The 273,591-nt window shown below is 41.6% G+C and overlaps 11 protein-coding genes and 1 long non-coding RNA gene across 16 annotated transcripts; 6 read left to right on the top strand and 6 right to left on the bottom strand.

The window, feature by feature from the left end:
- The first annotated feature begins 3,277 nt into the window (after positions 1-3,277).
- cnstb (consortin, connexin sorting protein b) lies at positions 3,278-21,747 on the top strand. Its single transcript, XM_053445289.1, has 11 exons — positions 3,278-3,504; positions 7,194-7,723; positions 9,132-9,241; positions 10,898-10,928; positions 11,993-12,079; positions 12,217-12,325; positions 13,025-13,046; positions 13,143-13,212; positions 13,931-14,211; positions 19,750-19,894; positions 20,044-21,747. The coding sequence occupies exons 2-11, from the start codon at positions 7,636-7,638 to the stop codon at positions 20,250-20,252; spliced, it is 1,152 nt and encodes a 383-aa protein (XP_053301264.1). The 5' UTR covers positions 3,278-3,504; positions 7,194-7,635; the 3' UTR covers positions 20,253-21,747.
- Positions 21,748-22,980: 1,233 nt separating this feature from the next.
- On the top strand, positions 22,981-32,192 carry sccpdhb (saccharopine dehydrogenase b). Of its 2 annotated transcripts, none has more exons than XM_053445764.1 (12): positions 22,981-23,185; positions 24,381-24,493; positions 24,627-24,707; positions 24,916-25,045; positions 25,312-25,361; positions 25,605-25,735; positions 26,383-26,500; positions 29,012-29,131; positions 29,970-30,026; positions 30,838-30,949; positions 31,305-31,386; positions 31,526-32,192. In XM_053445764.1, exons 1-12 carry the CDS (start codon positions 22,981-22,983, stop codon positions 31,623-31,625), a joined length of 1,299 nt encoding a protein of 432 aa, XP_053301739.1. In that variant the 3' UTR covers positions 31,626-32,192. The 2 variants fall into 2 exon arrangements, with proteins under 2 accessions (XP_053301739.1, XP_053301740.1); XM_053445765.1 differs by lacking the exon at positions 22,981-23,185 and adding an exon at positions 23,193-23,285.
- Positions 32,193-50,528: 18,336 nt separating this feature from the next.
- Positions 50,529-67,663, bottom strand: snap25a (synaptosome associated protein 25a). Of its 2 annotated transcripts, none has more exons than XM_053445278.1 (7): positions 67,592-67,663; positions 65,988-66,029; positions 62,580-62,628; positions 59,289-59,406; positions 54,256-54,375; positions 51,808-51,952; positions 50,529-50,597 (listed from the first exon to the last, which is right to left on the bottom strand). In XM_053445278.1, the coding sequence occupies exons 1-7, from the start codon at positions 67,661-67,663 to the stop codon at positions 50,529-50,531; spliced, it is 615 nt and encodes a 204-aa protein (XP_053301253.1). The 2 variants fall into 2 exon arrangements, with proteins under 2 accessions (XP_053301253.1, XP_053301252.1); XM_053445277.1 differs by lacking the exon at positions 59,289-59,406 and adding an exon at positions 58,955-59,072.
- A 31,999-nt stretch (positions 67,664-99,662) lies between these two features.
- Positions 99,663-118,834, bottom strand: ankef1a (ankyrin repeat and EF-hand domain containing 1a). Its single transcript, XM_053445886.1, has 11 exons — positions 118,552-118,834; positions 116,747-116,954; positions 115,748-115,909; positions 108,052-108,251; positions 107,678-107,827; positions 106,747-106,870; positions 105,609-106,434; positions 104,426-104,652; positions 104,049-104,188; positions 100,980-101,132; positions 99,663-100,588 (listed from the first exon to the last, which is right to left on the bottom strand). The coding sequence occupies exons 2-11, from the start codon at positions 116,934-116,936 to the stop codon at positions 100,445-100,447; spliced, it is 2,316 nt and encodes a 771-aa protein (XP_053301861.1). The 5' UTR covers positions 116,937-116,954; positions 118,552-118,834; the 3' UTR covers positions 99,663-100,444.
- A 3,512-nt stretch (positions 118,835-122,346) lies between these two features.
- On the bottom strand, positions 122,347-148,532 carry emilin1a (elastin microfibril interfacer 1a). The gene is made up of 12 exons (XM_053445026.1): positions 148,118-148,532; positions 133,765-133,881; positions 131,042-131,238; positions 130,316-130,415; positions 129,754-129,862; positions 129,460-129,642; positions 127,221-128,498; positions 125,988-126,402; positions 125,514-125,639; positions 125,309-125,326; positions 125,075-125,209; positions 122,347-123,986 (listed from the first exon to the last, which is right to left on the bottom strand). Exons 1-12 carry the CDS (start codon positions 148,231-148,233, stop codon positions 123,667-123,669), a joined length of 3,114 nt encoding a protein of 1,037 aa, XP_053301001.1. The 5' UTR covers positions 148,234-148,532; the 3' UTR covers positions 122,347-123,666.
- Positions 148,533-154,063: 5,531 nt separating this feature from the next.
- Positions 154,064-176,338, top strand: LOC128460626 (uncharacterized). 2 transcript variants are annotated; one of them, XR_008342229.1, is made up of 5 exons: positions 154,094-154,199; positions 164,879-164,998; positions 168,091-168,308; positions 168,419-168,581; positions 171,035-176,338. It is a non-coding gene; the product is annotated as an uncharacterized LOC128460626 (long non-coding RNA). The 2 variants fall into 2 exon arrangements; XR_008342228.1 differs by lacking the exon at positions 164,879-164,998 and having other exon boundaries at positions 154,064-154,199.
- Positions 176,339-186,196: 9,858 nt separating this feature from the next.
- Positions 186,197-195,425, top strand: stmn4 (stathmin-like 4). The gene is made up of 6 exons (XM_053445294.1): positions 186,197-186,303; positions 191,585-191,651; positions 191,969-192,064; positions 192,196-192,401; positions 194,568-194,759; positions 195,059-195,425. Exons 2-6 carry the CDS (start codon positions 191,639-191,641, stop codon positions 195,116-195,118), a joined length of 567 nt encoding a protein of 188 aa, XP_053301269.1. The 5' UTR covers positions 186,197-186,303; positions 191,585-191,638; the 3' UTR covers positions 195,119-195,425.
- Positions 195,426-197,669: 2,244 nt separating this feature from the next.
- Positions 197,670-199,598, bottom strand: il17a/f3 (interleukin 17a/f3). The gene is made up of 4 exons (XM_053445375.1): positions 199,494-199,598; positions 199,148-199,353; positions 198,909-199,052; positions 197,670-198,353 (listed from the first exon to the last, which is right to left on the bottom strand). The coding sequence occupies exons 1-4, from the start codon at positions 199,500-199,502 to the stop codon at positions 198,221-198,223; spliced, it is 492 nt and encodes a 163-aa protein (XP_053301350.1). The 5' UTR covers positions 199,503-199,598; the 3' UTR covers positions 197,670-198,220.
- A 5,284-nt stretch (positions 199,599-204,882) lies between these two features.
- mcm3 (minichromosome maintenance complex component 3) lies at positions 204,883-212,059 on the bottom strand. The gene is made up of 17 exons (XM_053445187.1): positions 211,886-212,059; positions 211,493-211,605; positions 210,998-211,206; positions 210,667-210,797; positions 210,322-210,560; positions 210,126-210,234; positions 209,881-210,034; positions 209,651-209,782; positions 209,008-209,216; positions 208,744-208,918; positions 208,529-208,655; positions 208,246-208,396; positions 207,369-207,509; positions 207,138-207,247; positions 206,938-207,011; positions 205,898-205,997; positions 204,883-205,625 (listed from the first exon to the last, which is right to left on the bottom strand). The coding sequence occupies exons 1-17, from the start codon at positions 211,958-211,960 to the stop codon at positions 205,427-205,429; spliced, it is 2,448 nt and encodes an 815-aa protein (XP_053301162.1). The 5' UTR covers positions 211,961-212,059; the 3' UTR covers positions 204,883-205,426.
- Positions 212,060-215,071: 3,012 nt separating this feature from the next.
- On the top strand, positions 215,072-218,919 carry paqr8 (progestin and adipoQ receptor family member VIII). The gene is made up of 2 exons (XM_053445280.1): positions 215,072-215,291; positions 216,287-218,919. The coding sequence occupies exon 2, from the start codon at positions 216,289-216,291 to the stop codon at positions 217,393-217,395; it is 1,107 nt and encodes a 368-aa protein (XP_053301255.1). The 5' UTR covers positions 215,072-215,291; positions 216,287-216,288; the 3' UTR covers positions 217,396-218,919.
- Positions 218,920-231,230: 12,311 nt separating this feature from the next.
- znf395b (zinc finger protein 395b) lies at positions 231,231-244,788 on the top strand. 2 transcript variants are annotated; one of them, XM_053445808.1, is made up of 10 exons: positions 231,231-231,350; positions 233,718-233,896; positions 234,267-234,454; positions 234,540-234,652; positions 236,580-236,779; positions 236,970-237,070; positions 238,247-238,544; positions 241,411-241,506; positions 241,779-241,885; positions 243,893-244,788. In XM_053445808.1, the coding sequence occupies exons 2-10, from the start codon at positions 233,765-233,767 to the stop codon at positions 244,002-244,004; spliced, it is 1,347 nt and encodes a 448-aa protein (XP_053301783.1). In that variant the 5' UTR covers positions 231,231-231,350; positions 233,718-233,764; the 3' UTR covers positions 244,005-244,788. The 2 variants fall into 2 exon arrangements, with proteins under 2 accessions (XP_053301783.1, XP_053301784.1); XM_053445809.1 differs by lacking the exon at positions 231,231-231,350 and adding an exon at positions 232,141-232,265.
- Positions 244,789-246,805: 2,017 nt separating this feature from the next.
- pnocb (prepronociceptin b) lies at positions 246,806-254,047 on the bottom strand. Its single transcript, XM_053445666.1, has 2 exons — positions 253,907-254,047; positions 246,806-247,471 (listed from the first exon to the last, which is right to left on the bottom strand). The coding sequence occupies exons 1-2, from the start codon at positions 254,045-254,047 to the stop codon at positions 246,851-246,853; spliced, it is 762 nt and encodes a 253-aa protein (XP_053301641.1). The 3' UTR covers positions 246,806-246,850.
- Between the last annotated feature and the right edge of the window lie 19,544 nt (positions 254,048-273,591).

Raw genomic sequence — 273,591 nt, 5'->3', positions numbered from 1 at the left:
TGAAGCCGGGTTCAAAGCAGCTTCTGAGTAAACTGTGACTCAGTCAGTGACTGAGTTGGATGAAAAGATGAGTGAACGATTGAAGATTGTGATTTTGTGAGGGTTTTTCCCTCTCTGCAGAAGATGAGTAGTCTGTGATCAATAAACTGCTGAAATGCATTAGTAAGTGATTGGGGGCCAGAATAAAAAAAATGTGGCTTCTACTCTCAGGCTAATGGAGGAGTAATTACATTAAAGTTAAAACATCATTGTGTCTGAAGTGTCTCTGAGCCGATTTGGACCCCCGAGCCAATCAGAGAGGAGACACTGAAGCATAGTGATCAATAGACAATGTCGGGTTTTCTACCTGGATCGATTTAAACATACGGGAAGACACACACACACACACACACACACACACACACACACACACACACACACACACACACAGACACACACACACACACACACACACACACACACACACACACGCACACACACACACACACACACACACACACACACACACACACACACTGGATGTTTGTCTTGTGAATATGACAAATCAGCATGTTGTATGTTACTGTTAATGGATGAGCTCAGCTTTTCCTGTGTTTGTAGACATTGCAAAAATTAAAGTTGTATAGATGCCTCTCCATCACATTTTTGTCTGTATGTAGAGATCAGAGTGTGTATTCATTTTGTATGTATTCATGAGTGTGTATGAGTGTGTGTGCACAAGGAGCTGGAAAATTATGTTGTTTTGTTTTGATCCAAAGTAACAACAGGACGACTTTCATGTCGTCCAGAGCAAGTGAAAATGTAATGAGAAAAAGCCCTAATGCATCCCAATTATAAAGTCAAACTCAAAACACGCACATGTGCACGCACACACACACACACACACACACACACACACACACACACACACCATATCTTCCTTCCATCCCTCGACTTAGCCCTTCCTCTGTTTCTGCTCCACTTCCTCATCGTGCAGCCTCATTTGAAGTTCCTGTGTGTGTGCTTGGATTTAGAAATAGGGAGGACAGGGATGAAAACACAAACAAACACAAGGACTCGTGCAGAAGCCATGCAGCAGAATGTCCAGGGGTCTTTTATACCTGAATAATGCATGAGTGTGTATTCAAAAGGAACATTTGAAAAGCTAGTTTAAGATAACGATGTTGGAATCACATTTGTGCTGTTCAAACAGTTCAATTAACGTTCTTCTCATTTGTACATTTTAAAAGAATAAAGCAAACAAACAATGGTAATTTCACTTTATTGCAAATCTTCGTCCTGCCCTCCAGATTGTGCTTACACATGGATTTTAAAAACCAAGATGGTTGGTTCAGATATTTTAGCAATTATACCTTTCACTGTATTTTCTACAATTTTAAACACCTCCAACTTTCTACTGATGTAAATGGGAGAGGGTGCGAAATTGAACCCAGGATCGGATTATTTGGTTCTGTCAGAATAAATGGACATTACCTTACTAGACTACACCACATCAATAAAATAGTATTAATAATATATCTATAGTCTTGGTGTCTAATCCTATAATTTAAGTCTCAGTGTTGTCATTTGTTGCTCAGGTGACTAAAATGGTGCATTTCTGCTTTAATAACCTGAGACAATTAACCCAGATCAGGTGTTTTCTTTCCTATGCAGATTTACAAAGGTCATCTGTGATCTTATCCCTAACAGACTAGATTGTTGCAGTGTTCTCTATTCTGGTATCAGCAGGAGAAACTTAAAAACATGCATATGTCTCCTTCCGGGCTGTTAAAGGAATCCTTGCTGCTCTTAACCCTGTATGTTTTTGAATTGACTTAAAGATTTGAAGATTTTACTGAATGGCCAGACTCCTGCTTACATCTCCAATTTTCTCACCGGATAAGCCTGATCGATGCTTGAGATCTTTTGGCAGGACCCTGCTAATGGTTCATAAATCCAGACTTGTCCCCAAAGGTGACCTTTCCTGTCTCTGCTGTCCAGACCCTTCAGCTGTGGACAACCAAGTCTACGCCCTGCTGGGAGATCTCAGGCTGCTCCTCCAAATCTCTCCTTGAAACGTCTATCACGTGGCTTCTTCCTAAATGTTGGAATTTGCAGTTATTATTTAAATGCACTACATCTATTTCATATGTATATATACATACATTTTGTTTTTTGCGAGTCTGAAGAATTTTGTTTTTATTGTAAGGTAAGGTAAGGTTACTGTTACATTATAGTTAATTACCAGTTCAGTTCTATGTCATTATTGGAACACATGCTTGACACATTTGAATAACAAGAATTTATGAAAAATACTAGAACTAAGGGACGGTCTCCTCCCTCTTTGAGACATCGTGCAGCTGGCTGTCGTGTTTGGGGAAATGCGAGACATGGGCCAAGGTCAAAGGGTTCACTCCCTAGACACTACAGATACAGTATGAGACTGCGTAAGAGGGAAATACTGTCTCTTTGATTGTTTAGGAACTAGCAATCTCATAGACAAAAATGATGTCACTAAATGATCTGTAGGAGTTTAAAGTATGCCCAGAGGAAATGGGACTTCAGAATATGAGAGGAATTCACAGTTGTTGTATTGATGGATTCTGACTTTCTCCTTGGCCAAGCTTCAATAAATATTTAAACATGAGACATCAAAGGGCTCCTGAGCTCTTTCTTCACTGATGAGTTGAGCATGGACCGCAGCACATTTTCCATAACAGTGACTTTTGTGTCAAATCACAAAATCATTTGATTACTTGCTGTACAGTGTGGAGCTAATGAAATCTAATTTATGCATTAAAGAGTTGCAATATTACAGCTACATAACTGTGTTTTTTTTTTTGTTAAACTGACCAAATGGTAATAAACACTTGACTACCTTCCAACAGACACTGGAATTAAACGGCTGCCATATGTAAGGACTCAGGAGTGATCTCTTTATATATGTTTAGTGAGTGGAGTGCATGATGACAATGAAGGGGAGGGAGGAGAGGCTATAACAGAGGATATGTACCACAGTGACTGATGCAACTCATCAGTCTGATGCATGTAACGGATTTTAATGTGTTTTATTCTTTTGATCTATTGTAACAATACAAAGCAAAGACGATGCACATTTTGTATTTTTCCCTTTGTAATCCTGTGCACGGTCTTTTCAGCTTAAACTCGCCATGTGACCGCCTCATCTGTAGTTGCATAACCGCTGACACAGCGCCAGCAGCCAGTGTGACACATCTGCCACAAGATGGCGGCCTCGGCCAGATGCCTCGATACATAGATAAATAAAGAAAGCAAGCGACCATCTCGACGTGCAGGAACATGAAGGCAATGAGGGGAAGGTGAGAGGCAGAAAACATAAGCCCGGGATTGGAGCGTACACGAGCGGCCAGAGAGGCTGTCAGAGGAGGACAGCTGCCGGAGAGAGGGGGTAGAGGAGCCCGCTGTAGGAGCCTGGAGGACGGGCACAGAGGGAGGCAGTTGCCCGCTGTTGCGGAGCGTTGATGTTCAGAGGAGACACATTCAGCAGTGAGTACTTCTCTCTCCTCCCTGTTCGACTCAGAGACTTAACATGGTGGAGGTTTGTTTCTATTTCTTATCGGAGGGAGTTTAATTGAATTCACCACAGGAGGACTCATAGATGGCAAACACAAGAAGTGATGGGATTAGTAGAGAATCTAAATGAAGTGGGTGATCTACTTGAGACACGCTGCTTGTTATTAGCTCAACCTCGTCTTTACACCACGAACATACGTTTATATGAATAATAGAGTTCTTCAATCCTGACAGTGAATTGATGTCGTCAGAAAAAAAAACATTAATTGAGTGCGAGGTGCCGTGGCGCACGAGAGCGTCGGCCGCACGCGCCGTCAGTGCACATGTTGACTTGGCCCCACGCACAGTCGCGTGGGCGCGCACGCACCCTCGACTGGTGCGAAAAACAAATTAAAACCGAAAAAAAGGAAATTAATTGAAAGCAGTAAAGAACAGTGTAATATAAAGAGAATAGAGAAATCAATGGTGTATGTTTTCACGTGAGAAACTGGCTGGAAATCTGACTGGCTGTGATCACGTGATAATGATGGCGGTGTGAACACAAACACAAGTGACAGCTGCTGACAAGCGTTCTGCAGTGAGCCAGGGGCGGATCCAGGGAGTGGGCCAGGAGGTCAGTGGCCCCCGCTGAAATCTGATTTGCCCCTGAAGTGCCCCAAGGGAGGGGGGGGGGGGGGGTTGATGACGCTCCTAACATGCGACAGAATATAAATATATATATCTCCCAGTGAAAGAAATTATATGCAATAAATGACATGCATACATTATCGATTATGTATTTGTCATATTATTTTACCAGGGTAAATGTGATACATTGCTGCTCATCATTTTACTTGGAATATTGCGGCTTTTTCAATTGTAATTGTTCATTTCCAAACCATATGGCATTATTAAATAATAAGCAAAGATATTTACTGCAATGGATAACTACACACAAAGTTTTAGAATTAGATATGATGTCCGAAGGTAACAGCTATATATCGCTGTTAAAGCTCACTAGTTGACAGGACCTTGTTTGTTACCTCCGTCATGGATGTTTTGTTTTCCCCTGTATTGTTATTGGTTTCTTTATTTATCAGCAAGATTACTCACTAAAGTACAGAGCCGATTAGCACCACACTGGGTGGAGGGATGGGACATGGGCCAGGAAGGAAAACATTATATTTTGGTGCAGATCCAGTTAAAGGGACAGAGCCAGGAATCTTTATTTAATCACTTTACTTAATATCATGAGATGGGACATTCTGGGATGATTTTGACACGTAATGATGTATAGATTTGACATAAAGATAACCAGACATAATTATAGTGTTAAGATCTATGAGTTTGTACAATTTAGTTGAAATAATCACCCTCTGTGCTCTGCTGAGTGCCACTCCAGTTTCACATTTAAAAAACATTGGTGCAGTGATTTCCCACATGCAGTGGCTTGTTTGTTTGTTTCTAGTCTCTATGCTAACCTAACCACCTGCTGGCTCCAGCTTCATATTTACTGTGTAATGATCTTCCCCTATATCTCTCAGCAAGAAGGCAAAAAGGCATGTATTCTAAAATGTCCAAATATTACTTTAAGTCTCTGTAAAGGTATAGAGACTCATGGCTGCAGAAAAGTGTGGTCATTTAATTATTTTTATTGAGAGTCTGTCAAGGATTATTCTGTAAATCTGTAATCATTTAATCACTATAACTCTTGTTTTACATATACAAAATAGTAAAATTACATTTACACTGAATACATTTATAGGCAGAAGTACCTGTATATATTGTGAATACATTTGAGTTTGCACAAAAGCTTGGAAAAAGACAATAGACTTAGCTTTGGTAAATGGGCAGCAATGAACAATATCAAATAGGCCAAATAAATTATTGATATTTACCATTTTGATTTAGGAAAATAGGTAAAGTGCAGAATAAAACAGTAAAGTTTACAGCATGTTGTAATTTAGAGGAAAAATCTCACAGTGCAAAGGCAAAATGTCATAACATGACTTAGCGCAGTCCACACAAGTCTTCATTTTTATCCCCTGCATCATTCTTAATTTCATGCTACACATCCTCATGAGTCAGCCTCTGTTCCTATGCAATGTTTGTACTTTCTGTCACCTACCATGTTGCAGAATACAGAACATTCACATGACCACTAACATGCTGTGCAAACACAGCATCACACAGCTCTCATGCCCTGGAACCACTGAGGCTGAAAATGTAGGTTTCATGAGTCAGAATTACAGTATGCATATGTGGAGCGTGTCAGACATTGATTCACCTTTACCAACGCAGAGAGAGACGCTGTTTGCAATCTTGTGTGTAATATTTGTGGACACATTTCTGATCTGGCTCTGATTGGTCAGGCTCAAATGCATGTACACAGGTGTGAAACTCTGAAGCCACAATTCAATGGAAAATAAATATAACATTTTTGAGAACAAAAGATAAAATACAAACAGCCTTGACAATACAGCGTTTGGTATTTTCTGATAATATTTACAGTGACAGGACTGGTCAGAAGACCCTAGTGACTATCCTGTAAAAGAGCTGCTCCCGTGATAATGTCAGCCCTGCGACAACAGCTACAGTAAAATCCCTGTGAAATGGCCTCAGGCAGGTCACTTAATCCCCTCCCCACCTTAAATCCCCTTAGTTTTCCATGTTTACCATTCAACTTCATGAAGTATGCGTTAATATATGGTTGTATTAGGTGTTTTGAAGATACAAATAATAAAGTGCCTAGTTTTGGGAGAACTGCGAGTTTTTACATAGGGTAGAAAAGACTACAGCCCCTTTTACATCAAAAAAACATCTGGTCAGTTAGATGGTTTCCATGTGAAAACCCACACAGTTGTTACTTTTGTTTTCTCCATTTTTTCTGCAATGGAAATGGATTCAATCAGCATTCACTCCTGGGTCAAATGATTCTGCAGCGGACACAGATTTTGAATTGGCTCTGATCAATGCATTGAACATGATGCACCAAGGAAAAAACAGAAAGGTTAACTCGTCCACTGGCAATGGGAAAGGAGTGCATCACAAAATCCAATAAAAAAAAAAGGTTTTTACCTGTGTTTAAAAAAAAAAAATGTGTATACACGCTTATACATTTTATCTCTAGGGCCATTATGAGGTTGTGTAAGAAAACTCAGTGCAAATTGGCTATGAATGTTGGTACAAACATGGATGTGACCCTCTGGGTATCTTGTAATAGCTCTGATGATCACTTAACTTTGCATCTAGTGTCATCAGTAAGAGCTATAATTAGCATTTAGCTCAGAGCGCCACTGTGTCTTAACTGTCTCACATAATGTAGACGCTAATATAGCTCTTAGTGCTGGAACAAATCTCCAAATCCAAGGTTCGATTAAGACCTCGACATTAAAACACTTTGTTCTGTGTATTTTGGATCTATTCAATGAAATACTCCTTGCTAATTATTCTACTTAATTATTATTTTCAACCTAGAGTTATTCTTGATGGACCACTCTGCCATGCCTCAATGGACAGTCATGGTTCCAACACAAAGACTTTCAGTCAATGACATAACTGTCATTTCTATACCAGCATGCTGCTTCGCTTTGCTTCGCTTCCCTCTCTGTGTCAGAGCATTTACATGCATGAGGCATATACGCTGTGTTCCCTTTTTTAAATGTACCTACTTTTTGTGACAGCTTGCCTGGAACACGGAAGGAAATATACACTGAAGAGAAAGTGAAAATAAACCCCAGCGAGGACTGCAGAGGGTCTGGGAGAGCAGGGAACTGCAGCCTCCACAACGCAGCCCTCCAAGACTTCAGTGGACATTTCAAATCTCTCTGTTCTTGGCCACCCATGAGAGGCGGTGGAAGATTAAATCACATGCTCTTTGAAGAGTGATCACAACCAAACCTTCTGAGACCTCACTCTCAAGTATTCAAGCTTGAAACCTTAACGGTCGACACAAGCTTTCCTCAGTTATTCGCTTGTCCAACTCAGGGGTAGTATTTTGACAGAGGAAGATTTTTTTTTACTGAAGGCCATAATAGAGAGACCCAGCCACGGCCCGCTGCAGGGTCTCAGAAATCCTTGGGTGAAATTGATCTGGAGGAGAAGACTGTGGAAGTGACGGAGGTGATGGGCAACAAGAACGGCAGCTTGCCAAAAGGTTCAGACACTGCGCTGGATCAAGAATCGGAAGAGATGTTCATTGAGAGTACAACAGGTAAATAACTAAGTTAAAAAAAAATAAAAAAAGTGCTTTTTCTGTTTGTGCACTTAAAGGTATTTACCTTTTGCTTCACTGTTATCTGATGTGCATGGAAATGACTATAAAAAAAGAAACAGTATGACTCATTCATAGCTCATTTAATAAGATGTCTCGCAGGTCTGTTATCTTTGAATGACAGTAGAGAGTATAACTTTATTAATCTCTTGGCACAGTAGAGACTCAGTAGATTAATAACCAACCTGCAGAGAACTGACTGAAAGCTCATCATCCATCTGTGGACAACAGTCTCAAACAAACTGCTGTTCCGAGCTTAAGGTCTACAGCATGATACTAAGCTGTAAGGAAGCCCAGGCCTCTTCAGATGCTTATAATGAACTATACAGTTGGAGCTGATAAGCTTTGTTATGTTAGAGTAGCACTTTATTGCTACAGTTACGTTGCTGTTACGTCATTGCAGATGAAACCAGAGAAATAGAAGAGTGAAACTGACAAGAACCCCAGAATAATGTGCTTTTGGAATAGGAGAATAGATATCCTCCATCAAAGACGTCCCTTTGAAGCTAAAAGCAGACATTTACTTATTTAGAAACAGCAGTAGGCTTTTTCATAGTGATGAACAGTAATGACAAATTTTGGCAGCATTAGCGTTTCAGTAATAGCAACATGTAAACAAACCAAACTGGTCATGCACAGTTTGCTTATAGAATCACTCAGTATGTCGTCTTTATTCACACACACGCACACAAACAATATATTGCAGTTTTACAGGTAGTTATGTGGAAGTTAGTGAGGTGTCTTGTCAACTAAAGTCAGACCTTGACACTGGGCTAGCACGGTCACACATGTGAATGTAGCAATGGTGAACCTTCGCCTCCTGATCACCTCCAATCGCTCAACTTTGGTGAACTTTGACCCACAACATTTGCCTGCATCAGCGTGACGTTAATCTTAAACCAAGCCAACAGGCTGCTTGCTCTTTAGCCATATATCAATCAACTGAAATCCTCTGTTAGATCTGTTATCTCAACAGAGAACACAGGACCAGTCCTTCACACAGCAGATATGTTTGCTGCAGCAGAATTTTTTTTCTATTTGATGTCAGATGGACGTCACTGTTTGAAACACAGGCTCTGTGAGGACGCAGGATGTGAGGAAATGATGACATGATCGTTTTCTCCAGACTCAAAAAGTCAGGTTGAGGAGTAAACTGACAATTTGTATCGAAAGTACGATAATGTTCAGCACATACTTCCATATACTATGTATTTCTGTAACTCATCATTGATCATGTCAGAAAAGCACAGGAAAGATACTGTGATCAGAGTTTACACATCAAGACAAACAATAACTGAAAGGTCTAATGCATATGTCATACTCGTGTGTTTGTGCTCTATGTTTCTAGGAAGTGTCTCCGGGGATGGAGCGCTGGGCCTCAGCCCCGAGCTGCTGGCCTCCCTGCAGTCCCTCGGAGAAAACAGCAACTACACCCTGCTTCCACACTCTCTGCACCAGGTGTGTGTGTGTGTATACTATAGATCTACTTTAAATGTGAGAGAAAGTTGGAAGATACTTTTTCTCTTAGATCCAGGGAGAATATACGTTTTTTTGGTACAGATAGCTGAGATACACATAATAAAAGAGGACATGAGCAGTGACTGAGGCAGAATATGACATTTATGCAGCCGCTGGGCAGGTGCAGAGATTTGAGCTGGCAGCCCTCTGCTCCTTTGTTCGTCTCCTGGCGACTCTCCTGCCTCGGATCACAATAACAGCGTTCAAAACAGACACACTAATTAGAGGTGTGATAAATATAGTTAGGTTGCGTCTCTGCTGGGAGTAATCACAGCAAAAGATCCGTGGTTTCTTGTAGCGTTTGCAATACTTTGTGCAATACTTTGTAGGCTTCGTTTTCAAGACAACCCTTAGACAATGTAATTAATTTGTCTCAGCTCCTCTAGAGCCGTGATAAGCTTGTAGTTTGGTTTGTGTTGCTGCCAACTGCAGTAATCAGGGAACAAAGACAAAGCTGTTATGCCTCAGATACTAAGAAAGGAAAAGGAGAGGCAAAGCACAGCAATCAGCGTCTGGCTAGTTTGACAAAAGCAGTTATATATAAGAGTTCTTGTAGCATGAAATCAAGTCACAAGAAATGTGTGTTTGTCTGAGTGTTAGCACATACGGCAGATCACTATGTTCACTATGTAGAACCCCTTTTTATCAGAAACATGGTCAGTGTCTTTCATACTCGATTTGACACGTAGCTCCATATTTGGTCATAGCTGCTAACGCCTGCTACTCCCGTGTACTGAGTATTTCATGACCTGAATCCATTTGTTCAAAATGTGAGATATTTAAAAAAACAAGTCAGCTGCCACTTGAAACTACTCTGTTCTTGGCTTTCAATTGAGATTTGTACGTCTGCCCCTCGGTAAATCCTGATTGTGATGAATTTAAGATACTTGTTCTCGGGAGTCTTGGGGTCATTGTGACTTCAGAATATACGACTGACTGGCGACAGTAATACCAAACATTAGCAGGTTTTTAAGCTTGACCCTGGTGCTTACTGCACATGATAGAACATTTTACATCTTGGAGTTTGGAACTGATAAAACCAAATAAGGCATGTTCTTCGGTGAGGAAATCATAATGGTCTTTTTTCACATCTTATAGCACAAATGTCTAATCAACTTGCTGCATCCCTAAAAACTTCCTGCTATCATAGAATGACAGTCATATCCGAGGGAGAGAAACTACTTCATCTCTAGATTCACTAAATCATGTGGTCGACTGGAGGAGAGGAAGAAAAAAAGTGTGCTGATGGGAAAAAAAAATCCCACAGAGACAGGTTAATCCGGACCATAAGTAAGAGCATGTGACTTCATGTCTCAGGTCGTCTGCCTCTTGGCATGACGTTGCCATGTGATCCTCATCTTTGAAGGAATTTGGTGAATTAAAAAAAGACTAATTAGAGTTTGACATCATTTTTCAGAGCACAGCAGCAGAGTTGAAGATCTTTGTGTGCTTTGATTTTTCATTGGAAGATTTGGATGTTTCACACTCAAACTGTCACATGATTTGTGGTAGTTATTTAAGCCACAGCTGATGATCCTGTTTTTGGCTTTCAGTGTAAATTTACATACGGTATCTCTGCTTATCTTTTTGTTTCAGATTGCAGAGGCCTACTCACTCCAAGAGGACTGTATCCTTTCAAACGCACCGTGACCTCATTTCTCTGTTTATATAGGTATCATAACATTTGCCAATCATTAGTATTTTCCAGCCGAGGCGTGGCTGAGCCAGAGTGGCACTTGTGAAGAGATAAAAAACGCAATAGAGTGGTTTCTATTTCATAGAGAAAGTGTTTCCATTTGTGGTGGCTGGACAGAGGTTTAGCTTCAATGCCAGTCCTGGTCTGATGACGCCAGAAGGTTTTTCAAATTTATCCTAAAGAAGCAATTGAAATGTTACCACTGAATAAAATATTTATTGCAATATTAGCAATTTTTTAGGGAATTTATCGTTATTTTCGATTGTTTGTTTGTGGCACAGTCGCTGGGTGTTCCTCATACTTTGGCTCAAAGCCCTGAGGGTTTGCAGTTTAGTTTCCTCTGGTTTTGTTTGTGCCGTTCCCCTGGCGACAGCTGTCGGTGGATCTTGCTGCACAGAGGATGGTATGAGTTGATGTGTTTATGTGTAAGAGGCAAGAGGAGAGAAAAAGACTAATGCAGGGACCAGCAATGAAGGACCTTTTCAGAGATATAATGAGCGGATGTCTGAGACTGGGAGGCAGAGTGTTAATGAGTAACTTGACAGGATTGCTGCATTTCCACAGCCGGACCTTTGGAGTGGGGCTTGTACCACTGAACATGCCTGATTGGTTTATTATTCTAGCATGTTCCAGCATTATCTGCAATAGCTTGTAAAATCAGTTCAAGTCCAGCATTTCAGGGGTTTTTAATGAACTTTGCCACTGGTGCGCGTCTCTTTTCTGCGTTTTAAGCAGGTCACACTCCCAGTTTTTTCCATTAAATGGCTGCTGTTGGATCCATGTCTCTGTCCTACAGAGACACCTACCTTAATAGAATAAACATAACCAGTAATAGACTGAAAAATGCATGATTTTTACAAATTACACACTAGGCTATGAATTTGATTGGCTTTGGCGGTGTAAAACCTCTGTAAAATCAATCATTAAACTGCAATTAGTCAGGGACATTCTGATTGAAAGTATCAGTTGATGTCTTTAACTCATTATGCTACCAGACCAGTGGGCCATTCAGTTCCTACAGCTTGAGAAGCTCTACCATGAACGTCTGCTCTCCAACCTTGCTGCCCTGCAGGAAAATTGGGGTATTGCATGCATTTCTTTCTCTCCTTTGAAAAATATATCCTGTAATCATAACCTGCATGCAATTCTGTTCTATCCAGACACAAGGAGTGTGTGTGTGTTTATTTTGTGTGCACCCGCACTCTCCATGTGTTCTCAGAGAGCCGATGGCGAGAGAGGAACCCCGAGGGCAGTTTACCTGCTGAGACAGACGCCATCACTGTGAAACACATGGAGACCCTGAACCAGATCTGCAGGACACATCCCAGGTAAAGCACAACAATGTCTGATGATCCTGTTCCTCAGAGCTGAAGCAGAGATACAAGGAGTCTGGGTTCCTTAAGAGACGTTTTATCTACGATCTGCTACAACAGTTCCTCCACAGGGTGTGGTCAGAGACTTTCTGCACTTTCCAGAATTTCTCTGTTATTAAACATGTCCACATGCCTCAGCTCTGTGAGCTCAAACAGCTCTAACTACTTCAAATTCCTCTTACGCCATTAGCATTCTATTTGATCTAGATTTCCATCTGACAGAAACCTTTTAGCTCACATTTCCTTCATTGTAATCGACTGTAATCTTTATTTTCCTTGTAGACATAAAAAGGAGTCATAGACTGAACCAGCACATAGATAATGCATGAAGATGTGCATAGGGAATTGTTGGGTAATTCAATATCACCGACAGGACATAAAAGATTTCCGCAGGATAGTCATTTCCACCAGACAGACACAAATACCACAGGTCTGGATGCCAGACACTGCCCCTGTGCTGTGACTCAGAATGTGATTGTATCCCACAGTCATTCTTGTACAGGTGGATTTGATTTAGATGGAGAAGAAATGAAAAGCCTGAAGAAGACTTTAGCTTTTTAATATGTTAAGTTACAGAATAGTGACCTTGTCTGACCTTCCTCCTGCTGTCTGTGTGCTCTTCCTCTGTCTCTGTCTCTGTTTGGCATCGCTCAGACCATCCAGCAGTGTGGAGCAGGTAAGACACAGGAACTTTCTCTTTCTACATCGCTCATAGATCAATCTCAGACTTTTTTTAAATAATGAACTATTGCATCTATGTTTGATTCATCAGAACAGTCTAAATACATTGCTGAGAGAAATACAGATCAAGAACCAGACACTACAGTCCTGTCATGATAGAGGTACGTATTACATAGACATATACATAAACACACACACAGCAGCTCTGTGAGGTTGTACCAAGACACAGTTGTGGTTTGAGCTAAATATTCATTGCAGGCCAAGATGGCCACAATGCAAATGCTAACTTCCTAAGGACAACAATATTAACTATTATTTTTGCATATTAGCATGCTAATGTTTACTAATTAGCTCATTAGTTTTGCAGCTATTAAGGATTAATAACATTTTAGATCATGTTTTAAACATTCAAATTTTTGGGATCCGCATTAAAACGGAAAGACAACTATAGGCTGAATTGATAACATGACGACGTCTACAAACCAATAAATGGCTAGTGCCTATGACATGCAATATAAAACCAGAACTAATTGGTTGACACATAAACAATATAACAGAAGTGAGACTAGGTTTGGATTCTAGGTGTGAAAACACACAAAATGTTGTTAATATAATGATCTAAATCTAAAGCTAAACACCATTTAGATTATTAGTTAAATCCATTATTTAGGCAGGGGGGAAGTAGAGACAGTCATATAACAGATTGAGCTTTGTCTCATTTTACTGCCCATCCCAAGTGCAATGACCTGCAACTCTGCTTACATATGAAACTACACACGAGCTCTGGGTCAATACATAGAAAGTTCACGCATAGGTCAGGCTTGAGTGATATTCCATAATCAATAGCCAATGTCCTATTTTACTCTGTCAACATTCTAGTCAACAATCCTGAAACATCACAAGAGGATGGAGAAAACGAGCAGAACTTGAACTCGGAATCAGTGCAGGGATCACTGGAATCGGGCCGTGAGGAGGCAGAAGGGGAGGAGGATGGAGAGGAGGAGAAGGAGATATATGAGGAAGGACAGGATGTAGAGGAGGAGGAGGACAATCCATGTGCGGAGACCCCAGAGGAAGAGGAGGAGGTAAAGGTGGAGTGGCCAACAGGAGTCTCCCAAGCTTCGGACAAGGACCTGGCCAAACTGTCCCACACAGAAGGGGTAGGAGTCCAGTCTTTTTCTGCCTGTCTGATGTGTGTTTTTCTGCCGTTATATATATATATATATATAAATCTTAATGGACTGTTAGTGGTCTTCAGAATTTTTTTTAAGTCAATGCAGTGTGAGCAAGATGGAGATGAATGTGAGGGGTATAAATGTATTTTCCTGCTCTGTACCCTCGCTCTCATCTTTTCTTCCTGCCGCTTTTCAGGTCTCCTCTCCGTCCATCATCCCATACATGCATCTGACCTTCCTTCCTTCTTTCCTCCCTTCCCTTGTTCCCTCCCCTTGCAGATCTATTCTGTTTTCACTTTCCATTATACTTCCCGCCCGGACTAACTAAGACTGTATCTGTTTAAGTTCCACATTCTGACCCACAGCTCTTTGTCTTTGCCGGGACACTCCCACAGAAGATCTCTGCAGCCACTTAGTGACATCATCACCAAATTCTTTTCTTTCAAAAAACCCCACCCATGTTCACTGGTGTGGCTTCACACTCGGGATGCCTGCTCTGCCAAAAAAACTCACTACATCACTGAGTCAGCGCCTGAGCAGGAGGGGCCTGGTCTTCCTAGATTTGGGGATGAAAACAGACCTACTCCAAATAAACAGTACCAGCTGATGTCCTCACAATAATGGGTTCAGGTTTTATTGCTGCTATGTAATCCAGAAGAGGTTTGACTGGGTGGGTCATGGGTGGGTCTCCTTCCTTTGTAAAATACGTGTCACATTTCATGAGGGTTTTGCAGTTATTACTGGCTCTATTTCCCCTTCTCTCTTTCTTAGGCTTATTACAGGTTTAAAAAAAAAAAAGTGAAATACAATTACAAATCCCATTTTAAACATTACATATAAATTGTAATTATAAATTCATGAAAAACCTTTGTGCAGCCTATACTTTTTTTTTGTTATTTCCTTGCAGTGATATTGATGCATAGACCTAAGCAGTGGCCAGGATGTGTGTTCACAAACAAGCCTTTTAGTCTGATGGCTCACTGCTCGTTCATGACTCAGTCGAATGACACAGTGACCTGCCGGACAAAGCTGAGGCAGAGGCAGCAGCATTAGTTTATGGGCTGTATAATAGATCACTTTGTTGACAGTGTGATATGTGAAAAGGCCACAGTGTGTCCTTTCAGTTGCTCCGGAATGAGCTCTGAGAGCACAATTAATCATCACATATGTGAGAGACTTGTTCTACTGTTGCAGACGCGTCATGTTTATGATGCTTTGTGGCCCTGAGTGTTTCTCATAGTTCAGTTTTCTGTTTGCTGCTGTTCATTTCTGTCAATATCAGCTGGCTGGAGAACTTCAGTCACATGGGGTGGATCCAGAGGCGAACTGGGGCCTATAGAGCTAACAGTAAACAAGGCCACTGCAGTTACCCAACTCATAACCTCAGCTAATGGCCACACATGACTGCCACCTGCACTTAGCCTTACCACTTACTTTTTATTTATCAATTAATTTCACTATAAATCTATAATAATTAGTATTTGCAAGCCCTCTGAGGAACTCTCTAGATCCCCTATGAAGCGTCTATCTGCTCACGCTCAAGAATATGACTTTGTCCTGACAGAGTTCTCAAACGTGTACATTTACATTCAACATTGTGTTCATCTAGCTACATCATTAGGTACATTTTTACTTCAATACTTGACAAAGACTAGTCATTGCAATAATACTCTACTTTGTCTTGAGTATTAGTTATAAGTGCATGTTAACAGACTAAGTTAAGGAGTGTTAGCATTTAGCTCAAAACACTGCTTTGCGTCAGTATAATGATAGATTCAGTCACATTTTGATATGATTATTCTGATATGATCATCAACCCTGTTTTAATATCACTGAATCTTACATTTCTATGAGTTGTGAAGTTTCACCAAGAACAGCACCAAGTCTGCTACTTTTATCATTGATTTGATAAATATTTGAGTGAAATATTCCTCAATAAAGCACAGATTTCCTCTTAATTTCTATGACTAGACCTGCCTGTTTGGAATGGGCTTTTTACTTGGCCTGTGTAAATGCTGGTTGACCTTTTCTTTCTGAAACTGTAAAGGTGACCTGCAAATATCGAGCCACCACAAGACCGGCTGTTCCACCATTCAATTCAGTGCAGCTCGTATCAGTACGGTGAACCTCAAACTGGAGAATCAGTTGTCGTTGTAGTGAACACGCCGTTGTCTCAATTGACAACGTCATATATGTTGATAAATGCCCTATGACCCTGGCTGCCTGTTTATTCAAAGTTTATAAACATTGAGCATATCGCCTGTTCAAATCAGAGGAAAGTGGTAAAACTTGGCAAGAAAGCAATGCACTTTCTTGCCAAGTGTGAAGCTGATAAGATCAACGGTTCTTGAGCCACAGATAAACAGGCCTTTCTGGCATTATTAGATGGATGACTAAAAGGCACTTAATAGAGTGCATATCTCTCCCAAGGCTGAACAATTCTATTGTCTAGTTTTTATAGAGGAAATATAAAAAAAATAAAAAGGAAGTGGTCTAATAACCTAAATGATTTATTTCTCATTGCACTAGCTTTGACAGTTCCTACTTCCTGCTGATAAATAAACTAAAAACAGAGCCTCCGCCAAGGCCCAACAGTCCCCTCAATTCAATCAAGCTGCACCAAAATACACACACTGATGTCTAATAATAAATAATACCTGAAATCACATCACACCAATGTTGTACCATTTATAATCTGGATCTGCCCTAGACACAGAGTATGTGATGTTTTGTGGACCCACAGTTCCAGTGTAGATTCAAAATGCCTCCCCCATGAACCATGAAATGTGCCTGGGATGCTGACAGAGTCGTCTTTGTGCTCCTACCTAACCACTTATCTGTGGAGGAGCGCCAGAGTTTACGTCTCAGCTGGGAGAAAGCTGCTCCCCGCTCACGCTCACAAATATGACTTTGTCCAGACAGAGTTCTCAAACCGTGAACATTTACATTTAACATCACAGTTTTCAGGGAGTCATACAGAGCTGTGCCTAAGAGCATTCCCTCAGCGGTAAAACATGGTACATTGACGTGCCTCTGTACAGATGGTATAACCCACTGACCTCACTGAATAATCGACCTATAAATTATGGCAGCAGATGATGCTGACAGCTTGAGGGATGCGTCCGTTTGACTAGTCAGCAGATGACCACACTGTGTGTTATTGTTCCTGGTTCAGAGATTGAGATCATGTCAGGGTTTTATTAGCGGGGAGGTGTTTCAAGCTCTACAAGGAATCCCTGCTCCTCTGACCTCGACCTCTTGTTGACAAACGGAAGCTCTCGACGATAAAGAACAATGCAAGGAATTCCTCCCTGTATCTCGGATTAGTTTAAATAACGAGTTTATCCAAATATATTTTACAGCAGAAATACTTAACCACAGTCAGCTTCTGTGTGGTTACACCTGTGCTTCTACAGATTCTGTCTCTACTTGACTCAGCCAAGTTTCGAGGGCTCAGCTCCAGTTCATCTAAAATGCTGCTGCTCCTCTGTTGACTGATACCAAACATACACCGGACATTGTCCCTTTGGTCTGCTGATAGAGCATCTGCACTGTGCACCACTGACTGTGTTTTATGGTGTACTTCTTACATTATCATGTGTGCTGTTACGTTCTTATTTAATTAATATTCTGGAAAACAGGAAACACAAGGACAAAGAGGAGGTGATAATATATGCGACCGTGGTTCTTGGCTGGTATTGATTTGGGAATGTTATATGGTGGGTAACCACACCGCAGATAATCTTTACAACTCCAGTTACAAAAGATTTATAAGTCCTATATTATTAGTTTTATACATTTTTGACCAACTTTAATTGATGACACTTTCTTTTTTGATAGCAATTATTTTAGTTACACCAACGTGGCGTCTGGAGCTTGTCCTTTGATTATTTTAGCTCTTACGAAAGGATAAAATGGTGACCATTGTAACAACAATTGCAGTTTATATATTTTTTAATGAATAAATGACGTACTTTACATACGTACATATTTATTGGCAGTTTTGGACCAATTAAATGTGATGAGTCATACACCGCTGCTAGCTAGATTTTTGGGGCCCCCTGGTGGTCCTTAGCAGCCACCTAGTAGGCTTATAGGGAGGAGGGTTGACTCTGCTGAAAACAAATGACAAGACTCATAGTGATCAGAGGAGCACTTTGAGTAAATACAGGAATACAGACCAGGATTTTCTTAAAGTTCAACATTAATACCTTGCAGGCTGGTTGACTACTTATCTATCAAAGTATTAGGCTGGAGACACACTATATTATTGTAAAACAAATCCCATGAAAAGATCAAAACACACAGTTTTTTAAGTCCACCTCAATATCTGTGATCTTCTTTACGGTGCCATAGATCAGCTCAGACCCGTTGATTGCAAAGAAAAATACAACAAAGGTATAGTTTCACTTTTAAAGGGTTCAGTAGTTTTTAGATGGTAAATGTCATTTTTGACGTTACCGAGGGAGTAAGATTTGCACTTAGTGATCTTGCAATGTTTCATTGTGTAACCTAATGTCTAAAGGGTGAGGTTGCATATTCTATCTCCACTATGACCCAATAAACATTCACTGTATGGAAAATCAAACAGTAAAGCAATACAGTATAAGGCAAATGTGTGTTGTAGGAAATCATTGATGAAATGATATTCAACAATATTAGAAGTTATTCAGTATAATGAACTATTATAACATTAATAGACATGACCTACATTCATAAATGCACGCAACTAAAGGACAAGTCAAATAAAACACAATATTACTTGCTGCAGTGTATTTATATAGTTAATCTGTAGATGCATTTAGATGAATATTTCAATTTATCTCTCATTAAATCTGAATGGTGTAGGAATTTTTCTCAAATTACCTGAAATCAATCAGAAAACAATATTAAACATATCATAGAAAGTTTGAACATTATTCTGTCTTTGTTTCAGACAATACATTCAGCTGGTTTTCAGTTCAGACTGGACTGTTGGTTTTATGGCTCTTGTCCAGACCCTCTTGCTCTGAGATGGAGACAGAGGAACTAAGGCTCAGGAGTTCCCCGATGACCCCCTCGGGCCAGTTCCGCCTAAATAATCCCCAGTGCCATGCCAGTCGTATATATCTGTTTTGTCAGGTTAAAAGCCGTTTGTTTGAATGAGCAGCAACTCTTTTTGGTTTCCTGTCTGAAATGAAAGTTTTATGGAGCAGGGATTACCTGACCTGCAGGGGTCGACCTGCAGGTCAGGGATCTGGTTTCCCACATCTCGGCCCAGTGAGGCCCTGGGATGTCTGCTACATATGATTGTTTTTATATGATTTTGGATAATGATGGAGTTTAGAGGATACGAGAAATATATACACAAACACACAAGTATCGACAATATTCTTTACACAAAGCTGTAAAGTTGTACTTATAAAAGATGTTGGAATGACTTTCATCCCAGTCCTCTCATCAGAGGCTGATTAACTGAACACATTTGCCGTCATCCTTTAACGAGCTGAAAACATGTTTGTTTGTTTCGTGTGGTTCCTGCAGAGTTCCTCTCCTAACGGTCTGGTCTCCATTCTGAAGAGGAGGAGAGCGTCTCTGGATGGACTCCCCCCACCCAGCGACCTGGATACTAAACAGAACTCCAAACGCAAAGTTCACTTCAGTGACCCAGAGGACGGCATCGAGCAAGGTACACTTCAAGTTACCTGTAGACTAAATGCTTTCATGACCTGAAACATCAGTACAGAACCACACCAGCTCACTGTGCTCCAACCGTACTGTGACTGTTTTGACTTTATAAAGATGTATTAACTTTGAGTTTTATTCCTCTCTTCTTAGATGAGGTGGGTGGAGACTCCTGCCTGATCCTCCTGCTGCTGTGCCTGGTTACCGTGGTGATCAGTGTGGGTGGGACTGCTCTCTACTGCACCCTGGTGGACACCTACTCGAACATTTGCACCGACTTCACTCAGAACGTCAACTTCTACGTCATGAACGTGCGGGGGTTCTTCGAGGGGCTCGGCCACTGGCTGCCTCTCCGGACTTAACCCAGACGATGGCAGACGTTGGTGCTGTAGCAGACAGTGAGAGACACAGAGTGTTACCACTGCACAGAGTTGGGGCCTACAGGCGTTAATGTGATGCTGCCATCCAGAGGGTTTGATTCCTTTTCCAGTCACTGGACTTGTGTCTGAGCAAAAGAGACTTGTACATTGGACCAAACAGACTGAGATGTACAGTATGTGTCAGTCCTCAGGTGATCAAAGCAACACCAAACAGTAAAAAACTATCCAGATCTCTTCGGCTCAGAAGAAAAGTGTGATGATGAGTGTGTGTTGTGGGACGAGGGTTGAAAGAACAGCTGGTTTACTCCGGTCTGTGTGGATTTCTTCATCGTCAAGCTGAACCTCACAAGAAGGCTCACAACTCTCAGCCATATTTATATTCTAATATAAGTACTTTATCTGTGTAGTAGTGTTTCCCTCACACCTCTTCTTCTGGTGGTTTTATTTGTACAGAGAGAAGCTGTCTGTAGCATAATTAGGATCATTAGTGTGTGTAGTTCTTTTGAACCATTTACAGAGATCATGCGATTTTCATTTTCATTCCATTCTGCCATTATTGTCTGCTCTTTTGACACATCTTTGCTAAATGTGTACATCAGACACGTTACACAACACGACAAAGAGTCGTATAGTTTTTTTTAAAACACAGAGATTGTCAATACATACGAGACACTAAATCTCAGAGAGCACATACGTCCGCTAAGGCTGATCGGCTTCTTCATCGCCATATTACATCATCATCATCATCTGTATCAGAAACATCGGGATCATTGTTTAGATCTGCACAAGATATCACCTGATCATTGATATTGGCACTCTATATATGCTTGATTTGTTCATACAACTGTCCCAAAAACTCCCATCTCTCAATTTTAAAGAATATTTAAAATAACTCCTGGATCCACATGGATGGAATACACTCTTACATGTTATAGGGTCTTGTTTGGTACCTATCCCACCCCTCCACCAAGTTTCAATAAAATCTGTTGTTTTGCATAATCGTGCTCATAGACAAACAAACAGCAATTAAATCATGACCTCCTTGGCGGAGGTAACCAAAGCTCAGTGTATATCTTGAGTATTAACATTTATTCAAAACTTTATCTGAATGACCCAATGGGTAAAAAGCACAAGGCTTTCATTTACACAAGTTATACCATTTGAATCACTTTTTCCTACAGTTGTTCTTCCTGCATTGCTCAAGTTACACAAATGAAAAACATTCTATAGTTGAATGGATGCAAAATGAAAAATGTCAGCATGTTCTCTAAAATAATTGCCTTGTATTGATTTTTTGAAACGATTTCTACTCTCCTTCAGAACCTCCAGATGTTTGCAAAGTAGTGAATATTACCTCTGTATTGTCACTGTGGATATTGTTTACCAGCAAGTGTTGCATTATGCAATACAATATGTTTTAATATCTATGTTCAGTTGTGTCCACAAGGGAATATTAAAAAAAAATATTAATATTTTCCATTGTGTTTTAAGGCTTGTTTTAACCTTTGGCATGGAGAGGAATCCTCAATTTTGTTTGAAATGTGTCTCATTTAATAACTAGAAAGAATCCAAGTAGAGTGCACACCTCCACCAAGGCCAGACATCATTCCCCTTAAATTCTATCAAGCTGCATCAATTTACCAAGAATTATTCTCTGAGAAATCAACAAAGATGTTTACAAACTTCATATCTCACAATGTTAAAAGAAAAATAAATCCTGGATGAACCCCATCATCCAAAGTTTAATGGATTCATTCTTGTGTTATTTCCCACTCCAATATCAAGACAAACTAAGAAGAAAAACAATCTCAGTGACGGTGAGAATCATTAGGGTTTTCTTTTGGTAAATATTCAACTTTTGTTCTTTTGGACTTTGACACCAGACACAGATTCCAAACTTGTAATACCAACATTGCGCCACAGGTGGCCGCTGTACACCTCAGAATGAACGGCCATTTTCTCTGCAGCCCCACTTTAGTTAGTTTAGGTTTAGTTATTAAAGACTCTTAAAAGATACGACACATTTTTAACATTCAATATACTTCATCTGATAATAGTCCAATCAACATTCTCGCACTTTGAGACCGTTTTTAGCATTGGAACTCCCCGAGGTTGCAATGCTCAGTAAATAGTGGGATAAAAAACAGGTGGAATAAATATAAACTTAATGTAAATGTGTGTGTAGTGTAATATTAATGAAATAAAGCGGCAATTACCACAACAGTGATAATTGTAGCACCAGCAGGAGGAAATAGACGTAAGGCGGATCAGCCAATCAGCGCGCACAAAGGACCGGATGTAACGTCAGAAGGCGGGACCTTGAACATATAGTCTGTTCATGTACTGCTGGAATAATTGGGGAAAAGGAGTTCCCAGTTGGGTTAACACACGACTTTCATCTCAAGTCGAAACAACAACTCCCTCACAAACTGTCGATCTCTGACAATCATCTTACACCACATTAGTCATTAGAATATTTTTACGTGGGTGTGTTTAGATTATGTATTTGCTTGTGACACTTGATCCCTTTTTTCTACTTTTATTTATTGTGCAGACATTAGAAATACGAATCATAGTGTTATTTAAACTCTATACACAAATGGATACATTTTATTTCTTCAAAACACATGACCACACACTGAAGTTTGAACAACGACGCGGGGAAAGTGGACCCTCCGAGGAGCACTCAAACGCACCGCAAACCAAAACAATGGCGGCGCCCGTGAGCTCGGTCTCCCACAGGCCTCATCACATCATCGTGTTCGGTGCCACGGGCTTCACGGGGAGGTTTGTGGTGGAGGAGGTGGCCCGCTGCGCCGCAGAGAGAACCGGGGGTGGCTCGCTGAAATGGGCGGTGGCCGGGAGAAGCAGGCAGCGGCTGGAGGAAGTGTTGGAGCGAGCCGCGGAGAGGCTGTGTAGGTGGAGACATGGCGGAGAGAGAGAGGAGACAAGTGTTGTTTAAGACTCTGACTGAGTGGTTCACTCTGGACTGACAGCGTGTCTGTGGTGTTTCTGGTCTGTGCTGCGCATGTAGCTGCAAGTTAACACTTTTGAACTTGACCCCTGAATATAGGTCCTTGACAGCTAGCTTCAAAATGTGGGAGTGACAAGTGCTTTTACAATTTGTATAATATCAATGATTTGAAGCTAAACGCATTTACACAAGAATATATCATAATAATATGGGATATTCTCAGCTTGGTTCGTAATATATCAGATTAAGTTAGCTCAAAATGTAACTGTGTATGTGTTCTATAGCTGAAACCAACACTGATTGACAAACAGGTAGATTTCACATTAATAACATTTGGCTGTATGCACTTATACAAATATATCCTTTCTTATTAATATGTGACATTTTCAGCTTGGTTCACAATAGCTCTGAATACAATTTAGCTCAAAATTGCTTTGCTCACAGTTCACTCCTCAAAAAATTGCCTCTCAGTTTAAAGGCTACGACCTATTATTGATTACTGTGATGATGTTTATCAAAATGCACTGAAATCCCATCTTGTCCCATTTAACAAAGCATCTAATCGACTCTGGAGATTTACACTTGGATTTCCTTTCCTCTGTAATCAATAGACAATGTATAACGCACTTAAATGGCCATCCCTAAATGTAAGAGGACACGTTCACTGGCTGCAACTGATTCAAATGTATTCACTTCAATTATCCTACTTATTAACAACAATATCTTCTGACATTTAATCATCAACTTGTTCAAAGCCCCATCAGACTGTAATAAGTTACCTGCTGATAGTAGCTCCATTTCCTCACCTGCAACCCTTTTCTAAGAAGAAGACAGGACATCTCTATTACAGATGGATGTCTCTTGTTGTTCTTTGGCCACCTTCTAGCTGGAATGATTTATTAAAATATGCGGTCTGTTATCGTTTGTTTCTTGTTTTGTTTTTTCGGTTGCCTGTGTGTACATTGTGATATCTATTGGTATCCCCTCTAAATCAAGATGATACATCTCAAGGGGTATATACAAACAAATAAATATGAATTTATGTAAACATAACCTATTAAATCAGGTTTGAGATGTGTATTATCCACACACACACATGTATAACACACAAAGACTTTCTCTCCTGTTTTTCTCAGCTATGCCTGAGGTGCGGACAGACACTGAAATCATCGTTGCTGATGTGTCTGATGAGGAATCGATGGCCGCCATGTGTAAACAAGGTGTGGTGGTTCTCAACTGTGTTGGACCAGTAAGTGTTTTGTCATGGGTTGAAACGAAGGGAATGTAGAGATGATGTTTGACACATGTTACATTAGAATATAACCCACAGCACTGTGCTCATGTGGTTTGTGTTTGAAACAATGCTGTCTCTGTTCCTGCAGTACAGATTTTATGGTGAACCTGTGGTCAAAGCTTGCGTCGAAAATGGAGCTCACTATGTCGACATCTGTGGAGAGCCTCAGGTACTGTGTTGTTAAATGTCTTTCTGTATTTGTCAGCTGTTGGTAAACAATAATTCTGTGATTTGTTGGTGTTTAATAGATTTGAATAATGACTACTCCTTAAGTTGACTGAAGATCAGACATTATTTGCATCTGTTTGTGTTTGACGTGGAAATACAATGTAACACATTTGTGTTTTTGTGCGTTTTTGGTCGTCCACTCTGAGCAGTTCCTGGAGCGTATGCAGCTTGAGTATCACACCAAGGCCTCGGACAAAGGAGTGTATGTGATAGGCAGCTGTGGCTTCGACTCCATTCCAGCCGACCTGGGGATTCTCTACACACACAGGCAGTTCAAAGGTAGGAAACAGGAGACATATGATGTGGTGAAAATGGTAAAAATCTAAAGATGTACATCGCTTACCAAGGCAAAAACACTTCAGTGCTTTCGGAGACTTGTGTTTATTTTTATTTTGCTCAAATGTAACACTTGCAGCACCATCTACTTGACTCATTGAATACATTTTAAAGGTTTTTTATATATCAACAAATAGTCACAAACTGTTTTTGTTTTGTTTTGATTTATACAAAGGCTAACCCTGTTCTTCATCTATGTCTGATTTCAGGAACACTGACGGCTGTGGAGAGCTTCCTGAAATTTAGCAGTGGGACTGAGGTAGCCTTAACAACTACAGCCTCTGCACTGCATGATGGGAAATGTAGTTTGATACACTTTCTCAACCCTTTAAAAATTAAAGTAACGGCTCCTGAGCTGTCATTAAAAAAGGCACAATGCATGATTAATCATTGATAGTACACATTAGAAAATATAAAACAGACACAAAGCTAGAATCACATAGCATTGGCTACCTGCACCTGACACCATCACAGAATTTAAAGAGCTCTCCCTCCTCACCAGGGGATGTGTGGTCATGACACCACTTGGCAGTCTGCTGTGCACGGCTTCGCAGACAGCGGCTCTCTCCGCCAGCTGAGGAAGAAGTTTGGCCACAAGCCGCTGCCTGTAGTGGGAGCCAAAGTCCAAAAGAGGTAAGACTATAACTGAGCAATTACTGTCTGGCTAAAACACTTCACTTTGAATAATATCATCTTTATTGGAATGTGGAGCGTGGCCAGAAGTACATTAATACAGGGATGTGTCATGTGTCTTCTGCACAGCAGGGAGAGATGTTCCCAGTGAAACCGATGCGTCTTAATTCTTATTCCTGACCTACGTTTGAATAATTTGAATCCAAAGTGAATGATGGGGATACTATTTAGCTGTGACACCTTCATTTAAAAGATAGTGCAGTGTGAGCAAATTCAATCATCAGCAAATAAGAGTAAGTTGATGAAATGTGATATATTGTAGTAATAAATGTTCAAGATTTGGAGAGAAAACCTTAATTCTGCCAAGTTAGTTTAGCCTCAGAGGCTGAAAGTAAGTTACTACATAAGAATCCAGCACAATTTGCAAACTGTTACCGTCTGTGTGGCTGCGAGTCAGTGAGATTTTATTAGAGTGTGGTACCTGGCAGTGATAAGGAGAAAGATTTAAAGGACCATCAGTAGATGAAACAAGCTCCAAAACTACTGTGCTGATGCTGCAGGCAGAGTTAGATTTGGTGAAAGTACACCACTTAGCTTTCTCTCCTTGTAATGTGTGTATGTATGTGTGTGTGTGTGTGTGTCTGCAGGGGTTTTGTGTTTTTCAGTAAGGAGATCGAGCAGTATGCCATCCCATTCATGGGTTCTGACCCCTCCGTTGTCAAGAGAACCCAGCGTTTCCTTTACGATGAGGAACAACAGTTACCGGTAAGATTACAACAACACAGGCACTGAAACCATGGTTACATTTTCTCTATTCATTACAGTGGTTGTTAACCCTAGAGACGTTTTCTTGTAATCACTGGTTACACTGTCCAAATGTAGAATGCTTTTCTTTCCTCATTAAACATTTAGCATAGATGATACTTTGTAAGTATTCTTGATTCCTCCTCACATTTTCCTCTGGTTTAGTAGAACAGCTTGAAACAGAGGGATGGTTTGCATGTACCTCCCTTTGTCTCAGGCAGGAATGCTTAATCACATCACTTGCATTCTTCTGTATGTGCAAGTAGAACATCTGATTATAAAAACACAACCATCAATGGTCATAAATGCTCCATAGTCCTTTGTTCTAAGCTGCATTACTAAGATAATTGCTGAATACCTAAATGGGTCCACATACACATGGCTGCTGGCAATGGTCTCGTTTCACTTATGGATGGTTAATATGGGTGTTGCAGCAAAGAGTAGAGGTATAAATAATGCCGGCACATGAGTTATATTTGTCAGGCCTCATGGATATTACACAATATTTACAAGGAAAGTGCCAACACTAACTTTATTGATAGAAGAATTAACGCATTTTTTCTCTCTCTTGTGAAAACACAAATTCATGAAAACCTATTTGCACCTTTCCTCAATTACATTCACAATGGGGTTTTGCTTCTGCCCCCTTTATGTTGTGCTCTGATTTCATAGTAGCTTATGTTTTGCTGACTTCCCATTGATAATGCTGAGTAGGTGAGATTACATAGTTGGTCTCAGTCAGCCCAAGTGGCTGGCTGCTATCCATTAAACGTGTCCACTTTAAAACGAGACCAAAGCAGAAACAGAAAGTCTTACAAATCTAAAGATGAATTCATAAAAAGTTAAATGTCCTCAACTTCAAGAGTTAACCTGGTCTATTACGTCAAGTTAATTAATAGTCAGCTAACACTAGCAAACTTTAGAGGGATATTTTTATGTAACTTTGTGTAACACTGTATTACATTGTGATCAAATGTAACTGTTATATATCATCAGAGCTGGTTATTATTTCTTTGATACTGGTGCTAAATCAATACTTTTAAAACAGCACCTGTGTCTAAACGATGTCAGAACTGATACTTGCAGTTGACAATAAGAATAGCTTTTTTTATTGCTAATACAAATTAGAGTTCAAAGTGTACTTAACTTAAATATGCATATATAAATAAATGCAAAAGAAAAAAATCACACTATAATTCAATTTCATCTTGAGTAACTTAAAAAGCAAAATGCTCTCAGCTCCAAACCTGATCAACTGTCTCCTCATTGCAGGGGCCAGAGACGCCCACACTGATGTGCTCAGCATGTTGACTCGAGTTTGAGGGAGCTATTAGCTAACTGTAGGCTAATGTAACACGCTGACATGTACAGTGTGCGTTGCCACCAGAGTTAAGTGTAATGTTACTTCGATGTGGTGATGTTAATGTTGCTCAGGCACCGAAATGAGATACAGAAATCTGCATTGTGATTCAGCAGCAGCCGTGTAGGAACTGATGCCTGATATCAACCAGACACATCATCCTGTGTTGGCTGTGATGTTGATGTAGATCAACTGCACTGTACCATGCAAAAACAATTATAGGACCCATCAATGTTAGAAAAAGCTTCTGAGAAAGAGACCTGGCCAAGACAGTTCCGTAAACTACACTTGCTACCATTTCCTCCATGATAAAGTGAGTTCTCCTCATCTCACAGCTCATTGCACCTTCCAACCCTGAGGCTCCATCACAGCACAATTTACAATATTTCCATGTTATCAATAATTTGGCACAACCTGTTCCAGGCAGTGAATTACCAGGCATGCTCTGCATCACTTAAAATATAGCACCGCTTACATCTTAGTGTTCTGTGTCCCTGAGGAACACAGGTTTGGGACGCTGCATTAAGTGACACAAAAAGGTTGGATATTTAAAGCACCTGGTCCTTCTTATCATATGTACACATTAGTATATAGTACGTGGTTGACTCTGCTTCCTGTCGATGAAGAGCAAAGTCTCTGTTTCCCTGGTGCACCTGTAACTAGGTCAGCCATCCCAGCAGCTGTCACTGTTTGATCAAAGCCAGAGACACAGGAGTTAATAAAAAATATCTCATTATGTTGTTTAGAACGCAATCTACCAGTGGAGTGGAAATCTGATGAGTCACCTGTAGTGATTCATCACTTTCCTCCCCGCTGCTCATTACTCCCTGAGACATCTCATCTCATCCTGGCCTCTCTCTTCCCTCCTTTTTTCCCTTCCTCTGTTTTCTCCTCTGCAACGTAACAAAGTGTGACAGGGTTTGAATATTTTCTGGAGCCACTGTATCTCCCTCACCACCTGCCCCCCTCTCACTTCACTTTCTTCTCCTATCTCCTCCCCCTCCTCCCCATTCTCTCTGTGGGAACCACCTCTTATCTTTTCCTCTCTCTCTGTCACCTGTAATTTCCCATTCTTACATCACACATTCTCCCTCTGCTTCGTTCGTCCACAGCTCCAGTACAGCGCCTACGTCGGGGTCGGTGGCCTCTTCTCCGTGGTCAAGTTCTTCTGTGGCGGCCTGATCTTCTGGTTCATGGCCAAATTCAGACTTGGCAGGAGACTCCTCACCAGGGTAACTACGTCATCCTTCAAACAACTGCATATGATTGTCCATCTCCTTAAAGGGATAGTTCACAGAAAAATGGAAATTCCCTCATTATCTACTCTCCACTATGTTGATGGAGGGGTGGGTGAAGTGTTTGAGTCCACAAAACCCTTTTGGAGTCTCAGGGGTAAACGGTGTTGCAGCCAAATCCAATACAATTGAAGTAATAGGGACCCCTTCTTCAGACATAATAAAACAACAGAAACATATATATAACACGCCTCCATACTATCGTCCAAGTGTCCACAAACCCCAATTTTCATATTTGACTCGAAACTGTGTCATTTACAGTATTTTCTTAGACCAATTGTCCTTTGATAGCCTTCTCTGAGCCGAGGTCACGTTCGTGTGCACACACCGGAGAGCCGCACACACTGCAGATCACCCGCCCCTCCAGCGGCATGCTGGTGAATAGATAATGGGTACATTTTCATTTTTTGGTGAACTATCCATTTAATGGTCCAGAGCAGATCTGTTTGGGAAAGTAGCCCCTTGGATGAGGAGATGATATAAAGATAGTGGCAGCTTCAAGTCACTGACTTAAAATGGTTATTCCAGCATTTAAATGTGGATGAACGTCACTGTAAGGTGTCAGTGTTTCGCTGAAAGGCTTAAGAGCAGCTTGTGTTAAATACAGCAGCAGAGTGTGGAAACTACTGTGACGCTTTAAGCAGAGAAATGTTTCAAAGCAACATGGATGATACTGTTTTAATACCTAATTTTAAACCAAGAAGAAGTCAGTTGAAGAGTTAAGGAGCCTGTGTGTTGAATATCATTTGATTTGATCGTCTTGTCTTTCCCAAAGTTTCCATCCTTCTTCTCCTTTGGCATGTTCAGCAAGGCTGGTCCAACCACGAAGCAGGTGAGAAAGTTTATAACTTCCGCCATGGAGGCTATGTTTTAATCTGCATTAGTTTGCATGTTTGTTTGTTTGTCATTGAGCAGGGTTAGATGTTGGAGGTCCCAGACACGTAGCTATGTAAACAGTTATCCTGATAGAAATCTCACAGGAGCAGACAGGACAATATTAGGCTGTAAATGCGTTGACTCCTCGTAGCATTATTTAATCTGTGTCTCCATATATGAGAGCGCCAAATAAACATCTCTTTACAAAGCTTTCTGCTTTACAATATGCAATTTCGCATTTTGGCAGACATAAAAGTGTCAAATTAACCATGCACATGTAACCATACATAAGTATTAATAGATTTTTTTTATTAAATTAGGTGGGTTATATATTTGTGGTCAAGGAAGAAATCCATTTAATTTTGGAGTGGATCCGGACAGAAGAGTGAATTCAGATTTTTATTTTTTTATTTTCTTTTATATGATGAGAGAGGAATTAGTCTTTGTGGAGGAATGCGCTCTCTGAGCAGCATTCTTTTGAGAATTTATTTAAAAATTTAAAATCCTACAATAGAAACTAAATCGGTTTACAAATGTAAACTAAAGTAAAAAAGGAGCTCATTCATTTTACAGTGGTTGTAAAAAGTGTAGGGTTACAGCACAAAGCATTATGATTGATTGATTCTTTTAAGACAGTATATTCAGTTACAACCATTCTATTTATTGACTTGTTTCCTGGTACAGTGAGTTGTGCTGTCAAACCATGTTCGATTCCCGATCGTCTCGTCAACGTCCTCTCTCCTCATTCATCTCTCTGTCTCTCTCAGATGGAAGACACCTGTTTCAGCCTGACGTTTTTCGGGGAGGGTTACTCAGAGGACACCGACCCCTCGAAGGGCCGACCCAACGCTAAGATCTGCACTCAGGTCATTGGAGCAGGTAACACGGCCACGGCTCAGCCGACGTGTGGAACTATGACAGGCTTCCATACCAGTTCATACCATTCCATACCGGTTCACTGTAGAGGTAGAAACACTGTACAAGTCCCATGTCATTGTCTAAACTGTTGGGAACTGGTGCATTTCTCGTGGACTAGTTTAAGCTGCGGATTAATCAGCATGTGTGAGATTGTATGGCAGCTGGATGGTGTATGTGTTTTGAGAGTGTATAAATAGTCTGTGATAATATAGTATTCTTAGATCCCCTCGTACTATCGATGTAGTTTGTGTTGTAAATAGTATTTAAAACATTATCACATCTCTTCATCTCCATGTCTGTTCCTTGTTGTTGACAGAACCTGGTTATGTAGCCACAGTGTCCGCGATGGTACAAGCAGCTGTGACCCTGCTGAATGAATTGCACTCGCTTCCCAGGAGGTCAGGTTTTTTTCCCTTTTCTTTTCATCTCCACTTTTCCTCCCTTTGTCATAATAGAGAAGATTTGCTCTTTATATCTCATCTATTCTGTTGTCTCTCTCTTTCTCTCTTCTGTTTCCCTTGCCATTGCCATTGACAGGGGGGGGGTGTACACTCCAGGAGCCGCCTTCTATAAAACCAGTCTCATCGACCGCCTCCAAAACCACGGCATCAAGTTCTCAGTCAGAGACCACCAGTAGCCCTTCAACAGTAACCAGTGACCACAGTAAATGTCGCAGCATGTACAGATACAGAGTATTGTATTTGTCCTGGTATCGACTGGAGATGATGCCCGACCTTTCCTCCAGTCAACATGACGACTTCTTACTGTTATTGTCATTGTGAAATCCTTGAACCCTGCATGTGTCGTTTTTCACTTCAGCTGAGCCACTCAGAAGTTTTGTTAGAGCAGCAGTTAACACAACCAAGTCATTTAATGTCAGGCAAGCTGAGACTTAAAAAATCCTTTTCCTCTTTGTGTTCACCTGCAGATCCGGACCTTGAGTTTTCTGTCTTTGTGAAAGGAAAAAAAATAGATAAATATTAGAAGGTTTCCTCTCAACTCTCTGAGATACTCTGCTGCTTCTCTACATTTATATCTCTACATTTGTCCACAGTTAAGTAGTTTAATGCAAATGTAAAAAATGTACACATGTGAAATGTGGTATTATTAAATTATTAAGATGATTTTATGAATCATAGACAATATGTACATTTGTAGTTGAAATGTATAAACAGAGTAATAAATTTGAACTAGACCTGCCCAATGTTCAGGAGGATTCTTTGGACCAGTTTTCTTGAGCTTTGGGACTGATAGATCCAGCTGGTTAAAATGGGAATGGCTAACCAACAGGCCATCGTGGTGATCGTCAAAGAAGAAGGGAGTGGTGATAAACGTAGAGTTCTCAAGCAACATCAAGAAGAAGAAACAGGAGAAGCTCGAATAGTACCAAAGACTGAAAGAGGAGCTAGAGAAGATGTGAAAAGTGAAGGCAAAGGTTGTGCCAGTTGTTTTTATATATATATGATAATAAATAAACATAGAAATAGTGAACAAAATATAAACTCATAAATTCATGTCACATCATCGTTATAGTAGGTTCAAGCCATATAGCTGTCATAAATATTAACTATTAAAGGCGTCTTTAGTTAGGCTGTATGTTCAAATAAAGAGAGTTAGAGGAACACCATTGATTAACATTCAGGCGGATGTTTGGAGAAATATATAAGTAAAACTATAGAGAATAAAGTTCTCAAGATGGAGGAGGTAAATCTCAGAAATTGAGAAAATATCAAACTCTTCTTTCAAACCTTTAGTAACAAAGCATCTGTTACTCACTGGTGGGATGTGGTTCTCATGTTGGTATGCAGTGTCTTTCTACACACCAGAGCTGCGTGTCTGTAAAACTCATCAGAATAAACATTTTCCCAGTTGAGCTGCAGAGTGATAAGGTTTATTTTCTAAAACCTTCTCACCTTGATTTGTGTACAAGAGACCTTAACCAGCTCCAAAGATTCCTCTCAGCCTTTTCTTCCGCTTCGCAGAGTCTCCTGCCTTATGTCCGAGCTGGACACGTTTTAAATTAGTAAATTTTTTACTCATAAAACACAAACATTAAACACAATTAAAGAGGAAAACAACAAATTTTACACATGAAATTCAATTCACTCATTATGAGGAACACAATGTGAACATTATTACATTTATTCAATTTTTTCCCCTTCCAATTAGTCAATACCAATAATAATCCAAAAAAATGCTCCTAAATGAGAGGTCTTCAAATTATTATAAATAAGATATATTGATGCGGTGTGGCCTAGGGGGTAAAGTGGGTGTTCTCCAACAAGAGGGTTGCCGGTTCAATTCCCACTCTTCCCCATCTGCATGCCGAAGTGTCCTTGGCAAGATACTGAACCCCTAAATGGCCCCTCATAAATGTTGAGTGTACTAAAAATGTAAGTCGCTTTGGACAAAAGCGTCAGCTAAATTTCATGTAATGTAATTACATGTCATTTAGCTGACGTTTTTGTATGAGATTTAATCATTTTAACAGTTGAGCCAATTTTCAGTTACTAATGTTTTCCACTGAAGATTTTTCACCACTCCTGTATCCTCACACATGTAGAATCACAATCAACACAATATTCAAACATATTCAAACTGAATAAAACCACGAAGGCTTCTAGAAACCCACCACCAGGTGCCAGTGTTTGCTCTGCTCTCCAGCCAAATATTTACCCTGCACAGCAGTGCACGACAGCAGAGGTCATTTCGTGCCTTTGAAGACACAGAGAACAGTGCCTGGCCTCAGTCAAGCAGACGCCACTAAAAAGCTGGTGAAACTGGGACGCGGCCCGGGGAGGTTGCTGTGAGGAAGCAGACACCTCAGATGTGTGGAGAGGACGTGAAGGTCAAAGGGAGCTGGCAGCTTTTCTCTTTTCTCCTGGATGTGAGTCACTGAGAGTCTCCTCTCTCTGTCTCATGTGCCTCCCCCCCCTGCTGTCAGCACCACTCCAATAAAACAGCTCTCTTACAATAGCAGCACATATATACAGTAAACACACAAACACACACACACACACACAAACAGCAGGTTTATAACAGTGTGCAGTGAAAACAGTGTCTGCTGACTGGAAATGTCACTGGGCCGGTGTGTATGTTAAACAGCCTCTAAGTGCAGTGTGATGATGTTGGAGGGATGATGAGTGTGTGTGTGTGTGTGTGTGTGTGGGGGGGGGGGGGGGGTATTTCTCTGTTCAAGAATGAAAGCGAGCGAGGGGGGAGAGATTGCAGTGGTTTTCCCTTTGCGTTAGATGGAGCGGCCCCACCCCTCTCGCTCGGCCATGCACGTCCCCCTCTCCGCCATTGTGGCTGTGCAGAGATTCATGTCAGGTCTCTCACCTCAGCCAGCTCATCGCCACTCTCCCCTCCTCCTCCTCCTCCTCCTCCTCCTCCTCTTCTCCTTTTGGATCTATGTGTCTCAGCACTGTTCGACCTGCACTCTGCAATTCTAATTTCGCAATTAAAGCCAAGCATGTTGTGTCCGGTTTCACGGTAAAAGTATGATAATAATTCAGGATAACCCTCCACACCTAAATGGATGTATAGTAAGTAGTAGTAGACAATACACGTGTCTATCAAAATAAGTTTGTCATTAAATGTAAAAGTTTGGAAACGATCCCAAAATTTGACATACGGCGGTTTCTAAAAGGATTTCACATTTTAAAAGGGGGAAACGTATGACAAGTAGTAATAAGTATAACTGTTTTCAAAGTCATTTCAGATGATTACCATCAGGGACTGTTGTATTACATGCAGTTTGTTACTTTTACATAAGGCATATATAAATATTTCATGTATTATAAATGATGAGAACAACAGAGGGAGATAAATCAAATAAAAATCTGAAAGATGAGTCAGATTTAGTTCAGTACAGTAACACGTTGTTCCGCTCTTCCCTCAGACTCTGACATGATAGATATAACACCCCCTCAGTAAACACACTTTTGTTTGGGTCTGATGAGAGCGTGTCACACTCCTCATGACATATCTGTCTTCACACAGGATGCAGTGTAGTGGGATGAGATGCTCTGACTCTTCCTCTGCTTCAGTGTGTTTTCTCTCTCTCTGAATCTCTCATCATGTGTCTGCTTTGTTCTCAGTCTCGCTTTGTTTCTCTCTGGCTTCTTTTCCTGCTTCCCTCTAGTGAGATGTTGTGTGAAATATACATTTAAAGAGGAGAGAACAAACGCTTTATGGTGCTCTTCAAAATATGAACATTAAATCACATATTAGGGCCATTTAAAGCCCCCTGTTATCTATTCACCTTTTTTTGGACATTTGATTAATTATACATTTGTTTGCTAACATGTACAGTTCAAAAACTAAACAGTAAGGGCCTAAAACAGCCTCTGATGGCATTTACACAAAATCTCGAAGACCCTTGTGTTTCATGGTCTAGTTCCGATACCTTTGAATGAGAATTCCATAACTTTTCAACCTGGCCCAATGTTTATCACTGTGAACATGAGTGGTACTTTCAAATACTTTCGGAATCAGTCCAGTAGACTGTCTCCACGTTGGAAGATCTTATGGGGCAACTGCAACCGTCCTCTCACTCACGTTTCCACCTCCATCTTCTTGCAACAACCTAAATCCCATGAGACTTGAGAGTGAGACTTTTCGATTAGCAAAGACCTAGAATAACAATTTGAGCCCTTTATTGGTTAAAATCTAACTTTTAGTGGATATTTTGTGGACTGTCGCAGTTGCCCCATGATATTATATATATATATGTCACCATGTTGTAGCTTTTGGAAGGGGTGATCTAATGGACCGATTCCAATCTGTTCCAGTCATTTATACACCTACATTTATATGCATAGGGCCCAGCCATCCCCTATAATAGTTCTCTATGTTTATGTTTCATAGAGTATACCATTTAGGAAATGTTTTAGAAAAATTCAGGAACAGAAGGGCAAAAGCTCGCTTGATCTTGATTTTAACGCTTGGTTAAATTTAAAGTGCAGTTTTGTTGGCAATACGTTGGTTAAAAACAAAGACTGAGGGGATTCATGATTTGAGTCTGTATTTACACAGAAGGCTTTATTTACTTATTCTCACAATAATAATGAGTAATAAAAATAACAATAACTACAAATATTAAAAAAGACTCTTACACACATGCATTAGACCCATTAATGGTTGATTCATGAGCCATTCAGCAGATACAGTTCTGTTATGTTAGTGTTCCCTCTGATTAACTTCTGTTTCTGCACTAAATAGCTTTTCAAGTTGAATCCTATTTAAAAAAAATGCTGCACTCATTGTTTTGCATATGCCAGAAAAATTGTCTGGTTTAGTCACTGTGCAGAGTGTAAACAGGACATTTTAACAAACAGACATATTTGTTCCTCTGGAGATGTCGATCACATGAATTTATCGTGTCGTGGACTTGTCCCTTTAAATGCTACTGCAGCTCAAACCAGTGTGGTGGAGCTCATCTGTGGTTTCTCTGCAGTTTCTGGTCCATGATACTGTTAGTAAGATCTCACGTTTTCATCAGCGTGAGTAACTTTGGAGTACCAGTACATAGATTCAGGGTAGAAAAGTGGAACAATATAATTAATATAGAATTTTCTCTAAGAAAGACTCACTCCAGATATTAATCCTTAAAGCTTTTATATTATCTGCCTAATTCAAGAGTGCGGTTCATAGAAGACAATATTAACTCTCTGTTTCACTAAGTGAGGCGTTAAGCCTCTCTTCACCACCACAATAAGTTTCATACAGCCACTTATTTAAAGTGTGGTGATCCAGTGTCTGTGTGCAGTGTGTCTGTTGGAAATCATTGTTCATTTTGATTTGAGATCACATGTGCATGTCCGTTCCATGTCATTTCCATGTCATTTCCATGTCTGTTCATATGTGTGTTTGTGTGTGTGTCCCGACAGACGTTATTTGCTGACTCCTTTGAATCTGAATCCCAGACGGTATAAGGAGGCTGCAGACGCTGCTCAGAGCAGATAGAAGACAGGAAAGATGAGAAAAAAAAAAGGAAAAAAGAGAAGAGATGGTGCTTGAGCCGTCTCTGAGAGGAGGGAGGGGGTTGGAGAGTCTGAGGAGTGTGAGAGGAGAGCAGGAAGACAAATGAGGGGCTGGTCTCATCACAATTTCGTAGGAAATGCTACTAAAAGTAATACACTAGAATTCGTATGAATTCCACTAAATTGTGAGTCAGGAGGCTGGGGACACGTGACCTATGCGCTTCTCTCTCTTCGTGAAAACAAAAAACATGGCGGACATTCATCTAAGTTACCCTTATATGAAAAATACATATGAAGTCTTCAACACGGTGATTCAGCCACAGGAAGAAGATGTTCCTGAACTTGCTGGTCAGGGAACGGTGCCCCCCCTGAATCCTCAATTCGTCGATGAAGACGCAGTCACACATGTGCAACTTTCTTCAGCAGTACTTTGAACAAGGCCTTGTGGATCTCCTCAACATTTTTTAATGTGGTTACGATCTTATTATCAGGCTTGATCTCCTGCTTTGCCTTCTCTATAAGATTGTTGATGAGGCTACGCCCATTTACCACACTCGGTGGTGCTTTGGCCTTCCTTATGGTGTACATTACCAGTCCTGTAATAACAGAGGCCATCTTTACGTGATCTAAGTTTGGCGTTGACTTCTTTCTTGGCTCACAAGGATGCCGGACTTCAGAAGCCTGCCTTGGCTTGACAGAAGTTTTGCACAAACTTTCATCTGAATCCTCAGCATCACCGCATCCATCTTCTGAAGATTCAGCTCCAGAATTACCATCATCAGAATGGTGGGGGACTCTTGTGATCATCTGATAGTTTCGCTCGCTCAGAAGGACAAAGGACACGGGTTCTGCCAAAACGAAGGCTATGTGTAATAACATCTGAATCAGAATTCCCATCATCTGAACATTCAACTTCAGAATTTCCATCTTCATCATTTCCATGATCAAAATGTTCATCATCTGAACATTCATCTCCAGAATTTCCATCATCGGATTTCCCTCTCTCCTCTGACTTTCTCAGATGTGAGATACGTCTGACTTGGTCACCCCTGTGCTCATGAAGGTCCTGGTCTTCTTCTTGACTGTGGTTGGTGGATGAAGTGTGCACGCAATTTGTTATATAACCAATGAGAGCGATCATTGCGTGTAAGGTGTCTGGAATGTCACAGCTTCCCTCAGAAGTGTCTCTAAGCATCAAGCCCATGCGGTTGTTATTTTTGTTCACAGTCTCTCGAGCAATCAACCGGCTGAATTCACATAAGCTCTCACAGTAACTTCTTGATTCATCCGATGAATTGCTACAGAAGAACTGTGGAAGTTTGTCTTTCAGGTTCTTCATGACGTATTCCTCATCTTTACCGAAGTAGCTTTGATCCGGTCGCACAGGTGGATTCTTCTGAATCCTTGGGGATTTCTTTTTCCCATCTAAAATTATCTTCTGGATATTTTTCTGGATTTCCCTGGTGGTCAGTTCAAGAATCTGTTTGCAGTTCCTATCCAACATAATTGGGGACAAAGTCACCGGAGGGGGATTCGCGCAGGCAATCGGGTTGAGTCTAGTTGAGTCCATGTTGAATATTTAGTTTAAGTAACTAGTTTAGTAACAATGTCTCAAAAGGTGAATAGATCTGTGTTTACTTCTGCCTCTTCCACTTTGTTCAGCCAGTATAAGGACAATGCCTAACATCTATGTTCTCTAATAAGGTGACATCATTGATTTAACGTGTGCCCCTAAATGTTCTGCTTGTGCTCCTAATATTTTCAGTAGGAGGATATGTGCTGCTGTAAAAGAAGTTAGTCTGGAGACCTGAGTCGGCAGGAGCGGGACGATGAAATGAAAGCATGTCATTTATTTTGCATTTTGAGAGTAAAGTTGGATTTTTATATCAAACTACTTAATGTTTGAGTGAAGACGGGAGCCTGAATTAAAGTCCTTGTGTGGATGAATTGGTGAAACTACTTCTGGGTTAGGGTTAGGGTTATATGATCCAGGGCCCAGTGCAGGTAAAGTGTTTCCGTTATTGTCTCCTCCTCAAACAGCCCTGACCCGTCCTGTGGAGCTCAGACACTCACATCTCATGGTTTATCTCAAACTGAGAAACCAACGACAAACATCACAGAGCTGGAAATTTTTTATTAAGAAACATTGCTAAAATATAGCGTTTTTCACCAGGAATACATTCGTCTCCGCCATCTTGCTTCATCAGAGCGCTGCGGAGGTCCGAAAATGTAGCGCTGAAAATTCGTATGATTCTTTACGAAAATTTAGACATAACTTTTAGTATGATATCTTACGAACCGTTTCATGAGACCATGTTGAATGAGGCCATAGAAAGCTGGATTGTAGACAGTAAGGGTACTGCTGGAGCTCAGGGGTTTGCCTGCAGAAAAATACAGTATGAGCATGTTTTCACACTTTTACTGCAAGTTATAAGTTATAATCAACCTGAACACATGTCCAGGAAGGAACAGCCACACAGCAAATGTATACATTCACAGCAGATTCCACTGTTTAATAGCACACATATATATATACCAATTGCACACACTAACAAATATCAGTCCCCTAAAAAAAAATTTGAGCAAGAGCCAGGGTTTATTCTCTGAGATATCAAGGAAAATGTCTAATCCCCCCATGTTGAAACAAATTTGGGATTCTGATATGGATCTGCACCAAAATTGAATGGGTCTTTTTACGGGTTGTGCCCCACCCTGCCACATGGAAGTCAAATGAGTAGTTTTGCTACACTAAATGCAAACGAAAACATAACCTCCTCGGTGCATTATTGTAATGGAGCTCCCGACCCTGGACGTACAATCTAAACTGGACGGAAGAAGAAGGCCAGCAGTATTTTCAGGGACCACATACACCCTGGACACTACATGTTTGAACTGTTCAGGATATTAAGATTCTCCAGCAACAGAATAAGGAACAGTTTTTATCCAAGAGCTGTGACCTCCATCACACCCCCCCTGCCCAAGACTGTCACACACACTTTCATTGACTGCGGAGTGTATGTACCACACACCAAAAACTGTGACTAACATTCACACACATCGAAGACTGTGATTAACACACAAACTTGTTTTGCATTATATCTGACTGTAAATTTTGCAATATTAATACTGTTACTCTACCGTCTGCACATAGTAATTTGCTGGTACTGCTATACTTTTGTTGTTTTCACTCTATATTTCTATATATCTTTTCCCCTGTAAATATATATCTTGACGTGGGAGCCTCTTACAATTTCATCGTACCCGAGTGTGATAACAATAAAGATCTAAAATCGTTGAATGTAAGGAAATCTCATTTTAAATAACAGTGTGCTCTTGCTGCAGCTTTGTGATGCAACTGTTTACCCCACACAAAGCACCGTGCATCAGTCAAAAGTGCTGCATCAACCTGCCTCCCTGCCCTCATGTGTCAGCACTTTAAGGTCAAGCACCTGTCTCATTTCACCTCCGTGCATTCAGGGCTCTGCACATTGAAAGACCGAGGAGTGAGTAGCTTCATGGATAAAATGAACAAACCAGCCAACAATGCAAAGACCAATGTGAGACGATGAGGCACAATTTCTCCAGAAACCAGAACAATCCATTATGTACTAGTTCTGTCCTCTTGCCTCCTTCAAGGGTATTTTTGTTATCCTGCTGAATAATGGATGAACCTCAGACACAGAGAGAGAGAAAGAGAGAGAGAGAGAGAGAGAGAGAGAGAGAGAGAGAGAGAGAGAGAGAGAGAGAGAGAGAGAGAGAGAGAGTCCTTTGGCGATTGAGCAGTGTTGCACCATTTGTTTTCATTTTCTTTGCTAAGGAGTTTTCTCATGTCTTGGCCTCCTTAACTGTGCAGTTTGATCTGAATCTAAAGGACATGGCCTAAAGAGGAAGGTTTTGAAACTGTCCCAACGTACTGTAGTAATTAGGATTTTTAACATGACAGTTCCCTTAAAAGAGACGTTCCCCATTTGTATTGTCTTGATTGATGACAGCATTTTCTGGTGTTTTCTCTCCATTGTTCATGTAATTATTGGTCATTAGCTAAGTTCCATCTCACAAAAGAAAGCAGCACAAAAGCATGGTACAGGAGTCAATGACTGGCTCAGTGATTCTTATTTTATAGGCTGCAAATTCTCCACAGGAGGGAGATGTTCTGAAATTGTCTGGTGTAGATGTCAACATGCGCCACATGCAGGAAAAAAAGGTAATGGCAGGAGTGGAAACCTGCAGACCGTATATAAAGGTGACCTCTGTCAACAAGACACTTGCTGAGGTTAGTGAGCACAAACTCCAATAATATCAATACAGCACAACACAAGACAAAACTGTAAGGAAATATTCAGGATGTTTCACATCCACGTCCCCACACAGTCTTTGCGATCCGGTGAGATTTCCCAAACATACGATATAACCAGTGTTATAAGAACCGAGCTATTGGCAGATTCCCCGCTCAGTGACTTTGGATCCAGAAGAGCAATGGAAGGATGAATAACAGGGGGGAATAACATGCAAGAACCTGGTCACATGACAGCTAGTGCATAGTTTTCAATATCCTTCCATAGGTTCTAAACAGGACCCAAACAGTACCAATAGAAGACTGCAGATCTTGAAGTTGAACCACTTGTGTGCCCAAACCACTGGAGCTAGGCAAAGAAAACTCAGAATCCCTTGTCTACACAAAACAACAGCTAAACAACCAAATACACACTAAACTGGAAACAACACATTGCTCTGCACCAAAGTGGCAAACATGACGGTCCGCTAAACAAATGACTCACTAGCCAACTGATCACCCTGATATAAGAAAGAGAGCAAATCAAGCCTCACCATACTCCATCTGAAACTACTTCCTGACATATCTAACTAAGTTGGATCATCACCTGTACCAAATCATCGGATCACATCACTCCTGTAACTTCACTGGCTCCCTGTACAATACCGCATCGACTACAAAAACCTTCTCCTCACCTATAAAGCTCTCCACAATCTAGCCCCCACTTACCTCTACGACCTCCTTCAGGAATACACTCCCTCCCGCACCCTCCGCTCATCCTCTTCTGGACTGCTAACCATCCCCACGTCACGCCTCAGTACCATGGGTGCCCGAGCCTTCAGCTGCTCAGCACCCATCCTGAGGTGTTTCATAAGTTAACACAATCTCTGGCAATGGGATTATCTTTTAAGCAGTTGAATGTTCAACATTTTATTTTTTTATGATCATATGCTTAGGGAAACTTTTGAGTTGGTAGTAATCAAGCAAAACACAACACAAAAATGACAAAGTACTGGAATTGTAAATGACCACAGAAGCAAACTGAAAACCTAGACGTACAATTTAAGCGGCAGACTCTTACCCCCAGACGACCAGACAATCTGGTGACGAGTGGATGCAAGGGCGGGGGTTTACATACACTGTAGGGTGGATGTGGATGGGAAGCAGGTGTGCAGCGAGGAGAGGGAGGGGGAGAGGTGTAACCAGGTAACGAGGAGGCAGGACCAGGAACTGAAGAGTCTGCCACTCAGACAGTGACACACAAAGAGGAAGAGACAGACACCAAGGGGGCACACAGGGAATGCTGAGGTTGTGGCCATGGCCCTAACCAGGGGCGTTTCTAGGATTGTAAGAAAGGGGGGGCTTAGCCCCTAAGGATGCTGAATGTTTGTGCGCTGTGCGCGCGCCAATTTTTTGGGGGCTCATTTGGGGCTGCGGATATCCATGTTCCATACAGTTCATAGATTGGTTCAATCAGAAAGAGTGTGATTTTTCTCTGTATCTTTGCTTGCATTCATTCAGTATAAGATAACAGAAGAGACAGAATTTCAGGGTCGTTCTGATATTTGACAACACAAATATGAACTGATTATAAACAACAACATTCTATAGGCACTGATATTATTGTTTTAAAATACTAGAGATAGATATTAATGCAAAGAATAGAGAGCTGTCGATAGTTATTTCTTACATTTCAAATTTGCTCGTTCACACTCTTGCTCACTGGAGACATTTTCTAACAAAATAGCTAGCTAGCTAGCTTAGTGTTAACATAGCTCATTACAATATTCCCTTTCATTTGCCTCAAGTAAACCTAAATTTAAGCAGGTAACAATCATTAACAACTACAGATAGCCACATTCTGTAACTACCTGTACTTACAATTTCACTCCGTGCATCATTTACTATGAGCTAAACTCCTTGGCTGTAATGGCAGAGTGAGAAAGCCAGCGCAGCAGCGATGCAGACTCCCCAAGGATCTCCAGTAGTAAGAATCTAAAACAGTAAAAATTAAGTCTGAGATGTTTTTTAAATCTGACCTTCAAAATCATACTTTCATGCCGTGTGTAAGGTAGGGCAGTCGGTGGATGAACAGAATGTGTGTCCATTCATCGTTGAGGAAGATATCAGGAAGTCCTACTGACAAACATTGTTGTGCATTTTAAAGAACAAAGTATTTTCAGGTGAGAGAACAAGCATTTCAATGAAAACTAGGGCTGCGCAAAATGATCAAAATCTCATATCCTCTTGTAGAAGTTATTTCATATACCCTAACCCTAACCCTAACCCATATGTATTGTAATTGGTTATCCGTCTCCGTGATTCTTTAGGTTTTGTTTGAGCTCTGAGCTGTATTACTCTCATCCATAGACACCTATGAAGAATTTTCTGCTGCAAAACACTTGTGCAATGGAATTTGTGGTTGTAGAAAATCGTCTTTTCTTAAATGTTCTCCATACAGTGTGACATGAACCTCTTGATAAAATAAATTTAAACTATTTAAGTCTGAATTTTGTTTGGAAATATCCTGGGTTGTATAATGTTCACATGTTCGTTTGTGATGAAATACTGCGGCTAAGAGTTACACGACGAAATGAACAATAGAGAATTAAATGAAACAAAATACATTTTCTACCATCACACAATGTGTATGTGTATGTATGTATACATGCATATGTATATGTATATAAACATATATGTAAGTATATATTGTATATATATATATATTATATATATATTAATACTAAGACAAGAAGGTGATAAGACAGGAGCCATTAAAAAATTAAAGATCAGATGCTGCAAGAATGACGCAATTAAAAGTCCACCAAAATGAAACGTCCTGTTTTTATTTACCGAAATAAATGATCGCAAAACTTCCTCATCAGTAGGTGGTTTTATCACCATAGCAACCAGATGCTAAGATTTGAAATAGAAGATTATTTTTGATTGACAGGGACACTCTCTCAATACCTCCTTTGATGCTTTGATGAACAGCATCAAAGTTGGTATTTTGATAGGAGACCTCTGATTGGCTGTTGATTGCTTTAAATACTGTTAAAGTTTAAGACAGTTGCTATTGCACTCTGACCTTGACTGAGGTAAGTCATGTCTCACTCTCTCTCTGTATTTACCCAGCATGCTAACCAATACAATTCAGGCTCATTATTCAGGTTTGAAATTAAACCACTGTATAATATGAAGCTTCTGCTGTTACATGTTGATAATGTGCTGTTTTCTGTTGCTTTTATGACAAATGTGAAAATATTGTTGGTGGCTTCTTTTGTGTTTTCTGCTGCTTATCTTAATGAGTGATATATGTTAACGTAATGCTAAGTAGCGTTAGCTCGCCGAGGCCAGGCAGAGCGAGGCATTGTGGACTAAACACCTGTAGCACCAGGATATTTTCACATTTCACATCTTATTCTACCAAAGAATGTGATTTTTGTAACATTGGGAAGATTAACCTTGGTGTTTAACAATGGCTTGGTGCCATGGTGATTGATGAGGGAAGTTTTATTTCAAAAAGATTTTTTGGTTAATGTGTAGTTTGAATGTGTTGAAGAACAAGTTGACGGAAGCTTAAGTTAATGCTAGGAGCACATTACATGAGGTGTGTAGCTCCTTTAAGGAAAAAAACAATCCCTCTCTATTGGGTCTAATGTTATTTCAGAGAAAACTTTTCTGGAAGGAGCATCAACTTGCATAACTTGCTCACACGGTCCCATTTTTTTACTCTCACAAATTTTAAATATATCTGTGTGTCTGGCAAAGTCTTGGAATTCTCACGATGTCTTTATTTCACAGATAGGACTTATAGTTTCTGAATTATAGTTGTTTGAGTGGTGCACTCAGAGTTTAGATTTCTCTCTTCCCAGTGTGGAGAGAACAGGTGCATTCAGTTGAGTTTCCATGGCAACCAGATACAAACGTAGCAGGAGGGGAGTCTCTCTCTCTCTCTCTCTCTCTCTCTCTCTCTCTCTCTCTCTCTCTCTCTCTCTCTCTCTCTCTCTCTCTCGCTCGCTTAAACCAGCCAGTCTGTCTCTCTCCCTCTCTCTCCTTCTCTCTGCGTGTGTCTATCTGTGTCAATTGTTTTATATTGAATGTTTGATAGATCAAATTCACCTAAATCTTACACACTATTTCATCCTGTCACCTGCAGACAAAAGCCATTTGACTTCAAGATCCAGACAAGAACGGAAACTTCTTCTGAAATAGTGCATCAACTGTTCCAACAGCTTCATCAAAAGATAGATCTACTCTCTGCTGTAAACCATGGAGAAACCAGATATTCTGAAGATCCTCAATGACGAACTCCTCCAAGCCTACAGGAAGATGATGTCATAAAGATGGCGGTGGAGAAGGAGAAGGAGAAAGAGAAGGAGAAGGAGAAGGAGAAGGAGAAGGAGAAGGAGAAGGAGAAGGAGACCGAGAAGGAGATGGAGACGAAGACGGAGAAGGAGAAGGAGAAGGAGAAGGAGAAGGAGAAGGAGAAGGAGATCCAGGCTCTGAAGGAGAAGGTGGAGCAGCTGGAAAACCAGCTGAAAGAAAAAGATGATGTCATAACAAAGGAGGTCAAGAAACGGCGCACTCGCCTCAGGGCCTATCTTGACTGCTTGGCTGAGCTCACTGACTGTCAGGCCAAGGTTAAGCTTATGGAAGCAAGTCTGCACCAGGAGCCACCTCAGCCTGATACAGGATGTAGCAGTGAGATGGAGGTGGAGAAGGAGAAGGAGAAGGAGAAGGAGAAGGAGAAGGAGAAAGAGAAGGAGAAGGAGAAGGAGAAGGAGAAGGAGAAGGAGAAAGAGAAGGAGAAGGAGAAGGAGAAGGAGAAGGAGAAGGAGAAAGAGAAGGAGAAGGTGCTTGCATCAGAGCCGAAAGGAGACGAAACTGCAGCAGGAGACAACTCAAACTATGGGACTGAGCTACAGAAAGGAGGAGGCCGAGATGAGCTGGAGGAGAGAGAAGAGGTGGAGGAGCCCCCGCCCTCACCCTTTTTCTACTCCTCAAAACAAACCCCTCCCCTGTCCCCCTTTGTACATATTTGAAATGATCTAATGATGTGTTTTAAATATGTTAAACTTTTTGAATAAAAATAACTAGTACAGTAACATCTACCTCTGTCTTTCTGAATATAGATACAGGATTCATTGATAAATTAACACAGTGTTGGAGTGAAACAAATCAGTGTGATTCATTTAGTTTGCTACTATTCATACGAACAAAGCATAGACAAACAATGTTTCTTAACTTTTTTACATTTGGTCAAATCTATATATTAATTATGGCAACAATACAATAATAATACTATCATCTCATCTGAGGGCCTACCCATCACACTGACCACGCCCATCTGACACGCACACACACTCACGCAAACACACACATGCACACACACACACACACACACACAAATACACACGCACGCACACACACACACACAAGTCATTATCATTTATATATTTACTGTATATATACACATTTATTTCAATTTATTTATGGTTGAGGTCAATATCAGATCAGAAGACATGTTCATGGCACTGAAGTCAATGTAGAATTATTTAATTTATATAATCAATTTGTAAATTAACTATATAAATTATATTACAGTATGGATGTGGTGGTCTAACTATAAATACATTTGATTTTCATTAAATCATATATATTTGATGTATTTAGTGATTTTATTTTCAAATTGTTGATTTAACGATAAAGTCGTTTTTTCCAATTGCAACTAAAGCCTTTTTCGTTTTTCTGGTAATGATACACCTGTCACTTCCACGCTAAATTAAAAACCACAAAAAGAGAGCTTGACATCATCACTGTCTAATTTGGATGAGTGTGTTTATTCACCCAACAGATATATTAAAGTCCCACTGCAGTAACAACGATGGACGAACTTGTTCAAACTCAGGAGTAAACCTGGATGCTGATTGGCTGGATTGAGGAGAAAGGATAATTGAGCTGATAAGATGGAGGACTCACCACATGAAATGATTAATGATAACTAGCAGACACTGAGATCTGTTCTAAAATTAAAAATTACATAACTGTTTTACAAATCTCTTGTGCTTAAATCAGCATTTTAAACAAATTGTTAAAAGCAAACAAAAGTGCTGAATCTTTAAATATGTAAAGGGTCCTTGGGTCCCTTGAAAAAAGCTATAAAAAGGTAAGTTTTATCAATATTATTATTTAAGAGGCCAGATGGTGATCAACCACCAAGTGTTTGATTTAGTGTATATTTCACATCGTATTCAGTCTCTACAGTCAATATGGACTCGATTCTTGTTTCCTAGCAAAAGCTAAGTAACCTCGCTCCACACTTGATCGAATGCAGGAGCAGTACAATGAATGTGGTCACAGTTTCTGTCGGGGATACGTAAGACACTGGCCACTTAATCTAAAGTTTGCTTCCTGAAAATGAATTAATCATTTTGGACTAAAGAAGGCTCCACTGGAGTAGAAAATTAACATTTACCAATTGATTTACAAAGACGCATAGTTCCTTATGGGGGTACTTATACATTTTTAGTGTAATATATAATCTCTTTAGGTGAAATGCACCTTTATTTTATAGTCCATACTCCTAAATGCAAAAAAGAGACCAAGAGGAGAATGTTGATTTATAGTTTTTATGCTTTCTCTTATTTTCAGAAAAACAATATTTTACCTCCGGCAGTGAGCAGATGTTCCTCCCTCCATTCTTCAGTCCTTCTGTCCATCCATGTCCAGATGTGTGTTGTTGTTGTCTATGACCAACAGATCTTGAAGTGAACTGACTGGATTGACATGAAGTTTGGTGCACACATATATACACTCTAAACAGATTTAGTTGAACATATAGATGTTCTATTTGTAACTTTTGTGTGTCTCCTCCTTTGTCCTTGCAGAGGTGATATGTTTTTGGTATTGCTACACAGCATTGCTCTGCAAGTTTAGCATTAATACTTTGTTCACTCACCAAGAGCTGTCTCCAGCACTGGAAGGAAAATATATATATTTTTCTTTCACTTCCTTGTTTCTACTGAAGTTAGTACGTCAAGCACCGAGCTCTGGGCGGTTTGAGCTACCCTCATGCCACCATTTTGACATTTAAAGCTTTATACTGCAGTTATGTGCCAAGATGAAACTGATGTTGTAAATTATATTATAAAGAACAATTTGGCAAATACGCTTTTTGGCTTTCATGTCTGTACAGTTAATAACAAGAAAAAGCAAGAAAAATAAATGCAATACCTTTAACAAAAACATAAAGATTAATAATTTCTAGTAAGTTGAAGAAATGAGGATAACTTTTTGCTTAAGGGAGTTCAAGTTAGTTTATGAGATTTTCTATATTTAGTTAAAAATCAATTTTCTCAATTGAATGATATTAAGGAGATTTAATAGAAAAGACAGATACTTCAGACTTCAAACAAAGGCCATGGCATTTAAGCATCATGTCAAACTAGTATTTTGTTTTCAGAATGACCTCATGTTTGGATTCTCCACATTTCAGATTATAAAGATGATGAATCCTTATTATTTATTCTGGTTATATAAAGTATCAGAAGCTTCTATCTTCATGACTGTCAGTGTATTAACCCTTTGGTGACATTCCTGGAGTTACAGTAAGGTGGACTGTCTGCCACATCCGTGATTGTCTACATGTATAAACTGATATAAAAGGTATATTCTGTTAAAATCACCCTGGGATTTACAGAACGAGACAAAAGCCTCTGGACTCAGAGGAGCAATAAAGACAGACACGGGTGTGACTAGGGTTTATTACTTTTAATCAATTCAGCTAGCTACAAAATGTCCACCACTTCACACACTGACAGGATACAGAGAGGGAGTCATTAATATTACATGCGTTGAGGACATCAATCTCACAGTTGAACCTATTGTGTCATTCAGGTTTAGGTATTTAATCACCTTACTCTAACTACTCAACATTTTGGCGATTTGGTTGTGCATAGCTCTAAAGTACAGAAGCAACAAAAAACCCTTTTGTATGTATTTTTTGTTTCAGAGTATAGTTATCATTGTAACTCAACATTATCAGTTTTTTTACCAATAACAAACGACACGGGGGAGAATAAACTGACAGTTACAGTCTTCTTATAAAAGTAAGGTCTCTCAGAAATATGCGTCTTTGCTTTACATTGCAAACGTTTATTTTTTTTCAGAGCATCCAAAACCTATGTTACAGTACACAACCAGTCCTTCTCTTTCAGCACATAATCAACATCTTCATCACTGAACTGCATAATCATTTAGAAAACAGGTCATTTTTTGCAAGACAAACCCAAGTCCTCGTGTATTTTTCATCTTTGACACACTTTTTTGATCCCTTTTGCATTATTGTACAACAAGATGGTCACAGTCGGTAAATATATCGAGACAGAAAGAGTGGCACTATTGCAAACTTGCAGGAGTATGGAACGATCAACTGTGTCCTAATACTGAGCATGCGGTTTTGTCAATTTGCTACTTCCTTGTTATCTTTTTTTTATATATATTTTTCAGACGAGTTTTATTTATAAGACTAAGATCTACCATTTGTCATGCAGAGAACGCACAATTCACATCACTCGGAATGCAATGTCTAATACAGCTACAGAGAGTCTAGTTGCACATTGTCTAAACAGTAACTCAGTATGAACAGTATGATTGCGGTGAAGGAAAAAGTACCATCGACTGCCTTTTGATTGTAAGTGCTCTTTGCAATGCCGTTCATCTGTACCGTCGCTTAGCGAGTTTTTACTCGTGCTTTCCCATCGATCGTCTCTCCCTTTTTTTGTCATGACAACACCAAAATAAGGAGCATGACAGTAGCCTAAATGGAATGACACAGTTTTACTAGGACGATACTGAGATACTGAAAAGGAAAAAGAATAAAAACAAACAGCTTGTATAGCATTCCTATAATATACTTGTCATCCAGAGCGGTGTACTTATATATATATATATATTATATATGATATATATGATATATATTTATATATATTTTGATAAAGAGAATAAAAACTTCACAGGTGAGCTAGAGAGCCATCAAGTCAGCACTATATACAACCTTTGGAAAGAATGATATACGGAGTATAAGAAATCATCTTTTTACGAGGACAATCATCTTGAAAAAGCTCGACAGACGACACAGAACAACATTTACAATGGGGAAGGGAGGTGATATGTGCATGTGTGCAAACCTAGAAGGTCAATACCAAGATGAAAGCAAGTCAGCGCCTGTAGATGTGCGGCGCGGGACGCCGGGGACTGTCACGTTGCGGGCTCAGGGCGCTTAGCCACTGCCCAGCATCTTTGTGGCACGCTGGTTGGCCTCGTCAATCCTGGTCTTGTTGGAGTCAGCCTGGGTGGAGGAGAGGAAGAGAGAAGAGAAGAATGTCAGTTTGATCCAAATTATATTAGATAGGATTTTTCATGTCTAGACAAACTTTTAAAACCCCTGTTTGACCTGAGAAGTCTGAAGGCCTCGGCTGGAAAGATAAGATGTATGAACATTGAGACTCTGAACGCTCATGAGGGTAATGGGCATCATGACATGACTTAAAGTGATCGAGGCTGGAACCAGTTCCCCCCAGTTTGGTTTAATACTGACATGTTGCTATTTAACCTGAAGCTTTTTGTTTTTACCGTTTTTCTCTGTCGACAGATCCATGTTGTAATAAACTCATTTTCAAGTAAGGAAAACTCAGGCTCACAGAGTCAAATAAATAATAAATAAAGGGATCTTGCTGATGGCTGCAAATTGGCTTTCTTGAACTAATGCACTAAAGATTCTGCAGTTCTGATAATAAAATGTGTATCTATGAACAACTTTTCATGTATACTTGCTTACAATACGTTGCATATCTGAGAAGGGAGTCTAAGATTTATCTTTGTCAACAGACTGAGAAACATTTCAGAATTAACAAATTAATAATCACATGTTAGAGCAGGGATTTAGATTTTCCAAATGCAATATCATGTTTGAAACCTGCACGCTGCTGATTTTCTTTAACAATGCTTTTGACAACAGGAAGGTGTTTAAATGAACGTATGCTGCTGCTCTCTGTATGATTGTGGAGGGAACTGATTTCAATGGGCTAACTATTATAACAGCTAATTATTTGAAATGGACTATCATAATAATGGTGGTGAATGCTGATTTTTAAATCTTTCCATCTTATGACTGTAAAATCACTAGATTTAAATCCTGAGACAGGATGAAGAAAGAAGGATCAGGGGAATCAGTGGCGTAAACTTGTAATAAGTAACTGAGAAGTGCTCACATTCAACAGTGTTGTATAAATGTATAAAATTAATTGATAAGTCAAGGTTAAATAATGTCACTCAAAAACGTTTGTCCTAAAGCCAGATTATGATGAAAAGGATACTAATATCAAATACAATAAGTAATTATAAGTTAAATGACTGAAGTCAGGGGAAACTATTCTGTATGTGATATCCATCTTTACAAAATGCAATAAGACTAAATAAATCAATGCTATGTTTATATGTATGCACTGTACAATAGATATAAAAAGAGCAGTTGAATCTTGAGCTTGTCGGGGGTGTACCTTCTCCATGATCCTGTCGATCTGGCGGTTCTGGGTGTCGATCTCGTTGCCCATGTCCAGGGCCATGTGGCGAAGGTTACCGATGATGCCTCCCACCTGCTCCAGGTTCTCGTCCATCTCATTTTCCCGGGCATCTTCTGTTACCCTAAACAAACACAGTCCCGGTTAGAGGTTATGTCTGCATAAACACCAGGTCACACACACGCCACATGGTTATACATCGACCAGGTTCAGAAAGGTGCTGTCTGCTTCCTCTGTGACTTTCTCATCCATATTTCATCCAGATTTCGCCTCTGATCCTCAGAGGAGCGGAGCCTGACCTTAGACCAGGCATCTGGACAGAAGGAGATCCCTCTGCACAGCAGTTTACATTGTGTTTTTCTGCTGAGATGTCTGATAATACTTACTTTAACATGGATTTTTACAACAAGCATTGTGGTGATTAAGTCAATTTACGATTTGAAATAACTGATATAGGCCTAAACTGTAAGAATCTGTAATGGGAAACACCCATGGACTGCAGTGACACCACAGTATTTACAATGAGACCCAGTACTGAATTTACAGCCATATGGGCCTCAAACACATATGTTTATACTGGAGAGGATGTAGACTGAGATAAGAATCAATCTCATAGATTCATTACTTCACTGATCTGCCATGACTAGTGTCTGAATAAATACTGTAAACTATGATATCAAATTGTCAAAAAATCTGTTGTATGTATATCAAAGACTGATGGTATTTGGGATAAGTCAGACTAATATAATATGTATTTTTGGTTAGCCAAAACATTAGATAGTGAGGTTAGCTGAACTGCAGCTGGAGCTGAGCTTGTTGAAAATGTCTGTTGAAGCAAATTAAACAATCCACATCTCACTACAGTGACACGTGTGCTGAGAGGAATCAGTGATGAAGAAATAAGACGAGCAAAATGAATTTAATCTCTTCACCTCCTCATTTCTACTTAACTGCAGCTACCTCCTGTGTCCTGGACACATGTGCACCGGCTGTTCTGACCTGCAGAGGCCGTTTAGTGAATGCAACACACTTACCCATCGTTTCTTATGCTCACAGTCCTTTGGCATAAAGTAGTTCTGAGCTGTAGCTTGTAGGTAGTGCCTCATTGAAAATGCATTTCAACCAGTTTAAATAGGCAGTCACAGTGATGTGGTATTGAACTTCCATACACCTCATCAAACAAGAGGCAAAGCTGCTGGTGGGCTCGGCTATGATGCTAACATGCTAACATGTTGATATAGAGTGGGTGTGATGTTATACATGTCCACCATCTTGGTTTAACATTGTAGCATGCTACGGTTTGGTAATTGGAACTTAATCCAATAATGTCTTTAATTTTCAGGTATTTGGTCCTAACTCAAAGTATTGGATGAAATGAACTTTCACCTGATGATGTCACTATATGAGTCATGAAAAATACAGTTTGATAATTAAATTATTTTACGCTTAATGACTCCATGAATTTATTTATTAACTTGTTCTTGTGAGACTTTAGACAGAGGACACATTTGATGGCTCAGGAGTCAGTAGCCACTTCACATGACTAACCAGCACATACTGTCCCTCACGACCTTGTGCAGTTTTATAAGGTGCTAAGTTGATCGTATAATGTCATTGGTTTACTATGATGTAATAACTTTGTCTTTCCAACATCATATTGCAGCTCTGATTTCTGACATCATGGACTCGGGACAATTCCAAACATCCCTCTGTATAAATATTTGTGAGTCCACATTCAAAACAATACAACAGTGAGGGACTTTGGCTCCAGAAACACTATGGATGAAAACATCAGACATAGAAGTCCTGTGCTATATATTTGTTACCTTCTCAAAAATCTGAAAACATCTAAAGAGTATGTAATAGTACTAATTATACATGTGAGTCATACAGTGTAGTGTGTAGGTTTAGCTGCTATTACTATGACCCTATAATCCAAATTTTAATAGAGAAAAGAGGCGGAGTCAGAGGGACAACAAGTTTACGGTTTATCCTTATAAATAAGTCAGGTCCCACCGAGTCTCACTGTATCAGGACTATTTTGTCGGAGGTTCAGTAAACAAATGAGCAAGAACACTACGACGCAAAGTAAATCCTGATAACGCTGTGTATTCCCTGTAGACTCGGGAGGTACACCCTGGCTAGTCATGTGATATGATCATGTAATCTGAGCCTGGGAATGTAATGTGTACCCTTGAGGAAACTGCTCTTGCATTACAGAAAATACAAGGATATACAGTTGTTTTCATGCTGTTCGCACCCTGATAAATAATAATAAAGCTCACTGTGTGTACTGTTTGTGTAATACAAGTGAAAAGTGTCGTTGTTTGGTTGAAAGTTGTGATTTTGTTAGGAATTGTTCTTCCTTCTGTCTTATTGGTTCAGTTTTGTGTGTTTTGAAGTATCCACTTAAATCGTCAGTCTTACCTGCGGATGAAGCCTCCGCTGATCGCCATCTGTTCACGCTCGTCCACCACGCGGGCGGGCTGGCTGGCCACAACCCCGTCCTGGTTGTTCCCCCAGGCCTTACTGGCTCCACTCTTCATCCTGGCCACCGGCAGCGATAGGGAGGATGAGGAGGGACAGTTACTCAACTGTTGGACTGATCATTTTACCTCAATAACCAGGCTGGCTTCCCATTAGTCGAATATCTACAGAGAAAGCCTTGGATTTGAGGTAATGCAGCTGCATGTCAGTATGTAGCGGGATTGATCAGCTGACACAGAGGAGTTATTTGATTTCATGCATTCAGCACAGAAATATATGGTGGGGACTAGACTAAGTCAAGCAAAGCATAGCAGGCATGGACTGGTTGGTACATTGGGTTTGATACAGGCTCATTCTGTAGTTACACAATAATTATGTGTGTGATGTTATATTTTTGTATATATAACATACTTGCTCAGAATCAGGCAAGCCTGGTATGCCATGTCACATCTATGTGTTCTCTATAATCTAAGCATGCATTTCAGTAGCTGCACCATTTAGGATCCTATTGACTAAAAAAAAAAGAATTTGTAATCATCCCCCCGTCACTTCTGTAATGCTGCAATGATAAGGCCCACCCCCACTCCCACAGTTAAATGTCCCAGTGTGACAGAAAACAGAGAAGAGATGAGCTTTTGGCAGACACACAACATAGAGTGTACAGGACTGTCACATTGTTGGGGGACGACGACGATTAATGTGGAGAACAAACTGCGAAACGACTTAAGGGAACAAAATAAAACAAGGAACTGGAGGGAGTCAACAGAGAGTAACGCCATTATTAACTACTCCAACACCCAGTGACCTGTGTCCCCACCCCCCCTACATCCTGCCCTCGTTCTGCTGTTTTTACACGTCACTGCTTTTCTTCCAGGTTTTGGGGCCACTGGACAAGCTGCGATGTCGGGCAGCAGCGAGGCAGAGGCGTGTGATCCGAAGCTTGAATCTGCTTCTGTTTCAAGAGCAGAAAAGGTGGACAAATACAGCTGCGCTAACACTACACGCCAACGCAGCTCGGCCGCTCGGCTTTGTTAACAATCAGATTCTGCATCTGTTTTGGCACAGAGTTGGGACAGAGGGGAAGATTCAATAATTAGGGATACATTTTTATTTCTTCTGTCGCTATCTCCAGAATTTAAGGCACTTTCTGAGGCAGGACATTCACATATCTGTGAATGTTTTTATTTAATAAGATTCTGTACTTTCTTCTGCAGTGTCAGTTGTTGAGTTTGGTTTAACCTTGGAGTGCTGCTTCGATGTCTTCAAGCTGTATCAGGGATGGCAATGGCTCAGCCTCCTACACTGCTTTTATTAATAGAAATGGACTGAGGCAAGGGTTCACTGAGTTCCCTGTCCCTGCTGACAAACACCACTGTGGTAAACACACATGCTACCCTTGCCTGAGTCCTTCCTCTTTCTACCTTCCTTGTTTTTCATTTTTTTCATTCCTGTTATAGCTAATCTGTGACCGTTTCATTTCCCCTCATCTCACTTTCCGTTCATTTGATATCCCGTTGGTTCTCCTCTGCAGTTTGCTTCCCTACAGTCTCAGAATGGACATAATGCACTTCCCTAATCACTTTTGCTGCGATTGAACTGAGAGGATCTGATTAGATGCCACGAGTACTGCAGATCCCGTCGTAAAACTCGTTCTATCTAATCCAATCCCTGAGTGACCTGTGTGTTGAGCTATCTACCAATCAGAATCCACTCAGTGGCCTGCAGACAGCGACAATCAAAAGGCATTAAGCCCCGAAAAACCGAACAGTCAGCTAATTCTGATAGACAGCCTGCACGCTGCAGGGATTAAAGAAATAGAGCAGCATGCATGATGGAATAAAGTCTCACTTTCTGAGAGGCGTGAGGAAATATGTCTCTTTTATCAACTCCAGCCTCATTCTATGTGTGCATCCAGTTTGCGTTGACTTCCTATCAGGCTGTCACGCCTCTATCTGAGACAATGACCTACATGTAAGCGAGTTCCCTGCAGGAGAGGGAGCTCAGCAAACAGCGAAGCCGAACAACCAGTGCAGGATGAAGTTATAGCCCAGCACTCTGAAGGAGAGACGGCACTGCAGACAAAATGCAGTAGAACCAGAGGGGGGGGGGACAAGGCAGAGGTGGGCTGTCACCATGCAGAGCCGTGTTCAGACGAGGCTACCACGCACATTGCCACATCTGCAGGTACATGATGTACCCATTACAGAACAAACATGACTAGCTCCCCGAAAAAGTCTCACTGCGCATGTGCTCTAACCCAGTTTCCGGCTCCGAGGAACAACGCGCATCACTCCTGGTTTTCTCTTTTCCGTTTGATGTGTCATTGTTTTCACACAGTTTTGTCTTCTCTCTTCCTTTTTTTTCCTTTCTCATGCAAGGGCCACAATTGACAATTTTGTTTGCTTTAATATTTTGGCCATTTTAGACACTAAAACCTTTGCTAAATATATATGTATAAACTCAATCGCTTTTCTTCTTTTATCAACATGATTTCTCATGGGAAAAGACAAGGCCTTTGTGCATCTCGTGGTAAATAAAACATTTGTTCATCATCAACATCATCAACATCATTCCATTGTTAATATTAGCATCAGGATCTTAGCATCTCCACGTGTAGCATTGCTGTTATGAGTTGCATCGTCATGCATGCATGAGCATTCAAAGGGTCATGCTCGCAAGTCATTCCATGTCATTGGCGCTCGGTGGTTCAGAGATGGTGGTGGGGGGACAGGGGGGTTAACAGCGAGGCCTCATTTCCTGCCAGAAGGGTGAGGATCTACTGGATGTTAAAGCGGTGCGGTGGTGGTAGAGATCATGCAAATGAGGAGAAGTGTCAAACAGTCCTGGACCAGGCTGACCATAGACATTTTGGAACAAAGATCACTGAATAACCAGACAGGGTCAGGACATAAAATGATCTGAGTGCCGAGATGCCTCGGGAGCCGCAGCCCTGCTCTTTTAGAAGAATCTAATCTGTTGGGAAGGCCAACAGCTGAGGTGATTGTCGTTGTAGAAGTACCCATTGTCCCATCACTCTGCATTCATACTGAAAAACTATTCAGGAGGAATCAAATGTTCCAAGAGGGACTTCTACAATGACTACACCTGCATGTATATGACTCCCATTATAAAGGCGTTTGGAGAAGTGGAAGCTTAGAGAATAGGGCACTTGGAGAAGGGCACTTGGTAGAAGGGCGTTAAGAGAGGCACTTCTTGATGAGCCATGGCCTTTGCTGAGTGGAGGAGAGCTTATGTGGAGGACTGGACTTTTTGAGCTTGGGTTTATAGGATTTGGGATTCGCCAGTCTGTATGCACATGGCACAAAGGCAGCGAGAAAGAAATACACAAGTTTGGGTAGAGTGTGTGTGGGATTTGGAAGCATCAACATTACTTCTCAGAGGCCCATCAGGTAGCGATGGCTCTGACTGGATGGACTACGGCATGGTTGCTATGAACTATGGGATACTGTTTCTCAGAAGGCCAATCCAGTGGAGAGTCTCTGTCAGAACCCAAGGCTACTGCATTAGCAACCAGATATCTACAGTGTGTGCGTCTGCGTGTACTGTGCAGTTGCATTTAAGTCGAACTGAAATTAAAAATATTCTTTGCTTAGTACCTAGGTCTTTTTGGCTTTGTATAGTTTTGGGTCACATTTGTAACCATCAAAAAAAAAGAAAGTTTATTAAAAAAGTTTGAGTTTGATAAGAAAGAAAGTTTGATTGATTCTTCAGCCTTGATACGGTTACATTAGTTCTTTTTTGGCACTCCATATACTACGTAACTGTGAGGATGCAAGTTAGTGGCTCTGTATTTTATTTGCGTATTTTACTCTACACAGTACATCGTACTATCTTTCTAATCACAGAGTGGTGTGTGGAGTATGGATGATTCATCACTGCCATTTTTGACAGTCTGGTTATTGACAATCATCACGTTTGGACCCATAAATGATTGAGGCATCTAACGTTAATCTGTTGGAAATTAATATTAACGCTAGCAAGTTATTTTGCTAGCTTCCACTTTGCTAGTAGTTAAGGATCTATCCTAATGCTGAATGTTTTAGGGACAAACTGATACCTCTTTTATACCAATATTAACAGGTATTCGCAGGCTGTCATGTCCGATGTCATGAACACCCTGAAGTAAACAACACTGCAGGCTAGTTAAGAAGCGCAGAAAAAAAAATGTCCTGTATCATCTTTACTATGTTTTTAGTGCACTATAAGGTTAACAGCCTGTCTTCTGGTAAAGTAAGTGGTTTGATAACCACGGCAATGGGAAACATTCAGCCGGAAACCTAGCTTCTTTTGAGAAACAGAAAATAATGTAGCGTGTCATCATGCTTGTCCTGACATGGAAAGTGAAAATAATTCAAATTTCAGTCCGACTTTAGGTATGCTATGCATGTGGGTGTGTATGTGTGTATGAGAGAGAGAGAAAGTGTATCATATCCCCCTATGTCCACCTCGTGCAGCTGTAAATGGGCGGGAGTCAGTGTCTATTTGGAGCTGGAGCAGAGCCGACTATTGGCTAATGGCGACCGTGATGTCACTTCTACCTCTGTTATTTTTCAATTTCTTAGATATTGAGTCTTATTCTTTTGAATGGCAGGCAGGCAGGCAGGCAAGCAGCACCTACTTGTTACATGGACAGGAGCAAAGACCACAGAATTTCCCTAGATCGTTCAAATTCTTTTCTGCATCCTTCATGTCCTTATTGATTTGGTCCATTCCCTCCTCGATGCGCTCCAGTTGCTCTGATTAAACACAAGTCATTTATCCCCCACAGAACGAAGCACGAGAAGAGAGAGGGAGGAAGAGGAGAGGAAGAGAGAGATAAAGAGAAGACAAAGGAGATAAGACAACAACTTCAGACACTCACTGTGACAAAAGAAAGTAAAACCAAAAAAAAAGAGGAAAACTGGACGCCACCACATATGTAAAGAACCTTGAGGCACGTTGTCAGTACCTACTTGTGACATGGACATATGAAAAGCCCACAGCATTTCCCTAAATCTTTTAAATTTTTCTCGGCTTCCTTCATGTCTTGGTTGATATGGTTCATGCCATCTTCAACACGATCGAGTTGCTCTGGTCAGGACAAAGGGATGACAGTAGTGGAATGAATTTCATTGACTGATTGACAGAAATATGAGTTATTATGAGCAGTAATTGAGTCGTGTGTGTGTTTGTACCCTGGTGTGTGTCACGGTAAGAGAGAAGACTGATCTGTGTTTCTACTGAATGCGTTGATTTGGTGGCATACAGTAAAATACAATTCTGTGCATTCACTGATTTTTTTTAGGCCAGACAATGTTATGTATAGCACAACAAATAAAATAATGACAGTGAATATAATTTCTCAGTTTAAGTGGTTGAAAGTTAAAATCTTTAAATATTAACTTTAAGGAATAGTTTTGTATTTTTGTAAAGATCAGAATTTGTTTCCTAGCTAGACAGTAAGATAAACATGTGAGTAGTACTCATTTCTGTAGCCTATGATAAATAGGAAGCAAGAGCCAGCTGCCAGATAGCTTGGCTTAGCATAACAAACAGGAGGGAAGAGCTAGCCTGGCTAGAGCCAACCTCTCCAAAGGCAGGGGCAGATTCAGGGGCAGGCCAGGGGGCCAATAGCCCCAACTATAATCGAATTGGTCCCTGAGGTTTGCGGTTTCCAGTTTCCTGTTTGGAAAAATCCTACATCTGCCATTATCCGAACGTAATACAATCTGTCTTCTATTGCCAGCTCATGGAGTGGAAATAGGGTGAACATAACACTATTTTTACAGAAGAAAGATGGACGTTTCTCCAGTCTTTATGCTAAGTTTGCTATTTGCTTCATGGCTTTAGCCTCGTATCTAATATCCCTGCTTGGCAAAAAAGGAAATATGGGAATTTCTTAAAATGACTTACTTTTCCTGCTCCCTATTCCTGTGTCAATTTTAAGTCCGAGAAACTAGCACCTGTGCTCTTTATTTAACCAATATGTATATTTCAAAATTCCATCAGACCAAAGCAAAGAAAACTCCCTTGGGAGCTGTTTACTTGCGCTGTGCATTATTACCTGACAGGTCTGTTTTTTCCACGGTTGATTTTTTTCACTGTCTCCTGATCTACAATCAAATTGTCATGATTAGGATGCTGAGTTAAACTTGATCCTTTTTTTATGCTGTGAGGAAATCCAACTTAAAAAGAACGTGCCCTTGCCACCTTATGTGAAAACAATGACAATATACCAACAGCTTTACATTGTTGAGTAATGTTATGTCTGCTTTCTTCTGACTGAGCCCTCGCTGCTGTGGATCAAGGCCTTGTGCTGGACTGTCTCATCATTATGGGACACATTAATAGGCTGCTTAAGATTCACAGATATCAGTTGTGGTGTTTGACATTGTCTTATGTTGCTGCCACAATCAAGAGAATAAGAGTGGTGTGTCACTACAAACTGCCCGTGTTGCTTTGTCTGGTTTTGCATATGGTCAAGGAGATGGAACGGATTTTAAGTATGACTGAATTCTGGTTTATGAGCGTCAGGGCCTTGGTCAGGCTGGTGTGGTGGATGGTGGGTTGGTGACGGCTCCACAGCACAGAGGATTTACATCCTGATTAAAGGAAATACAGTGCAGGCAGAGTGTGAAAGGGTGAGGCACAATTAAATATGGATCGAGAAACTAGTTCATTGACTTTTTCCAGATTTGTAAAATCCCCGATTGGCATGCATTTTATGTAAATATATTCAACTAAGAAAGGATCCACAATGAGTGAAGTGGGCTAAGGGCACTCGGCAGGCTGCACTAATTATTTGATTAAGAAAACACTTGATTTCACCTGAAGTAAACCTTCACACTCGTCAATAACTGTTTCCAGCATCAAGTGCTACACGGCTACATACATTTCTGCCTGCACTAAAGTCAATAACACAGGGTCAGAGGTCAGCTCAGGCTTTTAGCCTCCTGTGTGTGTAGTGAGCCGTTTCAATTGGTTTCTGAGTAGGGATCCTGGGTGAAGAAGAGCGCTGGGGACAAAGAATAAGGATGAGGGGATCAAGGGATGGTCAGAGGAGGGCAGATCTCTCATCCCCCTGAGTGAACAACCATGTTGGTACAATTATGGTTCCCTTCTACAGGTTTGGTGAAGTCCCCAATATTTTCATTACCAGGTTTAATAGTATTAACATTAACTGCTTGATGTTCCACATTATAAAACGTATAAGTCCAAGTGGGTTCTGGGTTCGTTTGCTCATTAACAAACTGCATGTAACCAGGGATTGTACAAAGTGGTATGAACTGACAGAGACGTGAATATTTTTGTCTTTACCAGCTAAATCGATCGTTTCTTTTAAATCCACCTCTGGTATTTGTAGATCAGAGTGACAGCAGTGTGGCAGGGTCCGTTCAGCTTTTCTCTGGCCTGTTTAAAACCTGCTGGCCAAATTGTAATTGTTTATCATGTGGCCTGTGCCATAAAATGGAGCCTGTTAAGACTCATTCACTGTTTATGCTGTGGTAAAATCTAAAATGTCCAATTTAATCGCTTTCGAGTCTCGACATTTTTCCTCAGCAATTTCGGAGAAGGTTACCGCACCAACAGATCTCAGAACAGCCGATCAAAACACCCCGCCACCAGCTGCCACAGGGACAAACATGTTGGCCCAACTGGATTACGCAAGAGAAATCATTTTTCTTGCTGTTGAGCTGTCGGGTTTTGGCACTGCGGTGGCTTGCATTAAATATTCCTCACTGGATCTGTTCATGTTTTGGCACTTTCAATATTTTCTATTCTGAGTCTTTTGTTTGGTGATGACACTAAACAAGCTGCTGGCAAATCAAACGCAGTTAGGCAAATCAAAAAAGGACAACAAATAGTTAGCCAAAGGAAACAACGGTTAAAGGTGAAGCTGAAAGAAAGTTAAACTGGTCCCCTTGAGTAATTAAATGTCTTAAAACCCAAATCAGAAATTATTACTTTAAATTAATGAAAAATCAGGAAAAGATGAATTAGTTTGGCAATGCATTTATATGAAAACAATTAAGCAACTGCATATGAAGCAAATTCATTCATTCATTCATGTTTGTTACCATTAACTTAACAGCAACATGTCTATCTATATATCATGGTGTCACTTGTGGTTCTACTAGAATGTGAATAGCATTTAACGTGTTTTCTACTTATAGAATCATGATACCAACTTTATTTAATGTGAATAGCTCATTATTAATACCTATGTGTTAATAAAATCGCCATCCCTCCTCTTGCAGACTTACCTCCCTGCTCGTCCAACATAACCAAAGTCCTGATGCCGGCATCTTTGCTCTACTCCCCAGGGACAGGCAGGTGTGAAGGAGGGGCACAGGGAGGGAGGGGAAACAAAATGAAAGAAAGGTCAGTAATGAGGCCAAAGCAGCCGAGGGAATCAGCGGCTGCTGCTGGCATATATGTGCTGTCAACTAAAACAATTCAGAATGAAGGTAGAGAATTATGAAACATGAAAACCCCCTTTTGTGATTCCTTATGAATCCTTTTTGAGAATCGCTCACTAGATGAAGGCCTCTGATTACACATCCTGACGCTCTGTGGTCCCTGTGTTGATGTCCCCGTCCCCCTTGACAAACACATTTGAATATTTTTGCTCCCCCAACATCAGCATATAAGCTTGTATTGATTAGAAGGAGCAAAGGTCATTTCTCTATTACACCTTACCAGGAAACATGGAAACACCCCCAAGAGATTAACAATAGAAATGCTGACAGTAAAGAAGGGTTCTTATTAAAGCGACGACCCCGCGATTGAATTTCCATAATTACGCAATTAATAACACAGGCTCCCAACACCTCATCCGTCTGAGATGTCAGCAGCTGATGGACCTTTGGACCGGGCTTAAGTATTGCCTGTAAACTGTGAGAGTATTTAGTCCTCCAATGGAGGAAAATTGAGGTTGTCTTATTCTCTTCAGCTTTAAGGGTTTCATTTGATTTCTGGCATGAGGGGGCCTCCATGCGGATTCAATAGTGAAGCTATCAGTCACTTATAGGCAGGGTCGGGTGCTGCTTTCATTGCTGGTAGAAAGAACGCAAGTATGAGGAGGAGGATAGGAGGAGGAGGATAGTGACACTAAATGTAAAACTCTACTTTCCCTGTGCTTCTTAGAAATGCAGCACCACTGCACTAAGATGTGGCACCTGGCTCGGCTTGATAGCCATAAATAAGATTATGTTGTGTCAGTGCTACACGCACACACACCATTAAACACACATCCCCCTGCCTGCTCAGCAGTTTGGAAGGAGAGCTACACATTGATGTGAGAGAGGCGGGAGGGGAGCAATTATTCTGGCAATATGGAAAGCCTCTTTCCCAGAGAAATTCCAAAGGATTTGAAATGTGTCCCTCGGGATACACCCATGATCCCAAACAGGACCGTGAAGCCTACTCATGCAAATCCAGGAGCCGGATTAATACATCGGGCTGCAAAGACTTTTTGGAGTCAAGAATTCTAAATAAAAAGCACATTTTTGTGATCTTTTTTCAGCAAACCCTCATATCACCACACGTCTCAGAAGCTTATATCCCGATGAAATCATGGACGTGACTGAATGTACTCTACGAGGTGGGGTCTTCCAGATTCCCCTCAGCTGTTTGTGTGGTGATGGTATAAAAACATCCAGAGAGAATTGATAGTATAGCCAGTCATTCTGCATTAATTTCCATATAATCAAGAGGAATTTGTATTCTGTACATCTTTCAATCCCCGTCTTTCCTTCCTCCGTTTTTCTGAACATCTATCAAACAGAAGGAGCAGTAAACTTTCTCCCCCTGCTCCTCCCCTGTCTCTCGCCTTCACAGCCTCCCCCTCCCCTGCAGTAGAGTCATAGCGGTGGGGCGGCATTGTGAGAAATGTCGACTGATGATCAATATGACCTTGAGATGTGCGCCGGGAGGTTGTCAGGATCCCCCGCCCCCAGCTTCCCAAGCCTTTTCTCTTCCTGCATCCTCCACTCTTCATTTCACTGCCTCCTTCCCTCACTCTCCCTGTTGCCGTGCCACTCTCAGAGCCTTTCGGTTCTCTTTCCCCTCCTCTCTCACCCTCTGTTTATTACAGTGTTATTTATTGGCGTGAATACAAATAAGGGTGTGTATCCTCCGTCTAACTCTCTGACATAACTTAATTTCCTATAATACATGCTATTCACTTCATCACTCAGTTGAGTCATGGTTCGCTCAATCCTGCTCTAGAGGAATATTGGATTAAAGCAATTAAAACAGAACAATGATGCTTGTTTTAGAGCGAACGCTAATTTGGATCCAGTGTGTGAAATCATTGATGTGACTGGCACTTCATCAGTGGACCTTGAAGTTGTGTGTCAGCATCAACTATAAAGGGTTTTCTTTGTTAGAAAATGATGTTGTCGATTGAGAAAGAGACTTGATTCAAGTTCCCACATTTTTTATTAATTATGTTTTTGGAGCATTTCTTTTTTAGGATTATTTCAAATCATTTTGCAGCTTTATTTGAACAACATCTATGCAGAAAATGATCCAGGCCCGGGAGTCAAACCACGAAAGAAGAGCACTTAATGTTGTGTGTGTGCTCTAACCATTCAGCTTTTGGTTTGCTCCAAGCTGAGAGATAAATAAAAAAAAGTAAACAGGACTCATCTCTTTGCATTAAATATGAAACTGGAGTCAGGAGACGGTCAGCCTGACACAAAGCAAACAGGTAACCAGGAAACTGCAACCAGCCAAAACATACTCTTGTACATAACTCATTTAAACTTTGTTTTTGTAACAGAGTAACCCAAGTGAGTGGTGCTGGTAAGTGTAGAGTCCTGCAGAAGGCTGGCTACCCATAGGTAAAGTTTTGTAAAGAAAAAAGGAATTAACTTGAGAGTGGGGATGCAAATTAGTTCCTAAAATATGAAATATGAAATTAAGACATGAAATAAGTCTCATCCTTGCGAAAACATGACATTTCTATTGTCATGGAGACCAGCTAACTTGTGTTTTTAACGACTGGTTACAAATTTATGAGTCTTTACCCATGTATGGAGACAACAGAGAGATTCTAACTCCTCAGTGTACCAGGACACAGGCAGCTCTGCTCCTGTAAGACAACACACAGTTGTCCTCCTCTTGCTTGATTCATGTGTTATTGTAAAGTGTGGCAGTGTTCTTTGTTGAACATAGAGAATAATGTGGACCTTGTGTGAAAGTGTCTTGGGAATGCTGGCTCATCCTCATTTACAGTTAAGCCATGAAAAAAGACATTTATTGTAATTTGCACTTTGTAAATAATCTATTAACGCGTAATTACTTCTCAATAATGGAGTAGCTATTGCAAAATGTTAGAAAATACTGCTCTTTGTGTTGGTGTCACTCCTCCCTTAACAAACTGCTGAAATTAACATTTTAATTATAGTAGCAAAAGTATAATACTGTCAAAGATTTACTATTCAAACGAATTTAATAGATTGCTCAAATTGTTCCTCTTCACAATTGAATTCTCTCATTATACACTCTGGCACAAAAGATTCTTTCTTCTGCAGTGTTTTGATTTGATAGTGAATCAATCGGATCACTTCCTATTCTTACTGTGTCATATTTTGTCTCAGGTTATATTGAGAAACTAAAAATGAAACCTTTACACCGACACTGATCCCAAAAAGTTTTTTTCTTACCTCCTCCACCAGCTGCAGCATCCGACGAGTGCTCTCCAGTGACTGTGGACAGACAGGAGATATGATTAGTGTCCATTTGTGATCACAGGCCACATTTATACAACATTATAAAGGGTTGTTTCTGGAGTGTGTAGCAAATAAACCAACACAATCACGTGTCCGTGTTCGCTCATTGAATTGTGCATAAGTGGAGTCAATTTGAACAATCAGAACAGAGACAGGATCAATAGCTGATGTTTATCGACATGAAACTTACAGAGACAGACTGTCATCATTTCCAGTATTGAATTTGGCAGATCTTATAATAGGACATTTGGTAGTAGGCACAGTGCCTGAATCAACTGAAGCTACTGAATTGCTTACTCTGGGCTACATGATGTGGATTCGGAGTCGGGATCAAAAGCTTGATTTTTAGTGCTTTTAGGCAAGTTTAAGATCCGGTAAGTCACCAGCCATGTCCTTACGGATACAGAGGCTCTGCCTATCAAAACGACCTCATTGTAAAGAAGGCATTCTTTGATCCCGCTCTATCCCTTCCTCCCTGACAGTTGGGTGTCTATTATTAGCCGGTGTGCTGATAGATATGTAGCTGCACGTTCCGCTCCCCTCTCTAACAAGCATGCTGCTGCAGAGCACAGCTTGCTAGCTGGAGCCACTCGGTGGGGACGGCGCCCTGTGATATCTCGTCCTTCACACAATGACACAGCTTCGCCTCGCTGGGCTCGCTGCGAGCACGGCTGATCCTGGAGCAGTAGGGGGGGTTGAAGAAAGGGGGGGTTGGGTGAGGAATCGAAGCAAGTGCAGCCTGGATTTGAGGCGACCGTTTTTTGATGAAGTCAGTCTTCTTTATGTTTTTTATCCTCCTTTCAGCTCATCTGTCCGTTTCCTCAGTCTTTCATCTTTCCCTTTCACCCATTTTCTGGGATTTCGTCTGAAGTCAAGCCACCAATATACGATACCCTCGTTAATTAGAGCTCGTCCTTGTGTTCTTTGATGTGTCATTTGCATCACATGAGCTGCTGTCCTCTCTGTGGACCTGAGAGCTAATGTAAGTCAGTGCAACAGACGAGGAAAAGGGTTATTCTGACGCCGCCATTTTGTGCATGCCCCATGTTCACGCATGTGCACGTGTGTGTTTAATATTCTGCTCAGCTGTGCCAGTGTGAGTCATATGTGAAGCTGGAGGGTTATGGGCTAATCTGCTCTGGGTCATGACTGATACTGTCTCTCTCTCTAACACACACACACACACACACATGCAGAAGCGGCACGACATCCCTACACACAAACGAAAACAATCCCGCAGTAATTTATGTAGTCTGGTACAGTCACACACACACAGCCCAGGGCCGACAATAACATGGTGCTGTATGATTTCTATTATTATTCATTCAAGGTCTGAAGGTACAAGGTGCAACTGCTCTAAAATCATTTTGACATTATTCTATAAAACATTCTTCGAATTATGAGAATGGAGTTAAAACTGAGACTGGTTTGTTCAAAATCTTTTACCAATTGACTTGAATTACTTGAATTACAACTACAGGTCTTTCAGTCCGCATGTGTACATGTCATGTCGGCACGCCATCACGAGTCGCTCTCACCTCATCGGCAAGCTGGTCAGCACGTTGCTGCATGTCTGACAGCTCATTGCGCATGTCCGCGTCATCTGCCATGGCTGCTAGATGTGGGGGGTGGAGGAGGTCTCCAACAGGGAAGAGAAGATCCTAGTGGGAGTCCGGGGAGGGCTGGAAGAGAGATAGAGAGAGAGATAAGAGGAAAAGCCTTTAGGATGGAGAGCTGGATGCTGCAGTGGAAACAGCTGAATCCACGGAGGCATTGAACCATCTTCAGGCTTCGGATAATTTGATGTGCGACTGATGTTTCATCAAGAAATGAGCATGTAGCAGTAATCACAGGATCAACATCAGCACAGCATCATATTAGCATGCTCTTCTCTTTGAGCCTCCCTGAGCTGTCTGATGAGGAGGATTAGACACAAGCAGCAGTGGCAGCGTTTGACTGGAGGTGGTGGTGACCAGCGGTTTGAAGCCACAGATTTTGCAACAAAGTCACTCAACAATCACTTAGTTTTCCTAATTGTTTCACAACTTATTCAAGACAAACTCAGGCTAATTTGAGGGTAATTCATTCCTTTTTATCTTTGTTGGCTGTATACATCCGTCATTGGGGAACATGTCCTGGTAGGACGCCCTTGAGCACCTCTGTCATCAAGTCCCTCTGGATAACAACAACGGCTAAAAGCCAAAGGTATGTGAAATATACTGCGCAGGGGACGAGGAGGAAAATAAGAGAACAACAAAGAAGCATGTCATGAAACAAATAGTCAAAATGAGTGTGGATCACTCTTATAAAATCCTACAATGAATGTAATGAAACCAAGGGGTAGCCAATTGGGAGCTGCTGTGTCCAGAGCCCTCGCAAGTGTTTGCTGTTACAGGCGGTATAATGGAGGATTAAGAAGATCTTGCAGCAGCAGCGTTTATTGGGTTGTGAATGGAAAGGGAAAAGGCGGCTGAGGTTTGCAGAGGAATGCCAGTCTCAGACAGGCAGGATTGACTGGGATTTTGCAGGATTAGCCACAGAGAGACATAAACAGCCGTGTATGCCCCGTAGCTGAGATGCTGTCCAACCCTCTGCGGGTCATGAGACTGGCATCACCAGTCAAATAGTGGAGCATCTGCAGATGTAGGATTACTGGGAGCTAACTCTGAAGATGATCTTAAAACAACTTGTCTTGTGTCAGATAAATTGGAGATTATCAGCGGATATGTCTGTGAGACGTCGTTGCAAACTAGCATCCACATTTACATGACAAATTATTAAAACCTCTTGAGAATCAAATTCCTTTCCACTGTTTTCTGGTTGTGAGGTCATTCTGCAACTGTAATGGAGTCTAGTACCGAGCAGGAAATAAGGATCGATATGGGATCAACATTTCTTTTTATACATATCCGTAGGGAAGTAAAATAAAAAACAAAGGGATATTTGTGATATTAACACTGAATCAAATAACTGGAATATGAGAGCGCCACAATGCGATTCAACAACCAACTGCAGCTCTACAAAGGTTTTAGAGTCTTTTGGCCCATTGTTTTGGAGGATCATGGCTCTGGAGTGAACGATAACCTCTGAGAGCAAAACAGCACTGATGCTGGTAAAGAAAGTCACCCACCCAACAACATTCAGATATTTTGCTCTGGAGTTGATGGTACGTCAGTAATTGTTTTAAAATTGTGAGGCACATTCAATATTTTGGTTTCTGTTAATTAAACCTCCCCTCTAATGGAGAGTTTTGCACAAAATGTACTTTTTTCCATCTTAAAACATTTCTTACAGTTAAGTCTATCGATAATGATAAGATGTTTTATCTACAATGGATTACTAGACAACTTATTGTTAAAAAACTATCCTCTAAAATTTGTTGCCATACATCAGAAACAAAGTGTGCAGCTATCTGGTTAACTCACGTAGTTGCTACAATAAGCAAGACATTTCCCCGCTGCTCTGTATCTGCTACATGTCCTGGTGTCTTCAGCTTTATGAGGTGTTAATATGTCAGTGTTGTGTTAACAGACGGTTTCTTCCTCCCACAAGGTAATATAGCACTGGGGTGTGAAGGTGAGGAAAAAATATTAGAGCGAACAAACATGGAAACTTGACTTGCAAACCTCTGTGTTAATGTGCTTTTACATGGTGCTACTCCAGTCTTCTGCTTTACCTAACTCTGCATGTAATGATTAATGTTAATTGTGCCAGTTGTCAGAAAAGTATAACCTGTATAAGTAAAATTTCCATTCAGTGGAGTGATGAAGATGACAATCTATTTCTCTTTCATATTCACCTCATTGTTAATTCAATGAGATGCTTTTGTTTGTTTGTTTTTTGTTGAGTCCTATGTGGCAACTGTATGTACATGTGTGTGTGGTGGACCTCGGGCAGAATAGCCTAAGCTTATGCTGGTGCTAATGTGGATACGAATAAGGAAGAAAGTATCAGCAAAATGCATTGCACCACCACGAAAGCATTACAGGGGAAACAGTCGAGATGATCAAGTCCATTGGCGAGAGAGTGTGTGTTTCTTATTGGACAGATGGCTTCTTCCACCTGGACATGCATCATCCTGGTGACTGAGCGAGCAGCGTCTGGTTGATATTCTGCCTCCGAGGTCCTGATGTACCCTCCGTGTTTGCTTCATCCACTTGTGTGCACAGAGAAATCCGCATTAACAACATCTGCCAGCCAGAAGTCTGAATCATTAAAGCCTCCCTGGGTTAAGATGCATGTCAATCGTTCATGTCCGTGGATGGATTCAGTCATGTATATAGATCAACAGCTGTATCATAATGATTAAGTCCTGCACAGTCTCTTTTTTATTATAACATTTGAATGGCAGATCCTTAGATAGATTGTTCCACTATAGTCAGAAACAATTATATTTGTGAATCCCATTCATTCCATCCCTTCCTGCTCTGACTTCTCACATCACTCCCACTTTCCCTCTTGCTCTCCTGCATCGCTTCAAAACAGCAGCGGCCATGTTGGGTTATATAAACCTCTGACCGGACCGTGCATTGCCTAATGTCTGAACCGAGTCAAATCCTCTTCAGAGCGACTCGCTGAAGGAGGAGAGGGGCATCATCGCCCGCCTGCCTGTGCAGCCATGTAACTAAATTCAGGCAATTAAGTTTTAACAGGCCACGCTGACCTTTTACTTTACTCAATTGAGCTCCCCATTTCTGCATCTTAGTGCCCTGAGCACCGCCCGCCTCAGCACCGGAGCAAGTTCATCAACAGAACAGATCCAGTGTGGAGGAGGCGTTACGTTAGAAAACGCTTTTCTAATCAGCGCATTCATCTGCGGGCATGTTTTGGTGTTGGATTTTATCCCATTTAAATGTATTCATAACCTATACCTATAAAGGTCCGGTTTGGGTATAGTACTTTGGTATTATAGAAATGAGGAGTAACATGCAGGTTTGTAGAAATGTTTCCCCTCCTGGAGCTTTGGACTGTACTCTACTGCAACCTGTGAATCACTGAAGTCCTGGGTCCTGTGGTGACACTTGAGCGGGTTCCATTGAAGGAAGAAGATCATGGTAAATGGTCAAAGGCTACGAGAAAATAGTTTTGGGTTTATCATTAGATACCTTTAAGACCAACGTAATGTGAAAGTTTAAAGACAATAAATAATTTGTGTACAGATTCATTACTCTGTTAAAATTAAAAAGGAGTAAATGCAAACATTTGCCTCAATTGTCACCTCCAGACATATATGTGATACATGTTTTTTTCCACAGGCTTTTCTGACAGAGACAGTGGGATGTAAAGAGACATGATTCAAACCCAGACTCAGCCTGAATATATCATATACGACTCAATGAAGGATCAGAAAGGCCATTTTGCGTGTCCTCGACTTGTGCAGCTGTGATTAAACTGTTCAAATATTTTCTCCTCTGGTCAGTATGTTAATTTTACCATTTTTATGCACTGACATGCAGCTCTGTGTTCAGCTGCAGTGCAAGATCACACTGTGCTCTCCTCCTAAATCCATTGCCTGGCTTGATCACTGATGCACAAACTAGAATCAATTAAAACGAACAAAGGAGTCATTTCAAAAGGCATCTGAGCTAATTAATTCCATCCAATCAACACCAAAAAGCTAAATTAAGAGCTCAAACAACTTCTGACTTTATCTCAAGACCAATGAGTGTGATATTCTTCATCACTGATCCCATAGAACAATAGAAGGTATAGATAGATAAAGAGAAAGTACTGATACGTAGGTCGTGACCACCTGAAATTAAGTGGTGGCCTTTGAGTTACAGAATCTTTAACCAGCAGACCCGCTCTGCCATCCATGAAATGGTGCCTGTCAAAGGACACTAATTCGTCTGGAGATTCCCGTCTGATTAAATGTTGGGCCGTCCAACTGAGAGATCGTTTTTAATCACTCACACAAAGTCCTCAGTCAGCACATTAGAGGAAGATAATAAACTTCTGACTGGACATATCAGGATCTCTTAATCTGGCTGAAGTGGGTCTCCAGTGTGCATGTGCCGTTTACATCACAACACGTGCCAAAAATAACTGTACTCATTAAAACTTGAAATGTAATATTTTACATTAATGCTGATGTATACAAACTGGTAAATTACTCCTCTGCTCACTCAGATGAGTAACTGTTTTCAAAACTAAATAAACCTAATTTTATCAGTAGCAGTAATCACTCTATCCTGTAATCAGACTACAGATATCTAGTTATCTATAATCCTTAATAGACTAATATATTACCTCTGCCAAGGAGCTTATGTTTTAATTTGTGATTGCGTGTCTATTAGTTAGCAGGATTACACAAAAACTATGCAGATTACTACAAAACTTGTTGGAAAGATACGGTATGGGTCTGGTACATTTGCACGCAGGAATTTGTTTTCTCCAATCTACATAACACTGTCAGATAGGATAGACATTCATTAAAATATTTCCCCTGAGAATAATTTATCGATCTTGATGAAAAAATAAATCGATGATATCTATGAGTGCGTGTAATGTGGTGCAGCTTGGCTGAATCGAAGGGGACTGTTGGGGCTGGGCAGCGGTATGGGCTCTATCGAGGGACATTCTAGTGGCATGTTACTTTTCATTTGTCATAAGGAGTGGTATAAAAACTGACAGAATCCTTTATGTATCTAACACCGAGGAAACATCACTATCCATCTGCCACAAATGTCGCTAAAAGCCCCTCGTTCCCATTGTTAACATCGGGCGGAAATATAAAGGAAACCGGCTCCATTCACTGTATATCTCCTTTGTTGACTTTAAACCAATTCATTTTGAGTATGTCAACCGCTGTGTGTTGACACACACCCACACAACCTTTGCCCTTGAGTTTCTGTCACCTTGTCATCGTGTGTTACTCTGATGCAGACATCTATGACAGGAAATGGTGAGAGCTGTGACCCTCTGTCCTGAATTTAACAGGAAGGTAATAAAGAACAACAGCAGGGGAAAAAAGTATCAAACGTTATTAAAATCAAACTACGGCTGTGGCACGGTGCGCCAAACACACAAACCCACCACTGTCCTGTGTGGCAGGCGCACACACACTTTATTACATCCATGTTGCCCTTGGCAGTGTGAAGTTTGCTGATTAGCATGATTCAATTTATGGCACAAGAAAAGGTGCAGTGATTTATAGGAGTCGTGCTTAGCAATAATTATCATAGATTTCAAGGCAGTTAGAGGAATGAGGATGAGCCCTGCACATTCATCAACAGTTTGTGGAATAACCAGCTGAGCTTTAGAACATGGCTATTGACTCATTTACATACTATGGAACCATCTCTGTATTAATCAAAACATCCATGAATGTTTGATAGAGCATCCATCTTTCAAGCTCCATCCCTCCGTCTGTCCATCCGTCCATCAATCCCCCTGTTTACTGTCCTGTTTACTAGAACTGACACTTCAGTGTAATAGCCATGGGGACTATAAAGAAAGATATGAAGATTCCATTATTTCCATTCCCCATTCATTCCCTCCCAGAGGTGGATGGCATATTTCATACCCTGTCCAATCACATTCTACCTGCAGAAGATTACCAGCCCCCACCAGCTGCTCCTCCTCAACTATTTCTCCGTTCTTTTCCTCCTATATCGTTTGATAGCTTTCATTCCTCCTGCACGTCTTTTATCTTTGTCTTCCTTCCTCTGTAAAGTTTGAGGTTGCAACCACCGAATCAAGTCATCTAAACTGCATCAATAAGAGTGAATCTCACATTAAGATAACAGCAAATTCTGTAATGCAGTACAGTATATGATCACAAGCTAGAACAAGTCATGTTCCTTTGGTAAATGCAAAGCATCTTGATGAAAATCATAGCTCCTTAATTAGAAAATGTGCACACACGCATTTGGCTGCCATTTTGTTTGCTTTCCAGTTTTAATTTCAGGTATCAATCATCTCTCTTTATCTTTCTTGAACTTCAGATCCTTGATGGAAACGTGGCATGGACACCGTCTGTTAGAGGCTTCAGAACACACACTATTGGCTATTTGAAAAATATCTCCCTTTTTTGCTTATTTTAATTCTTCTCAACTTAATTAGCTCATGATACGCTCAGAAAGAGAACGAGACCAACACAGTGTTCAAATGACAATAACTGGAAATAAAGGTCATCATCAGGCCTGGCAGTTTAAAACAAACCATCTCACTGCAGTCAGCATAGTAAGACATGAATGTGAATAGCATCTGTAAAAAAAAAGATATTGTTATGTAAAAGGACTTATTTGTAAAGGTTTCTATAGTGCTTCACTTATATGGCAGTTATCTCTCATTGCAGATGACCGCAGTAACAAAAGCTGTAATAGATCATGTGATAAAAGATCGTTGCTTTTTATATTGGCAACATTTTGATTCGGTCTCAAATGACAATGCAAAAGTGAAATGACATGTTATCCTGTCAAGACTACAGCGGCCATTTAGCAGCTTAGAAGAACACTAAATGATTCTGTACGCCGAATTGCTTCTTCCAATTAAAAGCATTTCTGTTTGGAGGTTTCAGCATCTTATGACCATGACAACAAGATGACACTGTCCTTCCAGGAATCACAGCGAGCCTCAACAGCTGTGATGTAACATTACTCATCGAGCCCAAGTGTCCCGACAGCTCCCTCTGTACCGAGGACCTAGCATTAACTGCTGCAGCGACATTCCAGTTGCTCGCTCTTATAAGAATACCATGAATTATTGACCTGAGGAGTCCAAGACCCCATCACTAATTCATCCGGCTCATCCCACTGTAACCAATCACATAAATCTGCAGGTGAACGGCTTCAGAACGAGGATGGCCTTTCAAAAAGATTGAATTAAATTGGCCATTAAAACTAGATTTCAAAAAGGTTACATTATTTGTCTACTGGTCGATCATCACAGAATCACGCAGGAATCCTGAGATCTCTTCATTCATTAGGGATGGGAGCATTTGGTCGGTCAAACATTCGTTATCATTAACATGCAAAATTAATATGGTGAACAGGCTAAATTTTATAGCTGACAAATATTTGCATGTTGGCATTGCTGCACTGATGTTAGCATTTAGTTTAAAGAGCTGCTGGCATGGTTGTACACCGAAATATATTAACTTAAAGACTTACTTGCTTATTTACAGTTATACTGAAACCAACCCATTTAGACATGATTTTAAAAACATTTCAAGAAATCACTGGTTCCAGCTTTTTATATCTGAAAATTGGCACATTTTCTTTTACATCTACGATATTAAATTAAACAACCTTGGTTAGTTGCCTATTCAGACAAAAACAAATCATCAGACCATATATAACTACATTCCATTTGAACACGAACACATCTGCATTCAAACCTTAACTCAGTCATGCAATCTGCATCATTGAATTACAGTGTCACTTTCATGATATAGTGTCTAAATAAGTGCTAGGAATTCACTAATGCAGGCTGACATCAGGACACCATGTTTGTCCTGAAGGTTTGCATACAGAATAAGATGAGATGGTAAGGGGGGATGGGAAGAGAAGCTAAATCTATCAGTTAAACTAAGCGGCAGAGGCAGCTCCATAGACGAAAGCATGACTCAATTTCACAATGTATGGTTTGATCACCATAAAAGCCCTAGTGACTTGGTCAGCGAGGAACTAACAGGCTGTGTTTTCCATGTACAAGAATACTAGTACTCAGACATAATCTATTCACAATATCCTACAAGGCATGTTGGGTAACACATAAGCAAATCCTACAAGACACATCTTATCCATGCCCGTGGCAGTGTACTAAGCTATTTCCAGTCGAGGCTGAGGGAAAAGCAGACGGAGGAATTTACACTTGGAAATTAACAGGGAGGTTTCTAAAGTGTTTAAAGTGATAGTTGACAGCTTCTCATCAGTGTGGAGTGTGGAGTGTGTTTCTGGGACGCTGAGTCTCTAAGTTTACAGCTTTCTGGAAGCAGCGTGTTCATGGTATTCCAGTCACACATCTACTCTCATTAACTATCTTTCCAGAGCGGCCGCTCACTCCAAACAGCTTGAGGGATGTAGCCACAAGACGATCTGTGCGTGTGTTGATGGGAAAACTGCAGTGCGGCTCGTCGATGATCATTCAGCGCTGAGGTAAAAACAATATCATCATCATATTTATTGTCTCTTGAAGGCGATGTTGCGGCTGCATTTTCCAATAGAGACCAGAGAGTTTAAAAGGTTTGCTAGATGAGGACAAGCCTGGTGATTTCCTGCATCCCTCTGCCCACTGTTACGCAGCTGCTGCTTATCAGCCAGCTCCCTGCTCCTTGGAAACAAGCGCAGGGCAGAATGGAAAGGACAATAGACCAGACAGGAACATCTCAGTGGTGCAGGCCGACGTGCTTATTTTTAAACTCAGATAGGGAGATGAGAGAAACAGAAAGTAATCACGAACAAGGATAAAAAATGATTAAAATTAGGCCTTATTTAGTATGCGTAGCTTACCACGCCCTTCAGCCCGGTGCTCACAGTCACCGCTGTGGTTTCTGTGCGTGTAAGGGGTTCTGGCTTCATCTTTTCACCCACTCAAGGGAGCACCCAGAGCCACATTTATTACAGAGCGGCTGTGACGTTTTGGCTGCTAGAGGGCCGCGGAGATATGACATTTGGCAAGCGAGAGGTGACAGGGAATGCTCCTCATGGGCTGATGCTGGCAGTAAAGTTGAAAGGAGACAGAGCAGGTAGGTTCAGGCGGGGTGGAGGGGGGCTTGGGATGTTGGTGGTTCTGAATTGGAAGCACAACCTATCGTGTTTTACAACGTCATAAATGTCAGGGAGAGCGAGGTGCGACAGCAGATGTTCTTTTTATATCTGTGACTTAGATGGAATCTCAGGCGGGAAACGCTGAAGTATAAAGAGTCAAAAGGAAGCATTCCTGATGGTTTAGCAGTGCAGCACTAAGGGCCCAACATTCTGTTAGGCCCTAATCAATATCGATGACTTTCATTTCCTTTTTGGTCACAACTTTTTTTTCTAGCATGGAGCAGATTAGCACACTTGGGGATTATAGAAAGTGTTGCCAGCAGAAAAGAAAATTCCAATCCCTGATCCCCTGAGGTTAATTTCGCAGTTCAACAGCATACATCCAATTCTCATCCAACATGATTCTCTAATCATTCACGCTCATAAATTATAGTAGCCAGGCCACTTCAGTGTCACATTAAAGCCTGTTAAATATTTGAGGAGTCATGAAAATTAACATTTAAGTGCACACAGCGGATGAGAAAAACCTGACAGGAAACACATAAAAATAAGAAATGACACCTCTGCTTCCTTCTTCACCTGTAGCCACTAAATAACTGCTGAATACTTCTTTGTGGATTTTTTAAATATCAGTGCTAAAAATCTGTTCATAGCTTGGTCTATAAAAAAAGTCAAAAAAAGTCCAAGAATTCAAGTCAAGAAAGAACAGTCCAAAACCCAAAGATCTAAGTCTACTAGCATAGAGGAAGATATTTCAATATTTCTGTTCCTACAGTAAATACTGCAGTGCTGACCTCCAGTGCTGGTCAGTCTAAAATAATCAATAACACAGATACTGCTCAGAAACATTACATGGACATTGAAGCTAAGGCATTATGAATTCATCTAAACAGATTTAATAAACCTGTATTGTGACTGTGTAGCTAAAAACTAATCACATAGTCAAACCAGATGCATAATAATACATTATACGTCAGACCATGCATACCATTATGCCCTATGCAGCTCTTTATAATGTAATACAGTGTTTGCTCCATGTTGAAGTTTTAATGCGACAAAACTCAGCTGAAAAAATAAAACAAATGAACTATGAGACATATCAGACTGATAAAGGTTTAAGTTAAAGCAATGCAGAGGCCGACCTGCACCAACAGGCCTGGTCAGCTGCACTGCAGCATCATAAATTACCCAGCCCGACTGAGACCTGCAGCAACAACATCCCCAGAAAAAGCCACAAAACAATCCATTGAACCTTGAATGAAAACCATCCCCACACTCCACTCGGGGTCATGTTTGCAGAAGACTGATACAGTCGCATTATCCCTGCACCTGAGCACACCCGGGCCATGCAGCGCAGAGCACAGAAGGTGCATTCATGTTGGTCCAGGCGGATTGATTGAGGCATTATGCTTCACCGATGCAGGGCTAAGATGTCTATAAATGCTTTTATTCTGGAAATGGAAGCTTTAGTCATGTAAGGGATGCTTAAGAATACAATGCTACCAAAGCATCGGCTAATGCTGGTGGTGAAAATGATATGTTTGAAGCTACAGATCAATGTGAAACCATAGCAGGCTGCATCGTACCCTGCACATGGACACACACATGTAATTTCACTCCATCGGCTTGCCATAGCAAAATCTGACACCCAAAGTTTATTCCTGGGCATCTGGAATTTAATATTTGTTCTGGATGACTCCAATAGAGGCAAAGATCTAATCTATGAAACATTAATGACACTTTTTACTGCAAACTTTCTTCAAAAGATTCAACCTGTCAATCATTTTCTTTAGCACTTTCTCTCAAATTTATATCCATATTAAAATTTTCTGTCTCTACACTCTTTTCTTCCTCTTTCTGACCATTTTCATTTGCTTTCCCTAAACTCATTTTATTAATCAAAAGAATAACTGTCAGAACCTGAGACAGCAGGAGAGAGGACAGATGGTAGAAAGATGACAGTGCCTGTCTCATAAATGTACCTTTAAAAGGTAAAATCATGGCAGACTTCTTGATTCTCGGTTCCAGAAAGGCTTCAAAAGCAAAAGCATCGCTTGGGAGATAATATTAACCACATCACGTCTGTGAAAGGATACAACTGATGTAAGATAAACTAAACTAAATTTAGAGAAGCTGTGCTCTTGTGCAAGAATTAATAGACTCATGCTGCTCATACCTGCTACCTATCTCAGTTAATAACCATTCAAACTACCCCACAAAATACAATGAGACAACGGTTTCGTCCAGATTAGTTTTAGAAATCACACTTTCACACTTTCTAATAAAAGCTTCAGTGACATAGTGAAACTGTGTTTTCTCCCTATGGTCCTGCAGCCTCAGGATTGGCCATTTTGTTTTCTCTGTGTTTGTAAGTAAGAGGACACAAAAAAGCAATAAAAGTTGTTTTCTTTATATTTTGCTGTTGCGTATCTAGCTAGCACTAACGAACAACACTCTTTGTTTAAAATAACCACAGAAACACTGTTTGACACTGAAACATTAGTTTAATATTTTAAGAAAATATGCTTAAAAGTGATGCCAATCACTTGTTTTGACGCTAAAGCAAAAGCCAACATCTGAATAGCTTAGCTTAGCTTACACACTGGAGACAGGAGGAATTGGCTCTATGCAAAGCTAACAAGAGCCTCCTATCAAACTAACTGGCACCAAAAGAATAAAAAAGTACTTGTGTTACAGGAATGTGTTAGCCTATGTTTTATCATAATATATCCTCCATAAAATCACACATTCTTATCAATTGATTTTGATTAGTTTAACAATTAGTGAAGTCTGGAGGTGCTGGTTGTCTTTAGACAGCCGTTTCCCTGTTTTCCTACTTTGTGCTAAGCTATGCTAACTGGCTGGTAGTTTTGGCATAACAATAGTACCAAACTCCTCATGTGATTCTTAAAAAATACAAAATGTTTCACCTTTACTTTAAAATGCATCTGCAGTAGATTCATCCTGACTTTTTGTTTCCGTCGTTTGATTTACAGTTTTTGCTCAAACCCCCTCTTATGCTTAGACTTGTTAAATTGTTAAAATGTTATCTTCTGTAGCTTAAATGTAATATCTGAGGCCTTTTCAAAAGTTAAAGCCCTGTCGTCAACTTTGTCATGAAAGGAGACGGTGCAAAACCCACTTAGAATGTAACCCCCTTTGTGCATCCCTTGTCGTAACCTCAGACTGAATCGCCATGTCTCCTCCGGCTCTAGATGATGAATTCAGAATTGGCATCACTATTTAGGAAATAAAGAGAGAGAGAACAGCATGTCTGACCACCTCTTTCAGGATAAGTCAGTGGTGCCAATGCGACAGCAGCAGTCGGAGCTCTGCTGAATCCAGGGGGAAGAATTTGTCTGTCATGCAGCTAAAGCCTGAACTGCGCAGGGACAGTTAGAAACCACCAGAAGGGGCTTTAAATTCACAGTCCCCATCCAGGACACTTCACAAAAGAGGAAGCAGGACTGGTTCTGTGCTGAAGGACACTTCATGAATGTCATTGATGTAGAAAAAAACAAATTTCTATCTGTACGTCCAGCAGAAGCTGTCATTGTGTCCATTTGTATACAAAGTCAGAGCCGAAGCTTCTTTTGTGATCCTGCACCTGTCCTTCTTAGGCCATCATTCATTTGTGGAGGGAAACAGTGTATTTACTCTTGAATTGAGGCCCACGATGTAAAAAGTTAACTGCTAGTGCTTGAAACGATATTAAAGGTGTCTGATATGTCAACATTTCAGAAGCTCATAATGTATTATTTAAAAAAAATCTAAATGTGATGAAATCTCTCCATTTTAAGAGACGCAGTTGGAGAAATGCCAAAGAGCCCCTACGTCAAATATGAAATTCAAGTTCAAACAGAGAGCTTACATGGCTGTAGCATAATGGTAATATTATGTTCCCTTTACATGTGCAGATATTAGTGCAGACATGAGGTGAATGGCTTGGTCTGTTAAAGGCTTTTCAGACCTTAGAAATTCTTAAGGCTCTCTTTAGGAGGGGAGGGAAAACCTGTACCTGCACCAAAACGCACAATGCGCAGCCGGCGTTCAGTATTCACCAGCGTGGCTCACAGAGGCTTTAGCTCCATTTCAGAAGAGCTCAACACGAACATGAATAAAAGTGATCCTGTGAGATGAACAACGGCCGGGGTGTTTCGGAGAAAACAATCAGTGGATGGTTGATGGTGTTGTGAGTCACCCATTTATCCACAGAGCAGTCCCTTCACGGAGCGGTCTGTACAGGCCTGACACCCCCCCCCCCCCCCCCCCCTGCCTCCACCACCACCTCCAACCCTATCCCTGCTTCTGTCTCGCTCTCCCTCCTCCTCTCTGCAGTCCGAACAGTTCAAGCAGCATAAACGTGACAGGGGAGAGCGTTTATAGCAAGCAGAGCATCCCTTGGGGGAGTGACTGTGATATCTAAATGCTGTAGGCCATAATGTGCCATTGTCATGAATACAAAGCTGGCAGTGTCCACTGGGCTTTCCTTTACATGAACTCATAGCCTATGTGTTTACTTATGTGTTTAACACAAATAAGGTCATGAAAAAACCCACTTAAGGAATGTACGGCGCCCACTGCAGGATTTTTCAGTGATGTGACAAATCAACCCAAAGCATCTGCCGGTGACCGTGAGCCAGCAAGACCCACCGCCCCATGTGGTAGTAACTGCTAAATAAACCAGATGCATCAGAAATCAATAGGGCATCACGATCGGATCTGTCGCATCGTCAAACCAACAATCCTCCCGTCTCTGTTCTGGCATCACCAGGCTTGGGCACCTCTCACAGCAGCGGCGCACAACAGGCAGCACATGGCGTCTATCCTCCACACATGAATCCCCACATTGACTCGTGTTTGTCACCAGGACCTCCACGGGCCTACCTGCAGACATCGATCACGTTTTCCATGAGAAGCGTGTGTTCAGTGTGGTTCATATATGAAATGGAATTTGGAACAGCAAACACCCGCACAGCTCTTGAGTGGTTTAGAGAATTAAATCTTATTGGGTCACTGTTAGAAAACGTGTATGATCTTTCCCTGGCACCGTGTGTGGCGTGTCCGCAGGTTAATGCAGCAAACACCTGTGGAGAGCACCAATCGTGCACCACGCGCGATTGACAAGACAGGGCTCAGTGACGGATGTATGCGTGGATTGATGGATGAATGAGAGGGGGGGGGGGGGATAGGTGGTGGGAGAATGGGGGAGGGGGCGTCATAGTGCGGGTTTCACCGCGGTCCTCCCCGGCGTCCCCCCCCCCCCCCCCCCCTTCATTTCTCGCCCACCCCCCCACCGGGATATTTTCCGATCTCCCCTTCAAAGCCCAAATCTGAGCATTGCGTAAACGAAGCTCACGTTTGACCGCTAGTGATGCAAAGACATTGCGTTCAGAGAAAAAACGAAAAGAAATAAATAAAAGGAAAAGGCGCATTCAAGGAGCTGGATCATGCTTCATGTCCCCTCCCTCCTGTTTATATCGGCTGTACCCTCCTCCAACCCAACGACACCACCATGGCGCAGTTTACCATTATTCTCTCAGTAAGAGATCCGCCTCTTTTAGACACATTGTGTTTGTTTTCTTGTCTTCTATCTCTCTGACATGTGTGCCACAGCCACGGTGATGGATTTCACCGTGTTGCTGCCACACCAGCGGTCTGTGGGCTGCCTGCTGCAGCTGTCTCGGTCAGCCACGACACGGGTTTGTCTGATGAGAACAACCCCCTGTTCCACACCGGCTGAGCGTAATATGGTTTTAACACAATCTAAACTAATCTCCCTGCATTATTTGTGTTTGGACTCAGACTGAACCTGTTGAGACGTTTGTGTTTTCTGTCTCTGCCGCTGTCCGTGGTGCTGAACCTGCTGAAAACGCCCACATTGGATAATACGCATTATAGCGCACCGCATCCATCCCCTCGGCGATCCACTGCGCGTTTGAGATTTATCACCCGGGGACTTCACTGCCTCCTTTCCTCCCTCCTCTCCTTCTTCCAAACCTTTCTCCTCTTCACACTATGAACAGCGCTGCAAAACATCCACCACATCGCCCAAAAACGACTAGGAGCCCAGAAGCATGTAGGTATAACGCATGGAATTTAAGCAGACCTTCACAAACCTCTGCTGCTCCATAGTGTGCAAAAACACAAACCGGGTGAAGCAAGACATGGCAAAGATGGAGCAGAGAAAATGTCTCATTACCTGCGCCTGTTGTCGGTGCCCTGCAGTCAGTATGGGAGGTAATGTCTGCGTATATCAACAGCTATACCGACCCTCTCCTTCTCTCTCGGTATATGACTGGGATGCTGCAAAGGCACTGCTCGTCTACTCAGTCCTCCTCGTTTCTTCTTCAAGTGGGAGGGGGGCGGTGATGGGGGGGATGGAGGAGCGTGGCAGCAGTGCAGCTCTCGTCAAAGATGGCGGACACTTTTGACGTCATCAGCAGCTTTTAATAGATATTTGTCAGAGAAGGAGAGCGAGAGAGGGAGAGAGAGAGAGACTTCAGAAAGTCTTTGATACAATGGGCAGCTGCACAGGACAGCAACACAACAACTGAATATTTTAGATGGTTTTGAATTAAAGGCCTGCTGCTGTTTTGTATCTCATATCACGCCAATGTCAGGTTATACAGTGGATATCTATAGATGTATTCATCTTTCGTAGACTACCAGATTTGGTCTATATAGGCCTATTAGTACAGATTTGGCCCATAGGATAATTTCAGTTTGACACATCTAGTTGCTAATTACCACTTGCAATACAGGAGGATTGTAAACGTTTCATAGCCCATTGTAAATTCGAATCAAATATTATTAAGCTTATTATTATATTAGGGAACCTCACTCTCACTCTTCAAGTTGGCCTCCAATTCAGTATCAATGGGACTATCTTCATTAAATGTCAAATGAAATCTGACTGGTTTTCACTGATGGATGTGACAGGGACTGAAGTAACTTTTGGGACATTTAATGAAATCAACAGTTTATGTAATAAGGGAATATTCACCTCCAGTATTCCAGTATTATCTTATTATTAACACATTCCATGGAAAGATCAAAACAAGCAATATTCATATTCCTCCATGCTATAAGGTGCTAATACTGTTTCTGTTTTTCACATAGAATGAGAGCCACTGATGTTTTCTCCTCACGTCCACACTGGATCGTGTGTGGACTAAGCAGCATGGGAATGTACCCGCTCTCCTCTCCTCCAGCAGCTGCCTCCGCTTGGCACTGTAACAAATGTGTCTTCAATTGCTCTGAAGCGAACCTGTCTCCTAAATTAATGATAATGATAACTCTGCATGAAAAATCCATTTGGAGAGGAAAGCCCGAGGAGAGGAGAATAGAGCGAGGGGTGTGTGGAGACTCCATGTATGTGTAAGAAGAAAGTGTGTGTGTGTGTGTGTGTGTGTGTGTGTGTGTGTGTGTGTCTGTGTGTGTGCGTGTGTGTGTGTGTGTGTGTGTGTGTGTGTGTGTGTGTGTGTGTGTAAAAAGTGAGGAGAATTAATCTACAGGTCACTTCTTCATTCATTCTCCTCTAAAACAATTCACAGCCGTATAACAAAGCAAATTAGGAAAAGATGGAAGTGGAGCATTGAGTGTCTGACGGGAGGCAAGAGAAACAGGATCGCATTCAAATGGAAGGTGTTTCCAAACTGGGGTCCATAGGCATCTGAGGGCCCCAGACCAGCTGCAGGGGGGCCTGTACAATATATGCTTTAATAACCTTAACTTCTTTAATACAAAAGTGACCCAGTAAGAGTACATGTCACAGTAATTGACTCTGAGCCCAAGCAAAATTTACTGAAATGGGGTTTATTGGTGGAAATCTTATAAGTTGAATATGGTTTATATATGTCAAAAATAATGTAATGCTTCATAAGACCTCACCAGAAGAAAGAGCTTGCATGTTCACTCACCAAATACCTTTATAGGGACTCACTTATTCATGTAGCCGTCCAGTCGGGTAATCATATGGTAGCAGTGCAATGCATACAATCCTGTAGATACAGGTCAGGAAATTCAGTTAATGTTTATGTCAATCTTAATGACTTTGTCTGTGGCATGACTGTTGGTGCCAGACAGACTGTTTGTTACATAACAAATTTAAGTTCTGCAGACAGATATATCTATGATGAGGAAAGGAAGAGTCTGGGGAGAATGAGCCACTTAGAGTAGACCGGCTCTTGCAACTCATTTAACCACCTTTTACAACTGTGGTGAGCAGAGAAGCCTCTCTGGAAGTACAACACAACAAATCTTTAGATGGATGATATTACTACAGTGGAGGACCACACCTGTCAGCCAAAGACTAAATCTGATGCTTCTGTGGGATCAGAGTTTAGTGAACTTTAGCTGGCTCCTCAGTCACCAGAACTAAATCGACAGAACACCTTTGGGACGGGCTAGAACAGGAGATTGATAGCTTGACAAATCTGCAGAAATGATGGGATGCAGTCGTGTCAACATGGAGCAGAATCTCAGAGGAATGTCTTCAGTGGTTCCCATTACGTTTTACCACGAGGTTGCACTGTCCCTGAGAGCCTTTTGTTCATTTAGGGACACTAAACTCTTCCCGGAAACCCAAACTAATGAATTATTTTGCAGTAAACAGGTTTTTAAGTCAAAATGAAGAGCCACAGCTGTTAAATAATGCAATAAACTCTATGTGATACTAAATATATTCTACAAGGAATGGGTTATAAAATACATGAGCAGAAATAAAGATAAATTGTGCTTTAAAATTAAATTTTGCAGGTCTTACAAACTATTGTCATGGAGCGATGGTGCATCACACACAACAAACACACACACACCATTATATCCATTTGAGGCCAATGGGGCAAAGAACTATCCTCCTCCTGTGCTGCCTCAAGGTTTCTGAGTGTCAGTAATTAAACACAGCTATGCTGAAATAACCTAATAGATGTATTAAATATACTGGAAATAATAATTATGTAGGACCTGGCTTTGTTGATATTGTCCCTTAGTGGTATATAACTTTTACCGGAAAACAATGTTTATTTTAACCACCTGGGGCCAGCAGAAGCAAGCTGTGAAGGAAACACACATCCACTCACGTGTTCAGTTGATACAGCAAACTGTTGCATATTTACACATCCAGCAGATACCGAGCAAAATGATCAAATCATTGGATCACTGAGTCATGTTCCTGCCACTTCACTTTCCTTTTTGCTCTGTTTTGGTCTCCACCAACTCCTAAAAAGAGCTGCTAGATGCCTTGTTATGGAAACTGTTATTCCCAAATCTCAGGATTACTTTAATATTTGATATTTAATTTCATCATACATTGATCCATGATATATTTATCAGCATTTAGAACTAGAAATACCTAAATGTGTCTTCCAGGGACTCTGCATTATTATCCAAAATAAATCTGCCTCCTTTCACTCCCCGAGCACCAGATTAGAGAAAAAATATATCTCAGACTTGATTCAGGTCAATCCAATTCTAAAAGTTAATCTATTAACGGAGAGAATTTCCAATTAATATAATGTTTTTGTCTAGAAAGGTTATCAGCTGTGTGAACCGGGCATTGTCTTATTGCTGGAAACATCCCTCAGGCACATCTGCTGCTTATCTCTCACATTTTATCCTCCACAGAGCAGCTGAAGATCGAACACTTTGATGAAGTCTTAACACTGCGGAGTGTGAGGAGTATTAGCACTAGCATTTGACTATATTCTTCCATCAGATGGTGAGATGTTGATTATTCAGATGAGAACAAATGAACAGAGCACTGCCATTGAAAGAGTTAAATCTTCAACATCTCATCCTTCTTTCACTTTTCTTGGTCTTCTCATCCATTAATGCTTTCTGTATCTTTGCTTTGTGCGGAGATTAAAGAGACTGTCTAACTTTGCAGAGAAGGCCTTAGAAGTCCGAGTGGTATTTGCAGGGTGTGTGTGTGTGTGTTTGTGTGTGTGTGTGTGAGTGTGTGAGTGAGAGTGTGTGTGTGTGTGTGTGTGTGTGTGTGTGTGTGAGTGAGAGTGTGTGTGTGTGAGTGTGTGTGTGTGCATGTGTCTTGGGAGGCCAGTGGATGGAGAGCCTGGCTTTAGTGATGCTTCATCTCACGGTCAGAGAGCAAAACACGAGTGGGGTAGAAGATTAGCCACAGCATTATCAGTTCTGTGGCAGACAAGCTCGGGCACCCCGAAGTCCCGTCCCCCACCCCCTGACTGATTTCATTCTTAATTACACTTCACAGAGAAGGTGGGTGGCTGGAGGAACTGAGGAAGGAGAAGAGGAGGGGGGGGGGGGGGGGGGGATTTGTGAAAGAGTGACGAGGCAAAAAAAAAAAACCATTGGAGGTATAAGCTTAAAAAGAGAAAAGAGACGTGAAAGATCCAGAAAGGACAGAATGGACTGGATAGAGGCTTGAGGCAGACATGGATGTACAGATAGGGGATAGTGTGAATATGTGTGTGCATGTATGAGGAGAAGGAGGGCAGGATGAAGCCAGTCAGCCAGGCTGTGCGCTTCAGTGAGGGGGAGGGTGCTGCAGCAGCAGTAGCAGCCTTGCTGTGACTCAGCACTAAAATCTGCCTCTCTCTCTCTCTCCCTCTTAAAATATCAGTCCTTAGTCATTGTACCAAGCATACTATTAAACCGCTGCTTCATCCGTCTGTGGAGAGCTTGTCACGACGTTGCATCTATCATGTGTCTGTGGTGTTGAAACGCTCCATCTGATTAAGGTTGTTTGTATTTGCCAGGGCAGATTCAACTCGTATAAAACAGCAGTGGTAGAATTTAAGTGCATATAAACTCCTTTTTACTTTTGCTCTAGAGATTTTCCATTGGCAGGAAACCCAATTATTTCGTAACACTTGAGTTTTATGCTTCTTTATGCTCCAACCTCATTACAATTCATATGAACATTTTGTACTTTCTACTTCACTATATTTATGTTATGGCTTAATCAACTAATTGTTTGGGTGATTTTAAATTTTGTCATCAAATAACTAATTAAAATCAATGTCTGCCATTGCTGGGTTCACAGTATTTAACGAGTGACAGTTTGTGGCACTAACTTGCAAATACGCATGAACAAATGTATTTAAAGAAAGCATCATTTAAAATGTGCAAAAATTGGAACTACAAATGTTTATGCTAATCATTTAGAAATCTTAACCTGCAATTACACTTTACAGTAGTTGTCAAGCAACACAAAATATACAGTATTTCCATTTGGAACGTGGAGATGTATAAAGCAGCATAAAGTTGAATGTACTTTAAACTGACTCACTCAGTCAGCCTCAGCTTCCAATTCTGTCTCATTTCACATCATGTTTATCTGCAGGCCTGTTGTTTGTCTCGTCTTTACAGAGGCACTGAGCTGTGAGCAAACAAAGTCAACAAAGATGTGCATGAAGAATGGGTTCGGTCTCATCCAGCCCACTGGGGAGAGTGACATTCTATCTGATAATTGAGGTATTGATAGATCGGGAGTGAGTGGCGACATTGATAAGTGTGGGACTGAAGGTCTTGTATCCGATGGCGAGGATGGTTGTCAGAGGGAGAATCGATCCACATCGACCTGCAGCTCTACACCTCACTGCCCTATTTATTTTCTGTCCTTGGCATTTCTATTTTTCTTTTGTTTGTCGGCCTTGCACTTACTTACTCTACCCACCATGTTTTCATCTCCATTTTGGTTCAAACACCCTCTCTTCTCCTCTCTAGAACAGACTTCAGGTGGTATGCAGTATCTGTGAATCAACAGCTGAGGTTTGTGTGTAAACAGCAGAGAACAGAGTGGCACGGGGCAGAGGAGGGCGAAGCAGCCGGACAGAGCAGGAAAACAGAGCATCACACGGGTCATCCCAGTTATTAAGTATCTTAATCTTACACAAGCCCCAGGTAGTGTCACATAAAGAAACATAAGATAAGGTAATGTGACACAGGTAATGTTACCATTCAGCAGAGGAAGAGGAAACAAGCAGAACAGAAGTTGCTGTAGTGCACTGGCCCAGAATCTAACGTCCCTCCTGGCTTGCTCACAGGAAGTGGCACACTGCTGCTGACTGAACTCAAAATGTGTGTACTCTCCGTCTCCCATATGGGCATATCTGCGTATATAAAATTGCACATTAACTGTGTGTGTGTGGAAATGTTGGAACAGCTGAGATTGCCTTGCTGCATTGAAATGCCCAGTGATCAGAAAAATGCAATGAGCTACAGTTTCGGCCTAGGGAACATAAGACATCTCTCAGTGTTTATGTGGGAAGTAGAGGCAGTTGCACATGGTACAAATTAAATGCAATCCAATTTTACACCAACAAATGCATTTCTTCTCATCATTCAACTGTCCTATCTGCTTTCCTTAGCCCGGCCTTACCTTCCTACTTTACTCCCCAATTCCTTGACACCTTTCCCAGATTCAAGCAATCAAGCCCAAATAAACCATCATGAAGACATTTCTGGTAGTCGAGTCACTGTGAGATGAATTTATTATACAATATATTTCACAGCAATTAAATGTCCATATCTTCAAACAAAATAAAATGGAGTTACCACACAGGACACAACAGGGGAAGTCTAAAAGCTGCTAACCACACTCAAGACAAAGAGAATTTGAACGAATACAATTTCTCAAACCTCCTCCGCTTTCTGCTGAGCTACAAACTGTCTTCAAAGCCCCTCATGCCAGATGGTATCCAAAGCAACCAGAAAACCCAATGAAGACTGCCCTGAGACTCATTTCACAATAACATTCTCAGCAATTAAGCAAATGCAAAAACCACCAGTAACAAGTTAAAATTGAAAATTAGCTTAAGTTAGCTTGACTATTTCATCGCTGACACAACTGCCTGTGTTCTTCACACTTTTCAAATACAACACTGATAACCCAAAGGCTTAGGAAACAAGATAACGGTAGCCTGACTGCATCATCACAGAGAGCTCCCCTACAGAGTGCAAACATTACTGTAACTGTTCCTATCTTAGTTTTGTGTGTTGTGATGCTGTTTTGGCAAAGGGAGAATAGACAGTTTGATGTTAATGGTGGTTTGTTTCATGTCATTGCCTTTGTTAAGTTCCTGCAGACTCGCCCGCCTCTGATTTGTGGTTTCGAAATGAGAGCATCGGATTTTCCAAATTACATAACAAGCAGAACGATTCCAGATTTGGTAAGCAGTTCAAATTCAACCTTAACTTAGAAAGGTCACATGGTAAATGTTACTTGGTAAACAGTATAATCTTATCAGTCTGAAGTTAGCATTTAGCTCAGATTAGCTTCTCTACAGTCATTAAAAGCAACTGAATTGCCAGCAAGGATTCACATTTTTAAATGGTCACTATGACTTTGGAATAGCGAGCCTAGTTAAATAGGTTAAAGTGAATTCTTGGGTCTATGTCTAACAATTTCTGAAACTTTTTGAAGCTGAAAGTGTCTAACAAGGAGTGTTGAGGTGAAAATCTTTACAGGGTTTGAAGTCAACACCTTTTATTCTTAACCTTCCCAGCTATTTTCTGTCTATCCTAATGAGTGTAGCTCTGAATGCCTTCCAGGTATGACTTTCCTAGTGTGTGCCTGGATTGTGATATTTAAAGCTATTGGTTCTTGCCCGTGGCCGCTGATGGCTGTTTTTTCACCCTGCCTTTAGGAGAGCTAAACACACACAACACGTTGTGCAAATCATAGGACCTAAGTCTAGTTCTACAATAAAAACAATAAGGCCTCAGTGTCATTTGAGCAATGATGTAATTGCAGAAATCTTGCATAAGACTGATTCAAACCAAAATAAGCAGAAATGTTGACATATTGGAGGATGGTAAGATTAATGTCTTCCATCCAACTAGCTGATGCTTCAGAAGTCGTAACAGCACTTTGTTTTATCCCATCACCCTTTAAAATACCCAGACAACAGATCTGGTTCAGATACTCCATATAGCTGCCTTCCCTTCCTTTAACTTTTCCTCCCTTCTTCCTCAACTCTCTCACCTCCTCCCCTCCTCCGCTAACTGCTCTCTTTTTTCTCTCTGTTCCTCCTCAACACACACTACCCAACCCCCCCCTGCCCGTCTCCCACCTCTTGATCATGTCTCACACCCCCCCAGGGACGGATCAACACTGCTTTCCCCCTGCTCCCCTACCCCTTCATTCTCGCTCTCACTCTCTGCCTCATCCTTCTCCTCCTCTCCCCTTTATGTCAGCCCTCTTTCATCCTCCTCCCCGCCTAGCCTCAGTGCGCCAGGTGCTTCTCAGTATGAGTATGTGGGGTCATCAAGGTCAGGCTCCTGGTTGGGCAGTGTCATATTCTCAATTGCTGCCAACATGTTCACAGACTGTACGTGTGTTTGTTATGGCACTTGCCCTACTCCTGTCTTCTTTTCATCATTTCTCTCGGCAGGGTTCTTCGTGTGTATTTACCTCGAAGAATTACGCTGTGTCTGTGTACATTTTCTGTGTGTGTGTGTGTGTGAGAGAGAGAAATGGGCTACTCACGCGGCGATGTGCATGCAAATGTTTCACCTCAGCAGATCGAATGGGAGATTAGCTGCCAGTGTCTTGCACCTGCCTGTTGCTATGGAAACTGGGTATCCTCTGTGCGTCACCTGTGCCCATGTTTGGTCTGGTTTCCTGCTCCCTTCCATCAGCTTCCCTCTCGCTCTCTTTTGTCCTAATTTACTCTATGTCTCTCTCTCTCTCTCTCTCTCTCTCTCGGTGTCGTGCAAAACCACGCACACTGAAACACACACACGCAAACAAACCACAACTATTACAGCCTTTTGTAAACAAGTGAATTAATTGCCTCTGAACAAAGCACAGCTCAAGCTGGACACACAACCAAAAACACATCATACACATCCCACTTACACAGGCACAACATTAGATGGATTTGAAACACATGGATCATATTAGAAAAACACTGTCACATTCTTCAAACTGACCTCTGATGAACTGATAGTCACGATTCACACAAACGTGTTATTCGTGATGAATCAGTAACGAGACACTGTGGTTCATACTAAGAGCATAATGATTATTCATCGTTAGCAGGGCTGCAAATAGCGACCCACATGGGCAGTGGGTGTGACCTGCTGCAAACCTTCAGAGGAATCAGACAGCTCTGAAAGTAGCCGCTCAGTGATGTGATTACATTATGATACTGATTCCGAGATCAGGCTATACGTCGATACTGAGTATTGATCTGATATCAGTGTTTTCTTCTCTTATCAGTGTGTTGACCTATTTTTCGAGGAACTGTCATTCCACTAAAGTGGGGCTGTGACCGAGCATCAATTCTGAAAAAATTAGCTCAACACTTTTGGAAATATACAAAATACATTACCACACTCATATCTGTACAGTTACTATGATGTTATAGCCAGCTAGTTAGCTTAGCTTAGCACAAATACTGAAAAGCTGAAGCTTGTCTGGGTCTGACTGAAAATATAAAGTATAATCTCCTATACAGTCACAACCTATTATTTATATGTATACCTCAGTACATTAGATGTCAAAAGCTGACATAATCATGTAAAAGAATATATTTCATCAATGATAACATTTTAACATTTGCTCAAATACATTTTTAAAGTCTACTCAGAGAGGTACGATTTGAATGTTGCTTTTAAACCCTCGGATTTCACAGTGCAGACCTACCACACATTGTGAAAGTGGTTCATCGTCATTACAACACACTCACTCCACATGTGTCATACAAATGTTTGTAATGTTTGTGAATGCCCTTCAGAACAACACATCTATCAGATAGAATCTAACTTTTTTCTGTTTTCCAAAGCCATTTTACATCTGTGATTGATACATCTGTTGGATGATGTGAATACAATAGTTAGGTTTGGCTTGGTATTGTCACAAAAACAACTTGGCTAGGTTGATGGGAAAAAGGTTTTGATTTAAACCCTAGATTCTTTAGAAAAAGATGGATGACACTTCTCCACTCTCACCATTGTAAAGGTAAAACGAAGGTAATATCTCCCAGCTACAGGGGCCACCCTCTTGTGCTTTTAATCACAGTGGGAGTCAAAAGAGTCTGTGCAGTAGGGATTGTGTTGTGGAGCCAAAGCATTAAGGTCCTGCTGATACACACACTCTGACTAATCACCAGTCTATGCTGTCAATCATGATCTTTCACTCTGTTTTTATCAAATCAAATAACTAAATAAAAACAAACGGACCAGAAAAATAAGCACTTGAACAAACAGTGTGATAAGAACTACCTCAGGTGACAAAAATCCTCTCTGAGAAAAAAGTATCAAATGCTTGACCTTTTAGTTTGTGCCATGTCCCATCCCTAACATGGAGGAGATTTCTGACTTATACTGCAGCCAGCCTCCGGGAGAGTGATCAAGATGGTTTGGCTTCACTCTTGGAGGCTGTTTTGACATCCATCTTTGTATTCAGTCTATGGTTAGAATAATAACTTTGTTAGGAGACCGTCATCGCCATGGCTACTACATAAGTTTAAGATTAAAAAGGGGTCATGGACAACATTCTGTTGGGAAGGGGAAACAAACCTTGATAAAGTCTGATGTTTTCTTGACTTCTTGATTTACTCCTGTCGTAATTACAACAAACAACGAAAGGTTCCATCACTTGAACATGTTTTTATGAGACTGTTCTAATGTTTCTCACGGGGGGACAGTAGCAGAACAGAAAACGGTGTCTCATGCCATGTCAATTAGCTTAAGTCACTATCTCATCTCATCAAATGGCCTGGATCAGTGATTATCCGACCGAAGGACTGACACCGCTGATATACACACCGGCTGCTAGTTCAAGAGCTTCACAGACAAACTCTAGAAGTTTAGAGTAATTGTGCTAAGTTGATGTTTGGCAGACGCTGATGCAGCTAATAAGGAAATGTGCAGGTGTTGGCTAGCTGTGTGTGTGTAGCCTGCACACAGCCGCGCTGAGACAACTCCTGAGGTTGGCAGATTAGTGTTGGACAGCAGGGCGCCAGGTATCAGAGAGCAGAGTCCCGTCTGGAGGTAACAGAGGATGAGGACGGGAAGTGACAGTAATACAAGCAAAGACGGACAGATGAGACTTTGGGAAGAACGACAGCAGGAGAGAGAGAGACGCAGATGGGCCTCCACTGCGGTGAAACAACCCTGATCGGGCCGACCCTCCTCATCCTCCCCTTCCTCCTCTCTCCTCCCCTCTCCCCTCATCGATTCAGTGGTGCAGCAGCAGCATAGCAAAACTCTGACAAATAAAATCTCAGCCACAGGCTCTGCAGTGGCTGCCCAGCTTTTGGAGAACACCCTGCGTTTTCCTTTTTTTCACCTCTGCATCCACGCCTCCTCCCCCTCAAGCCGCTACGCACACCACTGCCACCTCTTCCTCTGCACATGTCCTACATTTCAAAAATAAGGTCCCCACTGTCTGACACCTCCTTTCCGGCTTGATACTCCCAGACACTGCAATAACTGGCACATTTTTCAGAAAACACCTCTGCCCTTTGGTTTATCCCTCTGTTGTGCACACCCACGCACAGATCCATGCGTCCGAGTCGAGCCAAATCTCTCCTCGACTTCTATTGTGTCTGACTTGGCCAGACACAGCTTCTCTCCTGACCTACAATAACCCCCCATGCGGAACCTCGTTTGGAGTCACTTTACATCCTCCTTGTACTGCTCAACTTTAACTCCTCTATATCCTTCCCAGGCTGCCAGGGAACAAACCCATCACCCACTGCAACTCTCGTCGTACCCTGCAGCATATTTATGTCTTTACAAGGCTTGCACGATACGATCAGGAACATATGAACCCTCAGGGTGTTTGGTGTGCCGTTAATTGTTTTCTCTCTGCGTTTTTCCGGCTTCTTCTGGCTGCGGCGAACTGGCTGCAGCATCATTACCATGCAGTGAGAGAAAGCGGTGAGGGAAAACAGTAAGAATGATAAATGTGATGTGCAGAGCTTTAAGGGAAATAATGCTAATGAGAAACATAATCACAAGTGACAAAAACTCCTCAGACTCCTCATTAGGCCCCTTGATACTTGAGATAGAGGCATCACAGAAGCATGAAGGGATGTTCTCTAAAATAATGTATTCATTATCAAAGATTTACTCGCTACTGCAATACAAAAATGCTGATATGACATAAAAACCTTCTTGAGATTTAAACAAACCATATGATTTATACTAACAGGTATATATATTGGTCATGTGGTGATGCATGAGTGGCAGAGGGATTTCTAAAATGTTTTTTTTCTCCTCTTGTCACCCTATCCGTTTACATAATTTTCATTTGTATTATTTATAGGCTTATCAGAAAGCCCTGCTGATGATTGCTTATACAACATTCATATTTCATGCCTGTGTTTCCTGCTCGGAGTTTGATTAAAATGTCCCTGTTGCGCAGGAGTACGACCACTGCTGAGAGATTGGCCACAGAGGAGGCCTCAATCAACAGGGAGCGTGTGTGAGCGAGAGAGAGAGAGAAGAAAAAAGAGCCAGAGTCCATCTCTCTTTCCTTTTTCTTTTTTCTGAAGGAGTGAAGGAGACAGTTTGGGGAGGGCACAGATGATATTGCAGTATGGAACAGAGCTGGACGCAAAGACAGAAGACAAACGCATTTCAACTTTTAACAAACTGTGGACATGCTGCAGCCTGCGGGAGCATTTCAACACACTGGCAGTCAATAATTCAATATTTATACACAAGATATAAGAGATTAAGACTCAAGTGACATTCCTGCTGTAAATTTGTTTATAACAAGTGACAGATCGTTTAAAAAAGAAAAGAAGACTATATCTGCTGCTAAGTCCTCCACTATGTTACAACTAACTAACTAACTAACTAACTGACGAATCAGACATAGGGGGAAACTGATAATAAAAACATTAAGGAACTTGACACTGTTATGTTTACATATTGAATGACACAATTCACTACTCCACTGATAAGCAGATGGCAGTAAAGAGCAAAGATATGCCACAATGTGCGAGAGAAGAAAAGGCAGAAGTAGACATAACGATGGAAACTCCACAGGAAACCTTTAAAGTTATGGTCTGAAAGATGCTAAAATACTCAGTAGAGTGGAGGGGAACTGCAAAGTCCAGTGATAATACTTTGTGATTTGTCACTCAAAGAAAAACCTATACAGTAGTTTTGTATAACATTAATATATTGTCTAGTGCAGCTTTAAATTATGCAGAAAGAGTAAATACAACCCCTCAGGAGAGAAGAAGAAAAAAAAGTTTAGTTTTGACTCTTCACATCGGAAATCAGTGATATAGTTGATTCCTCAGTAAAATAAAATATTGTCATGGAATTGTCTACCTCTTGAAGTAAAATTTTTTCCCCAGGTGTCAGTTCCTTTTCTCCAAATGTTAATGGATCACTGAAAGCTGAAGAGAAAGCGAGGCAGAAACTGCTGTGGTTAGCGGCACTTCTAACTGTCAGCGACACTAATGAGCTGTATTTAGAGCAGAGGAAACTTCTGTTTCTACAATTAGAGTTTGACAGATTAGGACAAACTCAGTAGAGCTAATGTATCTCTGAAAGAAAAAAAAAACATATCGCAACAGCATCTTCCTGAGGCTGGAATCTGTTTTAAAGTCACAGCCTGAATTGTGGTGATCCTGTAAACCTCTACATTGCTGTGGGTTTGATTCCCATTCTGTTAGAGAACACTAGTGTCTCTACACAACATAGCGATAAAGTGTAATGTCGTCTTTTACAATTTGTCTTTTGAAATTCCTTTTTTATGAAGGAAGTGTAGTCAGTAAAATGCTGCAGCTGTAATCCGTCTAGTGCGATATTTATTGTGTCTGTTTTGTGTCCCCTTTCTCAGGAATTGGTCTGTTTATCTGAGCCAAGACCAAATCCTCTGTTTACCACCCAGCATTATTGAGCCCACTATGAAATTCAAATCAATATCCTCATAATAAAAGTCCCAGGCTTGCAGCAAATTGGAATCCATAGCTTGGAAAGCTAAAGAGATCTATGGCACTGCCAGGGCTGCACTAATGAATGATGAATCACTGCAACACACACACACACACGAACGCACACACACATGCACACATGCACACACACACACACACAAACACACACAAACACACACACACACATACACACACACATACACGCACACACATACACGCACACGCACGCGGACATGCCCTCAGTAAACTTGCACAGGTAACAAACATTCAAAACAAATAAACACACTTACACACACATGATTCAGCCCTTTTGTCTCACATACAGTCAGTCAGGCTGGTGTGGAACTTGACTCTGTCATCAATATAGATTTAAACCAGGAGCTGTACAAAGTGGCCATTGTTTCACTAGACACAGCATTTCTATACCACTGCTACTGTGTTTATAGCTCCTGGGTCTTTGGGAAACTGAGACACCAAGAGCGCTGGAGCCATCTTAGCAAGAAATCCCAGGAAATAGATTTTCTTTTAAACCAGATATTCTGTATAATGTATGATTCCACCAAATCTTTTAGAATGTGGACACATCTTGTATTTCATATCCGGAATTAAAGTAATCTCATTATAAATGCAAAAAAGCTGACCACTAATTAAAGTACACTTTACCTAACAAAGTAAGGTTACATGGGAAAAGGTACTGTAATATGGGAATTTACATTATGTCCGCTATACTGTATGTATTATATATATATTGTCTGTCCACATTAGATGTTATCTATTATCGTTTATAGACTGAGAGGCATGACTAATTGACTTATCCTTTACTAATATTTTTGTCTATCTGGTTGCAGCCTTTTTATATGAGAAGATTTGCTGCTTTTTTTTGTCCGACGTGAAAGTAAAGGTCACTAAGGCATCTGTCTTTGTTGTTGCCTAGTTCTTTGACATTTTACAGAACAGACAGAGATGATTCACTGAGAAAAGAATTGGCAGACTAATCAATTTAATGAATCATTCCTCGCACCTCTAATCTGCATGAACTCTGCCTCTGCAGGCAGAAACCGACGGTGCATCTGTGTGTACCTCAGCAAATGTCCACCGTGTCGCTCTGTGTACACTTGCTTGCATAAAGTATGAAATTATTGGATTATATACATGTGTGAGCACATCTGTTACTGTGCATGCATATTTAATGCGAGTAATAATATAACAGACAGCAATAATACCACACCATAATGCTGTAAAAAGCGATAATATAATCTGCGTGTGCTTGTGTGTGTTTGTTTGTGCTTGTGTGTGTTTGTTTGTGCTTGTGTGTGTTTGTGTGTGCTTGTGTGTGCTTGTGTGTGTCCCATCGGCTTGTTTTGGGAAGTCAAGTGTTGGAGTCCTGAGTGCTGAGTAAGCGGCGCAGGTCCAGAGCTGGGAGACTGCAGTGCTGCTGGCAACAACACACACACACTGATCTGAGCTCAGACTGATACTCAGCAGAGAGGGGGGAGGAGAGGGGAGCAGAGGAGAGGGAGAGGAGGAAAAGACAATACACCTGCACTCCCGATAACGCAGACAAATATAACAAGAGCTGCGATGTTGTCGCACAGGAAAGATAGAATAACATCAACTTCACACACATGCAGAGAGGCATAACACACACACACACATGCATATTGTATTCACACAGGGGAAACTAATATCTATCTTTGTTCCTGATTCTTTAACGATACATCCTGAATAAAATAAGGATTTTGATGTGTAAAGACAGACACATATCTACATCTTTCCATAATAGTTTCATGCTTGTTCAACACCAATACACCCAACACCACACACACACACACACACACACACACACACACACACACACACACACACACACACACACACACACACACACACACACACACACACACACACACACAAGCAAACACAAGCACACATGCTGCATGACCATATAAGCCCGAGCCCACGCCCTGACAGACACACTGCGTCACGGCCCACAATCTGAGCCAGCAGCCGTGTTTACTCCCTCTAACCTGTGCGCCCACTGATCGTGCTGGAGAAGCCCTCATCTTCTCCTCCCGCCCACTCGCTCGCTTCCCCTCTCTCATTCCTCCATCGTGCCCCCTCCCCATCCTCCACCCCTGCCTTCACCCCCAACCTCCATCTCTTCTCTCCTATCGTTGTGTCCCTTTGCCTTCCCTTCCCCTGGCTGTCAGTTGTTTCCCCCCCCCTCCCCACATGTCCCACACCTCATTATGAATGGCTCTGCCGGGCTTTCAGGATGATTATTCACTCCCTGTCTCCGATTCTCCTCTTGTATATCATCGCATTGATTCTGTGCATCCCTGTTTCTGCCACCTCGCTCTGCTTTCATTCCTCTCTCCTCCTCGCTGTCATCGCTCCCATTCCTCTGCCTCTTCCTCTCACATCCTTGTCATCAATGGCATTGTGAGCATGCATATTTAAATAATCCAGGCCTTGTATTACAGACCTCAAAGATGCAACCCCCCCACCCCCCAGCCCCTTTTTCCCATATATTTGATTATATAACCGAGCCACCATGGACCTTGAGGATGCCGCAATCTAATTTTAACTGGTGATGTTGGTGGTGATGATGGGAGTTTGTGCACCTGTGAAATATTTAACACAGAAACTCAAATATTTCTTGATATGCACATCAACAACTTAAAAAAAAGAAGAGAAATTGACCCAGAAACTCTCAGCTTCTCAGTCAGATATAACAGGGGAGGGTTAAAGATGAATGAAATACTCATGCAGGTTTGAAAGCAGCTCAGTGGATAATATGAGAACAATAAACACACAAGCTGCCATTTTGATGTCTTTCTGTGCTAGAAACACCAGAGCTCCCAGCAAGTTTTCTGTGCTCTCAGATCAATAAAAAACCTAAACCCCTGCGTTGCTAAATCAGCCAAACAGCGCCCCGCACTGGCTTCTACATAGAACTGCAAACGGTTCGATGGACAGATACTGTTTATTCTCAGTAGTGTTGTGGAGGATGAGCAGTAGTGAAATCAAATACCACAACATGAAGGAGGCAGTGTGTGTCATAAAGTATCTGGCTGTGTATACGGTGAGAATTAATACAATATCAATCTAAAGAATGTGCAAAGAAAGAAAGGCTCAACCAACCGAGCCTATTCACTGCTGGGGTCATTTGATGAAGTGCAAAGTGATTAATGTCTTACTTCATCAGCCCAATCAGAATATTGAACTTACAGGGACAGGAAAATGTTTCTGATTGAAAGCAGTGAATGTACAGTCACCACATACTCTTTATTCATGTGTACAATATTTATACTCGGTTCCAGTGTTCCACTGTCTTGACAAATATATATCTGCTGTGTTTTTACAGTGTTTGACATTCATGAGTCTGTGAGTCCCTACAGAGCATTGTGGATATACATGGTGTGTCTATAGGAAGTTATAATTCTGAACAGATTATTCACATTTTATCATTGGGATGATGACTTTGCCATTTGATCATTAATAAAAACAGATTCTATCTATGTTTCAGTTGAGCCTAATGACACTAAACATGTACTGAATAACATTTCATTAGAAATTTCTGATACTTAACATCAAACAAATAAAATTAGGGCTTCTAACATATGACGTCCAACTATGTTGATTAAAGCAGCTGAAATGAAAATATGATTAATCCAAAATAGATCAAATGTCTGTAACTGTTGCAGGTGGCTCACTAGCTCCAGTAACAGTGTGATTCCAGAATGTCTGAGTGTCTCTCTTTCTAACCTACTTCCTATCTAGCCTGTGGTTTTCACACACGCTCCAGCATCGTCCTCTGGATGTTGTTGCTGAAAGGCATCATGAGGTCCTCAAAGTCCAACTCCAGGGACAACAGGTTCTTCCGTCTCTCTATCTTCGACATCAGCTGGCTGGTGGTGGGCGGCTTCCCCCAAACCTGAGACACACAGACAAGTCGCAAAAACACACACTATAAAATATTAAACTCTGTGTAGTTACTGAGTGGGCTGGTTACAGCTTTGAACTGATGTGCACTGCTGGGACAAACTGGAGAAGCGTTCTAGAAAGACAAATGTTCTTCTAACACACACATTCGGTGATCAGGTAAACTTCTCAAATTGAGAGTAAATTGTTCATAAAATTATCTTCTCTGGATTGGAAACTGGATTAAAATGAGTTACATTAAAATACTTGTAAATAAATGTAAATACTAAGGCCTTAAAACATTTGGTGACTGTGACCCTACTCCACAGCGAAACATCACTGACTTCATTAAAAAGTTATTATGTAGGTAGATGCCACGGTACACTGATGGTGGTGAGGCCTACCGTTTTTGGCACAAAGGGGATATCCTCAGTGTTGCTTTTCCCTGCAGTGATCCTGGCGTTTTGCAGGACGATGCTATTTGAATCCTTGCGGGACGTCTTCCCTGGTGTTGCAGTCGAGGACTCTGGATGCACTGCACCTTCTGCTGCGAAGCCCTGGACGGTACACAAAGTGATTTTTCAAAAGATTTGCCTTATTTTATTCAAGTGCCTTGTGCAATTTCTACTAAAGTAAATGTCCTTGTCAGATTCAGGTCAAAGAGAGAGAGAAAAAGAGAAAAAGAGAGAGATGTTACTCAACAAGACTGAAATAGTTTAGCCGCAACAAGTTGGAACATCAAGATTAATACAGGGTGTTGTGTTTTAGTTGCAGGATCAATCACCTCAGTGTTGTGTCGGTCAGGACAGATGAGCGTGGACTTAAGGTTTCCAATCCAGTATTTCACTTGGTTTTAGTTTGGAACCTGTTTATTGGTCATGTACACAGTTCAAACTTGAAAAGACGAAGCCTCCACGATGCAGTCAGCCAGAGATCTTTGCTCGGAAAGGAGTGAGCCAGGTGTGCTGGCTTCCTATTTAACTTCTTGGAGCTTGAGCCACAGGAAGAAATAGTAGACCAGGTAAGGAGAGGAGGAGGAAGTAGGAAGAGATTTTTCACACACACACACACACATCACCAAAATGTAAGTGTAAAATGTATCACTTTGAAGAGTCAAATATTCTAATATCCGATGTTTCATTAAATCCAAGTGAAATTGAGGATAGAAAGAGCACCTGTTACACAGAATACATAAAGCTGCTTTATAGTACTGTTAACTATTCTTCCCTCTCTTAAACAAGAAAGTATGATAGACACAGTCGTGACCATCTCATCTTGCATAATATGTCAAATATAAAGCTCCTAAATTACACAAAAATGGAAGCTACAAAGGGCTATAGTTGGCAATAGCTACTCCTTTCTTTGGTGGATGTTGGATATTTACAGATGTTTCTGCATTTATAATGCTCCAGCTGGGACTCTCTGGTATCAGGTTGAAGTAGAAGTGAAGCTCTCGTGTTTCTGGGACTGGATGATATTATCTAGCTCTGGTTTCCACTGCTCTGCCTCAACACCCTTGTGTCCTTGATTGAGCCTTGTCCTGCTTTGCGATCATCTAGTTTAAAATACAGTACTAGTATACTTACACAACGGCAACGCAGCAGCTCTGAGTAGATCTATTATCTGTTTCCAGTGGGAAGGTCATTACAATGTAGGTGGCAGAACATTGAACTATCTGATGTCCTTATCAATTTTGAGATCAGTCAAAGATATGAAGGTTCAACTATTGGAGTCAATGTCACCACTCCATCAGAATCACATTTTACAAAACAAACATAAATCTCGTCTCAATGTCCCAATTAGAGTTTTTGTTTTTTCATATTATTGACATCGATACCAGTTATTTCACACGTTTAAATAGGTGAACAACTCAGAGATGTTACAGGGATCCATAGTGTGTTTTTGTTTTCATTTAATACCTGCATATTGCCTTTAGTGTGAGAGTACTGCAAAGGATCTCAGGGGGACAGGTTCAATGCCCTGAGTGAGTCTAGCATTCATCAGAAAGCGTGCGCTTTGACTCGAAGGTGGATGTATTATTTACTCTGACTGACTTACTAATGAGTCACAGTGGATGGAAATTGAATAGGCTTATCACGTTCTTGTATTAGTTGTGGAATTCCCCCAGTTCTGCAGAGGAATGCCATTTACTTTGACATTAGCAGAAAACAGGGGCACTTCCTATAAATGCTTTGAGGGTAGACAGCTCCATTTTATACATGTGTGCAATTTGATTCTGCTGAATAGAATCTTTCTTGCCCCGTAGAACTGATGCTTGCAACTGTATCGAACAATGAATATCCCTGATGAATTTGTGCCACAGCACCGCCTGTGACTTTCAGGACCTTAATGTCAAAATCACTATGTTTCGTTTGATTGTGGCCAGGTTAGTGGAAATGCAGTTTGAGCTTCAGAGTGGTCTGGTTGTAACATAACACATCTGGTCTAATTTGCTTACAAGTCGGTGTCTTACAGTCAGCAGATCTCTTTACAGGCTTGGGTTTCTCGTGATGAAAAGAGGCCACAGTTCACAGGGTGAGATTGGGCTTCCAGTCAAATGTTGGTTAAAGTTTTGTTTACAGTGTAACGTAACCACAAGGTTCTAGCTGAAGTGCTTCTCCCTGGAAATATACAAAAAAATGCCTTTAGAGCACAGGGCTACACATAAACACACACACGCACACACACAAACAACCTACCGATTAGCTTGCCGAAGCTCAGTTATCTAGGTTGTGTAGCTATGAGTAGCGACTCCAGTAGCACTCTTTTCAAAAGAAATGTCTTAGGAAGAAGAAGCTTCTCGCCTCTGGGAGTTCCTGATGGTCAAGACCATGGCCGCACCAACCGTTGGCACAGGAGGCAGCCTCAGCCACGGGTTCAAACAGTGTGCATGTGTGTGTGTGAGTGTGTGTGTGTGTGTGAGAGTGCGTGTGTGTGTGTGTTGTGTGTGAGACAGCTGAGTAAAAGGAAAGGATAAAGGACTTCTTTATGCTTTAGGGGGGTTATTTTCCACACAAAAATAAACAGCTGTCCAGATTCCAGCTCATGAGTGGTCAGTGGAAATAGGCTCCCCACCTGTGATTAGACTGTTTACCTTTTCAGATAAATATAAATATCATGGCGTAGACATATCCCATTCAGTTGACTCCACTTAACCATTGGCCCAGCAAGGCTCAAGATGTTTTAATAATTGGGGGCTCTATGAGCCATGTTCAACCCATAAATGTGGACTTCCTTAATAAATTTGGTAATAAATGTGATACCAAAACCAGCATTCATTTGTTTCTTCAAAGAACTTAGTACAAGTGTGATTTATTTAGGGTGTGAAGTATCACTCTAACATTATTTAAAAGTTAATTGACTGTTTAACACATACAGTGCACAAAGAAAGAAAACAGGAAGAGTATGTTTAACAATGTTTAATATGTTGGTAACCAACTGGTGAAAATAATTGAATTCCGTTACTTGGGTACCTTTTTGGCAGATTTAGCAGCTTTGCCACCTTTTCCCTTCGCTCCCTCCTTTAATTTAGGCAGAGAATCCATCTTTTCTTTGACCAGGTCAATAATCGTCGGGTCACCAAAAGCTACTGCGATGTCGAGGCAGTTTTGTTCTAAGGAGAAATAAAATGCTCTAAGTCAAATAACAGCAGAAATCACAGTGTTAACCCTTCAAGAGGAGCAGTTTGTTACAGAAGCTTTAGTGTATTTCTTGTTGAATTTGCTTTAAAGGACAGTACACAAATATTTAGTGATATTTCCATATACACATAAAAACATACAATCAAAGTTATTTTTCACATAAATATTTTTCAAATGAACTTTGAGATATTTCGAACGTTCAGACAAACCTTTCTTGTTCTCCGCAGTAACACTGGCACCTGCCTTGATGAGGAAGTCCACACAGGAGGGTCGAGAGCTCTGGATGGCCCTCATGAGGGGCGTGCCTCCGCTGAGCGCTCGACTCTCTATGGCGGCCCCTGCCTTCACCAACAGCTCGACAAGTTCCACTTGGCCAGCCTGGGCCGCGTGGTGGAGGGGCGTCCAGAAGAACTGGTCACACATGTTTACATTTGCCCTGTAGGAAAACACAGCAGGGTGGGATTTAAAGATTTGTATTTAAGTTAGATTTTGTAAAATCAGCATTCTCAAATATTACATATAAAGGGTCCTTGAACACACCAGTTATCGCATTTTAAATGACTTCACATTTTCTCAAAACGTATTTTATATAGTGCAAATAAATTATTAAAACTTTTGGGAAAGTTACTTGGATGTAGCAATAATCCAGACATTTGCAGTTGACTATTACACCAAAATCAAATAATCTATGTTTCTGTGAGTATTCAGGTAACTTTGAAAAAAAAAAGAGATTTCGACAGTAAAGTTTGAATATTAAACGACAATGGTAAATATACTAACATAAAGTCGTAATATTATAGCTAAGAGGAAATTACCTCTTCTGTGGAGGAGGAAATGTTTGGTAGTGGTTGACTGCAGGGCTATCGTTTGTTCCATCTGCGTGCTATTCAAAGAGTTTTCATTGTTTCTCAAGAAAGCATGAGATTGGTAATCAAGATGTTGAATCCAGGAGGAGAGAATATTTATTCTCAAAATATTATGACTTTTTACTAATTAAATTACGACTTTATTCTGGTGATATTATGAATTTCTTTTGTGTTATTGTTTTTCAAAGGGTTTGACCTGAGTCAGGCCAAACAACAATTCTAGACAGGGTTGGTTATTTTTTAAATGCGCTGGTATTGGATTGGTACTTGGTATCGATACACAAATGTCAGGTATCAGAATAAGTGTTGGCAGACTGGAATCTGAACGTCTCCAGCTTTGGACTGAAATCTGAACGTCTCCAGCTTTGGACTGAAATCTTAAATTCAAATTCGAAAAGTGCTGTTTACCAGCTTTACATAATTCTGATAATCTTCACCAATGCAGCTTAAATCTACTTTAAAAAAAAATGTGGAATCTGTGTTTCCCAAACCAGAAAGGAAAGAAATCACAATTCTGTTTCCTCACCCCCGGCTGAGAAGGTACTGAGCCATCTCAAAGTTGCCGCTGGAGCAAGCCGCCATCAGCGGAGTTTTGTAAAACTGATCTCGAACATCCACAGGAACCCCCTTACTGAAAGCCAGGTCCAACGATTCCAGATCTCCACTTTTCACAGAGTCGTTGACATTCACAAAGACCCTCTCTGGCTTCTCGATGTACCATCCGGAGTCGTTCACTATGGGATGTTCTGGTGGGTGATCCCGGTCGAATCGGCGGATGTCTGAGGAGTTGTGGTACGTCTCAATCATGAGGTGAGGTGGGCCTCCATCCTTTCGCCGAGGCATGAGTTCCGGTGTGAGGGTGCAAATGGGCATTGGGAGGACAAATTTACCCTTCTTCTTCTTACCCCCTTTTCCTTTCTTCTCCCCCTTTTTCTTTTTAGGCAAAAAGGCAGAGAGGAGGAAAGTTTTCTTGATGTACTTGACACCTTTGAAGAAGTCATTAATGTTGATACAGCCTGCTTTTTCCTTGTCATGTGCTGAGATGACTGTTTGGAGATGGTCTAGTTCAGCTGGAGCTTTGAGTTCCTCGAGCACAGAAACAAACATCTCTGTGGGAACTGTATCTAAGTCGGTCCCGAAGGCTTCACGTAACTCATTCTCCATCTCGTGGGACCAGTCGTGGAGGGTTAGGGCCCAGAGGTCTGCCATGGGGCTGATGCCGGTGGACGGCTTGGCTGTCCCCTGTAGCTTCTCAGCTTTCCTCAGCTCCTTGGCTGCTGCTTTGTGACCAGCGTCTTTGGCAATCTGACGCGGCAGGAAACCATCGTAGTTCTTCAGCTTGGGGTTACAACCTGAACACAGAGCACAGTTTGATGAAAGATATAAACACAAGGTAGAATTACCTCATTTAATTTGGGAATGTGCTTGCAGCTGCATATTCTGCCTAACTTAATTTAATTTCCTGACTCTACTTGCATCACAACTGAGCTATAGGTTTACAACATACAAACAAAAAAGAGACCAGTATTAGGCCTGTGTTGATCTAACGATGGCACTCCTTCAAGGATTAGGAGTCAGAGCTTATTTAAAAAAAAAAAACGAGAAGCTGAAATTCACTGCATTGACATCAGGATGCCTGTTATTGTTCGACTCTCTCACTGCACCTCTCTGAGCCAGGAACTTGCAGCAGATATCGCTGCCTGTGGCCGCAGCGTAGTGTAGGGGTGTGCAGTCTTCAAGGTCAATCGCACACATGTTTGCTGAGTAGGAAGAGAGCACCTGAATCACCTGGGAGGCACAAAACAGAGACACAGATAAAACAATTACTACACTGACAGTAACTGATTCTGGACTTTGAAAATCAAAAAATCTATCGCAACACAAGGTTGTTTTTAACTTGAAATAACAGCTTCTAAATCATTTTGATGGTACACAATTATAATGGGGAAAATGGCATGTCTATTCTGGCACCACAGTGCTCCCTGGGCACCTGGAACTGCTCTATTTAACTCTGGTGTACTGTGCTGGAACATGACGACCTGCTTTACGGGGAACGTGACACATCAACAGCCAGAGCCCGACTTAGCAGCAAGCTAGAGACAACTATCTTGTCATTCTCAGTGTAGACATCAGGGCAGAGCCACTGAAGAAACCAAAGGGGACATTGTCGGAGAAAATGTGAATATTAGAGTGAATATCGCAGAATATGTCATCCGTTAGTGAGAGTTAAAAGAGGCTAAAGGATTGCAGGGCAGATGCTCAGCTGGTGTTGTTGTTATTGGACTACTAAGTCTTGTAGCTTTTGCTTGTTTTATATGTCATGTTTAAGTGATGTTGTTGACTAGTTTATCGTCAGAAGCCAGGTAAACACATGTTGATGATTAACTGGTGAGTTAGCCAAACAAGCGCGTCATATTGCCAAGAGTGATTCGTGCATTGGGTTGGTTTATTGCAAGTCATTTATAAATATTATATAGTGTTCTGTGGAATGCACAGGATAAAGACAATTTCTGACTAGACCATTCTTTTTATTCCACTTAATTAATTAGAACTAAAAAAGCTAAGTGAGGATAGGTATCTAAACGGATAATCTACCTCAAAAAATCCCCCCATGGCGGCGTAGTGCACTGCTGAGAGACGTTTGCGGTCCAAGGTGTCTGGGTTTCCCCCTTTCTTGAGAATGTTTCTCACTAGCGGCAGAGAGCCTGCCTTTGCTGCCCCCATCAATGCTGTGACACCGGTTTTCTGAGGAGAGGAGAAGAAAGGAGAGGAGAGGAGGGAAGGGAGAAAGAGAGGAAGAGAAGGAGAGGAGGGAAAGGAGAAAGAGAGGAGAGGAGTCAGAGGTCCTCGGCTCAACAAACAGGATCAAAGCACACATCAAAGTATGTTGTGTAAAGGATAAGCTATCTGTTTCTTCATGCATGTGAAGTTCCCATAATTCCTCGCTGTTATATCCGCCATCAAACTACCTGGTTTGATGCATTGGGGTCTGCCCCACCATCCAGCATGGCCAGACACATGGGGGTACTCTCCTGAGCTTTTTCGCACATCAGCTGGAAGACGTGGATCCCCTGCGTTGACACATTGTTGGCATCTGCCTGGCACTTCAGCGCTAACTGCAGGCAGCGAGTGTGGCGCTTGGTGGGGTACATACAGTAGAACAGGACACCTAAAATGAGAGGCAACGTAAAAAAGGGGGAGAGGTAGAGAGAGTCAACGCTGACACATCAGGAGCTTTGTTATTGGTCATATCTCTGTCTCCTCCCTCGTTTCTTGTCTGTAACACCATCGACTTTTTGTCAAAGGCAAAATGCCACAAACAAATCTACATTCAAAATATGAAGAACTTCAGGACTGATTGGCTAGTCTAGTTCTCTGATGAGCACAAACTGGTTATTAGAACCACAAGGCAGCTGTAGTCGAGAAAATTAAGGCCAAAGTTCTTCACATTTATTACAACTGCAATATGGTGCATACGGAGGAATCTGTAATTGGCCATGAAGGATAGAATCCCGTGCTCTGATCTGTCAGGGCTTTAAGGGCATAGCTCAGTGGCAGCGAGGGAGGGACAAGTGCTGCTTTTTTCAGTTTCCCCACTCACTGTAATCCCAATGTGTAAATCAAACTAGAGTCAGAAGTGTCACTCGATGGTTCAGTCAAACACCAAGGGTAACACACTCAAGAGTGCGACTCCTGACACTCAGCTAACAGGCGGAAAGGCTCTGAGTGTTGAGACTGGGCCCGAGTCCTTCGAGACAACAGGAGGATATCAGGTTACTCAGCATGTTACACAGGAGAGGATCACCATGGGGGGTTGATCTGTAATTATGTGTACTCACACGCCCTGACACACATGCACACAGGTTCACACAATAGCATAGCATGCAGTGCATTATATAAAAGCATGAATCCCTGAACGTAAGCACACATGTAAAGACCTTTCTTTGTTCTCCTGTCCCTTTCTCTTTCACTCGCTCTCACAACAGTTACAGTAATCGAGTCCTTGGACACACTGTAATTGGGGTAATTATCCCATTTTGAAAAGGTTGAGACGGGCTCACTGATTGGAGTTGTCTGGGATACCACCTCCTCATCAATATCTAAACAGGAGCACCATGCATGTTCATGAGCTGTAAGACAAGGCCATGTATTCAGGAAGAGAATCTGCAACTCTAACTTAGTGGAAGCGAATCTGTACCAAGGTTGTTCATTATTAATGCTGTCTAACTTATGAACCATATACATTACAAGTGCAGTCCTGTGTAATATATAAGAATTCAGAATCCCAACACTCCAGCTGCTCTTCTAGAGCTCATGCTTCTCTGCACACCTGAAACATCAGCTTTGGAATTTCTCCTCTGCTCTCTGATTTCTTCTTTTGTGCTTGAATTTTTTTTTTGTGCAAGAGTTCTTCAAAATTCCGCCAACTCATGAATTTCGGTAGGAGTGCAGGGTTTTTAGTGAGAGCGCTTCAAAATGATAAAAACATTCTGCTAACATTCTGCTGGTTAACAGTCCTGCTATCAAACTGAGAGACAGTGCTCTTATATTATTCCAATAAGGTATTATTTTAATCAAATAGTCTTTAAATGATCTTTATATAAAAACATTTCTGCATGAAATTTAAGGAAGTTGTAACAAGCAGATGCTTGTATTTTCTTAATTTATAATCCTACATTTTGATCACTAAAACTGACATATTTTGCCTGAAGGTTCCCTCTTGATGCTTAAAACAGAGTGATACAAAAATAAATCTTAACTCTGAGCTTTCAGCCATATTTCCTGGTCTTCCCTTTAAATAGGTTCTTCCCTTTATGTCAACTAATGAGCTAGAGATGAATTGCCTAATCACTTAGACTCTATATCAGGGGCGGACTGGCCATCGGGAATACCGGGGACATCCCCGGTGGGCCGATGGCCGAAAATATAAATCCAACGGCCCATCACTATGATGTACCGGCCCACGCCCATCATCGCATCAGCCCTACAATGGTTGAAACAGCGGCACAAGCGTAATTTTCTCCAAGAGCTATACCTATCTATTCGCACTGACTGCTTTTATACTGCTACTCGCAATCGGTCTTCACACTCATGGTGACTATTTTTCGATTTTTTTTTAAGTGTCTTTTAATATGTGTTTTACAGACTTCGGAAGTCCAAAGTAAGAAAAGATCTCCACCTTATTAATAAACACCTCTAAATTGGTTCTTACACAGCCGAAGTGTAGAGAATTTGGATTTGCATACATACACGCAACGCGGCACCCAGTTATACGCATGCGCACAACCCATGAGGCCCAGCTCTTCGTTGCCTTCGTTGTTTTGGAGAGTGCGAGAGCATGCCGTCGGCACCAAAACGAAAAGGTGGAGCTGAAAAGCTAAGAGATAAAAAGAAAAAATGTCTGGAGAAAGGTGCCTCAAAACATTTAAAAATATCAAATTTCTTTGGAAAACCACCGACTGGTGACAGTGAAAAGGTAAGATAACCCTAACCCCATAGACCGTTATGATCTGGTAAAATAAGCAAGCTGGTGTTGTTGTCAACATCTAGATTATCTATTTTAACATGTTAGCCGTAGTCACTGGCTTACAATTGATGAGCAAGCTATCCATGGTGGTAGTTGTAAATAGGACAATCTTATAATTTCTATTAACCTGTGACAAATAAGTTAACCAGCTAGTTTGTTATGCTAAAATCTAAAATTATAAATAATGTTTATATGTTATCTAGATTGTTAATATGTTATGTAGAGGCGTTGACTTGGCCAAGTATAGCATGCATTTCACAACATATTAAACAAAATGTTAATATGTTATCTAGATTGATGATTCAGCTGCTGGAAGCAGCAGCCAGGGGCATGAGAGCCAAGATAAGAGCCAGGGTACAACGTACACCGTAAGTAACACTTTAATATACCAAGTACAAAAATAGTGTATTTCAATTGAGCAGATGTATTAAGATAAAGTCAGATTAACGAGTTATTAACGACGCTGCAAACCCATTTTAACGACGTCAATGTTTTTCTCGCGAGATTAACGTTCCTTTTGGTCAACAGGCTTGTCTACTTTCTATTGGTAACCTAACTGTTAAGGTTCATTGTTTCTTAAATAAGAGGCCTGGCGATGTTCACAGCAAACTTGAAAAAATGAATTATTAAGCCATGGTTTGACTGCACTATAGGCTGAGTCTTTGTGAAATGTGCACTTTATAATTATATTTTGTAGCGCCCTGTTTGGCAATGTTGTTTTTCAATAAAATAAAACATTTGCATAAAGCAAGCCAATCCACTTTTCCATGTTGATAAGAGCATTACAATAATAGGGACATTCAAAAATTGCGATTAATTGTGTTTAAATATTTTAATAGTTTGACTCATTTCAAGTATATTTATCTAATACACATTGAGTGTACTAACCAATAGTGGAAACTTAATTATAAAAAAGTATTCTTAGTACACTTAAATGTAATGTTTATTAAGTGTAGTTTGCTGATAGTGTTGTGTCAATGGTTTAACATACTAACATGATAAACCTTATTTACCACTCACGTAGGCTGAAGATGACAGTGATAGGGATATCAGCCAGGATGACAGAGAAAGTCAAGGCCAAGAGGATAGGGATAGCAGCCAGGATGACAGAGAAAGTCAAGGCCAAGAGGACAGGGATAGCAGCCATGATGATAGAGAAAGTCGAGGCCAAGATGACAGGGATGATCAAGGGCAAGAAGACACAGAAAGTGAAGGCAAAGATTTTGATTATTTCACCAGGCCGAAGTCAGACACATTTGACCACTTCTTCCGTTTTCACCCACAGCAGAAGGCAGACAAGGCTGTAGTGCAGAGAGCTTTTTTTTGTAAAGACGGCACAAACAGAAAATGGCTTTCATACAGTCAAGAAAAAGAAGCCCTCTTCTGTTCCCTTTGTCTCGCCTTTGCTAATCACACAGAAAGCAGCACGTTCATCACTGGCATGTCCAACCTCACACACATACACCAGAGAGTTGAAGAGCATGAGAAGAGCCAACTACACAGAGGTTGCGCTGAGGCATATTTTCTCAGATCTTCAAGAAGCACGATCCAGGACCTTCTCATGGGACCTCAGATGTCACTTCACAGAGAGCAAGTCCGCAGAAGGCGACAAGTGTTGGAGCGCATTATAGATGTAATAAAGCTCATCGGCAAAAGAGGTTTGAGCTACAGAGGCAGGCAGAAAGAGGCAGCATACACACTGGATGACGACACTATTGACCATGGTAACTTTTTGGAAATAACAGTTTTACTGGGAAAATATGATGTTTGTCTCAAGGAACACCTCACTCTCTGCATCGAAAAGAGCAAGCAGATTCACCAGTCTGGTTCAACAAAAGGTAGAGGTGCCCTTGTCACTCTCCTATCCAAAACGACCATCGACTACATCATCACCACCATTCAACGCCTCATGAAAAGTGCCATCGCTGCTGAAGTCCGGAAATCTGGAATGTACTCGGTCCAGATCGACACCACACAGGACATCACAGCCCATGATCAGTGCTCTGTTGTCATACGGTATGTGACAGACACTGTTCATGAGCGACTAGTTGCTGTGACCAGATGTGAGGCTTCCACTGGGCAGTACTTTGCCCAACTTGTGAATGGCGTGCTGGTGGCCATGGATCTGGATGTGAAGCAGTGTATTGGGAATTCCACCGATGGGGCCTCCAATATGCAAGGCCAATATAAAGGCTTCTCTGCATTGCTCTCTGAAAAGTGCCCAACACAAATCCATGTGTGGTGCTATTCACACATATTAAATCTTGTGCTGACAGACACAACACAGTGTGTGCTGGCAAGTGGCTCTCTTTTTTCTCTTATGAACCACATCGCTGTCTTCTTCAGAGAGTCCTACCAGAGGATGAACATCTGGGAAAAGGAGAGCAAAGACCCAAGACGCAGACGTCTCACCTCTATAGGAGAAACGCGCTGGTGGTCCAAAGATGCTGCTCTGACGAAGGTGTTTGGCTCTTTTGGAAAGCCAGACGGGGCCCTGTATTTTGATGTCCTTCACACCCTCTCAGCCATTCAAGATGGAGAGACCATCAATGCCACGGCGAGAGTAAATGCCCAGGGATACATCGGCCAGCTTCTAAAGTATGAAACTATACTAACAGCTCAGATCTTCCTGCGAATTTTCCAGGTCACTTCACCAGTTTCAAAATATCTTCAAACCAGTGGAATGGACATCCTGACAGCTCATCGGATGGTTGTGACTGCAGAAGCAGAGCTGAAAGAAATGACCAGAGATTTTCAGAGCATCAAGACAGCAGCCGACAAATTCATCCAGTGGGCCAACTATAAAATTGGGGAGGAGAGTGAGGAGACTGAGCTGGAGGTGGAGACCACTCTGCCACAGAAACGGGGAAGAAGGAAAAAATCGATGCCTGGAGAGAGGTCCCGAGATGAGGCTGTGACAGATGCCGAAGCATCATACAAGATTGAGGTTCACAATCGAATAATGGACACAGTCGCAGGAAGCATGCACCAACGTTTCCTCAAGAATGGCACTTTGTATGCTGATCTGGCACTTCTGGACCCAAAAAACTTCAGCCAGGTTATATCCTACGGCGAAAGTTTCCCAGAGGCAGCACTTCAAGAGCTAAGCAAATGTTTGCTGCCATTTGATGACAGAGCAACAGAGGCAGAGTTACAGAGCGAACTCAAAAGTCTGGCACGACAATGGGATAGGCTGAAGTCATCAGTATTTGATGAATACACAACAAAGACAACAGAACCCGGGCCAGAGGATGCTGAAGATGAGGCAGAGATAGTGTACAAAAAGTGCTCATCTTGCAAGGACTGTCCAATCTGTTGCTACCGAGTTCTGAAGCAGTACAACCTCCTGACAGATGCATACCACATCATAGGCCTTGCATACAGGTTCCTGCTTACCCTCTCTGTCACACAGGTAGCATGTGAGCGAAGCTTTTCAACCCTGAAATACATAAAAAACAGGCTCAGGAGCTCACTCTCTCAACAGCACCTGGAGGCTTTTATGTTGATGGCTACTCAAACAGATGTTTTGCAGATGCTGGACAGTGAGAAAATCATTGACGGTGTTGCAGAAAAGAGTGAGCTGCTGCAAAAACTACTCATGTAGTGGGCTTATAATAAAACTGTTATAGTATGGAGTATACTGATATTGTTTTTTATATCTATATATATATATATATATATATTTATTTATAACCATATATATATATTTATTTATTTATGACCTTAAAGAACCTGGGCTGCTAGTTTAGGTTCTGTTATGTAACTTACTGTTTTGTTATGCACCTTCAGCACCCCTACACACACAAACAATCACACACCCAGCATGCAACACTACTGATACCACTGATGTTCACACCCCATCGTATGTTCTGTTCTATTCATTTCTAATATATTGTTCATACAAATTCTACCCACTGATTCCAGTTTCTTTATTGTGTGGTCTTTCTCTGCTGACATTCATTCCTTAAGGCTTGGTAGTTATACTTGTATAACCATCTGATACTAGCAAAGAGTTAAGCATATTCATCTAGCAAACTATACCTACCTTGGAGTGTTACAATAGCCAATAATCATTTTATTCCATGTGTCCATCCAGGCAAATTGGTGGATCCAAATGTTATTAAAAAACAAACATACATATATGATGTAATTTCTTTGTAATCATCCAAAATAATGTTAAGTGTATGGGTATTTTTCCCAGAAGGCCACTGACTGTTCGATACGCGCGATCCATTGAGTGGGCAACGCGGCTACTTAGTGGGCCGCGCGCCGTGTATTGAGTGGGCCGGTCTGACAGAAACTCCCGGGCCACTTTTTTCCCCCAGTCCGCCCCTGCTCTATATGCAAACTTCTGCCTTGTTTGTAACAGTTACCACCGCAGGCGTCCCCCCCCCCCCTCCTGTGTGTCTAACCTCTCATGTCATGTTGTTTGCCAAGCAGCATGTGTGGTCGGCTGAGTGAGATTGGCTCCAGCTGCTGGAGGTGTGACCTGACCTTGTTCCTGCTTCCTGCCTACATTTTTCAAGCTCCTTGAAAATAAATAATTTGTTTTCACAGAAAACATCTGGTTTTATGTTGTCCCCCCCCCCCCCCCCCCAACAAGCTGGGTTGCAACTGTAAGTCAAGTCATTATTTCAGCAACACAAACCTACTGTGCACTTACCTTGCCTCTCTACTTCTGCTGTGCTCTTCTGGATATGTTTACATCTTCATAACGTAATCTGCTGTTTCCTGTATATGTCAACTAATATACAGTTACATCAATTTTGAAGAGTTCAATATTTTCTCTTTTATAATTGGAGCAATAGTAATAATGAGTGTCCAAGCATCTCTTTCTCTGTCATCTCTGTCTTAGGGCACAGCCAAATCTTTGCCTCCTGTTCACATCAGATCTGTGCTAACGTGGGTGAGAATAAAACTTTTGCTTCCTTTGGGGGGGGGGGGGGGGGCAAATAGCAGCTTGGCTTCACATGGACTTCAACTTTGGGGAACTTTGACCAACCATATTCACATTTGTGTATATGTGACCAGGCCCTTAATAAGACACTAGTACTGCGCTCTCCCCAAGCATCTTCTTCTTTCTCAAACCCACCATCAGCACATGCCTATGACCAATGACAATGCCTCTTACTGCTCACCTCTGCCCTCAGCATCTTGGAGCTTCAGGTCAGCGTTGCTTTGTGTTAACAGCTCCACTATGGCATGATTGCCCAGCTCAGCCGCTAACATGCCTGGAGTGCGGCCCTTCTTGTCCTGGATGTTGGGGTCTGCTCCCTGAGACAGGAGGAAACTGATCAGGTCTGTGAGAAGAGGACACAAACAATCATAAGAAAGATTGGACTTTTAAATGTCACATTTTAGATTGTAATACATTATATGAACTGGTTGATTATTTATATTAAATTAAAAGTCACAGACGGTATATAAAGATGGATGACATGACAAAAGTGAAGCTAAAGCGTCTTGATGGCTTCCTTGGGGCTGGTTGCAGTATAGGACATAAACCCTGCTTCCTCCATGTTAGCTGATGGTACATGGAACCAACTATGAAGATTATATCGAACCTCAGACTCCAAATGGGCAAGATGGCTTTGTTTGTATGCAGCATATTTTGGCCTCTTTTCTGGATAGTGGGAGGAAGGGGAGAGGCGTCATCTATCCTTATATATTACAGTCTATGGTAATGTCAAAAACAATTGGCAGGATTGCTATCACTGTTTTTAATTTAACTATCCCTTTTTGACTCTTATCACCAGCAACATAGAAATAACTAATATTATGGTATAGTATTCTACAAATGTAAGGACATTCCTCAAATTTTCTTTAAATCTGTGAGCTACAACACATCTTTCTGGACATTGTTTAGAAAGTCATGTAGACTAAGGGTTTAGAAGTTTCAAACACCATTACCCAATATAGATAATCAAAGTGTTCATGTAATAAAAATATCACAATGATTGTTTCAAGCATCTGCTTCAGTTTTGAACTCTAACAAATGTGAATACATTTGAAAATGATACAATTTCTACCCAGCAACCCGAACCAAGCACAGAATATACCTTCAGAAGAACGACATGACCATACTAAGTACATGAATATACTGTGTTTTTAGACAGAGCGAGGAAAAGGCCCATCACCTTGACTGTTGGCTGAAACTGCCACGTGAAGCGCCCCCGTGCCGTCCTGCGGCTCAGTGAGATTGATGAGGTTTTCCACCCCGAGTTTCACCATCTTCTCTATCTGCACCGTGTTGCCCTCATGGACACACTGCAGCAAGCGGCAGATCTGGAGGACCGGCAGGCGGCCATCTGCTACCCTGCCACTCATTGTAGGGACAGAGAGAGGCTGGTAGAACAGGAGACAAAGGGAGATATAACTTCCTGATGCATATGCAGGTATTAATACAGTAAACATATACCAGGAACCAAGGAGGTTAGCTTTTCATCTAAGCTTGTTTGTTTGTTAGCAATAAAGATACGTTTCAAGTTCACTTTCTTTAAGATTGCAAGATAGGACTTTTCCCCACATTTTAATTGATTTCGCAGAGATTCAATTATGGAGCTTGATGAAAAAAAAAACTGTATTTTTAGGGGACTAATGTTGATGAATGTGTGCAATTTGGTGCAGTTCCAAATTAAAATGCAGATTTAATGAATTTGAACAGAATTTTCATAAGGAGGTATGCAGTCTAGTGAGTGCCATTTTGGTCAAAAGCAAACTAAGGTGAATTCAAACTTTGTAAAAAGTACTGTATAGTTAAAATCCTTCAATAATGTCAGATCATCACAGAACACAGACGCGTTGTCAAATAATAACATGAGTAGTTTTTGGGGCCATTACAGAGACCACTCAGAGTAATATAACCCATATTAATTTGAAAGGTTCAGGGTAAACAGCACAACCTTTCACACAAGGTCAAATCGTGGCAGCGGCAGCTCGTAGAGCCACCGATATCAACAGAAACTGCCACTGATATGTAAAGGCAGCTGGCCTGTTGCCACACTGTTTAAAGGCAGTTGCCCTTGTTCCTTGTTACTAAACTGTTTAAAGGCTGCTGCCTGTCAGAGTTGCCACAAGTACTGTCTGAAAGCACCTGTTGCTGTTTGTGATTTATTCAATAAGGTATAGACTGGTTTGTGAAAGTTTATTAGATAGTTTGATTGCCTAATCAGTGAGGTGGCAACAGAGGCAGCTGCCTCCAAACCAAGGTGTGCGGCAGGTGCCCTGATGCAGCCTGGCAGCAGTATGATTTCAAGTTTCAGTTCAGTGACACAGAACACAGGCAAGGCACTAACAGCATTAAAGAAGAATCGGTACAAATCCGACAAATAAATCAGCCACATAAACGAGCATGCTTCACAAGACAAGTGGAGAAATGGAAATTAATTATTCTTGGTGCTCAGAACAGTAAGACACTAAACAATCATAAACTAGGTATAAATCTCAGGGAGTAAGTCACAGCAGCGGTAGTTGCCCCCCAAACAGGGTGGCCGCCCTAGCAACTGCCTTTATAAATCAGTGGCAGTTTCTGTTGCCACCGGAAGTGCCTCCGCGATTTGAGCATGCCGTCCCTCGGGAAACAGAACTCAGCTCCATGGCAACGGAACGCCTGAAAATACCGGGAAGGACCTTTGGTGTCTGGTGCTGCTTTCAAGTGCCCGGTCACGAGCTCGGTAATACGAAGATTATGATTACAAACGCAACGGTGGCAAAGGAAAGACAAATAAAAGAGATTTAACTGAAAAACAACTAAAGTAAACTCAAACTGACTAATAGTAAAAGGGAGATTAAACTGAAAAATAAAAGTAAACTCTAATTGAAAAACAATGAGAGTGAAATTAAACTGACTGGCTAGAAAAGTAAATTTACACTGAATAATAATAAAAGTGAGATTAACGGGATAGTTCACCCAGAAATGAGAATCCTCTCAGTGTCTCCTCACCACTGTGCCGACGGAGGGTGGGTGAAGTGTTCGAGTCCACAGAACACTTCTGGAGTCTCAGGGGTGAACAGTGAAGCAGCAGAATCCAATACAATTGAAGAAATTAGTGATCCATCTCCAGACGTGAAAAATCGACAGAATAAAAACACAACATGCCTCCATACTGCTTGTGTGGACTCATGCACGTGTCCAGAAGCCGCAGCGATCAAATTCGACTCTGAATCGCGTCATTTACACCAAGTTTTAATCCCAAAAGTACACTGGTATCTTCCTGCCGAGGTGCATTCAGGGACCGTGAGAAATTCTAACGTCGGCTAGGTGGACTTTAAGGATTAAAAGCACCTTTTGTGCACTCAAACATTTCCCCCACCCCTCCTTCGGCATAGTGGTGAGTAGATAATTAGTGAATTTTCATTTCTGGGTAAACTGTCACTTTAAACTGAAAAACAATGAAAGTGAAATCCAACTGAATAACAACAAAAGTCAATTTAATCCCAATTAGAGAAATGTATGTAAACTGATACTGCAAGGCAATAATTCAGGTTTTGTCATGTCTGTGGAAATATTGGTACCGATGATACTGCTGCGATGTAAAATTCTAGATCCTCTATACTCTTCATAGGTTTCCTTCTATTGTCCTCATAGCTGGATTAATGATGTGACCAAGCAGAGGAAGGGATCAGGAATTTAAAACTTTTATTTCTAGAATGTTTTTTACACGATACTTGAATAAGCTGATCAACGGAGACGCCTCCGGAGGCAGAGGGAGGATCACCTAAGTGAGGTACAGCCAGATGTTGGGCACCTCTTCATCAATGTCAACAGCTGATCTATGGCGTCTTCCAGCACTTTAACTACCTGCTCTGCTGTTCAACATTTCACGCAACAATAGGCCCATCCTCCTCCAGCTGGACCATCTTTAAACTGACATAAAACCTGGCACACAGTCTGCCACAGTGCTCCTGGTGTCCTCCAAGCTGCCATGGTTGAGAAAACTGTCAAAAATGATCTTGGAAAGCGTCTCCATCCACCTGTGGCTCGGTCTGAGCAAGTCTGTGCTTCTTTTTCGTTCTTAGCTTGATCTTGATCTTGATCTTGATCTGGCTCCTTTCCACCATAACCCCTTGGAGATTTCTCTCATTTCAGACTCCTGCAGGAGAGCGATAGTGGAGTCACACTGTTCGCTGATTTGGTGCATCTCCTCCTCAGTGTTCTGAGTGGATGCAACATCATCAGTTTCCTCAGATAACTTCTCTACCTCCTCCTCTGTGACTGAGGTCTTCACATGAGGAGTATGAGTGAGGTCAGTCTGGTTGTTGATTGGCTGCATCTCCTCGTCAGTGTTCTGGGTGGACACAGCATCAACATTGTCCTCATACAGCTTCTACAACTCCTCCTCTGTGACTGAGGTCTTCACATGAGGAGTGGGGTCCGTCTGGTTGCTGATTGGCTGCATCTCCTCCTCAGTGTTCTGGGTGGATGAAACAGTAACCTCCACCTGAGGCTGCTCTTCAGAGGAGGCAGCACCTGCGACCGGCTGAGTTTGAATAGGTCTGGGCTTCCTCTTCTTTTTGAGCTTGATCTTGGAAACGATTGGCTCCTTTCCACCATAACCCTAGCCTGGATGCCAGACGAATTTAGCCCCGCCCACAACATTTTGGTCGGGCAGTTCGGTCTGGAGTCGCTCCATTGGGAAAAAATTATGGGGCGTGTTTCAACTGACCAAGAAGTAAAATTCCTCTTCGCTCAATTGGATAGAACTACTACCAATCAGAGCAACGTAGTATGTGACGTATGCTAAGCAACGCATTGTGAGTTATTTACTGGGTTCACACCGGACGCTTCAGCGCAGCGCCAAGCCTTAAATAACAGCTGGCTCCCATCCACTCCCATGTTAAAACTTTGTGCCGGTCACACCGGAGGCTGAAGCACCGCGAGGCAGCCTTGGCGCAGCGCGGTGCTTCAGCCTCCGGTGTGACCGGCACAAAGCCGTGCAGCGATCTACTGGATCAACGGGTGATATTATTAGCGCTGCCCGGCGGTTCAGCGTCGCTTCAGTGTCCGTTGTGAACAGCCAAGCGCCGGGGCGATATGGATTAGCGCGGTGCTCTGGCGTCGCCTCCACGTTCTGTGTTCCTCTTTCAAAATGAATGCGCTGTCGATGTCTTCTAAAACAGACTCAATGGCAGCATCTACACATCTCAGCTCGCCAGCGGCAGGCATGTTTGTTGAAAACGAATTCAACCCGAGGGCACTGTGATGACGTGGTTGATTACGTTACCGTTGATCATCTGTCAATCATCGTATAAAGCCCGCCCTGACAATCTGATTGGCCCGGTCGGGCCATAATTTTTTCCCAATGGAGCGACTCCAGACCGAACTGCCCGACCAAATTGTTGTGGGCGGGGCTAAGTTCGTCTGGCATCCAGGCTACCATAACCCTGGAAGATTTCACTCTTTTTCTCCTCCTGCAGGAGATTGATAGTTGGAGCAGTCTGGTTGATGATTGGCTGCTACACTTTGTCCAGTGAACATCACATTTCAGCAGCATTCAGAAGTCACAGAGCAGCAACTATTGTTTTCCACTTCATTATCTGATCAGTCAGTGTTGCACATTTACCAAACGCTATAGATCCATGGAGTGGATAACAGCATTGTTTTTTTGTTACAGGGCAGCCAATGAATGTGTTGTTTATTATGGTTCAATAACCTGTCCTCAAATCAAAACATTAAAATAACCTGCAAAAACAATTGCTGCTGTCTCATCTTCATTCCAGGAGGCCTTGAATTCACCTGTGACCCAAATCACATCGTTCACAAAGAGCACGAGAAGATGACTTCAGACAGAATGGTCCGGTTACCAAACTGTGAATTGAATTGTTTCCTGTAGTTCAACTGTCAATAAAAAAAAAACAGAACAGAAGGAGATCAAAGTTATGGCTGTTTCTTTGGATGCATGTAGGTAGGATATCCTGGTGTTGAGCATTTGTACAAATTCTAACATTATAGCTTTAATATTGTGGAATGATACGTGCTAACTTTAGTTTGACTGTACATGTGGAAAACTGTGCTTCTATGACAACTGTGTTTCTCGTAACTGTTCCTCTTAAAGAAGACTAAAGTTTGGATAATTCTGATAAAATGACTCCATTATAAATACATCCATAGCCCATCTTGATATGTATCCTTTCTTACACCCTTAGATAGCGTAGGTAGAATACCAGGTTATTTACCTTTGACTGTCACTGCATAGATACACTTACATGGTCTTGGCAGCCATTGAACGCAGAGAGGCTTAAAAAGACACCTGTAATCCTTAAGGGGCTTCTTCTCGCTTTCTTTGAACAATGATTACTCATCAATGTGGATTACAGGTGTCTTTTTAAGCCTCTCTGCATCCAATGACAAAATACACTCCTTCCCTCAAGGGGCTTCTTCCTGCTTTCTTCAAGGATCACCACCAGAGCCATCTACTGACACCAGTGTAATGATACTGAACACAGGGTGTCACTGCAGTGCAGCACATGAAATGACCCTGCCACAACTATTTCCTCAAAGTCTTCGCCTAAAAATAACCCACTGGAGTCTTGAGAAAGAGATTGTGAGAGGTTTACCGAGTAGCCAGAAAACAAAAAGTCAACGCAGCTGTGTGTATTTGTGAAAGCCAAAGAAGTGCCAGATTAAAGAAGTGAAGTCCCATGCAGGCTGAACAGTGTGTAAAACCTGGCACAGACCTGCTCATTTAGTAAAGGAACATAAACACAACGCGATAACAGAGAGACTGTTGACATCAGCTGTGTAAAACTGGGTATCTGTATTTGAGGCACACGTGGCAACAACATAGAAAACATGTACAGTACCTGGCAAAGTGAAGTGGTAATTCATAAAAATCTTATAAGAGCAAAATATTTACATTCCTTCACGGTTATACAATGTCGAGAGACACAAAAATACATTTCCACTCTTAACACTGATTCTTCTTTGTCAAAGTATGTGAATTAATGTGTTACATTCACCTTAATATAAATATAATGCAATATGGGGCCCAATCTGCTGCCTTGTTCCTTAAAAAATCCATTCAAGAATATCTACAAACTTAATATCATGCACATATTTTCCTCTGGGGGCATTTCAATTAGACACAGGACGAGTGTGCACCATGAAAGAGTTGGGATTTGTAGCACAGAGACAACTGCATGTGAAGCTTCATTATTTGTTATTGTTAGCATTACATAGAAATTCCATTGTAAGACAGACTCATAAGTTCAACTACTTGATCCTCCAGCAAGTTTAGATGGCCCTTATTAGGTCAGAGACAAAAAATCCCCACTCTTCCCTCTGGCCAAGCTCCTTCTGTCTGTCCTAAAATGGTCTTATTGTCTTGCTGTGCTATGATTTTTAAAATCCTGTGGTTTCCCGTCTGAACTGTCAGTGACTTCATTTGTGATTTTCCCTCTAAAGAATAGTGGTTTGGACTGTGCCCAGCGCCGCCTACATCACTCTGAATGCTCTCCAAGACAATTACTATTCACCATTATGTTTCTGGGAATTTGCTTGCGGTCAAAACGAAACTGTGAGCAAAATGGAAAGAACAAAAAGATTACGCTAGATATAGAGAAAGAAAGTGTAATAACCTCTGAACATTTGATATGTTGTGGGTGGAAAACCAAACAAACAACACACATCCTCAGGCCTATATCGTTTTGTCAAATTGCCTTTCGTTTACACCAGTATGGCATGAAAGGCTATCTTTGTGTTATCAGTGAAGAATTCAAGTTTATAGAAGTATGCAATTATATGATAACCATGCAGGGGCTTTTTCTAGAGACACAATGTGTCAAATAGCAAAAACACACAATTGCTCCTCGCACAAACAGTTTTCCTTAAAGCTGTGACATACAAAACCAAATTATTGATTGAAAATTCGATTTCCTTCTTTCTTAGCACATAATGTTAAGCGTAAAGAATAATTTCTATTTTCTCGCTGAATAAATCCAGTCCGGTTATTTCAGTCTTTTTGACTGATCAGTCTCTGGCTCTGTCTCTTAGAGTTCATCAGACAAACCAGATGCTTGTGTACGGAAAGGAGACTTGTCATAAGGAAACCACATCCAATCAGACGGTCTCGTAGAGCAGCATCCCACTGAAGATGGTCAGAGGTTCGGAGGAGTAGGCCAGCTTCCCGGTGACTAGATCGATGCAGACCGTGTCGCCGACCTCCATGGGCAGGATGACGTTGAAGACGGCCAGGGCTCCAGGAATGTGTTTGGCCTCTGCCATGGGTTTCTCCAGGCCCTCGGGCTGGTAGCCAGCCGAGTCCACTCGGGCCACGCCGGTGTTGGACTTGGACAACACGGCCTCGATCTTCATGTTCTTGTGGCCCGTAAGAATGCCACTGAAGAAGTAGTTCCCTTTCACTGGAGCTGTGAAATAACCTGGAGAAAGGAAGCAGGTAAAAAAGGAGATATCACTGTTGTGCATTTGCTGTTCAGCAAAAAGCTCAGACTTCCTTATTTCACAATGGATGTAGGTTTGTATTGTATATATCCTGTAACTTACTTAAACTTTTATGTTAATTAATAAAATTGCTAAATGTAATCAAATGTGTTAAATCACATTAAAGTAAAAGAATGGTGATGATAAAAGTTCTTGGAGATATCCATCACTAGATTTCTGCTACAACTTTCACATATGACCTAATATGTTCTTTCCCCACAATGCTAACAAGCTACCAACCTACATTCTTGAAAAATATTGAAAGAGATATAATAACAAATGTGGGTGATATTGACATGGGTATACACATTTTGCACTCTAAATTACAGAAATAACAAGACACACTAATTCTGTTAAGGTATCTAAAACCCTATCCCAGCTGTGAGCATGGCAAATAGAATTTAAACTGCACTGTCAGCAGACGTTTTATGCTAACCTTGGGGAAATAAAACCAAATCATGTGTATGGCTTGATACCACCAGTCAGAAAACACATTAAGCCAGAAAATATGATGTTTTTGTAATTTGAGTGATATGACCATAAATTCATAATGTTTTTGGCTGGACTGCAACAGTGCGGGAAGTCCTATGAACATAAATGTCTTTCACTGACTGGTGGACCGAGAGTTTCCAATTGCCTGTGGTTCTTACAAAACGGTTTGGCAAAAACAATTGTTATTACATCATCAAGGGGTCGTTTACAAACAATGTTGCCAATTAAGCACCCTTTCAGAACCGTTTAGCAACTTTTTTCAAAAAAGTACCTCTCCATCGGTTTCACAACAAGCGAATGGGGGGGGGGGGGGCTCCTTGCTTTTGTTGACCATTAGACTGGACTTATATAATATTCTGTTTGAGGTTATTAAATAAGGACTCAAGCAGAACAGAGCAGCAGCTTGGAAGTGACTGCTGGTTAACATGTGGTCTTAATGGGCCACGCCATACACTAGGTTTTCATCTCGTCTCAATTCGAACAGGGAGTGTGTAAGTAATACAATTATTAAACCTGACCAAAACCTAAAACTGACCTGTTTTGGGATTGTAGACATCATCTTCATTGGCAAAGATCTCATTAAACACAATTGTTCCTGAGCTCCTCATTGGACGAGTCAGTGCGGCAGAGAAGGAGAGGCGTGGCACGTGGGCATCAGACCCTGCAGGACCTGATCAGGGAGGAGAAACAGAGAGCAGGAGTCAGAGGGAAATAAAGATCAAAGTGTAATGAGAGCTTTCATCTGGTGTCTGGAAAAAGCAACACATACCCTGTTCACCTCTGAGACCTGAGAAGTAAAAGGAAAGATAAAAAACGGAGTTAATCACCAAACATTGTCACTGTTGCTGTTTCATTTTTATTCTTACATCATTTTATCTACAGTGGATGTGCAGATAGAAAGATCAAAGATACAACTGTAAATCAGCCAGTGTTATTTAATTAAACAAAGTATCAGCAATGTCTGTTGTCTTTACCTGGGGGTCCCAATGGCCCCTGCCTGCCCTCTCTGCCTGCGGGTCCCACCCGTCCTTGGGCTCCTACCAGACCCTGGAGTCCCCGCTCACCTCTCTCTCCGCGGGGTCCTGTCAGACCGGGTGGACCTGGAGGCGGGGAATGTTTAGAGACACAGAACAAATGAGAGGCCGCAGAGGAAAATCTCTTTACCATGAACAGTGTCTCAAAGACATGTACAGTAAGTCAAGAAAGCAAAGAGATTTAACCTAGTGTGACTCAGGATGTGCTTTTCACCTAATGTTTACTAAAACTGCTCTTTCAGATAGATTACAGACTTTATGGGCTCTTAAGTGAATGCTTGAGGATGAGGATAACAGGCTGGATTCCTTCTTTGTTCTATTTTTACATCATCCTGAACATGTCTTCCTTCAACTGAGCGTATCTCTTATCCAAAAGTCAAATCCAATGACCTTCATCTAACTTCTCAAACGTACCCATGAAGTCCTGTTCTATGAAACTGTGGAACTCCCTGGCCAAATCCAGGACTGAGGAGTTCAGCGTGTCTATCTTGGTGTGGACGTTCCACAGCTGTACGTTCTGGATATCGTCGATAAGATCTGCGTGAGATGTGACCGTGACGTTGAGGCCATTAACGCAGCTCCACAGCCCGGACACATGTCGGTTCAAGCCCTCCTTGATCCTCTCCAGGCTGTCGGAAAACGTGTCAAATCGACCGCACACTCCCTCCAGCTTGGAGAGTCTCCGGTCCAGGCCGTCGCTGGACCGCCTGCACTCCCCCACCTCCGTCAAATAGTTGCTTCTTATTATTTGGATCTCTTTGCCCAGGTCGATGAATCGAATCCCAGAGTCATCGATATGATCCGTCAGCTCCTTCTGCAAGTTGTTCACCTTGTGGAGAAAGTCGATACATGTTAATATGTGTATTTTGGATGAGCTTCCTTTGACAAAGTTCTACTCTAAATATACTCTTTCCCATATTGGCTACCATTTATTTTTCTACAGTATCTTATGAACACAAATATATGTAAGCATACTATCGAAACCGTGTCTGTCAACATGACTCAAATATTTGCAATATGCTTGAATATTTTCACTACAATAATATCATGTGAAAACACTGTTGCCAAGATAATGATTGAGACATGTTTGAGTGACACAATATTGTTTCACATAAAGAAACAGGATCATCCGATGTGCACATGTCTAATAAAACAACACAGATAATCAGTAAATTATCATAAGCATTATTTGAATGGTATTTTGATCTTTTCTGTGTAATCCTGAGAAACATATTTAATCCTTATTATATATAATACAGCAGTTCTCCCCAAAAGGGTCACAAGAAAAATGAGAGGGGTCAGAAGTGTTAACTACATAAGAACTGAGGTGGAACCTTAAGGAAAATTCTTTGCAAGACAAATTATGATTATTTTCATACTTACTACATATATAGATATTTTTTTCCATTATTAAAATGCTGTTTAAAAAAAAAAAAAAGTATGGATTTAGACTTGGTGTGACACAATAGCTAATTTTGTTCTTATTTAGTTCAAAGAACTGCCATTTAACAGTACAGCATCACAGAAATGCAGATATTTAAAAAATGTTTTAACTATCTTAAATTGAAGGGGTTCCACATATAATACACAAAAATGCTTGCAAAAGCAGCGTTGGTGGCAGTAACTTTATTCTCATAATTAGCTTACCTCAGAAATAATGTTGTCCTTGTTGTCGGTCAGATCAGTTATCATGTTCCCATGTGTTTGTACAGTCCTTCCCAGGCCTTTCAGAGTGTCGTTAATGGAGTTGAACGTGAACGTGACCCCAGCCAGCTCTCCTCGGATGGACTTCAGATCCCCTCCCAGTCTTCCATTGTGCACAGTGTGGCCATCCAGACGCTTGTTCAGGTCATTTATGTTGTTTTTACACTGCCCTGTGCACTCCTCCACTTCCTCTCTGAGCCGCCCCACTTCCTCCTGCAGGTTTGAGCACACCTGAGAGCAGACGGATTCTCCCGAGTCCACTTTTCTCCGCAGATCCGTCAGCTCCGCCTGGCACCTGCCCAGCCCGATGGCAGTGGAGTTTGTAAGTGAGCTCAGATCATCCTGTATGGAGCTGCAAATAGAACATTCCTCAAAATTGCCGACCAACGTTTCGATCTCGGTGACGATCCGGTTGAAGTGCTCGCCGTTCTTCCCAGTCACAGCTGTAATCTTTTTGACATCATCCGTCAAGTTGATGACTTTGTCACTCAGAGAATCTCCGGACGTGGACAAATCATTCAACTTGGTGTTGAACTTCTGGATCTCGTCCTGATTTGCTACGACTCTCCACTCCAGCGTTTTCACCGTGTCATCAGTCTTACGGCCTCTTCCATTAGACCCGCAGGACTCGTTGCACATGTTTGCTGTTGAGGTCAACCTGCTGTCCAAGAAGAATGTGATGTTCTCCAGCTGACCTAAACGCCGACTGTGATCTCGAACCGTGTCTCCGAGAACGGCCACGTCCAGCTCTATTTTCCCTATCTTAAAGCTGTGGTCATCCAGCTGACCGAGGACCATGTTACGCAGCTGTGTGACGTCCCTCTGCACAGTGTCCTTCAAGTTGTTCCCGCTATTGGTACACCTCTGCTCTGTCTTCCTCACGGTGGTGTTCAACCTCTTCTCCAACTCTCTCAGTCTGCCATTCAACCTGTCCTCCGTCACTCTTCCCTTTCCTCCGCCTGTCCCAGCAAGCTCCTTATCCAGGCGGCCTTTAATGGTTTCACACTTGTTAGCAGTGGAGGCGACTCTGACCTCGACATTTAACAGCTTCTTTTCCAGCTCTGTGATGGTTTTACAGCAGGTCTGGGAGCGTTCGGTCTCACTGCGTGAAATGTCCAAGCTCTGCCTGAGCTGCCGGTCAATGGAGCCGACCATCTTCTCCAGGGCCGTGATCCTCTCCCTGTCATCTTGCTGCTGACGCTTCAGGTCCTCCACACCAGCCTGAAAGGAATTATAATAATATTATTTTATTTTTTTCTGAGCTGTATGGCTTGTCTCGATTTCTTCCGTTTGTCAAAGTCAGGTTTCTCTTGCACAGGTTTTTGGAAATGTTGTTCCATTCCATATTGTCTGATTTGAATGTAATCTGTATACTGGGGCCTCAGTGGGGTAAAAGGCACAACCACAATGCAACTTATCTAGTAAAAGTTTGTTTAAGGGTTCGGCTAAGCTAGTTGCGGCTAATTTAGCCTCGAACTGCTATTCTCAAACAGGAATAATGAGTGAACTACAGTGGTCTGATAAGCTCATTCCTTTTCAGCCGCAATCAATTCTGACTCTAGTGCAAACCCTCAAGACAAATCACCAAATTGTATACAGCGCCCCCTAGTGCCACTAAAGACTCTTTTCAAATAAAATTGGTTCCTACTTAAGAAAATGTACCACAAATTCTCCTTTGTTGCTACACATAATATTATATAAATTGTGATGGGTGGTGTTGTGGTAGATAGTAAAAGTTCCCAGGTGAAAATAAGTGGAATAAAAACTATGACTATATATAAATAATTGTTTCATGCGCAGCCCGAACCCACCAATTATTCTGCACAGCTGGAAAATGTTTTTTCTTTTCTTTATATCACCGCGTGATTATCGATGTTTTCGCAGTGCTGTTTGTACTTTTACTGTTTGTTTGTGCAGCGGCTTTTGTGGGAGGGCTGTTTTCTCATATTACAGCCAGCATGTGGCCATTATCTTTTATTGCTTCAGGCAGGAGGCCGAATTACTGACAGAGCACCACAGGGGGCAAAGTAAACTCATGGCAATTTTACAGTGAAAACAACATATTACATCCTTTTCTGAATTTATGTTATTCTCATATTGTTTAAGCATAATAAGATAGGATGAACCCTTTACGAAAACATTTTTGCCCTGTTGACTTGACTTTCATACATATGAGGTTCACCTGACAGGCCGAGCAGGACAAAGTCACCCTCCTCTCCAGCTCCGTCAGTATCTCCTCCTTCAGCGTGTTCAGCTGGTTCTCCACAGATCCTCCTCCTCCTCCTCCTCCGGCCACTCCGTCCAGTTCATTGCTGCCACCGTTCACCAGGTGGTTGTTGATGTGGAGCAGGGTCTGATCATGGACCTGACAACAACCACATATTAACACGGATGAATGTGGCGTATCCTTATATTTACTTATTTAAACTATAGATATCTAGACAGGCAGAAAAACTGATATTTATTATTCACTCACCTGCGTCCTGTTATACAGGTGGTCCAGCTTGGTCTGGATGTTGTTGATGGTGTCCTTCATGCGTGGCTGAGCTGAATCAGCGGGAACAAGCGCACCATTCAGACCAGGTCTATAAAGAGGGAAAGATGCAATTTTCTTTAATTCTGGTAAACATTTGTCATTAAAAAAGAGTCATGTGTTAAATATAATGTGATCAAAGTGGAGGTTGTAAAAATTACTGCCACAAAATGAATAAAGTGCTCAGGAATGTGTTGCGTATAAAGAGGATGGGAATTTCCATTGGGTCTAAATTGGACTTAGTCTGCTATGACAAGTGCAATAACCGTCACCGGATACATTTCTTTGTGGATTATCTATTTCTGCTTTCCTAAACTAATGACCAATCTCTGTGCATATGTGAATAAACAAGCATATCCTCTCTGAACTGATGCAATAAACATTATCAAACAGGAAAAGACACACGCTGGGTTTCCGTCAGCATTCTGGGTGACACTGCATTAGCGTTTGTGAATGTTTTGCACCCCATGAAGCAAAACATTGTGCATGAGCAGCATTCACTTACAGCCTCTGGTTTATGCCGTTAATGGTGATCTGCACGTTGTGGAGGTCTTTGGTCAGGCCGCGGATCGTCTCCTCCAACTGTTTGATCTTCTCACTGTCACCTTGAGACAATTAGAAATGGACGCTCAATATGAAAGAGGAAATGTAGACTTTAATTCCTAAAAAGAAAGAAATCCATTTGCAACGTGCACATTCATGCAACAGGCCCCGAAACCCCCTTTTCTCGACTGGCGTAAAATGAACACTGTGGTCTCACATAAACATTTAGGGCCAAACCAGCTCTTTGTTTTTGTAGGGAGCGGCTCAGTTGGAAAAAGGTGATGTCACTTATTTCTGTGAACCAATCAGAGTTTAACAATGTTTGAATCTAAATTATATGAGAGTTGGGGACTTTGTTGCTTATGTTCCCAGCACTGTCCACCAAATCAGATTTAAGCTCACCAAAACAGTCGGAAGGATGCAGATAAGCTGAGTTTTCGACTGCTGAGAAACTCTTCATGAATAGCATTTATTTATTTATAACTTCAGCTTTGATTATTGCCTATTCATTCAATAAATATTTGCGGCAACAAAGAAAAAACTGAATTTCAGAATTTCCTTCCCATTGCATCTTTTTACAGACTCTCAATACATTTAAAAATGTCTTGAGCATGCTCCAGTTTTGTACATTAAAGTACTCCTACATCCTTAACTCAAGCAGTAAAACTGTTTTAGTCTTCATCCCTACCTTCTCCTCGCTGCCCGCCTCCCGTGTTGGAGCCCGTCTGTGTGACACGAGGTCGTCCTGCGTTGACCTGAGTGTTGGTCGTCACCTGTGGCCCCTCGCGGCAGTCGTCTCCTGAGTAACCATGGCAACACTTCCACTCCATTTCTGTCACCATCTTGTAAGCCACCTTGTACCTCGGCCTCCTGTAGGTCCGGTAGCTGAGGATGAAACGGTTGAAAAAATGACATCTGAGTTTTTGTTTGTTCTGAGTTGACAAGAACTGCTTTTCTATAATAATCAGACGTGACTTAAGGACTTGACTTGGACTTGAGCTGGTATTTGACTTTATGTAGTATTATCTACAACAATTATCCTTTAAGGTGTACAGGGGGGACTGAAGCCAATCCCAGCTGTCATGTGGCAAATGGCAGGGTCCACACTGGACAGCTCGCCAGTCCGTCACAAGGCCAACATAGGGCTTTACGACCTACATAAATATTATTGAAATCCCAGTATGGTTAAGTGCAACCTCCAATTTTAGAGGTACAATTTGTGTAAAATACCATTGTAAAGCATTATAAAGCACTGTGGTGCTACAGAAGTAAATGGTATTTATTTAGAGTTTTCCAGTCCTGATGACTACTCAAAGGGCTTTACAGTACATTTTTCCCGTAATAATAATAATACCATTTCAACACTCTTATGAGATTTTGTATAAGTCAATCATGGTCCTCAGATGATAAATGCTCCTGAATGTAGTTAGCCCATGTTTCTTCATCTGTTTGACATTTTAAAATATATGTTTTGGATTCTGACCAAATTCCAACAAAAACATATTTTGTGTTGCTACCCAGCCAACATTAGAAAAGTAGCACACTAAGATGGAGAACACAAAAGGACATTGTACCGTCGCCATGTTAACAAAGCAAAAGACTGCTGTGCATAAATACAACCTTTCAGAGCTGCTAGCATTTGATTTATATCTATAAGCTCCAGTCACACTTGGGGTTTGAGCAAAGCTAACTTCTGCCAAGACGCAAAACTATGAGATTTTAAATGTGTGGTGTGATCCTGATAAACATGTCAGGGACCAGTAGCGGTCCTTGCACCCTGTGATGAATATAATCGCTGTCATCTCTTTATATTAATGTGTGAGTCATTTAATGTCTGGAAATAGTTACAAATCATCAGATGATGATGGATGAGGTCGCGAGTTCTTTGTAAACTTAAATTGTTATTTCTGTCCCGGTTTCCAAAAGAATCAACTGCTCACAGACATGGCCTCTGTAAAACAATATGTTTTATTTGGAAAGCTGTTTTGAATTTAGTAGTTTTATCACTTTAATGCCATTCAACTCGGCCACTGAACTGACTCCCTGTTACCGTAACAATGCAATAAATAGACCAGAATTGTCCGGAACTCTCAGTAAAGATTTATGGCAGCGTCACAGGCACGTTAACAAGCCCCAGACTGTGAGACTTCAGCAGGTTGTTCCCCTTTAATGCCAACCCACAAACGTCATTGAGGTATCGCTGAGCTGTTACTGTGCCCTTGAAATTTTTCATCTGCCAGCTCCCTGCTCGGAGAGCGTGAGAAAAAGGGATCTAACGTACTCTCGGATGAAAAACAAAAACACACGGCTTGGAGAGACGGAGGGAGGTGGAGTCCGGTAGAGTTAGCGTAAGAAAAGAGTCGCACTAAGAAAGACAGCCGGCGTAAGAAGACGAGAATGTTTTCAAAGGGAAGGATACTAGACTGTGGTTCCTGGAATCCCTGTCGGCTTCATTCTTAGCATAGCCCAGGTTTAGGCCCTGGTCCCGGGCAGACATGGGGATTAGGCAGCAGGGCCAAGGTCAAACTCTTTCGCAAACTTCAAAAGAGGAAAAACCTCGGGAGCACTTGATGGATGTTGTCTTGCAACACCACATCTGGAATGATTTCACAATCAAACTCACCGATCCTAAGTTCGATCCAGCGTTCATAATATAGGATATGCCCAGGTCTGTTGAATGCAAACCAGAGCTCCACCACGTCATGTATGTTTGTTTGAGACCAGTACTTCATTAATAAAGCTTGGATCAAGACTTTCTCTACGTCTCATTCATCCAAACTTCTCTTTTACTCTCCCTGCCTCTTCTAATTAGCGGACAGCGGGCTGGTAATCCTATTAGATTTTTCCATGACCCCTATCAGCCAATCATGTCGTTGCCTTGTCCTCATTCACCTCCAGTCTTCATATTCAGGGTGCTGGTCGAGGCCAGCTAAGTCCACTCATCAGATCAACAGTATTTTTTCTAGATTCTGTCAATCAACCACCATCAATGTCAAGACCCTGGGGGCAGTTTCAACCCTGATGACATCTCAAGGGGTCTTGCCAAATAGTCTCTTATTTATTTATATCACATCACTTGCATTACTTATTCTGCATGGCAATACATTTAGTTGATTCTGACCCAGTCTCTTCTTTTTTGAACTGGGATTAACAATTCAAACACTGAGCTATAATAATGTGATTCTCTGGCGTTACAGCGGCCATTCTGCTGAAACTGTCCTGAGAAAAACATGGACATAAAATGAGTGTCCCCGGAAAGGACAGAGGGAGAGGAGATGTATGGTTAGAGGATGCAAAGTGGAACTGATGACAACAGGAAATTGGACGAGCAAGTCTGAATACAGATGAGATTCCTGCAGCAGAGAGTGAATCAGAGCAGAATATGAGATATTGAGAGTTAAAGATACTCACGCAACTCTAGGACACTGTCCCCAGGTACAGCGCTGGTAGTCTGGTTTGATGTACGTCTCCACCCCGTCCTCCATCACACAGCTAACAGTGCGTGTCACCACATAAGCGCACCAGTTCCTGTGAAATCAGCCAAAAAGGAAATGACAAATAAATAACTGTGCAATGACTGGCAGCTTTATCATGGGTTCAGAGTCTGGAGTTGACGCAAACATAGCAGTCCTCTTAGACACATGCACAAAGGGTTTACACTCAGCGGCTTTTTTTTGTTTTCCAGGAAGAGAAAATAAATAAATATATCTCAAATCCAAAATAATTAGGAAAAAAAAATAATCCCAAATCTGGTCACATGCTGAATGTGAGGCTCCAGTAGGCTTTGAGATCAATATCTCAAAACCCTGTTTGATTATTATTCTGTACAACATTCACCAGAAATTATCCTCTAGTGCAGATGTCAGATAAGATACGATTTCAACAATGGCTCACATTGTACGCCTCCCCCAACCCCCAACTACACATCAACCAACCCACACAAAGACACATACACACACACACACAACCCACACATATCCTTGTAGTGTTTAAGAGGAGAGGTGGTGGACTAGTGGCAGAAACTTGGACTATGGGCAGAAAAGGTCTCTGGTTCGACTCCACGGAGAAACAACAACAAAATTAACCTGGATTGATCTGTCCAAAAATCCAAGAGGATTCTCCCTACCCTGTCTAGTGCCCCTGAGCAAGGCAACTTACTCCCCCAACATCTGCTCCCCGTGCGCCGTACATGGCTGCTCACTGCTCTGTGTGTCCTGCACAAGATGGGTTAAAAGCAGAGGTTAAATTTCCTACAATTGCATGAGTGTGCATGTCTGTGCATGTGTTTGGGACAAATAAATGTATCTTAATCTTAACTGTGCATCCACATGAGAAACATTCATTCCACAGACACTTAATATGATATTGATAATAAATATCTTTGGGCAACCCTGGTCTACATTTTCGTTAAGAGCAGCTAAGTGAGCAACTTGATTTCCACAAGGCATAAAGATGTTGCATTTCTTTTTTATCCAAGATTACATTTGTAAGTTTTTGTCTATGTTTCACAATTGTGAGGAAATGAGGCCTCCATCCCTCCAGCCATTGTCCTATCCGGGCTCTGGTTGCTTGAAGCTAGCTGGTCGCAGCTCAGCCGCTGGCGTATTTGTGTATCCTTAACATCCCTCTCCCTAGCCATGCTTTCCAAACCTCCAAAAGAAGAGGCACCCTGACTAGAAGCCTGAACCATTTAAACTGTCCCCTTTCAATGTGAAGCAGCCGTAGTTCTACTCCAAGCTCCCTCGGGATGTCGGAGCTCCTCACTCTATCTCTAAGGCTGAGCCAGGCCGACTGAAGGAAAAGAGCTTTAAACAGAAGTTTGGCGCCCCCGCCGTGGTCAGTTCAATTGATCACTAAGTGTAACAGCTTGTAAACACTTTTTTAAAACAGCTGAGAGTCGTTGAATTCTCTGACTCTGGACACAGCTCTTTTGAGGTCTATTGACAATGATGTTTAGGTCCAGGGACAGTGAGGGCTTAGAATCCTCAGCTTGTGGCTCTTCAGGTGTGTTTAGGATTCTTACACTGAATGTAAAATCTGTTCTCTTTTCATATTCAGCCAGTTGCCTGCCACTCAGTGTGATATTTGTTCACAGAATTTACTGCTATTTAATATAATCCATTCTTCCTTCTACCAATGAAATGTTCCCCGTGCCACTGGCTGCAACACAAGTCTAAAGCTCTGTTGTTCCACCCCTGTGCTAAACAGTTTGGAGATGTGTACTTTTCATTAGATTCTGCCCCCTTTTCACTCCAAACACACCTTTTCTCATTGCTGCCAAAAAGTGTTTTAACTTCTTCACTCCAAAGACTACATCAGTCTTGTTTAGATGTTCCTTGGTAAACTTCTGTTCTGACGCCTCTGCCATGAATGCCATATTTGTGCAGGTGTGGCCGCACAATAACACCATGCACCACCACTTCAAAGGCTGCCTCTCCCCTGTGAGCAGTTCTCTCTCTCAGACGGGTTTCCCAAACTTCCAGACCTCAAATTGATCTCATCTGTTCCTTTTACCTGTCATCTCTTTGTAAATGCATTACTAACGGAGGAAACAGCAACATGTAAACACTTTGCTGTCTTGTAATGACATTCTTCTGCTTTGTGGACATTTGTTGTTTAAACTCTCAGAATGCAATAGGCACCTGCTTAGAGGAGCCCAGGTCTGCTCTCATGAAGATTTTAAATTCGCATCAATTGTCCTTTTCTAAAGATGAAGATTTAACATTTGAATAATTTGGACTTTTCTAAAGTAGCCTTTTCTTAAAATCTGAGCCCTTGCAAAAGGTTTTAAAATCTCTTGTGGTATCCAAACTTTTATGGTGCTAAACCTTGTTTTTCACAAGAACTTCGAAATTTTGGCCAAGGTTGCCCAGAAACTTTCATGCAACCTGTAATTTCACATTAATCTTAAACCATTTGAGATATATGACAGGAAGTCAAATCAAAAGACTGTATCTAGAATCAGCCACTGAGATAAAGGAATAGTTCAACATTAATTGTCTATCAAGAATGACAGATGAAAGAATGAAAAACCCACAGAACTCGCTCAGTGCAATGCATTTGAATGTATAGCTTACACTTATGTAGATCTTAAGCAGTTGGTGTAATCTGGTAGATATGCAGCTATTGCAATTTAAATCAGGTTGTTAGAATTATGAATCAAAGCATGAGTTAGTGTGTTACTTTGTTAAATGACGAAGTACTTTCAATGCAGAAGTTGGCAACAATAACAAATAGCATCAATAACAGAAAGTGGAATCCGCTAACTTTTTTATCTGCCTGCTGTAGCTAAAATAACACTGATTTATTCACTGCAACCGACTTTTCACATTACACTGGATTCATGAAAAAGTATTGATATAGCAGCTTTTAAGTTAATTCAAGTTTGGACTTAATTCCTTTCTTAACCCTAACTCAAACACTTGTTCTGAAATAGTCCCTAGGTCAAGGTGACTTCACATAACAAAATATTCAAAAAAATGTGTATTTTAACACAAGATCACATGAAACACACACAGACTCCGCCCCCAGTATGCATGCTAGTCAATTTGTCCCCATCGCCCTGACCTCCGTTGACCCTCAGATATCTCTAGGATAACACTGCAGATAGTTTCAAGACACTGACGTCCTTTCTATCATCATTTTCATATTACTCAGAATCCCCTTTCCACTCCTATTTCCCTGGTGGTTATTATGGTCAATTAGTGTCACTCTGAGGTTCATCTGAACAGAACTGAGGGTTTATGGATAAAAGTTGGAGCGCACAAGGAGTTCCTTCATGCTGGTGAGTCAATCAGCAGTTTTGGTCTCTCTGACTTCACGTCTGTCAGTCCGTCTCTCTAAGTCTCTTTCTTTTTTCTGTCTGTCTTCATCTGCCACTCTTAGTCTCCTGCTTGATGCGCCTCTCTCTGTGCAACTCATTTTAACCCCCCCCCCCCGTCCCTCCGCTTTTTATCACTCTTTTTTGTTTCATTTCATCCCTGTCCACCATCGTCGCTCCTAGTCCATCTGCTTATCCCTCTCTATTCCCTTTCTATCCATCATTGGCTCTACCTCTTTCCAGTTCCCCTAATCCTCCCCTTCATTCCAGAGTTTGTCTGAACAAGGGAGAGTTCATCATGGTGCCATCCTCCCCATCCCCTCCTGAGTCCAGACTGCTGTTCTTGATGCTTCCGTACGTGGGAAAGTAAAAATGACAAATTATCGGACAGTAGCCTGGTCAGATGAATCTGGATTTCTGCTGAGGCTGCATATGGTTAGAATGTGGAGTCAACAGCATGAAACCATGGACATGATCTGCCTCATGTCAACAGCTGCTGCTGGTTGTGGTGAAAAAGCGTGGGGGCTATTTCCCAGACTTTAAATCCCAATCCATTATTGTTTGAATACTTATCTATCTGAGTATTGTTGCTGGATGTTCATCCATTTATATCCACAAGCAAAGGTTAGGAGTTCAGTAAATGGAAAAATTAACTGTATTTATACAGAGCTTTTCTTAGTCTTATCAACTACTAAACCACTTTCCAGTACAGGTCACATTCCCACAGTGCTCCTCAAAGAAGCACTTTTTCTATCATACTCAGCACAGCCCAAGGAACTTCAAAATGCCAACTGGAGGAGCCGTGGTTTGAACCACTGAAAATCTGTAAGTGGACGAACCGCACTAATTTTGGGGCCACAGCAGCCAAAGTGACCTTCAGTGACCTCCACACTCAACAGATGTGAATCCAGTAGAACTGTTGTGAGGTGATGGAACAGGAGCTTGGCAGCAAAATGAGCAGCTAAATAATCGGTTGAAATGACTTGATGCAAACATGTCAACAGCAAAATCTCAGAGGAATGTTCCCAATATTAAAAAATATCTATATGTCAGTATCAGATTTGCTTTACACGTCCACCGATGCTTTCTAAATATCTGTAATATGCATTAGTAATACACATATAAAACATTTTACTGACTAAAGCTCATTGGGATTTCATAATCTTATCGTAATAACTCCTCATGCTGTTTATGTTCAGCTCCAGTCTCATGTCCATGCTGAGATTTAAAGTTTTTACCTAAAAGCCAGAACCGTGTGGGAGTTTTTAAACAGAAACCTAATAAAATGCTGCTCTGCACTTATGATAAAACTGAGGTAGTCTGCCACAGCAACACAATGACTACACACAAACAACACACAACAAAGCATCCTGCGGCTCTACATTGTGATCCTTTGAACTGATGTGAAATTAATCTTACATTTTGAGGGGATTCTGCTCAACCTGAGGTCACCATAGTTGATCATTAGTCAACGTCCTGAGGCTAAAATCATCCAGTGTCCAAGCATCAAGACTGTGCTGTACCTCCCTGTGTGTATTTCCGCAGATTTACAGTTCTCCGAAGGGATCCACCTGACATCCTCACGCTATGCATCCAATTGAATTACACTGTGCTTTACTATCCTGTGGTTTGTTCTAGTATATTCAATATCTCCATCAGAGCCTGGAGCAAAACTCAACCCCAATATATCTAAAATGAGTCAGTGCTTCCAAGCACAGCTGCTCCTCCAATTGTGTTTTCCCAGAGTCTTGCGGCTCATCCAGTGATCCTTACTGCATTAAGTCAGGCCTTCCTAGGTTATCTTGTTCTGTGGTTTGTTGTACTGTGTATGTTAACTCAAAGTTTGGGAGAAACAGGGAATCCAGCATCTCCATCAGGGGAGCTGAGGCAGTGCAGATGGAAGAGGTTAGCATCTGAACGCAGACAGCAGTGATAAATAAAAACAGCTCTGTCTCTTCCCGCGCTAGTGTGCATGGTGTTGTTTTTCGTCCCTGTGTTTCAGTGAACCCGCTCTGCTGATCTGTTATCCCGACTTACTCACGCTCAGGGCCACAGACAGCAGATAAAGCATACATTTGGCAGCGTTCACACCCTATCTGCTCTGATGGAGAACAGGCGCTGAGTCTCATAAATAAACCTAACCTCCTCTCTCGTTTTTTTTTCCTCCACCACAGAGCAGACCCACATGTGGTGCACATGCACACATATGCGCACGTATACAACACACGCACACCCGACTCCCACCATCCCAGCAGCTTCCAAACACCCACACTTGGAGCACTGTACCCACCGACCTCTCCGCCAGTTCAGTTTCCATCGTTCCATTTCTGGCTTTTCACTCCAGCGAAATACATAAGAGGAGCCTTTATATTTGTGGGAGGATGACTAAGTGTTAGCACTGAGAGGTTGTGTATGTGTGGGTGTGCCTGCTTGTGCCTAGACGTATGCCCTTGACAAAAAAGGGCAGCAAATTTGTATATTTACGTCCTGTATTCCTACAGGCATTTTGTCTGTTGCATTGGTACCACCTCAGCTCAGCTCTAAACCCATTGGCCTCTCTCTATCTCTCTCTCTCTCTCTCTCTCTCTCTCTCTCTCTCTCTCGCTCTCTCGCTCCCTCTCTCTCTCTCTCTCGCTCTCTCTCTCTCTCTCTCTCTCTCTCGCTCTCGCTCTCTCTAACCAGCATGAAGTTAAGCATTCCAAACAGTAATCCAATAAAGTCCCATTAGTCCAAATGGCTGCGGAGAAATCCCTGAGATGAAAGTCCACTAACTTAACTTGGCATCTTTTCCATAAGAATAAAATACAATTACAAGCGCACACGAACACACACATGGTCACACACACATACACACAGAAAGAGAGAGACATCCATTCCCAAGAGTACCACACATCCAGCCAAGGGCACTCACACAGGCAGTGGGACGTACACACACATAAAGAGGCAAAGACTTCATGTCTCATATGCTTAATTTTCCACTTCCCCACACATATGTACCTTTATTCCAGGTGTAAAGATTAAAATTCCAGTCTACATCCTCAGCCAGTCAACATGGGGTTTAATGTAATAAGTGAGACAGAGAATAGGTGTGTGGCTTGTTTAGCAGCTAATCTCCCTGTTTCCTTTAACAGCAACACAGGGAAATAAACAGCCCAGTCCCTGCACATAATAATGAATGTTTATAACTACAATACGCATTTGCACAATTTCCATTAGATAGCAGCCTATAAAGTCTTGAGACCACATTACAATGCTGTCTTTCAAGCGGTTTAAGCCCTCAAACTTCAATGGCCTCTGGTGGAACAGTCATTACAGGCTCATGCTGCACGGCCAAACAATGTTGAAGCCTTTGGAACATTAAACAAAACTGTTGTGGAGAAGTTTTCAAACATAACCAATATTTAAAGCTAATTTTGTGGCAGTGTTTAGTGCCATCGGGGACTGTCTCATGCTTCTTTAAGAGGGGGCTGTGTGCTGCTCAGTGGGGGGGAAGTTAACCAGATGAGGATTTGGCAAACCAATTTACCATTATCTTAAAAAAACACGGTGTTAGAATTTCTACAGGAAGCATTTTCTAACATCATGTTTTGTTTTTTCCATGTGGAATAATTTGGCAAAAAACCACAACTTCCTCGTTATAATGACGTGCAGCTGGGGCTGGGATAACATCTACTAAATGATGAACCAGATGAAGAAGACATCAAGACTATTTATTTTTGATAGGAATAGCTGACTCTATATTCAACTTGTAAATAAATATAAGATTTGGGTTTGAATATTGAATGAATGAATATGTACAATAATACACAGAGTATCCTAAAACCTGTGTTAAGAACAGACACAAATAGTAAACACAACACTGGCGTTTCTTATTTAAACAACCAGCACACAAGGACCATCATTAGCATTCAGTTTGAGTTGTGTTTGTGTCCACATGTCAAATTAGGTCTAATATTCACTCTTGTTTTGGTCTCCCCCAACTCTTGAGAAAAATACTCCACCATGCTAACTCCACCAGTTTAACACAGCAGTAAAGTTGGTGACTTTAAAACCAGTGCAATAATGTTAGAGATTCTGAAGAGGTTTAGTAGAGGTGAGCTAGTTTTGTCACTTGCTGTTTTCAGACACTAACTATGGAGAAAATGTCCTCAAAGACATCTCCAGGCAGACATTTTCTGGAGTTGGCCTTTCACACATGAAGATCGCAGCAGGAGATTGTGCGGGTCAGATACATTCACAACAACAGGAAATGTCCAGAAAAATCAAGAGGGGGGTTGAGCCTAAGCCTCATCCTCTTAAAAAGTTGACATCTTTAAACTTCTACTTGTGCGGGACCTCTTTTCATTCATCTGAACACCGCTTGTAGCAACTACTTTTGTCAAATCATTGATTAGAGTAGCATGAACACAGACCAGTTATAATTTGCGATAAACTCACTGACTTTGTTAGACAAAAATGGTCCCAGATCATTGTTCAGGGATTATTTAAGAAGAAACTGAAAAAACTCTGTCGTCTTCCATCTACTTATTCAAGAAATCTCTGTCTGTCGGTCTGTCTGTCTGTTTATCTCAAGAATTGTTCCATCTTATCAGCTACACCCTTATATGTGTATTGTAAAGGGCCTAAGGAAGCACAGTGTCGAAAAAGCTCTGAACACAACTTCCAGCACACAAACAACGACAACCGATTGTCCTATTTGGGGTTCTGTGTACTGAGTCGAGCTTCACTGACCTTTGTGTAAACAGGTGAACAGCTCTTTGTGCAGCAGTGGTGGCTTCAGGGCTCTGTGGACTGAGGCCTGCAGAAGATCATTACTCTTTACGCGTCGTGGCTCAATTCCAGCAGATCAGCTTTACAGTTACAGAATGAAAACTGCAACCCTCATTATCACGGGCCATGTAAACAGCTACTTCCAAACAGACAGCTTGGCACGAGTCACTACATGTTAAATAAACTGTATATACAGTAAATGATAAAATAGGTTTATTCTAGGAGACAGGGTGCAAATCCATCTACCAATAAAAAACAAAAGTGTGACCCTCCCAAACAATAACAGAAACCGAGCCACGACACATTTACATGCATGTGATTTAACACACATACACTTTGTTCTCCAGCAGACACATACAAAGCGCTTCATTAACTCTCTACCAGGCTTTGAGAAGTGAAACTACACATCCTGTCTTATTTATGGAGCCATAACACAGCGGGAGTGGAACTCTTGCACCTGTCTCAGCATTTCTTTATTCCCTAATAAATTTCGTTACTCATATAAAAACAGCAGACAGACACCTCATGGCCGAGAAAGAAGTCGCGTTCTCGACATCTCCACCCGCACACACCGGGTTCATTGGATTCAAAAGCACCTTTGCGTGAGCGCTACAGAGGAGGATTGTGGGTAAAATTGGGAATATTCGGTGACATTAATAGCTAAGTGGGAGGGAGAAAGGAATGAAAGACAGAAGATGAGGAGGCTGAGGTATAATGCTTAAACAAAGAAATCACTTTGCGACGCCCATTGTTGCCGGATCTTTCATTTAGCTTCAAGGGAAGGCTTTGACAGCGACCTCAATGAGTGGATGGAAAGGGGAGTGTCCTGGCGTCTGAACTGTGACCCAGAGGTCAAGCACCCCTACAACTTCCTTGTAAAGGTATCCCCCTGTATACACAGCTAAAAGCACACCGCGCCGACGACAATATACACACTCTAGCTCACTCACTTGTGCTTAAGTGATCGCATGGCGACAGACAAACACACATAGCGGCAGACACACACATTCTTCCAGGTACTTCTGTTCTCTCTTAAAATGAAGTTTTACTTGCGCACGCACACATACACACACACACATACACACACACACACAAACGCATGCACGCACACAAGTCTCCTGTTGGACGTGTTCCAACATCAAGGGACCGCGTGACTGTGTTAACTTCTCTGTCTCTGATTGTTTAGCCTGGCGGTCATGAAGATATATAGAGAATGTTCATGATACTGCTATTTGCTTTACCATTGCTGCTCACATACATGGGCCCTGTGCTTTTGCAGGTTTTTTCGTGACCTACTTGAATTTTAGCCATTTATGGAGGCAGGTGCACTCGAAACACAAGCCTCCTCAAAGCCTTGAAATAGCAGTTGCCCAGAATAGTGCAGACTATTTATCTGTTAGTAAAACTGAATAAGCTCCTCCAACATGCACAAAAAGGACATTCAGTCTTGTCATGTGGTTCCATTTGTTCTATGGCTTGATAGATTTAAAGTTTCAGTTGCTCGTGTGTGGTGAGATGAGATGAGTATCTCTTTTGTGGAACTTCACCCTGTCTAAACATTGGAAAGAATACCCTCTCGAAAGCTATGCATGCTGGGAAGTATGGCTAATTAGGTCACAAAGGCTGTGACTGGCAAGGATCCCTTTTCCCACATTTTCATTAACATACGTAAGGAGATTTGTTTTTTCTGGCCTAATTAGCAGAAAGCAGAAAATCACACAGATGAAGTGAATCTGGACTCGATCCAAAAGCTGGTCAAGAAGAGGACAGTCCGGTTACAGCCTGACGACGCAAGGGTGCGTGTTTGGTATGTTGTTACTGTCTTAATTATATTACTGAGCATTGTGGGAAATGTATAATTCTCTGAAAATGCCGTGCAGTTGCATCTTGAGATTCAAATGCATGCTAACATAATTACAATGACAATGGTAACATGATGATGTTTAGCAGGTGTCCTGTTTACTATTTTCATACTTAAAGGTTGGGGTAAGGAAGCTGTCTTTGTGGCCTTCACATTCGGACCAAATGAATGATTGGTGGACATACCTGTCCGTCACTTATCGACCTGCCTTGTTGAACGTACCCTGCCTCCACAGGACCAGAGACATGCACCGCTGAAGCAGAGACCATAGCCAGAAGTTAGCCAGCGTGTGTCCAGCTTCTAATAGTGGCTAGGATTACCAACTCTAGATTTAAGATGCTCCCATGCCAACATATACAGCTGAGGCTGATGGGAAGGCCACAGTTTAGCAGGAACTGACATCAACTAAACAACTGGACAAATTAAAATGTTGACAGATCATGCAGATACATGACTTAAGGGATCATCAAAGATTGAACCACAAATCAAAACAAGCCCAAACCGCAAAACTCAACTTCATGGTGGTCCCAAAGAAAAAAATCTGCCCAGCAGTGGTTGAAATATTTCAGTGTTTACATGTCAAAAAACTTAAAATGGAGGTGAAATTAGAATCAGTGCAGACACAGTGTGCGGTCATGAACTGTAATGGGGACAGTTCAGTGAGGACTTCATAGGCAGCACAAACGAATAGATAAAATCACAAGCTTGTAATTGACCGTTGGCAGTCTGGGTCTTGAGCTGACGGTTAGATGCAACTATTTTCATATTGATGGGTACGGGGCACATTTTGCATGCAAGCCAAGTTTCTGAGCAACCACAGACAACCACAGTCTCCTTCTTCTGCGCTAGAGGCGATTCTGGGCGAGTATTAAAGAAGCTAAATTACTGAGAGTTATTCAGTTATATACTTGTTTTTTATTCAATTTCAGTCTCTGTCCTCAGATAGCCTATAGTCTGATTAATGGTGTGTTCCAGGAATTATTTAGTTGACCTGTCGCGTTTCCCGAAACCCTAATGACAACAGTGGAGTCATAAATTAAGTGTCCCAGTACTGTACTGTAAGTATAATAACATGAACATTAATCTATAACAGACATATAACAGCCTCCACTTTTCGTTTCACAATATGTTAAAACATAGAAGCAGGGACTTGCTCACATCACACACCATGGGAACAGGCCGGATTAAGGATCATAAATTATCTATCACTTTCCTACAAGGATAACTTAACGAACTTGTTGATAACAGGACATTTTAGGAAATAGGCTGGTCAATACATGGCTGGACTCTTTCCGCTATCTGCACTCGCACTCATACTGTCAGGAGAAGGAGCCAGGTAGGCCATCTTTGATATTACCTGCCTTTAACATGAAAAGCCCTTTCTCCTTCCTCGGGAATACATTATACATCTCTTTTACTTTACTGCCACTTGATGAAATGTTTTCCAAGAGGATCTCAAAGAACATTGTCCAGCATCTTCTTATTTTTTATTTTCAACATTCTTGGTGTAATGACTTTTATGAGGGGATAACAGACTTAATGTTCTAGGAGATATCCATACAGATCCACAATAAGTCGTTTATACTCATGGTTAATCTGATACTGACCTTAAGCAATACAGTCATCGCAAATGTCATGAATGAGACTACGATTCTTCAAGTTTATCCTCAACCAATAGTAAAAAGTTCATGAACCTATAGGTTTGAAACAGTAGGAACAAAGGAAGCACTCCCTTATGATTATACCTGAAGTATAAAGGATTATTCATGAAAAAGCTCAAATAATCTAAAAAAGATTCATGTGGGTTGACCAGAGACATCTAGCTAAGAATTGGACGTGCATTACCAGGTTACATGTCCCACATCATTATGGATATCTGTCTTCCTTTAAGACCCCCGTAGGGAGAACCCAAATGTAAAAAACAAAGGAGGATGATAAGTGGGATAAATCAGAGACAGAGATGAAAATGATGATGATGTTTATGATGATGATGATGATGAAACTGATGAGTAAACATCAGCTCCTTGTCCCCCTCCATTGGTGATTTAATGGTTTGTCCTTTGAAATTAACATGAGCCACAGCAGATCGGCCGTCCACCTGCATCTGCATGGATACACCAACACACGCCTCCTTCCCTCCCCCCTTCGTGTCTGACTACAGCAGATACGATAAGATGGTGTGTAGCTCTGACATTTTGGCAGAGGATGTGTCGGACGGCTCTGGATCCTCCTGAGCCCCCCCCATAAGACCCCTGCTGGATGTCTTCAGTTCATTCGGCTGCCTTTACCACTTATGGAATACTTCACACATCTGTCAAAACAGATCACTTGAGTTCAAACAGATGTCAGGGGGGCAAACCGCATTGCCACGGGCCAGCGCATTCTTTTCCCCGAAGCTTCACTTTGACAGCTTGTGTGTGTGGTTTTGTATGTGTGTATACATCAAACACCAGCCATGCTGATTCCTACATAGCTTACTGGTCTCAGCAGGAACAAGGTATATCAGGACACAGGCCCTCTACTTATCCCATGTCATTCTGTCTTGTTGTATCACAGCTCCCAGTCTTTTCTCACACTTTCATCCTCTCTTGTGACACCCGCTCGGGGTTTTCTTTTCGTTGCAGCAGCCGCAACATCGGCAGATTCAAATTGTGCCGTGATGTGGACAGAAACTGGATCGACGCTCATATTGCAGGAGCTCAACTCCCAGAAGCCTCGCCTGCCCTGCGTACACACACTCACTAAGTGCAAACACATGCAGGCATGCGGGCAGACTCATGCCACATAAGAGAGCTCTGTCATTCATTCACTCCTTCTGTTTTAACCTCTTTTATTCATACATACACACTCACTTGCATAATCAGAGGATGAAATTGCCAAAAACTTTAGACATTCATTCACTTACATGCACACAAACAAGTAACAAACACACACACGCACAGACACACACACACACACACACACACACACACGCCCACATAGGTGAGGGGGTCGTCAACACGCAGGCCCCCTCAGGCAGAAGTTCAATTACATGCTAATAACACACTTTGTGGCTGCAGGAGCACAATAAAACATGCATGCAGTGGCGGACAGTTACTGACAGTAACTTATAACAGCTTTATAAACGGGGACTCCAACAGCAGCCACAGATTTATGAGTGACTTTTAATCAACAGTCACAAAGATCTAAATGATTTCCTTATACTGTCCCATAAAAGAGGGCAAGGTGGCAGTAAATCTGAATGACTCAGGTGACAATCCAAGGACTAGATTTTGTGGGAAAAATCCATTTTAACACAGTGTTAGACAAAGTTCACTATCCCTGCACATTCACCTCCACCCGACTGAATAATGCTTTCTGGCAGAAGGATAAATTCTCCTCCAACAAGGCTGCACTGGAGGCACCGCTAGAGACTTTGGGCCCCCTGAAAACTTTTCTCTTGGGGTCCAGGAAACAGTAAATATCTATAAATCCCTGTAAGCCCCTGACGAGCCCATGGGGCCCCCTGAACCATCTCAGGGCATCACTCACTCTGTCCCTGCTGAGTAAAAGATCCACTTACAAATAAGACATTTCCTCTAAAGAAGGACAATTCACACCATGTGTAGAGAATGGACTCAAAAGAAGGATACACATTAGAGAAATAAGAAGGAGTTGTCCAATTGCTATCCAAAGGGAATGTTTTTTTGTCTGTGCCAACTACTTCTAATTAAGAATGTAAATAAAATCATCTACTTGAGGTAATCTAGGGCTAGAACTAACAATTACTATCTTAATCGATTAATCTATTGGTAATCTAACTTAGTGATTTATCAATACATTGTTTCAAATAGATACAAAATTTGAGAAAATGCTCATATTTTGACAAATAGCGAGTGATCAACTATAATGGTACTTTTATCAAGTGGCTTGTACTCAATTGTTTTTTTTTTAAAATTACTTAGGTTTCTTTTATCCTTTCCTTTTGCCATCCCCACTTTAAAAAGCTGTTCAATCATATCACTCGTTTTCTTTGGTTGTATAGGCATCTATTAGTTTGCTTATTGTCTCTGGTGTTTCGTAATATTGTTTTTATTTGACCTTATCAGCTGTTTTGAAAGGTGCTATGTAAATAATAAGTAATTAATAATAATAATAATTGATGTTGTCCAAGTTGGACAGTAGCAGCCCGACACCATCAAAGTCGTTAAATAAGCACTTTTATCCAACTGAGAACTGCAGCCGCTGTGAAAACAAGCCACCCCTGAACGCACCACAGGTCATTGACACTTTTCAAACGCACGTGAGATTTCGCTCAGGTTGTTCGATCCTACCTGTGTCTGCTCGCTGCTCTCTGTCCGCCCTGCACGCTGGACTCCGAATATCCCAGACCCGAGCAGACCGGAGCGAACACCAGGGCGAGCAGGTAAAACGAGGTCTCCATCATCATCAGGTCCGCTGTGACTCAAAGGCAAACAAATGTCACGAAGTCCCAAAGCCACAGTCCTCCTCCTCCCTACAGACAGCCTCCCTCCTCCTCCTCTTCCTCCTCCTCAGTGACGTGCAGGCGGACGATGAAGATGGAGAGCCATGACTTCAGCCACTGTCCAGTCAAGTGCATGTCAGAGGGCGACGAAGAAGAAGAAGTGTGAGCGAGCAGCGGAGCAACACGAGGAAAAGTTTCCTGTCAGAGCTCCAGGAGCAGTCATGCCAGCTCTCTCTCTCTCTCTCTCTCTCTCTCTCTCTCTCTCTCTCTCTCTCTCTCTCTCTCTCTCTCTCCCTGTGTGAGTGTGTGCGTACACCCCTAGCCCCACTCCCTCTCTCTCGCTGCCCTCACTTATTTTCCGTTTCAGCTCAGCCCACTTTTCTGTTCATTCGGCTGAGCCCACTTCACTGTCACTGTTAGACCCTGCCAATTTTTTTTTAAATATCATGAAATGCAATAACAATGCAGATAAACACTATCAAAGAAAATCTGTAAACTACATACAACTTTAAAATGCTGCATTATATAGTAAAAAAAACAGGTGCAACATTTTATGGAGTAAAGTCATGGTCAGATCTGTTTATTTGAATTATAATAATACGCCTTATTTGTACAACACTTTTCTTCCCAAAGTTACATATTGTTTCTCAAAAGGAGAAATGATCATGATTCATTCATCTATTTTCTATACCTCTTTTCCTTTGGGGGTCCCAGCTGACATCGGGTAAAAGGCGGGGTACCCCCTGGACAGGTCGCCAGCAAATCACAGGGCCGACATACAGACAGAATCAACCATTCACACTCACCCTCACACCTATGGCCATTTTTTAGAGTCTCAAATTGACCTAACCCCAATCTGCATGTGTTTGGACTGTGGGTGGGAGTTCCTAGAGAAATCCCACACAGACACAGGAAAACATGCAAACTCCACGCAGAGAGACCCCAGCTGAACCGGGATTCAAACCGGAAACATCTCTGCTGTGAGGCTAATCACAGCACCATGCTGCCCATTGCATTTAATTAAACACTAAATAAAAAGAAACAGATCAGAAATGCCTTTTATTCCACAAGCTGTTGAATTTTCCGAGCTGGTCGGTATTAAATGTCTGGCTGCTTAAAGGAGCAATGTAGTGTAGGTTAATTCTGTTGAAGTTTTTATATTGGTGTGTGGAAATTCCCAATGGGGACACCAAAAACTGAATCTTTCTGTCTATCTTGAATAAGATTAAATAAGATAAATTAGTTTTTTAAGAAGGTTTTGAGAGGGTAGCAATAACAAATATAGCATGTCTAGTCTCAGCTGGTAAAATATTCCAGGGTTAAAGGTCCCATACTGAAAAATCCCAATAGCTTTTAGTCACAAATCGTGCTCTCCTACACTATCAGCTGATCTAAGATGGCGCCCAAGTTCATAGGACCTCACCAATAAAATGCTAAAATCATGGCAAAAACAGATAGAAAGCCAATACGTCCAGGCTGGAGTGGTGTTATATAGTCACCTTGTATTTTAATCAGGTCAGTTTTGAGTTTTGTCTTTCAACTTCATTACATTCTGCACCTGCAGGCGTCAATGTGTCCAGGCCAGTTTCTTTACCTCCTTCTTCACAGTCACAGTGAAACTCAGCCTGTCTGCCCTTTTGATCACCATGGCAGATTTCAATCGGAGAAGCAGACGACATCCAACAGCCCAACTCAAAGGACAGACACACACACACACACACACACACACACACACACACACACACACATACTCAGCACATAGTAGCGACTCCTTATCCTCTGGATAAACAGGCTGTTCCCCATGTGTTTGATGCTGCTGTTCTCTCTCTCGGGGCCAAGAGGGATTTTTGACTCCAGGCCACAATTTTGCATCACACTTCATTTCCCCCCTTCTACCTCATTATCTGTCTCCAAACTTAGCGTACATGCCAAATGTTTAAAAATAGACGTCTGCAATCTCAGCAGTTCTTTCATTGTTCCTGTCCTGGAAGTAACGTCAGTCCAGCTCATTTTCACTGGATGAGGTCCAGTATAAAAACCATTATCTGAAGTCTGACCAGTTTATAAACTTGGTTTCTCTTTCCTGATGACCAGCCCCTGTGAGAACTTTCGTGGGAGGTTTATTTTCTTTCTGAGGTTATCATCACACTTTTCCTCAATGAGAGCTGTGCATCTCTTACGGAGGAATGCCCAGCTCTGCAGTCCTCCCATCGGTCCTCTAATTTGTCTCTCCCAGCTGCTCTGTCACAGACACTGCGACTCCCCGACGAGAGCGTAGCCAGGCATGCTGAGCGGAATGGGACCATAATGGAAACACAAAGCCACTGCTTGTGCTTGTAAATCAGACAGCTGGTAACTCGGTATCAAACACAGCGCCAACCAGTGCATGGATTTGATTAATTGTGTGTCAACTGTAGATATAGTGGCAGTGTTCAGGGGTTAAATTGTTGCACAATTGTTTCACGTTTGTCTTTTTAATTTTTTGGCACTAACCCTAACCCTGCTAAGTTATTATTTCCACACAGAGAATGTAGTTGACAGTTAAAAGAGAATCAGGGGGACAGGACCCGCTAATACTCTTCTAAAAGGGATTTCCATCAACATAAACCTCTGAACCTTTGGGATCCATTTAAAGCAATATATTAAAATGCTTGCCAAGCAAAAGTTGGAGCACTATGAGGAGGAGATGGGGGGGGGGGGGAGTGGTGACCTCTGTTTGGTGATGGGAGCCTCACTGTACTTTTCCCCCTCCTGGCCCATTAACTGTAGCTGCAGGGCTGCAACTTGGCTCCTCTCCTTCTCAAATGAACTGAATTCGGTGGGAGACGCCGGCCAGGCAGCAGCGCAAGTGATAAGACCGGGAGTAAATGAGAGGCCTCGCGAAAGCCTGTGACGTGTGACACAAACCAGACCCAGTGTAAGGCAACTCAGTCCGTGGGCGAGGATAAAGAAACGGTGATGGCTATGAGGAGGAACGGCGTTGATCATATCAGAGCGCACAAATTATCATCCACCCCCCCACCCCCGTTGTTAACTATAAATCGTAAGAACGCCATGAATCTGGAGACGCACACAGAGAGAGTCACACCCTTGTCCATTTCAGCCAAATTCCTTCTTAAATTACTTCCTCCTCCGAAGCCAGAGCCTGCTGAGATTAATCTGTAACATTTCCAGAATCACATGTGGAAATTAGTTCACGTCGGAATTTAAGAGGGTTATGAGCTTGTGTGTGATATCGACAGGTATCGGCAGCTTATGCACTGCACATTTCACACGAACTGAGGTTTAGTTCGGCTGTGTGCTGTGACCGGCATAACAATTTTTTTCCCCTTAATAGTGTACTTTCTCAGGCCGCTGTAATTTTCCGCTCAATCAATACAAAGTCCCTGAAACAGGAACATGGCGATCCTGTCACAGGATTGCTTGAGAGTGTGCTGTTGAAATCACACATCATAAAAGAACTAAAAGTCCATGTGAATATATGCAGCAACACAACACTCTGAATCGCGTGAATCCCTCATCATTCCATGTGCTACATGTGTTTACAGGACTACACTGTGCATTTCTCAGTCATCTGTCACGAGCACGTTCGACGGAACAGAACTTTTCACCTGTATACACATCACGAAACAAATTATACACTCCAAGTCTATCTACTTGTGCCAGAAATCTCGTTATGTCTGTACGTGTAACGCATATCTTAGATCCACGTGATTTAAACCTGTGATGTGTATTGTTAAGGTCCCAAGGAAATGCAGTGTTGAATTTGATGCAACTTGGATATAACAATATTTGATATTAATAAACTTTGAATAAACAGGCGATCACGACAACGACAACTGATTCTCCAGAGTCCAGCTTCATCGAGTAAATATTCAGGTGAGCAGCTCTTTGTGCCGCAGTGGTGGAGTAGCTTCAGGACTTTGTGGACAGAGTCCTGCGGCCGGTATTTACTTGCTGCTGCTCAATGAGGTCACTTTTACAGTTTTAGAAAGAAAAGCTGCAACCAGCATCACCACAGTTCAAACAGACCTTTTCAAATAGGCAGGTTTAGCATTTCAATACAAAATGGTCACAGTACTAAGTATCTTTACAGTTCATTTAGTATTTGTTAAGGCATTTCAAAAAGGTCTACCACGAAAGGAAAAGTCAGAGAATAAGCTCACGGTGCAATTTTGATTCATCCTCTGGGCACCATGAATAGACCACATGTCATGGAATCTCATCCAAGTGATGTTATTCTTGATCCACACTTGAATGATTAATAAAAATAAGACTCATAGAGGGTTATAAGTATGTTTTTTCCCCCAAAGAATCCTTGTGTCTGTGCTGCTCGTTCACTTCATGTCACTCAGGGCCCACACAGTGAGCGCCTCCTCTGGTCCCTGAACCATTATAAAGTGTTCATGTTAAAGACGCCCCAGAGTCCATGACCGGAGGGAGCTTTACACCATTTGACAGGGTGACAGGCCATTTCTTTTACTTTATGTACAGTTAACTTGAATTTTCCTGCCGATGCTGCAGGGAAGAAACTTGCTGATTGGTCTTTTTCTGCTTCCCTTCCTCGCAGTTCGGCTCATTTCAATGGAATCTCTGGCGCTCTTTTTCGGTTTATGTGGTCGCACTATGAGGCTATCTCTGAAAAATGCAACCGGATTGTATTTCTTTCCTTTTCCTGTGGCTTTAGATTAATTGCATCTTCCTCAGAGAGCCAGCTTGCACTCGGGATGTGCTTGGATCGACCCTGTCAACTGTGTGGCGTTCGCTGGCGGGGCCACCGGACTCTTGACCAAAGCTCTTGGGAAGATTAACATTCCTGTGGGTGGACCACTGTATCTCTGCCATTATAAATAGGCAGGATTAGGCCGTACACAACCAAACAAGCAACAAGGCTTTCTGTTGTAGTACCATACAGTATGTGTTGATAAGGGTGCCAGTCCTCTAAACAGTTAGTGTACAAGTCTGAATCATGTTTACTTTGAAAAACTCCAATTCTGTGGCTTTCTATTGTTCCTATTGTGCCCAGTTTCTTTTATATCTACTCCCACCGCTTCCTCCGTGGCTTTATCTCGACTCTGTGTGTGTGTGTCTTTGTGGGCTGCCGTGTTGACATTCTTCAAGACTTGGCCTGCATTTCACATTTGTGCAGGTCAGGGTCTTTTGTTTGCTTTAACTATTATGGGAGACCCCCAGTTGTTATTTCGCACTTTGGAGGAACCTTTAAAATGCCTCCGCTGGTGTGTTGTGCTCTTGTGCTCCGCTGCACTAAAAAGGCCGGAGCCTCGGGGGAGGTGTCTTTTAAGTTTATTTCTGTCGGCTTCCGCCAAGCTCTGGATTGACTGACTGACTGATTTTACTTTATTTTGAGGCAGTAGGTGTCCAGACCGCAAGTACTTCCAAGAAAGGATGCATTCGTACTTCACACTGTAGTATGTGTGTGCAGCAAACATGCAGAGGTCCTAACCAAACTCAAGTTCCTTACACACAAAGTACCCTCATGCTTTTCCAGACTTTGCACACACTGCAGGAGCCACTGATTATGAATCATATTTTGACTCAGTCCTCACACAAAAGCCACCTTATGTTTAAAGGCTGCTTCTCGTCGGAATAACAAGATTTAAAAAAAAAAAAGTGACTGTATAGTGAGTCTGTTATGACTGAGAAGGTGCTTTTTGTGGTGATCATCAGTATCATGAGTCAAAAGCTTCGGTTTCGTAGTAAATCATTAGCCACAGCAGGTCCACATTCCAAAAAAGGTAAAGTAAATACATTTAATCCCACAGTTACCCTGCCTCTCAGAACACTGGTTCATAAACCCCTGTTATGGGAAACTTGAACTCTGGGGCTCCACGGATTCACATGAACACAACCTAGGTTCTGAGACATCGAGGATAATGGAAGTCTTATTTATATCAACCACATTATAATCCGTAAGTGTTCTTGGGCCATGTTCAAGGTATCATAGATCTAATATGATGATAAATGCAATGTTTCATTTCTTTAACCCTTTTAAAATCAGCTGTAGTGGTCAGCTGAGGTTTTCCTGGTAGCACTTAGCAATAAAACAAATGCTAACTGCTAACCACAGCAACCAATGTTCTTTAAACTTAGCTATTTGGGACTTTTCCTATAAGTGGTGCGAGACCACATGACACAAAATGTGATGATTTATTGGTCCGTTCAGCCACTTGGGGGCAGTGCGACAAGCTGTAAACACAAAGTTAATATGTTGATGTGAATAACATGCGAGCAAACAGTTGACTTTTTACACATAGAGCAGCCTCATGCCTTTTTTTTTTTTACATTATTTACATTTGATCTGTTTATTTCTGCTTTCACATTACACTTTACAGAGCCGACTAAGGATTTTTTTATGACATATGTACGTCCTGTCATCATCACCTATGTGAGTTGCGTCTACATATACTGGACATTGGTTTGTAGACCTTGTGTCTGATGTTGGTGTGTTGTAAGGGGTATATTGTTTCTCTTTGAATGGACAAAATTAATAAACTGGGTCATTTGCTATTGTAATATCTTAATGGCATCACGACAGAGGCAAAGCTCAACACGATTTTGAAAAACCGTTTCAACATCCTGCAATTGTTCAGAAAGTCTGAACCATCCAAAAAAGTGTTTTCACACCATGGGTCAGTATTATCCGGAATGAGACAAACTCTGTTGTTCTGCCAAGATGTTGGTCCATGGTCCGGGGCACCATTCACACCTGTTGTTTTGGTTTGGTCCAGACCAAACCACATAGTGGTAAAAGCGCCCTTAGAAACCAAGGTTACCACAAATTAAATGAGCTAGTTCTGCCTTGTTGAAACAAGTGAAACCAGACATAAGGAGATAAGCTGTTAAATTAACTAAACTTTGTGTTTAGATATCAGTTAAATGCCACTGATTGTAGCTTTGCAGCCGTGTTGCGACAGGTTTTATGCCACCTTTGTGGTTCTTTTCATCAAAAGGAAGATGTTATCTCTCATGAATTTCAAATATCTCCGACTTGGAATTGCAACTTGGTGGCCAACATGTTTTCCCAATGAGCTACTTGCAATTACAGTTACTTGTAATTATGCTCACCAGCTAATTGCTAACTCTGTGAGCTCATTGATGGTGGTGAGGTTAGTGTATGGAGGGTTTACCAGACATTTTTCTCTGAAGGCAAATGGAAATAGCACCAGTGAGAACAGTGAAACCGAACAGTAAAGTTGTTGGCAGTAAAAAGAAACTAATAAGCTGAAATGATGCTAAGGGGCTCTGTAAAGCTGAGGGGGTACAGTAGAGTAATTATTGCCTCCACCAAGGAGATTGGTTGTTAGATTACACAAAAACAACTTAACCGATGGCATTTTGTGGATCTGGAAAATAACAACATCCAGATCCAGTGAATTTAAACGTAATTTCACAAGCGGACTGTTGGGCCTTGCCGGAGGTAAGCTCTCTACTGAGTGGCATTCTAGTTCTCTCTGAATCTGTGATGTCAAGTCCTCCCTTTCACATGACCCATAGTTATCTTATTATCGATCAAAATAATTGTAGAGCCGCATTAAACCGCTTTACAAATAATTTTTTACAACCTACCTAATTCAACAAAGGAGTCCATGTTGTACCACCACTTAACAGATTTGCCAAATCTGATCCCTTTAACACTAACACAGGCACGCTGCTGTTTATTTTCTCAACATAATGCCTCATCACTATTACATGTGGAAACAAATAGCGAGCCCGGGGTCTTGGCCCTTTCTATCTACTCGGCTCCGTTGAAGCTGTGGTGCTGGGTGGGGCCAGGGGGAAACAATTTCTCCGTCATTATAGCCATTACCCCAGCCCTTATCGTCGCGGATGTTTGTCCAAGAAGCCCTGCATTGGCACAGCTCTTGTGAGGATGATGGTACAATCCCTCATAGAGATGAAGATAAATTGGACCGGATCAGTCTCTGATACTTTGTAAGCTGGACTGTATGTCCAATCATTGTAACGTAGACCTTCAATGTGCATTACACAGCTTCATAGATCATACAAATTGTCTTGTATTGTCCTAGTATGACGGAAGGCCGGGGATTATTAGGGACATTATGCAGTGCGAGGGGAAAGTAGATGCAGGGTGTGAGCTACATCTTATTTAAGTGCGTCATTGCAAACACTTATGTTGCATTTTCTATTCCAGTCTCCTGTTTTATGTAATTGCTTATGTGTTGTGTTCCTTTGTAAGCTACTTAATAGCAGCCAGTGATTCACTGTGTGAAGGATGTGAGTGTGAATCTCCTGTCGTCATACAAGATGAAACCGACCTCCTGTGTGGGCTTTGTTTAAAGAGGCTGAGCTCATAAACAAACCACGAGGGAACTTCAGCAGGATGTTTATGGGGATGTGAGGTAGAATGAATTAGAAACCACAGCACTTTAAGCACCAGGGCCTTTGCCACACATACACACACACATATATATATATATATGCACACACAATCACACATATACACTACACCTTCTTGAGTTCTGCACATCTGGAGCAGACACAGTCCTGTAGAAACCACTACCAAGCTTTAACTTCAGCAAAACCACATTTATATTGAGTAAAATAACCTTAACAGGTTTTGTTTAAATTCAGGGCGCTCTGCAACCGGGCTGTAAAAGTCCTTTTCTCACACTATCTGCAGGAGATGCCAGATGGGGGGGGTATTTGCACGTGAGAAACGAACAAAGAGAGACAGACTGAAAGGAAGGAAGAGAGGATAAGACTGACCGTCCATCAGTCCGGTGCCCATCTGCAAGATTTAAAACCAGAAATTCAGCTGCCATATCACACACATGATTAAAATAAGTGATTTAAAACTATAGATTTGCAAATTTTCCTCCATTTATAAGTGTTCCACTCGCTACTTAATGTTTACCATGTGTCCCCGGCAATTGCACACATCTTGCGGTGGTTGCTTTGTTGTTGTGTTGCTCTCCCTATGGGAAAAAAGACCTGAGCCTCGCTCTTGTTTAAAACGAAGCAGTTTTTAATAACTGTGCTTACTTTTACCATTTTGGTGCATTTTGAGTGCATCAGCCCCGGATTTGAACTTTCAACGTGAGGCTGGTTCTCCTGGGAAAACATTATTCTGACCCCAGAACAACTGTGAGATCTTGGCTGAATAGCAGCGTGTTCTGACATTTGCACTGTGCACTACTTACCAAAGAGTGTTTATTTGTGCTGTGTGCAGATGAATGGAGATGGAAAGGTCTAATGTTCGGTCGATGAACAAACGAAAACAAATATGACTTGCCATCCACTGCTTCCCAGTTTTGCATTTTACTATTGGTGCCTGACACAAGAGGGAGGTGGGACAAACTTAAAGCTCGTTCCTCAACCAGATGATGAACATCTGTCTTGCAGAAGTGTCCCTGAGCAAAGGACAGGGAGCTTTGCTGAGGTCAGGGGTGGTTGGGTTTACTGCAAGGGATAAAAACAATATTTCCGTTATTGTTTTAACCATCAATAAAATCGCTGACATTTTATTCTGACTTTATTCTGCTCTTTGGCACCAGCTGACCACTGCTGCTTCAGGGGCAGGTCTAAGCATGGGGCCAGGGGGGCAACAACTCTAACAATAAATATGACAAATGTGTTATATGAATATATATAATTCATATATATATATATATAAAAATATTTTGGAAAGGAACAATTCTCAAAATATTTTTAATGATCTGAGGCTTTGCTGAATTAAACAAGTAATGACTTAAATGTGCACCTAATTGAATCAGGAACTATGCATGGAAGTTGGATCTGTAATTGCCCCCCTCTAAATTGTGGCTCCTTTATGGCTTTATGATTCAGAGAAACCTACAGTACCCTACAGTAGATTCAGTCCATGACAAATTCACAATATTACTTCCAAATTCATGGTAAGTCATACAGTATGATGAGTCTAACAGAAACAGGGGTAATTTGAGGGATAGTAATCGTTGTTATGACTACGATGGCGGCAAAAAAGAGAGAGGAAAAAGAAAATAGGAAAAGAACAAAGATATCCAAGAAAATTGCATATGATATCCAAGACTCACTGTGTCAAAACACCAAAGAGAAAGTAAATTATTCTGGCATAATCCCCTTTAAAAATGTCAAAATTGATTACTGAGGTGAAACCCCAGCCCCTGGCACTGCTCTCAAACTCCCTAGAAGGGAATGTCCAACCTGGAGAATTTAGGGTCTTCTAGGGTCAGGTTTATGCTTGACTGCACATGGGACCAACCTGACCGCTCAACTGATTCCTTGTGTCCCACAGAGCCAGTGTGCAGCAGCAGCAGCAGGAGCTTTAATGAGAGTAAGAGTTAAAAAAGTAAATGACCAGAGTGAAGAAAGCCGTCCTTTATGCGTCAGTGTGTATGCAGTATGTGTGTGAGTGAAAGAATGAAAAACTGAGGAGAAAATAAGGTGCAATGTGTTGGTTCTTTCTGTGCATGCATGTTTGTGTTTGTGGGAGTCGACCATCCTATAAACCGCCACCTACACCACCCGTCGCCTGCAGCAGCAGGTTGAGCTGCAGAGGCGGCGGTGAAACAGTGAAACCCCATCCAAAGCAAACACCACGCTGCCTCTGTTTCGCTTTGGATTCCCGCTCCTTGGAATTTTTTGTTTTCTAAAAGGCGCTCTTTGTCCTGGCTGACGTGTGCGGCGGATCTTGTGAGGCACGCGGGACTTCGCCCTCACTTAAAACTGGCCCAGGTGGGTTGTTTAGCTGAAACAGATACAGCCACCTGAATATGCACGCTGACGATTCTCAGCAAAGTCGGTTGTTGGTGCTCGCCGACCTGCCAGTGAGACCTTTCTGTGTTCCCCCATCCTCCTCCTCTACCTTCCTTCCTGCACATTTTCCCTGAAAGCGAGAGGCCCGAGGCTTTGGCTGGCGGGACGCTCGTTTCTGCTGTTTCTTGTGCTGCACTTATTTTTTATTTAAGCTAGAACTTTCCCCCGCTCCTCCCTGTTCTTTGATGTGTGCGAGCTCAGTAAGACCAGTTTCTCTTTAAAAAAATCGCAAGCCCCAGTCTGGAATTCCCAATAAAAAAATAAATAGAAGTAGTAGACAACTGTTTTTCCCTCTTATGTCTCCACCTAAATGGTAACACTAGAGGTGATCGCAGCCCACACATGCCAGCATACAAAGCCCAGCATTCATACATTGGTCCACCATGCTCGACGCCCACAGCTCTGACAGCATACAGAGAGCAGCAGCCAACAGGATGGAGAGAAACCTCAAGCTGATATTTCATGGGCAGGAAAAACATGAATAGTAGTGAATGAACAGTGCCTTCAACGCAGCATTTTCAGCATTGGATTCTAAAGGGCCAGTGTGTGAGAACAACACACCAGTGTTTAGAGCTTGACCACTTTTCACATTTAAGAAAAGCAAAGGTGTAACTGCTACTCCTGTACATCCCGACGGTGAAAAATGATGTTATTAGAGAATAAACGTTTCTATGGGTTATTTATACGTTGGGTTTTCACTGCTCATTACCGAACCACTGTTGAGTGGGAAGCCCCTAAAAGGCTCCATAAGAACTAAATACTATATTATATATGTTGGATTCAGCCTCTGCCTGCTGCACCTGGCTGCTTCACCTCTCACCTGAAGAACGCAGAGGATTTATTGTTGGATATTTCTGTTTTCAGAGCGAGTTTTCAGCTCATGTCTGAAAATGTCTTTAGATGCCCCTTCCACATTTCCACACCAACTCTGGCCACACAAAAAATCTGTCTGGCCCTCGGCCAACACTGATGGATGACAGCTGGAATCAGTCCAGATGTGGACATAGGACTCAATGGGCCAGAAAGGTCAGAGGAGATGTTGGGCTGACTCTCTCCGGCAATCTGTTTCCTGAGGTCATCACTATGTTAGTAGTCAGCGACTGGAGCATTTCAAGGGACTGCTTTTTCTATTATCATCAAAATTACACACAAGGTGCATCCTGTGTAATAAAAGTAGTTTAATTAATATAAAAGTTAGTTTAAAATTCTAGACCAAACTTTTAAAATGAAAAATGTTTTTGCAGAAAGATGGCATGAGGTCTCACCTTGGAGTTCCCATCCACGGTGTTGTTGCCGTCTCCTGTTCCTGCCAGATCATAGAATTTAAAGAGTTTATCCCCAAACTGTTGTTTCTGTGGACGAATGTAATAAATCGTTCTTGGGGGTGGGCTCTTCTCAGCTCAAGGCCACAGGCTAGAGTCCTGTACCATGTCAGGTAACCTACTGAGAAGTTGTGTTAACGGGTAAAAATATATTATATAAATTCAGAGGCATTCACAGGGTTAAAATTAAAAAACACTTGCAGGCAATGGGTGATAGCTAAAATATTAGTTTTGTCTGGAGAAATCAAAAATAAAATTGTTATAATATTTTTTTATATCTAAATCAGCTTATGTGAAGCCTAGTCAACCGCAAGTTTGTTTTATTGTGAAAGTCTACAGAATCAGCTTTGATCCCTTCACCTCGCTCAAGTTACTGTAACACTGCCAAAAATGAACTAGCTAAGAATATCAAAGTGGATCAAATAAGAACCAAATATCCAGTGGTGAACATGTTCTCCGTGACTTTGCTGCTAGTAAAAGGTGCAACAATGTATTAGCTTCTGATGACTGTATGCTAGGTACGTCGTGGCTGAGGAAACACATGGATAGCTGCAGGAGCATAGATACAGACAGATACTTTCCGATGGCACAACTAAACCAATAGGAAGATAGGGGGCCATATCCCAGTTGATTTGAGAGACTGTGAATGTAGCATTTGCATTTCATTCCGGGTGGCAGGTCCAGATTTGAGCGGGTAATGGGTCAGGCCCGCTACAGAGCTTTATGGGTGTGGGTTTGCATAAATGGACCCGTGCCGGTCTTGCCCGATGCAATTGCCTGCTTTGCTTTTTCTGTCGGAACACCCCTGGTCAACGATACAAACTTGGGTTTGAGTTTTGCCATGTTTCACATGCTTGTGTGACCAGGCCTTGATACTACCAGCATTTTCCTTTAATCAGTGTGCCAGGAAGCTGGTCCAGTGCGGAGAGCTGTGTGTGCGAGCTTTGTGGGAATGCCAACCACCTTGACCTCAGCAACAAGTCGGAGATAGGCTCGGTTCACTGATCTGTGAACAAGATTTTTCTTTTTATCTCTGAGAACTGGCCGACAGAGTGGATGGACTTATCAAAGACTGTTCTGATGCTACATGCCGTAACATTCCCCCCCCCCCCCCCCCCCTAGATCAAACACTGGGGGCATTTCAAATAAGTTTGTCTGATGGGGTTCAAGTGAAAGAATTAAAAACGACTTAGTGATTTAAAACCCTTTCACTTAAAACAGTTCGTCAATGCAAAGTCATTATCTTGAGTGTCTATGCCCTAATTTGTCTGTCGCTGTTGAGCTCTTCACTTATCTTTATGCTTCAGTGGATTGTGGGAAATATACACACTGAGTCATCCCCTCCCTCCACAGGCCCAGTGTTATGGTAAAACATTCTTCTGACATTACCTTATTTCTTAGTTTCACCCTCCACTCAGGGAATCTTTCTTTTCACAGGCGGCAGCCTAATGAATGTCTGCCAAGGTCGCAGCGATGGAGTGTGTGTGTTTGTGTGTTGGTGTGTGAGCATAGGTCTATATGAGTGTGGGAGATTGTGTATGCCAAACATTTGGGAAACATCTTTGTGCATCTTATCACTAAAGAGGAATTTTTAACAAATGATGAATTGATGCCGTATGAGCATGTTGTCCAACACACACATTTCTGTAGGCAGGCCTCAATAAAATTGGATTTTGCATATATAGTGTCAGTGACAGACACTATTATGATTCCAGAGGCCCAGAAGCCAACCACTGAGTGTCTGGGGAGCCGAGGCGATCCCGCTAACTTGTTTACTTTAACATTGACCGCGATCAATTGCTCCTGACCCACAGTGAGAAGGTTTACAGAGGAATTTAATCGGCTCAGGATCATTCATTAGCTCCTGCCACCACTGTTGATACTAAAAATATTGTTGGTTCATAAGAAGTTGTGCGGTCTACAGCATTCAGCTCTCACTTTTCAATTCATGCTTCTATTCGAAGCTAGGCCCAGCCTATGCGTAGACATGTACCCTACGCAGAGCCCTACGCTTGAACATAAAATTTGACTACCTGTCAACACAGGCTGCAAGAGCTCTGATTAGTCCACTTGGTAGCATCACATCTCTGGCAGACTCTCAGCCATTTTTGAATTGAGTTCAAGGGTCAAACACGGACAACATATTTCTTTTCCTCTTCGCAGTTCTTTCAGAAAAAGTAATTGCTCTAAACAGAGACGCCAGAGAATTAGTAAATAAACAGGCCGGAAACCGGTAGACCCTCAACACCTGCATAGAAACTCTACCGCCACTAGGGTTTTGGCGGTGTAATTGCAGCGTGACTCACACACACCTATGAACAACTAGGAATGCTCGGCCGTGTGCATAGGCAACATGCGTACCTGCAGCATAGCTTCAACGTAGAAGCATGAATCAGCCTTTACATTGTATTAAATGGTAAGATTACTTGAGTGCAATCACAGAGTCCTCTAGAGCTCTCAAATACAACTGCTGACAATAGTAATGTAACTCTAATGAGGAGGCAGCTAACCTTATCTGCCAATAAAGACTGTGAGATGCAGCTGAAAGTTCAAGAAACAACGAGTAAAGTTTTCTTTTCGGTCGAATTACTGAATTGTTCTTCTGGGAGAATCTTTAAACATGTAGGATAAGATCATTCCAACATTTTTCTGTGATCTTAGTCAGTGATAAACTTAACTTCACCCTGACTTCAGTGCCATTATATAATCATATCTATAACAGCTGGCAAATGTACCATTTTTTCGTGGCTTTTTGGCCACTGAGGGCAGAACAACTGTAAACTGACACGGATATCAAGTCTGTAGTTATGATTTATGTAATATTATGTTTAGTGGCTTCCATTGTACTTTTGCATTGTATTATTTATTTCATTGAAATAGTAATATTGATACACCAACTATTATTTATTTTTTCTGCACAAATGGAAAACATTATTGTCAGTAATGTTTGAATATGTGAGGAGGCATATCGAACATCAACAAGTCTTCTTGTAATCATAGTCAACATCAGTTGCCACTTCGATGCACAATCCATCATCCTGATCCACCACCACTATCAGGATCCAGCATCATGATTCATGATCAGCTGTCAACACGATCGCGATCCATGATCCGCCATTACAATCTATGGTCCATAATGATCATGAACCAAGGAAGAGATCCAGCGATAAAACAGAAGTACTCCGGTAAGAGGTCAAGTAAGTAATACTTAGTGTTTGTTTGCTGTCTAGTGAAGGGTAGGTACAGCAGAGAAGTTTTTGGGCTTGGGAAGCATCAGGATATTATCGTACAACATGGTATTTAGAAATCTCATTACTTTGCCTTTCAGTATCTTGGAAAGTAACTCTCCCTTTTCTGTTTTCTTTTTTATTAACGTGATAAACTGCAGAGGACAACATGCGACCCAAGAGGTCAATGGTAAAGTCCACTGGCGGAACAGAAAGGCAGCTGAGCTGAGAAAGATGGAGATCTAGGACTCCCTGTGTGGTAATTATTGGAGCTCAGCGGAGCCATAACACAAGTGTAGGGTGTTTCCAAAGTTTCCTCCACAGTTGTGGGAAATGCAGGTAACTCATAAAATCATTATCGTCCAGACTGGCCCACGAATCCCTCTGGAGCACAGAAGGGAAAACTGTCAGCCGGCTGCGCTCCCACGTAAACCCACACACAGTAAATAGGCTCGTCTTCTTGGACAAAATAAAGCTCGATGAATAAAGTTCATGGACTCAATGCATGTGTCTGGTAATGTTCATTCTTGTCATTTCGTGCTAGTATGGTATGGTATCTAACTTAATTCACAGAGCTGCAATATAATATACTGTAGGTCCAAAAAGTATTTAATCTCCGCAAAACCTGCCTAAGTAACTGGTATTAGATGAGACTGCTTTAGGGCAACTACAGCATATGTGTATGAAAATTATTTTAGCTTTTGAAACAATGGCCATCATTATACTCCATTAAACCCTGGTTAAATCTCAGGAAGGTATCAGTGTATAAAATTTGATGAGATCCATTGTTGTATAAGAATTTTTATTAGAGCAGCTTTGAATAGCTAAAATGTCAGTTCTTGTTAACGTGCCCATTTCTCTGCATTTCCTTTTTTAGCAGCAGTTGGCTTCTTTTATCTCCTTCCACCGGAGAGTCACTAACTGAGTAACTCATAACCTCCTCCGGTGATGTGTGGCTGTATTTATTGGAAGTAGTCCTAACTAGAGACATGACAGCAGCCTCCCTACCGTGACAGGGGACACCTCACAATGGGCTTTTTTCTTTTCTTATTTTTGAGTCACTTTCTGTTTTGTCTACGTTTTGTCTTCATAACTCTCTGTCTCTGATGCTACAGCTGTGGGCAATTTCACTCCAGTGCAGCGTCTCTCATCCTACAGTCTGACCCTGTCATATAACACTGAAGGGGCTCATTTACAAACTGTAATGTTTAACACCTGCCTGTAGAGCTACTGTCAGACTGTTTCTCATCGTGTCGTCTTCAGGGGATCGCTCGCTGGAGATGAGCCGCGGACTCCGTCCAAACCCTGGCCCGCCGTGAGCAGTTTCACTCACTTGTGTGGGGATCGTGCACAGGAAGATGTGGAGGGGGACAGAGGTATCAGGTGATGGCTGAAGTAAACAGATGGAGATGAGTTTAGGGAGAATTGTGAGGTAGTCTGTGGAGGGGGAAATTAAATTTTCAAATAACAACAGGCAGGGGTTTTAAACTCTGGCAGGAACTTTGGACATGTGATGTTGTGGATGACGTGTCATGATCGAGCTATGCTCTGTAACATGTAAACAGCTAAATAAATTTAATATTCTATTAGTAACTCATGTAAACACCATAATCAAAATAATGTCTTTTTCAGAATAAGGGCAATAGTCACATTATTGGTCCATGTAAAGGTAATCAGTGTCCCACAAATCCTGTGAGAAGTGAACTTTAAAACTTGGAGTGACAGAGGCTCAACCTCTTAATCCGAGGCCTCCAGCACAGTTTGACCATTAAAGTGTGTGACTGCAGCGTCAGTAGCTGCTGCTGCCCGCTGCGCTGAGAAAAGGAATCCTGCTGGTCAGGAATAACAAGCTAGAGGCTGTTGGCTGTTGGCTGTGTAGGTCAGCAGCTACACTGATGGGCTGTCACGTACGTTTAGGCCAAAGGACAAATGGAAAGAGACAGAAGTTAATTTTCTGCTCGTGCACACACACGCATACACATAAAGCATGGCTCGCAGATCGTAACAGATCTGACAGACAGGGTAACACACACTTTAATGCACATGTCAAACACACACGCGCGCCAACGAATTTCACACTGTCGTCCCCCAGTAAAAAGAGAAAGAAAAAAAAGGCAGATTTTGAACAAACTCCCTATGGAGCTTTATAATCATTCTGCACTTCCTCTGAGCTGCCGTGGTGACAGTTTGAAAAACAGCCCCATTCCTGTTTTTCCGGACGGTGGTCACTTGATAGTTATGGTCGCTGTGAGAGGAAGACATTGAATCTCCAATAAGTCACTTTTTCAGAGTCTAAGAACAGAAGCGTTGTCTGTAGCTGCCTGTGATGTTATAAAAGGGTAATTTTTCACCTAATGGTTAAATTTCATCACATATTACATCAGCATCTGTGGTTCGGTTGTAGCTGGTGACCTTTGTTACATGTTGCACTTTTTTTGTTTTACCATGATTCCTTCATCTCTCTATACTGTTGAATGAAGGCCACTTGGTCCATGTTAGGCTTCACTAAAGCTGCTTTCAGACATGCACTGAACTTAGGATAATCTCCTGATATTCGCCAGAGGTGCCACGTTTATGAACGTAAATGTCAGAGTGATGGCTCCGGACCTTCTCCAAAATTTGTCCAGACAATGTCCCAATGAGCCCATTTGAGAACACAGCTGGAGATACAGCATAAACATGAGGCCAGACTTGATGACAGGTTCATTTCCAGCATTAGATTAACCAGTGGAAAAACACTTGTTGAAAATCAAGTGACGATGTGTAAATAATTTTCCTTAAAAAATGAATCCGTTTTCTCCATTGTACACTGTAAATGTACTTATGTACTTGAGGGGGATTTCTGCCACACATGTAACAATTTGTTCAGAACATAATTCATGTGTTTTACATCCAAACAGTCTCACCGTGGTCCAAATGTTCTGTTTTACACATTATCCCTTAAGCTGGATTTTCACTGTACAGTATGAGCCTATTTCTGACCTGATTTATTTTTTGGTTTTGGGAGTTTCTCTTCACACGATGGAACGTATGATCAAGGCCCAGTTTCAAATGGGTCTTCTCTTGCATTATTATTCCCTAAATTCGACTTAATGGGAAGGCAGATTTGTGCTTCAGGCTTACATCGAAGTCTAAAAACCACAGAAAGGTGACAAAGATACTGGCCTTCGTGAATTATAATTTCATACCTTTCCATGATAAGTCTTTTGTTTTGCAGCCTGTGGGTCACAAACCAAAGGTAAATTAAATTAAATAGATTTAGAGTTTGACCTTTTGGTGCCACTAGATGGGAGTCAGGCAATCACTCATGTCTATTGTGTACAATACATCATCCGGAGCATCTGCACCACATTTCATGGACATTTTTGACACTTTTCAGGTGAACTGGTGTCCAGCAAGAGACCACCCGAGCAAAATTGAAAAAAAAGACATGATACACTCAATATGAGTAAAAACAGTGCTGTGTAAAAACACCACACTGTACGTCACAATTATATTTTAACTTTTTATTCTTTAAAATTGCTGATTTAGGTCACTTTGTGTTTCAATATGTTCTCACCTTGTTCAAATCATCTGTTCTGCTGCTGCTTTTAGGTTAGAAGCAAATCATCTAAAGCTGTCAGTGGTGTTTCATGTCTGCAAACTTTTTACGCCGTTCACATAACACCAGGTGTATTGGCTTAATACAAACACACACATGCACACACAGACAGACACAATAACACACGCGCACACTACGCACCTAGTCCTATCCAAAGTGTTGCTCCTGTCCTAACTGATTCCCCCTTCTGCCCTGAAACATTTAACTGCGTGTTGAAAGGAAGCAACAAGTGCAAATGCAATTATCAGCCTTTAAAAACAAAAGCGGTGAGGCAGTTATGATAAGACCCGCTTATCATAACGGGAGGAAGAGGCAGTGGTGTGTTCTCGGAGGTGATTCAAACCAGACGTGGGACAAACAGCATTTGCCAATAACTCTCACAGTTTTCCTTGCGCTCCAGATGTGGAGGCTTATCACCACAGTTCAGATGATTCTCGGAAAATCATCAATCATATTATTTTCAAACGTTTTCTGGAGCTTGTTGGTTTATCACATCAGACATAATTGTTCTGGATTCTTATTACGTTAAAAAAACAAACATATGCAAACACCAACCACGCTCCATCTGTTTAACAACTTTCAACTCTGAAACAATTACTCGAACTTTCCAGGCCTTAAGATGTCATATAGCTTTACTGAAACTAGAAATATCGCCGAGGGATTATTCGAGAGGACGACGGGCTCCCTGCACGTGTCCGACTCAGAGGGGGTGTACATTAGTTCAGGGTATCCATCCCTCCATCCTTCATCCATTTATTCATCTGTGTCTGTACCGCCTCAGCTAGCAGCAGCCCCCCCTGCACCGAGCAGCACTGTCACAGTCTTTCATGCATGTCAGAGCTGCGTGTTTTATGTTCCCCTCTGCCCCCTGCAGGTCCTGCCGCTGTGATTTAGAGCGGCTTCAGAAAGAGGCCAGGGACCGAAAGAGCAGGAGACCCCGAGTGGAAGAATGCCTCCGTCCTTCCTGCTTTTAAACGATACCGCTGAGGGAACGCCGGGCCGGGACCTGTGAGGGATAGATCTGAGATGTTGAGAGACACACACCAGGGATTTTTTACTGAGAAAGTCAAAGTGGGGTCATGTTTTTTAAAGGTATTCTCACTGCTCATATTAAATGTTGACTTTATTGTTTGTTGTAAAGCTTCAAGTATACACAATCTTGTCGTCTCTTACTTATTCAAACCTTCACTGTTCTCTTTTAGGCTTTGGTCACATGGGAGCAGATTCAGGGGCTGCATCCTTTCAGATTCAGGCGCTGACAAATGCGTCCTTCCATCCCCAAGAAACGAAGGCTCAAACAGATGGATCCTTCCAAGGCCAACCTATCCCAGGATTCACTGGTTGACCAACCGTTTTTTCAAAGAGGTAATGGCACTGGAAAGTGACGAGATGACCAATGCTTCAGTATCACACTTGGACTCACGGTAAAGCAAAGGGTACACATGTTAAATACCAAGGGGCATTGAAACATGTCCAATTTCAGCTTTGCTGCGAGGCAACAGCAATAAGGGCTAGAGGAGCTGGAGACGCCGATCACAGACAGCCTCTGTAAACATGCCTGTCTCATTTCACTTCAGCCTTTGATAGTCTACAGGCCCAACCTACTCAGGTTATGTTTCTATATGAGGCAATATTCCGTCCCAGTAGCACGGAATTGGAAGAAGGAATGAATTAGTAACTACAATGAAACACAGTAGAGCACTTTCTTCCTCCAAGGCCCATTCAGCATTCATGAATTATTCCCAGGAAGAACAGTGAAAATTATGATAAATATAATCTCATAAGGTTAAATAAAGTGAAAGAAAAAATACTGGATCTGCAATCGGATCCAGATAGACACCAACATTGATTTGGTTATATCACCCATACAACATCCTTCCACCAACTTTCATGGAAATCTATTTAGTTGTTTTTGTATAATCTTGCTTACAAACAAACAAACAAACGGACAGGCAACAGGTTGGAGGTGATTATCTGGTCGTGGGTGTGGGGAGATGCAGCAGAGGGAGAAGGGGGACTGACAGAGGGGAAGCATGGTGAGAGCTCGTGGGGAAGGAGGTGGTCCAGAGCTGGTTCCGGACAAAGCAGGAGGAGGATGGAAGTAAAAGTCGAGTTGATCCAGGCCGGGTTCCATGCGGAGTGAGGGGGGCGGAAGCAGGAGTTCGGTCAGGAAATGCTGCTAGAAGAGGAGAGAATTAGCAATAAGCTTAAACAAACAATGGGATCAAAATGCTGGGAATGTCACTGAAAAGCCGAGTTGAAGGACAGTATTTAAAAGCATAGGAGATGATTTTCACATGAAAACGTGTAAATGTTGCCTTTCCTGTAATTAGAACTAAGACAAACAGACGCGGCTCGGGGGAGGAGGGGGCAGCAGCAGAGGGCATGACGACTCACCTTTTAATTACGTTTCCCTCCATCCTAACTGCTGACTGAGATGTATGCATCGTTAGCTGCTAAATGCTCCCCTTTGTCGGACGGTGCTAGCATATAGTATAGAGAAAAACTGAAAACCCACAAAACCTTGAAAACTTAAAAGTCTAGTGATTGGACTCTGATAGAGGAACTGAGGAGCTGAGTCTTGACTGGAGCTTTAAGGGATCCAGAATGAACTGGGCTGAAATGGTTGGCCGAGCGTGGCAGAATACAACAAAGAGGTTGGCTGACAAAAAAAAAAACAATGGTGAGGTTAACAAGAAGAAGAGCAGAGGGTTTGGCCAAAGCAAATTTGGCAGAATCAGTTCTTACACTGCAGTGTCCCCCCCGCTGCTTTCATACTGGCACTGAGCCCAAATGTTCGAGTCAGTTGCTCCAGACATTTAAGGGAACTTTTCCTGAGTTGGAATATTGACGATTGTTTCCAACACACAGCAGACACAAAACAGAAAAAGAAAAAAAATCCAAATATCTCAATATGAAAAAGAGGTACCATACACGTAGAAGATGTTGACATAGATGTTGGACGGAACAAGGAGATTTGAGAGCTTTCAGTAATAAGAGCAGACGCTGGTGTTGATGTGCTAGAAACAAAAACACTGTGGAATTTACACAGCATGTCCTTCCTCCTGCATGATCTACACAGGCACCATCTTGTGCCTGAATGTTCCCCATTGTTGTGAACTCTAGAGTTCAAGTCTGAAAATTGCCAGAGGCACATGGAAATATGAAGCAGATACGAGATCTTCCTAACAAAAAACTACAACAGTTTTCATAAATTAACTCCATATTCAGATGTGAATGTGATAAAATACGATCAGAACCCCCACTCTGTTTCTTGGAACTCTCCAGACATGTTCCTGTTGTATTCTCACCTGTCCTCATTCATTTTGCAGACATTTAACTTGGGGGCTGGCAGGAAAAACTCCAAAGAATGTCCAGAGCAGCTGACTGGGACGTTTACCTTCTCATATATGGCCCCTTCGGATAACTTCAGAAGTTCAGTGCAGGTCTGAAAGCAGCAAAGCAGATTGGTATAGATGAGTGAAGGGATGATTCTCTATGGGTTTGTATCCATGAGCGACTCCTTTCAAATCATAATGTCATTTGATCCGTTTCTAGTATAAAAATAATGAGTAGTGCAGCTTTCATTTTTTAAGAAAATAAAACTGAAACTATCAAATTAAGCTGTAACCAGAGTAATATATTCAGCCATCATTTGAGTATATTTCCCATGTAAATGGTATTTAGACAACTGGATTTTGCCTGTGCCCTGTTCCACCCTGCATTAGAAACAGACAGGTCACTATTTGTCTGAAAGCTAACCTACTTTTCCGAAGCCGACACTTTGTGTGTAACACAATGCTTTTGTGTTTTTGAAGGAGCTCCGTCCATGATGGAGCGCACAAGGAATGCAGCGGATCATCAGGTCCCCGAGCGCCCCTTTAAAGTGGTGATGAATGTGGAGTAGTCCTCCACGAGGTGTAAGGTGATCAAAGGCGTGGCAAAGGTCTGGACTTGGTTTATTGGTGAGCGGTGGTCAGCTGACGGGCTCCGGGATCAAAGAATTCACTTTACTCAAGGGGCACATCTGTCTCTTGGGCCAATCAATGGCCAGAACTAACTTAGAATGGGCTGTTCACCCAACTCCTATGATATATGATGTTACACATAATATTATTTTGCCCTTTTTCCCCCTGGAGCCAAAAATCAGATGACAGTTGGTTAGAATTCAACATTATGAAACAATGTGGATGTTTTTTTGTTCCCTGACATTATAGGTGGACATGTTGGATTTAGCCATGAGCTGCAGAAGCATGATTAGGTCAAATTGCATGGTTAAACCGAAAGGAAAGTTCAGTCCATGCATGAGAAGTCGGACGTGTTGATTCTGGCAAAATTACAAACTGAGGTATAGAATTTAACAGACTTAGATTAATTTGATGAGAATATGATTATAAGTCAAAACAAACTACCGTAACTGACAGGGTGGAGGAGGGGGAGGAGTTACAGAACATTGAAATAGAGCTGGAACCACTTGAGAGCGCAACAACTTTTTTAACACAGACTACAGAACACAGAGAGAAGAAACAAAGACACAACAGGAATTCTTTTGTCTCTTTTTATCTTTTCATGCTGTCTTTTTTATATCCCCTTGCTTCCCCTATGTGTTTTCAACTCTAAACAGACAAACTTGTATGGTCTATATCAACATTTTTCAAATTTCATCTCCTTCTAGATAGTGAACAGTGTTGCTGCTAAAATTGTGTGGTATCCCGTCCTACATCAACCAGGCTCTGATTTTCATTTTCTACCACTTTTACAATTTTGCTGAAAGCAGCATTGATCGATGTTTAGGCCACTTGCAGCTGTGATGATCAGAAGAACATATAAAACACCAAGTGCAGACTTCTACCAACAAAAACACATATTGTACCTGAGATTATTAAAGACATTTCAACAATAGCGACAGGATACATAGGACTGAGGTTAAATCCATACTACTATTAGTGTGTTTTGGCTTTGTATCAGTTTTAATCCCTGTCAATACTGTAGCGTCACCGTTTACAGACGACACGGAACTTCTTCTCTGTTTAGTAACTTTTATTATAGTTCACACGAACATGTCCAATTCTAATTCTAACTGCGTCACATCACCCCCAACAACTCCCTCCGTCACCCCACTTCCTCAATGACCCCCAATCCCCAACAAAACCAGCCAATGAGAGTCTGAAATCCCCACATAACCCCATCCTATTGGTCCAAAACAGTCCGATGTCCCACCCCGAACCCTTCACTGACCCTCAGGATATCAGCACGCTCCCTCAACAGGGTGTTTTACTGCACATACGTCAAAACCAAACATAAACATAAACCCAGTCTGTTACAATACTAAAACACCTGAATACGCATATCACATGACCACCAACGTACACTGGACAATGTAAACACTTGTATCATTGTAAAACCTTAGCTAACCAAAGCCGACAAGGTCAGCAACACTTGATTATCCATGTTGCGTTCAACACTGGTAGCCATGTAGAGTTTTCAAACTAAAACAGAGCCAGCAAGGTTGTAGTTCAGTCACCAGGCCAGGTTACTGAGTGCTCTTGCACAAAAGACTAGTCCCAGTGGATTTCACAGTGATAACAGCAAGTCAAGGCAAATGGAATCGTTAACTCTGCCATAAAAGCAGACATATGGCAGACAGAGCAACGTTGCAGTAGAGGTTAGGCAGTTGTCTGCATTTGTTTGTTTGTTTGCAGGATTACGCAAAAACCTACCCGACCGATTTCAATGACATATTTCTGGAGGGGTGGGGTATGACCCAAGAAAGCCCCGGTTACATTTTGAATCAGAGAATACATTTAGGGGACTGGCATGAAATTTATGTGAATGTTTGTGCAGTTGATTGAATTCAGATGGACCATTGGGGGAGGTATGAACTCTACTCACATTCTAGTTTGGAGATGTGTTTCTTGCAATTTTTCTTTTTTCCCCTCTCAGTTCTGTTTTGATCAATGAGTTCTGAAGGAAATATTTATCTAGTGGCCAAATGCGGCACCATGTTCACCAGCTGCTTGCCAACTTTAGTGCAGGACACTAAGCTGCAATGAGGTTTATGAAAGTGTTTTCACTGAAAACAGCTGGAAATGAGTGTAATGAGAGCGGTGAGACTAAACAGTAAAGCTGCCATGAAGCCACTGACACTTAATTGCTCCCAAGAGCTGAGGGGAAACATTGAGCTTGGCCATGACTCTTTGTCACATTGCTCATATAATCGATCAGAGCAGACTTTATACACTTGAATTCACCAGAGTCGTACACTAAACTAAGAAATACATTAACCGACGTGACCCTGCCCTGCAAATCTCTTTCTTCATTGTTAACGAGTAAAAAGTCAACGGAGTTCACAGCTGAGGCCTGACACCATTATTCTGTCTCTGAAGTCACCGGGCAGGAGGTCAACAGTAGTCATAAATGGAGGGTAAATTTCGCTAAATGAGCCATGACAGTAGCCCCCCAAAAACACATGCTCAGTCCCAAGAAGAAAAGACCCTGTGCATCCCCTGGAGAAAAAAGTTAAACCTATTTGCCAGAGTGGGTCAAAGGTCGCCCCCGATGTGACCCGCACTCTTTGTTTATTCAGTGGGTCACCACCTGGATCTGTTTCTAATTGTGGACGTAGGCCTAAAATATGCCTTTGTTACAGTAGGGGGAGGCTGGAGTCATTTTTTTTAAACAGGTGGGAGGGAAACCAGTTGACAGGCCAGTTCGGTTTGTTTGATAGCGGAAGGATTAGTACGTGTGTGGGGGTGTGTGTGTGTATGTGTGTGTGTGTGTGTGTGTGTGTGTGTGTGTGTGTGTGTGTGTGTGTGTGTGTGACATTTTATTACTACTTAAATCACTTTTGTTTCTCTTTCTGTCTCCCATTGTTTAATTTGTCAGCTTCTCTTTCTCCGTCCTGTCTTTCTCTCCCTCTCCTTCCTCATTGTCCTCGTCTCACTCCCCTGCTGCTCCGAGGTCACTCGTCATAGTCACTTCTCTCTGGGTAGAAAAAGCAGAGGACGCACATGAAAGCGTCTCGGTGGGGAGGTGTCCGTCCTTTAGCTTTTCACCAAATGGCTCGCTGTGCGTCTTCAAAAACACATCACATCCCATTGAGTCCCTCATTAGACACACACAGCACACACACGCACACACACACACACACACACACACACACATACACACACACACACACACACACACACACACACACACACTGAAGGGTTATTATTTTACTAACTTAACAGCCTGGTCCATTAACCCACAATACACGTGAAGTTGTAAAAAAAAAAACCAACACCCTCCACTGGCACTTACAATGACAGATCAATTCACAAAGATCTCAAGAGCAGGTTTTGAAAGGGTCAACCCTTTGCACACTGTTCCCATGCAGCACCCAGCAGCAAACAGAGCAGATTGAACTGATTTTGAACTCGAACATGATCTCTTGAAAATATCTGACAAATTGGGTTTGGGGTACTTCCAGAGTTTGTCTTTCACATATGACAAATGCAGGATAATGTCCATAACATTCAGGCGAGGGGAGATGTCTGGGTAGAACATGTTGGAGTTGGGACATGATGCATGAATTCCACTTCGGAAATCACATGTATTTGTTTACATCTCAATGGCATTTGTTTCAGCCATTATCGCCTTGCAAAAGCTACGGATGTTGTCGTCTTTCCAAATTGACATCTTGGTCGTTGTCTCATGTGTGATAAACATTTCTTTATTTATATAGCACTTCCAAGGCTTCACAAATTAAAAAAACCTATGTAAGTGTACATATAAAGAATGAATAGAAAGTATGGGAGAGTTTGATGTAAAGAAAACATGGCACCTCTTCTTCATCCTGATATATTTGTACTACTCGTCCAGTTTGTTAGAAATGTCATCAACACGCACAGTCCTTGTGCATTTTCCTTCTGTGTTCTCACATGGGCTGGAAATGTAAAAAGGGGTCTGGCAGGACAAGTTCTGGAAGATGCAACTGAAGGGGACATTTGCGTTCTCGCGTGCTGTACAGTAAAACGTTCAGACTTCAGTGTAGGTCTGAAAGCAGGCGGTCAACACACAGTAGCTTCGTTGCCTCCGTTTCATTTCTTCCACTTTGAAGTTGCTGTACACAAGTACATGGAGGTGTTGTAGCTGCAACTTAAAGTTAAAAGTTGACTGATCCAACCTGCTGAGCCTATTAAATGTGCCGACACTTTGATGAAGCAAATAATTAGAGTAGAACGCCGGGTAGGAAAAGATGAGGTGTCGCACAAAAGAAAAACGTTTAAACCCACCACACATCTGGGTCTGATTTCCAGCTGTGGTGCCTCTGGCTTGGAAACCACTGGCAATGTGAGCGAGTGGGAAGCCTGCGAGGGATCATGTCCTCGTCACTGCAAGCTACTAACGCTGGTAGGTGGAAAGAAGCTACGCAAGCCTTTGAGGATTTTCCCGATTGTTTATGGCTCTGGATACATTTTGATTGTCTTTTTTCGTTCTAATAAAAACTGAATTTCATGTGTTACTCTTCAAATACTTGTAGAAAGGAGGATTCACATCTGGTTATAAATAGATCCGCCCGCTGTCTTGCTGCAGAGGAGGACTATAATGTTTGATTTATTTGTGAATACTGAAGAGAGCCTGACTGCGAATGGTGTCCATATGGATATGATGGTTAACTGATGTTGCAGGGCAGGGAAGAGGGTCAACCGTCTTTTACTCATTCACCACAATTACATACTGAAAACAGTGGCCCTCAAACTTTTCATGAGGACATGACTTGAAGGCCATTGAGGACTTCTTGATTTGGTTTAATTCAGAGGTGTAAAGTAACGAATTACATTTACTCACGTTACTGTAATTGAGTAGTTTTTTGTGTACTTTGTAATTTTTTGAGTAGCTTTTGAAATGGGTAATTTTACTTTTACTTAAGTAGATTTTGACTGAAGTATTGTACTTCGCTTCATTGGAAATTACATCCGTTACTGAGTAGAAAAAAAAACAGTTCAAGGCGCAAGGCAATTCTCACTGCAGTGGTAGATGCTGCATAGAGTGGATGACGTTCCCTCACGTGCACGTTCAACATATGAAAACTGATCGTAAAGTTCACTGTTCGCGAAAAATATACGCAACATGCAGAACACTGCACAAGGAGCCACTGCAGAGCGGCTGAAGAGCCGCGGGTCGCCGACCCCTGGCTCTGGCGAAAGAGCGATTTGTTTTCTGCTCCGCCGTTAAAGACATGCGGACGTCAAAACATTAGTTCAGCTAGAATATTAGTTCCGCCTCGCATTTTCCCCTCCCGGTCGCGCGCGCACATGTTATGCCTCCGCGCAGTTTGAGAATCACTGCATTACACAGGGCCGGCGCTAGAACATTTGGCGCTCTATGCCAGCTTCACTCCGTAACATTCCGTAACGTTTCAGCTAGACCTCAGATAATATGAACATGTTCACCGTTCAAATTCAATATTTGTCATTAAGTTTCGTTCAGTTCAACGTTCTCATAAAAATGAACGTGTTCAATGAACGCGTTCTTTTGAACTCGTTCATGCACAACACTGCCTGAAACTCAATAGGGGAGAGCGGGGTAATGTGGGACATCGGGTGATGTGAAACACCCCCTGTATCTAGGCAACGGAACACATTTGTGGTCATGTGACTATTATGTTTAAAGCCCCTCCCATTCCCCCCCTTGCCATGAAGGAGAAGTTGGTGCTGGTGCTGTGTTATGTTTTTTCACAAAAATGTATTTAAAAGTAATTTTTTTTGCTTTGAACTTAATCAACTGTTGTGTCAAAACAAATTGATTCAGGTAGAAAAACTTATATCATACATGTTGATGAACTTCCAACATATAAAACCATGTGATTGATGCTAGCTGAAGATTAGACTGAATTGAAAGGAGATGTTGTTTTTCTAAAATTGTGGCTTCGGGGTAAAGTGGGACAAATGCTGTGGGGTAAAGTGGGACAGTGTCTCACTTTACCCCACCATGAAGCACAAGTTAAGTTTAGTCTTAAACATATTTTAGTGTTATATTACATTATATATATTTTATTTTTAATGTCATAAACATTGTAGAAAAGCCATCATGCCAAGAAACTATACACCAGGAAGACAACCTGGGGCCAAACACCCCTCGCAGAGATGGAGAGTGCAGTCGCTGAGGTCACGCAAGGAAATAAGTCCTTAAGAAAAGCTGGAAGGGATAGAAATATTGATAAGACAACCCTCAAAAGATTCATAAAGAAAAAAGAGAAAGGGAATGTAAAACCAGTAGCCTGGGGTGCAGTAGCTGAGATAAAGAGAATATTCACAGATGAGATAGAGGAGGAGCTTGCCAAACACTTGAAACAATGAGCTGACCAGTTCCATGGCCTTGCTCCAGTTAAGTGCCGTAAACTGGCATTTGAATACGCAGAGAAAAACAATATCCCTGTCCCTGCCAATTGGACAGAGAAACAATGTGCAGGTTAGCTAGGGTGTGCAAGAGATCACATGAATCATAATAATCATAAATTGACCAATCCCCATGATTCTGTTTCTAGTCCGATATTAGTGGTTGTCAATCTAGCTGTCGGGATTTTAACTATTACAACATGTGTTGTTTTGGTAGTTTTAAAGTGGAAAAAGTAAGTGGACCACTTTACCCCGTAGCCGAGGTAAAGTGGGACACAAGACCACTTTTTTTAAAACAATCATATTTTCACTGCCCTTTGTCCTGAAGACATTCTGATCATTTCCATTGCTAGAAAACATCCTGAATTAATGGGAAATGTATAAATTTTACTGATATATCAGTTTAGCTCGCCTAGAGGGGAGCAAATGTAAAAAATTTCCCACATTACCCCTCTCTCCCCTACTGGCCTACCTGCCTCTGCCGCCTGTGCTGGATGCTGTTCACTGCAAAGAGCCCAGATGAGCTTTACTCACCTTGAAAATCAGCTGCTGCTCAAACTCAACAAGAAGTTTGTAGACTAGTGCTCTAAAGGTGGACCAAAGTTAAACCAAAAGTTTAAATATACAGTGGGACAGTGGCATTTTAACTTTTTATTTTAGCTGTCATATGGTTCATGTCTTGACATGATCCTCCCAAAGGTTCTTCAATGTTGTGTTGACATGTTAAATGTTTAATGTTTGACATTTTTAATGTTTAATGTTTGACATTTTTTATGTTTAATGTTTGACATTTTTAATGTTTAATGTTTGACATTTTTTATGTTAAATGTTTGACATGTTTAATGTCATTGCACTTATATTTGTAAAGATTCTCCTTTAATTAAAAATGACTGTTTATGGATTGGATTTATGACCCCTTGTCCTTTTTTGCACTGTATAGGAGCAGCCCCCATCAAGTTGTTGGATGTAACTAAGTAACTTTGACTTAAAGTACATTTTAAATTAAATACTTTTTACTTTTACTTGAGTAGATTTTTAGATGGGTACTTTTACTTGTACTTGAGTAAAATTTCATCAAAGTAAAGGTACTTTTACTTGAGTACAATATTTCAGTACTTTTTACACCTCTGGTTTAATTCAACAAGCCATATTTGCATTTTTTGTGTTTTATAAAGTTCTCTTCAGATGAATCAAAAGCACTCGGAGAAGAATATCACAAACATTTGTTTGTTTGATCGTTTGTTTGCAGGATTTTGCAAAAAATGACTGGACGGATTAACACGCAACTTGGTGGAAGGATGTGTTATGGGTCAGGGAAGCACCCAATAAATATAAAGTTGGTGGAGGGATGTGTAATGGGTCAGGGAAGCAACCAATAAATATAAAGTTAATGGAAGGATGTGTCATAGGTCAGGGAAGAAAATAATAAATATTGGTACAGACCTAGATCAGGGGGCAGATCCAGGAATTCATTTCACTTCCCTTAACGTTGAGAGATTTGTGCATTTGTCAACATTTTCCGTGATTTCTCAGGGAACAATTCATGGATACTGATGAAAAAACAGGCATGTTTAATGGAATGGCAGTGCAGATCTAAATACAAATCTGGATCATGTGAGTTAAAATGTGGTTTAATGAGGGCGTAGGCTTTTTACAGCGACCCTATGGTAGCAAATAAGTCCAGAAACCTCTAACTACCAAAATGTGCAGCTGAGAAATGTTATGCAGTCTTAGATACAAGGCTCTTTTTCCATTTAAGGGGATTGTTGGGCCATGGCAGATATATGCTAGTGAGTGCCATTTAGATTATGTGGAAAATGTTTAACGTTTCTTATTGAAGTACTACAGGATGATATTTTAGCTATAATAACAGAGGCTGATACATTAACACACAACTCCAAGTTATATATGTGTGTGTGTGTGTTTGTGTGTGTGTAACTTAAAATTAGGTAATTTCCACAATGGTTTCTAAACAGCATCATATGCATCTTCATTTGTTCTTCATCAGCACATTTTAACACAACTTTATTAAAAACTCATCACGAGTCATGATGACACTCTCCTAGGAAATGCTATTTGTTTTACAGCACCTTCTGCATCACCGGGGTATTTTATTCTTCAAAGTGATTTCGACTGAGTCACATGAAATTACCGAAATTCGATGAATATAAAAATATTCAGGATATATTTTCATCATCAGTGGATGCTGTAACTACAGAGGGAAACGTCAGAGCTCTGCCTTCATAATGAATTGAGCAGTGGCCGAGAAAACAAAACACAAGAGTCATCCATTTTCCAGACAGCAGAGGGTGACAAAGCACCAGACCCATAAAACTGTACTTCAGTACTGTGCTTACGAAAACACAGCTGGAAGCAGCACAAGGTCAGTTGTTGTGGTGCTGTTTTTGTTTCTCCAATAGTCTGTGCCATCTCTCTATGTCTTTTCTCGTTATTATTATTCTTAGTAGTAGTGGTAGTACTTGTAGTAGTAGTAGCTAGTAGTAATAGTAGTAGTAGTAGTAGTAGTAACTGGTGCTGCTATCATTAATATCATCAGTAAGTCTTTAAATATGCCTATGATGGTTACACAACTCTTGTGTAACCTCTTCTTTCACCCCAACCAGTTGAGGCAGATGGCCGCCGAAAATGTATTTGCTAATTGTATGTGTTGCTTGTTGGGTTCCTCTAAACCTTTGAAAGGTCTCAACTTTGCTATATAAAAGGTGTATAAAATACAATTTTTATTTAATTGTCAGAGTGAAACTATGAAGTCTCTCTTTCTCTGCTCCTGTCCCCACTAATACAGACCCACGTCTTCCGCTCTAACTGTCCTGTGGCGGAGTGGCGGACGGTTACTCCTTTATTCTCTGAACACTATGAAATCAACGACGTCTCTGGCTCCCTCCACCTGACGATCAGTCTAGCAGACACAGCAGTTACATTAGTCAGGCTTCAGTGCGACCCCCAGATTATTTATCACGATGAATGGAAACACACAGAAGACATATAAACTCTGTCTCTTTACATGATAATCACCGGAGTGAGACACAGCGAGGCCCCGGTGAGAGTGACGGCCAATGTTTGTCACGCTCACAGGAAACCATTAAGTCAACTTTGTCTTTGAGGAATGCCTCATCCTCGCTGACCTGTACATCACGTCCATCACACAGGAGAGCCATAACCATAATACTGTCAACGCTGGAAAGCTCTTGTCTTACACCCTTGACCTCCGCTGCTCTGGAACACGGGTCTTTTTATACTCGTGCACGCATACACCCTGATATTTGGCATCTGCAGAGAGGGAATAGAAATCCAATAAAAGCATCAAAGCAAATCCACAGAAGATGAAGTGTACCTGGTATGCCTGCTGACCCCAGGACCCTCTGCACCCAGGGTGGCTGAGGGAGACAAAAGAAAAAAGCAGAGTGCAGATATCAGATGTATTCAACCACTGAGGGTCAGGGCCGTGGTGTCGAGCTACTGGGGACAGACACTGGTCTCATGATGGAATGGTTTGTGTGATCGGTAGTTACAGTTTGTACTCTGACCGTTACATGACTGTGATCGACCAGAAGAGGGCACCACCACTGGACTTTGTTCTGCCACTCTCCTGTCATAAATGAGTTAGGACATTTGTTTTTTAAGTTTGCCTCATGAATATGTCATTTAAAGTTTATAATTTTTGGACTGAAGATATTCTAAATGAATATCTTCAGTCCAACAACACTGCTCACAATGTTAAGTGTTTGCTTGTTGTGGGATCTGTTGAGTTTCTCTAGATTATTGTATGTTGTGATATAACATCTTTTCTAGACTTGATGACCACTCTAAGTGTTTTACAGCACAGTTTTGCCTTTCAACAATTTACTGCCACAATCTATGTGCAGCACTCACACACTGCCAGCACAGCTTCCAGGGATTCAGTATCTTGCCCAAGGACACTTTGGGACATGGAGCTGCAGAGACAACCCAATCTACCTCCTGAGCCACATCAACATTGAAAATTAAATAAAATTTGCATTGAATGTAAGGGTGTTTAAGTTTCCATGCTGCTATCATAAGGCTTTTGTCCCGGGAAAAATGAAGGTTGAACATAAGACTGACTGGATTTTTGTTTTTTTTACCTTCGTAGAAACCTTCACTGCCTCTTAGGGAATTTGTTTTGCATGATGTCTCACGGGAGCGTTGACTTAAAAACAGGATCAACTCTAGACACTTATTAATCTGAGAGCATAAACAAAGCACATTTTGAACTGTGCCAAACCAGACCAGAAAACACAGTATAGACTATTCCACCTCTTGTCCAGCCACAGACTGTATAGTATATTTAATCATTGGGCTGAAATGTATGACTTTTTTACTCAAGGTGGCTGCAAACCATCATCCCATGTAAACTAAATAGGATTTTATCAACCCAGAGTAATGTATAATACTCTATGTCTAATATATATAAGAACATACTGTGTGTAGGGAATATATAACGCCCCTCCAAGTATTAAGTCTTTATGATATATACTGAATGTCTGAATGTTACAATCCACTGATGTTCTTGTTATAAAGCACAACTGCAGGATATGAGGCTCTGTGGGGTATTAACTGTGGCTGCCACTATAGACCAACATAAAAAAATGAAGTCTCACTTTCATGCTCCAGTGCAGACATACACTTTCTCTGGCTGTTGTTCTCTTCCCGCTGTACTTGTCTGTCAGTTCCTTGTTCCCATGGCAACAGACTGATCCAGACAGGCTGTCCTCTAAGACGTGTAACACACGGAAACCAGGAAATGGGGTCAAGACAACCTTACATTATTCTTGCAACGGCAAAATAATTAATAATTATTTTCACACTATTTTTGGGGGATTATCATCAAACTGGGTTTAATCTATTTGAGCTGAATATGATGATTTTGCCCTGAATCTAAAACTTGCTGTTATGTCTCTTGTGCTTTCTGTGGATGCTGCAGCGATACTGAAATACAGACTCATTTTGAAGTTGTTGTCTCATCAGAGACTTAAACCCCTTATTCCAGATACTTTTAGATGAGCCGCACACAATTCAATCCAACCTCTGTTCAGGAGAAAAGGGATTACTCTTCTCTCAGAAGTGTGTGTGTGTGTGGGGGGGGAGGGGGGGGGGGGTCCCGCTTTGCTCCCCCTTATCAACCAGAGCCCCTTCTGTCAAAATCAATGCTGGTAAAAACCCCTTCAGCTTCGATTAGATCAGCCTGCGGAGAAGTTCACCTGTAATCAGATTGTCCTGCAGTGGACACGTGGACACACTTATGTTCACAGAAACTTATTCACAACCCATTTTTTTTACACACACGCTCTAAGTGGAATGAGTAAGACCAGTAGCTATAAGTGGTGATCTCATCCTGAGACACAGAGAGATGATGTCAGACTTGAGATCAAGAAGCTGGTGCTGTTTGTGTTTGTACAGGCCACGAGGGCACTGGTGCAGGAGTGGGTGTGTGCCTGGGTGTGTGTGCGTGCGTGTGTGCGTGTGTGTGCGTGTGCGTGTGCGTGTGTGTGTGTGTGTGTGTGTGTGTGTGTGTGTGTGTGTGTGTGTGTGTGTGTGTGAGAGTGTGTGTCAGGGGGACAAAAATGAAGTCCTCATAGCGTAAATCATTAAATAAAGGTGAAGAAATGTTTAAGGTTAGATTCAGGATAAGATCAAGTAAGGGTTAGGTTTAGGCAAGTGGTTAATGTTAAGGTTAGAGTAAGCTTCTAAATCAATGTTGTCTGAAGTTATGGAAACACGACTGTGTGTGTGCGTATTATGTGTGTGTGTGTGTGTGTGTGTGTGTTTGCCTGGGTGTGTTTAGATGCAGGTTGAGCGATTAAACAGATTAAAGAATATTGGACTCTGTTAAAAGGTTAAAAGGCATTATAAGATAGAGAGTCAAACCAGGGCATCAGATAAATTGTATTTGTCAGCCTTTAAATTTATTTAAAAATCTAAACCTACTTCATCCCTCTGCTCTGTGGCTCTGCAGAGATTTTTGGAGCTGATTAGTACGTCTCTTCTTCATCCCAATAAACAGCTGCTTTCATGTTCTGTGAACATGCATCCCCTGCGGCCAGCTTCATTTTGGGTGTTAGATTGGTATATGGATACTTTATTAATCCCGAGGGGAAATTTAGGGCTTGCACCACCAATAAGCTCAATTGTTTTTAATATGGTCTTCCCTCCTCACTTTCCTCTGCTCACGTCCTCCTTCTTATCTCTGTTCTCCCCGATTCACTGAAAAAATCTGTTTGATCGTATTTTCTCCTCCCTTCTCCTCCTCACCCCCTCCTTCCTCCTTCTCCACCTCCTCTACTCTCTTTCCCCTCTTCTCTTTTTTTCTATCTCTGGTGATCTCATTTCCAGGGTGTGTGCAATGCTTAATGTCACACGTGCATTTACCGTCACAGAGAGGAGAGGAGAGGAAGGAGAGGAGAGGAGAGGAGAGGAGAGGAGAGGAGAGGAGAGGAGAGGAGAGGAGAGGAGAGGAGAGGAGACACACCCTAATGTGACCTCATGCATATCTCTCTCCCTGCTCCGGTGTTGTTGGCTCTTTCATGTCGTGTGCCCGTGGACAGCGTGGTGACATCATGTTTCGCTGTGTGAGCTGAATACATGATCAAAGGGCGGCGACAGCAGATGCCTTTCTCCAGTGTTTGCCCTCCGTCCTCCAGCAAAGTCTTCCTCTCCCTCCGCTGTGACATTAAGGGCCGAGACTGAGGCATGGAAGTCACCAGATAGAGATAAGAAATACTCTGGTTGAGAATTTCTGTTTTTTATGGGTGCTTGAGTAGTCAGAAAAAAGAACAGGGGTGCATAAATGTGTCATTTCAAAGAAAACACTGGTGGCTGGTGTTGAGCAGCCATGCATTGAGAGATGTTCAGACCTAAATCTATAAAACTTGAGCTATCACAACACAGGGAGTTGCATCGGTGGGTGTGTGCTGCTACAGCAGTGGTGGATCTAGGATTTTAATAAAACAGGGGCCATAAAGGGGCCACCATTTACACAGAGCGACTAATTATATGTCCAACACACAGGTTCAACTCCTGAATCAGTAAGATGCACATTTAAGTAATTTATTGTTTACTGTTAGCTCTATAGCTAAGAGCAAAGCCACAGATCATTGAATTTATTTTGAGTTGTTTGTGAGTATTCTTTTATTTTTTTAAGCCTGATGACAGGACGGAGGCCAATCAGATTTCAGCTTGGGCCAGTGCCCTGCCCCTGCTATGGGAGAGCTGATCTGTCACTAAACCAGTCCATGGATCATAAAGATGACAGTTGTCTCGTGCGCATGTTTTGCGTCTCTGTTGAGCCAAACAGAGTCTGTCCACATTTGTTGGTGTTCAGACCTGTGTAGTGTTGTGTGCACTCACCTGGGCTGCCGATAAACAGGCTCTTAGTTGTCAGCAAACACATCCAAAACACAGGCTGGATGTTCACATATTTAATTTTAATACATACACACATATAAGAATATGTAACAGGGGCTGTCTTTCTTCAGAGGCACCGTGACTGAATGTGCACCGAGCTTTATACCAGTAAACTTGAGGATAAAACTGTTATTCATAAGCAATGTGGAATCAGAAGTTTATTACCTTTTTATTATTATTACTTATCCAACACTTCTGGTGACACAATTAAAGTTGTGCAGTTGTAAATAAACTACATGGATGTTACTGTAAATTTTAGTAATGTTACATGGATCAAAGAACACGCATGAACTTGAATCTGCACTGGGCTTGTTCTGTTAACTTCACAGCAAAGAGATTCTCAGAATAAAGTTGAATTATGAGAAGTAGTGGCTGACACGGTCGCCATGACTGAGGATGAATTTTCAATTTTTCTCTAAAAAAGTTGAAGACATTCTTGAACATATAGATTAATCATGCAGCAAAAGTCAGCTTTATTTTAGCTAGAATTTGTAGATTGAAAACAAACACATCTTAAAGGGACGTGGATATTTATATTCACATTAACCCATTTACATACATAATTATAAAGCACTTTTCTATCAAACATCATTCACTTAATGGGATTCAGTGTCTTGACCCATCTTGTAGCTCGTGGACAAACCACTCTACCTCCTGAGCCACATATTAATCTGAAAAATAGTTAAATCTGTTTAAAATGTATGTGAACAAATTTTTTATTTTTGTAATAGTTGTTAGTTGAAGCTGCTCAGCAGTTGTAACAGTAACAAATGATAAGGATGATAAAGTGCATGTGCTTCACAGATGAAAAGCTTCCTACTTCTTGTACTTACAGTTTGGATCTAAATAATTTAGTGTCCTGCGTTCCATCTAGCTGGGCCCCCTGCTGAGATGTGCACACACACACACACAATACTCTTTCCAATGCATACTGTACATACACACACACATAATCACACACTGCTGCGCCATATACTAAAACGGTGATTCCACCACCCACCCTACAGCCCAACACAAAGAGCTGACGACCCTCCCCCATCCTCGCTCTGCCCTCTCATTGGCTGGGAGCCTCCAATGCTGGCAGTGTCTCGGACCAATGAAACGTCTCCAAGGTGATGTCATGGAGGCAGCATTGATGCTGTTGCTGATGCTGTTGCCCGGCGCCTGTATCCGTGCAGCCAAACGGGGGTAACCGTAGCCACTGGTCCAGCAGCAGCAGCAGCAGCAGCAGCAGCAGCAGAGGAGACAGGGACAGAAGGGGGGTAAGTGTGCACATCACAAAACACACAACTGCATTCACCTTCTGTCAATACTGCTCGTCCAGGTAAAGTCTCATTGCTTCACTGCATGATGCCTGCATGTGTGTGTGTGTGCGAGCTTGTGTCAGTGTGGGGTGTAATGGGGCGAGGGTGAGGATAATGGTGATGATGCCGTGGTTCCTGCCGAGAGGAGCAGGAGGATAAAGGAGAGAGGGAGAGAACTCGATGTACCCACAAATGGCATGATGTGTAGTCTCTGTCATTTATTATTGATCCCCCTCATATGTGCAGATGCAGCTTTGTGTCTGCACAACTTCACTTTGGGAGAGAAAGAGTGGGGGAGGAAAAATTCGGATGTGGCAAAAGGGTGTGTGTGTTTGAGAGAGGGTGAGGTGGGTACCAGAGAGACATGGGGGGAGGAAAAGTGATAAATAGTTTATAAAAGTTTGACCCATTTATTTCGTTGTTTTTTATCAGTGTCTTATTTATAGTCTACAAATAGTTCCGTCTTTAGCTGTGCAACATGGCAGAGTTATTATTCTTTGTGTACAGTTTCAAAATACCGGCAAATTATAGGCTGTCTTCAAACTTTTGTCAAAAAACGTTACATCCACTTTGCCTGGGAGAAATCAGAATAGAATGGTTTTCTGTGTGTTTCTGGATCTGTGTTTTTAATGCAAAAATAAAAAACATATGCACAGTCTATTAAATACTGCTCTTGTTAAGAAAAAACTTCTTCTTCTTCTTAAAAAACTCAAGTCTTATTGAGGACGCTGACATTATCAGTTCTCTGTTTTGTATGTGAGAAACGAAAACCAGATATCCACTTTTAGGAAATTTAATATCTGCTCAAGGAATATGGCTGCTGGCACTGATTAGAACCAAAATACTGAGGGCATAGAACCACATTTAAGTTTGATTCCTGGTTCTTTGAAACGTTATCTGACCACGCAGATCAGTAGATTTACAGAACGTGTGCCCTAAAAAAAGAAAACAGAGAGAAAAATTGTTTTAACACTTGGGTACAACCAATTTACACATGATGGCTTACCTCAAAGCAGGGAAACAGCTGTGATATACAGTATAATGCAAGGCCAGTTAGTTTATACAGCACAGTTCAACAACTAGGTCACAATACTTTACATAGAGCAAGAAAACGAGAAAGTGTTACATAGAGAATGAATAAATAGGATAAATAAAAATAAGAAATTGACAATTTGTGTCTTAAACCCCCTACACAACACACACTATTATTTTCTCTGCAGTGGAGATATAAACACTTTGCCTATGATAACAGATAAAATAAGAAGTGGTGTAAAGACGCAGAGCAGTAATTTTGTTTGCGTTAAAAAGGTGGAGATTTGCATTGTGGGATTGTCAGCACAGGCGTGTTCATGCAAAGACAGTAAATGAGACGCTATGCAGTGGTCACATGTGTTGTTAAACCTCAAAACAAATGCCAGACGGTAAATGTGCACTGATATGAATACGGAGTGACGTTAGACACGCCCTTTTCCTTGGCCTCAACCAGTTACAAGCCTCATCTAGTCGCCTGGCAACTGGCTTAACGATAAACCAGGATTCAGCCCATATTAAATGACACTTTGTACACTTTGGTTTTTGTGCAACTGAAACAAACAAGATTAATTAGAAATTCTGTGTGTTTTATTCCTTTTAGGCAAATCAAAGCCAAAGACAGAGTCTGATGCTTGATGCTAAGCTAACAAGATACTGGATGTAGCTACATGTTCAGCATGCAGATCATCAATCTCATGTATTTCTCATCCAAAATGGCTTATTATCCAAGATGTTTTACAATGAGATGTGTAAATCGTTTGCTATGCATTTTATGATTTTGATAAACTTTTAAACTTTAAAAAAAACAACATATTTTATAATGTTTTGGCAAATGTTTTAGAGTTTTAGAGGTTAACTATTACCTTGAGCAGACCCTATAGTGACCAACATTGCATACATAGCAGAAAACAGCAGGAAACCCATAGATGACATCACTTACTGTAAGATTTTCATCAACATGACCCAAATGTTCCCACTGAGGAATGGGAGCTTTACAAAGCTGCTCTCTCTCTCTTATCATTTGTGAATAAGTCAGAATAGAGCTGCAGCTCCTGCAGGATGGAACGCATTAAACTGCAACCTGGGTGGTTTCTTCAGTTGTGAAGCAGCTCTCTCTGTGAGTGTGTGTGTGTGTGTGTGTGTGTGTGTGTGTGTGTGTGTGTGTGTGTGTGTGTGTGTGTGTGTGTGTGTGTGTGTGTGTGTGTGGCTATTTTAGTATCTGGTCATTTGCTTTGCACTCTGTACATGTTTGCACATGTGTCTCTGGCGGGATGGAGGGATGGATGGATGGATGGATGGATGGATGGATGGATGGATGGATGGATGCATGGATACATGGGTTGATATAGTTAATTTAGGACAGTCACAGCCCCAGGTACTGTTTGGATGAACTCCTGTGTGGCATCTCTGCCTGGCAGATGAATGGGGAGGTGACATGGTGCATTTGGGACATTTGGGCACTCATCCCATCACAGATGCCTGATTAAATTGGGCCCACAACAGGTAACACACTCTCCCACACTTTGGTGGAGAGAAGTCTTCTTCAATGATGTGAGTCTATTTCTGGTGGTTAAATCCACATAATGAAAGTGTTCATGTTACTGGATCCCAGAATTAAAGCAAACCCTTAATTAGTGTGTGCACTGGGCTGTGAAAAGGTCAACACGTGCACAGGGATCTGCGGATTCTCACATGACAAAGTGATGCAGTTAGCTGAGAGCAGGTGTTCGACTTTTAAAGACCTCTGAGAATATGACAACATGTTGATTTTATGTCTTACAATTTTATCAGTCGATATCCATATCTCGAATCCATATCTCTTATCATGTGACGTGTCCCACCCTCCTTACAGTCCTCTTTAAAACACACCCTCCAAAAGTGACAGTCTATTTAAACGGCCAAGATTTCCCATCTCTGTGATAGCGTTTAAACAGAACACCCAAATGCAGGCCCTGCAAGTGAATGGATAATTCATTAGGTTAAAATGAAAAGAAACATTCTTAGAGAGCCAGAAATCATTGTTGGCAATGCATCAGTGAAGAAACAAAAAGTAGATTTTTTGATGAAAGCAAAACAGAAACACGAGGATTGGCAAGTGTCAACCGACCAAGACGAAGGGAAACACAGAGTCTATCTAAAGGAGGCGGGGATGATTGAACACAAGTGAAACCCTTTAGGAAAAGGTGCAGACCTTCAGATGGGCGGGAAAACAACACAAAGACAGGAAATAAAGCTAGAAACACACAAGGGGCCAAATTTCAAAATAAAAGAGGAAATGGAGAACTCAGGGGAAACCACCAAACACAAGACAAATCCAAACACAAGGTAGATGCCAATAAACTAAAAAGGCCATTTTAATGAAAACCGAAAACAGTCTTTCTAATAGTTAACAGAGTTCAGGGCCCAGAATCAGCACAATCTCTCCATTTGCTTGTCAGTGGTCGTGTCAGCATCCACCTGTAGGCTCCGTCAGGGGGGCTCAAGATATTTGCTTATGACTTTACATTATATCTACGTAATCATATCTGGGGAAGTCAAACTCTACCTATGTTCTGCTGCCGCAATAAACATTTCAAATGTGTGAAGATAAATTGTGGAAATCACAGAGGTTCAGTTTATCTGCATCAAACCTCGACAGCTTATCTCCTCAGTTCGGAGGTTTTAAAAGTCTACTTAGCTAGAGAGTGAGAAATTCTTTGCATCCTTCAGATGTCCATCAATTCAGTGTGATGAGGCCATCTGACAGACAGGGGAGAGACAGACAGAGACAGAGTGATAGCAGGTGGTGAAAAGTCTGTTGCTGCTTCTGAACCTCAATCCGTTTTTCAAATGAATCCAAATGTTACTGGAATTGTAGTTGAATTCTAATTGTGATTAGCAGGCCACTGCTACTGTATCACACAAACATCTTTGCTCTGATCAGAACATATTGCGATACACAGTTTACAGATCTGAGGAACATTTCCAGCAGGTGGTGGAGCAGGCTGCTGTCGATGCTTTGTTATTTACACCGTCTCTTCCCCTCTTGCATCTTCTCAGAGATTTACAGCCGCTCCTCCCACTTCAGTCACGGCTCTGATTCACTGCAACACAGACAACTGCGCCAAAAACCACATTTAAGTCCCCGCTCCAATGTAGAACCTGTTCTTATTGCTACTTCACTTGGATATTTGAGAATGATGCAGAGTTTGACCCTGGAAGGTTTTCAGGTCCGGGGGAAGACTGACTCTTTCTCAGTTATTGGTTGGTTTTGAACATAGAATGTATATAAAGATGGCTGACACGTCTTCAGTTCCTCCCACTATCCAGAATTGAAGCCAAGATATCCCACCAATGCTGCCATCTTGTGCCGGTGACATCATTTGGAGTCGGGGGTCACGCCAGATACACCTACACTGACAAACACCATCTTGAGAAAAAGATTTGACGTGTACTTTGACTTTTTTTACTCGTGTCCTATCCGCTAACAAAGGGTATATGGTAACATATACCCTTTATGGTAACAGGGTATATGACCCACACTGAAGCCAGCCTCCAAGGGGCTACTTTGGGGGGCCTTCATGTCGTCCATCTTTGTATATCGTGACGCGAGTAGTGTACAAGGGGTATCGTAAGTAGCGCTACAAGAGTACACAGCAACAGGAGTTTTTTCATATTACAAAAAAGAACAGAGAAAGTGAATAACCTATTAGAGCAAACCCAAACCCTACCACCCCCCCCCCCCCCCCCCTCAAACCTCAAACACTTAAGTGGTAGTTCATTGAAAATTGGCTTTTCAGTGCATCTCCATTCAACAGCATATTTCTAATTTGCACATAAAACATGGAAATAATCTGTGTATCTTTAAAAGTAAAGTGTGGAAAATGCAGTGATGGAAATAAAAAGACCACTGATGAGAATAAGTGAAACTGTTTATCTTGCTGAATCAACAATACTCACATAGTAGCAGAAGATGACATTTTTCTTTTTTTAGTTTCTAATTAGATTTGGTTGGTTTGGTTTCCCAGCTCTCCCAGGTATTTTTGCCCTTTACTTTGAGCCAATGTTTATTATTTGATGCAGCACTGCTTTCTCATTGGTGGAATTAAACCTTAATGTCATGGTACACAAGTGCTCTGCAGTGTTCTGTCATGCTAACTCTCTTTTCAGCCTCTTCTTTGAAGCTTATTCATTGACCCCTGTGTGTGTGTCTGTGTGTCTCTGACAGAGTGAGAAGGATAGTCAGCATCTCTGGGGAATTACATACACACACAGTGAGAAGATGACTCTGGCAGGTAAATGCAGCCGCAGCGGAAACTCGTGCACCTCACACCTCCCTCTCCCTCTACTGTACATACTGCTAATGGTAGAGATAGTAACAATAGTGCAAATGTATTATATGGAAATTATGTATATTGCTGTTATTTATAAGGCTGTTGTATTGAGAGAGACCAGTCACTGTCTGACATTGAAGAGATGATTACATCATCAGTGTGGAAATGCTTGTTCATCATTTCATCATGATTATGTGTGTGTGTGTGTGTGTGTGTGTGTGTGTGTGTGTGCGTGTGTGTGTGTGTGTGTGTGTGTGTGTGTGTTTGTGTGTCCTCAGCCTACAGGGAGAAGGTCAAAGAGCTCCCCCTGGTGTCTCTGTTCTGCGCCTGCCTGAATCCACAGACCTTGGATAATCCCACATATAAGGCAGAAGGTAAAATATATACACAGAAATGTGTAAACAAACCACAAACCACACGATGCATGCATCAGATACTACTGACTGATGATGTGTACATGCAATCCTTGTATTAATCTGAACATGGCCACACTCTGACACCACAGATGCAGTGGACCTGGGCTGGTGCGCCATCAAAGATGTGGAGGTGATTGAATTGAATAAGCGAGCATCCGGCCAGGCCTTCGAGGTCATTCTCAAGCCCCCGTCCTTTGACGGCGTGCCAGATCTGAACACCTCCATGCCGCAGCGTCGTGACCCGTCCCTGGAGGAAATCCAGAAGAAACTCGAGGCTGCCGAGGACAGGCGAAAGGTGAGGAGAGGGAGAAGTGGCTTTTCTAAATCTTGTTTGTGCATCATGACGCTCACGAGTAACCCAGCTGGACTCGCTCTGACCCGAAACTGTGACCCTGTGGGTATTTGTAGCCCCATTCAGGGATTGTCAAACGTCTGACAACACTCTTTGTGTGCGACGTGATTTATCAGCTCAGGGAGAAAAGGGTGGAAATGGATGACAGGAAAGCGGGAGGTAGCGCTGGAGAGGATGGAAAGGATGGGAGGAAACATGAGCATGAGGAGTGAGGAAAGACGAAAGGAGGGACATGAAAGTGCAAGGGCGATCATGCAAGGACACAAACACAATGGCTCATATTCATCAAGCCAAGAGGATGGTGCAGAGAGGAGGGGAAGGACGGGAGAGGGGAAAGGTGAGGAGAGATAGAATGTAGCTGAGCTAGAGTTTAGGGTGTGTGCCAAAGCAAGGACCTACTGCTCAAGGTAAATGCACCTATATGGGGCACACCATCCAATCATAGGTCGTCCCACTTAAACACTAAAAGTAAATGGTTTTGTATTTATATAGCGCTTTTCTAGTCTGATGATGACCACTCAAAGCTCTTTACAGTACAGTTTACATTCACCCATTAACACACACATTCATACAGTGCATCTATTAGCAGCACTTTGTTGTTCTATGAGGGGCAATTCGGGGTTCAGCCTCTTGCCCAAGGACACTTCGGCATGCAGATCGGGAAGACTGGGGATCGAACTGCCGACCTTAAGGTTGGAGTACTACCCCTCAGCCACAGCCGCCCAAAAGTGTCTGTGTCCTCTTCGTAATTGAGAAACACGTCTTCAGGGCCCAGACTCAATCCCACTCAAAGACAGTACAACAAGAACCCTAAAGGCCATATACGATTTTAAATAATAATATGGAAGCCAGCAAGTATTCCCCATGTAAAGATATAGTGGAGTAATGGTGTTCTGAGCAGAGAATCACAGAATGAAGTCACACTCCCCGTGCTTGTGGCTTTGATCCAAGCTCCAACTTGTGGTCCAGCCTCATCCTCATTGTTTTTGCTTGGGAGTAATGAAATAGCTGCAGCACGCTAATTTGCCCTACTGTCACCTTACCCTCCTGGGTTGCTGTTAAACCAGAAACACTGTGGCCACACTTCATCATCACACAGTTCGTCAGTGACACTCAGCATGCTAACAGTGGAAGCCAGGCTAACAAGCTGCTGGCCTGCTGAATGTGTGCTGTGCTCAGGGCTCGATGAGTGTCCTTGAACTAAGTTGTTAAACAATCAACGCTGACTGGACTGTTGTCTGTTGGCTCTCCTCAGTGCACCCTCTGGTTGTTAGCTTAGGGACCGCTATCACTGGGTTTACAGCACCTATAGACTGTGTAGACAAGACCTTGCTGTGAACACAGAGGGAGGCTAAAGGTGTGGATGACAAAGCATTTAATGTGGTGTGGGACTCTGGTGCTAGAGCGCCATCCCCTGGCAATGGATATCACATGTATAAACTTCAATCCTAAATACCCCTCTGTTATTATGATGCAAACTTTGAGTGGCTGTGTTTTAACCTCCGCCAAAGTCGTTATGTTAGTGTGTTAGTGGGATTGCACCAAAAAAGATTTCCATGGAATTTCGTGGGAGGGGCATGACCCAAAGTAGAAGCCATTAAATGTTGGTGAATATACAGATCAGGGGCTGATTCCTGATTTTTTTTTTACTCTCTTTAATATTGTGAGCTAGGGTGCTGTCCTTGATTTCTCATAGAATAATTGATGGATCCTGATGAAACAAATCAGACATGTTTAGGGGACTAGTATTTTGGAATTTGGTACAGATCCAAATAAAAATCTGGATTTAGTGAATTTAATTAGATTTACATAAGAGGACCATAAGGCCTTATTGGAGGTATAAAATGTATTATTATTATTATTATTATTATTATTATTATTATTATTATTATTATTATTATTATGTACTCTACTTACTGCCTTTCTAATGCTGGATATTTGCAGGCTAAAGATACAAAAGACTTCATCTTCTAAGCTTAAGTCTCGGGTGTCTTTCTCCTTCTGCCTATTGTAATAACGATGCCCTTAAACTTTTCAAAGACATTTAATCATTTGTATTTTTTGTAAATAAGATTGAGTTTATCATTAATGATTTGTGTCTCCCTCCAGTGCCAGGAGGCCGAGCTGCTGAAGCACCTGGCGGAGAAGAGGGAGCACGAGCGCGAGGTGATCCAGAAGGCCTTTGAGGAGAACAACAACTTCATCAAGAACGCAAAGGAGAAGCTGCAGCAGAAGATGGAGGCCAACAAGGAGAACAGGGAGGCCCTGCTGGCCGCCATGCTGGAGAGGCTGCAGGAGAAGGTACGGTCTCCATAAGATTATAGCTTAAATCCAGTGTGATGAATGTTCTCAAACTCAGCCTCTCACATCTTAAGAAACACAAGCCTTTGGTATTGTAAAGGCCTATTTTAACATTGTTCACAAGCTTGATCTGTAATCATGAATATTATATGAGTTGGAAAAGAGTTTTGAGCTCTCCCCACTTTGCATCATTCCTAATCTGAGCTTTTCCCTTGTTCCGCTGACACCTCCCTCATTAATGCTAACTTATTCACGAATAACGACTCTAATGCTGCGGTGTCTCTGTGTTTGTCTGGCAGGACAAGCACGCAGAAGAAGTGAGGAAGAACAAGGAGATGAAGGAGGAAGCCTGCCGGTAGACAAGTGGAGCGAGGGAGTCGAGAGAGAGAGAGAGAGAGAGAGAGAGAGAGAGAGAGAGAGAGAGAGAGAGAGAGAGAGAGAGAGAGAGAGAGAGAGAGAGAGAGAGAGAGAGAGAGGGTGGAAACTTGGAGCTTTTTGAGTTGATTTTAAAAAAGGAAATTAAAATACAGTGCAGGAAAAAAAAGCAAGAACTCCAAAACAACTCGAACAAAGGGAAGAGGCAAGTTTTCATATTTGATGTATGCTGTAACGATTCTGAACAAGCTGTACAAAGTTAACACTAGATGCTGAAATTCACAAAGAAATCTGGCGCTTCTTTTCTAAGGGGAGGGGGGGGGGGATCGAAACAAACATTTCACATATTCAAAAAAGGGACTGTTGAGGTTGCTTGATTTGGAATGAAAGCTGCATGAAAGCAGGAGGAGGTAAAAAAAAAAAAATTAATGATCTAATACAGATCTCTCATTTCTGGAGTTCCCTTAGTCAGAAAGTAAGTTATTAGGATTCCCTGGTTTGTTTACTGAGCTGTGTTTTAGTTGTTTTATATCAAAGATAATCACTTGATGTTACCAGTTTGGCTGCAACACTGCAAATGAGGCAAATCCTTTTACAATTAGACTGTAACGAGAAAAAAGCGAGTTGTAATCTAAATTGTTACCTTAAGGATAAAACAATGATAGCTGTGTCTGAAATCACCCACTCATTCACGAACACCTCTTTCTATCTAGTTGGCCAATGCAAATAATAAAGTTTGTTCAAATCTTAGCATTAGTAATATAAGGTAAAAAGTGTGTCTAATGACCATGGTTAAATGTAGAAATAAACAATTTGTGGAAACAAATACGCCAACAGACGATTTTAAAATCTGTATCCAAACACAACCCTGTCTGTCTTTATCCTCATGATGATTCAGCTGTTTTTGGAGGAGTGGAATCATCATAAGGGAGAAGGCTGAGTTGTTCTGCCTTTTCTCCTCTGGTCTCTTCCCCAATTTTCTTCCTGTGAGCAAAATACATGATGGTATACATTGCTCGTTTATTGATCGATTGTGCAATACTTTTATTAATGCACTGAGGGATACAGTGAGTGCATTAGAAAGGGTGTAAAATAATTCACTAAACATTACAAAATGGAAAACTCACTGTAAAGTGGACTTTAGTGGGTGATTACAGATGTAGTTTAGGAGCCCTATGCTCAGAACCAGCCCAAGTCAAAATCACAAGGCTCCTTCAATCTTTGATTTTCAGAGTACTTACCTGCAGTGCAGAGAAACAGGACATAAAACACAAGCTTCTGCTGATCCTGATTTAAAAATAAAAACGGATTTCCCTTGTTTCCTCCGCTCTCGTGCTAATTCTTTGCTGCACCATTTTTTTTGGAGCTTGTTCTGCCTCTCTGGGGACGTCTGCGTGGAATCTCACCAAATGGCTCATGAATATCAAATGGAGAATCTGGCTTCTGTTTCTCTCTGCAGTGCTCCAGGGGAGTGAAAGAAAAAAAAAAAAAAAAAAGCTTGAAAAGTGAAAAGAATGAGGACGCTCTGCTGTTTTCTGCCATTCTCCGACTTTGTAAAAACTTTAGTGTGATTGTAGATCAGGACCATGCATTTGAGTCTCTTAGATTTAGAGCACTGATTGCACTCTTATTTCATTAAGCACAACTCAAAAGCACATATGCATACAAGAAGAAGACAACAGCAGCAGCATCACAGGGAGGCAAAGTGACAGTAGGGACGGATTAGGACAAATTTACTTTTAAAGTACAAATTTGGGGGTTTTCCGGCTAAACAGTAATGTCCGTTTTGCTTTGGCATGTGTCACTGTGCTCTGAATGTTAGTTTATGATTTTCATGGGGAATTGAAAACCTAAAAGAGTAAAAACAGAAAGATGAAATTTGCTCGACTTGTTGAGTCATACTGACTTGATTGAAATGTCCAAAGTGTTTGCACTGGGAGTCGTGACATTGGGTTTGTACTTGCTGTAACTTTGTGTCGCTGTATATCTTCGAGGCTGGATTGTTTGTATCTATTTGGCATGGTCAGTAAAAACAGCTTGACTGAACTCAGGATTTGCTCTTGTGCTCGTCCTTCCTCTCACTTGTACACACACACACACACACACACACACACACACACACACACACACACACACACACACACACACACACACACACACACGCACACACACACACAGAGACACACACACACAGGTTTGAGCAGCTATGCTTTTTAGAGCTTTGCATTGACTGCCATTCAGTCAAACAACACTATACCCCTAACCTTAACCAGGACATGAGAAATTATATTTGGTCTTGACCGCAAGAGGAATCAAAAACTAGAGAATAAACATACACACACACTTGTCTTTCTATTCTTGTTAAGACACTCAATGACATAATGTACTCCCTATCCCCTTACCCCATACCTTCACAACTAAATCCCTAAAACCAAGAGGTAACCCCTGAACCAAAATTGGTCCTCATAACTATAGAAAGACAAGCACACACATGTTGTAAAATCAATTGACTGAAACTGTGATCGACTCCACAAGTTAGCATATAAAACTTTAATAAAGAATTTTACATTTAAATAAGAATAGGGTTATAATAAAATGTGAGAAGAAACTGGTACAAAGACAAAATAAGATTAAAACACACACAACCCAACAAAAAATATTATTATTATATTCAAATAGCTTAAATATACATTTGCTATACCTCTTCATGATTAATTCTGCCTATACAGAATTCAAGCTGCATGAGATGTTTTTTCACCACTAGGGGGCAGAAAGAAACACAGCTCCAAGCAAATCTGTGATATTATCAAGTGGCACAGTGGTATTCATTTATCCATCTTCATGAAACAAATTCTGCCAGAGGCGTTTTGACACAGGGACATGGGTACTGCTGCAGCTAACACCTAACAGCTAACAGCTAACATTAAGAGGGTCAGGAACAGGACAGCACTAATTATTCATTAGTTAAAAAAGACATTTCACATTGTACAGTCATTTGAAACCGTGATAACTTGAAGGTATCACTAGATTTAAGTTACACACTTGTGAAAAGTTCAACAGCATCCTGGAAGAACTGCTCCTGAGGGTTAGCGCTGTGATACGACACTGGGCCTCACACAGGTGCAACCCACTGAGACCACTTCCGTCCCCAGTCTGAATATATACCCGTTGTTTGCTTTCCTTCCTTTTTTGTTTTTTCTCTTTTGCGGCCTTGGGACTCTGAAGTGGGATGGAAAAAGAAAGGACAACAGTAAATTATGTTTTGTTGAATTTGACTGCAAAGTCTATTTAAGTCTATTTCAGTTCCGTGTATATATATTCAGTTAAATACAATAAATGCAACACTGCATTCACTTTTTATTCAAATATGGGATGCTAATCAGAGAGGGATGCCACAACAGAAACAAATATTTCAAATTATGTTTTTGTCGGTTTATGGGAAAGTGCACTTTGAAGACTTGAGGCTGTGCAGAGTCTAACCTCACAGTCTGACACTGGAGTATAAATATCAGATAATGTTGGGTTTCCATATTATCACTACTTCAAGCCACATTGAAAAATTACAAATTACATTTCTACACTTTACATACCTAGTCTCATTCGTCAAATGCCAAATTTATCAAAAAAATGTTATGTCAGTCGATTCAATGTGTTTACATGGAAAACTCCATGAACTTTATGTGTTTTTAAGTAAGCACACAAGGATGATTGTAACATCGGAAACAAAACCATAAAAAACCTCATCAGCAGTTGCTTTAGAGTGCATTGGCTCACCTGTGGAGGACCAGGACCTGGTAGTGGATGGGTTTAGCCTCCAGGTCAGCATCCTCACCTCCTCCCTGCAGGGTCAGGCAGCCCGAGGTCAGGCACTGAGCATGGGAAATCCTCCTGGGCACCCGAGTCTCCTCATAGGAGTCCCTGGAGAGATGTGGAAAAATAGGAAGAGGAGAAAAAATGTATAAGAAAACATAATAATATTATTATATTACTATATTATTATTGCAATGCCTCACCTGTACGTCCACGGTGACAGAGACATGTTGGCGATGGACGAGTCGAATGCGTTGACAATCTGGGGCAGCACCGATGGATCCAGGATCAGTTTCGCCTGCTTGCCCTTCAGTCCAGTGTCTCTTCCAAACTTAACAGAGACGCGCCGGCCTTTCCTGGAGGCGAGCAGCAGCGTGGCCAGGCTCAGCATCAAGACAGCTCTCAGCAACTGAATTCAAGACAGTGGGTAAGAGCTTTTTTTCTGCTTATAATTTAGAAAAAACATGAAATGCAGCAGCCAAAGACAAGTCTAGGAAGCATTCAAATGATCATGGATGAGAGATGAATGAAGAAATTGGTGCAACTCACCAGCCGCATGGTCCCGTCGTCTGGCTTTTCCAGCCCAGTTCTCAGTGTGAGTCGCTCCTCTGCTCTTCTGTTGTGTCTACACTCTCTCTGGGTGTGTTTATATGCAGGCAGATGTGTTGGTGCGAGCTGCCAAGATGCGCAGAGCATTTCCGCTTATGACTGTCACCGACTTTAAAGACACCCATGTTGACCTTTGAACACGATTCAGTTTAGTATCTTTCTATCTTTGTCCATCTAACAGCTTCCTCACTTTTCATTCTCTTTGCGTAAAATAAGATAAGATAATTCTTAATTAGTAGGAATATATTCGTATTTCCAACTTTTTGGGGATTCTGATATTAAATCAGAATCAGAATCAGAATCAGAATTAGAATTCTTTTATTTGCCAAGTATGTTTGCACATACAGGAAGTTGCTTTGGTGTCGTTCGTTGGTGCACTCAACGTAAAACAACAATATAAAAACAACAATATAGAACAAAATATATTCATTAACAGAGTTATGGGCGGTGCTAAGGTGCAGAGATTGGTGATAGTGCCAGTAATATATCAATTATAAATTATGTGAATTATGTGCAAGGGGGGGGGGGGGGGGGGGGGGCAGAGTCAGTGTGATGCAGGGGGCTTGTATGTGAGCCCCACTGCCATGGGGAAAAAACTGTTCAGATGGCGCAAGGTTTTAGTCCTGATGGCCCGGAACCTTTTTCCGGATGGAAGTCTCTTGAAAAGGTGGTGACCGGGATGGGAAGGATAAGCAATGATCTTGCGTGCTCTCCTACTGGGTCTGGAGTGGAACCAGTCTAGGAGAGCTGGATGGACTCAATGATGGCTGTGTAAAACTCAACCATCACTTTCCGCGGCATGTTGAATTTCTTCAGTTGCCGCAGGAAGAACATCCTCTGCTGGGCCTTCTTGATGGTGGAGGTGATGTTCTCCGTCCACCTCAGGTCCTGTGCAATTATAGGACATCGCAACGTACATTTCCACAGCTTACATGTAACGCTCAAGTTACTGCATATAAATATGCTGGATAAACAAAATTTGTGAAACATAAAGAATATTTTTGGCATTTTGTTTCTTCTGGGGCAAGCCTAGGTATGTTTTTCCCCTTGGTCTCATTATTTCTGCTATGCTAAGCTAAAAAAGCTGGCCTCATATTTAAAAGAGCGAAGACAAACTTCCAAAGAAAAATGTAACGAGAAGGCCCCTTCATAACAATAGCTGGTGCTTCCTTTAATGATCAAAGGGTCTGACGTGTTCTCATGAACTCATTCTGATCTTCCATTCTCGAGACCCAGTACGGGAAGAAAGTGATAGTTCCCCTGTGAGTGACAAGCCACCTGCATCCTGTCAAACGGTGTGAAAACATTCCTTCAGCCTGACACCTTTCATGTGGCTGTGAAAGCAGCGCACTCTCTTTCCGCGCACAAATATATGCATTTACAAACTTTTACATATAATTATATAAAATGTCATTTTATGTTTTTCTTCCCAGTGTCCAAAACAAAGCAGAGTAGATTTTGTCAATCCAAATTAACAAATTATTTATTTGCAATATCCTTTCAAATTTTGGTTCGTATCTCGCTAAAAAATGTTTTATCCTGAAAGCAGAAAATAAAATAAAATGTCATTCATGCATTTTTATTGCATTAACACATTAAAAAATTTTCAAAGACATAGTTTCGGACAGTGACTCCTATTTTTTTTGTTGTTATATTAATCACCCTCACACTGACGGCCCACTCTAAACAATGTAGGTCAAGGAAATGCTGACTGGGGCTCTGGTAATTAATCAGCATAACTATTCTGCAAAGACACACCGTGATACAATCTTCTCCTCCTGCATCATATGAGCAAAGAGCTGACTAACTGGAGCACATCCGTGTAATCTTCAGTGTAGTGAAAGGAAATGGTTTGAGAGGCACTGTGACGCAGGCAATCCTCCAGAAAGAATTATTCTACAATTTATACCTCAACCAAAATCAGGCCAATAGATGTATAAAACGAACGGATAACAAAATGACTAAAAGAACTGATCATAATAAAATAAATAAAAATAAAAATAAATTCTTGCTGGGGTTAGGGTTAGGGTGCAGCCTACGAAAAGCATTTATTCAAAGTTAAATTATAATTATTGACTGATTAAGTCGCAAAATAAATGTTACTTTTTCATCATTTTATTATTCCATTTACAATAGATTTACATAACTGTAATTTACAGTCACAGTTTGAAATTTGGCAATGAAAATAATAAAATCAATTTTTTGAAAGCGCACTTGAAAGACGTGTCAGCAGTGGATCACATTAAAGGTAAAACAAGTCCAGTTGACATAGGAGGACCAACTACCTGTTATACCAATTTATTTTCTTTTATTCCAGCAGCAGATATCCATACATCTTGCAGGTTGTACATGCTGGAGGTATTCAAGCAATCATCATTACGACAATATGAGAATTCACTTGTAAACACTTTGGGATAATTGAGCATATGATTGCAGAAGTTCTTTCCTTCTGTCATTTCTATTTCTCCAAATAGCACTTCTTCTCCTTCACGTATTCCCAGTGAAGTTCTCAAACTACAAGCCAGCCATCTCTACAGTGTGTGACACAACAGTCAGCAGCTTTATTTCCCAAAGGTTCAGTTTGACATGAGTCATGTCCCAGACCATTCATTTATATGGTCTCTCATTACGAGCACGGCTTAGAGGCTTTTACATCGAACTAATCCATAATCAGTCACGAGTTTGAAACTCTGCATAATGCAACCAATAAACACGACAGCCAAAAACTAAGCAGAGGACGCAAATAGTCCGAGAGAGATACAAATGCAGAACAGATGAAATGTCCTGTCAGGAACTTGCACAAACATTTTAAATTTGAGTTTTTATATTGTTTGACATTTTGGGAAACACAAGTACAAGAGTGTTTATCTGTTCAATATATACAGTAAGAAGCTAGAAACAACTAGCCTGGCCCTGTCTGATAGCAAAATCCAGATGTTGAAAATCCCTTATACGTTTGAAGGTCTTCTGCATAATTTAAGTTAGCAATTATCATTAGATGTTAGCATATGTTAGCAGCCACCAGCGGATGGCAGGGACATAACCTCAGTTGTGCTGTCTTCAAGTGTTTTGGACTTGCAATCAATGATACAGGCCGAACTTGAGGGTACACTGAGGCTAGAGGTAAATCTGACTGGTGCCTGGCTTGTGTGACCGTACTATGACAGCCATGTGGCCGCTCAGTAGAACAGACATATTTACCTCTATACCTTTTTAAACTAAAGGCTTTCCTATTTTAGAACATAGGACAAGATGCAATGAAACCCCTGCAGCTAGCCTCCGCAGGGCAAATGGCAATGTTTAAAAAAAACACGAGAAGTTCACTTTGCTGGGCGCAACCGTCTGATTGGTCACTTGATCACCTAGTTGCTGATACGTGTATTGAGATCTGGTATTAATTCCATGTTCACAGACATTTTCTGTTCCAATTTCCGGTGTTCATATTAGCACTCTACACGCTCTGGATTTTTTTTTATAAAGATTTCTGCATTATTTGTGGAGATATACTCCAAAATGAGGTAAAACACATTATCCCACTTTGCTTGAGAATATGCCTGCATCTGCCATGACTCGCTCCAAAAAGTTCCCAAGCTCTTCAGAGGCCCATAGCCCACCCTTCCACCAAGTTTCAAGAAGATCGCTCTGTTAGTATTTTAACGCAATCCTGCTTAGAGACAGACGAGTAATGAGACAATGATCTAAATCTCAGCTTCTCAAAGTTTTCATCGGGCTTTGATTAAAGAAACATTCACGGTCAATTTTTTTTATGTATTTCACATTTTTTAGACTTCAGAGGTTCTTACAGTAACAGAACAATATTTGATCATTCAAAATAGTTTCTATAATCCTCTTGCGAACCTGGCTGTTAAAGAAAATCCGAGCTGAACTTAAAGTTGTGAGAGAGCCGTCAGTCTATTCGATATGAGTCAGCCGTGGGTGTTTCGAGCTTGAGGCTGGATGGCAGCCGCGGTTTCTAGGAGCGGTTGCTGCACAGTTTGATTGATGTTGATCGTATCTACAGACTGATCGGATTTAGATTATGGAGCCAAAGATCAGATAAAGGTTTTCAATGTGTGGGTGCAAAGATGCTGTGTTCCCCAACCACCTGAGGTATCTGACTCAGTGTAAAGTTGCTCTACTTATTTACACTTTCCGCTCAGAGTAAAGAAGTGTGAGAAGGAAGGTGGTGTTTGAACAGCGAAGTACTAACCAGTCAAGAGTTGTATCACTATAGGGGCTACCTCCCACACACACTGAGGTCCGGATATATTGCAGGTTAGATATAAATTACTTCTTGTAAACACACCGTGCACATACAGGAAGAGGTTGGCTCATTTGAGTGTGATGGGAAATCTAAAAAAAAGTTCCGGGCCGATCTAGCATCCAAACAAATTTATGGCTACATGATTAGTAGGTAAACAAGAATACAGCCATGTTCTGAGAAACCTAGGAGAGCACAGAACAAACTTAGCAGCACTAGATAGGCTGTGATTTCTCCGGTATGTTTGTAATGTTTTCTTGTGTTTATGCTCTGGACCCCAGAATAATTCCTGGTCATTAGGGAGTCCTCCTCAAACAGTTCTACAATATACTGTCACTACTCAATGTTTGAGTGCTGGATGTTGCGTGCAGAGCTTTTTATAACCAGTCCAGTTGCAGAGTGAGGTTATAAAACGTGTTTATCCAAACTGGTTTATCTGCAGTGAAGCTTTTATAGTCCATTTTCATGAAGCGAAACTGAATAAGCTTGATCATTTTCATGTGTTTACATATCATTTTGAATTGTTTACTAACTGTGATTATCTTTCATACGTTGCATGTCATCTCAGAGGTCTGTTAAGCAACCAATACAATTTTTAGACCCAGTTCAAAACTTTTCAAAATAAAAGCTCTGTAGGAGAGTTTGGTACAAAGCATTGCTGCAACTAAAGGAATGTTGTGCTTTTATTTTGAAAAAAAATTGACAGGTTCTATGTTGTTGCCATGACAGATATTAGCACCCGTGAACGTCTGTCAGTGAAATAAGGTTGAATAAAACAAATGGAATTATCAAAATGACCTGACGCTGATATTGACCGCTGCTGTGGTTCATCAGAGGACGTAGGACCGACCCCCCACCACAGAGCACTGGTTTTATTAATACTGAACATATCACGAGTCCAAATCTCTGGCCCTGCACTTCCTCTGGCAAATTAAAATACACTTGCCAACTGTGAAGCCGATAAGATAAACGGTTCTTGAGATATGCGTTCCACATACAGAAAGACGTTTGTGGAATTAGAATGTGAATCAAGTGACATTATTAAAACATTCAACTAACAATCCAAGCCCATTTCCAAAGCATGACATTTAATTTTTTTTGCTTAACAAATACAGTCAATTAACAATTTGAAAACTTTTCTTCAACTATATACAAACCCAGCCAACTGGAGTGTTGGTAAAACTACTTAATAACGTGATTATTATGGCACAGTGAAAAAACCCTGCCTTTTCTCATGAACTGAAAGGTTTGTTCATAACACTTACAGTAGTCTGTGATAATAACGACATTATAAAGTAACATTACCTGGAAGGAAACAAGTGCATACAAGAATAAAACTTGACAGATTAAGCTGCATCTTATGCAATCCAAATTCCTTATATTATTTTTACCCGATGTGGAATAACAGATTACAGGTCAGGTGTCTGACTGTTCTTGAATTCAACATTAGACTGCATTTTAGGAAAATGGGTAGATAAACAGCATAAAAGCAACGAGATGTCCAAAACCAGGTGAAACAAACAAAATGTACATGTTAATATGAATCACTGTTTCTTTCAAAGTTCATGTCATCCATTTCAGAAACAGTCATCCTCCTCCGACTCCTGCTCGCTCAGATGAGGAAGATGATGTCATCAGCCATCATGACCTGGTTGTCGTCCTGCATGCGAGCCAAAGCGGCACGGACCTCGGGCTCCGTGAAAAGTTTCTGGCTCTCCTTGTTGATGCCGTCCATCAGACTCTGCATCTTCACGGACTGAGCGTGAGCGGACTGGAACACGGCGAACAGGGACGACTTGAATTCTTTCAGTCTAGGGAGAAAAAGGAAAATTATTTCATGTTTAACTTATATTTAAGTATGAATCAACACACACACACACACACACACACACATCGTAGAAACAAGCTGTAATTTGTTCTAAAAGAAACATTCGAGTCTACAGACTCCCCTTCACCCGTAAATATATTTCAACCAGCTCTATTCATTGCAACTAATTTCTTCAAATAGAAATCAAGCAGTCTCAGGATTGAATATTTAATATCATCTACATTGTTAAAATGCTGGCATGAATCAGGCACCCACCTCTCTGCAGACAGCTCAGTGCCTTCAGCCTGTGATTTGGCTTCCATGGGCTCCGCCTCCTCTCGCTGTGGCTTGGCTGGTTTCGGGGTTCCAGCCTGAACTAAAGAGCATAAGGAACAACGTGAGAACTCTCTCATACAGAAAGTCAGACATAACCTGTGTATGACAATGATATGAAGACGTAAAGCATCCTCAAGTATTTCTCAATAATATATAAAGTAATATTCTCCAAACTGTGAAATATTATCATTTGGAATGTTACTTTGAGCCATATAAACGGAATGCATTTATTTATAAAAACATCTTTGGATATAATTTATAACACTCGACTTTCTTGCAGTGCTTCAAGTTCTCAGATCATTTACTATAGTATACTTTAATATAAATATACGGTAAAAATGTATACATTTACACCCTTAAGTTCAAGTCATGGTAATTTTTACAACTTTAAATACTGTTAATGGGTTCATCTGTCATAACACATATTTAACTTGCTGACAATGTAAAAAAGTTTATAAAGATGTCAAATAAATGAAGTGGAGTAAAAAAAAAGTTCAACATTTCCCTCTGCAATATGGTGACCCAAGAGTATATATATGTAATAGTAAAAATGGCAATACTCCAGTAGAAGTACCTAAAAATAATACTTCTTCAGCAATTCCGAACCTGACTTTCAGAGTGAGTTTGCTTGAGATTTGTAGCTTACACACTATTAAATAGCTTTAAATTACAAAACAAGTTGTTTTTGCCTGTTTGTCACTCCTGTTTATATTATTTCTATTTTTAAATGTTTTTCTCAGTCAGCTTGGTTTATTTATAGTCCGTGACCACAGTGCAACCAAGGGCATTGTGGGTAGGATAAACAAAAGAGTAAACCATTTAATCAATTGTGCAATTTCACAAATCTAAGCAGTGAAATAAAATGTCAAAAGATTCTACAAAAGTATTATTGTTTTAATAAAGATTCGTCTTTATAAAAATACAAGAATGGACAAAAAACTGTCCCATGGTAAAAAATAAATAAAATACAAAACACTTACTCTCAGGGACGTTCTGCTCTTCACTGAAGTCATATGGGCTGTAGCCCTCTGTGCCCTGAGAACCCTGGTGCCCCCTGCAGGACATAGGACATTATCACACATTACACACAGCGATAGAAGAGGAAGCAAAGCCAGGAGAAAGGTTTCTATGCTTGGAGAGTGTAAGAGGGTTGTTCAGCTGTGCTTCACCGACTGTTTACCTCTTCTTCCGAGTTCTCTGGGAAGGTTGAGTGGACGTCTCCTCTTCCTCCTCCTCCTCCGAGCCGGAGTCTCGCTCCTTCCTCGAACGCTTCTTCTCCTTCTCCAGAACCTGAACAGAAGGCAAAACCGAGAGGTGTTCACTGACATGTTACTGCAGAAACCTTCAGTCCCCTTGTGCTGTGTAAAAACTGATATTACTGCATTGTCGAGCTCTGCGGAGCAGTACACACCTTTTTAAAGTAGGCAAACTGGACGAGCTGCACGGCCACTTCCGAGTCCTCCATCTCCACCGCTTTGCTCATGCGGGCCTTGGCGTGCGCTGTGGACAGACGGATCAGCGTCTCCAGTGTTCGGGCCGTCACCGGAGAGGTCTGAGGAGGAGAGCGACCGAGATCAGAGCCAGTTCATTCATACACGCAAACACATCACGGGTTGTACATGTGATGTTACACTGACTTCTTATGAGCTAAGCTGCCACAAGTTGTTTGCATGACTATAAAAAAGTATTTAAGTACAAATAGTGGCAAACAATGAACTGCTAGACCCCAAGTACTATATGGTACAGACCGGGGGTCAAACACTACACGTTTTCACCTGGAGAAACTCCCGACAGGTCCCAAACTAGATCTAAATCACGCTGACATTTTCACTCAGTCACAGTGGGAGAAGTAAATGTGTTTCTGGCCACATTAACATTGGCTCTGTTATTTCAGTGTCTCAGTTATCCTGAGCTCAGACTATAAGAAGTTGTTGTCTGTTAAATTGGTCACTGTGCTTGATTATGATTAAGTCAAGGAATTCTTGCCGTGCCATTGGTGAGAGACACTACACGTTGCTATTAGCCAACCAAACAAATGTGGCCATCTTTTATGAAGTGTGAGAGGTCACCAGTAAGGAAGTGCTCGCAACTGACTTCCAGAGACGAGAACAGAAACAACCATGCCTTCCAAAGCCTAAAAAACACCTTTCATCGGAGTCTCCACATTGGTGCCTCCTCAACGACCAGTACACGTCACGCAGCTCAGAGGAAGAGTCTCGTTAAATATGACCCAGTGGCTCCACTAAAATGTGGTGAACGTTTAAGAGTAGCAATCCTGGTCCGCTCACCCTGGCGATATCGGCAGCCATCTGCTCCTGGCTCCTCAGTCTGGCGTACTCCTCTGCGATGTGTTTGGCGGCCTCCTCTGTCAGCACCGGCGTCACGCCCTTAGCGATGTGGATGTACTTCCTCATGAACTCCTTACTCACAATCTTATCCCTGAGACAAAAGAAAGATTCATTTAACCGGATATGCAAAAAGCTCATGACGTCTACAGAGGAAATGTTTTTGGGGATGTTTCCATCATTCCAGGACAGAGGTGTGTGTGTGTGTGTGTGTGTGTGTGCGTACTTCTTCTTCTTGCTCCCATGCAGCAGGTTGTTGTGCTTCTCATAGATCTGCAGCTCCTCGTGCTCCTCTACGATAGCGTCTGGGTCCTCTGTAGCCAGGACGTCTACGCTCCCGCCCATTGCCATGGCTAAAACAGCAAACACAACGAAATGCATCATTTGACAATTTTAAATAAGCATCAACTTGTTATACAGAAAAGCCCTGATCCACAGTACCTGTTCCCTCCTGCTCGCGGGGGTTCCGGTAGCGGTGCATCCTCAGCACGTGGTCGGAGATCTCGCGGTCCTGCTCGGCGTCCATCTGATCCAGCATGATGAAGAGCAGGTCGAAACGTGACAGCAGGGAGTCCTGCAGGCCGATGTTGTCCATGGGGGTTTTGTACTGGTCGTACTGGGAACGCGGAGGAGGGGAGAGTTTTACATGAGGAAAAACACAGAGCAGCTGCTGCATCACACATTAGCCGTCATGTGGTTACTCACCCTGCCATAGACCGGGTTGGCAGCTGCCAGCACCGAGCAGCGAGCATTGAGGCGGGCGTGGATCCCAGCCTTGGCGATGGTGACGCGGCCCTGCTCCATCACCTCGTGGATGGCCGTCCGGTCCATGTCGGACATCTTGTCGAACTCGTCGATGCACACCACGCCCCGGTCGGCCAGCACCATGGCGCCTGCCTCCAGACGGCGCTCACCTAATGGGAGAGAGGACGAGGTCACACGCTCTGATCAGTACAGCCACTTAAGATTAAGATACATTTATTTGTCCCAAACACATGCACAGACATGCACAGGCACGCTCATGCAATGTAGGGGAATTTAACCTCTGGTTTTAACCCATCTGGTGCAGGACACACAGAGCAGTGAGCAACCATGTACAGCGCCCGGGGAGCAGATGTTGGGGGAGTAAGGTGCCTTGCTCAGGGGCACTAGACAGGGTAGGGAGAATCCTCTTGGATTTTTGGACAGATCAATCCAGGTTCGTCTTTTTGTTTTTTTCTCCGTGGAGTCGAACCAGAGACCTTTTCTGCCCATAGTCCAAGTTTCTGCCACTAGTCCACCGCCTCTCCCAGTTAAAGAGCTACAGTATATCTGTGTGCCAGCGGATGCATGTGTGTGCGTGTCGTACCGGTCTCCTGGTCGGTGGTGACGGCGGCGGTCAGTCCCACACCAGAGGAGCCTCGTCCGGTGGTGGGGATGGCTCTGGGAGCTGTGTGGAGAACGTACCGCAGCAGCTGGGACTTGGCCACTGATGGATCACCTGATCGAAACAAAAGGACAATGCATGATGACATTAGTCTGACCTCCAACTCTGGCTCCCTGACTGAATGAGGACATTAGCAGGGAAGGCGCCGGTACCGATGAGGAGGACGTTGATGTCTCCTCTGATGCGCGAGCCGTTCTCCAGCACCTTCTCCACGCCGCCGAGCAGCAGGCAGAGGATGGCCTTCTTGATGTACTCGTGCCCGTGAATACTGGGAGCCAGGGAGCGGGACAGCTGATCGAACACATCCTGGGTGAAAGCAGAAAAGGGGTTTTAATCTTCTCACGAGGGGACTCAGCTGCTTTTCCAAGCGTGTCCAACTGGGAGCACGAGGTCTTACTATGGAGCGACTCTGGCTGAAGTTTCTGATTTTGGCCACATCATCCGCAGAGAAGGACGGGGACATCTCCTTGCTCATCTGTTTGACGTGGCAGGCGATCATGATGGTCCTGAGGAGGGGAGGGTTGCAAAATTAGTGGAGAGCACAGGGAGGAAATCTGCAGCTGCAAAAGTTAACATATAAGTAGGTGTCTCACCGGAACGTGCCGGAGGTGAATCCTCCCTTCTTCGCTGGCAGGCAGCGGTACGTCCCGATCACCTGCACGCGGTCTCCTGGTTTGACCACGTCCACCAGGTCGTTGTCCAGGATGATGTCCACGGAGCGGGGGAGCTGGCCGGCGGGCGCCTTCTCCGGCATCTCCTGCACCGTGATGGTCTGGTGGTCCTTGTAGACGGACAGACCGAACTCCGTCTCCAGCGGGTTGTTCTCCTCATCCTATCAGGAGAGGGAAACAGGTGAGCATGGACCCTGTGACACGTTTGCTAGAACCTTTTCTTCTGATTGACGCCACAGGGATAAGCCTGCATTCAGGCTACGTTACCTTGGTGGGGTAGATGGCGCTGGAAGGGAAAGCGTCCAGGGAGGTCATGTCTGTGTACTTCCTCTCCATCGTCTTCTTAGTGGCCGGGCAGTAGTGGACGCTGCGCACCACTTTGGGACGCACCAGAGAACCTGAAGAGGGAGACGGAAATTTATCTAAGAATCTCATTATACAGTTATTATTATGAAGCCCTCCTGAAACCAGTTGGGGATAATAATAGTATTTAACTTAATCACTGCATTATTTCAGATGGTGTTGAAGAGGGCAGACTGTAGATCCCAAAAGAGGAGGAGGAGGAGGGGGGGGGGGGGGTGATCAATACAGAACTTACACTTGGTGATGATGCCCTCCACACAGACCATGCTGCCCAGCAGACGTGCGGTGAGGGTGCGGGGGGTGACGTGCATGGAGCCGAAGCTGCCCTCCAGGGCGATGAAGAACTCCTCATACTGCTTGGCGTAGGTGGCGTCCACCGAGGCCACCACGTCCTTCAGGGCCCGCTGGAAGGCGAGCAGCTCCTCGAAGGCACTTTTCATCAGTCTGGTGGAGGACAAAGAATATTTGGGTCATGGACGAGAGAGAGAGAGGTTTGATGACAGCAAAACACAGGAATCTGTCTCTATGGCTTCCATGGTGAACACTTTCTGTATCAACTAGTAAGGTTCTATGTAAGGCCCACCTGGGGCCCCAACGTCCCTAGAAACGCTCCTGTATGCAACAAGTTATAGTGTGGGGACTCAGAAAAAAAGCTACTGACAATATGGATTTATAGATGACATAATCAAACTAATCAGACACACACACACACACACACACAGTGACTTACTTTGCAGCTCGGACCTCGTTGCGTCTCCTCAGGTCGTTGATGTTGACGACGAGTCGAGCTTTATTCTCGCTGATCATGTCCCGGACTTTACTCTGGTAAACGCCCTGGTCTTGCTGCAGGATGGACAAAAGAAAACAGACAGATGCTTGACGCTCGTTCACTTCGGATCAAACTCTTCTTGGAAACAATGATTCTCCGATCTCAGGGAGACAAGACGCCTCGAATCGGAAACACAACATCGAGACTCAAACTGAATCAGAACAACGAGCAGCATCTGAAAACTGTTTCCAAACCATCGGTGAAACATGTGATTAAATGAGATCTTCTTCTTTTGTGGTGCCCGCATGGTTTCACGACACTTCGATCGTTTGACCGGACTAAAGTCAGACTTACATCATCATCCAGGAAGTCCAGGTAATCCCTCTGAGCCTCCCTCATCTCCAGGTCATCTACCATGTCGGTCGCCATTATGTTCGATTATTGATTCCGCTTGTAGACGCACTTATATGTTGTTCAGAGTTCGGTGCTGTTTCCTCCGCCGCCGTCAACCGCACAACTGATCAGGGTTTCGCGCCACAGCGTGCCGGGCACGAGCAAAACGTAAAGCGTGATTGGTCAACTCCACCAGTGCTGGTTTGCATAGTTGGCGCGGAAACGTGCAGCTGTCCAATAGAATCGACAGTGACACCACGTGGCCCCGCCTACTTGGAGAACTCCCGCGAAAACAGAGCAGGAAGAGGAGGGCAAACACAACGGAGCAAAGGCGACGACATAAAGCGTTTGCGCATTTGTCCAGAGGATGGCGACATTTCTAAGAAACCCCAAATACAGCTTGTGTACAATGGTATTTCCAAAACCATCAACTCCCACAGCCACAACACACTCCGGATCATCTGTCAGTATTTGCCAGAACTACATTTCTTCTTATGTAAACTATTATAGTTAACAAGCAATGGCTAAATAATAAACTGCACGCAACTGCCAGTTTATTAAAATAATGATAAAATACTGTATAATCAATGATAATGATGAGGAAGAGATAGATAACATATTGATCTCATATGCGGAAATTCACCTGTTACAGCAGCCGATTGTCAGGTTGAGGTAGAAAAGAGAACATGTAACAGTATGAACATTTTATTAAATACAATATAAAATAAAATGAAATTTTAAAATACAGAAAATGTGTACATCCATACACCTTTCATCACCTACCTAGAAGGTCTGTAGTTTAATCCCTTTCCTTTGGGAGATACTGAGCCCCAGAAAGTGAACTGATAGTGTGTGAGTGCTGCCCATAGATGCATCGTAGGAATGTGTGTAAACAGCTTTGAGTGGTCAAGATGAGAAAGCTCTATTTAAGTAGCAGCTATTTACAGCTTTAATATAAAATGCCGTCCTGCAGGAAATCTGTCATGAGGATGAACTGTATCATATACTTCAGAATCAGAATAAGAATCAAAATTGTGTTTATTTGGCCAAATAAAGTACTATATGTATTCATAATTTTAAAAAAGACTATCAAAAGGCTCCAGTGGATTTGATATTTATTCTCATCTCATATTTTTTGTGGCCTATAAGATTATTTGTTTGAAAATAAATAAAAAGGCAAAACCTTCAGTTTCAACTTGCACTTGCCAACAATGTGTTTTCAAATTACCAATGCTTCTCAATTCCTACATCATAACACAATTAGAATTTAAATTTAAATTTAAACACCAAGCAAGCATCTAGAAAAGGAGAGAAATATTGGTTGGAATTTTAACGGAGCAACTATCACATTGATATAAATGAAACACCTTTTGCACAGTATCATGTTAAACAAATCGTGTGCATGGAAACTTTCTCTGTGAACAGTGTCTCCTGTTAGTTTTTCTGTTTCCATTAAGACGCTCCCTCCACACTTAAAACATTCCAACAATACGTTTCCTATATAACTGTTATAACTGTATCTAGAGGACTACTCCAACTGAGAGACTGACCTGCAGGAACGTGAAGGACCAAGACAAACTTCTGAAGCAGCAGATAATCATTGCTCAAAGAAAAGATGGATGATGAGACGTGTGTCCTGAAACCTCTCTTTGCCTTTTCCCTTCAGCCATTCTTACCTCACCCACCCTCTTTCCTCTTTGCCCCCCCCCCCCCCCCCACCCCCTCACCCTTTTACTACTCCTCAAAACAAAACCCCTCACCCGTTCCCCCTTTGTACAATGTTTTAAATACTTTAATGATGTGAATGTTATAAATATGTTACATTTTGTGAATAAATATAAGTAGTACAGTTACATCTACCTCTGTCTTTCTGAATATAGATACAGGATTCATGGCTCTGATCAATTAATTAAACAGTGTGATTCATTTAGTGTGCTACTATTCACACAGCCACAGAAGACAAACAAAGTATTTTTATTATTGTATTAATTTGGTCTTATTTACATATGAAATAGGACAATAATACTACTAATAATAAATAACCTTGTCATCAGTTAGTTTTCATATTTATTTTAACAGTTGATGAGGATTAATGTAAAAATCGAGGCATTAGGCAACCAACCGTTTTGTAAATCTTGAAGATTTCACAGCGTCTTTTGTGAAACAATGTTTATTTTAACTTTAACCATTTTGAAACAAATGAATACGTGGAGCTGAAATCACTATGATGGAATGACCAGAGGTAATAGAATTAAAACTGTTTAGCTTTCTGAGTGGACTTCAATCTGACAAAAAACAGCTGCAGGTGTCAGGAGGGAAATCCTTGGCAGTGGTCTCTGGAAAATCTGTGCGTCCAGGATTTTAGATCAATTCATGATCTGCTTCATCTTTTAATAGGTGGAATCAGAGGACGAGCCAGAAAAAACGTTTTTCTTCGTCCTGGTCCCGAGCAACACAAACCCACTGTTGACGAGTAGGAATGTTAAAGGCTCATGCTGTCATGTTAAGTTAAAGCAGGAGGACCCAAGATGTAGAGACAAAAACGTTTAAACAAAAAATGCACAAGAACACAAGAAGACACTAACAAGTGAGGGATGATGGAGGAGAAACGGCGACGGCTGGAGAGACGACAATGTACGACAACGAAGGTAAGCACAGAGGCTTCACACAGGGGAGGCAGGGGTCATTGGACACAGTTGATACACATGTGCAGACAAACACACTCATTTTATTAGAAAGCATATATTATTTCATCTGGCATGTAAATCTGAATATTAGTAGACATTTCAATAGATTAGTAAAAAGCAGTTATTAAATAAACACTTTGAGATTCAGTCCTCCTCCATTATTATTCAGATTTTTGTTGTGTTGTGTGGGACTGTTTTTCCAGACACTTTTTTGTTTGTTAGCGCAAAATTTGTAAAACATGGGCATTCCTGACTTTTTGTTTATACTTACACTCACAGTATATAACCACCAGCAGTTTGGGATAACATTTTGGTTACATAGTTAAGGTGTAGTATGGTAGTCAACACTACTGGAGTTTTAGAGCAGCTGAAACAGAAAAGCTTGAAAATGCTGCCAGGCCAGTTTTGCCTTTTGAAACCGGACGGGTAGGAACGGAGACATTTGTTTTCTGATCTTTTTTCCGGTCACCTTCGCTGTTTCCACGAGCTGCTCTCACAGGACCCCCTGCAGGAGAAGAAGAAACAGCATCGGCCTCAGCTACTTGTAGAACAAGATGGATCAAATAATTACCAGTGTTTTTTCAATCTGTTGTTAGTGCCAGCAACAAGTAAATTCGGCATTTTAAAATGAAACAACTTCTACATGTGTAGATGAGGAGCTGTTATTCAAGCATTCTCCGGTGGGTATACGTGTTGCATTTACTCTGTTACATGTACTTGGTTAGTTATTTAACTAAATTGTACTTGTGTGAGCAGTCGGTTTGCAGAATTTGCAGATTTACTTATTTGTGCTACTCTCCTGTTTATCTTACGACCCAGTTTGGAAGATTTATATTGTAAGGCATAGAATATTTTTGTTATTATACTTATTAATTATTGTGAATATTATTTTTACGTCCTAGCTTGTGTTAATAAGGTTAACATTTTTAAGTTAAACTTCAGGGTGTGTTGGAAACTGAGTATCTGCACACACAATCCTGGCTGCAACCAAGCCTTGAGGATTCAGTGAAGGCTTTAAAGCCAACAGTGCTTTACAGCCTGTATTTAGGCATTTGCCTAGTTTTGAATGTGTCACTTTATTAATTTACATCAATTTGACTCTACTTTGTTATTACCTCATAACATCCGGTTTGACCACAATACATTCCAATGAAGTTACTCACTACTTGAGCAGTTTTTTAGTCTTACTCAAGTACATATTTTTACGTAACTTCTACTTGAGTCATTAAAATTATAAAGTTTAAAAAATATATTTTATTTGAGTACTGTCGCTGTTTATTCTGCTCACCACTGCAGGATGCCCGTGCCCAGTGTGGGTGAACATTCATGTGATATATGTTTTCAGGTGTGTGTGTACTGATGGGGACTAAAACTCAAATGGAGCCAAAACACTTGTGTGGACTCAGATTGTTTTAGTTTGAAAACACAGTAGTTTGTAGCCACATCCATACCCCTGTGTTTTCAATGTATGTAGCCACATCCATACTACTAACTGGGCTTGTTGCAGAGTGTCAGGACAGTTCTTGTTCACTAATCTGTCTGTAGAAAAATGTCACAGCAAGTTTCTAACTGCTTTGTGTGGAGTTTTATTACTTTTGTCTCCAATTTTAATTTCCCTCAACTCGTATTAATATCCATATCCATATCCTCCTTCTCTGCCAATCCCATCACTCAGCTATGTCTGGCGATATTCTGCAACGGGTCAGGACCCTTACCTTGAACATCAACTACTTCACCCGCCTCCCTCGGCCATGGGACATCGTACCTACCTCCCTGCAGTGTCCGAGCCCCACGGTCCAGGCCTCACAGGTTCCCAGCCTGTTCCGGGAGCCCTACATCCTGTCAGGCTACCGTCCGGTCCAACAGAACTGGCGCTGCTACCTCCTCAGTCTATTCCAGAGACACAATGAGTCCCTGAATGTGTGGAGTCATTTGCTCGCAGGTCCCGTGCTGATGATCCGCTGGTGTGCCAATGCCGGCGCCCTGGGGTACACCTTGGATAAATCCTCTCTACCTCTGTGCCTCTTCATGGTGTCTTGTCTCACCTGTCTGTTCGGCAGTGCTACGGCTCACCTCCTGCAGTCTCACTCTGAACACGCACACTACTTCTTCTTCTGCATGGACTATGTTGGTATAGCCATGTATCAGTACGGGTTCTCACTTGGACATTATTTCTACGCTTCAGAGGCAACATGGAGGGAGAGCTGCGTTGGGCCGTTGTATCTACCCGGAGCTGCTTTCTGTGCGTGGCTCTTCTGTGCCTGCTGCTGTTTCGCCAAGTTCAGGTACAGGCGGCCCTATCCAGTGCAGCGCAAATTCTACCAGGTGATCCCTGCCGCATTAGCATACCTGCTGGACATCAGCCCCGTAGTCCACCGCCTGGTGACCGTCACCTGGACACAAGAGTCCTCGCAGCTCTTACAAGCCCTCCAGATCGCCTCCTTCCTGCTGGCTGCCCTGTTCTTCTCCTGTCCAATCCCTGAGCGCTTCTTCCCGGGCCACTGCGACTTCGGGGTCCAGGGTCACCAGATCTTCCACCTATGTCTGGCCCTGTGCACAATCTTCCAGCTGGAGGCGCTGTTCCAGGAGTATGCCAGACGTAGGGATACGTTGGTGGCGGTATTTGGAGAGAGGCAGCTGTGGTGGGCTTGTGTATCCTTCCCCGCCCTGTTTCTGTGTTGCGTCCTGACAGCAGTCATCACAATGAAGCATGTGAATGAGAAATTGGGTATAAATAAATCAAATGATAATAATAGCAAGGATAACACTCATAAAAAGCCATAATTGTGTAAACAACCTGTTTATCTGTGAAGAATGTTATAATTATTTGAATTACTTTTATGATAATCACATATTGTGCGGTCTGGTTAAGGTCAAAGCTCTGACATTTTCTGAACGTGTAGCATTCAGATTGAGTCGCACCTTTTTGTTTACACGTGGTATTCGGGACATGTGGTGTGGGTGGCGGAGGCGTAAACCCTAACCCTGTTCTGTGGTTAGTTGTGAATGGATGGAGAGGAAGTGACGGGGGAAGAGTCAGTTTAGCCGTCTATACGCTTCTAAAGACTTGGATCTATTTGGTGAGCCACTAGATTTACACAAACAAAATCACTAAATGCATGTTAGATCTCCCTTTTATGATTAATTAACCAGCCGGCACATCAAGCTAGTTAGTAGTTTTTGCAAGGTTTTCTTTTTTCAAGCAAAGGCTGAATAAAATGATTTACTTGCTGTTATTTACTTACAGTTTTGGACAAACTTTTACAAGCCAAACAATATTTGACATCTTTATTGGCCACAGAGTACACAGTACGGCCTGAGGCCAGCAGTGTCACTATCGAGAAAGACGAAGAGAGAGAGAGTGCAGCTCTGTTTTATCCCAATCACTGAGGTGGACGAGTGAAATGGTGGGATTTACATGAGGCGAACAAAGAGGCCAGTTTAACACTGAGGCAGAAGGAGAGACTGCATGCAAACAAGTTGGCAGGACGGTCCTGCAAATGGATAAAATCCAGATACAGTACAGTGTGCGTTTTAGTGTGTTAGTGTGTGTGTGTGTGTGTGTGTGCGTGTGTGTGTGTGTGTGTGTGTGTGTGAACACATATAATTGTGAGCACCAGTTTGAGCGTAGAACTTATGGAGGACATTTTGACGGGTCCTCAAGTGTAATTTGCAATCGATCCGATTCTTTTGAGCAGCACTTTGGTTAGAACCAAGGGAACCAAGATGTTTTGCCCACTTCAGCTGCTCCTTTAATAATGGTGCCCAAACCTTGCTGCCCTAAAGCCACGACCCTCCCTCTCATGTGAAGAGTGAGAACACCAGATTTCGCTGAGAAGGGAAAGGAGGAGGTGGAACTTCTCTTTAATATGACATCGTCCTGTGCTATATTAACAATAATTGACATTAGGTCAAGTATGTCCTTTCGTGCTCTTAAACCTAATCCGCAAATGCAAAAAGATATTGGTGGGATATCGAACATCTCTTTACAACAAAATTAGCAGGTATATGCTGTTTACTTAAATGCAGGTAAATCCACACAAAAAGGCGATTTCCTGTTCTGTTGTCAGCAGAGGAGATGGGAATAAGATCTGTTAATTCCCATCTCTAGTGCTTTTAGGGTTAGTGTTGAAGGACATGTGAGGTGCACTATCCTTTTCTCAGGATGCTCCCCTTGGTCCAGTTTATGTATTATTGAGTGTTATATGCACGTGGTGTCTCATGTTATATATAAATAAAACTAATGATGAATTTGTTTTTTAATGTTTTTTAAAAATTAACTTTAATAAAAACCTACCTCTACCCCCAGAGCAGTGTGTGTGTGTGTGTGTGTGGTTTTTTGTGAGTCAACAGACGACAACACTGCCCTGCAGGGGCAAAAAGCAACAACTACAGGCCGGACAGGATCAGCGGGGAGTAGATGATTCACTCACAAAGATCTCATGTGTCATTATAATGGTTCACAAAAGAAAAAATCCTGTTCGTGCCTAATTTAAAGCATTGAATGATTTTGATAGAGCAGATGAAAAACCGAATTATCTCGGCGAAACGATCACTTTGTTACTCGTGACGTGTCGGCACAGACACAGAGTATTTAGAACAGACTCTTAATCAAATACATGTTGTTAGGACACTAATGTAAACAACATATCAGTCCATACAGAGGAAAACCGGTTATTGTGAGAGTGTTTCATGTTCGCTCTGCATTTTTTGTATCTCGGTCTCATTCACATTCAGCTGGTGGCCACACCCGTAGACTTTTAAAGGTGTGGATTCCCACAGGATGACTCTCAGGATGGACCGGTATCACTGAGTGACTCAGAGCTCAGGCCTCCTTTGAAAGCACAAATGTGACATCAGAGCTTTGTTTACCAACCAGAGGGAAACAGAGAGGTTAGAAAATGCACCTGCCAGCATCTCTTGAGATTATTAATTGACATGTTTCCGCATGTTTCTTTCAACTTTTAGAAAAAATTGTCCTTTAAAAATCAAAAAGTGGTTTTACATTTAGTTATATTCTCGAGCCGCGTTTGTTGTTTGTGGTATCATGTTAAATAGTAACTTTTTTTTCTGTTTGGCTTTAATTATTTATTGTACGTTGTGCGTTAGGTACGTAACGTTTAGGAGTTGTATTCCTGTGTAGGAAGAGCATCCATTATAAAAATAAAAATAATAATAATTTCTCGGAGAAAGCACATCTATTGATTTTGTGCCACCAAGTGAAACTGAGTCAAAATGGCTACAGAGAGCTATAGACGACCTATTCTGCAGGGCATCAGAAGACGATTATGACAGTATAGGGTTGTTCAACAACTAGTAGGTGTGGGTGAGGGTGTGGGTGTTGGTGTAGACTTTCGCAAACAAAGAGGAGTTTATTGTGGTTGTGTGGGTGTGTGTATGAGGTACTGAATGTATTCATTACCTCAAGACTGCATCTGCATAATAGTATTCGAATAATTTCAATCTATTTATTAATAAGCTCAAGCAAAGTGCTGAAAAGTATGTCGATTATTTCATTCCTTCAGACAAAGTGAGGTTTGTTGAAGTCTCCATACCTCTGAACTGAACAGACAAATGTGACAGTGGTACGTCTTCTTATGTAACCCTCAGAAAGAAAGTGAATAAGAGTATTTTTCAAAATGTGGCAAGTTTCCTAAAAAGACTGATCTAAGTGGTTTAAGTGAAATATCAACACAAATCATTGTTTGTTACTGCATGAGGGCAGAGTTATATCTCGGAGCTGGATGGGGTAATTCCCTTAAAGTCTGATAAGATGTGAGACAGGATTGAGGAGATGGAACTTCTTTCACTGGTATGCCCCCATTCTACACACAGATACAAAAAGACTGCTGTAATCTATCTTATATGTGGGTCAGCCACTTCAAAGCCAACTTTAATCATTATCATGATCACATTATCCCTGAAGTTCATGACTCCAGCCCAGACCTTGTCACATTGATCCACCACAATGTCCTCTCTTCCATGTGTACAGCTCAAACTGCACCTCTGAAACACAATAATACAAGTCATCCAAACCTTGTTCCACTTTAGAACAATGATCCTTTTCCCGGTAATACCTTTCTTGTTAGTACGATCTCAGAAGTTCCAGCCCATTAGCTCACTGTACAGAGTTCAGGGAAACAGAGACTAACATGTGAAATGATTGAAAGATTAATGTGTCTTGTTCCAGGTATTTCCAGCAGATTTATAGAAGCCGAGGCAATTAATAACTATAAATACACATGGCAGTTTGGGACCACAGAAGCAACGCTATATCAAAGGTTTCGGTGAGAATGTAATGTTAAAATGGAAATATCTGAATATAACATAACAAAGATGATGGCATATTTAAAATGTGAAAATAACAGAGTATAAAATTGACTCTGTAGTAATGAAAACTGCTGCCAGAGTGTTCGGCATGTGTTTGTGTGTATGTGTTTGTGGGTATGTATACATTCTTTTGTGTAACCTCATTAGCACCTTTTCCAGCATCAACATTGTCCTCATCATGAGCAATAGACCATATGGGGATAAGAGCCTGGTCCTCCTCATGCAAAATGTCATTTCTGAGGGTCATGGAAGGTTGAAGGTTCAGTGTGTAGAATTTAGTGATACCTAGTGGTGAAGTTGCGTATTGCGGCTGAAGACCCCTTACCTCACCCTTCCCTTCCAAACATGAAAGAGAACCTGTGGTAGCCTTCAGTTGATATTAAAACTCAAAAGGTGTTTAGTTTGTCCAGTCTGAGATCCTGTAAAAAACATGGCGGCCTCCATAGAGAGGACCCGTTACAGATGTAAATATAAAGTACAGAAATAACAAGGGCCCATTCTAGGGTAAAGAAAACAACGATTGGTACAATTTAGATGAAACACACTGGTACAAACATCACTAGGATTATTTTATATAAAATGTCTGCCAATAGATCCCTTTCCCCTAAATCTTACACACTTGACCTTTAAGGTTTGAGGCGAGATGTGCATTGTAGTCTGGTTAAGGTTAGGTTTAGGCATTAATTGGTCATGGTTAAGCTATGGGATAATGTTTTGGTTAGGCTGTACACAATGATTGGGACATATTGCAAAGCCTCCTAAGGATAGCTGCGCATACCTGCGTGTGTGTATGTAGTCCAGGAATTACTCATATTGAGGACCTTGAATCTGTTCACCCAGTCACATTATAGGGAATTGTCATCCTTAAGGGGGGCCCATATTGTTATTGTTCAACTTTTAAAGTGAGGAAATGTTTAAAGGTTAAGTTTGGGTTATTATACAGACATTTCCTCATGTCTGTATGTAGCAACCATTAGATAACATTGATATGTTTATTATTAAGCTTCTTTATAATTTCAGGATAGTTGAAGCTAACAGTGTCTACAGCTTTAAATTGAGAGTTGTACCAGTCTTCTTATGTAACTCTCGAGGTCCCCCCTCATCCACAGTCAGTGTGAACTGTTCCTCATATCCATTTATCTGGTTTTCTGTTGGTTGTTATAAAGGTAACTGTGCCAGAGTTTTGGAGGCCTGCATGTGGCATGTAAGGCTGCTAGGCTGCGGAGTTGGTTTAGTAAGGAATAGCACGCACACACATACACACATACACACACACACACACACACACACACACACACACACACACACAAATACACACACACACACACACACACACACACACACACACACACGGACACACTTTGACGTTAATAGTCTTTTGTCAGCACCTCCTTCACAACAGAGAGAAAGAGTCCCTCCCTAAGTCACCTGTCTATTGTTAGTCATATAAAGCAGAGGCAGCTGAATGAGCAGGAGCAGTTGGTGGCAGAGCTACAGCGGAATCACACACTATCACAAGTAAGTTATAAACTCTGTTGTTTAATTTTTTTAAGACTCCCTGTGGTTCATGATGAAGAATCTGTTTACTTGCTGGATCTCAACATGTGAGATGCTGTATGTTTACAAGACATCATGGAGACATGGATTTGATCCAAATTCATACGGCTCATTCCAAAAACTACTGTGGTTGCTCATGAACTTTGGTCTTGCCATTCTCCACAGAGCACCAGGACAATGGCTCCATTGGGTATGACTGGCACGTTGGGCTGGGTTCTATCCCCAGAGGTGGGCATCATCTCGCTCGTCGCCTTCCTCGTCCTCAGCGCTACTCTCCTCGTCCTTTGTGCCAGGTGTTACAAGTAAGGGAAACGTGACATTGATCTAAGTATATCTGAGTCATGTACTCAAGGTTTCTGTAAAATATGAGCTGCCTTAAATCCTTTGATCCCCATTAACACTGTCACTAAAAGGGAGTTAAAGGAAAATCACATGTGTCACCTAATGTATGAGTGACCGTGACTAAGTAAGTTTAAAATAAGTCTGTTGCAATGGGTGTTCACAATACGCTGGGTAATTCATTTTTCTCTATGCACTTCCGAGGCTTTAATTCCTATTCATCACTTTCCAGCCGCAGAACAGAGACTTGTTTGACTTGATTGTTTTTTTGTGGAAGGGTGTTGTCTGTTTGAGGAGGAAGCAGGAACCAGCCACAGATCCTTTAAAGGTAGCTGAGCCAAATGGGCTGGGCTTGGGTCATTGAGCGTGATTAACATGACAAATTCATGTGTGCTTGGGTGTGGGTGTGTGGGTGTCCGTGAAACACATATGTGGCCATCACCACTCCCACCTGTGCGTGCACGTGTGTTTTATACGCCTATTACTGCGGTTGTCATGCCAAACACAGCAGGGACATGGTACAAAAGTCTTATCTTGTGCACTGTGTCTGTACATTCCAGGACATGGAATGTCACCCATTGGAATGAGATCAGAATGGCACCCTAGTGATAGATAGGAGTCATCAACTCTGAAGATTGTGTATTTGATGGGGCCACTAGAGCCAATGTGTGTCAATTGAGACAACGAGCAGGAACCATGCATTGTTGCATCAAGGAATGCTGTGACTAAGGAAGACTTTGAACATTATATCGTCAACTGTACTTAATCTTTAAATGTATCAGTGAAGAAGGACATGAGAGGGAAGGTTGATGACCATTATAGACACAAAGACTGGGACCACTAGACCCAGTCCACTTGCCTGAGATGATTAGAAAGTAAAACATGGAGTAAATTGGCAGAGTTTTAAATCTTTAGAGCTATAAATCAAACCCACCTGTAAACAGGACTGTTACATAAACAGATACTTGTATGACTGACACCATCATGACATGTTTTAATCTTTATTTTCTTTGTTCTCATCTGCAGGAAACCTACCAATGCATACGCTGTGAATGGAACAATGGTATGAGCTGCCTCTCTGGCACATTTAATTTTTCTCCCCCTTCTGCCGCTTTCTGTCACTATGTCATTAAACACCTCATTCCATTCAGAAGAACCTTAGATATTTAAATGTAGTGTGTAGTATCTATTGCAGCTCATTAGCTGCCTATGAGAAGCAATAAGTGATTATCAGCAACCAGCAGGAGGATGGCAGAGGCTGTGTAGCTGCTATTAGATTATTAGATTGAAACCTTTGAGACAAATGAAAATAAATTAGTCTCATCAATAAAAATGTCTTACTATGCCGTTTTGCTCAAAGAGTATAAGAAATTATTTATCAGGATGTTATAAGTGCTTCATGACCAGGATTTATTGAATGAGATTAATACCAATACGAACAAAATATTGGTTTATGGAGTACTGAACCAGTAATACTTCAATTTTGTATGACGAGCTTAATAACACACTGACCCTTAAACTCTATTACACCTAATTCATTTTAATAAGTTAAAGCAACACAATGTGCTGAGCATCAGTGGCCTATGCTGTCACAAGTCTCCCAATCACACATGCACAAAACAGCGGGAGGTTCTCTGCACATACGTATTCACAACAGAAATAAATCGTCTGCAGTATTCAGGTGAGATTTGGAGCAGCTGGGTGCAGCAGGCAGGTAAATGACTCATTAAATGAGTTTTATAGATGAAGACCACATAACACATCATAAGAATAGGATAAGTGTTAATATTGTTAAGGGATGTTTTTGGATGCTTCGATGCAGTTCGGACATTTTGCTACGCCATAGCTTACAACACAGTTTTAGTCAAGCATTAAGAGTGGTATTTGCTAGTGGCACATAGCCAACAATAGCATTAACAGCTGTTTAGTTACTGGGGTAGAATAATCTTTACACTAAAGTACTTGCATAGGGCACATTTTAGGACTAGGTTTATAGTATAAAGAACAAATGAACCAATAAAGGATGGGTTCAGGTAAACAAGCATCTACCACTGGCATAGAAGAAGAAAGAAACAACCATGTTGAACAGTGTTGATAATAAGTTCTTTTGTTCCACTCAAACCGCTCTTTCTTCCCCGTGTTGCGGCAAAGGAACATAGAGAGTTTCGATGGGTGTTTCCACATACCGCGCACAAAGCAGGTTCCAAAACACAATCTTGATAAGCTTTTTTCAGCATTGCTTGGAATATAATACATCTTCAGCTGCAAGCAGCAGTGAGTATAGCGCTCCCAATATGCTTCAAAGAAACTAAATCGTATTGTAACAATGTGATAAGAACATTTGAAGGCAATATAATACGCACTTTCAGCAACTAGCCACATTTCTAAGAATGTGAAAAAAGCCTGCCGCCATTGTGTTGCATACAACTTCATATGGTTTTATAGCTTAAAACCCCTAACAAAGTATCATCACTCCCTAAAAACATGCATAAAACTGCAGATATTGATGGTTATGCACTCTGTGATGAGCCTGAGAGAAAAGTATAAACCTATGTTTATTCAGGCACCTGGCCAATCTCTCAGAAAGTTACTTGTCGGACACAACCTCTACTGATTCCATTGTCACACAAGTCAACAAGCATTACTTTTATATTTATCTTGAGTAACTTGTCTGTTACTGACATTTTTTATGTAAAAAAGAGGGCCGGTTACTGTGCGGCTGACTTTTACCAAGACACTAAATTAGTGGTGAACTTGACATTAATGAATTAGGGATGATAATATATTCACATCTTGCACTGACATAAAAGTTCACAAATTACTCTGAATAAGAAGATAGGCACCAGATACAGTTTGCACCATTTTTGACATCTTTGCATTAGTTAAATCCACTTTACTCATATATAATCATCAGTAAAGGCCAGAAGCCATCTGAACTCTGTAATTGGAATTATCTCCCTGTAGCTAGAACAAGTCGACATCTGCCTTAGAGACCAGCCTTAGAGATGGGATGAAGAGTTCAGACGTCCAGTGGGAGCTTGGGGTATAACCACTGCTCCTTCACAACAAAAGGAACCTGTTGAGGGTGTCTGGTCATCCTGGTCAGGGACCTACCATAGCCCCTTACATTTGACAATTGCTGCGCTAAGTGATAGCTTCCTGTCAAAGTTGAATGGGAAGAAAAAACACTTGCCTCTCATGATCAAGTTTTATATAGACCTTTATAACAACTACAAAGAAACTCCCAACCTTTTCATCAAAAATGATACACAACAGTGCTGAGCACATTGAACATGGAGATCCGAGGAAATGACTGCACCTGGCCAAAGTAATCCAGTACTCAATCCCTTGTAAAACCATTTTACACTAAAGTTTTGTATGGATTAGACAAGAAGGTGATCAGTGATGTGGTCAGAGTCGGTTTCCTCCTGTTTCCAGCCTAAATCATTTACATACGAGTTAACCAGCAGCTGCATCTTCACATTTTTAACATGATGTAATTCATAAACACTGTACATACGTACATCTTTTGATATTTTCTCTTTTTCTCCACAGAAGGTTAAAGGAGGGGGAACCAACGGGGTTGCCACCCCAAACGTGGGGGGAAACACCGGTGAGTTCTCTATAAATTGGACAACAGTTATCATTATGTTATATATTGTAATATATATATTTTATTATATAATTTAATTTAATTTTCATTTCACTTACTTTTTCTTTTCTAACTTTCCAGACCTAGACTACTCATGGAGAGACCACAAAGCCATGCCTGCCAGCACTCTAGAAAAATAACTAACTAACCAGCCACTTCCAGTCCGGAACACTAACCCCACGGCCACATGACAAACACACTACAGAAAACGAAAAGAAGAAGGAAGAGCAAACCACCGACATGCCGCTGAACCCCACTTTTCCACCATTGACAGTGTGTCCCAATGGACAAACGGACGGGCAAAGAGATGAATGAGGGGAAGTTGGCCTCGTCCTCTGCCTGCTCTAGTGGCTTGTCTTCATCATCTCATGTTCCCTCATTTGGATGGAAGCAATTTTATTTATCATCTCTCAATTATGGACTCTGAATTTCATCAAAAGACTTTCTGTCGACTGTTGTTGACTCCTCTGACATGGTATTCTGTGTGTTTTGTATTGTGTCTTTCTATAAATTACTTACATAGCTACCATACGATCACAAAATAGACACGATCGTCTGTGTTGATTTAACTCTGAGTGTAATACTCCGCAGTTATAAGAAAAGAAAACAGTTGCAATCCCACATTGTTGCTTAATAACAGGAGTTAATCTGTGTATTATTTTTTTTTCAATCCAACAGATTGAGGTGTTGATTTATGATTTATTGGCTTTAACAACTCTCATCCGCACTTATCTATATAGATTTTTAACCCTGACTGTACAAACTTTCTTGGTGGGAGTCAGAAAAGAAGATCAGTGTCTTTCTCATGTGAGCTTGTAAAAAAGCTACAGCTCAGAGACACTTGGCTTTGAAAAGAGAAAAACTCTCCTAGTGACACAAAAGCTAATTCATTAACTAAAATGCTCAATCTGTAATATAAATAAATAAAATGGATTATGTGTTGTAAATGGCCTGTCCAGCTTTAGAGGTACTGTGGTTGTAGCGTCTCCTGTGTTTATGCTAAGCCGAGCTGTCTGCTGGCTTTATCTTGATATTTAACAAGTATGGCGGTGGCATTGGAATTCTCACCTACTAACTCTTTGCATTTTAATCAAATCAACCTCAAATGACATAATGTCAAAGTATTGCTTTAACTTTATATAGTAGCCATATGATGTTTGGATGTATCACTCATAGCAGCCAATGGAATTTCTCATATCTGTATTGTATGGCAATCAGGTGTTTGTACAGAAGGAAAGTTTAGTGTATTGGGATAAAACATGTTCGTACTGCATGTTATGATACTGATTAATTGTGGTAAAAGGGGATTCTTTTTTTATCGTTAGTGCGCGTTCATTATCAATGATGGGATCCACTCTCTGTCTGTGTTTGTCTATTTGTATTCCTCTCTGTCTCTTCTTCGAGTTTCTCTATCAGCTGGTGATCAGTCCCTGGATCTGCTCGTGCAAGTCCAGGCTGTATAATCATCTTCACTGTGAACATTGAATGATACTTGTGGGTCTGATTGTGCCGGAAACAAAGACAGTTTCAGTGCCATCCGCCTTGATGATAGCGTTGAGATAGGAGTGGCACCTGAGTCGACTTAGAATTGAAAGTATCCAAAGAGTTCTGAAGGCAGGGTGGAGCTGTTGTTCTTGTCAAACCAGTTGTTATGCCATGCTTTGCCAATTTAATCTGTCGAACTGTCCAAATAAAACACACCCAAGTGGGACTACACGGATGCAGTGATACTTTCTAGTATAAACTCAAGATAAAGGATAACTAATGAGTCCTTTTGTCAAACAAACTACTAATTGTGGTTGTTGCATGTTATAGTGCAAAATTTCCTTTCAGCCTTATATTTAGTTTTCTGCAAAACAAAATATGCATTTTTCAACAATCGTTTAGTTTCTAGCCAAGAGTGCTTTGAAATTTGTCAAGATGAATCCTGAGGTCAAGAGCGATCTGTAAACTTCAAATTTGTGTTTGTCTAGTGAAACATCTCAGCATAGGATGGAATGGCAGAAAGTTGCGAGGTGATATGAAATAAATCATTCGTCAAATGTTTTGTTTCATGACCAAATCTGTGGATCATCTGATCAGAACCAGCTGTTCTGTGTGTTTAATGCTAGTTGGCAAATGCTAGCATGTTAAACTGCCAAGCTAGGATGATGAACATGGAAAATGTTAGACCTGCTGAACATAAGCATGGTAGCATTATCATTTGCTGATTTGGTTCTTAACTCCAAGTGTTGTGTTCTTAACAGTAGGTACATGCAGGTTCTTGAATGCCGGGAAACCTGCTAAAAATACTAAAGACTCCTTTCCCATTGCGAGAAGAGGATTTTTCCTGTTTTATCCCTTTTTTGATGCAGCAAATGCTCAAAATGACTGCATTCACCCGAGTATCATGATTCCATCAATGCTGATCGGAGCTAGGACTGATTAAAACCTGTGTCATTTGACGCAGGAGTGAATGTCGACTTTACCCAGTCCCATTGCAGACGAAAGCCAGATGTTGATGGGTTTTTGGACTAGTGGTAAAGGGGCTTAAGAGAAGATTCCAGTGTTTCAAATGGAGGATATCTAATGTTATAATGACCTAAAACCCAGGCTGTCGAAGCTTTGCCTACAGACCATCGCCCTTTTAATCATTATTCCCATTGTGCAACAACACTTATTGTCTTTCTAAAAACAACTGCATTCCATTTTCTATAAAGGTTTACCTCCAGCTATGTAAATCCCTTATCTGTTCATGGCATCAATCTCAATCTGTCGAACCAGTCAGGGCAGTTGGGGTCTCGGGGTCACATGACATGTCATCAGTAAAGGAGGAAGAGAGGGCAGGAATTCTGTCTGCTTTAGGAACAAGATTGGGACTAGGATTGAGTTTCTGTGTGTGTGTGTGTGTGTGTGTGTGTGTGTGTGTGTGTGTCCCTCTCTCTCTCCCTCTCCCTCTCTGTGACTGTGTCAGGGCTCAGACCCTAAAATCCCTGCTGACTGGATGTCTGGTGGAAAGGGTGCAGACAGTCAACACTAATCCCGTCTGTGAGACACACACATAAAAGTCGTCTTTCATCTCAGTGTGGGTAATGTTGCATGTGATGTGGGGGGTTTGCTATGGAATGAGCAGTTTTATTAGAGTTATTTGCATTTGATCATAACAATTAATGGAGCCTGAATGGGTCCAGTCACCGATCTGCATTTTATTTTTGTAATAAATTAACAGTTTATGTTCCTGTCTCAGATTATTATTCAGGTTCAGATAGGATTAAAAAAACTGTGCTTTGATGCTATAACATCTATATTGCATATTAAACAGTATATTTCCACTGATATGTGTTACCTCAACCAAGGTTATGTTTTTGCCTGGATTTGTTTGTTACTGAGCATGATTATGCAAAAACTACTCAACTAATATCCAATACATTTTGTGGCGAGGTGGGTCAAGCCCCAAGGAAGACCCCATAAAAATGTTTGTGCAGCTCTAGATCAGGGGTTGGAGCTGATTTCAACCTTGATTTCTCACAGAATGATTCATGGATCTTGATGAATAACTGGTTTAGGGGAGTCATATTTATGAGAGTGTGCAGTTTGATGCAGATTCGCATAAAAATCTGGATCCAGGGAGATTAAATGTGGTTCCATAAGGGAACTGTTGGGCCTCGGTGGAGGGCTGCATTTGGACAAATTGACATTTTTAAATTAAACCACTCTACGCGAAAGGTCAAGGCTCCAGCAAAAATATTGCTATTCCTAAATTGATCAACAAACAAATTATAATGATAACTCTTCAGTAGCGGTTGGACTTGTAATAATATAAAGAACATAAGTGCTTAAATTCAACACTGAAAATATGCTGCAAATACACTCTAAACCTCATATTGTTATCTTTGATTTCTATTACATATTACTATCTATTACATATATGTGCATATTTTCTGATTTGAGGTTTGGTAATCTGTTCCTATGTTAATGTTTATAATGTGTCTTTACATAAACAACAACTTGAATTCAGTCGTTGATCAAATCCATCACAAAGGACAACTTTTGCATGTTTGCATCACTGCATGTGCTCCTGAGTGTCATTGTGGTTTGTGTTATTATAACATGAATAGAACAACAACAACAACAAAACATAAGATAATAATAAAGTTAATTTATATGGCACTTTTAAAAAAACACATTAAAGTGCTTCACAAGGAAATAATAAATAAGTTAAAGCAGAACAACGGGTAAAATAAAGTTACAAAATAAACACAATTAAAATGAGTTTTATAAAAATTAGCTTTTAAAACAGTTTTAAAAGAGTATAGTTCAGTGATGTAGTATTACACATACTGCTTATTATTCAGCTTATTAGCATTGATTGACATGTGAATTAAACAATATAGAAAACAACAATGTCTTTGTACTGCATTTTTAACGTTTATGTTATCTCAAAAGCAACCACAACACCTGCTGATGTCCATGTGACTCAGATGAATAATCAAGCAGATGTGAGTAACAGACAGACAGATACAGACAGACAGACAAACAGACATATGCAGAGGGAGGATGCTGCTGTTGCTGCTGCTGCTGCTGCTCTGGTAACCTCTCACCTACATCATCCTCTCGTGCACGGCGGACGCGCTGCAGCCTGATATCTGCGCGCTCGCTGCTCTGCCCAGCTGTCACCCCCGGCATTGGTCCAGCGAGCAGACACACGTAAGCGCGTAACCGACCGAGCGACCAACCCCCTTCTGCCCCCCCCCCCCCGGCGGCAGACTGAGGAGCCGGCGACCGGAGCAAAGCGGCGGGACGGGACAGACTCAGAGACTCAGACCCCCGCTGCTGCAGCGAGCGACGGGACAGGAGCAGGGAGGAGGTCTCCGCCGATCGAGTGAGTAACAGGAAAAACCGCAGGTTGCTTGTTTTGTTGTTGTTGGTCTCAGCGTGTGCATGTGCGGTGCGTGTGTGTGTGAACAGGGAGAGCAATTTTGGTTTCCTTCAGCTGAAGGGGGAGGGAGGGGGGTGTTCCTCCTGGTCTCTATCTGCGTTGCCGGGTGGAGATCACTGACAGACTCCATAAGCACTGACCCATTAATAGGAGTATTACTACTATGCATATACACATAAACAACAGCGGTTATAGATGAATCTGAAGGCGCGTGTCCGGCTTCACCCGAGGCTCAGTCGTCACGTGTGAGAAACAATCAACTGTGCACTCGCTATATTTATAAGGACCGATATCCATGTTATCATCTTGTATTGCAATGGGTGTATTTCCGTGCACAGACGTGTGGACGTGATGGTCTCCGTTCTGCAGCTCGGCTCCGTCTAGTGGGTGGATGACGTTATTGTTGTTGTGACTCGTATCTATAATGCTTGTGTCTCCGCTGTTTGATTTCTCTACAGTGGTTTACGGCTCGTGGTTTCTGCTCGGTCCGTAGTGTCTGTCGCTCTGACGTTAGAACGCGTTGTAAACATCGGGTTGTTTTCTGCAGCTGCCCCCTCGGCCGGCTCGCTCCCTCCCGGCGAGACTCGTGCCCGAACACGTTGTCGGGAGGGAGGTGTGTACTTGAAAATAAGGGCTCGGCCAATCGGCGACGGGGACCCGCCCACTCCGCGCCGCTTGTTTACTACCGATCCTCGCCGCTGACTGGTGGAGAGGTGGGTAAATCTGGTTTTGTGCTGCGTTCACGTTAGCAGGGAGAGAGTCGGAGATTACACCTGCTCTGGTGAAAACGCCGTCTGGAGAAGGTTGTCGAGAAGTGGACGCGTCGAGAATTTGGCACTGGACTCCCATTTTACTCCAGTAATACAAGTTATTTACTTTGATGATACCTTATGCATTGTGTGTGTTTATTCCCGATTTGTGTGACAAAGATAAAGATAATATTTTATTTTTGTTATGTTTTTAACAAGAATAAGAGAATACAAATATTCTCTTTTGAGAACATTTTCTATTTATATATCTATCTATCTATTTATATCTATATATCTATTCATCTATTTTCTTCTGAAAATATAAAAAAGTGCCTCTCACGAAAATGTTTTTAACCCTAATACCAGTCAGGAATGTGTCCACAACAAATTAAAAGCAGTCCTCAAATTTGAGAATCTGTCCACTAAACGTATTTGTTTGTAATTTGGCCTCCCCCCAACCCCCCTAAATGTTTTGTTGGAAGTGAAAGTGTTTGTTTTGCTGTAATGTAAACTCTAATTTAATCATTCAGTTCATGTGACTCATTTAATCATGCAGAGGCAGTTTGAAGCAGCTGATTAGAACAGAGACGATTCTTCTGGAACCACTCTTGAATGGGACCGACAGCCTTATTTTACTTAACGTGGGTGGTGAAAGCTAGAAAATCCCTGCTGCGCCATTTCATCAGGATTATTCCCACGCGCCCTGAAAGCAGCCATGCCCCCATTTTACCTCTGTGGGTGACAGGCCACGCTGAATCCACCCAAACGTCAGATTACGTCTGCGGGACACGTAATCAGCCTGAACAGAGGAGGACGCAACAGAACGACTGCAAGATTTGGGTTCAGCCTCAGTTTAAATTCACACTGGTGGAACTCACTTCGGGTTCCTGCAGTAAATCTCCTGTGTGGTGTTTGTGATCTGTTTGTCAGACAGAGGGATGTCACATGCAGCGAATGAATGAATGAATGAACATATAAACATATTTATACATCCTAGCAAGCATTGGAATCATTTGATGCCAGTGTATACACAAGGAATATTCTCTCTATATACATTACCAGTTAACTTTGTAAAATTAACTTTACTTAATTAAGGACAGTTATGAGTTCATTTTCCCACATGAAAGTCAGGTGACACAACATGAATACTGGGAGAACAACCCAGATGATGTCATCAGGCTCCATTTTAATTAATCTCAATGATATTTTGGGGTTTATCCTGGTTGTTGCTTTAAACTTTTATTTTGAACAGGAAGCGTGTGTTGAACTTTGCTTGTGAAGTCTGCTGAGTAAGTGTTTAGGCTGCTGAAAGAGTCGGACAGACACCGTTACGTTGCATTGTGGGAAATGTAGGATTCACTGCCTATCTCCACTCATACCAGAGGCTAAATGTAAGATAACTTGTCATAGGTCGTTTTTATTTTAATTTGATAAAAGTTCAACACTAAATCGCTGGGGTCTCCCCTTCCTGGGTAATTTTGGGAACATTCCATTGTCGCAAAAAGGAAGTCATGTCTGGATAGGTTCGGTCCTCATGATATCCTTGCTGTGTTTCCCTCAGAGAGGTGTGACACTGTGCTGAGTCCCCTCACTGTATGCAGCAGCACCATGGCAGCTATGAGACCCGAGTTCGGAGCTGGAGCTGGGCCAGCAGGGACAGCATCACGTCTGCCGGGGCTACAGGCCTGCATCTCTACCACAGCACACAACATCAACAGGCCTGACATGCGGCAGACTCTGGTGAGATGACCGAGAAGGACAAGTCTGCTATTCACCCAACATGTATTTGTTAATTGTAGCCTTCCATATATTCATTAATGTAATGATTCCTTCATTAAAAACATTTTTATACACCTTTCACTGGTTATTGGAGGTTGGCAGCCACTTCCTTCTTATACTGATTCAATAGCAGATTGCTGTCACCGGGCAGGACTCCACAGATGGACAGGGAATATTTTCTTAAGTGTTATACTGGTGTCTGCCCATATCAACCTCCACTGATCTACTGGCTGAAAGGCCCCTGCTGAAGTGAACCCAGAGCGAGGCACCAAAAACATACATTTTGCTGATATTGACCAGAGGCTCATTATTTTACTTCTTCCGTCTAAAGGTCAGCACACAGAGCTGTGTCCAGGCGGAGAAAGCGTTCATAGAGCACGGCCATCACAAGAACAAAACATCAGCCCACCTGCAGAGGGAGGGTGAGCGAGGCTGGAGCAGCCTGACCACTCCCCTTCAAACTGTTGGACCCACAACGCACCTGAAAAACTTGTCCTCTCCTAGAGAGGCACCATACAGGTGAGGGGGAGTTCACGGTTCGAGAGCGTGTGTGTGGATTTTATCACTTCAGTCTAATGGTGTATATGTTGTTTGTTGTCTCCAGCTTCCGCAGCCCAGAGTCAGTGGAGATGGACGAGATCATGGCCGCCATGGTTCTGACCAGCCTGTCCTGCAGCCCCACGGTCCAGAGTCCTCCACCGATGGATCCTGGACCAGGTATGTCTCCTCTCGCTGTCTCCGCTGTTTTCAGTACCACATAACAACCATTACAAAGAGAGTATAAGTTGTGATTAATGGGTTCATTTATGGTTAAACCAACATTTACCACTGCTTTATAGATCCTTTAAACAAATATATTCCTAATAAACCTCAGAGACAGTAGTTGTAAATGTTAATAGTCATTAATAAATATAATTTTAACATTAAATCTGCTGATTTAATGGTTAATAACTTATGAATGCATATATTCATTTCCAGGTAGTGGTCAGTCGTCTTACTAGTCAAAGTTTTACTAATCATAAAAGTTGATCACTTTAATGCCTATCTATGAATATTTTGCAAATGAAAAGTACCCATCTATAAGGCTGAAGTTACAAATTAAACCCATTTAATAAGGGTCTCCTGTTAGAAACAGATCATTTTCAGTCTGCAGTAGCAGATTCAGTTTAATGAGCAATGTTCACAAAGCAGGATTTATGGAATGCTTTTCTAAGATATTCAAGTCAAAATATGCAGGAAGTAACAAAAGCTAAACATTTACATAAAGGAATGTTTGTGAAGCGAAATTATAATTACGGAGCGTCCACTTTAAATTTCACCTGAGAATCAGTTGTCTGCTTAATTAGAACATGAGTAACTACAGTTGTCCTGTCACGCCATTGCAAAAGGCTGTGTATCATACTGGTGTAGGAATCATTTTTCGAGGCTTATTTTAAAGTTTGACAATGTAACTTTATATGAATAACATAGATGTGGCATTTGTAAGTGTAAAGTCAAACGTTAACATGCAGCATAGATGTAGTATATGTAGAAAAAAGCAGTATCAAGTATCACAGCTTTATAACAACAACAACAGCAACAACAACAGTAACAACAACAACAACCACAATAATAATAATAATAATAATAATGATATATAGCACTTTTGTAAAAACACAATTACAAAGTGCTTCACAGACAGCGAGTTATCACAGACTGCGATTTATCTGTCTAAAGTTTGCTAACTTGAGCATCACCAGTTAACAGTGGGTGCTAAGAGACAGGACTCTATATAAGTGATGTTGTTAGGGTACTAGGTTCTGAGTTCAGCCTCACCAAACAGTTGACGGCTCTGTGCATCATAGTTCCTGCAGCAGGTCTTCACTTGCTGCAGCTCGCTTAGTGAAAGTCCCTTTTTCAGTTTCATAAAAGAAACCTGCAACCAGCATTACCACAGGCCAGGTAAACAGCCCATATCAAACCGCCATGTTTAAAACAGACACTGCACTATGAGAGAGAAAGTGGCGGGAGTGACATAGAAGCTGTAACTGTAGTCAATGGTAAAGATGCTCTTTTTATTTATTGAGTAGTCAGAAGCTCTAATTGCCAACTTGGTCCATAAATCAATATTAAATCAATCCTTACAGTTCTATCAACTGAAACTGAACATGTAATTACAATAAAATTCCTTCTTTAACTCTATCAAAAATAGATCATTTGCAAAAGCAAGTTGATATTATTAATTTTTTTTCGGAGAGGTGATATTGAACAGAGCTTTAAGGAAGTAAACAGAGGCTCAAGTGATGGTAAAACAGTATCAGAAAATAGAAAGCATCACAGGCCTGGCACCGGTGTGGGACGCCTGCTGTTCTCTGTAGGATGGACAGAGAGCAGTCCCCAATACACAGGAGCTATTTCCATCACAAAGTAACAGGGAATGTTTGAATCTATAAACTATAAGGTATATTCTCACAGCTCAACTCCAGTGGGTGAGTTCGTGTTTGATCCAGCATCACCAACTCCTTGCTAAATTTCCTATCAGGGGGAAAGAGCAGCATGTTTATATTTTCACAATATTGAGAGAAAAAGAGCTGCTTGAGATGCGGAGAGGACAAGAGTCACTTTAAAAAACAACTATCGGTGAATCCCCCCCCCCGTCTTCCAGCTGGCTCGTCCTCGTCAGCTGACATGGAGTGTTGCGGCGGCGAGCTCTCTGACAGCGGCAGCAGCGGCTACTGGAGCTGGGACCACGGCAACTCCAGCCCCACCCCGTCGCCGTTTGTCACTGAGATGGAGGGCAGCCCCGACGAAGGCCTGCACATGGAGCTGGAGCAAGGAGAGGAGCTTAACGCCAAAAAGCCAAAGGTGCCCATCAGTACATGTTTCCTTAAAAAAGTTTTTAACTGACTAGCTTGTAGCACCAGATGGTGGAAGCTGTTGCCCCTCCAAGCAGCCAAGCCAGTCAGCTGTAAGGTCTTTATAGACTGATGCTGCTTTCTGCTTTCTCTGTTTCTCTCCTGTACTAAACATCTGCCCTGCTCTCTCTGTCACGCAGAGCTCTTTCCGAGGTGTGTACAAGTGTCTGTGGCCCAGTTGTGGCAAAGTGCTCACGTCTTCAGTCGGAATAAAGCGACACATCCGTGTGCTGCATCTGGGGTGAGCTGTCGTCTTCGTTTCATGCTTTTTAAGGATATGTAAACATACAGAAAATATTGCCTGAATGGGTTTATACTAGTGTTGCAATTGTTTTAGGTGTGAATATCACAATATAACTTTTTATATACTTACAGTCGATTCTCTAGGCCACTAAACTGCCTTAGCTTATGGTGAGAGACCCTGTCCAGGAAAACTAATAATTGAACCACAGTCCCCCTCTAATATCATAGAATTATAAAGACATTTTAACAATATTAACTAGAGGAGAAAACAAAGAAAAAAAAAAAAAAATATATATTTTATAGATATATATTTATAACACGTTTAAATTCACCAGATCTGGATTTGTATTTGGCTCTGCGTCAAATTGCAAACACAAATCAAATAAAACCTCATATTTTTAAGGGAAGTGAGCAAAAATCCTGGATCCGCCCCTAGATCTGGTTCAGCACTAAAAATTGAATGAAGACTTCTTTTGTGACCCAGATTGCATTCCTCCACAAGTTTTGTGATAATCTGTCCAGTAGATTTTTTGTAATCCTTCTAACAAACAAACCCAGATGGAAACCCAACCTTCTTGATAGAGCCAATTAGAAATATCCAGTTATTGGTTAACATTTTAAACTGCGTGTGTCCTGTTTATTATAGCTATGAAATCTACGGCCACCAAATATCTGTCTTTAGGTTTACACATTGCAAGGGAGATACATATTTTATATCTTCAAAATACTACATTTATTCCTTATAGTATATGTTTTTTTTATGTTGTCATATGATATAGTTTAAAGCCTTATTAAAAAGAAGGAAAGTTAAATTAATATATAAATAGATTGTTTGTGGAGTTATATCAAGCAATCACTCAGGGGACATGTTGTTTTATAGCATTGTAAGTTTTCAGCTTCATGCTGACATTGTTTTGCCACATCTCCATTGTAGTGGAGGGTGAAGTGGAAACCAGACAGTTTCGTTCAGTAAGAATATCCTCAGCAGGAAAGCAGCATTAAAAAGTCAGGAGGGAATGACATTTTTACTCGCTGACTGAGTTAGAGTGAAGAGATTTTACATCTGGGCCACAGTGAAGTGCTACTTTCAGTAACACACCCAGACAAGCAAGTCACTCTTTCTGTCTGTGTCCACTGGTCTGTCCCCATCACACACACACACACACACACATAGGAGTGGATCGGATCAGTCCCAGAGAGAGGAGGACTTCTACTACACCAAGATCTGCTGTGAGAGCGTGGACGCCAGCGTCGCTCCAGCTCCTTCCCAGCAGCCTGTGGGCCAGACCTCGGCCCCTCCTCCTCTCAGCTGGGCCTCCTGTGGTTCTCCTCCGTGCTCCGAGCTCCAGTTCCTCCCAGCTCACAGGCCCAGGTCCAACTCCAGCTCTGGGGTGGGCCCGAGCAGGCCCAGCGCACGCAGCCAGTCGGCGCCGAGCAGCTTCTGGCAGATCCACTCCGAGCATCTCTATCAGGTGGGTACAGCAGCATTGCTACAATCACCCAATGTTTTCTTTTAAGAGTATTTTAGACGTTTCTGTTTATTCAGCCTGTGGTAAGGCTGGTTGCATCTTTCTTTCTGGAATTGTACAAGGGACCTGCAGTCATTGAGCTGTGGAAAGTAAAGACTAAATAATTATTCAGAGTTCGGTGAGGCTAGACTCAGTACACAGAAATCCAAACGGGAGAATCAGTTGTTGTTGCTGTAGTCAAAAGTTATTAACATTGAAGGTATCTAATGGCCACTGCACTTCCTTGGGCCCGGAACAATACACTCGCCAAGTTTGAAGTTGATAAGACGAATGGTTCTCGAGGTATTTCGAGCCACATACAGACAGACAGACAGATTTCTGGAATTATTCGAAAGTAGGAGGAAATAAATTGTTAATATTTTCGGGGAAATGTGCTAATTCACTTTCTTGCTCAGGAGACAAGAAGGTTGATAGCACTCTCATAAAGCTACAGTCTAGTTGCCACCCTGAGGTGATTCAGGCCCAAAGGAAATAACGCCACACAGTCACCTTCCTACAACCACAAGGTCTCATCTCATCTCATTTTCGTCCGCTTATCCGGGGTCGGGTCGCGGGGGGAGCAGCTCAAGCAGGGGGCCCCAGACTTCCCTTTCCCGGGCCACATTGACCAACTCTGACGGGGGGATCCCGAGGCGTTCCCAGGCCAGTGTTGAGATATAATCTCTCCACCTAGTCCTGGGTCTTCCCCGAGGTCTCCTCCCCTCTGGACGTGCCTGAAACACCTCCCAAGGAAGGCGCCCAGTGGGCATCCTTACCAGATGCCCGAACTACCTCAGCTGACTCCTTTCTAAGTAAAGGAGCAGCGGCTCTAATCCGAGTTCCTCACGGATGGCTGAGCTTCTCACCCTATCCCTAAGGGAGACGCCAGCCACCCTTCTGAGAAAACTCATCTCGGCCGCTTGTACCCGCGATCTCCAACCACAAGGTGAACCATGGAAATTAACAAAACCCATTTCCTGCTGATAGAACATATTGATTATTCACTTTTAAAGTATTTTAATGCTAAGCTCATCAGCTAATGGATATAGAGTTTTAATGAACAAATTTGAGAATAACATAAAGTCAAGTTTTCATTATTCCATTATTATTAGGAAAGTTTCATTATTATTACTTTCAGTTTCATATGACTGACCCAGGTGATTAGTGAGTGTGTGTGTGTGTGAGTGGGCAGATGTACATGTGTTCAGCCAGCTGGAAGATCTGGAAGTACACTCGCCCACCTAAAATAGTTTCATCTGTCCCAGTTTGAATGAATTTGTATTCCTGGGCTTTGTCACTGTCTGGATGTGGTATTCAGCCTGTTTGGAAAATACCCTCAATCTGTCATTTGACATTAAATTTAAATAAACAAACGTTTACTCCCCAGAATTCAGGTTCTCGTGAAGATGTGGTTCGGGAATGTTTTTGGGGACTTACACTTTTTTTTTAAGAGAGATGAAAAGAGACAGTGCAGTCCTTGTTCGCATGAATTATTAAATGTCCGGCGTCGATTTTTAGCGTGTGACTGCTGGAATTTATCTCCCAAGCACCAGTGTTCCCAATTACCCAGACTTAATCATATTTTCCATGAAATCAGGCTGTAAGTGAAAACAAAAACAACCCAGAGAAGAAATTGAAAAAAGGGTTTCATTTTCTCTTCACCGGGGTTTCTGTGCGGGAGACTGGTGTCACCCAGCCGCGGTGTCGTTCCAGAGGTCCTCCCTACCCAGCGCACCCCATGCAGATACCCCTCCAACAGGCCAATGAGCTTCAACTTTGTTTATGCATCACAAAGCAGCACATTTAACTGGTGACCTGCATTTACCCTGTACCACTGAGCATGTAAATGGATGCTTTGTGACAGTGAGAGACGAAAGTGGCGGCCTGCTCGCTCCCGAAAGGAGACCGTTCTCAGAGCAGCCTGTAAAAGGCAGAATAACACTACATGAGCTTTTACAGCAGTCAGGACACAATGTACCTGTTTCCATGCTCAATTAGGACCAAGTTATTATATTTAACATGTTGTACATAACATCTGTATCGTGTGGTGCAGATTTGAGAAAATAAGACATTTGTCTTATAATTTCCTCATATCCGTTCAGAAATGTGTTTGAATTGTTGAATTGTGGGTCAACGCCTCTGCTTGTTTGTGTATGTGTGTCATGGCTGCTTGAGGCTTTTGGCTTGAAAGGCTTGGCCACAGTGTAAAAACCCTTTTTTTTTGCCCCTGACATTTCTCGACAGACTTCCAGTTACTTCCAGGGTTAACACAGTGCACACTTAGATTCATTGTGTTTTGTTTTGTGGATATTACATTGTACTTTCCACAGATTTTCTCCATCCGCCTCTGTCTGCGCTGTGGTGTAGGGGTGTTAGGTGTGTAGACATGTGCTGTGTTGAGTGAACTCAGGGTTGCACAGGGAGCAGAACTAGGGCAGAGGGAGCAGGAAGAGACTGGATGTGTACAATATTTACTAGAGCAGATAGATGGAATCACAAACCATGAATTGATCATTTGTAACCGTGTGATATAGGTTTATCGTGCAGAACAGATGTATGTAACAAAATATTGTTGTACTAACAATGTGCTGCCCGATCACAAACCCACATCATCCTTATTCATTAAAAATTCATCAGGTTCCCTCTGCTCTATAACGCATTTGAGCATCTTTCAGCCTTTCTGGGTTGATTTAACATCAACGTTCAGCCGTCGCTGTCATATTCCGCAGCATCAATAACTGTTAAGGGGAAAAAGCTCTTTAAAGATACTTTTCATGATCGTGCAAACACTAAGAGTCATGTGTTGTCTCCTTTTCTATGTCCCATTCAGGCCTGCAGCCCCGTCCAGGTACTTGTGGCCCCGAGGAACCCCGCCTGCCAGGGGTGGGTGCCCATTGCCCCTGTCTCTGGCCACAGTAACACTCCAGTAAGTCCAGTGATACAAATCGGCCTTATGTGTTAAATTTCCTTAACCAATATTTGATTTATTTTAACTTAATCCTCTGGCAGCATGTAATACTCAGTGTGCTTCTGACTAGTCTATTCATTTTTTTTTTTATTTAGAAGCTTCATAATAAAAGGAACCGATTTACCGTTGATACAGTAAGATTAGAGATAGTGACCACGTCTCCCTCTGATATATGTATGAGTCGGCCACACTTGCTGACGCTGTAACTCTGTGGTGGTCTGTCTCCTCAGATGGTGAAACCTCGCTGCCGGTCTGTGAGCATTGGGGAACAGTGGCTCCAGCAGAACAGGCTGCAGCCGATGAGCGCGTCGCCCTCCCGCACTCACTGCTCCTTCAGGTGACACAACACATAGTGATGAGTGACGGCTAACTAGCAGAGGTGGTAAACGTACACACATTCTTTAATCAAGTAGAAAAGTACAGATACGTGTGCTAAAAATGACTCAAGTCAATGTATAAGTACTGATTCAGCCTATTTTAATTATTACATTACACTACATGTCATTTAGCTGACGCTTTTGTCCAAAGCGACTTACATTTTTAGTACACTCAACATTTATGAGGGGCCATTTAGGGGTTCAGTATCTTGCCAAGGACACTTCGGCATGCAGATGGGGAAGAGTGGTTATTGAACCAACAACCTTCTTGTTGGAGAACGCCTACTTTACCCCCTAGGCCACACCGCCTTATGTAAAAGTATAGAGGTACAGGCTCTAAAATGTTCTCAAAGTATATGTATAAAAGTAAAAAAAAATCATCTAGCTGTACCTGTGCAAAGCAGACAGAGACTTATGTCACATTAATATAGTTCGAAGACTTAAACCACTCTTACCTCAATAATAACAATTAACTAAAACAGGGTTAAATCAAGAAAAGATTTGTGAGCATGAAAAACTGTCCAGAAGGAAATGTACACAATGTGTTGAATGAAGGCCAGGGTCGGTACTTTAGTTTTTTCCATGTTGTTACTCCTCAAAAATATATACTCAAGGGTAGTACAGATACCTGAAAAATCAACTTAAGTACTGTAACAAATTATTTGTAATTCTTCGCTTCCCACCTCTGCTAACTAGTAATAAAAACAAAGGACAACTAGGTAAGGGATCACCGACAGTATTTTGATTCATTATTCTATCAATATAAAATATGTTAACCAATCCTGTAGCTGGTTTAAAGCCCATAAATCCTTGAAGGTAACATGTAAATATATACTACCACTACAATCTAAACTCAAGTCTCAGTGATACTTTCATTTCTCTGATGTCTGTGGGCATTTTAAACATTATTTGAGTATTTTGCATATTTATTCTCTCTCACTAATGTTCAAAATTCCTTCACATACATCCCATTAATGAATGTGTTTAGCTTCAGTTTATGAAACCTCAACAACTCAGGAAACCACTCTACTTTAATCGTAGATAAAAAATAGATAAACATAGTTTATTGTATAATAATATTATGTGGATGGTTATAGCTAATGAAGATATCTTGCTGTTTTTTATCATCAGATACTAAAGTTTTCATAAAAACATTATTATTCTGACTCAGCAGATGTAGATTATAACCCTTTCGTCTACTCCTGTTTTCTAAATTGGATTGATTGAAATGAGCAATCTCACAGTCAATAATGGTTAGAGCTGGTGTGTTTTCCCATCAGAATGAAAATGGTTCCAGCCAGACATGACACAGTGCTCTGGAAACCGGTCTGGTTATGTGAGACAAATGAATTAAAATGAATCATATTTTTAAAAAATGTGGCATTTTGAGGGAGCCCTGTTTGCTTAGTGGTTGAGGCTCCCTTCCTCCTCCTCCCCTTTACATGCTTTCATCATCTTAAAATGGAATGGAACAGACCATAAAGCTATTTAAAAGTAAAAGTATACATTTTACTAAGAATAAGGTAGGTTTAATATTAGGAAGTGTATCAACAGACATGTCAGTCAATTTTGGAGTAAGTTGTACTCTCTAAGGTTTTAACTTTGGTCATGAGGAGATGCTGGCCTCATAGATTTATCATCAGACAAGTATCGGATATCATTTTGAACAATGAGTGTAAATGAAGCTTTACGAGTTACGCTTTATTTATTTGAATTCACGCATTTTATTCTGTTTCTTCCAGCTTTTCATTCTTTGTGAGTGTCTGTCTGTAAAATCACATTTCATGCTCTCGACCAGGGGATATACAAAATGATTTGACCCTCTCGTTGTCTGTTATCAGTCTGTGTTCTATCACTTTCTTTTTTTTTAAAGATTGATCACATCATGAATGTGTGTAAGTGCCCTTTCCTTTCCTGATCTCTCACACTGCCGCTCAGCCTCACGCTTTGTGTCTCTCCGTCTGCAGGAAGGGTCGCGGCGAGGCCAAAAAGTGCCGCAAGGTGTACGGAGTGGAGCGGAAGGATCAGTGGTGCACGGCCTGCCGCTGGAAAAAAGCCTGCCAGCGCTTCCCCGACTAAAAACAGATCTGTTTGATGAGGGTGGAGGGTGAGAGACAGAGCGGTGGATGGACGGATGAGTGAGAGAGAGACTTTTATCAAGGAGGATACAAATCCGGGCCTGAGAGCCATCGGGAAAAACAACTCTTCTTTTATTACGTGTTTTCAGATCTTTTTTTTTACTTTCAGCCTCTTCTGTTTCTTTTCTAAAAGAATGCAAATCCAGTTTTATGTATCTTTGTAAGTTGATCCCGAGACCTGAAGTCTGCGGTGGCGCTAACTGTTGACTGACTTTGACCATGTGATGTGCTAAGCGTACAGTACTTTATCCTAAGGTCATATTACTGCCCCCCTTTAGCTCCACGTTGTTAGCCGCTACTACGGCTGTTTTCTTCGTTCCAACCCTCTCTTCCAGTGGTTACACAGTGGTTATGCTGTACATTATATTGTATGCTTTGAGTTACATACAAGTATTTTATACATTTTTTTTAATTGTCTTGTTCAGCCCGTGTATTGGGCGAAATTTGGCACTTTATTGGTATATAAACTCACAGGAATAAGCTACATTTGGTTTGACTCAACCAAGCTCCTTCCATGAAATGGATTTCCTTCCTGCCCGTGTTGTCGGCACATGACCAGTGTTGTGAGGTTTTACCATAGACTGTATATATGGGTTTGACCCGTGAAGCTATCAGTCAGGGGGTAATGGGACTAGCATTAGGAGAATGAGTTTGTAATAGCAATAAAAGAAGAAAAAAAAGAAAATATCTTGTCAAACACATTAAAAAGCACTGAGAATTTGAAACTTCTGTTGTTTTTCTTCTGCATGACAGTCCACAAGAGAAATAGCAAACTATTTTATTGTAGTTTTCTCTATACACACTTTGTATGAAGACTCAGAACAATGGTCAATGTTATAAATGTGGTCTGAAATGTACACGGTATTCACAAAGTCAGTTTCTGTATGTGGAGGTTGACAGAGAGCCAGCGCATACATGCACGTGCACACTTGCCCACTCACACACACACTCTCTCTGCACTCTCCCACACACACATACATTATTACATCTCTTAATCCAACACGAGTAAACACTATTAAGATGCAAAAGACGGGATGTGACTTGCTTGTGGAGAAAAAACATCTTGATGGCAGAACAAGACCATATCTTTTTTTCAATCACCCGAGCAGAAACAATCTTTTTCTGAATAATAATGATCATCGTTGACATGCACAGTTCATCCTGCTCCTCTGTTGTTAAATGGTACATTAAGATGGTGCTTGATGCTCCCATCCTGCGCTGCAGTGCACAGCCAATGACCCCGGACGTTTACAAGAACAAAGTGACAATAGCAGCTCGTCAAAAAGCCCCAGGAGGAGGAATGTTTGAGGACTGACTGAAAATTAGTTTGTTTTTCCTCCCAAATTTCAGTTACTGCTCCTTCATTTCCATAATTACAGAGTAACTTAGGGACATTGTATAAATTATTTGGGGGAAGTCTATTGAATTTGTTTTTTGTGCCAATATTTGCCAGTTTCACGTAATTTTACAAAAGAAAAAAGATCAAATTTCTGTGTGTTCTTCAAGCTGAACCTTATAATTTTTTTTTAGGCTTTCGTTATTTTAATTATTAGCAGTAAACCAAATTGTAACAATTTATATTTATTAATATTTAATTGTATTATTTGTCTGTGAATGTTGTTTCCTTAAGGAGAGGGTCCAGACAAAATATTATTAACACAGGGAAGGGTATTCCTATTTAAAAATAAAGAAAAGTAAAACATAAAGTTCAACACCCCTCCCCTCCTGAAAAAAGTCTGTACAGTTCCTTCGATGGTAAATATGATATATCAACCACAAATCAGCCTCATTTTTGAGTTTGTTATCTTCTAATTTATGGTTTCACCCAAACAGTAGAACGAGGGAGTCTATCCAATCTAAAGTATTCAATAAAATATCACTGAGGACATAAAGAGAAATTGATCCAAGAACATGTTTGCTCCTCAAACACTAGAGGTCAGTATTGCTCCACAGACAGGAAGCCTGCAAACCTACAGCTCATCTCCTCAGCTTGATGACCAAAATCAGAAACAGGAGAACGACATGTTGGAAGGAAACAATGGCAGCCAGGTTTTTTTTTTAATAGGGTGCAGAGTTCAGTGTTATTTTTTACATCCATTGTTTTCAATAAGTTAAGTTCCTTCAGCAGAATATTGGACTCTCATACCAATAAAGAACAGTTTCTGCTAAAGCAATCTCACTGTCCGACCTTATTTACCACTGACTCAAGTTGGTCCAGCTCCAGTTTTCTGATTTGCTGCTTCCATCTGAGTCTGCTGAACATGATTTGTTTGGTGCCAGATTGTAAACCTTGCCATATTAACAATGGGAAACCTATATATTGAAACATAAGTCCATTTAATGTGAGCTGGACACCAGTTTATAGTTCCCATAACCACAGAGTGCAAAGACACGGCCCATCCACACATGCATGAAAGTGCATTCAACATGATTTAAAATGTCACATCTGACAAACCTTGCACCGAACCAGTTTTCCAATCTCATTTGGGCCCTTTTATTATACAAACACACAAAAATATATTCAATTGCACTTCTCTTATTCTTTTATTTGACAGGATGGCATGTGAATACGCTCAATAAGAAGGACACCACGGGCAAAACATTCCTCGTTATTTAGAGACACAAAAAGAGGTGGAGCGAGATGGCGAAGTCTGTTCTTCTTCTGATGACGACGATGATGATGGTGGTGGTGGTGATGTCACAGTTCAAACTGGAGGGAGCTGCTGGAAACATGATTGATTGGTTGAGGTAACGTGGGCCGGATCCTGTGAGAGCAACAGAAACCCATCACAGTTGGTTTTGCCTCCCGACCCGAGTTACAGGGACGTTGTATAACCTGCCGCTGCGGCTGCTCCTCATGCCCAGGTACTGTCTGAGCAGCTGGTTCACTCGCTTCTGACTGTTCCATTTGCGTGCAGATTTCCGGACGCCTATGAACCCGCCGTAGCGCTTTTGTAGGGGCCTTATGGGTGAGCCAATGAGCTTCCTGTATCCGTGGCGCCCTCTCTGGAAGCCACCAAAGCGCTTGGATAAGTTGACGGCCGCCTCTGAGCTGTCATCCTCATCCACATCTAGCTGGCTGTCGCTCTCCACGTTCCTCTCCTCCCTCAACTTCATCTCTTCATCCACCAGACTGAGACCCAACCCCTGAAGGCCCTCCCTGTCCTCAGACGATTCCAGCAGGGATGAGTCATAGACGACACTGCGCTGCTCGAGTGGTATCTCGTCCTGCAGCAGCTCACTGTCAGAGTTCAGGTCAAGAGGGGTCAACTCCAGCTCCTCCCCCGTTCTCTTGAATAGAGCGCCCCCCTCAGGAAACAGAGGATGCTGTGACAGTTTGACAGCCCGTTTGCACACCTCCCATGTGAACGAGGCGGAGACGTGACCCTCACACTCCAACAAACACATCTGCAGGCAGATAAGAAAGAGTGATGTCTTAATGAAGAGCATGTGACAGTTAACGGATTATTTCAACCAAGGAATGATTTGAAATTCTAAATCCTGCCCATAGGTTGAGTTTGCTTGGGGTGATGTTGACACAGTAGCAAACTGAGATAAGTAGGAAATGGATGGATGGATGGACGGATGGACAGCTGTTTGATTGGAAACTGAAAAAAACATCCTAATTGTTACAGTTAATCAGAAATCATGTTTATACATTTAACAACCACAAATGCAGATTCGTATAGTTTCACGCTAGTAGCTGCATGTTAGCAGCCGGGTAGCCACATGAAAATGATGGTTAAATACGCAGTAGATGCTTAACACTGCATAAGTAATTTTTTATGGCCACTAACAAACAAATTTGACTGATTATAGACACAGAACATCAGCATTAGCTTTCGTTTTAGAGTCGTATTTATGTCAGCCCGATCGACATAAGTCAAATATTCATAGCTTTGTTGTGGTCTTCTCCATCTCTTGAGAGCTGTATTGTTAAAGGCTCCACTGTGTTCAGTATCTAGTTGCAAACGTTTTTACTGAAAACAGCTGCCTGTTACAGCTGTGAACAAGGTCGCTACTGACAGCGAGAGGGAATCTTAATGATGAGGGTTTATTACGTTCTGTGGATTTATGACAATGAACGACTCCTTTTACATTAGTTGAAGTCATTTGACCCATTACGCTTTAAAAAATACTTCCGCACCATGGGTAGGGAAGGGAAACAACTGAGTCAAAGTGGTTCCAGATGTAAGGATAAACGATGAATGCATCAAGAATTGCAGTGCCTGTTTAATAATACGAATGTATATATTACCCACGGTCAGCATAAAAGTTAGGGTACTCAATCACAGTTTTTTTTTTCAACCAGGCCCCGGGCTGAGAAAACAGTCTGTTGACCTGGAGGGCATGTGTGTCATGGAAGTTAATGGGGCTTGTTCCTGCTGTGTTCAGCGTATATAAGGTTATGTGCCGATATGAAATGTCCATCATTTGATACATTTGACATACACTTCTGCAAAGTGACTGACAGCACCAAATTGGAAGAAATTACTAATCAGTTTGAGGGATAGCAGGTAAATTAGGTCCTTTGCTGACAATATGATTTAAAACTTTTAACTTGCGGGTAATGATTTCTTTAACTTTAAATTGTTACTGATTGATTTATATTGTTTTGGAAAAATTCCTTTCCTTATTATCATCACACCTGACAGCTTGACCTAACGCCTGAACACTGATGGACGAACCCCAATTTGATTATTATAAGACATATAAGGATCATAAATTTTAGTATTGAGGTAAGAACATATTAGTGTGGATCTAAGAACATACTAGTATGGAGGTACGGAGGTAAGGTCATATTAGTATGGAGGTAAGGGAGTAAGGACATATTCGTATAGAGGTAAGGAGGTAAGGACATATTATTATAGAGGTAAGGAGGTAAGGGCATATTAGTATAGGGTAAGGATGTAAGCACATATTCGTATAGAGGTAATGAGGTGGTGACATATTAATATAGAGGTAATGGGGTAAGGACATGTTAGTATAGAGGTAATGGGGTAAGGACATATTAGTATAGAGGTAGGGAGGTAAGGAAATGTTCGTATAGAGGCATTGAGGTAAGGACATATTAGTATAGAGGTAATGGGGTAAGGACATATTAATATAGAGGTAATGGGGTAAGGACATGTTAGTATAGAGGTAGGGAGGTAAGGAAATATTCGTATAGAGGCATTGAGGTAAGGACATGTTAGTATAGAGGTAAAGAGGTAAGGACATGTTAGTATAGAGGTAAAGAGGTAAGGACATGTTAGTATAGAGGTAATGGGGTAAGGACATATTAGTATAGAGGTAGGGAGGTAAGGAAATATTCATATAGAGGCATTGAGGTAAGGACATATTAGTATAGAGGTAATGGGGTAAGGACATATTAATATAGAGGTAATGGGGTAAGGACATATTAGTATAGAGGTAGGGAGGTAAGGAAATATTCGTATAGAGGCATTGAGGTAAGGACATATTAGTATAGAGGTAATGGGGTAAGGACATGTTAGTATAGAGGTAATGGGGTAAGGACATATTAGTATAGAGGTAGGGAGGTAAGGAAATATTCGTATAGAGGCATTGAGGTAAGGACATATTAGTATAGAGGTAATGGGGTAAGGACATGTTAGTATAGAGGTAAAGAGGTAAGGACATATTCATATAGAGGCATTGAGGTAAGGAAATATTAGTATAGAGGCATTGAGGTAAGGACATATTAGTATAGAGGTAATGGGGTAAGGACATGTTAGTATAGAGGTAAAGAGGTAAGGAGGTAAGGACATATTCGTATAGAGGCATTGAGGTAAGGACATATTAGTATAGAGGTAAAGAGGGAGTGACATGTTTGTATAGAGATAAAGAGGCAAGGACATATTAGTATGTAGAAAAGGACATATGAGACATTTTGTGTACTCCAATCAGTCATCACAGATAAATATATTAAATATTACCATATATACCCTAAAATGCAGAAACTTCAATACATTCTTTTTCCTCTGACATAGTACTTTATATGCGTAAAACTAGGCGACATCTGCCACGCTATAGAAATGTATGCCTCCGTACCTCTCATTTTCCCTCTTTCTTCAGCTCCGGAGCCCTCTAAGTGAAATTTTGAGGTAAGAGGCAAATCCCATTTACTCGTTAAATCCCGTTCAAATAAGATAAATTGCATTGTTATCGGAAAACCTGCTCACATCAAAGGGATGAGCGGAGAGGGAGCGCTGCTGCTAATTTATCAACGGAAATTAATTATCCATCGTAAATGAAATGAGCACATCAGGGGATTCTCCACGTCAGATCAATGGAGCAATCTAAAGAAGTTTATGAGTGAGAGGAGACGTGTGTGTGTGGGGGTAGAAAGTGTTCACATACACGCACTCATTTATTTATATACTGATGAGGACCACAGGATAAAAGGTTATGTAAATCCTCTAAAGTGAAGTTGCTTCTAAAGCTCTATGTTTTATATAGAGAAGAGGAAGTTTGGGTTTGGCCTTTAAATACAACGTTAGGGTTTGAATTAATTTGATCTTGTTGTTGGTGGAGGTCAGGAATACTTCTCACTTTTATATCTGTAGATGGACTGATCAGGGGAGTTAATGATTACCACTGGAATCTATCGAGCAACTGTTAATGTTGTTTATAATGATGTGGGCAGATAAAGAATAAACCAGGACTGACAATGTTGATAAAATGCAGAGCTTACACTGAAAAAAGAGGAAAAGTGGGGTTGTTCAATTATTTACATATATGTATTTAGTATAAAAGACATGATTAATATATGGTTCTCATCTGAACTTATATTAATCATGTAGAACTCTTTCAATCTTGAGAGATGTCAAATATATAAGACTTAGTCATGTTATGAATTAAGAAAATAGTTATGTTTCTCCGAAACTACGCCCACTGAGATCAGCAGAAGAATCAAGGGTCCGCCATCTTTTCACCTGCGTCAGACGAATTCGGGTGGATCTGAGGAGCTCTCTACAAGGTAAAAGTTATTAAATCTTACCAAATGTGGTCATAGTTGGAGTTAGACAATGTAGACTAATTGTTTTATTTGCCAGTGATGTTAAGCAACATCTATGAATCCATGTTAATCTGTTAACATCGAGTTTTCTAAGGTTAGCTAACATTACCATTTACTGGCGTTAGCTAGGCTAATACCGTGACTGTCATATGTGCGTTAATATTTCTCGAAATATGTGCATAAATATATATGTGTTTTTATAGTGCGAAAATGCATACAGATTAAGTCCGGTAGTTTATTCTCTCCAGTACAAGAACTATGAAGTTAAGAGCAGTGCAGTGGGGGGAGGGGAAGGTTTTAACCGACGCATGAAATGGCGGCGTGACGCAGTTTTTTCTCCATTTATTGTCTGGCTTCTTCACTGTTACACGGTGTTGAACGTCTTTGGTAGGTACAGCATGGAGGCATTTCAAGGAAAGTTGATGAAAGGATGCAGTATGGGTCAGGGAAGATCCCATTACCCATCACAGACTCCCCCCCCCCCCTTCTTTAATATTGCAAGATAGTGTATTTTATGATTCATAGTTTATGCAAGGAATAATCCACTGATCTTGATAAAACAAACCAAATCAGGCACATTTAGGGATTTGATATCTATGAATGTGTACAATTTGGCGCACCTTGATTGAGGGCTATTCTAAATCATAGTATTCTCACCTCCAGTACTAGGAAGAGCCCTGGAGGTAAGACTTGCTCAATATGAAAAATGCCCTGAGATATCTTTTTATGATTTGGTGGAATATTAAAAAATTGACCTGTCTAGACTTTACTTCCACACATCATCCAAAAATAACATTAGGTCACGGATGAAGTCAGAGGATGGTGTGCTTTATTTGTGTACGTGTGTGCGTTAGTGGATGCATGCACACATACAAAGTCTGTAAGCCTTGCATGAATAAATCAATGGGTCCTGACATTATAGCAAACACCGGCGGTTCCACACACACTCTTTCAGTCTAGAGCGGCGACAATGGAATTGCTCAGTGGATTCCATCTGTGGCTCAATTGGAAGGCGGCTAACACAATGAGGAGCTGATAAAATGTGTCAGTCACCGGTGTAAGCCGCGGCTGATGATACTGAGCAGCAGTCAATTACATAGTTCTATTACAACTTCCCAAAAGGTCCCAGCTGCCTTTCTCTGCATCATTATCAGCTAAATTAGCCGTCCTGCAGTTATTCATGGACGCCCATGGACTATTTTTACCCACTGATGTGTCTCGGTCTGTTTGGGAAGGAGATTGTGTGTGCTCTGCTGAAATTTTGAATTCGGGGAGCAATTCCTTCATATTACATGTTGGTCATGAAGCGTTTCGCACGGATACATGTACCTGCAAATATTTCCCAAAACGAGGCAGTAGCAATACTACTTATGTCTAGTTATCAATTGGCACCTGTTGATGAACTCATAGAAAGCTCTATTCTTTTTATTGTCGTGTTGCTTAGCTCAAATTCCTTTAGCCGTTAAGGGTTAAACCAAATGTGTACATTTCCCCCCCACCTTCTTATAACCATCCTAAGACAGATGTGACTTAAGGGTAGGGGTTTCACCTTATATCATTTTTTGTCAAATTTCAACGAAAAATGAAAAGACACAAAGACACCTAAAATGGTGTAGTGTAGCATTGTACATTAAATATCTTAAATGATGTGAGAGAAATAATGTATTATTATGAATAAGGTGAATAATCTGAATACTTTAGCGAGCAACAAGCAAGCAAGCCCACAGGGCTGTAGCTGAATCGGTCTATGTTGATATTAATTTCCCTTTAGAAATAATAATCAATGTGTTTGAGCCAAGCTGTAACTGTTGCTGAGTCGGTCTATGGTTATATTAATTTCCCTTTAGAAATAATAATCAATGCGTTTGAGCCAAGCTGTAAGGCTGCACAACGGTCAACTGAAAACTAGGCAACACATTTGGTTGTCGAGCTATTATGAACTAACATTCATTATTCCCTAGTGGATGTAACTCCCCCCTGACTATTGCCGCTAATTGTAGCTTTTCAGTAACATATCTCAACATTCATTTGATGGATTTGCACGCAATTTAACAGAGACCTTTTCTTCTACGAAATCAAATGGTCAGTTTTAATTTGACTTGTAAACAAATGTTAGCTTGTTATTTGGCTAAACCCAGACGGTGCACAGTGTTAGCATATTAGCTTGACGACATTTAGCATTTAGCTCAAAGCACCCCTGTGCAGCTTCAACTGTTGGCGAGAATAAGTCTGCGCTCAACATGCATTATGTACCACAGTAAATTTTTTGGTTCCAGGGGAGAAAATGGAGCCAAAATGTCCACTGTTATCTATTTTTTGTATACGTTTGTCTTTTAATGTTTTCTCTTCCTCAGTTTAGAATTAGAAAACTGAAAAGTACTTCCCTGAGAGGTGCACAGATTGGATTTACTCTGTGGCCATCAGACTACCATGATGCCCAAAAATACATGTGTATTTTAATAACTTAATACATATTTGTAAAAGCTTTTGGGAGACTGCTATAAAAAAAAAGCATGAGAAATATTCAAAAATCCCATTGCCCTCTAACTCATCTGAACCTATAACCGGGAAAGAGTGGACACAGCACAATACATAGATGCTCTTATCCAGCTTGAAAACAACCTATTCACAAAATCACAGTCGCACCTCTATAAAGGTGTTGAAAGCTTATTGCATCCGAGCCCACACTGACACACACTCTCCAGCATTGACAAGGCATTACGCAGGTGCTCTTATCAACGGTGGGACGTGAGGACTCAGCAGTGAGACACACACACACGCATGCACAAACAAACACAAACACACACACGCACACACTCACTCACCATGGTGTTGAAGGCTTGCTGCAGCTGTTGGTGTTGCTGCAGGAGCAGACTGCAGGCCGCACATTGGCCCTGGCAGTCACTGCGTCCAGGGGTGAAGAGACATGCCAGCAGCACTACCAGGCACCACAGAGGGATCTTCATCGCTCAGCACACCCAGACAAGAAGCGGCAAACAGAAGCCCAGCAGGTAGAAAACTGGAGTCGGGGTTCAACAGTGGGAGAATCTGAGAAATTAAGCCTACGGGACTTGGCTCCAGTCTACAGGGAGAAGGCAGATAGAGTGACAGGAATATTGCATCAATCTCAATTTTTAAGGATCATTAGCTGGATTTAGGCGGTCAGTCAAAGCGTTGGTGGTAGAGTGTTCAGCCAACCCCAGGAGATGGACAGCGTAGGTGGCACAGAGCGAGAGCACAACCTGAGGCAATAAACCGAAAGAAAATGGGCATTTTCCAGTGGGCAGGAAGAGGCCACTGTGGGCCCCTGGCTAGAATCACTGATGAAATTATACAGCAAGAGTTAGAGATTTGTAAAAATTGATCTGTGGTTGTAGGGATTAGCTTTAACCATTACATGGGTAATGGCCTGTGGCTGCAAGAATCCACAAGCAACAATTTTAAACAGGAAAGCATTGGTGTACGAGAGTTGAATGCACACGTTTTGATCTTAACATCTGGAAATGTAAGAAATATGTGTTTGTGTGTGAGCTTAAGGGAGATAAACTGGAGGAATGAATCAACTCCAGATGATGCTGGTGCCTCTGGCTCCAGAATCCAGATTGTGAGCCAGGTGCACAGTGTTTGTTGCTTGACCTCCACTCCCTGACCCCATCTATCCTGTCACCCACCACTGTATCATCCAATAACAGAGATAACAAAGAAAAAACAGCTACTCACAACATCATAGATTGCTTCTGCTCATAGGCTGCCGCCACACCAGACGTATTATCTGCGGCTCCCCAAGGTGTCCTAACCGAGACCAAGGTCACCTGGCTCTTTAGCAGCAAAATGCTGCACAGTGTTCACCTGCTTTGTCTGGCTTCTGTTTCGTGCTGGTAAACATATGAAGTGAACCAGAACATTGACGTTGCAGGACATAAATCTAAAACAATTAGCAGAACGAGGCTTTAATGCTCTGTATAGCTGAAGAGGACAGTCGATTTGTGTGGAAATTCACTATAAATTCCACCTTCCAATTATTAATATGAATATAATCATGGTCCAGATATTCAACCCCTAATAGCCCTTGATGGCTGCCTGCAGTGTATGAGCAATGTGTGGGAGAGAAAGTAAAGAGCTTTGAGTTTTCATTGAGACTAGAAAGTCCCTATATAAATACAGAGCATTTACCATGTGTCGATATAATGAAAGTTTGATGATAGTGTAGTATATTCCGCAAATAGATCCGTTTAACATGGGTATAAACCAGAATCACATGTATAAGCATGCGGCCCTCGTCTTTGGTTTCTCAGAAATTCCTCCATGTATTTCTCATTAGTTCTCTCCCTTTAGGGAATAATCTCTGACCTGTTAATGGATGAGTGTAGAACATGGGTCTTCATCTTCATGCATGTCCTTACTAATTTATGAATTCATAATTTCATTTTCATTATACGCTCAGACACATGTAGTCATGTCCTTCTAAACCACGGGATGTGGGACGTTGTTTTTGCCTCGGGTCGCAACCTCTCTATATAATGTGTGTTCGACTCCTGCAAGTCAGACTTCACTTTTGGCTCGTGGTGTCTCCGGGTCTCTGGAGCTCGTCCTGGCTTCTTCGTAATAAACTTTACTATGCAAGCAAGTTCTGGGTCCACGGAGAATTCTTCCTTCACCATCGTCAACATCTCTGCTGTTCAGAATATACCATAATAGTAGCCTTAAAGAGTTCCACAACAGAGCCTTCTCTAACAGCATACAATAGTACAATGTTGTGCAGGAACATAGCCATTCCCATTCATGGTGAAAAAAATATTGTATTTCAGGAGAAGCATTGGTCTCATGGCCTCATCTGGTTTATGTTTTTAACGTTACTTGTCTTGATGACTTAATGACTTGCTCTAGCATGGGACAGTGCAAAAAGTCAGTGTTCAGTAGCTACACTTCCAAATAATAAACTAATTATCAGTGTAACCTGGAGTCTTCGGACGTTGTACAAGGGGACGTAGGCAACTGGACATGGTTGACTTACTTCACAAGTAAGTCCAGTTGCCTATGTCCATGTGTTCAACGTCTGAAGATACCAGGACCTGGAAAGACTGCAAATCCTCACAGATGACCGTGCACAGCATTTCAGATGAGCAAAGAAAATGTGAACCGGTATCTGCAATTATCAATAGTTCACAGATTTAAATTGACCGTAAAATTCCCAGCGGCTGATTTCTGAAGGAGCTGTCACTGGAATTAACCAATCAGCTTAACTCGATGAGACCATTGTCTCCATTGTTCCTGTGATTAGCACCAAATGACAAAAGCCCCTAAGTTCTTTACAAGAAACTTACAGAGATATTATTATTATGGAATAATGGGACCCATAAAACAAAGCAGGGACTTTTACACTTTGTATGCAGCTGATGGATCAGCACTGTTGGGGCATTGTGTAGTGAACATACTAATTGAAGCTGTTTTTCTATATTGTTGTTTTTATATTGTTGTTTGTACGGTGCACCAACCACACCAAGGCAATTTCCTGTATGTGCAAATATACATGGCAATAAAAATAATTCTGATTCTGATTCTGATTCTGATTAATTTGAATGGTTTACATTTGTCTTTGAAATGTTACAATTTATTAAAGCTAATATATTTATAATTTTCCATCTTTTTTATTGTGAATCTGTTGAGATGAGCTGCAAAACTTCATAATATGCTATCAATAGCAGATTGCAGACAAAAAATGCTCTCAGTGCCTTGTTGTCTCACACTTGGTCTAAGTGGAATTCACATCACGATGTTCTCACAGGTTTGATGAAGACAGAGGCGATTGGCAGAAGTCACAGCTCGGTAACGACCCAACAATAAAAACCACAATGAGGACGTCACACTTGATGGAAGTCAATAGAGATCTTCGAACATGCAAGGAGTGCACTGGAGTAGAAAAATAAATGAATACGCGAAAACTGGCACATTGTGACCATTCCCACTTTGGCACATTACCACTCGCAGTCAATAGCATATGGTTCAAGTCGAGTGTGACTCTGGCCCATTGAAAATGATATAAATGGCTTTATTGGAAATCATTAAAGGGGACATGTTTGTTTGCTTCACTGAGATGTTTTGTACCATGATCGTTTGCTAGCCTGCTGACTAAGCCCATTGATATTGTTATGTTCTCCCTTAAGTGGCCCACACTATGTAAGTTGAACAAATGAGTGAACTGGCAGCGTGTAATGGCGGATACGCTCCAGTATCACAGAAATGTGCCTTTCACACATTAATAATGTGTTTTAATATAAACATGCTTTTGGAGCCATTATTATTAATGCTCCATGTTTTGCAATCTCATGTTTTCAGAGATTTATTTTGGGGCAACGGACGTCCATTTATTCACTTTGACACATTCGGATGTTTTGTGAATATTGTGATTCAGGCTTTTAGCTGAACAACATGGAGACAGTATCAGGTCATCTGAGGTAAAACATTTTAACGCTTCCACAGCAGGCTTTGGAAAGTTTGTATTTTTATTTCCCATCATGTCAAAACTGTAAATTTGTATATAAATAATAAATGTTCTACCGTGACAACCAAACATCAGAGAAAGCTGCATCTGAGTGCATTATTCATTCTTTTTAAGGTGATGGCTCATTTAATTTATCCTGGAAATGTTTAACTATCACCAAATATTCCATGGCCAGTTGATTTATTAATTCATTCATTCATTGGCTTTAATTAGCTTGTTGATTTGCCGAACAGAGACGTGTGGAGCTGCCGCCGACAGTTGATGAAGTGTATAAATAGCAATTTATATCTGTCTGAATGCTCGGGGAATGAGTTGCAATGAGTGGAAGCTATTACAGTCGGTTAGAAACAATTGACAAGGATATTAAAGGTTAATGGGCTACGTTGTCATCAATCTGCAGCCTGGAGATGTTTATAGAGAGTATGATAGTGAGCTGGTTGTAATGATTTGCATTGATCAGCCCATTGACATGGGATGGGTTGATGTGTCTCCAGTCGCTCATTGGTTATTTATCACATACCCACTCACATCTGTTTGCACAGCTCGTGTCCCCACACAGCACCGCACCCTTTAGAGCCTGGTAATTTACCCCATTAACCAGAGCCCTGCCTGCTGTGGCTTCACTACACTGAACATGTATGTAGACCAATGTATGGGGTTATTTTGTTGGTAGCTCATGTTGTTGTAGTAGCGAGGTCTGTAGCTGTCATCAGGACAGTGCATGTGATGGGATGTCAGTTTCTGTGGCAGCCATGGAATTGAAAATTCACAGAGACCAACCAAAGATCAGGGTAGGTGAAAGAATCATTTTCTTCCACAGAGAATAAATTACATTTTAGATGTTAAAGGGACACTGCAGTGATTTTACACATTAATGTTAGTTTATTCATTTTGAGAAGCACTACTGAACCTGTGAAAGCAGATAATATGGTCTTTGACACTGGAAGAGCTTTTCCAAAGTTTTAAGCAAAAAAAAAACTGATGATGTGACTAGGGTTATATCAGCTTGGGCTTGACACTCGAGAGAGAAAGCCTACGTCCCAAACCTGGGGTTGTGGGTTTTGAAAGAAGTGCATTAGACAGGGAGCAACTTTTTAGTAGATGCTTTCTAGTTGCATCATGGGAAGTATAGGATTTTGTGTTTTTATAGCTTTACCAATACGTGGATACAAGAATCTGAATATCTCACCCTCTGCTGCTTCAGTTTTTAAAGCTCCTATTCCAACCTGTCCTTATTGACTCCCCGAACCATTTGTTTTATCAGTAAATTGCAACTTTGATTGTGTTGGAGTGGATTCTTTGTATCTGTGATGGGCTTTAATAATAATATCAGGGGAGGAAGTATTGAAATCACTGCAATAGCGATTTAGGGATGGAGCCATAGCATCAAATATCGAATTAAAACCCAACTTATCTGAAACATTTGATATACATCTGTGTTATAAGAACTACCTAAAACAACAGAAACCATCTGTAAGAAATGTTCATTTGATGAGTTCTTTGACTTTTTAGTGTGGTCCAATGTCGCAAACAATAACATGGAGGCGACCGGATTTATGACCTATACTGTGGCCAGCCACCAGGAGGCGATCAGGACACTTTGGCGTCGTTTCTGTGGGGCAATCATGTCATCCATATTTATATAGAGTCTATGGATGACAGTGTCAGTCCACCTCTTGTCTCCACAAACTTTTTTTTAAACTTATAGGATGGATTTCCATGCAATTTCTATACCGACAGACATGGTACCCAGATGATATATCCTAATAGCTTTGGTCATCATCTGACTACTGCCAACCATGAGGTTTGTCTCACTTGCGATTGATTGACCGTCTTAAAATTGGTAACAAACAGCCATGTCACATACTAGCAAACAATGTAATAAATGGTAAACATACATGATTGACATCAGGAAATTAAAACTGTGTCCATGTTAGAATGTTGACACTACGTGTAGCTCAAAGCTTAAGTACACAGTCACAAGTGGCTATAGGCTGTCAACTGTTAAAACCAAATACTTTGATAATCCACAATCCTTAAGGAGCTCTCTTAATGCTCATGGAAGCAGAATAAAGAAGAAGCTTTACACAAAATGGAAATGTTGTATATAGTATAGTGTGAAAATGTTAAAATATGACTAAACTAAAACATCATGATCTGAAGGGCAGGGACAGATACAAGCTGTTATTTCACCCAAAAAGTTATTCTACAGCCAAGATGAGATGAAGCACATAAGTGGTAGTCTGTAATAGTTGACTTAAAGAAAAAAAGAAAAAGACAATTGCTTTTATCGGACAAGTGAGCCTGTCACCACACCCGGGAGCTGTTCACATCCAGGGGCCACAAAGAGTCACAACTTTCCCATATCTCAATAACTTTAAATTGAAAGTGTGTGACACTTTGAGTCATGAACGTAGACCCTCATCTCTCTGCTCCATTTCAGCAATGATTCCATTCTTGGTCTCCGTATTGCCGCACGGTCCATTTTAGCCACACTTGCCTACTTATTTGCATACTATTGCAGCTATATAAAATGCTTCATAAAATTTGCATAATCTGAAAGAGCAGGCAGTTGACTGGTTGCAGGGGGCTGATATATGATGTACTCTACATGGATAAAATGGTGATTTGGACGCCCCTTCGCACAACACTTTTCCCCTGGGGCACAAAAACAACATAATTCTTGCAGGAGTCTGGGACGTTAGTAAAGGAAGAGTGGCCTTTGAAAATATGTATCATCATCTTCATCATCATCTGTAAATAGCTTGCTCTTCAAAATGAACGTTGGCATGAATAGAAAATGGAATATAGCAAATGACCCGATGTCCCTCCGTAAATAAGTTTTTCCATCTTACACAGATGAAAGGTTTTACCTTCTTCTTTCCGAAACAGATATGCTACTTTGTGCTCCTATAAGAGTTAGGTAAGACCCTGAAAATGTTTCAAGGGGATGCATCAACAGGAAGCAATCAGAGTATCCATAAAAGAGCCGCTGGTCTCAGGCTTTGCTGAGTACATCTCTTGCCGGAGCCTAAAATACATAAGAGCAGGTAAATCACGAGTATTGTTCGACCTGTTTCCATAAGGGTCTCTATGAAAATTATTAGAGGTGAGGAGGGGGGGGGTTCAGAAAGAGTTGAGCTTTCTATCTTTTTCAAAGGGAGGATAGTCTACAGGAATATCTATTACAAGGAAGAGGTTCTCAATTGAGTTCTCTCAATCATGGGTTTTTGATTACAATCTTTAGAACACTTAAAACACAAGTAAACACAAGTAAACATCAGCTTGGAGGAAAATTATAGTTCCTTGAAAAAAGTTCCTGAGGTTGGATTAAAAGCTGTGGAGAGCAGAGGAGGATTTGAAAACTTGTACTTAACCTTTCCTTGTTTCAGTCATCTCTTCAGTCTGATCAGATTTACCGTGAAACAAACAACACTTTACTTGAGAACTATTTTGTCAGAAATATAAAATTTTTAGGTATGAAGGTGAGGTACTTGTTTGGTCATTGGAGAGACTACATCGAATATATGAATCGCACGAGTGAGGCTCTTGCTATTTCTGAAAATGAAATATTGGATTAGAAGACTTTTTGCACGGTCCTTGGGTAAAAAATATTTGTTTTTGTTTTCAAGCAAACACATGAACGGACGAGAGCGGGATTTGAGAAGCCCGTGCAAAGCTGCAAAGTGTATTTATAAAGGTAATGGTGGGATGAATTCGCATTAGTGGCTTTAATGAAGGGTGGAGAACGGGCCAAGGTGTCGTGAATGCGAGCGCGGGAGAAGAAAAGATCTGTGCACGTCTCTGACAAAGCTGTGACTCACTCTGTCTCATCCATTAGTCGTCTGCGTGAAGCTGAAAAGCACAAAGGAGTCTGCTAATGCATAGATAACCTAGAGGTCTCTCTCTGTCTATTTCTCTCTGTTTCTCTCTCGGTCCATCTTACGCATCCCCTCTCCCATTCCTGTTGTTCCATTCTTCGAACACTCAAACCTCTTCCTCCGCTCCTCTCCTCTCTCATCCCTCCATGTGTCTCCCTCTCGCTCCACACATCTGTGAATTATGGCTGAGATCTTTATCTTTGATTACGTATCCTAGAGGTTTCCAGCCGCTTTCAGTGGTGAGTAGATCCTAACTCCCCTTCATCATGGCTGAGCTGGAGCGGTGGAAGACACCAAAGATGGATGGCATGAAAATGTGGCCACTTAAGTGGGAGGGAAAGTGATTAAAATTCATATTATACCTATTGAATCTCATGGTGCATTAATAGTCCTTGACTCATTTCTCATAACCCGAGGAGACTCATGAGTGTTTCATCACTTAACAGTCTGTGATTGCTTGTTTAAAATGCGTTGATCTGGGATAATGGGCCAATAAAGTGTGTTTTAGTGGAGAAAGAAGAAGAGAGGCATCATTATATCCATTCACGATTCAAAGTATTTAACTCTGTTTCTGTAAAAGAGCATTATTTTCTTACTTATGTATTCTGGTTTCCAGCCAAAAATGCAGCCGGTTAGATTTGTATCAAGATAACAACAAAAATTGATATCAGATATTAAATCTGTCAAGTCACAAAACTGTTGATATTGAACATATCCTACCTAAGAGCTCATGGGAAAATGTTTCCCAACATTGGAACTGTTGGGTTTCATTAATTTTTAAGGTCTTCACATTCTATGCAAAGTGAATTGAGATAATGTATATTTTGATTTGATGCTATACAAATAAAATTGAATTGAATAGAATGTTTCCCCAAAAATATTATTTTATATTTATTAGTGTCTCTTTGAAGGTCCTCCACACCACTTTGATGATAAATTGCCAATCACCAGCAGATATAGGGGATCACCAGAAGATGCTAGGTACATAACATAAGCTGTGTACTCAGTGTAGTCGGGTGTTTCGGCTTTTGAATCACAAGACACCCTCTGATAAGTCAGGCCCACCACTGGCTGATCAGACCTGGGTGTGAGTCCCTTGCATCTTGGGGCCCAGTTGGGCTCGTTCCTCCTGATCCAGAGCCTTTGGCTGCAGCATCCTGCAGTCTGTGATGTTTCCATTCTGCTCTGGCATAGGGAACGCAACAAAAGCCAAGATGGTCGGCCAGACTATAAAAGCTCTATATACTGTACATACAGGCCATTTAGCATAGGGCCATTTACTTGTAAATTTACTAGTAATTCAACCATATGTTCCATAAACATCTGTTTTCAAAGACACAATCCAACGTGTTCTGTTTAATATCCAACACAATGGAGACAATGTGTCTGGTGAGGTATGTTTTTTTTAATGTAATTTTTCTAAAATGACAATTTGATGCGAATTTGAAAAAATAAAAGGCTCTAGGCGGCCCTCTCAGAAGAAATCAATATGATTCTTAATTTGAATCAAACCAGTGATTTGCTCTGTGAACTGAGAAAACTAATTTGTCTGTAGCGTGCAGCAGAATGGGACATTTTGATGAGATTTTTTCAAAAATGACTTTAGCAATTGTTAGCATTACTAAAACACATCATGTTGGTGCCCAGCCATATCTGCTGCACATCCCCATCTTCCACAGTTAACATAATAACCAGTAACTCTTAGCAATCAGGCTTAGGTCCGCTCACAACTGCACCAATAAAGTGAAATCATTTATTTATCTAGAGTCTTTTAAAAATCTGTTACAGACTTGCAGCCTGTCTCTATTCTGCTGGAGCTCCTCTCGTCCCTCATCAGAGTGGTTTGTTTAGAGAATCGATAGATGTGTGGACGCATGAATGGTTACTCTGAAAAGTAATTTAGATACAATGGCACAAAGAAGCAAGAATTCAAATCACTGTTATCGCTGCGATAATTACTATTATAACTCGAATCAACATTGTAAACGGCTGTTGTTAATATAGATGAGCTATGCAAGAGTGACTGTACTTATGTGTCTTTAACCACAGAGTCTTATAAATCAGGTTCGCTGCTCATCATGTGGTGACTCATCGGACCAGCCACTGTATCTCACAGGTCACTGATTGCCTTCAATCAAACTGTACTCAATACGCTCGTTTAAAATCCCACTTCCAATGGAATTCTTCTGCATCTGTTATTATGCTTCTATTACTGGTTTGAGAACAATTTATGTGTATAGTGCTATAATGCACCATCTCCAACCACATCCTCGAGTTGTGTTGAATAGGTTTTTTTCTTTTCACCAGCTTTGTTTGTATTTTTTTCAATCAAGGGATGATTTGTCTAGTCTTTCAAATGACGAGAAAAAGACAATTTCCTGAGGCTCAGAGACGTTTTTAAATTGCTGGTCCAAAAGCCAGAAACCTTGGTATTTCAGAACCCGACAACAACATGTGTTTCGAAATCTTGCTTGATAAATGACTTTTACCTAAATTGACATCCCCCTTGGTTACTTTGCCATTCCACTGGTTCAACTCACATAAAAGCCCCAAAGAAAACCACAAGAATTATCACCACTACTGGAATCGTCACCAGGTATTACCATGGTTGCCCAGTCAACCCACAGATAACAAGTCACTTCCACAAACACTTTTGGTTTGTTGAGGATTTGCACGCACACAGCCACAGGATCATCTGCCACACAGCAGCTTTAAATCCCGCCTGCGCAGCTACAGATAAACGGCATGCGACTCGGCGGAAAGTTTAGGCGGCCAGTAGCAGCGGAAGGTGCACTTGCAGTGGTCGCCTTTCCTTGCAGGAAGGTTCCCCGAAATGACCGATTAATCCGATTTCATGATTGTGCCTGTTTACACGCAGCTGCATTCGAGTCCAGTTACCGTCACACACAAGCAGGGCTGATAGATTATGAGGATCTTGAGGGGAAAGAGGTCAAGATTAAAGCTGACTGCGGGAAGGGTGACGCTGTGCGAACATCAGTCGAATTAATACAACTGTGATAACATGCGATTATATGGATTCCTCTTATCATCTTTGCTCTTTTTGTCTTAATCTCTGCGTCTCCATATCTATCACAGCAATCTCAATTCCTGCTGCTGTCCTTTTATCTTGCATTGCTTTTTATCTCCTCTTATCTCGTGTAGACTGCAGAGAACACAAATTGAGTGAGAATAAGGTAAAGTGCAGCACTTCTTATTCTCTCCCCATATCCCGCGTGGACTCACATCATACACATTTAGCACAAATACTAGAGGAGATAGGATCCTCTTTATGTTTGTTTCAAGGCACCATCATATCAGATCAATTGAGCGAATCATTACTATTGTGTCCCTCTATTATATTTGCAGGGTTCCTCTTAATTGGGAACATATTTGCACCCGCAGGCAGAGCTGCTCTGCAATCAGTCCCAGCATCAGGTACGTCCTAAGGTACGTCACAATGGAAAGCACACCAGCAATAGTCTCATTTAGCCCGCACGACGCTGCTTTAATTGCCCCCCAAATAATACCCTCACAGCGCACACGCTCGTAGGTGCTGGTGGCACCACCAGGAGAGAGAAGAGCGGCAGCACAGACACCTCGGCTGATAAACAGGATTAGAGGTGTGTGTGTGAGTCTGTGGGAAATGGATGTGTTAGAAGACGGGGAAAATAAAGGCTTGACGCTGAGATTGCAGGGAGGTGCATTCATGTGGATCTTTGCATTCCCCCAAAGTTATTGATGGAGTTGAGGTTTATTTTGTTTTACATGGTGAACAGAAAGAGGCAGTGAGACACAAAGTCATATCGATGCTGAAATAAAACCAAACTGTTGATAATGCACCGAAAAAAAGTTTCAAACCCAAATCAGCTCCTGGAAAAAAACCTAATATGGACATTAAGCCCTCAGCCCTGCAGTGTTTCCTCCCGCCAGCCTCAGAGTGTATAGCGCTGAAATTCTGCAGTGTTAGGCAGCTGACGTGGTGTCATCACTGATCAGGCCGCCGTTAAGCTGCGTTGACACCTGCACAAATCCATTGGACATGGAGCCCGGGCGAAAGGAATCTGGCGCGGCCACACGAGCCCCCAACTTTTACACCGGTCAGAACAGTGAGGCTGAAAAAGCCGTGACGAACCGATGAAGTGCAGGATCTCTGTGCAGGGGAGGGGTGGGGTGGGAGAGAAATCCACCCTTTCTCTCTATAAGGGAACTTTGCTGCTCTTATTCCTCAGTAAACCGTGTATCACCGAGCGACTGATCACAAGGACGATACAAAGCAGTCTAAATTAATATTGGCAGAGAGGCCTGTAAACACGGTGTAATCACTTCAGTCAAGCTTTTGTAGCTGATTAGAGAGAGAATACGTGTGATGATCTGGCAGGCAAACATGTTTCTTCTTATTAACAAGACAGAATAAATAAATTTAAATGAAATTGTTTGCCTATAATGTGAGAAACAATTTGATTAAACCTTTTTACATTTAGAGGAAATGTGGAATTGGATTTACAAAAATGTTATTAATTTAGCATGAGTTTTTTTGTATTTTTAAAACAACCAGATATTGAAAGGCTGAATATATAAATATAGATTTTGATGTATTTTCAATTAGAAAAAAGCAGATGCACGAACGCAAAAAGGGATTCCTGTGTGCTTGAATGGACTTTCTCTTATATGCTCTGCATTCTGAATACAACATTTGTGAAATGAATTTTTGTGAAATTGTTTTTTCTATTTTATTCTCACACCATGCACTTAATTTGACTGCATAGTGTGATAAGCCTCCAAAATATTGTGTCTCACTCATCCTGTAAACATATTCCATTCTTCAGTGCACAGTCCCCCACTATGGAGTCATTTATCTGTGAACGGAACATTAACCACCCATTTTTCTCCCCGGTCTGCGCGGGTCTCGTCTTTACTGATAATGGGAAAAGATTATGCACATTCATTACCATTATCATTAAAATCATCATCATCATATGCTTAGCATAATAACGACGTTCAAGCGATTCACTTCTCAAGTCTTTTCTCTCTACTTGTTGAGGTTGACATTGGGGCTCCTTTAAGAACAATAAAACACATTTTGCCAGATTAGAGATTTCAAGATTCCATGTGATACATGATACTATAAATAAGCAGCGTTCAGAATAAATACTGAAAACGGTTTAAATAACATCCACGTATATCTGTGTATGCACTTCAGCATTTATAGTGTCATTAATCTACATTCCATTCATCTTAAACTTATTTATACATTTTATATATTCTACATTCTCTATTTTAGCCCAATACAAAGTACAGTGACTGACTGCTTGCTCAGCACAAACTTGCACTTTCACTCTTGTAAATATGATAGTTATCAAGTGCGTTGCGGGTAATGCTGATCGTGACTGTGGTTCCTTGAGAGCCGCTGGGAGACGAGAGAGATGAAAAAAAAAAAAATCTACTCCAGTTGAGGAAAGGGTTATTTACACGTGATCCATTTCTGGAGTCAAAACCCAAAATCAGAGCATCAGAAACAGATATAGCAGAAATTAGAGACTCAGTAAAATGAAAGAGGAAAAAGAAAGAGGAAGAGTCCTCCCAGTTGTTGTCCTCAAACAACAACATTCCCCCAGGATCTATTAGTCATTAGTTTGTGCATACAAGAATCCTCACCTAATGAACTACTTTCACATCTCTAAGCACTCACATCTTTTCCATACGACCACACAGGCAGGTTCACGCTCAAACACAAAAAGGTCACACTGGCTTACCTGTATTGGTGACGTAAAGATATTCTCTCAGAGTTCTCCTCCTGTCAGAGAGTTTGGTGCTTCAGCTCGTATCCTTAGGCTAAGGGTTTCAACAACTGAACACATGCCTCCTCTGAGGCTTCTTATAATTGCACACCCCTTCCCTCCTGGCTCAGCCCTCCACCCCCCTCCTCCCCTCCCCTGTATATCACCATTCACACCAGCAGAGAGGAGAGTAAGAGAGAGAGAGAGAGAGAGAGAGAGGGGTGGATTCCCCCATTCTGTTACGCACAACCCGGGGACAGACACACACAACCCCGTTGCCCCGCGCTGACGTAGGAGGCGCTTGCCTACGCCACCGGTTTCGTCTTCATTGAGCCAACTAATGGGGCTCTAAAAATACGCATCATCCACCGTGAGATTGATCCAGAAGCCCCGTGTCTAAGGTGTCCATAAAACCCGCAGCCTCAATGCCAACCTGCCGCCAAGGTCATGGAAACAATGGCACACTTCAGGTGGTTAATCCAGAAATGCTGGTTGAGCGCTGGTGAGAAGAGCGATGCCATGGAGATGAAGAGTGGGTCGATGAGGTTGTTTGTGCTGGAGACAGGGAAAACAACAAGCCCTATTTTTGGTGGTGATGGTTCACCTGAAGAGGACACTACATTCTCCCTTTAGGTAAAATAATATACAATAAAGGGCAGGGCAGTCAATGGACAGAGCATGCAGCCAGCCTGAGTCTGCAGACGGATGCATTGTATGAGTCATGCAGGAAATTTGGGGATTTAAAAAATATAAAAAACCTGCCCGAAAGGTCCTGTGGGGTTTCACTGTAGGCCACAGCCCATAATACTTGTTGAGTGTTTGGTTAAGGTGATGACGTTCATATCAGCCACATATTCTATCAAAAAATGTGAAGATGGAAACAAGTGGGGGTTTAAAATGAGGCTGATGAGGGAGCAGGAGAAGTGAAATGAAGATAAGAAAAACCAGATTAAGCAGGAATATACACCAAAAAACAGCCTGTGTGGTTTTAACTCAGGTACTGCAGTGGCTGGAGCAGTATTTACAAGGTATTGTGCAATAGTGAGATATGAACCAGGAAGTCCAGTTGGAGGAACAGGTGGCAGGGTGGCCGTGGTGGTGCAGTGGTTAGCACTGTCGTCTCACAGGAGAAGGGTTCTTTCTGCAATGGTTTTATTCTCTGCGTACTCCGGCTTCCTACTTTTTTCTTTGTATGTCAACTGGGATTGGCTCCATTCCCCCGTGCAACCCTCAAAGATTCAAATGAATCTGAGGCTGTACTTACTGATATCAGCAACATAACAAGCTTGCAGTGACAATACTAATATGCTAATGTTAGGCGGTCAATAATTAACATTTTTACCATCTTAGCTGTAATTTCTAAGCCTGCTAACATTTCAGTGGCGGATTGAGGATTTTTCAAAATAAAGGATTTTTACAAAAAATTCCTTATTTAGTAAGGTGCACATTTAAGGTATTCATTGTTTAATGACAGCTCGATAGCTTAAGCATCAGACACATTCTGTACTTAAAGCTTAGAAAATAAAATATCTTAACAAATTGTCATACTCACGAGCATATAAAAGACTACTGACAGGACCGGGGCTATTCAAGGGCTCATCAGATTTCAGCTGGGGCCAATGTCCCCCCTGGCCCACCCTTAGTAATAAACAAAATTAGAGCTGAGGTTGATGAGGATATCATTAGTTTTGCTGATATTTGTTCATAAACTAAACAAATAGAAAATTTGACCTTTTAATGTCACAACAAAGTTCCATAGTTATTACAGGGTTATCCTGTTAGGGACGCGATACTACATTTCATGGTCCATCCAACATTTCTTGAGACATTGTACTCCGAACCATGAATGCCAATCTCATGGTGGTGTGGTAGAAAAGGTCAGGGTACCAGCACCTTCATTAGAATTCATTATCTGGGAACCATGAATGTGTGTTCCACATTTTGTGCCATCGCATCTCGCAGATGTAGAGATAAAGTGATATAAGTGATTTTTTTCAAGAGGTGGCACTTGGAGAAAAGTCAGCGGATCAGCTAATAGGATTCTACCTCTCGGGCTCTGTATGCTAGTGTGGGTATAAACATAAGGCTCAGTAGCCATTGACTGTACATGTGAAACAGACACTAATGCTTATGTCTCAGAAACGTACTTTAAGGTCTGTAAGTTACACTTCAGGATCAACTTCCTTGCGATCAGGAGCTGGCTTGAGCATTTCCCTCACTGTGAAAGTGTGAACACTGGCCCTGAACCTGTGTGAGGTCTGATAGTGATAGATGAATTGGGTACATAGACAGAGCCCTCGGTGCAGCTGAGATAAGGAGCCCTGAGGAACAAGCAGCCATTGGGAGGCCTGTCTGTCATTGATATCGCTGTTATCCACTGGCTGTCCAGTGTACATAAATGCTTCCAAGAGGCTGAGCAAGAGGCCGAGATTACCTTGATGACACAGGAAGCCATGCTTAACTTGGCACAACATCACATTAAAACCCCAGAAGTCCAGATTTGGTTATGGTGTTTTGTAAAATGTCTTGTCAAGGCATAAAAGGTCAAAACCTCGTGAAATTGGAACTCTCAACAATGGTCATACTGTACACACACTCAATTGCACATCTATAATGTTGATCATATTGCACATATCTATTTCTCATTTTTATAACTTATATATAATGTTCTACATTTTTTATTTCTATATTTATGCTAAGCATGCAAATCCCCTGTACGTGTATATCTACTTAGCAATAAAGACTCATTTAGATTCCTCATAACTAGCAGTGATATAGTACCCTGCACATGTTTCTTTTTTGCATCCGTTATGAAATATTTTGTCATTTAAAGTAATTTCTAAAATGAGCTAAGTTATGATTTTAAACCGGAAATACTATAATTTCCAAGACCAAAACTGTATTTCTTTATTTAAATAAAGCCCAAAAAAGTGTTTCTTATTGGCTGAAGCGTTCCTCATTCACCAATTCTCCACATGGATTAGAAAAGCAAATATCCCTCTTTAGAAATTGGCTTCCAAGCAGCCTCTTACTACACAGGATATCTCAGCAGAGCATCCAAAGAGGTTTAATTAATTTTGATGTTATATAAAGAAAACCTATTGATTTGTATCTATAGAAAAATGAGTACTTAAATCAAAGGAAAAACAATCCTTTTTTTCCCAAATCTGAAAATGTCGGATATAAAGCCGTAATAAGAAAGAAATTCTTTTACCAGGTGTTTACATGCACCATTTGAGAGATGTGAGAGGATGTATAGCTTATATAAAAGCAGAATGTATTATCCAATCAGAATAGATGTATTATCTGTCCCAAGACAGACAGCTATAATGAACTCAGTTTCCAAAGACACGTAGGCAAATGGGAAATCTGCATGCACTGTACATTCCTCTTTTTTTGATTTACCACCTGAAAATATAACTTTATTTCTTGCACTAACAGCTGGATTCAGAGGACTTTTAGAGATGCAAAAATTGCTGACTGATGGCTCACGGGCCCCCCCGCCAAAAGCAGTACATAAAACACACAGGCGGCTGCAACCAAACCTGGGCGGTGTTTGGCTCGTGTCGCCGAGCTCCTCGTCCCCTCTCCATCTCACCCAGCGGAGGTGTTTTACCGTTATCCTCCACAATGAAACCCAACGATGTGGAACAGGGGGGGAAAGGGAGGGCGGGGGAAGTCTCCGCGGTGGTTTATGGCAGCTCAGGACTTTCACCTGTCAAGACACAATTGATTGTTATTAACAGCAGGGCCGGAAAATGAATTCTTGCCGGTAAAAACGAATACATTTCCCTCCCCAAAGGCCGCCTTAATTTTGCAATAGAGGAAGAATTACGCTGCCGCTCAAAAATCCTGCAGCGTCAACCCACCCCCCCAAAAAAGTCAGATATATTTGATTTCAGAGCCAACGCATTGTCCTGGAAGTATTTCACATGTTTGTATATATGTCGATCTTACTGCATAGGTCCCTCAAGATATTTTCTCTTTAGTGGCAGCTGCAGTTACCAGAAGGGCGCCTGAAGCCAGAAGGGGGCTTTTCCCCCCCTCATTGTTAAGAGTGAACAGGATGGAATCAATCCAGGGTATTAATGTAAAGACACTGGGTTTGCACAATATAAAGACACCAGGAGTGCTGTTGCAGACAATGTGGCAGAATTTCTAATGAAACGTGGATTTACTGAAGAGTGAAATGATCATTTATAAAAGAGTGTCTGCTGTGAAATTGAGTAGGGGATGCTGAGAAGGTGTTTACTGACGTTTACTCTGTGTGTGAGGGGGGCTCAGGATAGACCTGAGGATTAAATGCAAGGGTTTTGACCTCAATCAGGGAAATAATTACTGTTGCACCTCCTGTTGGTGGACTCAATAATTAGCAAGCAAAGCCTCGACAGAAAACACAATTACTCTGAAAACAGAGGTGATTAAAACTATAATTCTTATTTGACTCATTGCATCTTTTGTGTTTGGCTCTATAGCTTTATTGACATTGTCGGGAAGTTCAACGTGGCTCCTAGAGCGCCGTTTCCACGAAATATTTCCCAATAAATTCCTCAGCCAGGAAGCCTTTCATATTATGCCCAATGTCTCTACCCAGATATCTGTCAAAGCCAGTGAGGGGGGGATAATTGAATAGAGGACATTTGCTTCCAGATAAAAATAAGTCAAGTGTGACTGACTCCATCTTCCTCAAGTAATGAAGAGTATTAATGATTGGCACCATTGATAAAAAGCTATGGATCTCACACACACACACACACACGCACACGCACACGCACACGCACACGCACACACACACACACACGCACACGCACACACACGTACACACTCACATAACCTTCAAAGCTCTTTTCTTTCAGTGGGATTCAATGCAATGAATCGCAATGTTTCCTATTATATTCTCTCAGAAGAACAAACACACACACACAGCTTTTATCTGTCATCACCACTGGAACCACTCCTCCACCAAAAAACAGTCGATACGATACCGATGCAGCACCCACTCATTTTATGTGTATGTGTGAGTTTGTGTCTGTGTGTGTATGTGTGTGTGTGGGTTTGCTTGCTTTGTTCAGACTGTGATTAAACTGGACTGCATACAATGATGGAAGTTTGGTGTTTTTTCCCTTGAAACAAATGATTATAAAACATTTTAACAGACCAGGGATTCAGATTAGTATCTGAAGTGAGACACTCTCAGAATCTCTGTCACAACCACAGTTACAAATAAAAAAATCTAACCAAGATATGCAAACATACCCGAGACCAGGTTCTAATATTTGATCCTGTCGCTGAGCAGGTTAATCTATGGCCAACTGTGTCTAACTGGCCATTGCTGATAGCATCTATCTACCTACTAATTCTACAAATGTCTTTCTGTCTGACTGTTTGTGTGTATGTGAAATGCATTTCTCACGAACTGTTCATCTTTTCAGTTTAAGACTAGTGCAGTGCCTAAATTGATGCAATTTGGACAGGTGATACATTGGATATTAATAAAAATTGAATAAACAGGCAACCAGCACTCTGTAGTGGTCAGTGGGGGCGGGGCAGTGTGCCTTCAGTCAGTGGACCGAGTTGAATCTTCAGCTACGTCATGAATTAACTATAGCAGTGGTCAGCAACTGGCTCTCAGAAGTAATAATCCCCAGTCTGCCAGATAATTGTGATAATCTGATTATTTTCATTTCCCAATATCGTATCTCTTCCTTTTCAGCAAGCTGTCTGCATTCTAAAAGCACAATGTTTGTTTTGTTGCTGAAATTCTTATATCGATCCATATCAGAGCTTTTATTTCGAAAATTTGTAAGCGTGGGTCTGAAGAGTGTGTCCCTCGCTTAAAGGGAGAGTTCATTCAAAAAGGAGGATTCACTCATTATCTACTCCCCATTTGGCCGATGGAGGGGTGGGTGTAGTGTTTGAGTCCATTGTCAGGGTTAAACAGACCTTCTGAAATAGCCGACACAAAACGTATGACAAAAATAACAACAGATAAGTAAAGGGTCCAAACCCTACATGTGAACAGTAAAGCAAATACATTTTGAATTTGTGAATTGTATGAATACCAACTATAACCTCTTAATTGCAGATAACCCAGGTAGGATGAGCACAGTGTTTCTTACTTCACTCTGCAACCATAGACTATTTATAACAAAATCTCTGCACACAACATCCACCACAGTAAATACAAGTATATTGTAGAATTGTTTGAGGGGGACTCACAAACAGACAGAGCAATCAGCACTGCACTCGTCTAAATAATGAGAAACATCATAAACTTTGTTAATTGTCACTAGGGTGCATGTTACTTGAACTGTTAGCATTTGGGATTAATCATGGACTGTTTATTAAGA

Source organism: Pleuronectes platessa, chromosome 17 (assembly GCF_947347685.1).
Source record: "Pleuronectes platessa chromosome 17, fPlePla1.1, whole genome shotgun sequence".
Classification (NCBI taxonomy): domain Eukaryota; kingdom Metazoa; phylum Chordata; class Actinopteri; order Pleuronectiformes; family Pleuronectidae; genus Pleuronectes; species Pleuronectes platessa.
The sequence above is the reverse complement of the archived record's forward strand: the minus strand, read 5'-3'. Positions and strand labels throughout refer to the sequence as shown.

Bases quoted from the DNA above. Each gene is read 5' to 3' on its own strand.
- ankef1a (XM_053445886.1), bottom strand. From the start codon at position 116,936: ATGAGTGGCAGGGTAGCAGATGGCCGCCTGCCGGTCCTCCAGATCTGC. The intron at 106,871-107,677 runs GTAGATTATCCG...TGTGCCTCCCAG, and splicing joins CCATGGGGGGATTTTTTGAG to GTGATTCAGGTGCTCTCTTC. The intron at 101,133-104,048 runs GTACCCAAGTAA...TGTACCGTCCAG, and splicing joins CTGCTAAATCTGCCAAAAAG to GGCTTCGCAGCAGAAGGTGC.
- znf395b (XM_053445808.1), top strand. From the start codon at position 233,765: ATGGCAGCTATGAGACCCGAGTTCGGAGCTGGAGCTGGGCCAGCAGGG. The intron at 238,545-241,410 runs GTGGGTACAGCA...TGTCCCATTCAG, and splicing joins ACTCCGAGCATCTCTATCAG to GCCTGCAGCCCCGTCCAGGT. The intron at 241,507-241,778 runs GTAAGTCCAGTG...CTGTCTCCTCAG, and splicing joins CTGGCCACAGTAACACTCCA to ATGGTGAAACCTCGCTGCCG.
- sccpdhb (XM_053445764.1), top strand. From the start codon at position 22,981: ATGGCGGCGCCCGTGAGCTCGGTCTCCCACAGGCCTCATCACATCATC. The intron at 24,708-24,915 runs GTACTGTGTTGT...CACTCTGAGCAG, and splicing joins ACATCTGTGGAGAGCCTCAG to TTCCTGGAGCGTATGCAGCT. The intron at 31,387-31,525 runs GTCAGGTTTTTT...TGCCATTGACAG, and splicing joins TTGCACTCGCTTCCCAGGAG to GGGGGGGGTGTACACTCCAG.
- pnocb (XM_053445666.1), bottom strand. From the start codon at position 254,047: ATGAAGATCCCTCTGTGGTGCCTGGTAGTGCTGCTGGCATGTCTCTTC. The intron at 247,472-253,906 runs GTGAGTGAGTGT...ATCTGCCTGCAG, and splicing joins AGCAAGCCTTCAACACCATG to ATGTGTTTGTTGGAGTGTGA.
- snap25a (XM_053445278.1), bottom strand. From the start codon at position 67,663: ATGGCAGATGACGCGGACATGCGCAATGAGCTGTCAGACATGCAGCAA. The intron at 62,629-65,987 runs GTAAGAAAAAAA...CCTGGGGAGTAG, and splicing joins TGCTGCAGCTGGTGGAGGAG to AGCAAAGATGCCGGCATCAG. The intron at 50,598-51,807 runs GTACACCCCCGA...TCCTCCACCCAG, and splicing joins TCGACAGGATCATGGAGAAG to GCTGACTCCAACAAGACCAG.
- stmn4 (XM_053445294.1), top strand. The intron at 192,065-192,195 runs GTAAAATATATA...CTGACACCACAG, and splicing joins TCCCACATATAAGGCAGAAG to ATGCAGTGGACCTGGGCTGG. The intron at 194,760-195,058 runs GTACGGTCTCCA...TTTGTCTGGCAG, and splicing joins TGGAGAGGCTGCAGGAGAAG to GACAAGCACGCAGAAGAAGT.
- mcm3 (XM_053445187.1), bottom strand. From the start codon at position 211,960: ATGGCGACCGACATGGTAGATGACCTGGAGATGAGGGAGGCTCAGAGG. The intron at 209,217-209,650 runs GTACGACACGCA...CTCTCCCATTAG, and splicing joins CACCACCGACCAGGAGACCG to GTGAGCGCCGTCTGGAGGCA. The intron at 205,626-205,897 runs GTGGGTGCCTGA...TTTTCTCCCTAG, and splicing joins ACTGAGCTGTCTGCAGAGAG to ACTGAAAGAATTCAAGTCGT.
- emilin1a (XM_053445026.1), bottom strand. From the start codon at position 148,233: ATGATGATGGAGACCTCGTTTTACCTGCTCGCCCTGGTGTTCGCTCCG. The intron at 129,643-129,753 runs GTGAGTGAATAA...GGTTGTTGTCAG, and splicing joins ACCTGTATAACAGGACGCAG to GTCCATGATCAGACCCTGCT. The intron at 125,640-125,987 runs GTACGTTTGAGA...CCCCGCCTCCAG, and splicing joins CATAGAACAGGACTTCATGG to GTCCACCCGGTCTGACAGGA.
- paqr8 (XM_053445280.1), top strand. From the start codon at position 216,289: ATGTCTGGCGATATTCTGCAACGGGTCAGGACCCTTACCTTGAACATC.
- il17a/f3 (XM_053445375.1), bottom strand. The intron at 199,053-199,147 runs GTGAGGCATTGC...ACATCTCTCCAG, and splicing joins CTGTCACCGTGGACGTACAG to GGACTCCTATGAGGAGACTC. The intron at 198,354-198,908 runs GTGAGCCAATGC...ATCCCACTTCAG, and splicing joins CAGGTCCTGGTCCTCCACAG to AGTCCCAAGGCCGCAAAAGA.
- cnstb (XM_053445289.1), top strand. From the start codon at position 7,636: ATGGGCAACAAGAACGGCAGCTTGCCAAAAGGTTCAGACACTGCGCTG. The intron at 7,724-9,131 runs GTAAATAACTAA...CTATGTTTCTAG, and splicing joins GTTCATTGAGAGTACAACAG to GAAGTGTCTCCGGGGATGGA. The intron at 12,326-13,024 runs GTAAAGCACAAC...GGCATCGCTCAG, and splicing joins ATCTGCAGGACACATCCCAG to ACCATCCAGCAGTGTGGAGC.